Source organism: Chlorocebus sabaeus, chromosome 8, assembly GCF_047675955.1.
Source record: "Chlorocebus sabaeus isolate Y175 chromosome 8, mChlSab1.0.hap1, whole genome shotgun sequence".
Lineage (NCBI taxonomy): Eukaryota > Metazoa > Chordata > Mammalia > Primates > Cercopithecidae > Chlorocebus > Chlorocebus sabaeus.
The window spans coordinates 127,089,074-127,377,431 of NC_132911.1; the positions used below are offsets into that span (position 1 = coordinate 127,089,074).

The 288,358-nt window shown below is 42.8% G+C and overlaps 3 protein-coding genes and 3 pseudogenes across 5 annotated transcripts; 3 read left to right on the top strand and 3 right to left on the bottom strand.

Annotated features, from left to right (window-relative positions):
* Positions 1-12,860: 12,860 nt before the first annotated feature.
* ATAD2 (ATPase family AAA domain containing 2) lies at positions 12,861-95,170 on the bottom strand. Its single transcript, XM_038000172.2, has 28 exons — positions 94,904-95,170; positions 78,260-78,408; positions 70,613-70,662; positions 69,640-69,805; positions 68,868-68,970; positions 68,532-68,619; positions 67,527-67,703; positions 66,900-67,017; positions 58,502-58,609; positions 56,554-56,662; positions 56,185-56,300; positions 54,506-54,680; positions 53,333-53,421; positions 46,529-46,688; positions 45,416-45,506; positions 44,321-44,635; positions 43,848-43,980; positions 43,315-43,501; positions 42,089-42,274; positions 33,331-33,466; positions 31,340-31,536; positions 30,059-30,218; positions 27,919-28,041; positions 27,597-27,740; positions 21,483-21,875; positions 19,184-19,317; positions 16,232-16,360; positions 12,861-14,173 (listed from the first exon to the last, which is right to left on the bottom strand). The coding sequence occupies exons 1-28, from the start codon at positions 95,072-95,074 to the stop codon at positions 14,132-14,134; spliced, it is 4,149 nt and encodes a 1,382-aa protein (XP_037856100.2). The 5' UTR covers positions 95,075-95,170; the 3' UTR covers positions 12,861-14,131.
* A 4,579-nt stretch (positions 95,171-99,749) lies between these two features.
* LOC103237388 (inosine-5'-monophosphate dehydrogenase 1 pseudogene) lies at positions 99,750-101,286 on the top strand (annotated as a pseudogene).
* A 15,432-nt stretch (positions 101,287-116,718) lies between these two features.
* On the top strand, positions 116,719-136,847 carry NTAQ1 (N-terminal glutamine amidase 1). The gene is made up of 6 exons (XM_008001480.3): positions 116,719-116,917; positions 122,474-122,573; positions 124,532-124,582; positions 131,081-131,229; positions 131,834-131,958; positions 136,132-136,847. The coding sequence occupies exons 1-6, from the start codon at positions 116,835-116,837 to the stop codon at positions 136,239-136,241; spliced, it is 618 nt and encodes a 205-aa protein (XP_007999671.1). The 5' UTR covers positions 116,719-116,834; the 3' UTR covers positions 136,242-136,847.
* A 13,023-nt stretch (positions 136,848-149,870) lies between these two features.
* LOC119625000 (U4 spliceosomal RNA) lies at positions 149,871-149,952 on the bottom strand (annotated as a pseudogene).
* Positions 149,953-190,013: 40,061 nt separating this feature from the next.
* Positions 190,014-233,695, bottom strand: FBXO32 (F-box protein 32). 3 transcript variants are annotated; one of them, XM_008001481.3, is made up of 9 exons: positions 232,891-233,444; positions 226,650-226,762; positions 225,107-225,156; positions 223,802-223,894; positions 206,365-206,458; positions 205,327-205,511; positions 198,569-198,751; positions 196,737-196,880; positions 190,014-195,589 (listed from the first exon to the last, which is right to left on the bottom strand). In XM_008001481.3, the coding sequence occupies exons 1-9, from the start codon at positions 233,004-233,006 to the stop codon at positions 195,500-195,502; spliced, it is 1,068 nt and encodes a 355-aa protein (XP_007999672.2). In that variant the 5' UTR covers positions 233,007-233,444; the 3' UTR covers positions 190,014-195,499. The 3 variants fall into 3 exon arrangements, with proteins under 3 accessions (XP_007999672.2, XP_072874437.1, XP_072874438.1); XM_073018336.1 differs by lacking the exons at positions 190,014-195,589; positions 196,737-196,880; positions 198,569-198,751; positions 205,327-205,511; positions 206,365-206,458 and adding exons at positions 218,913-219,180; positions 220,272-220,365 and having other exon boundaries at positions 232,891-233,695; XM_073018337.1 differs by lacking the exons at positions 190,014-195,589; positions 196,737-196,880; positions 198,569-198,751; positions 205,327-205,511; positions 206,365-206,458 and adding exons at positions 218,913-219,180; positions 220,272-220,332 and having other exon boundaries at positions 232,891-233,692.
* Positions 233,696-274,754: 41,059 nt separating this feature from the next.
* Positions 274,755-274,833, top strand: LOC119624996 (small nucleolar RNA U3; annotated as a pseudogene).
* The last annotated feature ends 13,525 nt before the right edge of the window (positions 274,834-288,358 follow it).

The window sequence follows — 288,358 nt, forward strand, 5'->3', positions numbered from 1 at the left end:
ATCATTGTGTTTAGAAATGCAGCTGATTTTGTGTGTTGACTTTGTAACCTGCTACTTTGCTAAATTCACTTACTAGCTCTTAACAGTTTTTTCTTTGGCATGTGTATGTGTGTGTAATCTTTGTTTTTTTCTACTTATAAGGTTTATCTGCAAACAGATAGTTTTACTTCTTCCTTTCCAACATAAATGCTTTTTGTTTTTTTCCTAAAAGCTCTGACTAGAACCTCCAGTACTACATTGAATAGAAGTTGCAAAAGTGGGCTTCCTTGTCTTCTCCCTGATCTTTGAGGAAAAGCTTTCAGTCTTTCACCATTGGGTATGATATTTGCTGTGGGTTTTTCATATATAGCTTTATGTTGAGGTAGTTTCCTTCTATTCAAGTTTGTTGAGTGTTTTTATAATAAAAGTGTGCTGAATTTTGTCAAATGCTTTTTTTTCTGAATCAACTGAGATGATCATGTGTTTTTTCCCCTTCATTCTGCTAATTTAGCATATACATTGATCAATTTTTGTATGTTGAATCATCCTTGCATTCCAGGAATACATCTTACTTGGTCATGGTGTACAATCCTTTTTTTTTTTTTTAATTGATACGGAGTCTCACTCTGTTGCCCAGACTGGAGTGCAGTGGCATGATCTTGGCTTACTGCAACCACCACCTCCCGAGTTCAAACGAATCTCCTGCCTCAGCCTCCCAAGTAGCTGGGATTATAGGTGTAAGCCACCACGCCCAGCTAATTTTTTGTATTTTTAGTGGAGATGGGGTTTCACCATGTTGGCTAGGCTGGTCTCAAACTCCTGACCACAAGTGATCCACCCACCTTGGCCTCCCAAAGTGCTGGGATTATGGGAGTGAGCCACACGCCTGGCCTACAATCCTTTTAATATGCTGCTGAATTCAGTTTGCTAATATTTCGTGGAGGATTTTTACATCAGTGTTTGTAAAGGATACTAAAGAAAACTACAAATATTTGTCTGTAGTTTCCTTGTACTGTCTTTGGATTTGGTATCAAGACAATTCTGGCTACAGAATGAGTTAGAAAGTGTTCCTTCTTAAAAAATTTTTTTTAGAAAATTTGAGGATTGGTATAGTTCTTTACATGTTTGCTGGAATTCACTGGTGAAGCCATCACGTCCAGGGTTTTTCTTTGTCAGGTAATTTTTGATTACAAATTCAATCTCTTTGTTATTGATCTATTCAGATTTTTTATTTCTCTATGATTTAGTGTTGGTAGGTTTTGTGTTTCTATAAATGTGACCTTTTCATCTAAGGTATCCAACTTGTTGGCATATAATTGCTCACAGTACTATTATAATCCTTTATATTTCTGTAACATCAGTAATAATGTCCCCATTTTCATTTCTGATTTTATTTCATTTATTTATGTATTTATTTATTTATTTTTGAGATGGAGTTTCATTTTGTCTCCTGGGCTGGAGTGCAGCGGTCCAATCTCATCTCAATGTAACCTCCACCTCCCGGGTTCAAGCAATTCTCCTACCTCAGCCTCCTGAGTAGTTGGGATTACAGGTACCCACCACCACACCTGGCTAATTTTTGTATTTTTGGTAGAGACAGGGTTTCACAATGTTGGTCAGGCTGGGCTCAAACTCCTGACCTCAAGTGATCCACCTGTCTTGGCCTCCCAAAGTGGTATTACTACCATGAGCTACCATGCCTGGACTGATTTCTGACTTTAGTAATGTGTCTTCTCTCATCTTTTCCTAGTCCAGCTAAAACTTTGTTGACTGAATTGTTTCAAAGAACTGATGTTTAGTTTCATTAATTTTCTCTGTTGTTTTTCTCTTCCTTATGTTGTTTTTCTCTGCTCTAATCTTTAATATTTCTTTCTTTTTGTTAGCTTTTGGTTGTTTGCTCTTTTTCTTCTAGTTCTTTAAGTTGTAAAGCTAGTTTATTGATGTGAGATCTTTCTTGTTTTACAATAGAAATTGTTTATAGTCATAAAGTACCCCCTTAGCACTGCTTCACTGTGTCACATAAGCTTTGATATGTTGTTTGCATCTTCACTTGTCTCCATTTTCTAACTCCCCTTATGATGTTTTCTCTGATCCATTGGTTAAGAGTGTGTTGTTTAATTTCACAAGTTGTGAATTTTCCAGTTTTACTTCTATTAGTAATTTCTAATTTCATCCTAATGTGATTGGAGAAGATACTTCGTATCTTTTTACATGTATTCAGACTTAAATTGTGAAATATGGTGTATCCTGGAAGATGTCCCGTGTTGCACTTGAGAAGAATGTGTATGCTGTTGTTGGGTAGAACATTCTGTATATGACTCTTATATTAGTTGGTTTCTATTTATTTGCTTATCTTCTGTGTGGTTGTTGTATCCATTATTGAGAGTGGGGTATTGAAGTCTCCAAATGTCATTGTAGAATCATCTATTTTCTTTCTTCAATTCTGTCAATTTTTGCTTGATATATTCTGATGGACTGTCATTATGTGTGTGTAATGGTTATGTTTCTATCTTCCTGCTGTATTGAACCTTTATTAATGAAAGTCATTTTTTTTGTCTGTAAACTTTTCTTGTTCCTTAAAGAGTCTTTTGAATAATTTACACATTTAAGATCTTCCTGTTCACCTGCTTTCCATCAGCATAGATAACCAAAAGTTAGGTATAGTTTTCATTAAAGAGAAAAATTAAGTGAGAGACTAACAAACAAAAGGAGAGGACAGACAAAAGCAGGGTTGGAGAACAGATGGATGTAAGGAGAAACATTTATTGAATGCATTCTGTGAGTTTATTTCTCGTAAACTTTTTAAAACTAAAATCTAGTTTGTCTTATAGTCACCCTGCTTTTCTTTTGGTTACCATTTGCATGAAACATTTTTTGCTACCCTTTCACTTTCAACCTATTTGTGTCTGGACCTAAAGTGAGTCTCGTAGACAGCATATAGTTGAATCATGAGTTTTTATCCATTTTGTCAATCTCTATATTTTGACTGGAGAGTTTAACTCATTTACATTTAAAGTCATTATAAATTACTTTATACTGTCATTTTGCTTTATCCCTGTTGTATGCCTTATCATCTTTTACCTTTATTTTCCTGCATTACTGTTTTTCTTTGTGTTTAGTTGATTTTGCTGCGAAATGTTTACATTCCTTTCCTATTTCTTTTTGTGCCTATTCTATAGTGATTTTCTTTGTGTTTACCATGGTATTACCAAGTTTATAATGCTCAAATTGGAATTCATACCACCTTAATTTCAGTAATATACCAAAACCCACTTTTACAGCTCCGTCCCCAATCCTTTAAGTTGTTAATGTCACAAAACTACATCCATATAAATCGTTTCTCCAAAAATATAAACAAATAATTCTTTTAAATGAATTACTTTCCTTTTTTTTTTTTTTCAACCTGGGATGTGGAGGTTGCAGTGAACTAAGATTGCACCACTGCACTTTGAGACTGGGTGATTGGGTGATGCAGTGAGACTCTGTCTCAAAAAAAAAAAATAAAATTAAGTGGAGTTACAAACCAAAGTTATAGCAACACTACTGTTAGTACTAATAATTATTTTGTGCTAGTGCTGCTTAACAAACCACCCAAAACATAATGGCTTAAACAGCAAATATGTGTTTTCCTTTTTTTTTTTTTTTTTTTGAGATGGAGTCTTGCACTGTCACCCAGGCTGGAGTGCAGTGGCGTGATATTGGCTCACTGCAACCCCCACCTCCCGGGTTCAAGCAATTCTCCTTCCTCAGCCTCCCAAGTAGCTAGGATTACAGGCATGCACCACCATGCCCAGCAAATTTTGTATTTTTAGTAGAGATAGGGTTTCTCCATGTTGGTCAGGCTGGTCTCAAACTCCAGACCTCAGGTGATTCGCCTGCTTTGGCCTCCCAAAGTGCTGGGATTACAGGCATAAGCCATGGTGCTGAGCCCAGTACTAATTGTTTTTAAATATGTATTAGTCTCTCAAATAATGTAGAAAACAAAAAGTGCAGTTATAAGCCATTACTGTAATAATACTACTAGCTTTTATATTCACCTATGTATTTACCATTATTCCGATATTTATTTCTTCATACAAGTTCAAGTTACTGTCTAGTATTTTTTGACATTTCACTCTACAGGAGTCCCTTGACAGTTCTTGCAAGGCAAGTCTAGTGGTAACATACTCCTTCAACTTCTGTTTATCTTAAAATGTCTTAATTTCTCCCTCATTTTTGTAGGACAGCTTTTGCCAGATATAAGATCTATGGTTGATGGTTTTTTATTTGATTTTTGTTTTTTAGCATTTTAGCTAACTGCCTTTGATATTCCAATGTTTCTAATGAGAAATTTGTTGATAATCCCACGAGGTATCCTTCATATGTGATGAGTTGCCTCTCTCTTGCTGCTTTCAAGATTCTTTTGCCTTTCAAAAGTTTGATTATGTGTCTTGGTGTGGATCTCCTTCAGATAATCTTACTTGGAGACTGAATTTCTTGGATGTTTATATTCATGTCTTTCATCAAATTTGGGAAGTTTTCAGCCATTATTTCTCCAAATATCTCTGCTGTTTTCCTTCTTCCCCTTATGGAACTCCCACAGTGTGTATGTTAGTCTACTTTATTGTGTTCCACAGGTTCTTTAAGCTCCGTTCATTTTTTTCAATTTTTTTTTTTTCTGTTCCTCAGACTCCATACTTCCCAGTATCCTATCTTCAAATTTGCTGACTCTTCTTCTGCAGGTTTCTGTTCAACTGTGCCTTTAAATCTCTTTACTAAATTTGTCATTTTAGTTATTACACTTTTCAGCTCCAGAATTTCTTTCTGATTTCTTTGTAGAGTCTGTCTTTTTATTAATAATAGTAAAAGCAATAAAATAAATGTTTTCTTTCTCCACATTTTCCTTTAGTTCTTTGAGCTCTTTAAGACAGTTTTTATTTCTTCATGCTACATGTCTCTTAGTATAAGACAGTTTTTAAAAGAGTCTTCGCCTGGTTTATCTGCCATCAGGTCTTTTTCAGAAAGTTTTTGTTGATTATTCTTTTTTTTTACTTTAAATGGACCATACTTTCCTGTTTCTTTGTAAGCCTTGTGATTTTTTTGTTGTTGTTGGAAACTGAACATTTAATTATATTACTGTATTAACTCTGGAAATCAGATTCTTCCCTTTCCCCAGGGCTTGCTGTTTTTGTTATTGTTTTTGCTTTTTTTTTTTTTTTTTTTCTAATTTTTGTCTCTGTGCCAAGAATCAGTCTGAGCTGTAAACTTCAGATCTTTTCAGCTTTTCTGAGCCTCTCTTTGGGCATGCAGTCACTTTCTAATTTTCCCTGCATATGCAGTTGTTGAGGCTTTTCTCTTCACTTTTTTTTAGACAGGGTCTGTGTTACCCAGGTTGGAGTGCAGTGGCACAATCATGTCTTACTGCAGTCTCAAACTCCTGGGCTCAAGTGATCCCCCCTCCTTGGTCTCTCAAGGATTTGGGATTACAGGCATGAGCCACCACATTTGACAATTTATACAGTTGTTTTTGAATGGTCTAGTCTTAATGTCTGGCTCCCAAAAGGGAAAAAGGGTGCCAGCCTTTTAAATACCCCGAGAGCCACAAGAAAAAGACTTGCAACATTGGAGGGAAGTGAAACAAAGGCCGTCCACCTTCATCTGCACCTGTGTAATCAGGAGCAGCAATCAGAGCACAGATCCCTGATATTTGGAGGACAGGGTCCTTTCTCCCCACTCTGACTCCAACAAATTGTGTGTAAGCTGTGAAGTCAGAGCACTTGTTTTCCTGGTTCCCTCTGTGATGTAATGTTGCCTGGGGCTGACTCGACACTGTAACTGCAGATCACCGCTTTTCTCAAGGTGGCAAACTACATGCAACTTCCTTTGGGTTTCAACAGCCACTCCTCATCCATTACAGCCTAGGAAAGGTAACTAGGGCCAAGTTACTACTTGACATTCCCCTACACCAATAATCTTTCCTTATTTTATCTTCAGTATGGTGTTTCCTAATGCCTAAGTGGATCTCTAGCACAACACGTACAATAGACAGAAGGTGCAAGAATGTCCTTAAAACAGTTTACAATAATCAAAACCTGGAAAAACTCTAAATGCCCCACGGTAAAGTGGACTGATAAACTGTGGTTTCCTCACAAAATGGATTATATAGCAGTCGAATGATGTACAATATGCAATCCTATAAAAAATTTTAGCAATAACATTATGTGAAAAAAGGAAGCTCCAGAAGGTATCATACATGCAGTAGCATAATACCACTATGGTAAAAATCTGATACTTAAAACGTGATTTGTAGGAACACACATATGCAATTAAATACATACAATACAAAGCAAAGAATGATGAGTGATTGAGGATTATAATTACAGTGGGTGGTAACGGGTTAATGTGTCCAATAGGTGATTTGGTTAGTTCCTTTTGACAAACAGGTTTTACGGGCATTTATTATTTAAAAAAATAAACTTTCAAAAGGTGGGGCATGCATGAATCAATGACGAGTGTGTCATGATGCATGCCAATTAATTCTGTATACTTGAAGTTAAATTTAAAAGTGGAGGGGACTTATACAGGAAGCTATGCGAAATTAGAAGAAGGTCCTAACTTAGCCTGGGGAATTAAGATCTTTCTGGACCATCTCTTGATGCCTAAAGTAGTCAAGTGAAAGGAGAGTTGAGGGTGGGTGAGAAAAATTATTGCTGACAGAGGATATAGCCTGAACAAAAGCCCTGAGAAAAGGCATTTTCTTTTTTTTTTTTTTTTTTTGAGACGGAGTCTCACTCTGTCGCCCAGGCTGGAGTGCAGTGGCCGGATCTCAGCTCACTGCAAGCTCCGCCTCCCGGGTTCACGCCATTCTCCTGCCTCAGCCTCCCGAGTAGCTGGGACTACAGGCGCCCGCCACCTCGCCCGGCTAGTTTTTTGTATTTTTTAGTAGAGACGGGGTTTCACCGGATTAGCCAGGATGGTCTCGATCTCCTGACCTTGTGATCCGCCCGTCTCGGCCTCCCAAAGTGCTGGGATTACAGGCTTGAGCCACCGCACCCGGCCAAGGCATTTTCTTTTATTATTTTTTTAAAAATTATACTTTAAGTTCTGGGATACATGTGCAAGAAAAGGCATTGTTTATAAAATGGCAATTTTGTGTTGGTATAAGGTTGTATGTATTAGTTTTCTGTAAATGTTATAACAAGTTATCACAATCTTGGTGGTTTAAAAAATTCTTTCACAGTTCTGGAGGCAGAAATCTGAAATCAGTATCATTAGGCCAACGTCGAGGGATTGACAGGGCTGCGCAACTCTGGAGGATCTAGGAAAGAATGTTGTGTGCTTCTTCAGCTTCTGGTGGCTAGTTGCTGACATTACCTTGGCTTGTGGCTGCAGGACACCAATCTCCGACTCTGGTTTCACAGCCTTCTCCCTTCTGTGTAAAATCTCCCTCTGCTCTTTTATAAGGATACATGTGATTGATCTGGGGCTCACAGAGATAATCCAGGATAATCTCCCATTTCAAGATCTCAAAATCGAAAAGAAACCCTTCCTTCTTTTTTGCTTTGCCATATAATGTAACGCTCACAGTTTTCAGGGATTAGGACAAAGATATCTTTGGGAGTGGGGGAGGGGGTAATTTCTCAGCGTACTACAAAGGTTATGTGCAAAATATGGACTGTAAAAACACTCTTCTGAGCTGGGTGCAGTGGCTCACGCCTGTAATCCCAGGACTTTAAGAGGCCAAGGTGGGTGGATCACCTGAGGTCAGGAGTTCGAGACCAGCCTGGCCAACATGGTTAAACCCTATCTCTACTAACAATACAAAAATTAGCCAGGTGTGGTGGCACACACCTGTAATCCCAGCTACTCAAGAAGCTGAGGCAGGAAAATAGCTTGAACAGGGAGGTGAAGGTTGCAGTGAGCCGAGATTGTGCCACTGCACTTCAGCCTGGGCGACAGAGCAAGACTCCGTCTCAAAAAACTATTCTCTTCTGCCTCGACAGCATCCCTACATTACCTGAAAATCCAGATATTTCCAACTGTAATCAACTAATAGCTGAAACTGGCAACTTTTCTCTTTTAATGTCATTGCCGAGGACCACCTACATATATATAGAAAATACCGATAGAGTGCCAATGGTTTTAATTTTGATGAAGTCCAATTGATCATTTTTTGTTTTTTTATGGATCGTGATTTTAGTATATCTAAGAACTTTCTGCTTAAGATCATGATGTGTCACTTCAAATATGAAGCTATAGAAAAAAGAAAAATTGGCTGGGTGCAGTGGCTCATGCCTGTAATCCCAGCACTCTGGGGAGGCCGAGGTGGGTGGATCACCTGAGGTCAGGAGTTGGAGACCAGCCTGACCAACATGGAGAAATCCTGTCTCTACTAAAAATACAAAAAAATTAGCTGGGCGTGGTGACACATGTCTGTATTCCCAGCTTACATGTGGGAGGCTGAGGCAGGAGACTCACTTGAACCTGGGAGACGGAGGTTGCAGTGAGCTGAGATCGCACCATTGCACTCCAGACTGGGCAACAAGAGCAAAACTCTGTCTCAGAAAAAAAAAAAAAAAAAAAAGAAAAAAGAAAGATCATGATTTTCTCTTACCTTCTCTTCTAAAAGTTTTATAGTTTTAGCTTTTATAGACAGGTCTCTGATCCATTTTGAGTTAATGTTTTATGCAGTGTGAGGTAAGGATCTAATTTCACCTTTTTTTTTTTTTTTGCATGTGAATATCCAATTAATCCAGCACCACTTGCTAAAAAATAACTATTCTTTCCCAACTGCCTTGGCAACTCTCTTGAAAATAAGTGAATATATAAAGAACTCTCATAACTCAATAATAAGGAAACAATTAAAAAATGGTTAAAATATTCAAGAGGCCATTTCAATAAAGATGATATACAAATGGCTAATATATGAAAAATGTTCTCAACATCATTAATCATTAGAGCAATGCAGTTACCAACCACAAAGAGTACCACTTTGTACCCACCTGCATGGTTATTAAAAGCAGACAACAAGGCCAGGCCTGGTGGCTCATGGCTTGTAACCCCAGCACTTTGGGAGGCTGAGGCAGGAGGATCACTTGAGGCAAGGAGTTCGAGACCAGCCTGACCAACATGGTGAAACCCTGTCTCTAGTAAAAATACACAAATTAGCTGGGCATGGTGGTGAGTGCCTGTGGTACCAGCTACTCAAGAGGCTGAGGCAGGAGAAATGCTTGAACCCAGGAGGCGGAGGCTGCAATGAGCTAAGATTGCGCCACTGCACTCTAGCCTGGGTGTTAGAGCAAGACTCTGTCTCACAACAACAACAACAAAAAGGTAAACAACAAAAACAGGACAGATGATAACAAAGGTGGTAAGAATGTGGACAAGCTGGAACCCTCATACAGTGCCAATGGAAATGTAAAATGGAACAGCCTCTTTGGAGAGTAGTTTAAGATAATCATAAATTTACCATATAATTCTGCAATTCTAGTCCCAGGTACCTATCCAAGAGAAATGAAAACATGAGTCACACATGCATGTGAAGTTCACAGCAGTACTATTCGTATTAGCCAAAATGTGAGGCAATCCAAATGTCCATCAACTGTGGATGAATAGGCAAAAGGGCATATCCATACAATGAAATACTGTTCCACAATACAACATAACAAATTACTGATACATGCTACAACACTGATGAATTTCAAAAACATTATGTTAAGTGAAAGAATCCAGATGTAAAAGACTATAGTTTCATTTACATGAAATGTCCAGAAAATGCAAATCTATAGAGACAGAAAGTAGGTTAGGGAATGCCTGGGGTTGGGGGTAGGAGGACTGACGGCAAATGGGCACGAGGAAGAGACTGGAAATCTGTCTTTTGGGGAGACAGAAATGTTCTAAAACTGATTCATGCTGATAGTTGCACAACTCTGTAAATGTACTAACAATCATTAAATTGTACTGTTAAGATCAGTGAATTTTATGATATATAAATTATACCTCAATAAAGCTGTTAACAATAAAGAAAGAAATACATATAAGAATTGGAGACAGTATGTTTTATGCTTAAGGGTCTCTGAAGACCTTGCTCAGGATCTGCTGCGTATAGGAAATGAGTTGGAAAAAACACGTATTTATTTTATATGCTTTTACTGGTTAAGAATTACATTCCACTATCAGTAACAGAGATCCACTCAAGAATCCCTAAAATTATCATGAACACACACAGAGATACTTCTTAACTGTATATGTGTATATATATGTGTCTGTGTGTATAGGAAGCTCAGAAGGCAGAAAGTACTCTCATCCCTGCCCTTCCAGAGCTTTCCTAGAAACTGTGCAACTTCCCTATCTCATTGGCTAGAATTTAGTCACGTGGTCATATTGTGCTGCAATGCATGAAACATAATTTTCCAAATGGGACTTCGTTACAAATAATGGAAGAATGGGTATTAGGAGGCAAGCTGGCAATCTTTTCCTCAATGTCAGGGAGCAATCTCTTAATAACATTACTTTGAACAACAAAATACTCTTGGGTATAAGGTGGAGAGTAGTAGGGAGAAGACACGAGTCTAAAATAAGCTCAATTAACTCTACAATGCATACATTTTAGGGATCACTGATAGAACTGGCCTAAAAATAAATGGCAAAGTGTAACTCCTCACTCCTTAAGAGTGGGCTGTCCATTGTGTGACTTCTTTTCAGAGTACAGTTCACAAGAGAGAAGTATAGTTCAGAAAAGATTAATTTTTCCATGGAGAAACCTGAGAAATACTACTTCACTTGGTGATCAAAGTCAACCAATAGGCAAAAATCACATCACTAGTATGCAACCTTGATATGACCACTTTGCCTCTGTGATCTTCCTTCCCCAAACCCATAATCCTGGTCTGGTCATGAGAAAAACATTAGACTATTCCAAAACAGGTATCTTCCAAAATATTTGCCTGGTATCCTAAATATTGGTAATGTCATCAAAAACATCCACATCCATTGGGTTGTCTTTTTGTTGTTGAGTTTTAGGAGTTATTTATATTATTTATTGAAGCATAAAATTTTAAAATTTTGATGAAGTCCAATTTATCTAATTGCCAAACTCAAGGTCATGAAAATATCCTTGTGTTCTTCTAAGAATTTTACTTTTAGCTATTCAACTTAGGTCTTTAATCCATTTTTTTTTTTTTTAAATCAACTTTTAAGTTCCAGGGTAAATGTGCAAGATATGCAGGTTTGTTACACAGGTAAATGTGTCCCATGGTGGTTTGCTGCACAGATCAACCCATTACCTAGGTATTAGGCCCAGCACGCATTAGCTATTCTCAGGTAGGGATCTAACTTCATTCTTTTACATGTGGATATCCAGTTGTCCCAGCACCATCTGTTGAAGAAATGGTTCTTTCCTATTGAATAGATGTGGACACTCTTGTTGAAAATCAAATGACCATGGATATAATGGTTTATTTCTGGACTTTCTATTCCATTGACCTATATGTCTAACCTTACGCCTGTATTACGCTGCTTTGATGTATGTAGCTTTGTAGTAAGTTTCAAAGTCAGGAGGAAGTGAGTTCTCTCCTTTTTCAAGATTTGGGCTATTCAGGGTACCCTGTAATACCATATAATTTTTAGGATTTACTTTCCTATTTTTCAAAAAAAGGCCATTGGGATCTTGATAGAAACTGCATTGAATCTGTAGACTGCTTTGGGGATTACTGCCATCTTACCAGTATTGTCTTCCAAACCATGAATACAGACTGTCTTTCTGTTTATTTAGGTCTTATTTAATTTCTTTTGGCAACAGTTTGTAATTATCAGTATGTAAGTTCTTACATATCCTTGGTTAAATTTATTCCTAGGGGTTTACTGTTTTAGATATTGTAAATAAAATTGCTTTCATAATTTCCCTTTTGGACTGTTCATTGCTGGTATATAGAAATACAACTGATTTTAGTATGTTTTCTATCTTGTAACTCTGCTGATTTTTTTTTTTTTTTTTTAAAAGACAGAGTCTCACTCTGCCACCCAGGTTGAAGTACAGTAATGCAATCTTGGCTCACTGCAGCTTTGACCTCCTGGGCTCAAGCTCTGACCTGCTGCCTCAGCCTCCCAGGGAATAGCTGGGACTACAAGTATATGTCACCATGCCCAGTTAATGATTGCATTTTTTTTGTAGAGACAAGGTTTCACCATGTTGTCCAGGCTGGCCTTGAACTCCTGAGCTCAAGTGATCCATCCATGTTGGCCTCCCAAAGTTCTGGGATTACAGGCATGCGCCACCACACCCAACCTGCTGAATTCTTTTATTACCTCTAACAGATTTTTTGTGGATTCTTTAGGATTTCCTACATAATACAAAAATTAGCCGGGCGTGGTGGTATGTGCCTGTGGTCCCTAACTACTCAAGAGGCTGAGGTGGGAGAATTGTTTGAACCTGGAAGGAAAGAGGTTGCAATGAGCCGAGATCATGCCACTGCACTCCAGCCTAGGCGACAGAGTGAGACTCTATCTCAAAAAAGGATTTCCTACATATAAAATCATGTCATTTGTAAATAAAGAGAGTTTCACTTTTCCCTTTCTATTCTGAGTTCCTTTTGTTTTTCTTGCCTAAACTGCACGTTTGAGCAACAGATGAGAGACAACATTCAACACGGCAATTTCAGCATGGTTTTCAAACTCTAGATAGGAATGTAGCCATAACACTTCTAAAATCTGTAGAAGACATTTCAGGAAGCACTTTAGTCTTTGTACCTAAAATACATGCACCATATAAACATTCTAATGTCAACAGCACTTTAAATTTGCACAGCAATACATGAAAGAACAGACTTTACACTTCTTGTGCTCTGAATTATCTTTGGTATGTTTTAAAATACTTAAGAAATAGAAACAAATTTTAGAGACAGTTTTCACCTTTAGAATTTATTACATAAGCTATACACACAAAATGAAATCCTAGTTATAAAAGATGCATCTAGAAGAATAATTTATAATAAACCAACAAAAATGAGAATGTGTATCTCCAGAAATATAGACATATTTAAATGTCCTCAGTGACTGGCACTGCTTTATGCATTACATAAGACAGTATCTACTAATTAAGGTATCGAATTTACTGGGTTTTAGAAGGCTTTAAAAACAATATCCAGATAAATCAACAACAAAAATACAGCTCAACTTTGAACTGCATTAAAATCCAGAGTCTCTCATTTTAGATGACCATTCCTTATTCCTCTCAAAAGGTTTCCAACAGAAACTATTTTACAAACTAATTATTAGAATGTCTTCTCCCCACTCTCCCCAAAAGCAAGTATGCATGGAAGTGCATGCGTTTAACCTTAAGAAATGTATTTTTGGTATCATTAATATAAAATTATAATATTTATATTTATAAAATTGCATATAAAAAGTATCAATAGAATATAACCTAAACACAATTTTAGAAAGATATCAACAGCTTGCAAATATAAAAACTTTGTGCTATTAAAAGGTGTTTAACAAGATAGTTATTAATACATTTGTTGTGTATATAATTACAAAAGTAAACCAAGAAATATTTAAAATCTTTATTAACCCAAATTAGAATTATAAAAATGTTTGTCTCAAAAACAATAACTGTGATACTCAAGTACAGAATTGTGGTGCAGCCAGAAGTTGTTCAAGAGCCCTCCCGCAAATCATGACTTGCACTCTGGCTTTTAAGTGAAGACAAGGGAATCTCAAGGCAGATGGCAGAAGGGCATTAAAGAAAACAAAGATGACAAAAAAGATGGGAAGGACACAATGGTTAAGTAAGTTTCTTGTCTGATACAATAAACTATTTTTAGGAAGGATAAAATTAAAAGTGCTTAATACCAACAAAATTTAACGCTGCTAATTACTCTTAAGTGCCATAAAACATTAGTTAACAAAATAACTTTATTAAGAGTTGGCCAAACAACTATTATTACTATTACTACAGGATCTTGTTCTAGCCAAGTTCCAATATTTATCAGTTATCTTACACATGACATTTATCTTAATATGTACATAAATAGGAAAGTTTAAATACTTTTATTTTACTATTTTAATCTTTTCCTTAAAGATGCAGGGTTTCATACTACATCAATTAGGCGGACATGACAAAAATGACTTAAATAGGAACTGAATATAAAGAATACTCGATACCATGACATCATCATCTGGAACAACTGAAGTTTTCTACCTCTTGCTCCATTTTCTAGATAAAGGGGAGGAAGAGCAAATAGTAAGTTTCAATATGGAATAAGCTAAAGAAACATTTCATGACTGTTTTTTTTCAGTAAACAACTTTGAGAAGAATATTAATATTCATGTATATATTTGATAGTGAAAATGAACATTCAGTTCAATATTTAAGACTGCCACATAAACTGATTTTACCTATAGGATTTCATTATTTAAATAACTTTGAAATGAGTCTGGGGTGCATTCATCTTATGTTAAATTCAAATAGTATTAATCAAGGTACTGATGTAGTTAAAGAGTTTAGTATTTTACACTTTGTAGGTATCAATATTATATATATTATACTACATAGTATACTTTAGTAGGTATACTAAATACTATATATATACTAATGGGTATCATTTTTATATTCTGTAGTTACCAATAATATGCATAGGTAAGTAATATCTTTTTTTTTTTTAATTTAGCACTCTATCTGGTGAAATGATCTGTTATTAAAAATAATAAGGCCAGGCATGGTGGCTCCTGCCTGTTAATGCCAGCACTTTGAGAGGCTGAGGCGGGAGGACTGCTTGAAGCTAGGAATTTGGGACCATCCTAGGCAACATAGCAAAACCTCTATCTTTATAAGAAATTTAAAAATTAGCCCAGTGTGGTAGCGCTTGCCTATAATCTCAGCTACTTGGAAAGCTGAGGCAGGATTGCCTGAGCTCAGGAGTTCCAGGTTATAGTGAGCTATGTTCTTGCCACTGCACTCCAGCCTGGGTGACAGAGAAAGATCCTGTCTCAAAAATAAATAATGCTATAATTAACACTCTAATACCTACTATAAAGGAAGATTAAGTACACAAGTCTTTTTTTTTAAAGACAGAGTCTTACTCTGTTGTCCAGGCTGGAGTGCAGTGGCTTGATCTTGGCTCACTGCAACCTCTGCCACCCAAGTAGCTAGGACTATCTACTATCGGTGCACGCCACCACATCTGGCTAATTTTTGTTGTTTTAGTAGATGGGGTTTCACCATGTTGGCCAGGCTAGTCTTGAACTCTTGGGCTCAAGCAATCCACTCGCCTTGGCTTCCCAAAGTGCTGGGATTACAGGCATGAGCCACTGTGCCTGGCTGACAAGTCTTAAAAGAAGCTATTATTTTTCATTAATACACACACACAAAAAGGGTATTCATAATTTATGTTCCACTATTTATTAAAGACACAAACTATTGGCTGGGTGTAGTGGCTGATGTTTGTAATTCCAGTACTTTGGGAGGCTAAGGCGGGTGGATGGCTTGAGCTCAGGAGCTCAAGATCAGAGTGGGCAACACAGCAAAACCTCATCTCTACAAAAAACACAAAAATTAGCTGGGCATGATGGCAGGCGCCTGTGGTCCCAGCTACTTAGGAGGCTGAGGCAGGAGGATCGCTTGAACCCAGGAGGTGGAGGTTGCAGTGAGTTGAGATCACACCACTGCACTCCAGCCTGGGAGACAGAGACCCTGTCTCTAAATAAATAAACAAATACACAAACTAAGTCCTAGATTGGAAAAATACTAAACTCACTTGCATTTAGAAATAATTTATAATCCACATATTAAAAATGATCTTTATGGAATGGGACATCAATTTTAGAAATAGAAAGATGGTCTTTAAGTTCTTACAATCAGTTACTTTTTTTTTTTTTTTTTTTTGAGACGGAGTCTTGCTCTGTGCCCAGGCTGGAGTGCAGTGGCTGGATCTCAGCTCACTGCAAGCTCCGCCTCCCGCGTTCACGTCATTCTCCTGCCTCAGCCTCCAGAGTAGCTGGGACTACAGGCGCCCGCCACCGCGCCCGGCTAGTTTTTTGTATTTTTTAGTAGAGACGGGGTTTCACCGTGTTAGCCAGGATGGTCTCGATCTCCTGACCTCGTGATCCGCCCGTCTCGGCCTCCCAAAGTGCTGGGATTACAGGCTTGAGCCACCGCGCCCGGCCTACAATCAGTTTCTTATGCAGATTAAATAAAGCCTCAACAATCCTACATAAGTGATATATTAATGTGACCATAAGAGCATTTGTAAAAAGTTTCCACTCAAGAGTTTACCTGAATAAGTGATGTTTTATCATAGTCCTTGCGATGCTGATAAATACATTGGCTGATTACTGCATACAAATTTTCCAACTGAAATATGTTGTAGTTTCGACTTTTTTTAACAACAGTCTTCAAAAGATTCTAAAAGAAAATATAAGTGTCAATATGTGTGAGAGAGAAACTTCCTCAGACAAGATATTTAATTTAGAAGGTTTGGGGAATTATTAAAAGCCTGACAGAGGGCAGACCAAGTCATCTAACGACACAGGGCAGCCTCTGGCAGTGGCTCTGACATTTAAATGTACTTAAGTCTATCTATAATCCTGGCCTTGACCTTGAGTAACTCCTATTCTAAAAACTAGAGCTGAGGGGATTGCCAATTCTAAGTCTAGCCATAAGCATCTACAAATTAAAAACTAACCTCAATTTAGATTAACAGGAGAAAAGCAAAGCTTTTTTGCAGAAGATTTTATGATAGTATAAGTACATTTTAACTAATTTTATTATGTGAAACTAAAAAAGATACTACATAAATGGTGAACTACCTCACCACTTCAGGGTTCTTATATAAAAAGGATTTTCCATCTGCTAAGTGTTTTTTTCTCATGACTAAAATGGTGGACTTACTGGATTTCTGTAATTCTTCAAGTCTGGTCCTACCAGAATATGCTGCCATTACCTCATAATGAACAAAAACACACCATTATAGTTAAGTAACAACTAACTAAAATGGCTATAGGTAATGGTCATAAAAACAATGTATGGGACCAATAATTTAGATCAGCATGTTAAAAACTGCAATTTAATACATTAAATAGTTACCTCCAACTACATCTTTTATGCAAATTATTCTATACCAAGTATATCCTCTGATAAAAGGCCATTATTTATTGCATGCCTAATGGATATACTGTACTATTACATAGTCCATTTTGATGGGTTATATTATCAGAAAAAGTAAAAATTGAAATAGTCTCAGTAATGAATTGACTCTGAATGACATACATGTATACTGAGCAGAACAAAGCTGTAAAATTTATAACAATTAAGTAGAATAATAATTGCTACTCTTAACCCCAAACAACGTAACACGGTGAACTTACACACAAGTTCCTGTCTCAGCACTAGGAATACCATTTTACTGTCATGAAATTTATATGGACTTTCAGTTCCACACATTCTTTTTAATAGAGTTTTTCAGAAAGACTGCAGTTTTTTGAGAGAAACTACTCCAGGAATATTGCTGCTTCCTTCTCTAAGAAGTGTAGACATTGAGTTCTTATTAGCTCTGCTACATTCAAGAGAAAGGCTTTCCTAAGTTCATTAGTACTAACAGGTTCACTTTGTACTTAAACAGGGCAGATTTCCCTCTAAAATGCCAAAACTCTTACCTGTATTAAAAATAATGTATCTTTGATAAATGTATAATGTTCTCAGACTTGAAATGTGGCCAAAATAAAACAGGCAAATTGGAATTGAGATGCAGAATGTTTTTACTTTTGAAGGAAAAGGTCAAGAAATCAATCTTATTTCAAATATGTTAAGGCAACTGTTAACACATCCAAGTTGTTGGTTAAGGAGATAAGACTGTTGTTTAGGTGTGTCAGGGTGTGGAGATCCAGATGTAGGATCACCGTTACAGAGGTGATGGCTATTCCAAAAGTAAAGAGTAACAGAGCAAATGATCAGAAAAACTGTGAGACGCTTACAAAAGTAGTTGAAGGCAAGGATGATTTAAGGACACAATAGTTAAGGAAGAAGAGTTATCTATAGTGTCAACTGTTACAGATATGGCAAGAAGAGTTCAGTTTAACAAAGGCAAGTATTATTAGCTATTAGGAGGTCATTTTATTACAGTGCTTAGGTTGAAAATTGAATTTAGGGGAATAGGTAGGGGAAAAGAATGAGCAACAGGTAACATGGCAGCTATGAGAATCACTTAGCTATTTTATTTTCCCTTTGATTCCTACCACGGATCCTTGGATATAATTCTTAATTTTGGGCCAGGCACGGTGGCTCATGCCTATAATTCTAGCACTTTGGGAGGCTGAGGCGGGAGGATTACTTGAGCTCAGGAGTTCAAGACCAAACTGGGCAACATAGTGAGACTTTGTCTATTTTTTTTTTTTTAAGAAATAAAAATCTATTTTATATTAAAAAATAATAGTAATAATTCTTTTCTTTTTTAGATACAGTTTTGCTCTTGTCACCCAGGCTGGAGTGCAGTGGCACGATCTTGTCTCACTGCAACCTCCGCCTCCAGTTTCAAGTGATCCTCCTGCCTCAGCCTCCCCAGTAGCTGGGAATACAGGTGCCCACCACCACACCCAACTAATTTTTTATTTTATTTTATCTATTATTTATTTGTTCATTTTGAGACAGAGTCTCACTCTGTCACCCAGGCTGGAGTGCAGTGGTGTGATCTCGGCTCACTGCAAGCTCCACCTCCTGGGTTCACGCCATTCTCCTGCCTCAGCCTCCTGAGTAGCTGGGACTACAGGCGCCTGCCACCATGCCTGGCTAATTTTGTTTTTGTACTTTTAGTAGAGATGGGGTTTCACTGTGTTAGCCAGGATAGTCTCGATCTCCTGACCTTGTGATCTGCCTGCCTCAGCCTCCCAAAGTGCTGGGATTGCAGGCATGAGTCACTGCACCCAGCCTAATTTTTTATTTTTAGTAAAAACAGGGTTTCGCACTGTTGGCCAGGCTGGTCTCGAACTCCTGACCTCAGGTGATCTGCCCACCTGGGCCTCCCAAAATGCTGGGGTTACAGGCGTGAGCCACTGCACCTGACCTATTCTTAATTTGGAACAGGGGAAGGAGAACAGTAAAGGGAAGTTTGGAGGAAAAAACGTTTTACTTTTTCATGTAAATCCCATGTAGCCAGAATGCTACTAGTCACAAGCCAGTGTTTGGGGATTACTAATCTGCAGAGTAAAAGCATTATGATTTCAATTTACATACTTTTAATCGCTCATGATCCACAACAAGTGAGGGTGTCGGCTGAGAAAGAATTGCCAAAGCCTTTTCAACACTGATGAGCTGCTGCTGTTCTACCTGGGAACGTCTAGCTCGAGTCATTCGCAGAACACACATTTCTAGAATGAAAAATCAAATAATTATTATTTGGTCCATAGATATGATGCCTAAAATAATAATAATAAGCAGATTAAACAGGGCATGTTTACTAAGGACATAAACAGCAATTCTGGCTTATTAACTCATTCTGTTGTAAGATTGAGATACCGCCACTCATACACTCAAAAATTAAGGACAGTTTGAGACATATGTTTCATACTGAGTATTTCAAGGGGATTCTCAACAGGTTAGAATGTCTTCTACTTGAGCACAAGACACACACAACTGAAAAGCTAGAAGGGACCTCAATAATCTAGAACAGGGGTTGTAAAATACCATCCATGGTCAAAATCTGGCCTATCACTGTAAATTAAGTTTTATTAGAACACAGCCTGCCTGTAATTCCAGCACTTTGGGAGGCTGAGGCAGGTGAATCCCTTGAGTCCAGGAGTTCAAGACCAGCCTGGGCAACATGGAAAAACCCTGTCTCTTTAAAAAAATTTAAAAAATTAGCTGTGCATGGTGGTACATGCCTATAGCCCCAGCTGCTTGGGCGGCTGAGGTTGGAGGATTGTTTGAGCCCAAGAGGCAGAAGTTGCAGTGAGCAGAGATCATGCCACTGAAATCCAGCCTGGATGACAGAGGAAGACTCTGTCTCAAAACAAACAAACAAACAAACCTAGCCACATCAATTTTATCTACTGTCAATGTAGTTTTCCCAGCAGGGCTGAGTAGTTGTCACAGAGACCAAGATTGTATGGGCCCCTGTGTAGGCTAAAGTATTTAACTATCTGGTATTTGGTTCTTTAAATAAGAAGTCTGCTCATCTATGACTTAGAACAATACACTCAACGACAAATGAGAAAAATAAGGCCAGAAGAGGTGAAGAGACTTTTCTTTCTTTTTTTGAGAGGCAGTCTTTTTGTCACCCAGGTTGGAGTGCAGTGGCATGATCTCAGCTCACTGCAACCTCTGCCTCCTGGGTTCAAGCAATTCTCCTGCCTCAGCCTCCGGTGCAGCTGGAACTACAGGCGTGTACTATCACGCCCAGCTAATTTTTGTATTTTTAGTAGAGACGAGGTTTCACCACATTGGCCAGGCTGGTCTCGAACTCCTGACCTCGTGATCCACCCACCTCAGCCTCCCAAAGGGCTGGGATTACAGGCGTGAGCTACCGTGCCCGGCTGTGAAGAGACTTTTCTAAGGATATACATCTAATTGTTGTGAGAGCCAGGATAAGAACCCAGATTTCTTGATATCTAAGCAAGTACCTGTACCGCTAAATAGTATTCTTGTTAAAAAGAAAACGATACAAGAAAAATAAAACAAATCTGATTCAAACCAAAACATATTATACAGCCAGAAGATTAACATTTAAAATATTCACACTAGAAAGTATAGCCTAGACTACTATTGCTAATTACTCAAATACACTTAGAACTCATGTCAAAGAAGCCCTTGCAAAAGGCTTGCATTCAGTGTATCAGCCACTGAAAAAAAAAAAAAAAAAAAAAAGTCCATTTACTTAGTCAATGCTTATTTTTGACCAAAATAAATTTCTGGCCCCATTATCCACAATTTTGCTTTGTATGATTAAATAATGTTTGGCTTTTCTAAAATCCAAACAAACCTACTGTCAAGGGTTCCAGAAGATTCAAATGAGGACAATTCTAAATAGAAAATTTGCGGAGCAGGATCCGTGGAATAAATATAAAAAATCTTGAACTTAACCTACAATAAGGGACAGAAAAATGATCAGGGTGGGTAAGAGTTGTTCATGCCACTCAGCAAGAATCATAGCAGACTCTTATTTTGCTTAAAAATGAAAGGGTATCATATGCTTTAGTTTGTTACATTTAATCTTCAAAATATCTCATTACCAAGCAACTGTCTATCTGCCCCAGTTTTGCAGATGAGCAAACAGACTAACAAGTTAAGTATCTTGCCAAAGGTCACAAGCTACTAAGTAGTGAATTGGAGGCTCAAATCTAGGTCTGTTTGATGCCACAGCTTGTAACTATCCTTACTAGCTCAATAGTAAACATACTGCTATTGTTTTCTAATTAACTAACATCTGCGCTCTGAAAGGCAAGCAAAAAGCAATAAACTAAGATGCAATTCGTTGTTTAGAAACTTTGAAATATCTTTTAAAATAAGTAAATTATTTTAATTGAAAAAGACGTACCTTTTCCTTCATTTTCATCAGAAATATGTATTATCTGAGAGCTAGAAGCATCTCCATTGCAAGCAGTCTTCTCTCTCCTTAATTCTGTACATGCTGTAGTCTTCCTAGAGTCTTCAAGCTCATTCTCGATATTACAAGTATTTGAATTATTTCTCAATTCCAGTTTGCTTTCAGAGGCATTTTGCTGCTTTTCGTTTTCTTCCACTGAAGACTCTCCTGTGTTTCCGGTCTCATTATGATCTACACTTGTGTCTTGAGTTTCCTCTGTATCACTCTCAATTTTGTGATCCATGGCATTCTGGCTATCATCCTTTGCCTGTGAAACCTTCCTTCGCTTTTTTATGGTGCCTAAGTACCATTTTGACTTTTTGCGAATTTTCCTCTTCAACTGAGCTTCAATAAATTTAAAGAAAAATGATGAAAGAACATTCAACCATTTTCTAAAATTCGAAGAGTGAAAAACCCTGATATATGAAAGGATAGTGGGAAACCACAGTAGTTTTGTATGGTTAAAATACAGAAACAAGAATAGAGCATACTGTGAGAAGGTGGAGGAAGTGGGTAAGGCCCAGATCATAAAATGGTAAAAATTATTTTATCTTGAATACTTTTAATCTTTAATAATCTTAAGGAGGGTACTGACATGATCTGTCTGATGAATATTTTGCAAACATTACTTTGGCAGCAGTATGAGAAATGGACTGGAAGAAGGTCCAAACTTGAAATAGGCTACACTTATTGAGTGAGCATTTATCATATACTAGAAACTATCTTACTACATTGCCTAGACTGGAGTGCAATGGCTATACACAAGCACAGTCATGGCGCACTACAACCCCAAACTCCTGGGTTCAAGTGATCCTCCTACCTCAGCCACCTGAGTAGCTACAACTACAGGCGTATCCCACTGCATCAAGCATATACTAGGAATTCTTCTAAGTCCCTCATGTATGCTTACTCATTAAAATTTCACTTTAACCCGGCCAGGCGTGGCGGCTCACGCCTGTAATCCCAGCACTTTGGGAGGCTGAGGCGGGCGGCTCACAAGGTCAGGAGATCGAGACCATCCTGGCTAACACGGTGAAACCCCATCGCTACTAAAAATACAAAAAAATTTGCTGGGCATGGTAGTGGGCACCTGTAGTCCCGGCTACTCGCAGGAGAATGGTGTGAACCCGGGAGGCAGAGCTTGCAGCGAGTCAAGATCATGTCACTGCACTCCAGCCTGGGCAACAGAGCGAGACTCCATCTCAAAAACAAAAACAAAAATTTCACTTTAACCCAATGAAGTTTGCTACCATTATCATCGTCAGTTTACAGACGAAGAAACTAAGGTACAGAGAGGTTAAATATTCTGTCTAGACTAGATGCAATATAACCACACAGCAGAAGTCCTGGAAAGAAGTAGTAAAACTTTTAGGTAGTAGAAATGACAAAGGACAATTAAAGATTACCTTTCTCCCCAGTGGTTTTTTTCTTTTACTTCTTTCTTTCTTTTTTTGAGACAGTCTTGCTCTGTCACCCAGGCTGGAGTGCTGTGGCATAATCAATAGCTCACTGCAGCCTTGAACTCCTGGGCTTAAGCAATCATCCTGCCTCAGTCTCCCAAGAAGGTAGAGCTACAAATGTGTGCCACCATGCCTGGCTAGGGTTTTGTTTGGTTTTTTAGAGATGGGGTCTTGCTCTGTTGCCCAGGCTGGTCTTAAACTCCTGGCCTCAAGCAATCCTACCACCTTGGCCTCCCAAAGTGCTGGGATTGCAGACACGAGCCACAGTGCCTGGCCTCTGTCCAGTGATTTTCTTTTTTTTTTATTTTTTATTTTTTTATTTTTCCTTATTAAGATTTTATTCCTAAAAGTCTTCTAACACCATCATAACAAGGTGTTTTGTTTTTTTTTTTTTTTTAGTGATTTTCTTAATGGTGTCTGGGAGCTTGTCTGCTGCCTCTTGGTTGTCAGAAGCTGCTTCTCTTGTTATCTTGATTTCTCTTTTTATTTGTTTTTTGAGATGGAGTCTCACTCTGTCCCCCAGGCTGGAGTGCTGTGGCGCAATCTCGGCTCACTGCAAGCTCCAGCTCTTGGGTTTACGCTATTCTTCTGCCTCAGCCTCCCAAGTAGCTGTACTATAGGTGCTCACCACCATGCCTGGCTAATTTTTTGTATTTTTAGTAGTGATGGGGTTTCACCGTGTTAGCCAGGATGGTCTCAATCACCTGACCTCGTGATCCGCCCACCTTGGCCTCCCAAACTGCTGGGATTACAGGCGTGAGCCACCGCACCTGGCCCTATCTTGAAATTTTTTTTTTTTTTTTTTTTTTTGAGACGGAGTCTCACTCTGTCGCCCAGGCTGAAGCACAGTGGCCGGATCTCAGCTCACTGCAAACTCCGCCTCCTGGGTTCACGCCATTCTCCTGCCTCAGCCTCCTGAGTAGCTGGGACTACAGGCGCCCGCCACCTCGCCCGGCTAGTTTTTTGTATTTTTTTAGTAGAGACGGAGTTTCACCGGGTTAGCCAGGATGGTCTCGATCTCCTGACCTCATGATCTGCCCGTCTCGGCCTCCCAAAGTGCTGGGATTACAGGCTTGAGCCACCGCGCCCGGCCTATCTTGATATTTTTAAAGCCAAACCTTTCTAAAATTATCAAACTATCTTTTGCTGGCATTAAATTCCTTCTACTTTGTCATATAATGACTTCATTTTTTCTAGAATTGTATTAGAATCTACAGGTATGCCTTTCCTATAGCAATCTTGCATCCGGATAAAAGCTGCATTTTCAATATCAGACAAAAGGTATTTCACAAAAAGTACAAAGTTTTTGCATCTGCTAGTGTAGCTCCAACAACAGCTTCATAAATTTCCTTCTTTTCTTTCTTTATTTTTTGAGACAGTCTTGCTCTGTTGCCCAGGCTGGAAGGCAGTGGCATGATCTCAGCTCACTGCAACCTCTGCCCCACCAGGTTCAAGCAATTCTCTTGCCTTAGTCCCCCGAGGAGCTGAGATTACAGGAGGAGCTGGGATTACAACAGGTGCGCGCGACCATGCCCAGCTAGTTGTTGTATTTTTAGTAGAGACGGGGTTTCGCCATGTTGGTCAGGCTGGTCTTGAGCTCCTGACCTCAGGCGATCTGCCCACCTTGACCTCCCAAAGTGCTGGGATTACACGTGTGAGCCACTGTGCCCAGTATTCTTTTCTTTCTTTTGAGACAAGGGTCTCACTTCGTTAGCCAGGCTGCAGTGCAGTGATGCAATCTGGCTCACTGCAAACTCCACCTCCTGGGTTCAAGTGATTCTTGTGCCTCAGCCTCCCCAGTAGATGGGATTACAGGCACTCTCTACCACACCTGGCTAATTTTTTAAATTTGTAGTAGAGACGGGGTTTCACCATGTTGATCAGGCTTGTCTCAAATTCTTGACCTCAAGTGATCCACCCGCCTCAGCCTCCCAAAGTGCTGGGTTTACAGGCGTGAGCCACCACGCCTGGCTCTTTATTATTATTATTATTATTATTGTTTTCAATGGTCCTTACACTGGATTCATTTGTCTTGAAAGGGCAGGATACTACAGCTGCAGACCTCAATCTATGGCACGTATCAAGCAATTCGACTTTATCTTAGAAGGTTATGACTTTCTCTGCTTCTTGGGAGCACTTCCAGCATTACTAGTGGCACCTCCTATGTGTCCTATGGTGTTACTCAAGGTTTTTTGTACTATGCTAAACACAATAAAAAATAAAAAATACTTTAGAACTGCAAATCACTTTCTACTGCAATAAGCAATTTACTGGAGAGGTCAACTGCTCACCGCATCACACATCGTTTTAAGCAGATATTCACGAAACTTGAGCTCACCACAACAGCAACAGGAGGTGGCTCCGAAATTACGGTAGTATAGTTATGTACTACAGGTAATTTTATGCAGTTGTGATTTATTTATTTCTTATTTTTTTGAGACGGAGTCTCACTCTGTTGCTCAGGCAGGAGTGCAGTGGCGCGATCTCGGCTCACTGCAAGCTCCGCCTCCTGGGTTCACGCCATTCTCCTGCCTCAGCTTCCCAAGTAGCTGGGACTACAGGCGCCCGCCACCATGCCCGGCTAATTTTTTGGATTTTTAGTAGAGACGGGGTTTCACTGTGTTAGCCAGGATGGTCTTGATCTCCTGACCTCATGATCTGCCTGCCTTGGCCTCCCAAAGTGCTGGGATTACAGGTGTAAGCCACTGCCCCCGACCTAGTTGTCATTTAATACTGAATCTTTATATTTGTTTACATTTCTCTTGACTGCAAATGGTGCTATGTATGATCTGTGTTTGTGTGTTAAGTTTTGATAAATCTTAACTTTTTAAAATAGACTTGTGTATATTTTATAGTGGTGATAAAATAGACTACTGTCTATACGTATTGTATGCATCTGTGACATACCTAATTTTTTCACTATTTCTAGGCTATGCAATTCAATCTGCAAGTTTTTTCAAACTGTTGCAAAGTCCAAAAAAATTTCCAAGATATTTATTGAGAAAAATACACACATATGTGGATCTGTGCACCTCAAACTCATTATTCAAGGGTCAATTGTACTCAGAACATAAACATGAAATGAATATCCAAACAGAAGAAACTCACATAATCGGCACCCAGATTGAGAAACAGAATATATACTAACATTCCAAATCACCTTTATTCTAATTCTAGTCATAAAATCCTAAAAGGTAAACAATAACCTGATTTATAACAGCATGGATTAGTTTTGCCCATTTTTGACTTCATACATAAAAATTTTAAATATATATTTTAAAATTTATGTCACATGTGAATATATCTAGGATTCACTCAACATTGGGAGGTTCATCTATGCTGTTGTATGTAGTTGACGTTTAAGGATTCTCATTGTATAATAATTCATATCTTTCCATTCTACTGGTAATGGGCATTTGAGCTACTCCCAGTGTTGAACCATGACTTTTAATGGCAAAACTGCAACCACTTTTGTACCAACCTAATATTATGAATATTGCTTCTTTGAATATTCTTGTACATGTTTTTTGGTGGATACAAAATATGTAATCCTGTTGGGTAATCTATCAAACGATTGTTTTAAGGGAGCCAATTTCTGTGTCATTAATTTCCACACATATATATTCTTGCTTAAAGTTGATTTGACTGTCAGCATTCTGGTACTGAAGGCCTCTTGCTAATTTTCTTCTCTTATCTTTCCTTTCCTAGCTGCCTCCTCCCATTTCTTCAAAAGAAGGGTTTACTCTTTCTCTATCTCAAATTAATTACCTGATGATGGACAAACTTGCAATAGAAGGTTCTAACCCCAGCAAACACCGCTAACCCTAACCTTAACACGCACACAGAGATCTAAAAAGGTAGTGAGGAATGGCCAGGCGCAGTGGCTCACGCCTGTAATCCAAGCACTTTGGGAGGCTGAGGCAGGCAGATCATGAGATCAGGAGATCGAGACCATCCTGGCTAACACGGTGAAAACCCATCTTAAAAAAAAAAAAATTAGCCAGGCTTGGTGGCAGGCACCTATAGTCGCAGCTACTTGGGAGGCTGAGGCAGGAGAATGGCATGAACCTGGGACGCAGCGGTTGCAGTGAGCCGAGATTGTGCCACTGCACTCCAGCCTAAGTGACAGAGCGAGACTCTGTCTCAAAAATAAAAAAAAAAAAAGTAGTGAGGAATTACAGTGCCAAAATCTGGGAAAACAAATGAATAACAGAGGCTAAGAAGCTGAGCAGAGTCTGACAATGGGGCTTAAAGAACAAAAATTGGAATTAAAAGTCTGCCAAGGAAGGCAGGCCTCAGAAAACCCTACAGGCTTTGAATTGGTAATCTCTGGAGTTACCTTTTAAGAATAACAGGGGAGTAGGAAATAGACCAGAATTTACAGACATCAGTTTCAAATCCAGTCAGTCCACAATTAGACTTTTGGGTTGCAAGTGGTACATTATAAACTTGGATTTATTTCAAGAATGCAAAGTTGTCTTAATAGTAAGAAAATCAATGTAATTTACTGCTTTAACACAAATAAAGGAAAATAAAGGAGAAAGTGAATGGCATTAGTAAAGAATAAAGTTATAATTTCATAAACGAAAACTACTCGAGTACTTACCAGGAGTGCTGTAAGCCATGGGAGTACTTGGCGTCTTTAGCTTTTCATTCTGCTCTGGGTCTGATCTCTTGTCACCAGCAAGAGTGGAATTTTGCTTTGGCATCACATGGTAGTAAGACGGGGCATATTTGGAGGAGCTACAACCTTATAAATAGATATGTGGGATGTCAAAAGGATTTCCAGATTTCAAAATTACATGAAGGATTAACTAAAAGTACAAAATACATCTGAAGCATCCTTTTCAGATGCTTCTGAAATTCATATATTCTGAAATTCATTCATAATATTAGGTTGGTACAAATCAACCAAATCACTTTCCTACCTCTTTTCCTTCTAGATTCCTGAATTTCTTCACAGAGCTGCTCAAAGTCTTCATCAAGTTCTTCTTTAATTATGGCATAGGCAGTATCTCTTAAAGCACAGGCTCTATGCCTAATAAGACGATCTATGAAGTGAATAAAAATTATAATTTTTAATTTCCCCCTTTCAATAATATAACAAAAATAAACTCAGCATATTTGTCTAAGATAGTAGTAGCTCTTACAATTCCTTTTTGTCCTATTCTGTTTCTGGTGCTAATCTAATGTTCTGGACATCTGATTCAATATGGCAGACTAAACCCAAACAATTTTACTCTCTGTCCTGTTTAGATCCCTTTGAAATATCAGAAAAATAAATAAATAAATCAATAGCAAGAAATCAAATAACAAAAATGAAAAGAGAAGGCTATCAGTGTCATTAGTGAATAAGGAATGTGAAAGAATTTTGCAAGAGGTATATAGAGGTTGTTATTGTATTGACAAAGAAACTAGACAAAGACAATGAAAAAACAACCCTCCACAGGAAACACTGGGAAAATCCTAAGCTCAGAGTATGAATACTACAAACTGGAATATGATTTGAGGCAGAAGACGGAATAAGTGAATGCAGGATTGCTTGAGCCACATCAATACTCCTCAAAGGACAAGAGTCTGCAAAATTCACTCCCAGGTTATACAGTATATTACACGCAGAATGTTGAAGTGGGCTTTCTAAAATGGCATTTGGGCCTGAAGAAAGTCAGGGCAAGGTCTAAGTAGTGATTCCTGAACCCAGCAGCATCAGTGTCACAGGGAAACTCATTGGAAATGCAAATTCTCAGGGTCCACACCTACAGAATCAGAAACCCTAGAGATGGGGTCCAGTGATCTGTATTTTATGAAGTCCTTTAGGAGACTGTGATGTCCACTAACATTTGACACCACTAGCCTGAAGTAATTTTAGACTGCCACAATAGACAGGAAGGGAGCAGCAGCAGCAGCAGCATGACTGCAATGCAACAGTGAAAGCCCTCTGCCTCCAGGGTACCTCGTTCCTTCTTCCTACATACAATGGAGTGTTCTCATCTTGTTAGTCTGTTTCCCACTGGTTAACTCCAGAACTCTGAACTACAGGGATATGCCTAGGGAAGGTGAGCTACAGGACTGGGAGGGAAAGAATAGTAAGCTTTTCAATTGTTGAAAACATTTTCAGTAGTTTCCTATACTAATCAATCTATCGAACAAGAACCACCAATTTAAAAACAGAAAGCCAATGTACTGGAGGGGAAATTAATACAGAAAACAACTATTTTTAAAATATATTTTTTTATCCACTGGTGAGAGTTAAAGAACTCTGCATCCGTAAGAACAGGAAGCGATCAAAAAATTAAATAAGCACCCAAGAAGAACATTTCTTGGAAATGGACAAGCTGCAGAACAAACACATAATTAAAAATCCTTTATACATTTTCTTTTTAAAAATTTGTAAAAATTTATGGGGTGCAAGTGTAATTCTGTTACAGGCACAGACTACACATGAAGTCAGGGCTTTGGGGTATCCACCACCCAAATAACATACATTGCACCCATTAAATTTTATATTAATAGAGGGGATAGGTGAGAGCAGAAGGGGTATATGCATAGAAAAAGGCCTGAAAAGATATCCTCAAACAGTGTCTGCCTTTGGAGAAAGGAAATGGGGGACCGGATTTTTTTAAATATTACTATTAGTAAGTCCTATATTATATTGCTTTTGTAATAAAAAGTATAATGGTCTTAACTAATAGAATATTTTAAAAACCATTTCATTACAGAGTGCCTACTTTTCCACTTTGAGGAAAAGCACTGATATACAAAATATACAAGCCATTTTGTGTCTCATTAGAGGATCTATCATGTAATTGTTAATAAACAGGGATCTGGGAATGAAAGAAACCTGCATTCAAATTCTCACTCTGCCCCTTCCTGGAAGTGTGACCTTGAGCAATGTTTTTAACCTTTCTAAACTTCATTTTTACCATTTGTAACATGGGGATAAGGTTGTTGTAAGGATTAAATAGTATTTTGATTATGTTTATAATATAGCACCTGACATAAAAATCAACCCTAAGTGTTAGCTGCCCCCCAACTCCACCCCCTGAAAAAAAATTCACTAATGCTCACCTCCAGGATCTCTATCTGGATTGTATTCTAAGGCATTACTACAGATTAGATCAATATCTCTCAAATAGTCTTTCACAGTCAGATACTTGTGTAGATCAATTTTACTGATTACAGATGAAAGGTCCATTGGTTGCTTTATTACAGTGACATAATCAGGAACCTAAAATTCAAGCAAATGATCAAATCACAAAATTAACTCTAAACATAACATGTGAGTCAAGTTTCTCTGCTAGGCAATATAGGAGACAGAGAATAAATACGTAAGAGATTATGATAATATATTTAACATAAAACCTTTGACTTGTTTTTGTTTTGTATTTGTTTCTTATCTTTGGGCAGCTGTATTCTCCAGTAATTGTTTCTTATCCTTGGGCAGCTGTATTCTCCAGTAACAGCCTATATTCTTTCCTCATCCAATTGCCACCCATCCTTCACGGCAACTTAAGACCTGGCTCTCCAGGTCTCTTCCAACTGTGCAGGTCATAATAATATCATGCCTGTTATCCCCAGCACTTTGGGAGGCTGAGACAGGAAGATTGCTTGAGGCCAAGAGTTTGAGACTAGGCTGGGCAACATAGCAAGACCCTATCTCTACAAGGTTGCAGTGAAAGATGATTGTGTCACTGCACTCCAGCCTGGGCAACAGAGTGAGGCCCCAACCCTTACTACAAAAACAAAACAAAACAAAAAAACAAAAAAAAAACCAAAAACAAAAAAACACACAACAAAAAAAAGGGCCGGGAATGGTGGCTCATGCCTGTCATCCCAGCACTTTCAGAAGCCGAGGCAGGTGGATCACGTGAGGTCAGGAGTTTGAGACCAGCCTCGCCAACATGGAGAAACCCTGTCTCTACTAAAAATACAAAAATTAGCTGGGCGTGGTGGCACACGCCTGTAGTCCCAGCTACTTGGGAGGCTGAGGCAGGAGAATTGCTTGAACCTGGTAGGTGGAGGCTGCAATGAGCCGAGATCGCGCCATTGCACTCTGGCCTGGGCAACAGGAGCAAAACTGTGTCTCAAAAAAATAACAAACAAAATAAGACATTCTCAATTACTTCTGGAATGTTTAGGTTGGGGAGACAAAGTTAATTGTCTGCAGGAAAGGAAAATGTGTTACCCTGCTCTTAAAGTCTCCATGTGCTTAGGACACTAATCTGGTACATGTTTCCAAATAGATAAAACTAGTTGAGTGTAGGCAGAATCGCATAAACTCTTCAAATATCCTTTGATTGTGAAGCATTATAGCCTAGAATACACTTGATCCAAAGATTAAATTAATACCTCATCAGGGTCAACAGGCTTAGTAAACACTCGGAATCGTTTGTCAATAGCAAGCCTATGCGTAACATTTCTTAAGAAAATCCTCAGTTCTCTAAATGTATCTTCTTCTTGTTCTTCTAGTCGTTTCACTTCTTCTGCTGTCAGCGATCTTGGCTCAGGTGGTGGTGCTACTGGGAGTACCTCCAAAGCCTGCAAAACTTCACATGAATGGAAGAGTTTAGTTATTGCTCTTCCATAACACTGAGGGTTAACAAGTGATTTAGTGAAAACAGAGTCAGGATTTGAGGGATTATCTTCCTTACATATGCAAGGAATCCAAAGATTTGGAATATAAAAGTACTACCATAATCTCTAACCCTACATCCCCTCTAGAAATCATTAGCAACTTATAATTTGGAATGCTAATTCCTACAAGTCATTACCTCTGTTCCATTTTAAGATAATTTAAGAGGCGGCCAGGCACAGTGGCTCACACCTGTAATCCCATCACTTTGGGAGCCTGAGGTGGGAGGATCACGAGGTCAGGAGATCGAGACCATCCTGGCTAACACGGTGAAACCCCGTCTCTATTAAAAATACAAAAAATTAGCCGGGCATCGCGGCATGTGCCTGTAGTCCCAGCTACTCAGGAGGTTGAGGCCGGAGAATGGCATGAACCCGGGGGGCAGAGCTTGCAGCAAGCCAAGATCGTGCCACTGCACTCCAGCCTGGGTGACAGAGAGGGACTCCGTCTCAAAAACAAACAAACAAACAACCAGATAATTTAAGAGGTTATTAAACTTTGAAATTGCATTATTTCCAGGACAAAAATATTCTAACTATAAAAAAGCCTTCTTTACTAGTTTTGAACTAATGAAAATGTATAATATGTTTCAAATATAACAAAAGGTTATTTTGTTTAAATAGATATCCAATGAGTACTCAGGATAAAAAAAGGATTATTAGAGTCCTGCCACAATGAACTGACAAACTACTAAGGGAGTAAGAGGCATAATTATATAATCGTAATGCCATATTAGTAGTATTTTAAAAGTATGATGGGTCATAAAGGCAGAAGTAATTCATTTTGCCCATATAAGTTAGGAAAGGCTTCATAATAAAGAATAAATGAGGTATACTAAAAGGACAAGTATTTAGCCAGGCATGGTGGCATGAGCCTGTAGTCCTAGCTACTTGGGAGGCTGAGGTGGGAGGATGCTTGAGCCCAGGAAATTGAGGCTGCAATGAGCCTCGATCATGACACTTCACTCCAGTGGGTGACACAGACCCTGTCTCAAAAAATAAAAATAAAAGAATAAGTAGTTCTTTAGACAGAGATGAGGGATAGAGATAGAAGCTTTACTAACAAGAGAGCAAGAATTAATAGTGAAAAGGTACAATTATGTTACATATGGTTTAAAAGATAGTGTTTTATAAGAAAAAATGTGGCGGTGGAGGGCTAAGCAGAACACAAGTGCTCAAAATGAGCTTAGAAAGATAGATTGGGGGAGCCGGGTGTGGTGGCTCACGCCTGTAATCCCAGTACTTTGGGAGGCTGAGGCGGGTGGATCACGAGATCAGGAGATTGGGACCACGGTGAAACCCTGTCTCTACTAAAAATACAAAAATTAAGCCGGGCATGGTGGTGGGCGCCTGTAGTCCCAGGTACTCAGGAGGCTGAGGCAGGAGAATGGCGCGAACTCAGGAGGCGGAGCTTGCAGTGAGCCGAGATGGCGCCACTGCACTCCAGCCTGGGCAACAGAGCAAGACTCCATCTCAAAAAAAAAAAAAAAAAAAAAAAGAAAGATTGGGGCTATACTATGAAATACCTTGTGTACCTTAAGAACTTCAGTCTATTTTAATGGGAAGCATAGAGAGTTTTAAGCAGCAGATGCATCAACCTCATGACTGAGGTTTTGAGCTTGTGTTATCAGACATATGTCAATGCCATTAACTATTTCATTCCCATTTTCTCAAAATTATTAAATATTAACTTTGATATAGAAACTAACCTGCTTTCTTTTTTGATATAGGAGGCTTAGCAGCTTGTTTTAGAATTAAATCTTCAAAAAATTTTGTCCGTTCTTCTTTACCCGGTAACTGGACATTAAAAATCTCTCCATAATCACGGATAAATAATTCTTGCACCTTAAAAAAGAAAACAAATGCAATATATATCATATATACAGATGATCCCCAACTTAACAATGGTTCAATTTACAATTTTTAGACTTTTCAACAGCATGAAAGTGATATGTATTCAGTATGCCCCTCCACTTACAATTGGGTTATGTCCAAAAAACCCATCATATGTCAAGGAGCATCTGTACAGTATATACACAGATACATGCAGTGTATATACACACATGCATATGAAATGCATGTGTTGGCCGGGCGCGGTGGCTCAAGCCTGTAATCCCAGCACTATGGGAGGCCGAGAGGGGCGGATCACGAGGTCAGGAGATCGAGACCATCTTGGCTAACACGGTGAAACCCTGTCTCTACTAAAAAATACAAAAAACTAGCCGGGTGAGGTGGCGGGCGCCTGTAGTCCCAGTTACTCGGGAGGCTGAGGCAAGAGAATGGCGTAAACCTGGGAGGCGGAGCTTGCAGTGAGCTGAGATCCGGCCACTGCACTCCAGCCTGGGCGACAGAGCAAGACTCCATCTCAAAAAAAAAAAAAAAAAAAAAAAAAAAAAAGAAATGCATGTGTCAGTCATTTAATACAATAGCAGGTTATTATACACATATTTTTAATGACAAGCTAAATTGTATATTTTTTAAACAAGTCTTTAAAGAATGTTAGATTTATGTATAAACCATGTTTATAAGAGATTAAGGAACTAAAAATCATGAGAACTCAAGAATCCAAACTACAATTAATAAAGGAACTAGATATTTTACTTTTTTCATTTTCTTTTTTTTTAAAGAGACAAGGTCTCGTTCTGTCACTCAGGCTGATTGTAGTGGTACAATTGTAGCTCACTGCAACCTCAAACTGGGCTCAAGCAGTCCTCTTGTCACAGCTTCCTGAGTAGCTGACACTATAAGCACGCACCGCCACACTCAGCTAATTTTTAAACTTTTTGTAGAGATAGGGTCTCCTTGTGTTGCCCAGGCTGATCCCAAATTCCTAGGCGTAAGTGATCCTCCTGCCCTGGCCTCCCAAAGTGCTAGGATTACACGCATATGCCACCGTGCCTGGCCCTGATACTTAAAAGTTCTGCTGAGATCAATTAATTAATTTCCCAACCCCAAATGAGATGAGATATAAGAAAGAGCAGTTGTTCAAAAAGAAAAAGCAAGCAAACAAAGAAAAACCAAAATATAAAGGCCAGAAGTTAAGTGTGGGCTACAAGAGAGATATTGGAAACTCAGTGGACTGCTGGTAAGAATGTAAAATAGTATAGCTGCTGTGGAAAACAATTTGGTGGTTTCTCAAAGTTTAAACACAGAATTAGTATACGATGTGGCAATTCCCCTTCCAGGTATACCAAAGAAAACTGAAAACAAAAACTCAAACGAGTATTTGTACTCCAGTAATCATAGGAGCTTTATTCAGAAACGTCAGGAGGTGAAGATGACCCAAATGTCTGTCACCAGATGAAGGGATACAAAATGTGGTATATACATACAATGGAAAAGTATTCACCCTAAAAAGGAATAAAATTTGGACACAAGATACAACATGGATGAACCGTGAAAACATTACACTAAACAAGACACAAAAGACAAATACATATTCAAATTATGAGGTATCTAGAATAAATAATTCACAGAGACAAATTATAACAGAAGTTACCAAGGGCTGTGGGGAGACAGAAATGGGGAATTCCGTTAATAGGTACAGAGTTTCTGCTTGGGATAACAAGAAAGATCTGGATAGTGGTGATGGTTGCCCAACACTGTAAATGTACTTAATGCGACTATACTACGTGCTTAAAAAAATTGTTAAAATGATAAGTCCTTTTTTTTTTTTTGAGACAGGGTCTCACTCTGTCACCTAGGCTGGAGTGCAGTGGTGTAATCTCGACTCACTGCAGACTCCACCTCCCAGATTCAAGCGGTTCTCCCACTTCAGCCTCTCGAGTAGCTGCGACTATAGGCGCACACCACCACGCACATCTAATTTTTGTATTTTTTGGTCGAGATTGGGTTTCACCAGGTTGGCCAGGCTGGTCTTGAACTCCTGATCTCAAGTGATCGGCCCACCTCAGGCTCCCAGTTTTGTCATGTATATTTTACATGTGTAAGCTAAAAAGTAGACTAGAAGATACTAGAAGCTGGGAAAGGTGACGAAAAGAAGGAAATAGGGAAAGATTTGTTAAAGGATACAAAATTCCAGTCAGGAGGAGTAAGTTCTTTTTTTTTTTTTGGAGACAGAGTCTTGCTCTGTCACCCAGGCTGGAGTGCAGTGGTGCAATCTTGGCGGCTCACTGCACCCTCTGCCTCCTGGGTTCAAACAATTCTCCTGCCTCAGCCTCCTGAGTAGCTGGGATTACAGATGCTTGCCATCATGCCTGGCAATTTTTTTTTTTTTTTTGGTATTTTTAGTAGAGACAGGGTTTCACTATGTTGGTCAGGTTGGTCTCAAATTCTTGACCTCAGGTGATCCGCCTGCTGTGGTCTCCGAAAGTGCTGGGATTACAAGTGTGAGCACTGTAAGATGACTATAGTTAATAAGATTACATAGTTCTAGGATGGGTGTGGTGGCTCATGCCTGTAATCTCAAGACTTTGGGAGGCCGAGTCAGGCGGATCTGAGGTCGGGAGTTTGAGATCAGCCTGAGCAACATGGAGAAACCCCTTCTCTACTAAAAATACAAAAATAAACCAAGCATGGTGATGTGTGCCTGTAATTCCAGCTACTCAGGAGGCTGAGGCAGGAGAATCACTCGAACCTGGGAGGTGGAAGTTGTAGTGGGCTAAGATCGTGCCGCTGCACTCCAGCCTGGGTGACAGAGTGAGACTCTGTCTCAAAAAATAAAATAAAAATTATTCCAGTCAGGGGTTTATAAGCATAGTTTTGTAGACATCACATATTTAAAAATATCTATTTGTTCTCTCATGCAAATGCTAACTTGGTTGGACAGAAAATTATAGGTCAAAATTATTTTACTTCAGAACACTGAAAATATTGCTCCACTGTCTCCTTAGCGGTCATTGTTGCCAATGAGAAAATAGAAGCAATTTGACTTTCCTTCCTTTCTAGTATGCTTTTTCTTTTGGAACATTTTTGGATTTTTCTCTGTACCTTTGGCATTATTTTAGTGATGTTATTTCTCATACTTGGAACACATGGGGCTTTTAAATCTTAAGAAGACTCATAGTATTCTTTAACTGTACAAAATGTTCTACTGTGTGAATATTTTCTCCCTAAACTTCTTGTTTTTATCTCCCATAAATCCCATGAGACCTTAATCTATCTCCTCCATTTGTTTTAATTTTTTCCTCATACTTTTCAAGTCTTTGCACTTTTGTATCACATACTTAAGAATTACTGACTGGTCTTACGATCTTCCACTTTGCTAATTTGCCCTTCATCTGGGTCTGCTCCCTTCTCAGCCTATAAAAAAACTTTATTTCCTTTTTACAGGGGTTGTTTCATTTATAATGTCTCCAATCGGTTCTTTGTCACAGTTTGTGTTGGTGATACATGGATATTATTCATGAGGTTGTCCTTCCTCAAATGTTTATTTATAACTATGTGTTTGCCTTTTAAATCTGTTTGCCCACAGGTGCTATTTCTGTTTACTCTAGCTTCTCCCTCCAGTGACTATGAAAGCTAGTCTATACTGGAAGCAGAAATGTGCCTACAATTTGTCTTGTGGGCACAGGGGCTCCCCATTTCTCCTGATATCAGCAGCCATATATAAGGCTCTGTTATATTAGTCCTGGGGCACAACCACATTGCCCTAGCTGAGGACAAACAACTCTGCTGACTGCTGCTTGGTATAGGGACTAGAAGTGAAGAAAGTCAATTACCCCAGGGTTGTCCAAAGGCTGTTTTTGTTTTGTTTTGTTGTGAGACAGGGTCTTGCTCTGTTGCCCAGGCTGAAGTGCAGTGGCATGATCTTGGCTCACTGCAACTTCTGCCTCCCGGGTTCAAGCGATTCTCATACCTCAGCTTCCCAAGTAGCTGGGACTACAGGTGTGCGCCACTAAGCCTGGCTAATTTTCATATTTTTAGTAGAGATGGGGTTTCTCCATGTTAGCCAGGCTGGTCTCAAACTCCTGACCTCAAGTGATCTGCCCACCTCGGCCTCCCAAAGTGCTGGGATTAGAGGTGTGAGCCACCACGCCCAGCTCAAAGGTTCTTTCAACTCCTTCATAGAACCGATCCTCAGCTAGAAATCACTCTTGCCTTTCAAAGTAGCTCTTTCATGCATATGCTGTGAATTGTGGTCATCTTCATCAATCTAATCCTCACTACTTTGCGTTTCATGGATTCATGAAAACTCCGAATCCACTAACAGCATTCTTTCTCATCTTTCCATACTGGCCTGAGTGGGTCCACTTGTGCTCATGCATATAGACAGTCGTCTTCTGACTGCAGTTTTGAGATGGACAAATTTTAATGTGGCTAATAATGGACTACACAGTATTTCTCATACAGTATAGTCTAATGTTATATCAATGGTATCACTAAATCATTGAAAACTTGCTTATTTGCAGCCTATGGACTATTCATTTTCTAAAAATAGGCAATTCCTAGTCCCAGGCCCATTCTCCCCTACTTATAGAATGTGGTATTAAAATATTTTACCCAATTTGCAATTATAGACTTAGAAAACATTATCCTAACAAAAAAAGTAAGAGAAGCTATCTTTTAAGAAAATAATTTTGGTATAGAATTAAAATAATTTTGGTATAGAATTTCCACATTCTCAATAAAGTTTCCCCAGATTAAACTGATTACTTTTTTCAACCTCCCCACATCCATACAAAGTTCACCTAGTCTGTCTTACTTGTTTACCCAGAGCATAAAGCCATTATCTTTATTTCAAATCTCAAAATGATTAATAGTTTCAGTTGATAGAGTAAGAAGCCAGTAATACTATGGCTAACAATCTTTCTTTCCACTGTGTTAATCAGAACACTGCTAGAGTACTTCATTCATTCTGGCTCTGGCCTTCCAAAAGAACTAGAAAAAAGAAAGACATTCAGGAGAGTGACTAGAATTTTGAAGAAACTGCAACCTGGTGTGCTGTGTAACAAAGTCTACTACTATTACCACAATCTGTATTCTTGTTCTTTGGGCACACAGCTAGGTCAGATTTCCTAGCCGTGCTTGCAATGAAGTATGGCTATGTGACTGAGCTTTAGCCAGTGGAATATGAAAGGAAGTGATTTACACCACTTCTAAGTCAGGCACAAGCAAGAGCCTGTCCTTTCAGTTGACTGGACTGAAAGCCACCTGGAAGGCTACATGATGAAAATAAGAAAACAGGCCAGGCGAGGTGGCTCATGCCTGTAATCCCAGCACTTTGGGAGGACAAGGCAAGTGGATCACCTGAAGTCAGGAGTTCAAGACCAGCCTGGCCAACATGGTGAAACCCCATCTCTACTACAAATACAAAATTAGCTGGGCATGGTGGCGGACACCTGTAATCTCAGCTACTCGGGAGGCTGAGGCAGGAGAATTGCTTAAACCCAGGAGGCTGAGGCTGCAGTGAGCCAAGATAGTGCCCCTGCACTGTCAGCCAAGGCAACAGAGTGCGACTCCATCTCCAAAAATAAACAAACAAGTAAATAAAATTAAATATCTTTCAGCCTGAGTGTTTGAATGACTGCACAGCAGAAGACAAACCTGCCAATGTACATCAACCTGCCTAGTATTGTTAAAGTAAGAAATAAACTTCTACTTTATTAATAGCCCTAATGAATATACCATATCCTGTTTAATGTGAAAAAGGCCTGGGTTAGCAAGACATAAAAGAGTATTCAAATATACAAAGACTTGTCATGATGAAGATGTATTAGTCAAGTTCTATATGCAATCTGGGAAATGAATGGAGATTAAGAAGTGGAAGATTTGTGCTCGCTTCAGCAGCACATATACTAAAATTAGAACAATACAGAAGGTTAGCATGACCCCTTTATGGTTTAAAAAAAAAGAAAAAGAAATGAAAGCCTCCCTCAATAAGCTGGATTTTTAGGAGTCAGAGGTAACAAAAAGAACTGTGTAGAAAGTGTTTCAACATAGGTGAGATATCCACATAAAGGCGATAGAGTATGAAACTAGATAATTAAGTAAACTGGAAATCTTTAAGGACCTCCCCCACTCAAAGAGTTTATAATATATACTTAATATTCATTTCCTAGCTTATTTAACTTGCAGGTTTTGTAATCAATTATTATTATACAGAGTCACTGCGGACATAATCTGGTCCCTTGATAACCTTGGCCTCCTTTCCTCCTACATTGCCCTTCTTGCTATTTTTCCAAGCTGCCAGACACAGATCTGCCTCAGAGCCTCTGCATTTGCTTTTTCCTCCGCTAGGACCTTTTGTCCCTCAGCTATTCCAATAGTTCACAACCTTACCTTTTCCACATCTTTCCTCAAATATCATTTTTTTTTTTTTTTTTTTTTTTTTGAGATGGAGTTTTGCTTTGTCGCCCCGGCTGGAGTGCAATGGTGGGATCTCGGTTCACTGCAAACTCCACCTCCTGCGTTCAAGCAATTCTCCCACCTCAGCCTCCCGAGTAGCTGGGATTACGGACACACATCACCACGTCCCGCTAATATTTTGTAGAGACAGGGTTTCACCATGTTGGCCAGGCTGGGCTTGAATTCCTGATCTCAGGTGATCCGCCCACCTTGGCCTCCCAAAGTGCTAGGACTGCATGCGTGAACCACCACACCCGGCCAAATAATCAACTTCTTGCTGAGGCCTTATCTAGCCTATTTAACACTGCAACCTACCCATACTCTTTTGGTACTCCTTAGCTAAATCTTTCTCCACAACAATAGTTAGTATTATACTTTTTTTTTTTTTTTTTTGAGACGGAGTCTTGCTCTGTTGCCCAGGCTGGAGTGCAGTGGCCGGATCTCAGCTCACTGCAAGCTCCGCCTCCCAGGTTTACGCCATTCTCCTGCCTCAGCCTCCCAAGTAGCTGGGACTACAGGTGCCCGCCACCTTGCCCAGCTAGTTTTTTGTATTTTTTTTTTTAGTAGAGACAGGGTTTCACCGTGTTAGCCAAGATGGTCTCGATCTCCTGACCTCGTGATCCACCTGTCTCGGCCTCCCAAAGTGCTGGGATTACAGGCTTGAGCCACCGCGCCCAGCTATAAATTTTTTAAAACTTCTCTCCCCCACTCAACTAAAATGTTAGCCCTATATGTGTAAGGATATACATTTTTGTCTATCTTAGTCACTGTTATATCTCCAGTGCCTGCAACTATGCTTGGGAGAAAAGCACTTAATAAATATTTCTTTAATAAGTATTTGAGCTTATCTTCCTACTAGTGTACTAAAAAGTATAAACCAATTTTGTCAAAGGTGTGGAAAGAAACATTTAACTAATTCATTAAAATACACAGAAGCCTACAATATGCTTGTTATGTGCTCTATGGATACAAAGGTAACAAAAAATAGTCCCTAATTTCATGTACTTTACTTTCTGATGGGGAAAAAGAGTCAAGCAAATTAATATTTAATGGCAGGAGGCAATACAAGTAAAGTAGGAAAAGGGAAAAGAGTATGATGGGTAGAAGAGCTATTGCTATTATTGAGAAATTCTGATCAAAGAAGGCCTCCCTGAGATGATATCTGAGCAGAGATTTGAGAAAAATAAAAAATGATGCCAGGCAAATATGTAAGAGAAGAGTATTCCAGTCAGAAGCAAGGCCTTTCGTTCACTATTGGCAGTTGTCTAAATGGGCACAAACTTGAATGAGTAATTTAGTATTGTTAAAACTTGTAAATGTAAAATACTCAGCTACAGCTATTCCACTTCTAGGAATCAATGCTAGAAAAATCCACATACTAGTGTTCATACAAACTAAAATACAAGGATGCTCACTATAACAGTTCAGTAGAAAAAAATCTGGAAAACAACCAAAAAACCTATCAACAGGGCTTTGGATAAATAAATTATACTACATCAAAAGTGGAAAAGCCATGCAGCTCTTAAAGAGACTTTAGCACTAACAAATATGAGACACATTTATTGGTAAGTGAATAAAGCAAATTGCAGAATAGTATGTATCATATAATCCCATTTTTTAAAAACTTTTTTTTTTTTTTTTGAGACAGAGTCTCGCTCTGTCGCCCAGGCTGGAGTGCAGTGGCTCACTTGGCTCACCGCAAGCTCCGCCTCCCGGGTTCACGCCATTCTCCTGCCTCAGCCTCTGGAGTAGCTGGGACTACAGGCGCCCACCACCACGCCCAGCTAATTTTTTTGTATTTTTAGTAGAGACAGGGTTTCACCGTGTTAGCCAGGATGGTCTCGATCTCCTGACCTCATGATCCACCTGCCTCAGCATCCCAAAGTGCTGGGATTACAGGTGTGAGCCACCGCGCCCGATATATAATCCCATTTTTTAAGAGAAAAAATTTATGTATCCTTAATATATACATACACATATACATACACCATCTTACCCAATGAGCACATATACCAAATAGTTAACAATGGTATCTTTAACAAGAAAACTTATGCTTTTATTCACTTCTATAGCATTTGAATTTTTTCAGTAAGTTATGATTATTTTGGTACAAACAACTCTCTTTTTAAAAGTATAATGACTCTCCCCCACATAAATTACCTCTTCTGGCAAAGCAGAATGGGGTTTGTCAGAAGTTGCAAGTAGTAAAACTGGAGCAAATGAAGGAATATTCTGTAATAATGTGGTAAATGTGGCTTTAAGTGTTGGTCCAACTATTTCCCACCACAAGTGGATATGAGGAACATACACTATACTTGGTGCTGTTCTCTTAGCTTCGCGAATCACCTAGTAGAGCGAGAACAAAACAAATTCAGTTAGAGTCAACATGTTAATAATGCTAGTTCTATTAGTCTGAGTTATATTAGCTAGTTCTATTAAACAATGTTTAACCTCCCAGAAGTAACATATAAAGTCCTCAAGTTTTTAAAATGCTCCTCTAAAATCCCACAACCTTATTTTTAAATGTTGTTTAAAAGTTTCAGTTTTTTGAAAAGATAATTTCTTCAAGCAACTAGAAAATAGTTGGAGAAATCTAGATTTTTCTGTCGTAATCAAAAGTAAACAAAACTACAAATATAACATATTTTTATATTTTAAAAATGTTAATATAGCCAGGTGCAGTGGCTCATGCCTATAATCCATGCGCTTTGGGAGGCCGAGGAGGGTGGACTGCCTGAGCCCAGGAGTTCGAGACCATCCTGGGCAACATGGTGAAACCCCGTCTCTATTAAAATACATACAAATAAATAAATAAAATAAAATAAAAATAAATTTGCTGGATGTGGCGGCATGCGCCTGTAGTCCCAGCTACTCAGGAGGTTAAGGCGGGAGAATTGCTTGAATCCTGGAGGCGGAGGTTTCAGGGAGCTGAGATTGTGCCACTGCACTCCAGCCTGGTGACAGAGAAAAACTCCGTCTCAAAAAAACCAAAACCAAAACCAAACAAACAAAAGTTAATATACAAATACCAAAAACACAAAAAGCAGAATATCTGAGTACTTACTAAGGAGGAGTCACCATTTTAAGTACTCTACTCGTTTAATTCTCACAACAGCCATATGAGGTAAGTATTATTATCTCCATTTTCCAAATGGGGAAAATGAGAGAGATCTAACAACTTTACTAAGGTCACAAAGATATTAAGGGTGAATGTGGGATTTAAAGTCATTCTCTTTAATGATTAAGCAATCATGCATAATTCTGTTTTGTAAACCTGAAGTTACAAATCAGAAAGACAAAAAAAACACAATGCAAAAAAATGAGGCAATTTTAGCTTTTATCTCCAAAAGGCTGTTTTGTCTTATAGTTGAGCACCAACAAATTACCTGGGCACATGTTTCTTCAGGGGATGTAGCACTAACTCCAAAAAGAACAGGAATGTCTAATGTATATACAGTAAATTTTTCCAAAGCATGAATGACAGCTGGTGCCAAGTGAGAACCTTGCCCAAATCCTGGTTCTCCTACTATCAGTATTCTTGGTCGAAAAGACATAGGTTGGTAACAAGCATTTCTGAAAGAGAATCATTAATAAGCTATATTTTAGAAAAAACAGTTTAAAATTTCTCCCTAAATTGTCAATTATAAACTTTCATAAGTAAAATGTCTTGCCAATAAGGCCAACCAATCATAACATGGTTCACATAGTTTCTGGAAACAACCGATACCCAAAGCTTTTTAGGAATATTTTTATAGACTGTAATTTCTACTTATTGTGACAACTATAACAACAAAAAATTTCTGGTAGTTTAGTTTAAATAAAAAGCAGATTGGTTATCATTTTTTACTTTTTCAACCACATCTCATTTATTTTTAGAAAATCTACACATGCAAAACATTGATTTGCAAGAAAAATATACCTATTCAAATGAAGAAAATTAAAATTGTCTTTTGCCTTATGAGAAGATTTCTGAGAAAGTCCATTGTCATAAACTGATGGAACATCATCATCACTGTAAGCCAAGTCACTTTCTAGCAGAGGACAAGAAATATCTATAAAACCAAAAAATTGCACATTAGTAACTTTTGGATTGCAAAGCAAATCTTTAATGCTTCAGTTACCAAGTTAGCATACTTCAATTAAATTTTTTCAAAGAATCAAAAGTATTTCTGTAGATATGAATTAATAAGTAAATGTAAAAATGCACCCCAAACTTACAGCAAATTAAGTTAAGGGCAATCCATGGGTAAATTTCCTTCAAATATCCCAGGTAAAGCCTTACCAAATTTTTTTCAAGAGATTCTTTTACAAATAAATATTTCTGGTATGTATGAAACATTTCACTTTACTGATTATAAAAACTAACTTTAAATGGTCAATCAAGTTTTATACCTGAGTCTAATGTTTTATTTGTTCTGAATTCTGCATGTGGAAATACTCTCTGCAGGGCTTCTAAGATCTTGTCAACAGTGCTTTGCAGGAGTGGTTTCACAATGGTGGACAGTGCCTGCCCAGGTGATGTCACAGCTCTTTGGGACGCTGGTATCATCTTTTGCATAGCTACCTCGAAATCCTTAGCTGAGATATTAATTGAAGAGAGATCCAACTGTAGTTTCTCACTAGTGGTATAGATCTGTGGGTAGCGTCGTCGTAGAGCACATAAAGCAGCTTCAGCACATATTGATTTAATATCTGCCCCACAGTATCCTATCCAAAGCAACCAGGGGAAGAAAAGAACCAGCCGACCAAACAAAGAAACACAAAACTCTATTAGCATGACCATGGTTAAAAGAAAATTAAAAATCAGCCTCGCAATATAGTTAGCAAATATTTAAAAGTAGTAAAACCAAAATCTCTTTTACCCAGTAAACTTATCAGGTAGTAATAGCCAACAACAATCAATCAACTTTTACGAGTGCAATACACAAGCACTAAGTATAGCACAGAGGTCAAAAGCAAGAGTTTTAAAATCACACAGACTAGATTCAAATTCCAGTTTGTAATTTACTAGCTGTTTGACCTTACAAAATTCACATAATGCTCTCCAGCCATTTCTTTATCTGTAGAGATACTGCTACCTACATCATAGGAATGATGTGAAAATTACATGAAATAATATTTATAGAATGCTTAAAAGGATGACTAAAACATGGTCAGTAAAGAATAGCTATTATATTATTATGATATAATAATATAATTGTATAAAATACAATTTTATACAATTATATTATTATCTACTCTGCCCCTTATGGCCAATTTGTCAAATATCTCTATTTAATACCAAGACTTCGTGAGAAGAAAATGCCACAAATAAGAGATAGGAAACAAATATAACCTTGTATTTCTTTATTAGTTTGGTGCAAAAGAAATTGTGGTTTTTGCCATTACTTTTATAGGCAAAAACCACAATTACTTTTGCACAACCTAATACAACTTGTTTCATATTTGAAATAAATGTAGTATTTAATTGCTTAAAACAATGTTTACCAACACAGGTTTCTGCTAGCTCTTCTAAAAATGTGTCCAGTGGTTTGGGATTCCAATCCCTGGTGTGAATCTTTAGAATCTCTTTTCGAGCCTATGAATAAACACAATTTAATTTTTTACAACTATAATAATAAATGCTATTCAGATTACATTAATTTCAATTAAAAATACTTTTGATTACCTAAAATTTTAAAGTGATCAGTACTTAATATTGGTTGGGTGCAGTGGCTCACACCTGTAACTTTGGGAGGTCGAGGCAGGTAGATCACTTGAGGTCAGAAGTTCGAGACCAGTCTGGCCAACATGGTGAAAACTACTCTCTGCTATAAATACAAAGATTAGCTGGGTGTGGTAGCATGTGCCTGTAATCCCAGCTACTCGGGAGTCTGAGGCATGAGAACTGCTTGAATCCTGGGGGCGGAATTTGCAGTGAGTTGAGATTGTACCACTGCACCCCAGCCTGGGTGACAGCAAGACTTCATCTCAAAAAAACAAACAAACAAACAAACAAACAAAAAACTCAATATAAGCAAACTATGAAAGTGAAAATAAGAAAAAGGATGTACTTTTTAGAGTTTAATGGACTTGTCTCATTATTAAACATATTTGCATTTATAGCACTAAAGTTATACTGGTCATAAATATAAGTAAGAGAAAATAAGTAACTACTAAAGTAGCTATTCATTCTGGTGCATGTTAAGAGCTGTTTTTAAGAGTACAGACAGCTCTTCATATATTTTCCTCTTTGGTTCCCAGAAGATTAAGTAGACTTAAAAAAACTTGGTAGGATTATATGATATTCATGAAAAAGCCAAGGCTAACAAACTGGCTAAGGATTAATTACTCATTAAGCCACATGTTCTGAAGCAACACTTAGAACATCCAAAGGCTACGCTCAAATTGAAAGAATTTTAAGAGTAATTTTGGGAAGGCATTATTATATTTAAAGAAAAGAATAAAAATTTGTCCGCATTTGAGTTGTTCACTAACAACTATCACTAGACAAGACCAGAATACAAAACTCAAGAATCTCCAAATTTTTACTACGCCAAGACTTATTATTAATAAACAGCAATATATTTTGTCAAAATTTGAGTGACATTAAATTCTTACCTCTTTATCAGGTAGGCTAAAAAGGAATTCTCTGTCAAAGCGACCAGGCCTTCGTAAAGCAGGGTCTATAGAATCTAGTCTGTTGGTAGCACCAATGACCACAATTTCCCCTCTGCTGTCCAATCCATCCATAAGAGCTAGCAGGGTGGAAACAATAGAACTAAATTTTAAAAATAAGAGAGAAGAGATTAATACTATGAACACAGTCTGTATCATTCAGTAATATTTCTTCTTTTGGTAAGATTTAATGTATTACACGTGAATAAATGTTCTCAGGGCACCTCACTATTTCCAATGGATTAAAAAAATCTATAAAACAACATAGCAAATGGCACATAGAAATTTAAATCAAGGGAAAACAGATGGTCGTTAGACCCCCACAAATGAATCCTAGAAGATATTTCATAAAGCATAATTTCACAAAGGAACTTAAGAGTTCCCAAACAATATCAAAAAGAAAAAAAAGGCAAAGCATGGTGGCTCACGCCTGTAACCCCAGAACTTGGGGGCTGAGGTGGGAAGAGTGCTTGAGGCCAGGAGTTTGAGACCAGCCTGGGCAACATAGGGAAACCCCATCTCTATTAAAAAAATAAAAATAAAAAAAATAAAGCCAGCATGGTGACATGACCCAGGCCTATAGTCCTACTACTGGGGAAGCTGAGGTTGTACGTAGTGAGCCAAGATTGCACCACTGCACTCCAGCCTGGGCGACAGAGCAAGACCTTGTCTCAAAAAAATAAAAAAGAAAAGAAAAAGAAAAAAAGTGCTGGTAGCACCAGGTAGGACACACAGTATCTAAAAATAATAAAATTTCCATTGTATATACATGATCAAAGAATACCAAAATAAAATAGAATATACATAAAGCATAACAGAATTTTCATTACATTTTAAACTTTTTATTATAAAGATAGAATAGTAAAATGATCTCCAAATTTCCATCACGAAGCTTCAACAATTATCAGTATGCTTTTTGTCTTCACCTGACCACTTTTAAAAAGAAAAATAAAACCTCAGACACACAGTTCAATTCATAAATATTTCATGTAAGTACTTCATGTGTGTATTTCTAAGAGATAAGGACTTACAACAAACCCAACAATGTCATCATCCTAAGTGACTAATTCCTTAATATCTAATACCCAATTTTTCCTGATTGTCTCAAAATACCTGTTTACATTTGATTTAATCAAAATGTAACCACACACTACACTTATTTGTCACTCAATTCCTTGACAGTTCCTACTGTGCCTCTTACATTTTTTTCCTTCCACGCCATTTATTTGTTGAAGAAACTGGGTCATTTGGCTTGTAGAATTTCCTTCGCACATTCTGGACTGGGCTGACTGCTTCCTGATAGGGTCATTTAAGTTGTCCCTCTATCTTTCATATTTCCTGGAAAGTGGTAGCTAGATCTAGAAGCTTTTTTTTTTTTTTTTTGAGACGGAGTCTCGCTCTGTCGCCCAGGCTGGAGTGCGGTGGCTCGATCTCAGCTCAGTGCAAGCTCCGCCTCCTGGGTTCACGCCATTCTCCTGCCTCAGCTTCCTGAGTAGCTGGGACTACAGGCGCCTGCCACCACACCTGGATAATTTTTTTGTATTTTTTTTTTTTTTAGTAGAGACGAGGTTTCACCGTGTTAGCCAGGATGGTCTCAATCTTCTGACTTTGTGATCCGCCTGCGTAGGCCTCCCAAAGTGCTGGGATTACAGGTGTGAGCCACCGCGCCTGGCCTAGATCTAGAAGCTTAATGGATGCTGGCTAAACCATTTGGGATGACGTATTTCACAGGAAGATACCACGTAATTCCTATTATATCCCCACAGGAGGCACCTAATACCAGCTTCCCATTGAAGGTCAATCAGTGGGTTGAGTTTCGGTCAGTTGTTATCAGCTTGTTCCACCCATCATAAATATCCCCATCAACCTTCTTTTTTATCTTACTGCTTGAGTGGCCATTGATAATTATTGTTTAGATAAAGGTTTCCCAAATTAGCACTACTGACATTTTGGGCCAGATAATTATTTGTTGTGGAGAGCTGTCCCGTAAGTGAAGGATGTTTAACAGCATGTCTGGCCTTCATCTACCAGATGCTAAGTAGCTGCCCTCACCAGTTGTGACAACCAAAACTGTCTCTAGATATCTGTCCCTGAGGGGAGGGGGATGGCAGCATCCCTGGTTAAGTCTAGATCCACTGTTTCATAAGAGGCTACAAAATGGTGATTTTCTAATTCAATCATTTCTTTTGCATTTATTACCTGTGATTTTCCTATATAAAGAACTACACTACTTCATCAACCGCTGAATTGCCCTCAATCATGGCCTGAATAGGACAGGAAGAAATGTTTGATTCTTTCCTTCTTATCAATTTTCAGAGTAATAAATAATAACTCAGCAACTTTAGGTGACCAGTTGAATTAAAAAAACTTATTACAAATTGATGATTTTTAAGATCTTGGTGTGTTCCCTGCCAGCAGTGGCAAGGGTGGTGGTGATGGGGAGAAGGATCATTCTGCATTTTCTGGTTCTTGTGGCTACCTCCTCCCCTCACCTCCTTGCTCTGTCATGCCTTGCTCCAAAGAGACACCTGTCATTTCTCCCCACAAGTGGGTCTGGCCTGCGGAGGAGGGTGGGGTGGGGCATGCAGCTCCACCCTGCCTGGTTCCAGACTGAGCCTGGGAGCTGGGAGTCCACACAGGCCGAGGGCTATGACCTATACAGTGCATATGATTATACAATACCGCCTGTGGAGGAAGCTATCAGACATTCAGATAGCTCCTCCTTCTGGGTGTTATGGAAGAGTAGCTCTACATTTTGGCTGGGGTGCAAAACACTTAGGAGCTGGGTGTCTTAGATGAAGGTTATAGAAGAAACATTGTCAAAGAAAAGTTTGAAGTCAAAACTTCAAGGTGATCGAATTGCACAGCTTATTTGTGAATGCATTTTTTATCCAGCAATAGAACTCCAAGTTTTGAACAACAATGCTGAAAAGGGTTCAGGAAGTGTTGGTTGCACTGGAAAGAAAATTTATGCCAAGAACAGAAATTAAGAAATCATACCTTTTTCTTACAAATAAGATGTTTTCGTGTTTAAAAAAAAAAAAAAAAAACCACAAAACAACAACAAAAAACTGATGGTGGCTGGGCATGGTGCCTCATGCCTGTAATCCCAGCACTTTGGGAGCCCGAGGTGGAAGGATCATTTGAGCTCAGGAGTTTGAGACCAGCCTGGGCAACATAGTGAGACTTCATGTTTACTTTAAAAAACCCCAAAAAAACCAAGCTGGGTGTGGTAGTGCATGCCTGTAGTTCCAGCTACTGAGAAGTTGAGGTGGGAAGATTGCTTGAGCCCAGGAGATCAAAGCTGCAGTGAGTTGTGATCATGCTACTGCACTCCAGCCTGGGTAAGAGTAAGATCCTGTCTCAAAAAACAAAAACAAGGCCTTGTGCAGTGGGTCACACCTGTAATCCCAGCACTTTGGGAGGCCGAGGCAGGTAGATCTCTTGAGCCCAGGAGTTCAAGACCAGCTTGGCCAACATGGCAAAACCCCGTCTCTACTAAAAGTACAAAAATTAGCCAGGAGTGGTGGCACATGCCTGTAATCCCAGCTACTGGGGAGGCTGAGACACGAGAATCGCTTGAACCTGGGAGGTGGAGGTTGCAGTGAGCCAAGATCATATCACTGCACTCCAGCCTGGGTGACAGAGTGAGATTGTCACAAAAAGACAACAACAACAAACAACAAACCAAACCAAAACCAACAACAAAAAACTAACACACAAAAAACCGATGTTTTTTAGGTATTTGATATATTTCTATCTACTGCAGTCATTATTTTTGATGCTCAAATTGTTTAATCTTCGGTCAGTGAGAGATCCCTCAAAATTGGCTCCTATGTCATTCTGGTACGATTCCAGTGATTTTTTTTTTTTTACTGCTTTCAGGCATTACAAAGTATTCCAGGCTTGTCTTGATCATTTCTGCTTCAGTGTTACAATCCACCATCTCTCCTGAGTCCTAAATTTAGAGACCATACTCAGGGATGGACATTAGTTGCTCCTGGATTGTGATTGCTTCTAGGCCTTTTTAAAGTGTCCAGAGTTAGGATTTTTTTTTTCTTTAAAAAACAAACAAGTTTGTTTTTTTGTTTTTTTAAAAAACAAACAGAACGTCACAAGTTTCTATTGATATTTGCAATTCAAATTAAAGACTATAAGGGTTTTAGGTCGAGTGGGTGGCTCACACCTGTAATCCCAGTACTTTGGAAGGCTAAGGCGGGTGGATCACCTGAGATCAGGAGTTCGAGGCCCAGTTCGACACCAGCCTGGCCAACATGGTGAAACTTTGTCTACTAAAAATACGAAAAATTAGCCAAGTGTGCTGGTGCATGCCTGTAATCCCAGCTACTAGGGAGGCTGAGGCAGGATCACTTGAACTCGGGAGGCACAGGTTGCAGTGAGCCAGGACTGTGCTACTGCACTCCAGCCTGGGTGACAGACAGAGACTTAATCTCAAAAAAACAAACAAACAAAAAAAACAATTTAGGGTAATTTGACTTCTTTATTTCACATTTGTATCTTCTTTCCCTTAGGTTGAAATATTATTACCTAATGACACTCACATAATTACTTATTTGCGTTATTCTACAGTATTATTACTAAAATTAAGGTACAGAATACAGTTTAATCATCTTCAACATGCAATGTGCTAACTTCTAAAAAAGCTTAATTTAACATACATTTTTACTGTCAGAACTTTTAAGTTTTTGGTTAAAATAAGTTGAATACTACATTTCTCTTAAAAATGGAGCTATATTTGGCCAGGCACGGTGGCTCACGCCTATAATCCCCGCACTTTGGGAGGCAGAGGCAGGTGGCTCACCCAAGGTCAGGAGTTCAGGACCAGCCTGGCCAGTATGGCGAAACCCAGTCTCTGCTAAAAATACAAAGAACAGGCCGGGTGGGATATGTAATCCCAGCATTCTGGGAGGCCCAGGCAGGCTGATCATCTGAGGTCAGGAGTTTGAGACCTGGCCAACATGGTGAAACCCCATCTCTACTAAAATACAAAAATTTAGCCAGGCATGCTGGGGCACACCTGTAGCCCCAACTACTTGGGAGGCTGAGGCAGAAGAATCGCTGGAACCTGGGAGGTGGGGGTTGCACTGAGCTGAGATCATACTACTGCATTGCAGCCTGGGCAACAGATATATATATATATATATATATATATGTAGAGTCTAGATTTTTTTATATATATATAAAATATATATATAAATATATATGAGATATATATATAAGATATATATGAGATAGCATAGTTTTGCTACAATTACTCTGTAATTTTTTTGCCAAAATCTTCCAATACCTTTAGAACTATCTCAAAACACAGTAAGTACTCAACTTACTTGATTATGAAGTGATGGAAGTATTGTTAAATATGTTTCTTCCTGTTAGCACAATGAATACAGTGTGACTGATAATGAAATGTGTCACATATAAAAAGTTTATCTGATTACTAACAGGACATGCAGAGACAAAACTACTTTACCATGGTACTTAACATATATTTTAATTTAGTCACAGCAACAAACAAAATTGTTTATCAAGTTCAAAAGGCCATTAGAATATAGCAAATCTTGTTAGATGTTAGAAAAGCCAAAACCCACCTATCAATCATACACTATATCTTATTCATCTTCTACATTATCTACAATATAAAACAATACTACTAGCATATATAAAGACAAGCAAACATTTCCTTTTGGATATTCCAAATTAATTAAGCAATTACACGTCATTCATGAAACCATTTAAAAAGAAGTTCTAAAAAACTGAAATAAATTGGGACTAAAAGCAATTTAGATTCAGGTTGGGACAGCAGCACTAGTAAACGTGCTCCCTTGGATAAGCAACTAATCATCGGGGTTGAGGGTTCAATTTACCCCTCTTTAAAATGAGGAGATTGGTCTAGTATTAGAATCCTAAACTAGTAGTAATGCCCTAAGTTAGATTTTGTTTAGCGCAGGCAATGTCTTAAAAAGCATCCAAATTAGCTGGCAAAATTTAAGATACTTAATTTGAACATAAAATCTGAGGGAACAAAATCAATTTTTCAAGCCTGGGTAAGCTTCTGCACATCAGTAACAGGTCAGACATAAAAGCAACTGGATATGCTCCTGTGATAGGACATTCAGTCACATTCCCCACCATAGCCCTACTCTTACTACTGGCTAAACATCACTGACCTGCCGACATTTGTTTCTATCATGAGTTAAATCTTCTGTAACCAAGACTTTTCAACCATGCTTTACAACGCACTGACACTCGGAGCAGGTTTATTTTTTTTGAGAGGGAGTCTCACTCTGTCACCCAGGCTGGAGTGCAGTGGTGTAATCTCAGCTCACTACAACCTCCACCTCCTGTGTTCAAGTGATTCTCCTAATTCTCCTGCCTCAGCCTTCCAAGGAGCTGGGATTATAGGTGTGCACCACCATACCTGGCTAATTTTTTTTTTTTTTTTTTCCCAGTAGAGACAGGGTTTCACCATGTTGGCCAGGCTGGTCTCAAACTCTTGACCTCAAGTAATCTGCCTACCTTGGCCTCCCAAAGTGCCAGGATTACAGGTATGGGCCACTGCGCCTGTCCACATTTTTTATTTTTGTACTATATACTAGGGTTCTACTACCAAAGAAAGGAAGTATTAGCTTATAAAGTTTCTTTTACCATTTAACATTGTATCTCTCACACATCAATACCACTCAGGAAATAGGAAGAAATGTTGAAGTGCCATCAAGCAAGTTTTACCTATGAATCTGATCTTGCCTGCTTGACCGTACTGGAGCCAGACCATCGATTTCATCAAAAAAAATAATTGATGGGCGCATCTGATAGGCCTAGAAAGTAGATTGAGTGGTCATTTGTTAGCATAAACAACCTCAAACACGTAGACTTAATATAAACCATTTTAATCAATTTTCATTCAAACATGCTTACCAGAATTTATAAAGCTGAATATACACCATTTCAATCAGCTTTTCTTCAAACTTGCTTACCAGAATTTATAATTTTTCTTTTTTTAATAGATGGAGTCTCACATTGTCACCCAGGCTGGAGTGCAGTGGCGTGATCTTGCCTCACTGCAACCTTTGTTTCCTGGGTTCAAGTGATTCTCTCGCCTCAGCCTCAATTTATTTATAACTATTTATAATTTATAAATTTAAATGTAAGTTCCAATAACTGGGTTTTAAGAATTCAAACTAAATTATAATGACATATGGTTTAATTTTCAATTGCATTTTCGACTAGAAGTCTTCAAAAGACATACTCCACTGGTTATATACCTTAGATTTCATATAGCTATCATTCCTGGACACACAAAAATATCTACTGAAGACTACCTATGGAAACAAGACAAAGAATAGAAGACAGTGACATAGTCTTTCTCCATGTCAGGATGGGAAAACATTATTTAGCAAGATGCCACAGTTTTTATCCACTTCCATAAACATAAAATTAAAAAAGAACCTCAGGAGAGTTCCAAAAAGAGATTTAAAAGCATTTGCAGCAATACGTCTCAGTAGATCAGAATGTATTATCTCACAATGTGCTGTCAATACAATCTGGGATATGAAAATGAAAGCCACCCCAGGGCAGAACTAGTCTCCAATTCCCAAACTGAGCCATAATTCACTGCTACTATCTCGAAATATGAGATTACCACTCTCTTCCTAGGCATGAGACCTAAGACTCCAAAGAACTAAGATCCAATTATTTCTTTCCCTTCTTACTATAAAACTGTTCACTGTAGGTCAGTGTCATCTCGACATATAAAAGAAAATAATCTAGAAAGATTACATATTTAGTCTAATTCTTTTGGGTTTATTTAGAACACTGATTAAATGTAAGAGTTATCTAATCCTCACACACATCTGCCTAGATTACAGAACTATCCAGATATATAAAATTTTAATATCGTACCTGATCAAATAGCAATCGTAGCTGTCTTTCAGATTCTCCTACCCATTTACTTAGACAATCAGCACCCTTCCTCATGAAAAATGCTACTCTTTTATCCCCTTGACTGCACTCATTGGCAAGTGCTCTGGCAACCAGTGTCTTTCCAGTTCCAGGTGGCCCATAAAACAAACAACCTCTGTAAAACAATACATTAACATTTTAGTATTACATTTAAAAAGTAGACTTTTAAAACAAAAATTAGGAACCAATTTCATGATTAATTAGAAAATTAAAATGTGTAAGACAACTGAATTATTGTACAGTTTCATGCCATAAAGCACAACTTAAAACCTGGGAGTTAACACTGATACTGTAAAATTTATATTGAAACTGTAAATAAAACTCTATTTGAAACATTTTAACAATTCATCATGTTCATCATATTATCTCACCTTGCATCTGGAATCACATATCACAATCATGTAATTCAATTTGTATGGGAGAAAACTTAGGTTGCAAGGAAGAAATGTAAAAGAAAATTCAAGAAATTTCTTTTTAATTTACTAAATTACTTTAACTAGGCACGTCCAACATTTCCTGTAAGAAGTAAATGTTATTTAATATTAATAACTTTCCGCGTTATTTTTAGAGATGGGGTCTCACTGTTAGCTAGGCTGGAGTGCAGTGGCATAATCATAGCTCACTGCAACCTCAAACTCCTGAGCTAAAGCAATCTTCCTGTTTTAGTGTCCCAAGTCACTGGAATCACAGGTGTAAGCCACCACGCCTGGTACTTTCTAATTTTTTTTTTTTTTTTTTTTGGGAGACAGAGTCTTGCTGCATTGCCCAGGCTGGAGTGCAGTGGTGCCATCTCAGCTCACTGCAACCTCCGCATCCCGGGTTCAAGCAATTCTCCTGCCTCAGTCTCCCAAATAGCTGGGACAACAGGTGCCTGCCACCATGCCCAGATAATTTTTTGGGTATTTTTAGTAAAGACGAGGTTTCACCATGTTGGCCAGACTGGTCTTGAACTCCCGAACTCGTAATCCACCCACCTCGGCCTCCCAAAGTGCTGGGATTACAGGCGTAAGCCACTGTCCCTGGCCACTTTCTAATTTTTTAACTTACAAAATTTAATTTAAAACCTACCAATGTTTACCTGTGATTGACATATGGTACATTACTTATTTATTTATTTACTTATTTTTTAGAGATGGTGTCTCGCGCTGTCACCCAGGCTGGAGTGTGGTGGCGCAATCTCAGCTCACTGCAACTTCCGCCTCCCATGTTCAAGCAATTCTGCCTCAGCCTCCCAAGTAGCTGGGACTACAGGCGCATGGCGCCAGGCCTGGCTAATTTTTTGTATTTTAGTAGAGACGGAGTTTCACCACGTTGCCCAGGCTGGTCTCGAACTCCTGAGCTCAGGCAATCCATCTGCCTTGGCCTCCCAAAGTGCTAGGATAAAGGCATGAGTCACCATGCCCGGCCCGGTATATTACTTTTATGATGGGGGGAAGTTTATTAACTTTTAAAAGTTTATTTAAATTATTGCTTCTACAAAGGTGATTCAGAGAGAAAAGTTGTATAATGAAAAGGGAAAAGGGGACTATCGCTTAAAAATGGGTTAATAAGGTATAAGAACTACAAGAGGCAAGAGTAGCACAGATTTTCAGCTAAAATTAAAAATATAATTAAATTACCTTGGGGGTTGAATTTTAAATTTTTCAAAGACTTCTGGATAAAGTAATGGAAACACCACCATCTCTTTTAGAGCTGCTATATGATTAGACAGGCCACCAACACTATCAAATCGTACCTGGTAATGGAAGCAAACATTTACGCTCTTAGATTTGGAGTCCAGATTAAAATATCACCCCACACATTAACTATACCTAACCCATACGCAATGAATTAATAATATCTTAATTGTGACCTTAAGATTAACAAAAAACGTCTTTAAAGGTTAGAGTTTTGACTGAAAAGAAAAATCATCAGTTCCTTTTTTTAACTTTAAAACTAAAACAAAGCACATTATAGATCAAGCATATGTTTCAAAACAGAATACTCACTGAAGAATCTAGTTGCATTGGATCAACATCGGCAAGGCTTGCTCCAATTTTCATTCGATCTTTATACATGCCTTTTAATTCATCTTTTCGAAAATTTAGTGGGAGGCACCTATTTAAAACCACACAAACCCATCAACTCACCCTCCTTCCCAAATTCCATGTTTAAATATAAACATTTAAGTTAAAAAAAAAATCTAAATTTCAACTGGAGCAATCTTAAGATATGTATTTTAATTTCCTAATTTTCTATAATAGGTCCAGAACTTAAGTGTTCAGAAATATTTATAGCTGAAGCTTTATTATGAAATTAAAGATACATAATGAAATAAAAATACCAAGATGCCACAGGCACTGTAAAGTGATTCATGGTGGTGAAATCAGGTAGTACCAACCTACATTTTAATGGAGCTGTCTAACATAGACAGGGTATTTACCATTTGCCAGACACTGTTTTAGTTTTAGGTGCTTTACATGGATTAAGTCAATAAATCCTCACAACAGTCTTATGAGAAAGGTATTATTATTTTTCCCATTTTAAAACAGAACCAAGACATAGAAAGATTAGCTGATTTGTCCAAGATCACCCAACTAGTAAATGGCAGGGCCAGGAATCAAACACAAGTGGTCTGTCTCCAGACCTATAACAACTCTGCTATAATACCTCTCAGAAAAAATATTCACAGTCTACCAGCATTTGGATCCAACATCAATCCTCTCAAGCAAGTTCCCTAACTACTTCCTTTTTTGTTGTATTGTTTTGTCTTTTGCGTTTTTTCTGAGACAGAGTCTCACTCTGTCACCCAGGCTGCAGTGCAATGGCGTGATCTCGGCTCACTGCAATCTCTGCCTCCTGGGTTCAAGCAATTCTCCTGCCTCAGCCTCCTGAGGAGCTGGGATTACAGGTGCGCACCACCAACACCCAGCTAATTTTTGTATTTTTAGTAGAGATGGGGTTTCACCATGTTGGACAGGCTAGAAGTTCCCTAACTACTTTCAAAAATATTCAAAAATAGTTACGGCCAGGTGTGGTGGCTCACGCCTGTAATCCCAGCCAAGTCACTTAAGGTCAGGAGTTCGAGACCAGTCTCACTTCTACTCTAGTCTGAGTGACACAGTGAGAACCTGTCTCTATTTAAAAAAAAAAAAAAAATCCAAGCACCTAAGCACTGCATTTTCATTTACTCAACCACATCTGTAAAATGTAAATAATCCTTGCTCTATCTCCCTTAAACAATTATTGGGAAAATCAAATAAGTTGGTTAGTATATGTGAACTTATACTACAAGGAGTTATGAAATGAGTAAAGCCTTCCATTTTCCTTAAGAGTTCCTCAAAACTTATCATTATTCTAAGAAAAAAAAAATACATGAAATGAAAAAGAAAAGGTTATTTCCTTAAGTCACTGTTTGACCAGAACCACTGTGGGCCATATATAATGATTTGTCAAGCGGGCCAGGCATGGTGGCTCACAGCTTAATTTCAAAGCTTTGGGAGGCTGAGGCAGGTGGATAACTTGAGGCCAGTAGTTCGAGACCAGCCTGGCCAACATGGCGAAACCCCATCTCTACTAAAACTACAAAAATGAGCCAGGTGTGGTGATGCACACCTGTACTCCCAGCTACTCAGGAGGCTGAGGCAGGAGAGTCGTGTGAACCCGGGAGGTGGTGGTTGCAGTAAGCTAAGATCATGCCACTGTACTCCAGCCTGGGCAACAGAACCAGGCCCTGTCTCAAAAAAAAAATTTTGGCAAGAAATCAGTCATATGTTCTAACCTGTTATTCTGTTTCAATTGTAGGTAATTCTAAGAAGACAGTATTCTAGTTTATACATTAACCTGTTGTGCAACTTTTTAATCAGCCAGTCTATACTTATATCCAAATTATTGTTTTCTTATCAATTTTTAAAAAATGTATCTGCTAGTTAAAAAAGGCATTGATATGGCACTTACCTATTGATAGCCCTATTACGACTCCTTTTCCTTCGCCTCTCAAAGTGCTGTTCATCCTCAGAGGAAGAAGATGAAGTCGAGTCACTACTGTGGATTGCATGCCTTCGCCTAAAGTAAAAAAGAAAATTGAAATCGTGATAAGGGACGGCAGGAAAAAGAAAAGGCATAAGAAAAGCATCAGAAATATCTAATGCTCCAAAAAGGTTTATCATAAAATTATTATATCTGCTGACCCACTGACATAAACTTTGTTGGCGGAATCTTTCAAAGGGAATAAAAGACAAACAACTGAGAGGAAAGGAAAAAAGACTGAGGGCTGTGGCAGAGCTGAATATCAAATGTTCATGAAGACAGAAGGCAGGGTGACTTCTTAGTCTTGATACAAACCAGTTATTCTTGAAGTGAAAGGTGGGATAAAGAGGGTATTAGAATATTTTGGGCTGGGCATGTTGGCTCACACCTGTAATCTCAACACTTTTGGAGACCGAGTAGGAAGGATCACTTGACAGGAGTTCGAGAACAACGCAGCAGGACTTCATCTCAACTAAAAATCATTTGAGCAACTTGGCAAGATTTGGTCTCCACTAAAAATCAAAAAGCTTAGACAGGTATGGTTGTGTACATCTGTTGTCCCAGATACTCAGGAGGCTGAGGTGGGAGATTTGCTTGAGCCTGGGAGGACGAGGCTGTAGTGAGCCATGATTGCACCACTGCACTGCAGCCTGCTGGGTGCTGGGTGATAAAGTAAGCCCCTGCCTCTATTAAAAAAAAAAAAAAGTATTTGGGACTGTAATTTGAAACTATTTTCAATATTACACTATATATAATATTCACATTTGGGAGGAAATCACCTACTTTAAAATGTCAAATAACTTTTTTGAGACGAAGTCTTACTCTGTAGCCCAGGCTGGAGTGCAGTGGCATGATCTCAGTTCACTGCAACCTCTGCCTCCTGGGTCCCAGTTGAGCAATTCTCCTGCCTCAGCCTCCCAAGCAGCTGGGACCACAGGCACGCACCACCCTGCCCAGCTAACTTTTGTATTTTATTTATTTATTTATTTTTGGTAGAGATGGGGTTTCACCATGTTGGCCAGGCTAGTCTTGAACTCCTGACCTTCTGATCCGCCCACCTCAGCCTCCCAAAGTGTTGGGATTACAGGTGTGAGCCATCATGCCCGGCCTAAAATATCAAACAATTTTAAAAGAAGGACATGAGATTTTATCTAAACAAAAGGGTATCAAGAAAGACTTTTTAAATGCTAGGAAACAGTGAAGAATAAGATGGCCTTTTATCAACAGTATACCATCCACTGTAAATTCACAACTGTCACTTAACAGCTGTGTAAATGCGGATGAGTTACTCAACCCATAAGTTTTCTCACAAAAAAGAAAGACATACTATCAAATACTTAGGCTGGTTGGTAATACTAAATAAGAAGCCGGGTATTACAAATATACAAGAAAATTTTTAATCACTTCTACCTTTGAATGGTTGCAAAAGACTCACAGAAAAAAACAGAGTCTAGCTAGGAAGAACTTTAATTAACTTGCTCAGGGTCTAGAACTTTGCTGAGTCAGAGTGCAATGATGGTAAGTAGTTATTTCCAAAAATATAAAAGGTTCACAATCTATTATCTGCATAATGTAGTTCCAGAAACGTATATCCAAAAAACTCTGAAGTTATTCCATTATTCCCTTGCAGCAAATCATAACCTGACATAGTACAAGGCAATTTTTAGTTTATATTTTGTCCCACTTACTATGATTATTCATATGTTTTACTACAGAATTATTAATATATTTGACTACACAGTGCTGGCTTGGAGACCCTAGAGATGTTAATGTTGCCATACTACATATGTTGTGTGTTATCTGTAAATCCAGCCAAAAAGTCTGAATTCTGAAACACAAATGGTTTTCCAAGGGTTTTGGATAAGGGGTTGTGGAAACACAGAAATGAGAAAATAATCTTTCATCCATCCATCTACCCAAATACACCCAAGACCATCTTTGTGATCAGCCGGAAACTAAAATTATTATATCCAGTACAAGTCTACAATTTTATATGAAAAACTAACTTATTCATTATTACCATATTAGACTTTAATGTATTCACATAATTTTATGTGTAGTCACAGAATTCAGACTAACCTCCCAATTAATAAAAAAGACTAACATTAACTGACTGCTTTCTGTACCGTGTGCTTGATGTAGTATTAATCTTAATTAAAATTGTGGAAGTGGATTCTTAGTAGGCTCAATTTACAGTTAGGGCCAGTGTGGCTTCCAGGTTAAATAATTTACTCAAAATATCAGAATTAGTCATCGATGTTGTCAGAATTCAAACTTATATGTTTATTCAAAATATCTGCATTCTATACATTACTATACTGATGATTTCCAGTTTTTTATTTCACAACCAATAAAGTTAAAAGCAAACAATAACACAACCTGTGGACCAACGTGAAATTTCTGACATTTGATTTGCAAAATGGAGATTATTTTTAAACATCAAAGTACAGTTATAACAGCAAATACATACAGCACTTAATGTATGGCAGACACTACTTTAAATGCTTTACATGTATTAACTCATCTAATTCTCACAATACTGAGACAGGTTCAACTATCCTCACTTTACAGATTAAAAAAACTGAAACAGGCCGGGCGCAGTGGCTCACACCTGTAATCCCAGCACTTTGGGAGGCCGAGGCGGGTGGATCACTTGAGGTCGGGAGAGAGTTCAAGACCGGCCTGACCAACATGGAGAAACCCCGTCTCTACTAAAAATACAAACAATTAGCCAGGCATGGTGGCGCATGCCTGTAATCCCAGCTACTCAAGAGGCTGAGGCAGGAGAATCGCTTGAACCCGGGAGGCAGAGGTTGCGGTGAGCTGAAATCGTGCCATTCCACTTCAGCCTGGACAAAAAGAGCGAAACTCCGTCTCAAAAAAAAAAAAAAAAAACCAACCAACCAAACAAAAAACAACAACAACAAAAAACTGAAACAGAGTTAAGTAACTTGCCAAAGGCCACTAATAACTAGCAGAGCTGAGCTCCAAGCCTAGACAGTCCTAGCCATGGGTCCAGGTTCTTAGCAATTAATTACTCTATACTGTAGAAAGGTCATTACTTCAGTTTGAAAACACTGTAAACACTATTCCACAAGGTAGAGAAAGAGGGAATCCTCCCCAAATCATTCTATGAAGCCAGTATCACCCTAATACCAAAACTAGGAAAGGACATAACCAAAAAAGAAAACTACAGAGCAACATCCCTGTGAACATAGATGCTAAAATCCTTAACAAATTACTAGCTAATCGAATCCAACAACATATCGAAAAGATAATCTACTATGATCAAGGGGGTTTCATACCAGGGATGCAAGGATGATTTAACATACTCAAGTCAATAAATGTGATACACCACTTAAACAGAATTAAAAACAAAAATCACATGATCTCAATAGATGCAGAAAAAGCATTCAACAAAATCCAGCATCCCTTTATGATTAAAGCTCTCTGCAAAGTTGGCATACAAAGAACATACTTCGATGTAATAAAAGCCATATATGACAAATCCACAGGAAACATAATACCAAATGGGGAAAGGTTAAGAGCATTCCCTCTGAGAACTGGAACTAGACAAGGATGCCCACTCTCACCACTTCTATTCAACACAGTACTGGAAGTCCTAGCCACAGCAATCAGACAACACAAAAAAATAAAAGGGCATCCAAGTCAGTAAAAAGTTAGTCAAACTGTCTGTTTGCTGATTATATGATTGTACACCTAGAAAACCCTAAAGACTCCTGCAAAAAACTCCTAGAACTGATAAAAGAATCCAGCAGAGTTTCAGGATACAAAATTAATGTACACAAATCAGTAGTAGCTCTACTACATACCAACCGGCCAAGCTAAGAGTGAAACAAGAACTCAACCCTTTTTACAATAGCTGAAAATAAAACAAAATACTTAGGAATATACCTAACCAAAGAGGCAAAAGACCTCTACAAGGAAAACTACAAAACACTGCTGAAAGAAATCACAGATGACACAAACAAATGGAAGCACATCCCATGCTCATGGACGGGTAGAATCAATATTGTGAAAACGACCATACTGCCAAAAACAACAAATTCAACATAACTCCCATCAAAATACCAGCTATCATTCTTCACAGAACTAGAAAAAACAATCCTAAAATTCATATGGAAGCAAAAAAGAGTCCGCATAGCCAAAGCAAGTCTAAGCAAAAAGAACAAATCTGGAAGCTTTACATTACCTGATTTCAAACTACGCTATAAGGCCATAATCACCAAAACAGCACAGTACTAGTATAAAAATAGGCACATAGACAAATGGAACAGAATAGAGAACTCAGAAATAAAATCAAATACTTACAGTCAACTGATCTTCAACAAAGCAAACCGAAACATAAAGTGGGGAAAGGACACCCTATTCATCAGATGGTGCTGGGATAATTGGCAAGCCACATGTAGGAGAATGAAACTGGTTCCTCATCTCTCACCTTACACAAAAATCAACTCAAGATGGATCGAGGACTTAAATCTAAGACCTGAAACTATATAAAAATTCTAGAAGATAACATCAGGAAAACCCTTCTAGGTATTGGCTTAGGCAAGGGTTTCATGACCAAGAACCCAAAAGCAAAAACAATCAAAGCAAAGATAAACCGGTGGGACTTAATTAAACTAAAGAGCTTTTGAACAGCAAAAGGAAGAATCAGCAGAGTAAAATGGCAACACACAGTATGGGAGAAAATCTTCATAATCTATACATCTCGCAAAAGACTAATATCTAGAATCTACAACAAACTCAAATTAGCAAGAAAAAAACAATCCCATCAAAAAGTGGGCTATGGACATGAACAGAAAATTCTTAAAAGATACACAAATGGCCAACAAACGTATGAAAAAATGCTCAGCACCACTAATGATCAGGGAAATGCAAATCAAAACCACAATGCAATACCACCTTACCCCCACAAAAATGGCTATAATCAAAAAATCAAAAAATAATAGATGTTGGTGTGTATACAGTGACCACTTCTACACTGCTGGTGGGAAAGTAAACTAGTACAACCACTATGGAAAACAGTGTGGAGATTCCTTAAAGAATTAAAAGTAGAACTACCATTTGATCAAGCAATCCCACTACTGGGTATCTACCCAGAGGAAAAGAAGTCATTATTCAAAAAAGATACTTCCACATGCATGTTTATAGCAGCATGACTCGCAATTGCAAAAATGTGGAACCAACCCAAATCCCCATCAATCAACAAGTGGATAAAGAAGTTGTGGTATATATACACAATAGAATACTACTCAGCCACAAAAAGGAATGAATTAATGACATTCGCAGCTACTTGGATGGGATTGGAGACTATTACTCTAAGTGAAGTAACTCAGGAATGGAAAATCAAACATCATATATTCCATGTGTTCTCACTAGTAAGTGGGAGCTAAGCTATGAAGATGCAAAGGCATAAGAATGACACAATGAACTGTGGGGACTCAGGGGGAAAGAGTGGGAAGGGAGTGAGGGATAAAAGACAACAAATTGGATTCAATGTATACTGCTTGGCTGATGGGTACACCAAAATCTCACAAATCACTACTGAAGAACTTACTCATGTAACCAAATACGACCTGTTCCCCAAAAACCTACAGAAACAAAAAATTTTAAAAAAAGGAAAAGGGGCTGAGGCAAGTCAGTATAATCCATTTTCATAGGAAAATGTTTCCTAAATCTGAAAAACAAAAACCAAAAATAAAATAAATAAAAAATAAAAAAATGTTTTAAACACACATATCTGCCCACATGTGCTCATCCCCCAATCTCCATTTTACTACACCCACAGACACTGGACCAGCACTTTGAATCTAACCAAGAACTTCAACTTCTTGCCAGTTCTAATTCTTTGACAAAAGATGAAGAATATACTGAAATACTAGTGATGCAATTGTGCTATTATGTTACCTTATTCAAAGGTAACATTACCTTTAAAAATAATTAGCCAGGCATGATGGCACAGGCCCATAATCCCAGCTACTCGGGAGACTGCGGCAGGAGAATCACTTGAAAACAGGAGACAGCAGTTGCAGTGAGCCGAGATTGCGCCACTGCACTCCAGCCTGGAAACAGGCGAGACTCCGTCTCAAAAAAACAAAAAAGTCAGGAAAAAAAAAAAAAACTCCAAATAATTAGAGGAGAAAAAAAAATCTGTAACAAGGAGCTACTCAACGATGTGAGGCTTTTTCCACAGGGGAAGACTAGGCACTGTGAACCAAATATGGAAACTCATGAACATCAAAGGGATAAAAACAACAACAAAAAAACCCACATACATTGTAGGTGGTAACTGTAGAGTCAGTCAACCAACAAGTATGTTACTTCCAGAAACATACGTTCATTAAAGATGGGAGAAGAGGCCAGGCGCGGTAGCTAACGCCTGCAATCCCAGCACTTGGGAGGCCCAGGCGGGTGGATCACCCGAGGTCAGGAATTTGAGACCAGTCTGGCCAACATGGTGAAACCCTGTCTCTACTAAAAATACAAAAAAATTAGCCGGGTGTGGTGGCAGGCGCCTGTAGTCCCAGCTACTAGGGGGGCTGAGGCAGGAGAATTGCTTGAACCCAGGAGGCGGAGGTTGCAGTGAGCCAAGATCGCACCACTGCACTCCAGCCTAGGCGAGAGAGCGAGATTTCCTCTAAAAAAATAAAAGACAGAAGAAATAAAATCCCAAAGTGGCTGCCACTCTTAGTACTGCTGGATCAAACAGAGATCCACCCCTTGAGTTAGGTAACCATAACAGTGCCTCGGTCCTGTGCCTGGTGGTGGTGGGGATTCTAGGGAACACTGTACCTTCCTTTCCTTTTCTGAAGATCATTACATTTCACCACCAAAATAGAGGTCTTTACATTCTAAGGGGCCTGTGAGAATACTGACGTGCAGCCTCCTTTCAAGTGCAATTAATCTTCAGAAGCCCTGAGAGACTGAGTTTGTCTTCCTGATCCTCCAGCCTTTTGGACCCTGGTCATATGAAATAGGATGATGAAATAAGAAATCTAGATGTACACTTGTGATTCTTACAATGAATTACAATGAAATGAAAAGACCTAGGGACACAAAGAGCATTTCTTATTTTTCCTAAAAGAAATCAACCTTCAGCACTTATAAAGGTGCTGCCTTCCATGACCAAAACATGATCAGAAGGTCTGTTTCTAGGAGAAAACTTCCAAGAACTGTTCAAATAATTGAAATATCCTAAGGCTTCGGTCTTACTTCTGAGAAAATTATAATATTAAGGGAAAAAAGTACCATTTCCCATACAAATAAAATTTTTTTCCTGGTTTCTTAGTCTTCTCTCTCACTGATGAACTACCAACATGCTACTATTACCATGATTATTCCAATGTATTGATGAGGAAGTATCAAGAATTATCTCTTTGACCTGGTGTGGTGGCTCACACCTGTAATCCCAGTACTTTGGGAAGCTGAGGCAGGTGGATCACTTGAGGTCAAGAGTTTGAGACCAGCCTGGCCAACATGGTGAAACCGCGTCTCTGCTAAAAATACAAAAATTAGCTGGGCGTAGTGGCAGGTACCTGTAGTCCCAGCTACTCGGGAGGCTGAGGCAGGAAAATCGCTTGAACCCAGGAGGCAGAGGTTGCAGTAAGCCAAGATCGCACCACTGCACTCCAGCCTGGGGAACAGAGCAAGATTCCACCCTGCCCCACTTCCCCCAAAATAAGTAAGTAAAATAAAAATAGAAGATTTATCACTTTGGACTTAAATCTGACCAACAAGCAACAACCGTTGGGATGTAGAAGGAAAAGAAATCCACAAATATTGAACAGTCAAAGAAAATAAATGTTTCCTACAACAGAAGAGGAACAAATTATAAAATAGATCCAGAAAATGATAACCAGAGTCATGAAAGGTCTAGAGGCCATGTAGCTTAGAACATCTGACATGGTAGGAAAATGCATCTGTGATAGTATGCAAAGAAAAGACTAAACCTATATTCTAACTTAATGTGAAGATTAAATGAAACAATCTATGTAAAATGCTTAACACAGAGACAGGATTACAGTAAACCCTGAGTCTATGGTTGCTCTATTATTAAAGTGTGGAAAAATGGAATAAACTACCTTACTAACGTAGTTACTAACACTTCCTATTAGTGGAAGCAAAAGCAAAAACTAGTCAGTGGTACTGGGGATTAGACTACTAAAGGCATAGAAACTAAGCTCTCCCAAACACACAATTCTAAAATTTTATCCTAATACACCCAATCCTGAAAGTCTAGAGTCCAGCCCTAACATAACCACAATTATGTTGTCATAAATCAATCACTATTTCAGAACCAAACCTGTTCATTCGTTTACAGTAAGGACTTCTTGGTCCTGCAGAAGATAATCGGTATCTTGGTCTTGCAGGAGAAGCTGGGCCACTATAAAATATGTTGGGCTTTCTCTGGTGACGAGGTTCTAAAAAAAAGAAAATATTTTGCTGTTCATATTTTAAGTCATTTATGTTCAGAGGGTTGCAGCTGATAACATGTATAGCACAGACACCAACCAACCAAAAACACACACTGGCCATAAACAACCATTGTGACTGTAGAGATGTGTAACAGGTGATTATCAGCCTTGCATGTTCATGCTCACAAGTACTGTGGTATAATAGTAACATAAATCAAAAAGAAGTCCTATCTCTATACAAACTGACAAACTAAGTAGAAAGCTGTGCAATTTAAAATAAAGAGAGATATAAAATTCAAAAATAGCCCAATTATTTGCTTTTGTCAAGGCTAACATTTAACTTTTTTCAGAGAAATTATTTGTTACAAACTTAGGATAGGTAAAGACAACAGTAATGAGTATTCAACAAAATGAAAATATGAAAAATACCAAAAAGACAAGAACAACAGAGGAGAAGCAGCAAATATAAAGCTAATATAATCACATCTCCTGGAAAGAGTATGTATAGCACTTACTTTCCAGTGGTGCCTGGTAGTAAACAGTAGCTTTTCTCTGTCTAAGATAATATCGTTTCTGATTATCTTCTCCATCTTCTTCATCTTCATCATCTTCATCATCATCATCTTCATCATCTTCATCTTCATCTTCACCATCATCTTCATGTTCCTGGTCTTCACCCTCTTCAGATGATTCTACGATTAAGAGATACTTACTTCCAGAAGGACACTCAGCAAAATGTTAACAATTTTTAACATAGGTGAGTTGGGAAAGATCCACCCTTTTAAAGCTTATCTACTCCTAGATTGTTCATGGGAAGAACTTATAATTCTTTTCCAATATTAAAAAACTGTACAAAAACGAGAGGAAGGAAAAAAGGAAGCAGAGAAAGAAGTTTGAAGACTACTGTTAAGCAACTACCAAACTAAAATTTATAATCTTTCTATGAATTTCATTAATATAGGTGACTAAACTTAAGCGTCCAAGTTAACGTAACTTTTTGACAAGTTTTCAAATTTCCTCATTAAGCTTTTGCTTTCTAAACTTAAGTTTGACATTTCACCCAGCCCATCTGGCTGTCATGGAGTTACATGCTGCATAACTCAATCTACTTATGATTATGGTAAAACATGCTCACCAAACATTTAAAATGCATTTCAGAAAACTGATTTTCACTCAAGATAAGTTCTAATAGATATGGTAATGAGTTCTAAATGGAATAGCAAAACATAATTTTCATCACCTTTAAACTAAAAAAGAGATATACAGCATGTTGTCCATAGCAGATGTATTACACGTGCAAACCAATATTATTTGCTTTAGACTGCTGATTTCAGTTACTTTCCCAAACAAAACATACTATCCTTTTAAGCTCTCCCCTGTCCCCACTTTTAAGTTACCAATCCTCTGATCTCTCACAAACTACCATAAATGTCACACTTTCTAAATAAAAAGGCTATTTTCTACTAAATAAAAAGTTCTTAAATTCAATCCCAGAAGACAGAACAAGAGAAGAGACTAACCCACACTGCCTTCTTGATTATCAGTTGTTTCTTCATCAGTTCTTTGAATATCTTTCTGTTTTCCTCTTGTGTACATATTAAGATTGCTCTAAAATGTTTAAATAAAAGCCATTAACATTTGGAATCTATTTATTAAAAAAATTAAGTTGGATCCTCCAATCTTGTTCAAAATGAAGAAATTTACAGCCATAAACTCTTAAATTTCTAGCAGTAACTGTTGACTGATCAAATAAATGCTGGAAAAAGTGATGTTTAAGCAAAAATGGATTAGGTACTATAAAAAAAAATTTAACTGGATATTATTAAATCATTCCCTTAATGGAAGAATATATTTACTTCTTCTGTTTCATTAAACACTCCCAAGTCTTCAAGTTCTCTCATTCGCTGTCTACGCATCTTCTTCATGTCATCCATTTTTTGAAGTACAGCTTCAGCAGTGCTTTAAAAACAAGATACAAATATAAGTGAAAATTGTAAAAGAGTAGCAGAATTTAAAAACCTTTATTTTCTTCCACTGCAATCTTTTGGCACTAAGGTTTTAAATATTTTTATAAAGAGCATTGATTTACTTGTATAAAAATATTTTTAAATTTCTTTCCAAGAATAGAGACATATATAGAATTGTCAAAAAGACCTCAAATAATCATTCTCAGGCTGGACGCGGTGGCTCACGCCTGTAATCCCAACACTTTGGGAGGCCAAGGCAGGCGGATCAGGAGGTCAGGAGATCGAGACCATACTGGCTAACACAGTGAAACCCTGTCTCTACTAAAAATACAAAAAAAAAAAAAAAAAAAAAAATAGCAGGCGTGGTGGCGGGCGCCTGTAGTCCCAGCTACTCGGTAGGCTGAGGCAGGAGAATGGCTTGAACCCGGGAGGCAGAGCTTGCAGTGAGTCGAGATCATGCCACTGCACTCCAGCCTGGGCGACAGAGCTAGACTCCATCTCAAAAACAAACAAACAAACAAAAACCCACAAATAATCATTCTTCTCTGTGCTTTACGTAGTAGAATGCATTAAATGTTTGGGCTGGTTGAAATCCATGATTCTTCCCGAACAAAAAGTCTCTAACAGATAAATCATCTTGACCTAAGGAATTTTTACTTACTTAGTTATAAGTTTGTCAAACAGCATGGACTGGTTTACACCACTATAACGACTTCTAATCCTACAACTTCGACGTACTTCAACATCACCATTATCTTCATGTAAGTGTTCTGTACTTTGAACGATGTTTCTAGTCCTCAATGACCGAGTAACTGGAATCACTTTGTCTTCACAAATGCATACATAAAAATAAATAGAAACATTTGATAAGTAATAGTATTTATAAAACAATTCTAAAATGAACAATTGAAAAGCTATACTTTCATGTAACAAAATTACAGTATCTTAAACTTAGCTTTCTTAAAAACATTAGAAGACAAAAATAAAGTTAAAACATTTACCTACCATAAGATCGAGCCCATCTACTCCCAGGAGAAGAGGAAAGATATGTTAATACAAAGACTTGTACATGAATGTTCAAAGCAGCTTTGAGATAGCCCCAAACCAGAAACAACTCAAGTACTTCAAAAGGTGAAGAGATAAATTGTGGTATATCCATACAATGGAATTCCATATAATGAAATACTACTCAGCAACAAAAAAGCGACCACACGGATTCTCAAAGTAATTAGATGAGTGCAAGAAGCCAAACAAAGAATACTGTATGATTCCATTTATGTAAAACTCTAGATAATATAAACTAAGCTATAATAACGGAGAACAGATTCTAAAATGGTCACAGCTATGTTCCAGTGAAATTACTTGCTCAGGAATCTGGCAGGGGGTAGTGTCAGAGTGAGGAAAGAAGCTAGAAGAGCCAGGAGGAATTATAAAAGGGCCTGGGGAAGTTTTTGGGGGTAGTAACTACCTTCACTATCGTATTGTGGTGATGGCTTCATGGCATATACTTATGTTAAAACTTAACAAATTATACACTTTAAATATGTAAAATTTATTGTATGTACCTCAAGAAACCGGTAAACAGAATATTAATTACACATTTTAAGATCTGAAATGCCTTTAACAGTACTTACCTTCTCTGCGCTCTTCTTTTTTTTTATCAGCCTGCTGTCTGGCCAACTGCCTATATTTTAAAAAATGAGATTAATTCAAAACAATTGACATAACTTTATTTTTATTCATTTATTTAGATGGGATTTCACTCCGTCGTCCATCAGGAGTGCAGTGGCACAATCATGACTTACTACAGCCCCAAACTGCTGGGCTCAAGCAATCCTCCCACCTCAGCCTTTCCAGTAGTAGAACTACAGGCATGCCTCACTACACCCAGCTAACTTTTAACATTTTTTGTAGAGATAGGGAGGTCTCGCTTTTTTGTCCAGGTTGGTCTTGAACTCCTCGCCTCAAGCAATTCTCCCACCCTAGCCTCCCAAAGTGCTAGGATTATAGGCATGAGCCACCATACCTGGCTATAACTGACATAACTGTATTTCTTATATTCCATAATACTACAAACAAGACAAAAAGTTAAATCAGCCTGGAGAACAAATACTAAGACACCTAAAAACTTAAAATATACTGAAAAAAATAAGCCAGGCAAGGTAGTTCACACCTGTAATCCCAGCACTTTAGGAGGCCGAGGTGGGTGAATCACCTGAGGTCAGGAGCTCCAGACCAGCCTAACCAACATGGTGAAAACCCGTCTGTACTAAAAATACAAAAATTCGTTGGGCGTGGTGGCTGGTGCCTGTAATCCCAGCTACTCAGGAGGCTGAGGCAGGAGAATCGCTTGAACCCAGGAGGTGGAGGTTGCAGTGAGCCAAGATCGAGTCATTGCACTCTGGTCTGGGCGATGGAACCAGACTCTGTTTCAAAAAAAAAAAAGCTTGACAATCTGTATGCTTATATAAGTTATGGTTAAATACAGTTAAACAAAGCCTAAGATCTCTGATTTGAAGTTCAATGATATATGTAATAACTCTTAGCTAAACAGAATACTCAAAAGCGTGTTGAAATATGAAATGAAATCCTTAAGTATTTAAGTAGAGCTGAACTAAACATTGAACTAAACCGAGCAAAATCAAGACCTGTTTTATGACACAAGGGTATAGTGGTCCCATATCCTTGAGAAATTTATTACTATAAACACAACTTATGCCCCTTAGTGATATGTTAATTGTCTTTTAAAAACACCTGCTGGCTACAATCTTTATATGCATGATTTTCACTCACATGTAGAAATAGTCCCATTTGTAAATGATCTATTCCATCTACAAACTGGCAAACACAATCTATGAATTGGAAACATCTTCCAAGCTCTATAAAAAAGTATCCCCCTCATCTTTTTTTTTGAGACAGAGTCTCGCTCTGTCATCCAGGCTGGAGTGCAGTGGCGTGATCTCGGCTCACTGCAAGCTCCACCTCCCGGGTTCACGTCATTCTCCTGCCTCAGCGTCCCTGAGTAGCTGCGACTATAGGCGCCCGCCACCATGCCCGGCTAACTTTTTTTGTATTTTTAGTAGAGACGGGGTTTCACTGTGTTAGCGAGGATGGTCTCGATCTCTTGACCTCGTGATGCACCCGCCTCGGCCTCTCAAAGTGCTGGAATAACAGGCGTGAGCCACCGCACCCGGCTGCTTAGTAGAGTTTTAGAAAAAAGATGAGGGGGCCGGGCACGATGGCTCATGCCTGTAATCCCAGCACTTTGGGAGGCCAAGATGGGTGGATCACGGGGTCAGGAGATTGAGACCATCCTGGCCAACATGGTGAAACCCCGTCTCTACTAAAAATACAAAAAAATTAGCCGGGCATGGTGCTGGGCGCCTGTAGTCCCAGCTACTGGGAAGGCTGAGGCAGGAGAATGGCGTGAACCTGCGAGGCAGAGCTTGCAGTGAGCTGAGATTGCGCCACTGCACTCCAGCCTGGGCGACAGAGTGAGACCCTGCCACACACACAAAAAACATCTAAGCAAAACAGTATGTGCCATTAATTTGTTTTTAGTGAGTCAATTTTCCATACTTAGGCTGCATCTGTTAATCGACCTATGTATCAAGCCATTTGCAAGTGAGCTGGTTTATATGTGGAATTTCAAATACAACTTAAAGTAAAATAAAACCATCTTTCCCAGATGAGTTAACTTATATATTCTCCTTAACAAAATAAGTCTTCATTAATTCCTCATCTCTCTTGGAAGGCAGGTAAGAATTAAGAAGAAAATAAAAACTTCTGGCTGGGCACAATGGCTCATGCCTGTTATCCCAGCACTTTGGGAGGCTGAGGTGGGAGGATCACTTGAGATCGGGAGTTCAAGACCAGCCTGGCCAACATGGTGAAACCCCATTGCTACTAAAAAAAAACAACAAGGCAGCCAGGTACCTGTAGTCCCACCTACTCAAGAGGATGAGGCAGGAGAATCACTTGAACCTGGGAGGCAGTGGCTGCAGTGAGCCAAGATTGCACCACTACATTCCAGCCTGGGCGACAGAGCACGGGGTCCATTTCAAAAAACAAACAAACTTTTGAGTAGGTAAAGGCTTAGTTTCTTCAAAGGCTCACAGACTTTTCTCATAAAGGAGCTCCTCCCTTTATAGAGGGAGGTCTATACATTTTATAAACCAGGCCCCTTTCAGACACTAGAAATAGAATGACTAAAGCACTATTTTTCTGAACCACCCACCCCCACTGCCTTCTTTTTGCCTGCAGGAGGAAAGCAACCTTCCAAGGGTTGGTAAACTTCTCCTTCAATTGCTACGCAGTAAATATTTTAAGCTTGTGAGCCATACAGTCTCCTCTGTCACAGTTACCTAACATTACAGGGTGAAAGGAGCCACACACAAAATGAATGGGCATGGCAGTGTTCCAAGGAAACTATTTACAAAAATATGCAGCTGGACTTTGTCAACCTCTGCAAATCTGATGAAAGCTACGGTATACACAAGTTTAAACATTACTTCAGAGGTTTTGTGTACCCTCTGTGAAGACTATACATAATCACTGTACCCTAGTTAAGAGCCCCAGGATCAAGTAAGTATGTAGATCCTGCCCTCATGACACAGTTACTCATATCTTTCTGTCTTTCTCTAAGAATCTTGATCCTCTGGTCTTTGAGCCTCAAGTAGATTGAAAACAAAGAGTAAAAAAAAGAATGAAAAGGAAGGAAATAAAGAGATTTCTATAGTCGGGCATGCTGACAACAGTGAAAAAGAAACATGGAAAGTATATGAAAAAGGACTCAAAAATACTGTAGGCTCTTTTATATAAGCCTTATGCAAATAGATACTGATGTTACCATTACGCAAAATAATCATCACTATTTGTAATAATGACCTGAATGTAGGGAGAGGATTTTTGTACGGGAAATCTGTACCGTGGACGTGGTGGCATGTCCCAGCTACTCAGGAGGCTGGGGCAGGAGAATTGCTTGGACCCGGGAGGCGGAGGTTGCAGTGAGCCGAGATCATGCCATTGCACTCCAGCCTGGGCGACAAGAGCAAAACTCTGTCTAAAAAAATAAAAAAGCTGGGCATGGTGGCACATGACTGTAATCCCAGCTACTCAGGAGGCTGAGTTAGGAAAATTGCTTAAACCTGGGAGGCAGAGGTTGCAGTGAGCCAAGACTCCACTCCAGTCTGGTCAACAGAGCGAGACTCCATCTCAAAAAAAAAAATACACACACACACACACACCATGGAATTATACACTTTAGAATTGTGAATTGTATGGTGTATAAATTGTATCTCAATAAAGCTGTCATTAAGAAATTAATATGGCCAGGCACAGTGGCTAGTGCCTGTAATGCCAGCACTTTAGGAGGCTGAGGCAGGGCGGATTGCTTGAGCCCAAAAAAGTTCAAGACAAGCCTGGGTAACATGGTGAGACTCCATCTCTACAAAAAATTTAAAAACGAGGCAGGGTGTGGTGGCTCACGCCTGTAATCCCAGCACTTTGGGAGGCCAAGGCAGGCAGATCACTTGAGGTCAGGAGTTCTACACCAGCCTGGCCAACATGGTGAACTCCTATCTCTCCTAAAAATACAAAAATTAGCTGGGTGTGGTAGGGCATGCCTGTAATCTCAGCTACTCAGAGGCTGAGGCAGGAGAATCACTTGAAGCCAGGGGGCTGAGGTCGCAGTGAGCCAAGATTGTGCCACTGCACTCTAGCCTGGACAAAGAGTGAGACTCTGTCTCAAAAAAAAAAAGAGCCAGGTGTGGTGGTGCAAACTTGTAGTCCCAGCTACTTGGGAGGCTGAGGTGGGAGGACCACTGGATCACTTGAGCCTGGGGGGTTGAGGCTACGATGAGCCATGATCATGCCACTACACTCCAGCCTGGGTGACAGAGCAAGGTAACAGTCTCATAAAGAAAAAAAAATTAATAAAAAGGATAGAAATTCTGTATTTTAGAAGTAATCTAATTAAAAATACCAAGTCATTCTTCTTTAAATCCAGATGGAAAGCATTTATTTTATTATACGCCCTTAAAACCTTTCTAACATAAAGCCAAGTACAATGTTTTATAAATTTGAATAATGTACAGATCCTTTCAAAGGTAAAAACAGGACTTCCAACATTAATTTTTTTGTATGACTATGTAAACCAAACTAAATAGAAGTTCATCTATAAGTTTTAGACAAATAAAACTATAAAACCATTAAACAATTAATGTAATAAGGGGTTTTGCTAAAACGAAATAACCATTTGGTGTATGAATGTGGTATTGACTGCTATCAGTTTCTCTCGAGTTTGGCATGTTGTGTATCATATTTACTATATACTGCTGGTACCATGATGAGGCAACTCATCCACTTCTCTTTATTGGAAGTGTGCCAAACATTTATTTAAATAGTATGTCATGCTATCACATCACATTGCCTTTCATACAGAAGCAGATGCATCATTTATGTATTCAGGTCTAATTCTGTTCTTATCTCATTAATCTAAGATAACTAAAGTAGTACTACTTGGTGCCAATTCAACTGTAAACACAAATGTATGGCCTCAGATTTTATGGCAATTCTCTATAAGGTAACAATTTAGGGGGCCTAAAATGTTTATTTTTTTCTTCAGATCGTGAAAAACAATTTTAAGTTCTCAGAGACAGTTAATGGACCACTACCTTACCCCAGAAGAATAAACCTTAAGACTTCAAATTTCAGAAATATCGGGCTAGTTTATATTGTACTTCATCGTTGTACATTTCCCCCCATTTTAACATCTCTGAAATTGGACTGTGTCTTATTGATGGCAACTGTGTTTTTTTTTTAGTGTTCCATAAACACTGTCATACGTTTTAACTGCTGATTTCATAAAATACAGTATAAAACACTCCCTAAACAATGGATGAAATAAGATGCAAATTAAAAAATATATATTAAAAGAATGATGAAATAGCTGAGAAAAAAATTAAAAACTCAAAAGGGCATAACCTTGCTTATCTAGAAAATATGGCATACAAAATAAAAGAATCAACATTCCAGGCCGGCATGGTGGCTCATGCCTGTAATCCCAGCACTTTGGGAGGCTGAGGTAGGTGGATCACCTGAGGTCAGGAGTTCGAGACCAGCCTGGCAAACATGGCGAAACCCCATCTCTACTAAAAATAAAAAAATTAGCTGGGCATGGTGGTGTGTGCCTGTAATCCCAGTTACTAGGTGGGCTGAGGCAGGAGGATCGCTTGAACCTGGGAGGCGGAGGTTGCAGTAAGCTGAGATCCTGCCACTGCATTCCAGCATGGGCAACAGAGCGAGACTCTGTCTCAAAAAAAAAAAAAAAAAAATCAAAATTCCATTTCAGAGCAGGAGGATTGGCCGGGCGCGGTGGCTCAAGCCTGTAATCCCAGCACTTTGGGAGGCCGAGACGGGCGGATCACGAGGTCAGGAGGTCGAGACCATCCTGGCTAACACGGTGAAACCCCGTCTCTACTAAAAAATACAAAAAACTAGCTGGGCGAGGTGGCGGGTGCCTGTAGTCCCAGCTACACAGGAGGCTGAGGCTGGAGAATGGCGTAAACCCGGGAGGGGGAGCTTGCAGTGAGCTGAGATCCGGCCACTGCACTCCAGCCTGGGCGACAGAGCGAGACTCCATCTCAAAAAAAAAAAAAAAAAAAAAAAAAAAAAAAAAAAAGAGCAGGAGGATTTCAGTCTTCTAAGTCATTACAAATTGTTTATTTATAAGAAGTAATCTAAGAACGATTCTTTCTTTGTTTCTGGAAACAGGGTCTCACTCTCAGTGGTGTGATTACAGCTCACTGCAGCCTTGAACTGCCCAGCTCAAGTGATCCTCCTGCCTCAGCCTCCACAGTAGCTGGGACTACAGGTGTGTGCCACCATGCCCAGATAATTGTTTTATTTTTTGTAGAGATAGGGTCTCGTTATGCTGCTCAGGCTGGTATCAAACTCCCCGACTGAAGTGATCCTTCTGCCTTGGCCTCCCAAAGTGCTAGGATTACAAGCGTGAGCCATGGTGCCCAGCCAAAACAATTATTTCATCAAACAAATTTTACTCTAATTAGGGCTTTTTGCCCTGAACCAAAGATATTCCAGTTCCATGAATTTACCAAACTACCTGATCCACTAAAACTGATTTCTTGAGTTTAAAATGGGTTTCATGCCATCTCATTAGACTAAAAACAAAACCAAAAAACCGTATGTACAGACTGCTTTAGAAACAACACCAACATATAGAAATTCATAAATGACCCAGAATTGATAAAAAAAAAAAAAACACTTTATAGCAAGCAATCAGAAACAGAACTACGATTATGAATGAAGGCTTTGTATAGACTATTAAGTGGAGCCATAAATCACGAGCTAAGTTATAGTCACAAAAGGTCTCTTTAGATACTCAAATACCTGAGAACTGATCCTACATCAGCCAACCTTGTTAGCTGTACTCATACGTATCACAGGTATCATCTTCGAATAATAAAAGCATGAATATGCACATATTAAATTTTTTTTTTTTTTTTGAGATGGAGTCTCGCTTTGTTCCCCAGGCTAAAGTACAGTGGCACGATCTCAGCTCACTGCAACCTCTGCCTCCTGGGTTCAAGCAATTCTTCTGCCTCAGCCTCCCGAGTAGCTGGGACCTCAGGTGCGTGCCACCATGCCCAGGTAATTTTTTTTTTTTTTTTAAGTAGAGATGGTGTTTCACCATATTGGCCCGGCTGGTCTCAAACTCCTGACCTCGTGATTCGTCTGCCTCAGTCTCCCAAAGTGCTGGGATTACAGGTGTGAATCACTGTGCCTGGCCACGGTTTTTTTTTTTTTTTGAGACTGAGTTTCGCTCTTGTTTCTCAGGCTGAAATGCAGTGGCATGATCTCGGCTCACTGCAACCTCCGCCTCCCGAGTTCAAGTGATTCTCCCGCCTCAGCCTCTCGAGTAGCTGGGATTACAGGCATGCGCCACCAGCTAATTTTGTATTTTTAGGAGTGATGGGGTTTCTCCATGTTGGTCAGGCTGGTCTTGAACTCCTGACCTCAGGTGATTTACCTGCCTCGGCCTCCCAAAGTGCTGGGATTACAGGCGTGAGCCACCGCACCCAGTCACATATTAATTTTTTATTTAGTAATACTCACTTGTGACCATTTATTTTCAAATAAACTACATGTTATGGCCCTGGAACCTTGATGACCAGTCAAAAATACAGTTCAAAAATTAAATGCAAATCCTAAATTACTGCTTTAAAACTATTTTGAATTAGTGTTCAACCATTTTGTATTACCTTGTAAAATGCCTGCCATTAGCAAGTTGCTCCGTTATTTCCACATTCTTCTCAAAACTAGAATCTGAAGAATTCTGTGCATCTTTTCTCAAAGCTCTTAAAGCACGTGTCCGGTGGTAGGTTCCAACTTCCTTAACTGATGACCCATCCTTTAAGAAAAATTAAGAAAGCCATCTAAGTTTTTCTTTACAAAACTCCCAATTTAAATTCCTCCAAAGGGTATTCTCTGATTACAAGTTAGTAACAACTGCTTTTTGTGCAGAATCATTTTGCATCTCCCCAAGAAACTACAAGTTAGTATCTAGAATAACTATTTCATGATAAACAAGTATCAGCAATGTCTATGAAGCAGCTAATAAAATTTACTGGTTTATAGTTCATAACAAGTAGTTCATAACCACTTTATAAAAAGTAGTCTTGACAGTAAAGTTTTCCACCACTGACAAAAAGTTGTAATAGTTTATTATAGTAGGTACTCATTTATTTTAAGGCTATAGAAGTTAGAAAGACCTAAGAAAGATACAGACTCACCAAAATACTGCCACCTAACCACCAGCAGCAACCTCAAAATAACTGGTCCATCAGAATTATAATTTTGGCTTGAACAATGAAAAAGAGTTATTACTATATATTTTGCCCAGTTTAACCCAGATAATGCAACAGCTGAATTAAAAAACTGTTTAGGGGCTGGGCACGGTGGCTCATGCCTGTAATCCCAGCATTTTGGGAGACCTAGGCAGGTGGACTGCTTTGAGCTCACAAGTAACAGAGTAACAGAACAACATGGGCAACGTAGCAAAACCCCATCTCTACTAAAATTGCAAAAAAATTAGCCAGGCATGGTGGTGCACACCTGTGGTCCCAGTTACTTGGTAGACTGAAGTGGGAGGATGATTTGAGCCTGGGAGGTGGAGGCTGCAGTGACCCGTGATCGAGCCATTGCACTCCAGCCTGGGCAACAACCCTGCCTCAAAACAAAACAAAACAAAACAAAACAAAACAAAACTGTTTAAGTATGTTAATCTGTTGTAAAAACCATACAGCTCTATGTAACTTCATTTTAGTACAATAAATAGACTAGAAGCTAATGGGCTGCTTTATGAGCTAGAGGCTCTGTCATAAAGTATTGCAAAGCTCATACACCACTCTGAAATCATACAGAGTATTTTCACATTGTAAGTCAAAGGTATCTAAAATACAAACAACAAACAAAAAAAGATAGGGCCAGGCGTGGTTGCTCATGCCTGTAATCCCAGCACTTTGGGAGGTCGAGGTGGGCGGATCACTTGAGGTCAGGATAAGAGACTAGCCTGGCCATGGCCAACATTGTGAAACCAAGTCTCTACTAAAATACAAAAATGAGCTGGGCATGGTGGCGTGTGCACGTAGTCCCAGCTACTTGGGAGGCTAAGGCAGGAGAATCGCTTGAACCCAGGAGACGGAGGTTGCAGTAAGTAGAGATCGTGCCACTGCACTCCAGCCTGGGCGACAGAGCAAGACTCTGTCACAAACAAACAAACAAATCAAAGACAGAAGTCAAAGTCAAAGGTCCTAACAACTCTATAATTCTATGCCCTACTACTCTGAAAACTGATCAGTTTAGAAAAACAGGCAGTGCTTTAGGAAAAAAACACCAAACATTTGAGTCCCTGGATCACATCCCAGACTGGCTTTACTCTATTGTTGAATGTTGTTTTATCTGGGCATTTATTTTTGATTTGAGCAAAATATTTGGTTGGTTCACAATAAAAAGGATATTTATACCACAGTAATCTGTGTAAAAATTAGATAGGTACTTCAAAAATAGTAAATGATGTGTATGATTTGTCACCATCTTTATCAGTGTACCTATATTTGAGGATGTTTGAAAAAATAATACTTACACCTTGGGTGGTGTATTGTTTTTAAGACAAATATTTACATCTTAGATCAGTGTAGTGTAATGTATGACTTTTTTTTTCCATTTTCCAAGGAAAACTTCCAAGGAATATTTCCAATTTCCAAGGAATATTTAAAGGGAATCTACTTCCAAATTATCAACTTTCATGTCCTTTTTTTAAAAACTGATCATCCTGGCTAACCCGGTGAAACCCCGTCTCTACTAAAAATATACAAAAAAAAAAACTAGCCGGGCGAGGTGGCGGGCGCCTGTAGTCCCAGCTACTTGGGAGGCTGAGGCAGGAGAATGGCGTAAACCCGGGAGGCGGAGCTTGCAGTGAGCTGAGATCCGGCCATTGCACTCCAGCCTGGGCGACAGAGCGAGACTCCGTCTCAAAAAAAAAAAAAACAACTGATCAGCCTGAAAAGGCACAAGGCATCCCATTCATTTGCCTTTCTCCATTTTAAAAAAGAAAGTTCTAAAACCACAATGAGATACCAGCTCACACCAGTTAGAATGGTGATCATTAAGTCAGGAAACAACAGATACTGGAGAGGATGTGGAGAAATAGGCACACTTTTACACTGTTGGTGGGAATATAAATTAGTTCAACCATTGTGGAAGACAGTGTGGCGATTTCTCAAGGATCTAAAACCAAAAATACCATTTGACCCAGCAATCCCATTACTGGGTATATACCCAAAGGATTATAAATCATTCTACTATAAAAACACATGCACTCGCATGTTTACTGCAGCACTATTCACAATAACAAAGACTTGGAACCAACCCAAGTGCACATCAATGATAGACTGGATAAAGACAATGTGGTACATATATACCATGGAAATGCTATGCCGCCATAAAAAGGATGAGTTCATGTCCTTTACAGGATATGGATGAAGCTGGAAGTCATTATTCTCATCAAACTAACACAGGAACAGAAAACCAAACACTGCATGTTCTCACTTGTAAGTGGGAGTTGAACAATGAGAACACATGGACACAGGGAGGGCAACACCACACACTGGGGCCTTTTGGGGACTGGGGGGCATGAGGAGGGACAGCATTAGGAGAAATACCTAATGTAAATGATGGGTTGATGGGTGCAGCAAACCACCATGGCACATATATACCTATATAACAAAACTGCACGTTCTGCACATGTATCCCAGAACTTAAATTTAACTTATAATTTTAAAAATAAATAAAATTAAATCTAAATAAATAAATAAAATAAAAAAAGAAAGTTCTATCTCTCACCCATTCTGAATGTCACTATTGTAGACACTTCAAGGTATTAACAACTTTCACAAAGCCAAAGAAAAACACTGGTGTAGGTGTTAAGAAATTGAATGAGTAGGCTGGGCATGGTGGCTCATTCCTGTAATCCCAGCACTTTGGGAGGTTGAGGCGGGCGGATCACGAGGTCAAAAGATAGAGACCATTTTGGCTAACATGGTGAAACCCCATCTGTACAAAAAATACAAAAATTAGCTGGGTGTGGCAGCGCGCGCCTGTAGTCCCAGCTACTTGGGAGGCTGAGGCAGGAGAATTGCTCGAACCTGGGAGGCAGAGGTTGCAGTGAGCTGAGATCACGCCACTGCACTGCAGCCTCGTGATGGAGCGAGACTCCATCTCAAAAAAAAAGAAAAAAAAAAAAAAGAAAAAAAGAAAAAAAAAATTGAATGACTAAAGAAACGCAACAAATACCTTCCCTTATTAGGTGGTTTTCAATTCTCTGCTTTCAATGAAATTGAAAGGAGACCTAATAAAGCTAAAAGAACATTAAAAATCATTTTTGGCAAGTGATTTTTGATGCATAAGAAAAACAAAACTGAGTGGCACTGCTAAGCATAACTCCTTTCATTACTGTCTACTTACTTGTATGAACAATACTTACATTTATAAAAACAATGGAACTGATACACAAAAACACAGTATTGATTTTTTGCTTGTTTGTTTTGCTTTAGGAGCTTTTAATGCTTAGACTGAAAAAGATCACGGGGTAGGTTTTTCAGTCATTGATCCATCTCTGACAAGGCAAGAATTTTCCCTTCACCCTGGTCACAGGTAGAAGTCCAGACTCTCTCCTAGCAATGTCTTCAGAATGGAGGGGCTACCTTTGCAGTGCAGTGCCTCCCCAACCCAGAGGCAAGAAAGCAAGAAGAGTATGTAATGAGCACCCATGTGCCAGGCCCATGCCAGGCATTTTCAAGAGAGCACCGTCTTTAGCAATAACTACGATACATCCACAGATACATGAACTAATTGGGTGGGTAAGGGAACTTCAACCATGTGAGAGCTAATAAAATCTTACTTTTCTTGCTCACAAAATTGGAATGATACAGAGATTAGTGAAATAATATTAAAAATCTTACTTTCTATGTTTTATCATTTCAAATCTAAGTAGATAATATGTTCTTGTTGTTTTGATTGACAGAACATTAATTCTAACAACTCCACCCACAAACGTTTTATTTCTTGGCACTCAGAAGCCCTCTAAGGCTCAGAAATTTTTCTTAAACTGATTTCATGTCCTATTCAAGTGTCGTCTACAACCTGCATAACCAGTACTTTGTACAATTTGTTTATACTTTAATTGCATATAAAAGTTTTTAAAGAAATACGTAGTATTTTTATTTAGGTACCTCCAAACTTGAATTCACCTGTGTAAAACATTTTTAAAGGATATAATTCTCTTTTGAGTGCCATTACAGCTACACAGAGGTTTTCACTGGTTCTATTTTTTTACTGTTATTGATAAGCATGCTAATATTGACTGTCTTACATATAGTTAGCATTTCAAATAAACGGCTTGTATGGAAAAAAATTTCACATCAACATAAAATGCAGCGGGTTAAGTGGACTGAAAATGCAAATTAAAAGAGAGAAAAAAAGAATCAAGGTAAACTGTCTGCTAAGAGTTTGCTCATGTTCTTATTTTTAAATGTTCCACAACATATCAACTAACTGGTTTTTAGAATGCAGTGGATACACGTAAAGTCTGACATAATAGTTTTATTCTTTTTAATGTCAACATCAAAAGATGACAGAAATTACATCCTTTAAAAGAAATAAAAGAGGGGGAAGTTGAGATGATAACTTAAAACTGTATGAAAGAATAAAGAACTAAAAACCAATTTAGGAACTCTTAGGAGAAAACAGCATTGGATTTGGCAATGATTTCTTAGATGACACCAAAAGCACAGACAACAAAATACAAGTATGTTAAGTTAGATCTCATCAAAATGAGCACCCTTTATGCACAAAGAACACTATCAATGGAGTGAAAAGGCAACCTACAGAATAGGAAAAAAATTTGCAAATCATATACTGATAAGGTATATAGGGTTTTATGTATATACATACACACACACATATATATATATCTCCAGAATATTTAAAGAACTCCTTTGCAAAACAAGCAAACAATTAAAAAATAAGCAAAAGATGTGACTAGAGATTTCTCCAAAGATAAACAAATAGCCAATAAACACATGAAAAGATGCTCAACATCACTAGTCGTTAGAGAAACGCAAATCAAAACCACAATGAGATAACACTTCATACACATTAGGATGGCTATTCACACACACACCAAAAAAGGAGAAAGTAACAATTGCTGGTGAGGATGCAGAGAAACTGCAATCCTTGTGTGTTGCTGGTGATAATGTAAAATAGTAAGGCAATTCCTCAAAAAGTTAAACACAGAATTTCTATATGATTCAGCAATTCCACTTTTGGGTATACAGCCAAAGAAGCAAATGCAGGGATTTGCACAAATATTTGTACACTCATGTTCACAGCAGCATTATTCACAATTCCCAAAAGGGGAAGCAACCCAAGTGTCCATTGACAGATGAACAGACCAACGAAACGTGGTCCATACAATGGAATATCATTCCTTTTTTTAAAAAAAGGAAATTTTAACACACGCTACAATATGGATGAACTCTGAAGATACACCAAGTGAAATAAGCAAGTCATAAAAGACAAGGCTGGGTGCGGTGGCTCACACCTGTAATCCCAACTTTGGGAGGCCAAGGCGGGCAGATCACGAGGTCAGGAGATCGAGACCATCCTTGCTGACACAGTGAAACCCCGTCTCTACTAAAAACACAAAAAATTAACCAGGCGTGGTGGCGGGCGCCTGTGGTACCAGCTACATGGGAGGCTGAGGCAGGAGAATGGCGTGAACCCAAGAGGCGGAGGTTGCAGTGAGCAGAGATTGCACCACTGCACTCCAGCCTGGGTGACAGAGCGAGACTCCGTCTCAAAAAAAGAAAAAAAAAAAAAGACAAATATGATTAGTCTAGGAATATGAGATTCACAGAATAGTCACATTCAGAGACAGAAAGGAGAATACTCGTTGTCAGGGACTAGAAGGAGACAGGAACTGGGAGTACAGAGTTTCAGTACTCTGAATAGGTACAGAGTTTCAGTACTCTGAATAGGTACAGAGTTTCAGTTCTGGAAGATGAAAAAGTTCTGGAGCTGGATGGTGCTGACGGTCGCAGAACAATGTGAATGTACTTAATGAAGTATATGCTTAAAAATGGTTAAAACGGTCAATTTTATGTTATGTATATTTTGGTACATTAAAAAAGAAAATAAATGCTACCACATTCCTGAGGATAAAAAAAGATTTTGTTTCCTTACAAAGAAAAGGGGTGGGTGGGGATAATACTAGGAAAAAACATTTCCTAAGAAACTTGGAAGACAATCTTGTAAGTGATATGAGAGAATCTTTGATTTGCATAGTGAATGCCTTGTCATTCTCTCCAAATAAGCACTAGACAGCAAGAAAGACTCAACAATGTGGGGAAAAAAAAATGTTTTGGGGGAGTCCCCTATATAGAGTATGCACTAAAAAAATTTTAAATGTATCTTTCAAAAACAGTTCTAACATAAGCAATATAAAAATAAAAGCAATACATGCCCATTAAAACTGGAAAAATGAAAATGTCACCCTTAATTTCAGCCATCCACAACCTCTTTTAATCTCTTGGTGCAAAAACCATATTTTTTCCTATGCAAACATATTTACATGATTTAAAAACTGAGATAATACTATATATGTTTTATAAGTTTTTTCTGGTAATATCAACATTTTTTCATGTCATTAAATATTACTCTAAAAATTTAATGAATAGTATTTCAGCCATTACATGAATCTATTTAACAAATTGCTGAATGTATTATATTTAGGTTGCCTGCAATTTTTTCTGATGTTATAAACATCTCTAGATGAATTATCTTGCATATATCTTATTTCCTAAGGAAGACTAGCATAGGTACTAAATCGAAGTCATCTAATCTCCAAGAGGTAAGCTCAACACTGTTAACAGTAATTAACACTGGATGACAGAGATGGGGACTTTCACTATTTTTCACGTTTTCAAACGCACTACCAGAAAAAAATTCCTAAAAAGTAAAAAACAGAAGACAAACTTAATCTGAAATTTTAACCTAGAGATGTAGTATTCTCATCTATTCTTTGGCTAAAATCTACTTAAATATTGAGAGCACTGATAGTTCTTTAAAAGTGAAGTTTTAAGAGAGGAAATGTTAGTATTTTGTTAAATTTTAAGTCTCTCATGACCTTGCAGAATCAGTAAGTTAGCACAGAGAAAAAGCAGCAATAGAATGACAAAAAAAAAGTTTTCATAAAGTAGACACAGTTGCAAAATAAAAATATTCCACGTTATTTTTCACAGAAGACCAAGCTTATTCAAGCTTTAAATTCATTTTTTTAAAAGTATGTTTGGGGGTGGAGGGGGTCAGTTGTCTGAGTCAATTCAAATATCAACAAATGAGGTTTTTTTTTTTTTTTTTTTTTTTTTTTTTTGAGACGGAGTCTGGCTCTGTCACCCAGGCTGGAGTGCAGTGGCCAGATCTCTGCTCACCGCAAGCTCCGCCTCCCGGGTTTACGCCATTCTTCTGCCTCAGCCTCCCAAGTAGCTGGGACTACAGGCGCCGCCACCTCGCCCGGCTAGTTTTTTGTACTTTTTAGTAGAGACGGGGTTTCACCGTGTTAGCCAGGATGGTCTCGATCTCCTGACCTCGTGATCCGCCCATCTCGGCCTCCCAAAGTGCTGGGATTACAGGCTTGAGCCACCGCGCCCGGCCAACAAATAAGGTTTAAATAGGATGTACTCAACACAAATTTAGGGCTCCTTGAAAACTTAAACAGCAGTATATTCTAATACCCAATGATACACATGTTATAATACTATAGTTGTGATATCCTTCCTTAGCTTTGTCTTTAAACATGAGTTTAAATCACCTCACCATCTACTCTGTAAACTCCAATTTAGTTTCTGCCTCTACAGCTCTTTCAGTACATTCACAACTATCTCCCAATAGCTAAATCCAATGGGCTTTTCTCGACCTCACTGACTTCTACAGAACTGATCACTTCTTTATTTATTTTCAGAGATACAGTCTTGCTCCGTCACCCAGGTTGGAGTACAGTGGCACAATCATGGCTTACTGCAGCCTCAACTTCCTGAGCTCAAGAGATCCTCCTGCCTCCGCCTCCCCAGTAGCAGCTGAGGCTACAGGCGTGTGCCACCACGCCTGGCTAATGATTATGTATTTTATTATTTTGAGACGAGTCTTGCTCTGTCGCCCAGGCTGGGGTGCAGTGAGTGCAGCGGCACGATCTCAGCTCACTGCAATCTTTGCCTCCTGGGTTCAAGTGATTCTCTCCCTCAGCCTCCTGAGTAGCTGGGACTACAGGCAGGCGCCACCACACCCAGCTAGTTTTTGTAGAGACAGGGTTTTGCCACATTACCCAGGGTGATCTTGAACTCCTGGGTTCAAGTTACCCACCTGCCTTGGCCTCCTAAACTGCTGGGATTACAGGTGTGAGCCACCGTGCTCAGCCAATTTTTATTTTTTTTATTTTAGAGATGGGGGAGGGGGTCTCACTATGTTGCTCAGGCTGGTCTCGAACTTCTGGCTTCAGGTGATCCTCCCACCTTGGCCTCCCAAAGTGCTGGGATTAGAAATGTGAGCCACTGTGCCTGGCCTCTACTTTCTTAAAATGCTTCGATCCCTTGGTTTACATAATACTCTTGGTTCCGTGATTCAACTTCTCACCTTTAAAATATAGGCACTGCTTCAGACCTCCTTAATTCTTTTTGTGCTTTGCTGTTTCCTTTTTCTTTTTTGTTGAGACAGAGTCTCGTCCTGTCACCCAGGCTGAAGTGCAGTGGAACAATCTCGGCTCACTGCAAGCCCCGCCTCCCGGGTTCATGCCATTCTCCTGCCTCAGCCTCCCAAACAGCTGGGATTACAGGTGCCCACCACCACAATAGCTGGGATTACACTGCGCCTGGCCTGTGCTTTGCTGTTTTCTGTTCATCCTCAAAGATAACCAGTCCCAACCTCTTAGCAATTCTGGCATAAAACTCCCAATGGTCGGCTGGGCGCGGTGGCTCATGCCTGTAATCCCAGCACTTTGGGAGGCCGAGGCAGGCAGATCATGAGGTCAGGAGATCGAGACCATCCTGGCTAACACGGTGAAAACTCAGTCTCTACTAAAAATACAAAAAATTAGCCGGGCGTGGTGGCAAGCGTCTGTAGTCCCAGCTACTCGGGAGGCTGAGGCGGGAGAATGGCATGAACCTGGCAGACGGAGCTTGCAGTGAGCCGAGATTGTATTACTGTAGTCCAGCCTAGGCAACAGAGCTAGACTCTATCACCAAAAAAAAAAAAAAAAACTCCCAATGGTCTACTGCTCACTTCTTTAGCTGGAAACAACACTGTCTTCCCTCCCTGTGTTCAACTCTCAGAGGTCCTGCGCTGTATTTCTTGACATTTTTTTCCATTCCTACTAATATCACCTTAATTTAAACTCTAGTTTCTCTGTTTTGGTGTATGTGGTAACAATGCATTAATTAAGAACCCAAACTCTAGAGATAGAGTGCCTAGGATTTGATTCTTGGCACATCACTTAGAGATGTGTAATCTTGTGCAAGTTACATAAGGTGTCTTAGTATCCATATACTAAGGATATCAATATACTAAGTATCCTTAGTATCTAGTCTCCATATACTAAGGATCTAGTAATCTAGAATACTAAGTATATGGATACTAGATACTAAGAATCTTGTAATGAGGATAACAATAGTTTATAAACAGGAGAAATATATGTGTCTATCAAGTACTATGCCTGGCACATAGCAACTGCTATGTAAGTGGTAGCTATTGTCATTATAATCTTTTTTTTTTTTTTTAAGACAGTCTCGCTCTCTTGCCCAGGCTGGAGTGCAATGGTGCAACCTCGGCTCACTGTAACCTCCGCCTCCAGGGTTCAAGCAATTCTCCTGCCTCATCCTCCCACGTAGCTTGGATTACAGGTATGCAACGCCATGCCCGGCTAATTTTTGTATTTTTAGTAGAGACAGGATTTCACCATGTTGGCCAGGCTGGTCTCGAACTCCTGATCTCAGGTGATCTGCCCACCTTGGCCTCCCAAACAAAGTGCTAGGATTACAGGCATGACCCACCCGCCCAGCCTACCATTACAATCTTTTAACTGTCTTCCTTAACTCTAGATTTGTTAACTATAATTCATCCTAAACACTGTCTCATCAGATCCCTCTTCTGGCTCTTCACTGTCTCCCAAACAAAGCTGTAACTTCTAAATCTAAAATCAAGGGCCCTGTCTTGCTTATGACTGAATACAGAACTGACATGTCACCCAACTCCAGGGAGCACCACTCACTGCCACACCCAAAAGCTCCCTATCTGTGCTTTGTGATACTTCATTAAGCTGTATACTTTTCATTTTTCTGTATTGTGTTATGCTTTAAGTTTTAAAAATCTCCTGTATGTTACACATATTCATGTTGAGTTTTGAGTATCTTTCCAGACTTTCAAATAAACATACAATGTTTAAAATAGTACCTTCTACATACTGAAGAATGTTTTATTTTACCTAACACATGGAAAAATAAAAATGTAGGTAAACAATCCAAAAGTAGGCCAGGCGCAGGGGCTCATGCCTGTAATCCCAGCACTCTGGGAGGCCGAGGCAGGTGGACCACCTGAGGTCAGGAGTTTGATACCAGCCTGGCCAACATGGCGAAACCCTGTCTCTACTAAAAATACAAAAATTAGCTGGGTGTGGCAGCAGGTGCCTGTAATTGGGAGGTGCTTACAGCTACTCTGGAGGCTGAGGCAGGAGAATTGCCTGAATCCACGAGGCAGAGGTTGCAGTGAGCCGAGATTGCGCCATTGCATTCCAGCCTGGGTGACAAAAGCAAAACACAGTCTCAAAAGAAAAAAAAAAAAAAAAACAAAAGTAATGTACGATCATCATCGATTAACAAAAAATACCCTACTATATATCCTTAAGTGACTCTTCAACATGAGAAACAACCCTAAATTTACAGAAACCAAAAAACCTTAGACCTTAGAAAACAAAGAAAGTACAGAAATAGACAATGGCTAATCTGATTCTGGAAGAAAAAGAAACTACAGAAAAGATATCCAAAGTCATAAAGTTGGTAGGATGAAAATAAAAGTTTTAAAAAAACAACAAAAAACAAACTTAGAACACCACCACCACAATATTCAGGGAACCTATACAAGTCAGGAAAAAACAAAAACACAAATCCATAAGCCCAGCTGAATGAGATTATACTCAAAATGTAAAAACAAAATGTAGTTAATAAATAGGTGACTATAGGTAACTTCAGAACTTGAAAATAATGTCAGCCTGATCAGAGGTAATGAAAGGAGAAGTTCTGAAAAGAAAGGTCAGCCTGAGATTAGGAAAAATTCAAGTTAATGAATTAATATGAATAAATGTAACCACCCATAAAAGTAACCTAGTCTAAGAAATGCTCTGTCAATAAATATATAGCTGAGGAAACTAAGAAATATCCAAATATAATCAGGGTGATCAGGGAATGAAGTCTCTGAAATGCATGGTTGATGTAAAACAGCAAGGTGAAACCCAACCAAATGTATTGAATGTAAAGTCCCCAAATCAGAAAATATTCCAATTACAGAGACATGTTTCATTTTTGGTACTGATGGGCTTGTCAGTATGAATATATTAACCCTAAAGACCACTGATTTATTTTAATCCAATCCCATGCTAAGTAACACTGAAATTATAATTTGGTGTACACAGACACCTTGATGTATAAAAGGAAGGAGTACTTTGTCTCAAAAAGGTATAATGCCTGCTGGGAACTGTGGTGGGGGTTGGGGGGAATCCTTTCTACCCTACAACATCCAGCTGAGTGCATTCTAATTGGTCAACCACCATATACCACAAATATGGGATTTATGGCAAATAGTCTCTGTATATTGCTGTTAGATCTCCTCTGCTAGACTTCCGTCTCTTTAGAGTAACAACAATCAACAACAAATATTTAATATACACTTACTTCCTGCTAGGTTCTGTTCTAGGTGCTGGGATAACACTGCCAAACAAAAAGTCAAAATCCAGGTCCCCGTGCAGTTACATTCTGATTCGGGAAGAGAGAAAAATACTTAAAAATACAAAAGTATAGATTATGTTGGAAGGTGGTAAGTGTTAGGAGAATATAAAGCAGAATAAAGAGGCATGTCAGGTGAGTGGTTTGTAATTTTAAATATGGTGCTTACGGTAAGCATCATTGCAAAGGTGAAATTTTAGCAAAGACTTGAGGTAGACAGACTCCTAAATTTGAATCATAGTCACACAGCTTACTATAAGGTGAATTTGGGCAAGTTATTTAAGTCTCTGTGCATTGGTTTTCTCATATAAAAAAATAATCTTATCTACCATGTAAGGTTATAAGGACTGAGTTATTTATTTGTACAATTTCTGGACCACATTAAAGTACAACTCCTGAGGTTTTGTTTTTTGGTTTAAAATAACGTGTATATATATAAAAAAAAAAGTTAAAAGAATTAGTCATGCAGATATCCAAGGGAAGAGTACTTCTAGGAGAGGTATACCAAATGGAAAGGCCCTGGTATTAAAGGAGTAGCTATGCCTGTGTGGCTGGAAAAGAGTGGGTTTCTGTAAAGGGGTAGAAAAAGATGTCATTATAAAGGAGGCAGGGATGCTTAGGGCTGCTCCCAAACTTACAGACTTTCACTTAAATAGGGAGTCTCAAGAGGGTTTTGAGTGATCAACTGTTTTGACTTTTAATTTAAAAGATTCACTGCATTTGCTGGGCACGGTGGCTCACGCCTGTAATCCTAGCGCTTTGGGAGGCCAAGGTGGGCGGATCATTAGGTCAGGAGATTGAGACCACCATGGCCAACATGGTGAAACCCCGTCTCTACTAAAAATACAAAAAATTAGCCGGGTGTGTTGGCAGGCCCCTGTAGTTCCAGCTACTTGGGAGGCCGAAGCAGGAGAATGGCGTGAACCCGGGAGGTGGAGCTTACAGTGAGCCGAGATTGTGCCACTGCACTCCAGCCTGGGAGACAGTGAGACTCTGTCTCAAAAAAAAAATAAAAAATAAAAAAGATTCACTGCATTACGAACTGACTATTGGTGGGGCATGGTGGTTCATGTCTTTAATCCCAGCAATTTGGGAAGCTGAAACTGAAGGACTGCTTGAGTCCAGGAGTTTGAGCAACATAGTGAGACTCCATCGCTACAAAAAAACTTAAAAATGAGCTGGGTGTGGTGTCGTGCACCTGTAGTTCCAGCTACTTAGGAGGCTGAGGTGGGAGGATCACTTGATCCTGGGAGGTTGAGGCTGCAGTGAGCCGTGATGGTGCCACTGCACTCTAACCTGGGTGACACAGCAAGACTCTGTCTCAAAAATAAATAAATAAATACATAAAGAGAACTTATTGTTGAGGGAAGGCGGGGGCATAATATATACATCAAACAGTAGAAAACAGGAAGAAGGCCAATCAAGAATTACAATAATCCAGGAAAGATAGCCAGGTGTGGTGGCTCACACCTGCAATCCCAGCACTTCAGGAGGTTGAGGTGGGCTGATCACCTAAGACCGGGAGTTTGAGACCAGACTGGCCAACACGGTGAAACACCATCTCTACTAAAAAGACAAAAATTAGCTGGGCGTGGTGGTGTGTACCTGTAATCCCAGCTACCTGGGAGGCTGAGGCAGGAGAATCACTTGAACCCGGGAGGCGGAAATTGCAGCAAGCTGAGATCACGCCACTGCACTCCAGCCTGGGTGACAGAGCAAGATTCTGTCTCAAAATAATAATAATAAATAAGTAAATAATCCAGGAAAGAGATTATGGCTTGAACCAGCATGGCAACACTGGAGGACATATAAAGTGGTCAGACTTGGAATATATTTTGAAGTAGAGCCAACAGAATTTGCTAATGCACTGGATGTGAGGAGTCAACAATGACCTAAGGTTTTTTTTCCCAAGCAACTGAAAAAAACGGAGTGGCCATTAACTAAAACTGACGATGGTCTTAATAACTGACAACGACTGAGTCCTAATTATATGCTAACTGTTCAATTAATCTCCTTACATGCATGATCACATTTAATCCTCACTACCAATGTGGTGGGTATCACCCCAATTAACAAGTGTAGAAACCTGCTGATTATTGGTAAACCTGAGAAGCAGAAACTGAAATTCATAATTAACAGTTTTCTTTTTCTTTTTTTTTTTTTTGAGACGGAGTCTCGCTCTGTCCCCCAGGCTGGAGTGCAGTGGTGCGATCTCGGCTCACTGCAAACTCCTCCTCCTGGGTTCACCCCATTCTCCTGCCTCAGCCTCCCGAGTAGCTGGTACTACAGGGGACCGCCACCACGCCCGGCTAATTTCTGTACTTTTAGTAGAGACGGGGTTTCACTGTGTTAGCCAGGATGGTCTCAATCTCCTGACCTCGTGATCTGCCCGCCTCGGCGTCCCAAAGTGCTGGGATTACAGGCATGAGCCACTGTGCCTGGCCAACAGTTTTCTTAAGAGGCTGCATATCTGGCCAGGCAGGGTGGCTCACATCTGTAATCCCAGCATTTTGGGAGGCTGAGGCGAGTGGATTACCTGAGGTCAGGAGTTCGAGACCAGCCTGGTCAACAGAAACCCTGTCTCTACTAAAAATATAAAAATTAGCCCGGCGTGGAGGCATAAGTCTGTAATCCCAGCTACCTGGGAGGCTGAGGCAGGAGAACTGCTTGAACCCGGGAGGTGGAGGTTGCAGTGAGCTGAGATCGCACTAGTGAACTCCAGCCTGGATGAGAGCGCGAGACTCTATCTCCAAGAGGAAAAAAAAAAAAAGTCTATGTATTTAACCAGTATTCAATACATCAGTATGTATCATTATGTTCATATGATCTAGTGTTATCCCGGACATAAATAATCAATCAGTATTGAAATAGCTTTTCTGAACACAGGTTAATAAGTCCAGTAACCAACTTCAGTGCAGAAGTGTTTGGCCTCTCCAGGTCTCTGCCAATTCCTGGCACATGATTGAGAAACAAATCCTGAGTCAGGAAATTACTTGTCTTTTCAATTCAGAATCACAATTTCAGAGATTGACGGGACTATAGTTTTTAACCCACTCCCCTCAGCAGAGTAGCAACCAGAATGGGATGCCCAGAAAAGATACCGGCAACTAATTTTATATAGTTATCTAAATACAAGATCTTAATAGGAGACTTAATCCAAGACCCTGAAATCGTCTGCTGAACTGAAGAGGATTACATTGTCACTTCCACCAGACACTTCCCCTGAGCCTCTCATTCTCACTCCCAAGTTCCCAACCCTCTCTCAGGTCCTATTTTTCCTACTCCATGCCTACCCTCACTCACTTCAACACCTTGAATCCAACTATATTACTTGCTGCTTTAACTAAATTTACTAGCGAGCTTCCTCGACTTCAACCTTCTGTGAATGCTGAAATCCTTCCACTTAGGCCTCTTTCAGCAGCTGGGGTGAGGAGGTGGATTGGAGGAGAGTAACTCTGCTCAGCTTTAACTCTGCCCTGCAAAAACCTTCACTGTACTTCAGACCTAGAAGCAGCACTTCTTTCAAGAGAACCCTCCTCCCTTCCAAACTTCCCCTATAGACACTGTTTGTAACTGCAGCATGACGGAAGAGAAAGGGAACGATTTGGGAGGCAGGCAATCTGAGTTCCAATTTTAGATCTACCCCTTACTGTTTACCTTTTTGAGTCCGTTTCTTCATCTGTCAAAGAAAGATCACAACTATGCATTCTCAAAGGGTTATGATGAGGCTTGGAAGGGGGGGTACAGGAAATGTTGGTCCTCATCCCTCCACATTATGCAACCTGGTATTATTCACTGCGCTCTTATTACGGAACCCCTCTGGATCGTTAATGGAGGTCAGAGAGCCTGAATTACAACCTGTCCGTCCCTGTGCTCCCTCCCACCCCCCAACGTTTATGGCGCAGACAGAAAGCAGTCAGAGGATGCGTGTTGCCTCCAGGTTGACGCGAACCTAGGGCAGGAGCCTGGGCGATCGATCGGCCAGGGAGGGGGATCTTGGGGGCGGCCGAACAGCTGCCGCTTGGCCCCAGACTGCACTCCGCTGTGGCAGGCTTCGATTTCCTCTTGCGTAAAAGTAGGTGGTGACCAAATGCTTAGTCCTCTCCCGGCCAGCCTCAGCTCTGCGACCCGACCCGCACCTCCGATCCCCAGAGCTTCCATTTTACTCGTCCTCGACCACACTTCTCCCCCGACAACTGTCCCCTCGACCGGCGCCGCCCACCCCCAGGCCCCTGTGGGTGCCGGGCTGCGGACAGTCCCCACGGGAACCGCCCAGGGTGCCTGCCTCAGGCCGGTACTCACGCCCGCTTTGGCTGTGGTCGCCACGGGCTGCTTCTGCGCCGCGCCAGCCGAGCGAAGCCGCCTCCGGCCGATCTGCTCCAGACTGAGGAACTCATTGGACAGGTCCAAGGAGTCCGTGGCCGAGGCGGCAGAGTGGTTGTGCAGTTCCAAGCTGCTGCGGAGAACCACCATCTTCTCTCCCTAATGGCCTCGGTGTGCGCGACTGCAGAGGGCTCCAGCTCCAGGCGGCCGCAGCTCTGGCTCTTCCGCGCTCCGAATTCTGGCGCCACAAGCTCCGCGCCAGCGGCCGCAGCGCGCGCGCCCAGGATCCCTCCGCCGCCTGTCCCGCCCACGCCGCCGCCATAGAACAGCAGGCTCGAAACTCTCCTCCCATTTGTAGAGCGAAGGAGGCCGGGCCAACGTGGACAGGAACACAGGCCGACAGTATAGAGGATGTGAGCAGACAGTCGGCGGACAACGCTGACTTCTTTTTCTTCACATAGTTCCGGCTCGCTGAGCCCGGCGGAAGGAGACGGCGGGAGGGGTGCGCAGCCCGTTTGGAATTTTGGCGCGTGGACGGCGGCGGGGGAAGGGAGGCCTCCGCGCGCTCTGATTGGCTGGCGGGGCCCGGCGTCTCCTCCCCACCCCTGTTGACACCTGCTTGCTGCTTCCCGCCATCCAGGATTCAAATGCAAAATGCCCACTCCTTGAATGGAGGGAAATAAAGCACTTGGCCTTTCACAGGTTTTGACTTTGAGACTTAAGAGTTTTTTTGTTTTTTTGTTTTTTAAATTGAGGGCTTAACGAAAACAAGTTAACTACCAAAAAGAAAGAAAACACAAGGAGCTAAAAGCAAGTCAGCAGAGTGCCATCGTTTAGTTAAGGACGCGGGTTCTGCACTCATCTTTGCCATTGAACATCCCACGTAGATCTCGAACAAATTATTCACTTCTCCAGGTTCCAATTTCCTCACAGGCTGAGGCAGGAGAATTGCTTGAAGCCGGGAGGCACAGGTTGCAGCCAGCCGAGATCGTGCCACTGCACTCCAGCCTGGGCAACAGAGCAAGACTCTGTCTCAAAAAAAACAAACAAACAAACAAAAAAAAAACGAAAAAAAACAACAAGAAACTGTCTCAAAAAAGAGAGCAAGACTCCCAATTAAATGTGAAGTTCTGATATACAACAAATACTTTTTAGATGTATTTCGGAATGTATATATACTCGGAAAGTAACTCCGATTATAATACCTAAGGCCCTAAAATACTATTGTTATACCTTGGAGCCATGCTTGCACATAATAAGTGCTCAATAAGCGTTTGCTATTGTCACAGAATACAGAAGGTGGCTCCTCTAAGACGGCAGTTACTTGACTACTTTGAAATAGATAACACGCTGAATGATCAGAATGTCCGAGGAATCCTAGTGAAATACATGAAAGCTGTTTATTGATTTGGATAACTGCAGTTCATTAATTTAATATTTGTTAAATACATATTGAGACTCTATTATGTGCCAGGCATTATTCTAAGCAGTGGGGATGCAGCAGTGAATAAAAAGAACAAAAATGACCTAATGGAACTTAAACTAGTGGAAGGAGAAAGACAATAAACTAAATGTAAGGTTTTTTGGTTTTTTTTTTTTTGAGATGGAGTCTCACTCTGTCGCTCAGGCGGGAGTGCAGTGGCCGGATCTCAGCTCACTGCAAGCTCCGCCTTCCGGGTTCACGCCATTCTCCTGCCTCAGCCTCCCGAGTAGCCGGGACTACAGGCGCCCGCCACCTCGCCCGGCTAGTTTTTTTGTACTTTTTAGTAGAGACGGGGTTTCACCGTGTTAGCCAGGATGGTCTCGATGTCCTGACCTCGTGATCCGCCCATCTCGGCCTCCCAAAGTGCTGGGATTACAGGCTTGAGCCACCGCGCCCGGCCTAAACGTAAAAGTTTTAAAGTGGCAAGCATTACAGAGAAATATAAAGTAGGGAAAGGGGAGGGAAGAGTGCAATTTAAAATAGGGTGATTAGGGAAGGTCTAGCTGAGAAGTCTGACAAAGGCCTAAAGGTTAGATGGTTCTGGGAGAAGAAGAGAAGCGGGAAGCAGGAAGGGGAGAGCGGCAAGGCCAATGAGAACAGAGCCACTGGGAGCAGAGCCTACGGGACTCTGGGTCTTAGTTTGAAACTTTTGAGGGCTTTTATTATAGCCACCAAATTCCCATTCAAAACCCTGAGATGAAAAGACATCTCAGGGTTTTGAACAGAGGTTTGACTTATTCCAACTTTAAAAATAATCTGTGTGGCTGCTTAATGAAGAATGTAATGTCTGGGGACATATAAAAAGTATTCGTTGTTTTTCTGAACTTCGCATTTAACTGGGAGTCCTGCTTTTTTTTTGAGACAGGTTCTTGTTCTTTTTCTTTTTTCCAGGCAGAGTCTTGCTCTGTTGCCCAGGCTGGAGTGCAGTGGCATGATCTCAGTTCACTGCAACCTCTGCCTCCCGGGTTCAAGTGATTCTCCTGCCTCAGCCTCCAAAGTAGCTGGTATTACAGGTGTGCACCACCATGCCCAGCTAATTTTTGTAGTTTTAGTAGAGACGGGATCTTGCCGTGTTGGCCAGGCTGGTCTTGAACTACTGACCTCAGGTGATCCACCTGTCTTGGCCTCCCAAAGTGCTAGGATTACAGGCGCAAGCCTCCGTCCCCAGGAAGACAGATTATTGTTCTGTCACTCAAGCTGGAGTGCAGTGTCGCAGCCACGGTTCACTGTAGCCTTGACCTCCAGGGCTCAAGCAATCCTCCCACCTCAGCCTCCCTAGTAACTGGGACCACAGGTGTGTGCCATCACACCTGGCTAATTTGTTTTTAGAGACAGGGTCTCACCCTGTTGCCTAGGCTGGTCTCAAACTCCTGGTCTCAAGCAATCCTCCCACCATGGCCTCCGAAAGCCTGGGATTACAGGTGTGAGCCACTATGCCCAAACAAAATTTTTCTGATTTTTCTTGCATGAATATGTTTCACTTTTACAATAGAAAAAACTTTAAAATAATTGTTTAACCAACATAAGTGAAAAAGGAAGGAACAATATTTAAAGTAGCACAGTTTAAAAAATTAAAAAGTAGCAGAGTTTACTATTACTTGGTTTTAAAATACTATATACGGCTGGGCATGGTGGCTCACGCCTGTAATCCCAGCACCTTGGGAGGCCGAGGCGGGCAGATCACAAGGTCAAGAGATTGAGACCATCTTGGTCGACATGGTGAAACCCCATCTCTACTAAAAATACAAAAAATTAGCTGGGCGTGGTGGCACACACCTGTAGCCCGAGTTACTCGGGAGGCTGAGGCAGGAGGATTGCTTGAACCTGGGAGGCGGAGGTTGCAGTGAGCCGAGATGGTGCCACTGCACTCCAGCCTGGCGACAGAGCGAGACTCTGTCAAAAAACAACAACAACAACAACAACAAAAAAAACCCCACAAGACTATATACTGTATATACCATCTCATTTGATTTGTTTATTCAGAAAATTGTAATTGAGCCCCCATCTTATTCTAAGCATAGTTAGAGGTGCAAGGAGTAAAGCAGTGAAAAACACAAACAGAAACCCTAGGTTCACGGAGCTTACATTCTAAGAGGTACTCAGTGGATAAACAAGTAAATAAACAAGGTAACTTCATTATAGCCAAGTGGTACAAAGAAAATGAAACAGGGTCACGTGACAGAGAGTGGTTGAAGGAAGAGGAGAGAAACATACAGTGGACTTGAAAGGTCAATCTGAGGCCAGGCAGGGTGGCTCATGCCTGTAATCCCAGCACTTTGGGAGGCCGAGGCGGGTATCACCTGAGATTGGGATTTCTAGACCAGCCTGGCCAACCTGGAGAAATCCCGTCTCTATCAAAAATACAAAATTAGCCAGGCGTGGTGGCGGGCGCCTGTAATCTCAGCGGCTCAGGAGGCTGAGGCATAAGAATCTCTTGAACCCGGGAGGCGGAGGTTGTGGTGAGCTGAGATTATGTCACTGCACTCCAGCTTGGGCAACAAGAACGAAACTCCATCTCAAAAAGAAGGAAGGAAGGAGGGAGGGAAGGAGGGAAGGAGGGAAGGAGGGAGGGAGGAAAGGAAGGAAGGAAGGAAGGAAGGAAGGAAGGAAGGAAGGAAGGAAGGAAGGAAGCGTGGGTGGGTCTGAGGTCAGGCATGTGTCACACCTGTAATCCCAGCACTTTGGGAGGGCGAGGCAGGCAGATTGCTTGAGGTCACGAGTTCAAGACTAGCCTGGCCAACATGGCAAAACCTTGTCTCTACTACAAATACAAAAATTAGCCAGGCTTGGTGGCACACGCTTGTAATCCCAGTTACTAGGGAGGCTGAGGCAGGAGAACTGCTTGAACCAGCGAGGCAGAGGTTGCAGTGAGCCAAGATCATGGCACTGCACTCCAGCCTTTGCGACAGAGCGGGACTCCGCCTCAAAAATACGTAAATAAAAAAGAAAGGTCAGTCTGAGGAGGCGACATTTTAGATGACACATAAAACATGAGAAGGAATCAGCCCTTCAAAAAATTGGCAGAGTTTTCCAGGAATGAGAAGAACAAGTGCAAAGGCCCTGAGGTAGGAAGTCCAAAATAATTGAAAATGCTTCCAGAACTTCAAAGATAGAATTCCCCAGGGAGCTTATTAAACACACTACACAAAGCCAGGTGTGGTGGTGTGGGCCTGTAGTACCAGTTACTTGGGAGGCTGAAGTGGGAGGATCGCTTGAGCCCGGCAGTTCCAAACCAGTCAGGGGAACATAGTGAGACCCAGTCTCAAAAAATAAAAATAGTCCACCCCTGGCCCGCGCCAGCAGGCTGGCGGCCTTATGTTGGGTCACGGGGTCTCCGGCAGCATGGCGGACTACCTGATGAGCGGCGGCACCGGCTATGTCCCCAAGGACGGGCTCACCGCACAGCAGCTCTTCACCAGGGCCCATGGCCTCACCTAGGAGTTCCTGATTCTCCCAGGATTCAGACTTGATAGCTGATGAGGCAGACCTGACCTCAACCCTCACCCGGAAGATCACACTGAAGACACCGCTGACCTCTTCCCCCATGGACACTGTGACAGAGGCCAACATGGCCATCGCAATGGCTCTGATGGGAGGTACTGGTTTCATTCACCACAACTGCACCCCAGAGTTCCAGGCCAACGAGGTGCGGAAGGTCAAGTTTGAACAGGGCTTCATCACGGACCCCGTGGTGCTGAGCCCCTCGCACACTGTGGGTGATGTGCTGGAGGCCAAGATACGGCATGGCTTCTCCGGCATCCCCATCACGGAGACAGGCACCATGGGCAGCAAGCTGGTGGGCATTGTCACCTCCCGAGACATTGACTTTCTTGCTGAGAAGGACCACACCACCCTCCTCAGTGAGGTGATGATGCCAAGGATCAAACTGGTGGTGGCTCCAGCAGGAGTGACACTGAAAGAGGCAAATGAGATCCTGCAGCATGGCAAGAAAGGGAAGCTGCCTATCGCCAATGATCACGATGAGCTGGTGGCCATCATTGCCTGCACTGACCTGAAGAAGAACCGAGACTACCCTGTGGCCTCCCAGGATTCCCATTGGTAGCTGCTGTGCGGGGCAGCTGTGGGCACCTATGAGGATGACAAATACCGCCTGGACCTGCTCACCCAGGCGGGCATCAACGTCATAGTCTTGGACTCGTCCCAAGGGAACTCGGTGTATCAGATTGCCATGGTGCATTACATCAAACAGAAGTACCCCCATCTCCAGGTGATTGGGGGGAACGTGGTGACAGCAGCCCAGGCCAAGAACCTGACTGACGCTGGTGTGGACAGTCTGCGTGTGGGCATGGGCCACGGCTCCCTCTGCATCACCCAGGAAGTGATGGTCTGAGGTTGGCTCCAGGGCACTATTGTGTACAAGGTGGCTGAGCCCAGCGCTTTGGTGTGCTCATCATAGCCGATGGTGGCATCCTGACCATGGGGCACGTCAAGGCGCTAGTCCTTGGTGCCTCCACAGTGATGATGGGCTAACTGCTGGCTGCCACCTTGGAGGCCCCCTGTGAGTACTTCTTCTCAGACGGGGTGTGGCTCAAGAAATACTGAGGCACAGGCTCCCTGGATGCCATGGAGAAGAGCAGCAGCAGCCAGAAACGATACTTCAGCAAGGGGGATAAGGTGAAGATCACACAGGGTGTCTTGGGCTCCACCAGGACAAAGGGTCCATTCAGAAGTTCGTGCCCTACCTCATAGCGGGTATCCAGCATGGCTGCCATGATATCGGGGCCCGCAACCTGTCTGTCCTTCAGTCCATGATGTACTCAGGAGAGCTCAAGTTTGAGAAGCGGACCATGTCGGCCCAGATCGAGGGTGGCGTCCACGGCCTGCACTCTTAGGAGAAGCGGCTGTACTGAGGACAGCGGTGGAGGGCAACCCCCAGTGTCCACCTTTGGGCACAGCCTCCCTCCATCACTGAGTGGTCCACAGATTTGCACTATGGGTTCCCCAGCTCCTTTCCAGGGAGAGAGTGGGGGAAGTTCTGAGGGGTCTGTGGCCCCTCACTGGGCATCCCCTGCAGAGTCAGGACTGCTCCCTGGGCCAGGCTGCCCTGGGAGCCCCCCAGAGCCCAGCCAGCCGGGCTCTCAGGCCCTGCGCCTGCTTCAGGTCTTGCTCCAGCCTGCTCCAGCCTGGTCTCCACCCCAGGGGCAGGCAGCCCCTACTGGCTTCTGTAGGGGACCTCCCTGCCCCCAGTCCCCCAGAAAATGGTGCTCTCCTGGCCCTGCCTCTGGCCCACTGCTCCCTCAGCCATGTGGCACTTCTGAGCTCCTGACCTAGGCCAAGGGGAGGTCTCTGTCCCCTTCCTCGACCCTGGGCTACCCTTGGGTCCTGCTCCTCAGGTCACTTCCCTGTCTCTGGCCCTGGGTAGAAGGCTGCCCTGGTCATAGCCGCCTGCCCCTCATTGCTGACTCACCACCGTCCCCAGGTGTACCATTCCTGCCCTCTCCTCAGCTGCAGTTGAAGGCTTTAACTTTGTACGCTTTGGGATCACAGTTGCGTCATTGTGTATTAAATAATCAGAATAAATCAAGCAGGTCTCAATGCCAATAATAATAATAATAATAATAATAATAAAAATCAACATATTACACACTGTTTCAGGTGCCTTCTCTAAAGAGCCTGATTCCATGGGTCTGAGATAAGGCCTGGAAACTTGCTTTGAGGAAGTCTCCGGTGATTCTTATCCACAGAGTGATTTGTGTCATGCTGTTCTGGAATAAGGTGAGGAAAGAGTTGATTGCTAGAGAAGTAGCAATACAAGGGTATGCATAGGCCAGATGGCGTGCTTCAAGAGCACAGTAGAGAGGGGTGTTGTTGTTTTGAGAAAGGATCTCACTCTGTCACCCAGGCTGGAGTGCAGTGGCAGGATTTTGGCTCACTGCAACCTCCACCTCCCAGGCTCTAGAGATTCTCCCACCTCAGCCTCCAAGTAGCTGGGAGTAGCTGGGACTACAGGGGCACACCTCTGCTCCCAGCTAATTTTTTGTATTTTTCGTGGAGACGAGGTTGTGCCATGTTGCCCAGGCTGGTCTTGAACTCCTGAGCTCAGGTGATCTGCCCACTTAGGCCTCCCAAAGTGGTGGGATTACAGGCGTGAGCCACTGCGCCCAGCCAGGAGGGTTTTCTTTTTTTTTAAGCATTTGATTTACTTTAGAGACAGGGTCTCCCTGCGTTGCCCAGGCTGCAGTGCAGTGGCTATTCACAGGCGCAATCACAGCTTGCTACAACCTTGAACTCCTGGATTCAACCGATCCTCCCACCTCAGCCTCCTAAGTAGCTGGGACTACAGGCAAGCACCACCATGCCAGGATGGGAGTGTGGTTTTGATCCATTTGCAAAGAGCAACTGTGAAAGGACAGCAAAGGCAAGAAGTCACATGATTCATTCTTTGGTGAGAGTGACTGGAAGCAGCAAGAACAGATGTAGAACGAAAAACTAGGAGGTTACTGCACTGTCCTGGTGAGAGAAGATGGTGGCCTGGACTAGTAGCAGTGAGCAGAAGTGAAATGGACACAGATGGGGGGATCTATTTCAGATCACAGCCTACAGAAGACCCTGTCTGCCTTCAGCAGAAGGACTTTGTCTAGGTGTGCTGTTGACATAAAGTGACCTTGTGAGGCCATCCACAGGAAGCCACACCAGCAGGAGGCTATTTTATCTGGTCAGAGCTGAGCAGACTAAAAAGGCAACATGCTTTACAGTGATTATTTTAGACACCTGCTACAATCAGAGGTAACTCTCTTTCCTGGGCTAGACCAATTAGGAGTTATTAACTTTTCTACTTATATTGTATTTATTTTTCAAGATGTAGTATATTCATACGGTTATGTTTTAAGTTACAAAGGAGCATATGGATTTTAAAAGTCTCCTTCATACACCCATTTGCTAGTCATCTTGTCACCCTTCCCATCAACAACCAAAGTTATTCATTTCTTGGGTATCCTTCCAGAGATCATCTATACCAGGCATGTTCATTTCCTGAGGCTGCTGCAACAAATTACCAAAAACTTCGTGGCTTAAAACAACAGAAATTTGTTCTCTGATGGTTCAGGAGGCAAGAAATCCAAAATCAAGGTGTTGGCCATGTTGCTTCCTTCTGGGGGCTCTGAGTGAGAATCTATTCCATTCCTGTCTCCCAGCTGCTGGTGTCTGTTGACAACCTTTGGAGTTTCTTGGCTTGTAGGAGTGTAAGTCCACACTCTGCTTTCACCATCATATGTCCTTCTTTCGTGTCTTTTTGTGCTTGTACTCAAATCTCTCCCCACTTTCTTTTTTTTTTTTTTGAGATGGAGTCTCACTCTGTCACCCAGGCTGGGGTGCAGTGGCGCGATCTCAGCTCACTGCAACCTCTGCTTCCTGGGTTCAAGCGATTCTCCTGCCTCAGCCTCCAGAGTAGCTGGGATTACAGGCACCTGCCACCACGCCCGGCTAATTTTTGTATTTTTAGTAGAGATGGGGTTTCACCATCTTGGCCAGGCTGGTCTCGAAATCCTGACCTCATGATCCACCTGCCTTGGCCTCCCAAAGTGTTGGAATTACAGGTGTGAGCCACCGCACTCAGCCCCCTCTTTCTCTTGTAAGGACATCAGTCATTAAACTATTTAGATCACACCCTAAATCCAGGATGATCTCATTTTGAGATCTTAGTTATATCTGCAAAGATCCTGTTTCCAAATCAGATCACATTGACAGATAAGAGGGGGGTTAGGACTCGAATATATCTTTTTGGAGCCACTATTTAACCTACTACTCTAGGGACTGGCAAACTTTTTCTGTAAATAGCCAGAGAGTAAATATTCTAGGTTTTGTGGATGGTATGATATTTGTAGCAATTACTCAATCCCATAGTAGTGAAAAAGTGGCCACATACAATATAGACACAAATGGGCATGATTGTGTTTCAATAACACTTTATTTACAAAAACAGGTCTCAGGCTATATTTGGCCCAAAGAGGTCATAGTTTTCTTTTTCTTTCTTTCTTGCTTTCTTTTTTTTTTTTTTTTTTTTTTTGAGACACAGTTTCTCTCTTGTTGCCCAGGCTGGAGTGCAATGGTGCAACCTCAGCTCACTGCAACCTTCGCCTCCCAGGCTTCTGCCTCAGCCTCCCGAGTAGCTGGGATTACAGGCAAGCATCATCACGCCTGGCTTATTTTTTTTTTTCTTTGTATTTTTATAGAGATGGGGTTTCACCATATTGGCCAAACTAGTCTCCAACTGCTGAGCTCAGATGATCTGCCCGCCTCGGCCTCCCAAAGTGTGGGATTACAGACATGAACAACCACATCCGGCTAGTTTTCTAACCTCTGATTTATACTATATAAGTAAGTATGATAGCATGTGTTTGCATGGGTATTCATTTCCACCTTGTTTACACAAATGTAGCATACTGTACCCTCTGTTCTGTACTGTGCTGCTTTATCTAAGTCTTAGTGATCTTTCCCTGTGAGTACATAAAGAACTTCCTCCCTTTGTTCAGCAACATCATAGTCCACTTTGTGGACACACCGTATTTTATTTAAGCAGACCTTTCTTGCCGAACATTGGTTTCTGTTCTCTTGCTATTGCATAACTGCTATGAATAAACAGGTTCAAATATCACTTCTACATTGTATCCGTAGAATAAATTTCTAGAAGTGCAATGGCTAGGTCAAAAACTATGTACAACAACTAGAAGCAATAATATGAATAAATCTTGCAAACAGAATATTAAGCAAAAGGAGCCTGATTTTTAAAATGTATAATTCCTTTTATATTAAGCAGAAACACAGATAAAACTAACTTTTGCTGTTAGAAGTCAGAATATTGATTATTCTTGGGGTTGTCAAACATGAAGGCAGGCGGGGCTCAGTGGCTCATGCCTGTAATCCCAGCACTTTGGAAGGCCGAGGCGGGTGGAGCACTTGACGCCAAGAGTTCGAGACCAGCCTGGTCAACATAGTGAAACTGTCTCTGCTAAAAATACAAAAATTAGTTGGGTGTGGTGGCACACGCCTATAATCCCAGCTACCTGGGAGCCCGAAGCAAGAGAATTGCTTGAAACTGGGAGGCAGAGGTTGCAGTGACCTGAGAAGATCGCACCACTGCACTCCAGCCTGGGGGACAGGGCGAGACTCTGTCTCAAAGAAAAGAAAAGAAAAAAAAAAAAGTTAAAAAAACAAACAAACCAAAAAAACAACTAAGCAAACAAATCAAAATTCCAGAACACTAACAGATGATCAGCCAAAAGCTTTTCTCTATCCCTTTATTCTCTCTTTATAATATTAAACATTAAGGAATTACCACACTGGGGCCAGGTGTGGTGGCTTTAGCCCTCCCAACATTTTGGGAGGCCAAGGTAGGAGGATCCTTTGAGGTCAGAGGTTCAAGACCAGCCTGGGCAACATGGCAAAGTCCCATCTCTACACAAAATACAAAAATGAGCTGGGTGTGGTGGTGCACGCCAGTACTCTCAGCTGCTTGGGAGACTGAGTCAGGAGGATCACTTGAGCCTGGGAGGTGGAGGCTGCAGTGAGCCAAGATCTTGCCACTGCACTTTAACCTGGGTGATAGAGTGAGACCCTGTCTCAAAAATAAAAAATAAAAAATAAAATTACCACACTGGCTTCAGCTTTTGGTTGGATTAGAGAGTTGAACTGTGCCCTCATGAAGGATATAAACCTCCCCTTGTGAATGTGATCTAATTTGGAAATAGGATCTTTGCAGATGTAATTAAAATCTCAACATGAGATTATTCTGGTTTATGGTCAACCCTAAATCCAGTGACTAGTGTTCTTATAAGGGAAAGGATAGAGAGATTGGTGCATACAGACACAGAGAAGGCAGTGATGTGAAGACAGGCAGAGATTGCAGTGATGCGTTTGTAAGCCAAGAAATGCCAAGGTTTGCCAGCAACCACCAGAAGCCAGGAGAGAAGCATGGAACAGATTCTTCCTCCAAATCTCCAGAAAGAATCAACCTGGCTGACGCTTTGAGTTCAGACTTCTGGACTCTTGAACTGTGAGAGAATACATTCCTGGTTTTTAAAGGTTACCAAGTTTGTGGTAATGCGTTACATATAGCAGCCCTGGGAAATGTATATAGTACAGTTGGTCTGGGATTGGTCTTCTGTTGGTGACCAATTTTATCTTTCCTAATCTTAACTATTCTAGTTAGGAGTGACTTGATTTAGGGGGGAAAAGAAAAGGCAGTAGAGGCCGGGCGCGGTGGCTCAAGCCTGTAATCCCAGCACTTTGGGAGGCCGAGACGGGCGGATCACGAGGTCAGGAGATGGAGACCATCCTGGCTAACATGGTGAAACCCCGTCTCTACTAAAAAATACAAAAAACTAGCCGGGCGAGGTGGTGGGCGCCTGTAGTCCCAGCTACGCGGGAGGCTGAGGCAGGAGGATGGCGTAAACCCGGGAGGGGGAGCTTGCAGTGAGCTGAGATCCGGCCACTGCACTCCAGCCTGGGCAACAGCGTGAGACTCCCTCTCAAAAAAAAAAAAAAAAAAAAAAGAAAAGGCAGTAGAGGCTAGGTGTGGTGGCTCACACCTGCAATCCCAGCACTTTGGGAGGCTGAGGCAGGTGGATCATCTGAGGTCAGGAGTTCAAGACCAGCTGGGCTAACATGGTAAAACCCCATCTCTACTGAAAATACAAGAATTAGCCGGGTGTGGTGGTGGGCGCCTGTAGTCCCAGCACTTTGGGAGGCCGAGGCAGGTGAATCACTTGAGATCAAGAGTTCGACCTGGCCAACATGGCAAAACCCTGTCTCTACTAAAAATACAAAAAATAGCTGGGTGTGGTGGCACACGACTATAATCTCAAGCTACTCAGGGGGCTGAGGCAGGAGAATTGCTTGAACCCAGGAGGCAGAGGTTGCAGTGAGCCGAGATTGCGCCACTGCACTCCAGCCTGGGTAACGGAGTGAGACTCCATCTCAAAAACAAAAACAAAAACAAAAACGGAGGTTCTTGTTGCCAACCCCTGACTGCTTCAAAAAGACTCAAGTGTTCTTACTTCACGTGCCACAGAAAAGAGGCTCAGGTAAGAGCTAATCATGATTCCACTACCTCATTTGGGATGAGGTCATAAGTGGGTCCCTCTCTGTTCTTTGGTAGCAAAATTAGAAAGTATATATTAGTTTGGATGGGGATTTCTTTCAGGAATATTGCAAATGTGAGCTTACTTAAATTGTATACCGAATCTTATTGATTTCCCACAAGAGAGGAAAAAACATCAATTGAATGGAGGTGGGGAGACATTATTGACATTTGCCATATATTAGCTATTCTGTTCCATGTTTAGCTATATCCCAGATTCGCCTTCTATCCGGAAGATTTTTCTCTTTGGGTGGGTTTGGTTGAGGCAGGGCCCAGTCTCCTTCTGTGGAAATCCTTCAGGGAAATACACTTCATTTCTCTGGAAACCTGGCAATGAGGACTCAGGCATGTGACCTTGGACCAGCCAATGGGCTGCTCCCATCTGAGGCATTTATTGCCTCTGGGAGGAATGACCCAAAGATGCGGGGATAGAGATTATTCCTGGTGGCAGAGCAAAGGATACAGAGGCATGGCATTATTAGAAAAGAGTGGTTTCTCTTTTCTTTTTGAGATGGAGTTTGACAAGATCTTGTCGCCCAGGCTGGAGTACAATGGCATATTCTCAGCTCACTGAAACCTCTGCCTCCAGGGTTCCAGCGATTCTCCTGCCTCAGCCTCCCAAGTAGCTGGGATTACAGGTGCCTGCCACCACGCCTGGCTACTTTTTGTATTTTTAGTAGAGACAGGGTTTCACCATGTTGGCCAGGCTGGTCTCAAACTCCTGACCTCAGGTGATCCACCCACCTCGGCCTCCCAAAGTGCTGGGATTACAGGCGTGAGCCACCACGCCCGGCCTCCTTCTTTTTTAAAAAAAGACAAGGTGTTTCTCTGTTGCCCACACTGGAGCCCACTGGTGCAATCATAACTCACTGTAACCTCAAACTCCTGGGCTCAAGAGATCCTCCTGCCTCAGCTTCCTGGGTGGTTAGGACTATAGGCATATGCCAAATGGTGGCATCTTAACCAACTGTTTCTTAAATGTTTGGAGCATTATCTCAGTGTAACCTGGGCTGTGCTTTCTCTCCTCTAAGTCACACCCAAATTCTCGCCTCCTCAACCTTCCAGTAAACCGTTTTTTCTGCTTAAGTTAGCCAGAAATGCTTTCTGTTGTTTGCAACCAAGAACAGTGACTGGTGGCTGGGCATGGTGGCTCACACCTGTAATCCCAACATTTGGGAGACTGAAGCAGGTGAATCACCTAAAGTTAGGAGTTCAAGACCAGCTTGACCAGTGTGGTGAAACCCCATCTCTAATAAAGATACAAAAAAAAAAAAAAAAAAAAAATTAGCTCGGCATGGTGGTGGGCACCTGTAATTCCAGCTACTCGGGAGCCTGAGGCAGGAGAATTGCTTGAACCTGGGAGGCAGAGGTTGCAGTGGGCTGAGATCGCCTCACTTCAGTCCAGCCTGGGCATCAGAGTGAGACTCCGTCTGAAAAAAAAAAAAGGAACACTGGTGTGAGACCTCAAGCTGCAAGAGGAATTTTACCAGTATTTTTAGAAAAGACACCCACAAAACCAATGGTGGAAGGCCACGTGAGGCAGATACCCTTTTCAGATTTGGGGGTTGGAGGATCAGGAGAGAAAGAGGAAGGGAACAGGAAGTGAGAAGGGAAGATATATTCTTTGTTTTTTGTTGTTTTTTTTTTTTTTCCGAGACGCAGTTTTGTTCTTGTCGCCCAGGCTAGAGTGCAATGGCGCAATCTCGGCTCATTACAACTTCTGCCTCCTGGGTTCAAGCAATTCTCCTGCCTCAGGCTCCCAAGTAGCTGGGATTACAGGCGTCCACCACCACATGTGGCTAATTTTTTGTATTTTTAGTAGAGATGGGGTTTCACCATGTTGGTCAGTCTGGTCTTAAACTCCTGACCTCAGGTGACCCACCAGCTTCGGCCTCCCAAAGTGCTGGGATTACAGACGTGAGCCACCGCGCCTGGCCTGGAAAATATATTCTTTTTTTTTTTTTTTTTTTTTTTGAGACAGAGTCCCTCTCTATCACCCAGGCTGTAGTGCCATGGTACCATCTCAGCTCACTGCAACCTCCACCTCCCAAGTTCAAGCGATTCTCATGGCTCAGCCTCCCCAGTAGCTGGGACTACAGGCGTGTGCCACCACGCCTGGCTAATTTTTGTATTTTTAGTAGAGATGGGGTTTCCCTGTGTTGGCCAGGCTCGTCTCTAACTCCTGATCTCAGGTGATCCACTCGCCTCTGCCTCCCAAAGTGCTGGGGTTACAGGTGTGAGCCACGGCGCCCTGCTGATACATTCTTACAACATGGTGTTCAAGCCTTACCTCTCTATTGACCTCTCCTGAACGTATATAGTTCAATTTCTGTTTTCCCATGTAAGGTATGGTACACAGCAGTGAGTCTAATACCACAGTATGGACCTGCTTTCCACCCCAATCTAATTCAGATGGGTCTTATATTGTGTTTCAACCCAGCCAACTTCCCACCCCCAGCGATAAGGACTCTACCCTCTGAGTTCACATAGTACCTTGCTGCCATAGCACAAACTGCTTTGTATTGAAATGATCGCTTTAACTTGGGAAAATAGTATAATGCAAATCAGATAAATGCAAATTAAAATAAGTGGGAATGTCAGGGTTTTGGTTGTTTTGTTTTGCCAAATTGTTTTTCTTTTGAGACAGGGTCTCGCTCTGTCACACAGGCTGGAGTGCGGTGGCTGACTCATACCTCGTTGCAGCCTTGATCGCCTGGGCTCAGGTGATCCTTCTGCCTCAGTCTCCCAAAGTGCTGGGATTACAAGCTTGAGCTACTACACCCATTCTAGTTTTTGTTTTTTAATAATAATCCTTGGCTGGGCATGGGGGCTCACGTCTGTAATCCCAGTACTTTGGGAGGCTGAGGCAGGTGGATCACCTGGGGTTGGTTTAGTTTTGTACTAAAAATACAAAAATTAGCCGGGTGTCATAGCACACACCTGTAGTCCCAGCTACTCGGGAGGCTGAGGCAGGAGAACTGCTTGAACCTGGGAGGTGGAGGTTGCAGTGAGCCGAGACTGCACCACTAGACTCCAGCCTAGTGACAGAGTAAGACTCTGTCTCAAAAAAAAAAAAAAAAAAAAAAAAAAAAAAAGCATTAAAAGCACATCCTTCCAAAAAAAAGGTTAAAAAAAACCCTTAAAGCTCAGTGTACTGTGTGCTATAGATTCCCTGGATCTCCTTTTACATGTCTGTGGCCTTTCTTATAATTTCCTTTGCTATTTATCTCTCTTCTAAATACCTGCCCTTTAATATCTTAATTTCACTAGATACAGGCTTCTTTGAGTAGCATCTCATATTTCTTCCTTAACCAGATCATTGGAGTTTGTAGGTCAGAATCTGGTTCTCAGTACCTCCTAGTCTTCTGAAACCATATCCCTTTTTATAGTTTCTATTGTAGGATCATATTTTTTATCTATTTATTTATATTTTTAGCAGAATTTTGCTCTTGTTGCCCAGGCTGGACTGCAATGGCGCCCTCTCAGCTCACTGCAACCTCCACCTCCCAGGTTCAAGCGATTCTCCTGCCTCAGCCTCCCGAGTAGCTGGGATTATGGGCATGCACCACCACGCCTGGCTAATTTCGTGTTTTTAGTAGAGACAGGGGTTTCTCCATGTTGGTCAGGCTGGTCTTGAGCTCCTGACCTCAGGTGATCCACCCGCCTTGGCCTCCCAAAGTGCTGGGATTATAGGTGTGAGCCACCGCGCCTGGCCTATATGTTTTTTATGATCTATTTTTTTCAATCTAAAAAGTAATTCCTGCTTATAAGAGAAAGTTTAGAAACGGGAAAGAAAAAGCACAATATGGCAGTTTAGAAACTGCTGGCTATCTCTCAGTGTGCATTCTCCCCTTCTTCCTTGAGACACTCAAATAATACCTGCACTGCTCAGTCTCCCAGTGCAGATGTTTCCTGATCTCCTTTACACCTGGATGTGATCACGTGAGCATCTTTTGGTCAGTGGAATGTGAGCAGCGTGATGTGTACAACTTGCAGATTTTGTCCTTGAACCTCCCACTACTCCTTTTCCCTGGTCTTACCAGTCAGAATGCAATCAGCAGGTAAGGTGGCAAGCCATCTTCAGCCACGCGGACTAGGGCATCACTCTAGTTATGGCCCCCAATAAGACATCAGGAGCCTGGGTAACAGATATTGCAGAGACACTATATCAGCTCTGGAATGTATGTGCTCAGGCTGTGGCATGAGAGATGCATTTGTATCTCATTTAAGTCACTAATATTTTTGGGTTTCTTTGTTATAGCAATGTCACCTGTATTTTAATTAATAAAAATATCAATTCAACAAGGATTTATGCCAGCTACAATGCTTATACCCTGCTCAGAGTTATGTGAGGATAATAATCATCACTGCAAATTTACGTCGTTTCTTTTTAAATTACTTATTTATTTTTTAAGAGATGAGGGTCTCACTTTGTTGCCCAGGCTGGACTGCAGTGGTGCAATCATAGTTCACTGCAGCCTCAAACTCCTGGGCTCAAGCAATTCTTTTGCTTCAGCCTCCTGGGTACCTAGGACTACAGGTACCACCATGCCTGGCTAATTAAAAAAATTTTTTTTTGGTAGAGACAGGGTCTTGCTGTGTTGCCTACATTGGTCTCAAACTGACCTCAAGCGATCCTCCCGCCTTGGTCTCCCAAAGTTCTAGGATTACAGGGGTGAGCCACTACACCCGGCCTATGTAGTTGTTTATTACACAGGGTACTGAGAACTGCAGAACTCTCAGCACAACTCAGTTCCAAATCCCTGCACTAACAGACTTGACCAAACTCTAGCATGGCTTCTAGCAGTATAAGGCTATGTGAGCCTTCTCCCCCAGACCCTCCATTAAAATGCCTGCCTAAGAAAGCTCAAAGCTGCCAGGAAAATGTACTATTTGTTGTTGCCAGTACCTGATGATAGGCCCCTGACCTCCTTTTCTTAGAGCATTTACTAAAAGGGCTTATAATTGTAAATATGTATTACTTACAACTCAGAAGTCCTTCTCAAGGACTTAAGAGAGCCATTCCTTTGAAATGTAATCATCAGGAAGGATAGGGCCTCGGACTCCCAGTCTCTGTGGGAGGATACAATCCTAACTTAGATAACTGCCAGCTAGCAGACACGGCTGGCCTAATGGTATTTACACTGACCAACCCTTTGTAATTTTCACTTCCCTGGCTCTACTGAGTGCTCCCCCCCTCCCCCGCAGCTCCTCCCTGCTGCCTCATTCTCCTTTTGAAATGCCCAAATCACCTCTGCACAATTGGAATGGAGCTCAGCTCTTTCCCCTACCGTCAATAGTTGCTGAATAAAATCTGTTTTTATCGCTTTGACTGATGTTCAATGGCTGTGTTTATTTTTGACAGTACCTATGTTGTGCCAGACACTATGCTAAGTGTTTTACAGAGATTATTTAATTTTCACTGCAGCACCCATTAGATAAGCACTCTACTATTATTATCCTCATTTTGCAAAAAAACTGACACTCAGAAATCCTAGTGTTACTTATCCAAGGTCACTCAGGGTAGTAAGTAGCCCAGATAAGATTCGAGTGTGTTTCTGACTCCAGCACTATTTATATTATTTTACCTCTCAGGACCCGTGCCCTGGAAGAGCTCATGGCAGAGGTAGAGACAGATTGAGTTGCTGAGCATGCTACTGCTGTTCAAGACATATGAATAAAAAGTTGTGATAAAACAGGAAAAAAAAAACAGCTGCAGGAAGTTGGAAGCCAACGATAAACTCATCCTGGGAAAAGCTGCAAATAAGGCATGCGAAAGAGTGCATCAGACAGAGTTACGTACATCTTGTGCAAAGGCTTGGTGTATCAAAGGAAGAATAAGACACTCAGAGACAAGAGTATGGCGGTGGGGGCCGAGGCGGGTGGATCACTTGAGGTCAGGAATTTGAGATCAGCCTGGCCAACATGGTGAAACCCCGCCTCTACAAAAAAATACAAAAAATTAGCTGAGGTGGTGGGGGCGGAGGTTGCAGTGAATCGAGATTGCACCACTGCACTCCAGCCTGGAAAACAGAGTGAGACTCTATCTCAAAAAAAAAAAAAAAATATATATATATATATATATATATATATGTATAGATATATATATATATAGGGTATGTGGGAAATAATGAAATCAGATTTTTTTAACCAAAAATAGTTGCTAACATTTATATTATATGCCACCAACTATTCTAAGTGCTCAACTAATCCTCATAATGACCCTATGAGATAGTAGCATTATCATTAACTTCATTTTACAGATGAGGAAACTGAGACACAGAAGAGTGAAGTAACTTTGTCCAAGGTCACCCAACCGGCAAGCTGTAGTGTGATAACCCTACCTTGTTTTAACCTGAGTGACTCTCTCCTAGCAGAGAGAGCTGGGCAGACTCCATTTTAGTTTCTTCACTTGCAGTCCCCTTTATCCCCCTTAAGGGAATAACTAGTGCAAGCTGACTCCAAGCACTTCCAGGAATGCACCTGCTGATAAGATAGTGGGTCAGGCTGTACCAGCAGCTCCTGGGAATGTGCTCTGTGGAAGGTACTTAAAAGCCCCTGCATTTATCTCTTAGTGATAGTTTAAGCCCCTGCACCTGGAACTGTTTACTTTTTTGTAACTGCTTCTATAACCAATTAATTTTTTTTTTAACTTTTTGCCAATTCTGCTTCTATAAAATTGTTTCAGTTAACCCCCACTCCCCTACTGAGACCATAGTATAAAAGAGAATCTAGCCCTTTCTTCGGGGCCGAGAGAATTTTGAGCGTTAGCTGTCTCTGAGTTGCCGGCTAATAAAGGACTCCATAATTTGTCTCAAAATGTGGCGTTTCTCTTTAACTCGCTTGGTTACAACAGTAGAACCTACCCAGTCTGGCTTCAGTCCTGTAGTAAGTAGTCTGTGCCCAGTCAGGATAAGAAACTACACAGTAGGTCAAGCAAGGGAAGTTAAATGTAAAGAACTATTAATTATGTTAGCTGCACATGGCGGCGTGTGCCTGCAGTCTCAGCTACTCAGGAGGCTGAGACGGGAGGACCACTTGAGCCCAGGAGTTTGAGGCTGCAGTGATCTATGATTGTGCCACTGCACTCCAGCCTGGGTGACAGAGGGAGACCCTGTCCCCCCCTAAAAAAAAATTATTAACTATGATAAAGGCATAACTACAACATATAAGGAAAATCTATTCAGTACCTTACTGTATAGAGGGTAGTTAGATAGAATCCTGGTTTTTGTGTCAAGAGGCTGAATAAAGGTTATTGCCAGGCTAAAACTGCAAGGTTAGGGAGGGACCATGTTCTGAGTCTGGGGCTGGGGCAGACACCACAAGGATGTTCTCAACACCACACCCATCCCACTCACTTTAAATGGAGCATTTAGACCATTTACATTCAATGTTAGTATTGAGTTGTGAGGTACCATTCCATTCATCATGCTTTGTTGCCTGTGTGCCTTTTTTTTGTTTTTGCTTTTTAAATTGTATTTTTGTTTTATAGGTCCTGTGTGATTTATGCTTTAAAGAGGTTCTGTTTTGATGTGTTTCCAGGATTTGTCTCAAGATTTAGAGCTCCTTTTAGCAGTTCTTGTAGTGGTGGCTTGGTAGCAGCGAATTCTCTCACCATTTGTCTGAAAAAGACTGTATCTTTCCTTCCTATATGATGCTTAGTTTCACTGGATACAAAGTTCTTGGCTGGTAATTGTTTTGTTTGAGGAGGTTAAAGATACGGCCCCAATTCCTTCTAGCTTATAGGGCTTCCCACTCTAAAGGAGAAATGTTTACCAGAGTTGCTATATAGCATAGAGGCTATGTGGAAGTTTGTATTAGGAGCTGAGAGGCAATAAAATTGGTAATTGACACAGGAAGTGGGCTCAAAGTCTTTAGGATTTATCGGCTTTGGGACTCAAGAGATTGGAAAATCAGACTGTGGATGGCTAAAATCAATGTACACATCTCAGTTTTTATAATGGGAAGTACCCTGATTAGCTAGTTATCCTCATTGCAAATATAAACAATTCAGAAGACTGTAAAGTGTAAAGTCCTTGAAACTGAAAGTCCCTGATATTAATACTATTCATTCACCGGAGATAAATTCTATTTTTTTTTTCTTTTTTTGAGACGGAGTCTTGCTCTGTCGACCAGGCTGGAGTGCAGTGGCACTATCTTGGCTTACTGCAACCTCCGCCTCCCGGGTTCAAGCGATTCTCCTGCCTCAGCCTCCCGAGTGTCTGGGACTACAGGCGCGCGCCTCCACGCCCAGCTAATTTTTGTATTTTTAGTAGAGACGGAGTTTCACCATTTTGGCCAGGCTGGTCTCGAACTCCTGACCTCGTGATCCACCCGCCTCAGCCTTACCAAGTGCTGGGATTACAGGCCTGAGCCACCGCGCCCGGCCCTAAATACTATTTTAACAATATGGTGTCTTTTCTTCCAGACTGCCAGTAAATGAACAAACACATGATTAACACAAAAAGGATACCATATGGACTCTTTAAACTTTTTTTTTCAAATTTACTATATCAGGGAATTAATATATCTTTTCGAGCCAATAGATACAGGTCTTCCAATTTAAAAGATTAAGTTACAATAGAGTGAGATTTGGGGTGCTATCCCTTTCGGAAAGCATCCTCGATGCGGTCATATTGGAATTAACCTCCACTCCCCTCCTCTTCTCTGGGCTCCCGCGGACTCCAGGCTGAGTGCTGAAGTGTGGATTTTCACACCCAAACCTCTGTTATTTCAGTGTCTCACCTGGCTTCTCCACAGCGCAGAAGCTCAGCCCCAGGTTGGAAGAGCCTCCCCGGGAGATTCACAGCGAAGCGCTATTCAGGGCCCAACTCCAAGCCCAAACCTAGCTCCACCCTAAGCCGCCGCCAAAGACCCCTCTTCTCCCAAACCTCACCGGGGCCCCGCCCCTGACTCCGCCCATGAGAGCCCAAGCCTCCAGTCCTGCCCCACCCCGGGCTCCACCCACCAGCCGGGCTCCGCCTACCAGGAAGCACGCAGTCCTCCTCGTCCCGGGCTCCGCCCACCGGGAGCTCTCGCCGCTCACCCCACCCCGGACCCGCCCACTTCGCTTGGGCTCCACCTTCCCAGGAACTGGCGCCGCTTGCCCGAGCTCTGCCCATTTCGTCCCGGGCTTCCCGCGCCGAGAACTCGTGCTGCTAGCCCCGCCCACCGCGCTCCTGGCCCCACCACCCGGAAACTGTCCCGGCCGCCCCGGGCTCCTCCCACCCCGCCCTGAGAGCCCGCGCGGGCCGCTACACGCCCGCCCTTTCCTACGTCTGGTCCAGTTGGTCTTCCTCCGGCGTCGGCCCTGGCCGAGCTAGCTGGCTATGGAGGGTAATGGCCCCACTGCCGTCCACTACCAGCCGGCCAGTCCCCCGCGGGACGCCTGTGTCTACAGCAGCTGCTACTGGTGAGGGGGCGCGGGCGCAGCCTCTGGGTCTCCCAGGCTCCCGGGCCGCGAGTTGCAACCAGGCCCCGCCTCTTCCCGGCCCCTGCTCGGGGGCGCTCCCGGCCTCTACCGGCGGGTTCTACAGTTCTGCGGGAGTAGGGAGCGGGAATGGCAGCTCTTGTCTCTTGAATAGAGCGTGGGCTGTTGGATGGGGTTGGGAATTCGTCCGGAATCCTAGGGTCGATAGTGCATTACCTGTGCCTGGCGCTTGTCGGTTGGATTTGCTCAGCAGATCTCTGCTTCGGGGCTAGGAAGGGTGGAGCTCTGAAAACCTTTGGAAGTTACTGTGCTGAAGCATGTGGGGTTTCAGACTGAGGCGAAGGTCATTTTAATTTTGGAAGAGAATGGAAGCACAGAGAGTTTGGGATAACTTCCCAAGGTCACCCAGCTAATAGCAGCCAGGAATCCAGTTCGGGCTCTCTGGCACCAGAAACCATGATCTTAACCATGTTGTCATTATAATAATGGTTACATTCACACAGCACTTGCTATATGCCACGCGTTGTTCTGGGTGATTTAGGTAAACTAAATCACTGAGTATCATAATAACCCTAAGAGGTAGGTATTGTTATCCCCAGTTTAAAGATGAGAGCACTGAAGCACAGAGGGCTGCAAGTAATTTGCGCAGGGCCACATCGCTTGTGAATGAAGGAGTGGGGATTTACAGGCAGAGTCTGGCCCCGGAGTCCATGCTCTGCACCCCTGTCCTAGGCCACCTCTGCAGCTGAAGCACCGCCCCTGCCTTGGTCCTTTTTCATTCCCATGCCTACTCTTTCCTGAGTAATGGTTTCTTCTCCAGCTTCTAGTCCTTGCACCGGAAACCTCAGTGCTATCTAAAACTATCCCTCCGCCTTCTGCTTGTCACTAAACCAATGCCACTGAACATTTGTTCGGCCCTGATTGCATGTCAGGCTCAGTGGCAGGTGCTTCCATCGATGTCCATGAGGTAGCTTCTTTTACTATCGTTATCCTCATTTTACTAATAAAAAGAGTGAGCCACAGAGAGGCTGTTGTATGCCCCCAAATCACACATCTAGCAAGTTGTGGTGCTGCAACTGGAACATCTTCGTGATTTTGAAGTTCATGCATCTTACTGCACTCTTTTTCTGTCCTGCCTCTTCTAAATCCCGTTAGTTCTCCTCCATTTTTTTTGAGACAGATTCTCACTCTGTAGTCAGGCTGGAGTGCAGTGGTGCAATCTCAGCTCACTGCAACCTGCACCTCCAGCATTCAAGTGGTTCTGCCTCAGCCTCCTGAGTAGCTGGGACTACAGGCACGCACCACCACACCCAGCAAATTTTTGTATTTTTAGTAGAGACGGGGTTTCACCACGTTGGCCAAGATGATCTCGGTCTCTTGACCTCGTGGTCTGCCTGCCTCGGCCTCCCAAAGTGCTGGGATTACAGGCGTGAGTCACCGTGCCCAGCCTATTTATTCATTTTTTTTTGACACAGAATCTCACTCTGTCTCTCAGGCTGGAGTGCAGAGGTGCGATCATGGCCCACTGCAACCTCGACCTGCTGTCAATCAATCCTCCCACTTCAGTCTCCCGAGTGACTGGGGCTACAGGTGTGCACCACCATGCCCAGCTAATTTTTATGTTTTTTGTAGAGTGGGGTTGTGCCATGTTGCCCAGGCTGATCTTGAACTCTTGGACTCAAGCAATCTTCCTGCCTTGGCCTCCCAAACTGTTGGGATTACAGATGTGAGCTACTGCACCTGGCCTGACTTTAATAATAGCCATTCTGACTGCAGTGAGATGGTATTTCATTGTGGTTTTGATTTGCATTTCTCTAATGACTAGTGCTGTTGAGCATTTCTGCATATGCTTGTTGGCTGTGTGCATGTCTCTTTTTCCTTTTTTTTTTTTTTTTTTTTGAGATGGAGTCTCACTCTGTTGCCCAGGCTGGGGTGCGGTGGCTCGATCTTGGCTCACTGCAACCTCTGCCTCCCGGGTTTAAGTGATTCTCCCAGCTGAGCCTCCAGAGTAGCTGGGATTACAGGCGTGCACCACCATGCCCAGCTAAGTTTTGTGTTTTTAATAGACACGGTGTTTCACCGTGTTGGCCAGGCTGGTCTTGAACTCCTGACCTCAAGTGATCCGTGCGCCTTGGCCTCCCAAAGTACTGAGATTATAGACATGAGCCACTGTGCCTGTCTGTCTGCTTTTGAGAAGTTTCTGTTCATGTCCTTGGCCTATTTTTTAATGGGATTTTTTTTTTGCTTGTTTATTTAAGTTCCTTATAGATTGTGGATATTAGACTTTATCAGAGCATAGTTTGCAAATATTTTCTTGCATTCTGTAGGTAGTCTGTTTTTTGTTTTTGTTTTTGTTCTTTTTGAGACAGGGTCTCACTCTGTCACCCAGGCTGGAGCGCAGTGGCACAATTAGAGCTCACTGCAGACTTGACCTCCCAGGCTCAAGTAATCCTCTCACGTCAGCCTCCCAAGTAACTGAAACTAGAGATGTGTGCCACCATGCCTGGTTAATTTTTTTTTCATTTTTATAGAGACAGGGTCTCGCTGTGTTGCCCAGGCTCATCTTGAACTCTTGGGCTCAAGTGGTCTTCCTGCCTGGGCTTCCCAAGGTGCTGGGATTACAAGCGCAAGCCTCATAGCACCTGGCTATAGGTTGTCTGTTTACTCCATTGATAGGTTTTTTTTTTCCTGTGCAGAGCTCTTTAGTTTAATTTGGTCTCACTTGTCAATTTTGTTTTTGTTGCAATTGCTTTTGGAGTCTTCATCATAAAATCTTTGTAAGAGCCTATGTCTGGAGTTGTATTTCCTAGGTTTTCTTCTATGGTTTTATAGTTGTAGGTATTACATTTGAGTCTTTAGTCCATCTTGAGTTGAGTTTTGTATATGGTGAAAGGAAGGGGTCAAGTTTCGATCTTCTGCATATGGTTAGCCAGCTATCCCAGCATCACTTATTAAATAGGAAATCCTTTCCCCATTGCTTGTTATTGGACTTTGTTGAAGATCAGGTGGCTGTAAATGTCAATGTGCAGCTTTATTTCTGGGTTCTCTAACCGGTTCCATTGGTCTATGTGTCTGTTTTTGTACCAGTACCATGCTGTTTTGGTTACTATAGCCTTCTAGTGTTCACAGAATGTGGCTCAGTCTGTCAAAGCCTAGTTTCTTTTTTTTTTTTAATTGGGGGTGTGGGGTGGGGTGGCGGGTGGAGTCTTGCTCTGTCGCCCAGGCTGGAGTGCAGTGCAGTGACACAATCTCGGCTCACTGCAACCTCCATCTCCTGGGTTCAAACGATTCTCCTGCCTCAGCCTCCCAAGTAGCTGGGACTACAGATGCATGCCACCACTTCTGGCTAAATTTTGTATTTGTAGTAGAGATGGGGTTTCACATGTTGGCCATCACATGTTGGCCGTGGCTGGTCTTGAACTCTCGACCTCAGGTGATCCACCTGCCTCGGCCTCCCAAAATGCTGGGATTACAGGTGTGAGCCCTCACTCCTGGCTCAAAGCCTAATTTCATCCATGCCATGCTACCTAAAAATGAAGCAAGGCATAAACAGCCCTGAGGATGGTCACCATCTTATGGAAGTAGACACTCTTTCAGTTCATCAGTCTTTGCCTTACCTGTCTCAATGCTCCATAAAACTAGGCTTAAAATATGGCAGTTGGACATATTTTTCTCCCATGGTTTTCTTTTTCTCTAAAATAACTAGGAAACCACAAGGGAAAAGTGATGGTTGTGGTTAAAAAAAAATAAAAAGAAAAGAAAAGTTGGGGAGAGGGAGATTGCTACTGATACTGACTACTTCATATGATATGTACTATAGATTAATAAAAATTTACTGACTGGGCCGGGTATGGTGGCTCACCCCTGTAATCCCAGCACTTTGGGAGGCTGAGGCATGTGGATCACCTGAGGTCAGGAGTTTGAGACCAGTCTGGCCAACATAGTGAAACGCTGTCTCTATTAAAAATACAAAAATTAGCCAGGCGTGGTGGCGGACGCCTGTAATCCCAGCTGCTTGGGAGGCTGAGGCAGGAGAATCACTTGAACCCAGGAGGTGGAGGTTACAGTGAGCCGAGATTGTGTCACTGCACTCCAGCCTGGGTGACAGAGCGAGACAACCTTTAAAAAAAAAAAAAAAAGAAAAATTACTGACTGTTTCAGCATCACATATGGCATATATATAGTAGATAAAATTTCCTTATTCTAAATGTTCTAAGGCCAGGTTTGAAGAAGACAATTATCTGTCTAGCTTATAGAAGTTTTTGGGGAGTTTACCGCAAATATCTTTAAGAGCCTATAATGTACAAAATACTGTGCTAAGTGCTTGGAGGATATGATGATAAATTAGAGCTTATAGACCATGAGCAGAGACATACAAATCCATAAATGGCAAGCATCATAGAAGGCCATAAAAGATGCATGCAGAAAAGAAGAGGGAGTCATTAATTTGGAGGGATATGAGAAGAGGTATAGGTTGTAGTTTCTCTTTGTTCATTCCCCTGTAAGGGTGGGCTTAGAGTTAATACAAAGGGGCCAGGCAAGATGGTTCACACCTGTAATCCAGGCACTTTGGGAGGCCGAGGCAGGCAGATCACCTGAGGTCAGGAGTTTAAGACCTCTGGTCACCTGAGGTCGGGAGTTCAAGACCAGCCTGGCCAACATGATGAACCCCTGTCTTTATTAGAAATACAAAAATTAGCTAGGCATGGTGGCACAAGCCTGTAATCCCAGCTACTTGGGAGGTTGAGGCATGAGAATTGCTTGAGCCCGGGAGGCAGAGGTTGCAGTGAGCTGAGATCGCACCACTGCACTCCAGCCTGGGTGACACAGTGAGACTTCATCTAAAAAAAAACGCATAAAAATAAAAACACAAAATTAGCCAGGCATAGGAGCATGCACCTATAATCCCAGTTACTCAGGAGGCTGAGGCAATCTTGGCTCACTGCAACTTCTGCCTCCTCCCAGGTTCAAGCAATTCTTCTGCCTCAGCCTCCCAAGTAGCTGGGATTATAGGCACCCACCACCACACCTGGCTAATTTTAGTATTTTTAGTAGAGACGGGGTTTCACCATATTGGTCAGGCTGGTCTGTTGGCCAGGCTGGTCTCGAACTCCTGACCTCATGATCCGCCCGCCTTGGCCTCCCAAAGTGCTGGGATTACTGGCCCGAGCCACCCTGCCCGGCCTCCGTCAAAGGTTCTTACCTTGTAAGTGACTGAGTTAGAATTGCAGCTGTATCTCAAGTTGCTGGGCCCAAAACTCATAGAATATTGACATTTTATCAGTTATAAAATGCCTCCATGTACAAGCACTGCTGGGGAAGGTAATCACCTCTATGTGGAGAGGGGTTTACACACAGTATAGGTTGAATACCAGCTTGTTGGGATGTTTTAGAGGAGATTCAAACGTTAGCTAGTTGTTGGATGGCATGGTGTTTAAGGTCTTTTCCAACTTTTTGATGCCATCATCAGTATTTTGTTCAACTTTAAAAGACACATAGATGTTCTCTAATCTTGATTAAACAATTATTTTATTTCAGTGAAGAAAATATTTGGAAGCTCTGTGAATACATCAAAAACCATGACCAGTATCCTTTACAAGAATGTTATGCTGTCTTCATATCTAATGAGAGGAAGATGGTAAGTTGGTGAGTGAGTGCAGGAAGAAAACGAGATTTAGCATGACGTTAGAAGCTAAATTAAATTTAAAAAAAGCAAAATATATCATGGGTGTAGTACTCTTCTGAAGTGTGCTTTATAAAATACAGCAACATTTAAAAGTTTTCTTTTGAATGAGATTTTTTTCCTTACAAGGCATGTTTGGGTTAGATGAGTTGAGTCCCTTCTGTTGCCCAGGCTGGAGTGCAGTGGTACAATTCTTGGCTTACTGCAACCTCCACCTCCCGGGTTCATCTCCTTCCTCAGCTTCCCGAGTAGCTGGGACTACAGGCATGTGCCACCACGCCCGGCTAATTTTTGTATTTTTTAGTAGAGCTGGGGTTTTGCTATGTTGGCCAGGCTGGTCTTGAACTCCTGGCCTCAAGTGATCCTCCTGTCTTGTTCCCACAAAGTGCTGGGAGTACAGGCGTGAGCCACCATGCCCAGCTTAGCCCCTTATTTTAGGTAAGGAAATTTGTGATGGTCTACACAGGTTAAGTCCCTTTTCTTTAGGCATTAATGTAGACCTGGTTTTTTTGTTGTTGTTGTTGTTGTTTGTCTTTTATTTTCTTTTTTGATACGGATTCTCGCTCTATCGCCCAGGCTACAGCACAATGGCACGATCTCGGCTCACTGCAACCTCTGTCTACCAGGTTCAAGGGATTCTTGTGCCTCAGGCTCCCGAGTAGCTAGGACTGCAGGTGCCCACCACCATGCCTGGCTAATTTTGTATTTTCAGTAGAGACAGGCTTTCTCCACGTTGGCCAGTCTGGTCTCCGACTCCTGACCTCAGGTGACCTGCCTACCTTGGCCTCCCAAAGTGCTGGGATTACAGGCGTGAGCCACTGTGCCTGGCCATTTTTTTTTTCTTTTTTTAAATTCAAGATGGAAGATGTAGACTTTTAAAAAATTGCTTAGATATGCATACTCTCAGTTTTAAAGTAAGGATTTGTCTCTGGAGTTTAAATAGAACTACAGTCTACTTATATGAGGAATTAGAAAAAGGAAGCCCTTCGTATTTTGTAAAACACGTTTGCAGGCATCATCTCATTTGATCCCAATGGAAGCCCTGTGAAGGCAGGCAAGGTTTGGACAACTTTCTTCATTTTATAGATGAGAAAATTAAGACTTAGGGTGGCCCTATGAATAATTAAATGGGAAAGCAAGACTTGATACTTGCAAGGGCTTCTGATTCCTAGTTCAGATCCCTTTTCACTCTCCAAAGACCATCATACAATAACTTGTGCTCTTGAGAGCTTTCATTCTTGGGGATACTTAGAAGGATTTAGATTTCTTCCTTTTCACTCATTCCTTCACCTTGATTTTTGCATACTTAAAAATATTTTATTTCTCATGTATGTATTGCTTTAAAGAATTTAGTAGTAGCCAGGTACAGTGACATGTGCCTGTAGTCCCAGCTACTTGTGAGGCGGCTGAGGTGGGCAGATCACTCGAAGCCAAGAGTTCAAGGCTGCAGTGTACTATGATGGCACCTGTGAGTAGCCATTGCACCCCAGCCAGGGCAGCAGTGCAAGATCCTGTCTTGGCCGGGCGTGGTGGCTCATGCCTGTAATCCCAGCACTTTGGGAGGCCGAGGCAGGCAGATCACTTGAGATCAGGAGTTCGAGACCAGCCTGGCCAACGTGGTGAAATCCTGTGTCTATCAAAAAAATATATAAAAAATTAGCCGGCTGTGGTGATACACACCTGTAATCCCAGTTATTTGGGAAACTAAGGCAGGATAATCGCTTGAACCCAGGAGGCAAAGGTTGCAGTGAGCCCAGATTGTGCCACTGTACTCCAGCCTGGGCGACAGAGCAAGACTCTGTCTCCAAAAAAAAAAAAAAAAAAAAAAACCCTATCTCAAAAAAAAAAAGGGAAAATAATTTAGTAGTGGTTTACCTGAAGGTATGGCTTATGAAATGTATTGTGTTTTGTAGATACCTATCTGGAAACAACAGGCAAGACCTGGAGATGGACCTGTGATCTGGGTAAGACAGTTAGTACAGAGAGTATTGATGCATTGTGACTTGTAACCCCTTAGTGTTCTATATGTTTTGGTAAAGCATAAGTGACCTAAGCAGTAGATAAAGGCTGTGATAATTATTAATAAATTGACCTTTTGAGAATAGATGTTATTTGGTCTAAGGTAGAAACACTATAGGCATATATTCTTTAACTTTTTGTTTTGAAATTGTTATAGGAATGATTTTAAATGGTGGATATATTTGTGATCTCCTAGACTCTTACCATTTAGCACAGGAAGGAACTTTGGCTACACATTAGAATTATCTGGAGACTGTTAAAAATGTAGTTTTTGGCTGGGCGCGGTGGCTCATGCCTGTAATCTCAGCAGTTTGGGAGGCCAAGGCAGACGGATCACTTGAGGCCAGGAGTTCAAGACCAGCCTGGCCAACATGGCGAAACCCCATCTCTAAGAAAAATACAAATATTAGGCTGGGCGCAGTGGTTCCCCCACCGTAATCCCAGCACTTTGAGAGGCTGAGGCAGGTGGATCACTTGAGGCCAGGAGTTTGAGACCAGTCTGGCCAACATGGCAAAGCTCCGTCTCTACTAAAAAAAATACAAAGATTAGCTGAGCGTGGTGGCACGCACCTGTAGTCCCAGCTACTTGGCAGGTTGAGGCAGGAGAATTGCTTGAACCCGGGAGGTGGAGGCTGCAGTGAGCTGAGATTGCGCCACTGCACTCCAGCTTGGGTGACTGAGAGAGACCCTGTCTCAATAAATAAATAAATAATGTAGTTTTCTGATTTAGTAAATCTAGAGAGGAGTTCAGGAGTTCGTGTTCTTGATGAACTCCCAGGTGAACATGACTGGCATTTGAAAAATACAGATCTACTCCCACCCCTTTATTTTTCAGGGAAGAAATAAACACAGAAGAGCAAAGTGAGTAGTTCAGAGTCGCATGGTCAGTGGCAGAACTGGTTCTCAGACCTGGGTCCTTTTTAGTACACATCTACATGTCACCTTAACCCGTTCCCCTAAAGAATGGAGGCCAGGGTTGGGCATGGTGGCTCATGCCTATAATCCTAGAACTTTGGGAGGCCGAGGTGGGTGGATCACCTGAGGTCAGGAGTTCAAGACCAGCCTGGTTAACATGGTAAAACCCCGTCTCTACTAAAAATACAAAAATTAGCTGGGTGTGATGGCTTGTGCCTGTAATCCCAGCTACTCAGGAGGCTGAGGCAGGAGAATCGCTTGAACCTGGGAGTCAGAGGTTGCAGTGAGCCGACGTCGTGCCATTGCTCTCCAGCCTGGGCAAAAAGAATGAAACTCCATCTCTAAAAAAAGAAAAAAAATGGAGTTTTTATGCTAATAAACACGAAAACAAAGTGAAAGTAAAACGACACTGATGAAATGTAACGAACTCCTAGTTTCTGGGTATTTATTTAAAATTATGTCTCATTTGATTGGCTTCACTCATTTATTTAACATGTATATACTGAGTGTGTTTTATATGCCAGGCTAAAAACAGATGAAAACCCCTGGCCTCACAGAGCTGATGTTCTCAGTTCCATTGCCAGCAGGTGATCTTGCGTGAAAGCTGCTCTTGCATGAAAGCCCAAGCCCCTCAGCTCTGGGGTTAGGAGCATGGGCTCTGGAGTCAGACATACTGGGTTTAAGTCCTAGGCCTCTCATTGGTCAACTGTGGGATCCAGGTAGGTTATTTACCCTCTCTCTTCAGTGTCTCCCCCTGGTCAGTGGGGTCATGAGGCTTAAATGAGATAATGCACAGGAAGCATCTTCCTGGTGTCTGCTACTGGTACTCAGGAAGTGTTGGCAGTTACTGTTAGCAGTGGTACCAAACCCCTGTTACAGACGGTCTGTGTGCACGAGAAGTCATCCCTGTTGCTGAACAGCTTAGCTGATTTTCAGTGGTGGTCTCACTCCCCATCCTAGGGAAACTTGGAGGGGAAGGACCTGTAGCCATGTCCGCCTTACACATCTCATAGCAGCTCAAGGTAGGGAATCCTGTTGCAAGAAGTCTCCCCACACCCTCTGGCAGGTTTTTCTTTGTTTCGCTGTTGTCCTGTTGTAGGGCGTGGGTAGGCCTCGCTGAGTGAGTAGAGACACCAGTGATGTAAGAAGTCTCCCCACACCCTCCGGCAGGTTTTTCTTTGCCTTGCTGTTGTCCTGTTGTAGGGCATGGGTAGGCCTCACTGAGTGAGTAGAGACACCAGTGAGTAGTAGTGAGTACAGTTGAAGAACACTAAATCATGAACCCCTTTCTAGATTTACTAAATCAGAAAACTACATTGTTAACACAGTCTCTGGATAATTCTAATGTGTACCCAGACTAAATATTGCCAAAGTCCCTTCCTATGCTAAACGGATAAAAGTCTATGACATCACAAATATATCTACCACCTTAGCCATTTAAAATCATTCCTATAATAATTTCAGGTCAGGCGTGGTGGCTCACACCTGTAATCCCAGCACTTTGGGAGGCAGAGGCAGGCAGATCAACTGAGGTCAGAAGTTCGAGACCAGCCTGATCAACATGGTGAAACCCCATCTCTATTAAAAATACAAAAATCATCCAGGTGTGGTGGCGGGTGCTTGTAGTCCCAGCTACTTGGGTGCCCGAAGCAGGAGAATTGCTTGAACCTGGGAGGCAGAGGTTACAGTGGGCTGAGATTGCACCACTGCACTCCATCCTGGGTGATACAGTGAGACTTCGTCTCCAAAAAAATCATTCCTATAATACTGTCTTTTTAAAAATTTTATTTATGTATTTATTTTTTTGAGGTGGAGTCTCTGTCACCCAGACTGGAATGCAGTGGTGTGATCTCGGCTCACTGCAACCTTTGCCCCCCAAGATTTAAGCAATTCCCCTGCCTCAGCCTCCCGAGTCAGTGGAATTACAGGCATGTGCCACCATACCTGGCTAATTTTTTTATTTTTAGTAGAGATGGAGTTTTGCCATGTTGGCCAGGCTGGTCTCGAACTCCTGACCTGAAGTGATCTGCCCACCTTGGCCTCCCAAAGTGCTGGGATTACAGGCATGAGCCACTGCGCCCGTCCTCCTATAACAATTTCAAAACAAAAAGTTAAAAGAAAATTATGCCTATAGTGCTTCTATCTTAGACCAGATGACATGGAGCAGATGGTGGCATCTGTAGGTGACATCCCTGCTTCTAGCACAGTCAGTCTTTTGCTGGCAGCTGGGCAGACACTGAACCAACTCAGAGAGTGAGGCTGCTGCTCAAGCCTACATTCCTTGGCTCCTCATCTGTGCCGTGAAGGCAATTTTGGGCCAATGCTTTTCCTTTGCAGTCCCTCAGCTGCCTAGTGTATAGGAATGTGGACCTGAGCTTACCAGAAAGTTGTAAATAGTCACTGTTTATGCCTTTTCACAAGTTGTACCTTCTTTCTGGAAAGCTGTCCCCATCAGGCAAGATTCCGCAATGGGGTCCTTTCCTCTGTGAAACTCTCCTTGGCCATTGGGCTCCTGTCCTCTTCCTTTCTTGGTTGGCTTTAATTTTGTATTTTTATTTATTTATTTGTTTTTGAGACAGAGTCTTGCTCTGTTGCCCAGGGTGGAGTGCAGTGGCATGATCTCAGCTCAGTGCAACCTCCGTCTCCTGGGTTCAAGCGATTCTTGTGCCTCAGCCTCCCGAGTAGCTGGGGCTACAGGTGCACACCACCATGCCCGGCTCATTTTTGTGTTTTTAGTAGAGACGGGGTTTCACCATGTTGGCCAGGCTGGTCTCGAACTCCTGACCTCATGTGATCCACCTGCCTTGGCCTCCCAAAGTGCTGGGATTATAGGCGTGAGCCACCATGCTCAGCCTTTGGTTGTCTTTTAAAAGGGTTGACCATTTACATACTAAGGCTTCTAGGAGCACTGTGAAGTAGACCAAGCTTGTCTAACCTGCAGCCTGGAGGCTGCGTGTGGCCCAAGACAGCTTTAAATGCAGCCCAACACAAATGTGTAAGCTTTCTTAAAACAGTATGAAATTTTTTTGTGATTTTTTTTTTTTTTTTTTTAGCTTATCAGCTATCATTAGCGTATTTTATGTGTGGCCCAAGACAGTTCTTCCAGTGTGGCCCAGGGAAGCCAAAAGATTGGACACCCTTGAGTTAGTCACTCCGGTTATCTCCATTTTATAAAAGAGGAGACTGAGGCTGCCGAGGGGAGGGGCTGAGATTGGAACCAGGCGCTTACCTGCTCCTGCCTGCGTTGCTCTCCGCCTCTGATGTTCTCTATTCTCTACAATGTCCTGCAGCAGTTTACCTGGTTCCCACTCACTTCTCTGGGAACTTCTTGAGGGTGAGAACTTATCTTTTTCATCTTTGCATCTGCAGTTCAGCAGTATAGTCTTTCACATAGAATAGAGAGTGTGCGGTTCAAAAAAACTGATATGGGACTGGGCACAGTGGCTCACACCCATAATCCCAGCACTTTGGGAGGCAGAGACAGGCAGATCACTTGAGGCCAGGAGTTCGACACCAGCCTGGTCAACATGGTGAAACCCCATCTCTACTAAAAACACAAAAATTAGGTGGGCTTGGTGACGTGCCTATAATCCCAGCTACTTGGGAGGCTGAAGTGGAAAAATCGCTCGAACCCCGGAGGCGGAGGTTGCAGTGAGCCGGGATCGTGCCACTGTACTCCAGCCTGGGTGACAGAGAGAGACTCTGTCTCAAAACAGCAACAACAAAACACACCTGTAATATGAATTAGAAGGTGTTAAGAGAGAAACAGAATTTGAGTGAGGCAGCAATTCTGGCAGGGGGTGGGAGAAGATAAAACTTTGATTCATGGGAAGAAAACCTTTAGCTGGAGCTTGTGTGGTGGGAAGAGGTAGAGAAGGTTGCTGCAGATGGAGGGGAATGACATGAGCAGGCCCAGTGGGAGGCAATGATGGACTGTTTGGGGGCGTGGAGGGTGGGATACATCTGGGGAAGTCCAGAGAATAGGCATTCATTTTTTAATCTCTTTCTGTTTTGCTAAGATAGACTTAGAGCCAAAGGCAGCACTCAGGCTTTTAAAGGCACAACATCCCTAGTCTTAAGTATTGTTCCTACCTCATAGGATTTATACAAGGCTCAAGTAGAATGATATTTGAGAAAGAAAGTGCCTTTTAAACTCTGAAATACTGTGGAAATATAAGATGGTATTACTAATGTTGCTAGGTTGCGTTGATTTCACAGTGCTGTTCTCTATGAGAGCATTTTTCTTTGGAAGAACTCAGAGCACCACATTGCTCATGTCCCTTGATCACCTCCCTGAAATCCCTTTCAGCTCATCGCCGGTGTTGGGCAGTACCTTGAGTCTGAGAGTGAGGGTGAGAATTAACATCCACGCCGTGACAGAGCTGTGTGGGAAAAGCTGTCTTTTTCTTTCTCCTTTAGTGGCTACAGATGAGGGCTTGGCTAACTTCTTTTTTTAAAAAATAGTTGTTCCTTTCTTTTAATTGCAAAAGTGGTTCCAAACTAGAAATTAAAGTCCTCCTCCTCTCCAGGCTGACCCCCAGAAGCCTGCTTTGTTATTAGTTTGGAGGACATCCTTGCAGACGTTTTCCTCTGCATTCGCATGTATGCAAATGTACTTCTGAATGCGCGCGTGTGTCTTTATATACAGGTAGTTTTAACAAATAGCAGGTGGGACCGGCACAGTGGCTCACACCTGTAATTCCAGCACTTTGGGAGGCTGAGGCGGGGGGATCACTTGAGGCCAGAAGTTGGAGACCAGCCTGGCCAACGTGGTGAAACACCATCTCTACTAAAAATACAAAAATTAGATGGGCATGGTGGCGGGCATCTGTAGTCCCAGCTACTCAGGTGGCTGAGGCAGGAGAATCGCTTGAACCCAGGAGGTGGAGGTTGCAGTGAGCTGAGATCATGCCACTGCACTCCAGCCTGGGTGATAGAGCAAGACTGTCTCAGTAAAAAAAATAGGTGGATCTGGGTGCAGTGGCTCATGCCTGTAATCCCAGCACTTTTGGAGGCTGAGGCAGGTGGATCACCTGAGGTCAGGGTTTCAAGACCAGCCTGGCCAGCATGATGAAACCCCGTCTCTACTAAAAATACAAAAAATTAGCTGAGTATGGTGGTGCTCACTTATAATCCCAGCTACTCAGGAGGCTGAGGCTGGAGAATTGCTTGAACCTGGCAGGTGGAGGTTGCAGTGAGCTGAGATCATGCCATTGTACTCCAGCCTGGGTGACAGAGTAAGACTCCATCTCAAGCAAAAAAGTTTCCTAGAAGTAAAATTGCAGGTTCGGAGGATGTTCAGAGGATGTGCATTTAATGACTATGAACATTTCCATTATTTATTTAACCATTTCCCTATCTGTGGACATTTAATGTTTTCAGGGTATTGTGTTTGCTTTATTTTATTTTGCTATTATAAGGAGGGCTGTAGCAGTCTATATCCTTTTTAGTGATAATGTATGTGCCTGAATACTGGGATTTCATCATTATGAAGTAACTTGGTTAACTTTAGCAACTTTTACTTCTAGGATTACCATGTTGTTTTGCTTCATGTTTCAAGTGGAGGACAGAGCTTCATTTATGATCTCGATACTGTCTTGCCATTTCCCTGCCCCTTTGACACTTATGTAGAAGATGCCTTTAAGTCTGATGATGACATTCACCCACAGTTTAGGAGGTGAGGACGTTCAGGATGGATTTACTTATTTTCTGAAGTAAGACTTTGACGATTCCACAGAGGTTCTTTTTTTTGACAGTTGGTTTGTAAAGGTCTCGTCTGGCGTCACCATTGAGTTGATGTTTAAGAATGATGTATTTGCAACACAGGAGATTCAAAATGTTTTAAAACTTTGAAAGTTATCTATCATATAAAAGGTTGGCATTCTTTTAAAATTTTGTGTGTTGAGATCCCACACATTTAATTTCAAGCAGGTTGGGGATTTTTCTTATACTCTTTTTGTTTGGGGGTTTGTGGGGATACCTGGTGTCACCATTGAGAGGGCTGTGAAGGCAGCATCAGAAAATCATGCCCGTTGCCCTTGATACACAAATTGAGTAAATCAAGGCAACCAGACATGTTTTTGTGCCTTTGTCTTTCTGTTTTGGGTTTTAGTTGATCATTTCCTATGCTTCTCTAATAGGTAGTAAAGTTGCCTGTGTTACTAACCATACAGAAATGCATGAGTAGTTTTGTGCATGTCATAGGAAATGACTCCATATAAAAATTTAGAATTTCAAACGTGACACCTCCCTAATGTGAGTGTATATTGATTTGTCTGCAGGAAATTTAGAGTGATCCGTGCAGATTCATATTTGAAGAACTTTGCTTCTGACCGATCTCACATGAAAGACTCCAGTGGGAATTGGAGAGAGCCTCCGCCGCCGTATCCCTGCATTGAGACTGGAGGTGAGCCAGGATGCCTTCTCAAAGGGGATTCTGATTGATCATGTATACATCAGCATTTTTCCTTAAAAGAGGACAAAAGTCAGGTCATTCTTTGAATAAAACTCCATGAATCAATCCCAGCACTTTGGGAGGCCGAGGCAGGTGGATACGAGGTCAGGAGATGGAGACCATCCTAGCTAACACGGTGAAACCCTGTCTTTACTGAAAATACAAAAAATTAGCTGGGCGTGGTGGCGGGCGCCTGTAGTCCCAGCTACTTGGGAGGCTGAGGCAGGAGAATGGCGCGAACCCGGGAGGCAGAGCTTGCAGTAAGCTGAGATTGGGCCACTGCATTCCAGCCTGGGCGACAGAGTGAGACTCCGTCTCAACAAAAAAAAAAAAAAAAGAAAAGAAAAAAAACTCCATAAATAAGGAGGTCATAGGAAATACTACTTCTGTGTGGGTGTTAGATTCAGAAATCAAGGCACAGGGAATAGGACTGGAAGCCATAAGAACTTGTGTTGGAGACAAAGGGTGTTAAGGATCAGAAGCATGGCACCTGCAAACTGCTGGATTATTGGATGTAGCGACTGTGGGGACACTGAACATCAGGAGACTCGCATGCTTGTGTCATTTAACAGCGGGACTAGTAGCGCCTTGCCATGGTAGGGTTTTGTGCTATGGTGAAAGAAATCCCCATTGCATCCTTGTGATGTGTGAAATGTCACTTTGGCTATATAATAAAATCTGCATTAGAGGGAAGTGAGCGGTAGCAGGTTTTATTGTACCACTTGTCTCATTTATGTGCTTTTAGTTATCAGTCCAGTTGATAATTTCCTGACATTTAAGAAGATAAAGGTTCCTTCACCCTATTACTATTGTTTGGCATTCATATGAGTTTGAAGCGTTATTTATGTTTGTAAGTAATTCTCAACATTCCCACTTGGGGTGAGATCATCCCAACACCTAGAAAATACAGTCTGTGTGAAAGTGCTCTGTGAGCTCTGCAGCATGACAGAAAAATAGGGCAGTAGTGTTAGTACTTCAACAAGGGTCTGAGCGCGGTGGCTCATGCCTGTAATCGCAGCACTTTGGGAGGCTGAGGTGGGTGGATCGCCTGAGGTCAGGAGTTCGAGACCAGCCTGACCAATGTGGTGGAACCCCATCTCCACTAAAAATACCAAAATTAGCCGGGCGTGGTGGTTTGTGCCTGTAGTCCCAGCTCCTTGGGAGACTGAGACAGGAGAATCACTTGAACCAGGAGGCGGAGGTTGCAGTGAACCAAGATTGTACTGCTGCACTCCAGCCTGAGTGACGAGAGTGAGATTCCATCTAAAAAAAAAGAAAAGAAAAAGAAAAAAGTACTTTAACAAGGAAGAAAGTAAAATACATTTGGCATATTTGAGGGGACTAAGAGAGGGTTCAAACTCTGATTTTTGAGGCTCCCTATGAAAAGCACTCATAATTTAAAAAATTTATATTGGAATTGCTTATTGGTGTACAGAGCTGCTTCCTGGCCTCAGTGTGAGAACTGGGGAAGCTCCCTGGTAAGGAGAGGGCTTGAGGGGTCTACCTTAGCATCTCCAGCAACCTGCTCTACAGGGCCTGGTCTGGGCACAGTGTACCTTTAGCAGCTACCTGTTTCCCCTCGAGATGTGAGCACCTAAGACAGAGCCTAGTGCATAGCAGACATTTAGTGAACCCCTTGTCAGCCCTGGTCAGACTGGGGCGATTCCTTTGGTTTTGATGACTACTACTCATTGGATGCTATTTTGTGCTGGGCTTTTGCCAGCCCAATTACTATATGGGCTGCCGAGGTGAGCACTGCCAGCCCAGTTTCCTTCCTTCCTTCCTTCCTTCCTTCCTTCCTTCCTTCCTTCCTTCCTCCCTTCCTTCCTCCCTCCCTCCCTCCCTCCCTCCCTCCCTCCCTCCCTCCCTCCCTCCCTTCCTTCCTTCCTTCCTTCCTTCCTTCCTTCCTTCCCTCCTTCCTTCCCTCCCTCCTTCCCTCCCTCCTTCCCTCCCTCCTTCCCTCCCTCCTTCCCTCCCTCCTTCCCTCCCTCCTTCCCTCCCTTGACTCTGTCACCCAGGCTGGAGTGCAGTGGCACAATCCCAGCTCACTGCAACCTCCACCTCCTGAGTTCAAGCAATTTTCATGCCTCAGCCTCCGGATTAGCTGGGATTACAGGCATGCACCATCACACCTGGCTAGTTTTATTTATTTATTTATTTATTTATTTATTTATTTATTTAAGACAGAGTCTCACTCTGTCGCCCAGGCGACAGAGTGCAGTGGTGTGATCTCTGCTCACTGCAAGCTCCACCTCCCGGGTTCATGCCATTCTCCTGCCTCAGGCTCCTGAGTAGCTGGGACTACAGGCGCCCACCACCACGCCCAGCTAATTTTTTTTTTGTTGCATTTTTAGTAGAGACGTGGTTTCACCATGTTAGCCAGGATTGTCTCCATCTCCTGACCTTGTGATCCGCCCGCCTCGGCCTCCCAAACTGTTGGGATTACAGGCATGAGCCACCCCGCCCAGCCTCATCTGGCTAGTTTTTATGTTTTTAGTAGACATGAGGTTTTGCCATGTGGGCCAGGCTGGTCTTGAACTCCTGGCCTCAGGTGATCCTTCCGCCTTGGCCTCCCAAAGTGCTGGGATTATAGGGGTGAGCCACTGTGTCCAGCCCATATTAACTAACTAAAAATTAGCCAGGCGTGGTGGTGCACACCTGTAATTCCAGCTACTCAGGAGGCTGAGGCAGGATAATCGCTTGAATCTGGGAGGTGGAGGTTGCAATGAGCCAAGATGGCACCACTGCACTCTAGCCTGGGTGACAGAGGGAGACTGTCTCAAAAAAAAAAAGAAAACTGACATTAAATTAATGCATGTTTTAGATACATACATTATTAGGTATGTTGGATTTAGTTATGGAATTGACTCTTTTTTTTTTTTTTAAATCAAGATAGGGTCTCAGTATATTGCTCCTACCTTGGCCTCCCAAAATACTGACATTACAGGCATGAGCGCCACCATGCTGGCTAGGATTAACTCCTTTTTTTTTTTTTTTTCCCGGACAGAGTCTTGCTCTGTTGCCCAGGCTGGAGTGCAGTGGCACAATCTTGGCTCACTACAACCTCTCCCTCCTGGGTTCAAGCGATTCTCCTGCCTCAGCCTCCCAAGTAGCTCGGATTATAGGCACCCACTACCACACCCGGCTAAATTTTGTACTTTAGTAGAGATGGGATTTCACCATGTTGGCCAGGCTGGTCTTGAACTTGTGACCTCAAGTGGTCCACCTTTCTCAGCTTCTCATAGTGCTGAGATTATAAGTGTGAGCCACCAAGCCTGGCTGCTTTTAATCTTTTTGAGTAAAGGCTCACAGTAGGCTTTCTTTCTTTTTTTTTTTGAGACAAAGCCTTGCTTTGTTGCCCAGGCTGGAGTGAAGTGGCATGATCTTGGCTCATTACACCCTCTAACTCCCAGGTTCAAGCAATTCTCCTGTCTCAGCCTCCCAAGTAGCTGGGATTAGAGAGGCGTGCCACTATACCCAGCTAATTTTTGTATTTTTAGTAGAGATGGGGTTTCACCATGTTGACCAGGCTGTTCTCTAACTTCTGACCTCAAATGATCTGCCCACCTCGGCCTCCCAAAGTGCTGGGATTACAGGTGTGAGCCACCATGCTCGGCTCAGAGCAGCCTGTCATCGAGGGCTAATTAACCTCCCCCTACTCTGACATGACCCTTTTAAGGACGCCACTGAATGCCGCATCTTAAGAGTTCTCTCCACTCTGGCTGGTGGTGACATGAATTATTTCTAGCCCTATGGAAGTTCTGGGGATTATTAGACCCACTCCTTCCTGGTGCTGCTTTCCCTGGCCTCATGAAGTTTCGTTCCATAGAAGAGAAGATCAGTACTTAGCCAATGACCCAGGGGGTCCCCTCTGCTGATCTCTGGAGCTCTGACTCTCTGTGTAGTCCCCTCTTCACTGACATTCTGTGTCCCTCAGTTTGGGTGTGTTTGTTTTGTCATGATTGGATTGAAGTTATACATTCAAGGCAAGAAAACCACAGAGGTGACATTGAGCCCTTATCCATTTGACTAATTTTACCCTACTTTTGGTCTTCTGCATTGTTTTATTGCTGTTAAACCAAAATTGTGTTTTCAGTGGACATTTTTTTTTCATATTTTTTTTAGATTCCAAAATGAACCTGAACGATTTCATCAGTATGGATCCCGAGGTAGGATGGGGCGCTGTCTACACACTATCCGAATTTACACATCGGTTTGGCAGTAAAAACTGCTAAACTTGGCCTCAAGATGTGGAACTGTGGAGAAATTCTAGGACATGAACAAGCTATCCCTTCATCGAGGACAGCAAACATTATGGTACAGTTGGCTTGGAATTATGTCTTTCTCTTTTAATTTGATTGAGTGGAAATCTGAGTGAATACAAATATAAATGAACAACATAAAAACTTTTGTTTTGACATGTCAAATTGAAACTTGATATAGTGTGTACTTGCTAAGATATTCCTGTGGCTCATTTGTTAAAACACGAGGACTTAAGCCAGTAATCGTTTTTGTTCAGATAGAGGTGTGGAGGTAGAGCCAGCCCCTCATGTCTGTTCTGGATGTTTTGTGTCTTTCCAGCTACATTGTAAGCTCCTTGAGGGCAGGGCCATGGCCCATTGCTCTGTGAATCTCAAATGCCCATAAAAGGTGCCCATAAAACGTTTTCTTGAACATTTCAATGTGCTGTTGTTTGGAAAGGGGTAATATTGTGAGCTGAATCAGCAATAAGTATTAGTCTTTTTGGACTATGGTATTGTTAAAAAGATTGCAGCCCTCTCAGATTTGAGTGTTACTTGGTTTATTTATTTATGGCTTTAAATAAAATTGATTTAACATTTGTTTTGTTTTGAAGATTTTTGTGTCACCCTTGATGATATGAAATACCTAAATATGCCTCAATTGTAGATGAGAACCAGGGCTTTAAAATATATTTATTACATTTGCCTTCTGGAAGACATCTTGATCATGTGGCTTTAATCGTATCATTCCAAATGAAAGATATTTGGCATTACACTGGCATATAGTATCAGCTCTCATGTTTTCATGATTCTGCTTTAAAAATGAACAACTTCTTATAGCAAGGATGTCTGACCTTTTGTTCTTAGATGAGCTTTCTACTTATTAAGAAACTGTCAGCTGGGCGTGGTGGCTCATGTGTGTAATCTCAGTACTTTGGGAGACCGAGGCAAGCGGATCATGAGGTCAGGAGTTTGAGACCAGCTTGGCCAACATGGTGAAACCTTGGCTGTACTAAAAATACAAAAATTATCTGGGTGTGGTGGTGGGCACCTATAATCCCAGCTACTTGGGAGACTGAGGCAGAATTGCTTGAACCTGGGAGGTGGAAGTTGCAATGAGCTGAGATCATGTTACTGCACTCCAGCCTGGGTGACAGAGCAAGACTCCGTCTCAGGAAAAAAAAAAAAAAAAAAAAGAGAAAATGAGATTTAATGCGAATCCTCTGCCTTATGCTATGGAGGGTACAACTGTAACCATTTATTTATTTATTTAGAGACAGAGTCTTGCTCTGTCACCCAGGCTGGAGTGCAGTGGCACAATCTCAGCTCACTGTAACCTCCGCCTCCCAGTTTCAAGTGATTCTCATGCCTCAGCCTCCTGAGCAGCTGGGATTACAGGTGTGCACCACCACGCCCGGCTAATTTTTGTATTTTAGTAGAGGCTTGGTTTCACCATGTTGGCCAGGCTGGTCTTGAACTCCTGACCTCAGGTGATCTGCCCGCCTTCTCCTCCCGAAGTACTGGGATTACAGGCATGAGCCACCACGCCTGGCCCCCTTCCCTAGAAATTTCTGCATAAACTGCCCTTTAATCTGCATATTATTTTTATTTACTTATTTATTCTGAGACAAAGTCTCACTCTATGGCCCAGGCTGGAGTGCAGTGGCATGATCTCGGCTCACTGCAACCTCTGTCTCCCAGGTTCAAGTGATTCTCATGCCTCAGCCTCCCGAGTAGCTGGAATTACAGGCGTGTACCACCATGCCCACCTAATTTTTGTATTTTTAACAGAGACGGGATTTTGCCATGATAGCTAGGCTGGTATCAAACTCCTGACCTCAGGTGATCTTCCTGCCTCGGCCTCCCAAGGTGCTGGAATTACAGGCATGAGCCACCACACCTGGCCAAATTTGCATGTTATTAAAAGTAGGTATAAATGTGACTGCCAAACTGCTCTGAGCTGCTCCTCTCTGCCTACAGGGTAAGCCTGCTCTGCAGGAGCGGTCACAGAGTTGTAACACTACAGCTTCAATAAAGCTGTTTTCTTTTCTTTTTTTTTTTCTGAGATGGAGTCTCGCTGTGTCACCCAGGCTAGAGTGCAGTGGCCGGATCTCAGCTCACTGCAAGCTCCGCCTCCTGGGTTCACGCCATTCTTCTGCCTCAGCCTCCCAAGTAGCTGGGACTACAGATGCCCGCCACAATGTCTGGCTAATTTTTTGTATTTTTAGTAGAGACGGGGTTTCACCGTGTTAGCCAGGATGGTCTTGATCTCATGACCTCGTGATCCGCCCGTCTCATTCTCCCAAAGTGCTGGAATTACAGGCGTGAGCCACCGCGCCTGGCCTAAGCTGTTTTCTTTCACCTTCAGCGTGCCCTTGAATTCTTTCCTGGGCAAAGCCAAGAAGTCTCATGGGCTCAGCCCTACTTTGGGACTTGCCTGCTCTGTTTCAGATTGATCTGTGCTTGCAACCAAGCCCCCTTTTTTGTTTTTGAGACTCTTGCTCTGTCACCAAGGCTGGAGAGCACTGGTGTGATCTCTGCTTACTGCAGCTTCTACCTCTGAGGCTCAAGCAATCCTCCCACCTCAGCCTTCTGAGTAGCTGGGACTATAGGCGTGCCACAGTGCCCGGCTAATTTTTATATTTTTAGTAGAGATGGGGTTTTGCCATGTTGCTCAGGCTGGTGTTGAACTCCGGGACTCAAGCAATCCACCCACCTTGGCCTCCGAAAGTGTTGAGATTACAGGTGTGAGCCACCGCGTCCAGCCTGCACTTCCTGGTTCTCTGAGCCAGTGGATTCCTTTTTCTCTTCAGCTTGTGCAAGTTGTATTTCTGTTATTTTTAACTGAAAGATAGGTTTTCTTACAAGATTTTTCTTCAGAGTTGTTTATTAGGCTTAGGAACTGTTATTTGTGTCTGTCTGTGCTTAATTTTTCTGTTTAAACTTTTTTTCTTTTTGTTTTTGAACACAAACTAAGACAAGTTTTCTTTGAGGTCATGTTTCTTTCTCTTAGTATTCAATATGTGTGAGAGGATTTTCTGTTTGGAAAGAGGAAATTTCAAGAAAAGCAGGGGACTAAACTAGAATTTTGTTTGTTTGCTTGTTTTTGTTGAGATGCAGTCCTGCTCTGTTGCCCAGGCTAGAGTGCAGTGGCACAGTCTTGACTCGCTGCAACTTCCACCTCCCAGATTTAAGTGACTCTCCTGCCTATGCTTCCTGAGTTTCTGGGATTACAGGCATGTGCCACCACACCTGGCTAATTTTTGTATTTTTAGTAGAGAGGGGATTTTACCATGTTGGCCAGGCTGGTCTCGAACTTGTGACCTCAAGTGATCCACCCACTTCGGCCTCCCAGAATGCTGAGATTACAAGTGTGGACCATAGCACCCGGCTGACTGAAGCAAAAAAAAAATTTTTTTGAGACGGAGTCTCACTCTATTGCCCAGGCTGGAGTGCAGTGGCGTGATCTTGGCTCACTGCAAGCTCCGCCTCCCAGTTTCACGTCATTCTCCTGCCTCAGCCTCCTGAGTAGCTGGGACTACAGGCACCCGCCACCACGCCCAGCTAATTTTTTTTTTTTTTTTTTTTTGTCTTTTTAGTGGAGACGGGGTTTCACTGTGTTAGCCAGGATGGTCTCTACCTCCTGACCTCGTGATCCGCCTGCCTCGGCCTTCCAAAGTGCTGGGATTACAGGCGTGAGCCACCGTGCCCTGCCTAAAGCAGAATTTGTCAGTTGACTATGAAAGCAACAGAAACAGGGTATCTCTGAGAACTTGACACACCAAGGAGTTGGGAAGCAAATATGAAAATATAAAATGGTTCCCAGCTCAGTAGAACTGGCTCTCCCTGATTGAAGATATTATTGGAGCTTTTAAGAAAAGTATGTCTTTCAGAAGAGGAATTGGTTAGCAATGGTAGTAAATGCAAACCTTTTTGTGTGTTTTCCTTGGTTTAGTTTTTAATTAATTAAAAAATAGATGGTACCATGTACATTGTACCAATTCAAAGTGTATAGAAGAGTATTTGGTGAAAAGTAAACTTCCCTCCTGCTTTGTCCTCCAATTTCCTGATGTTCTCACCCAGAAACAACCTCTTTTTCAGTTTATTTTATATCCTTCTTTCCAGGAATTTTCTATGCCTGTGTACACATAGAGGTATGTATTATACATTAAATTCTGTTTCCCCCCCCCGACAAATGGTAGCATCCTAAACATATTGTACTGTATTTTACTTTTTTCCCCTTCACTAAACAAATAAAAATACATTTTACTTTTTAAAGTTAATATATTTGAATGTTTTCTAATCAGTACATATTGATTGGAAAATCAACAAGAATGAGAAAATTCTTTTTAAAGGCTACATTGTATTCTGCGATACATATGGTCCATAATTTAACAGTCCTTTATAAGTTGTTTTTTGCTTCTTGGTATGACAAAAAAAAAAATGCTACAATAAATGTTTTTGTTTCATAAGAATTTCCAAGATGAATTTTTAAAGTTTTTTAAAATTTTTTATTTTTTGAGACAGAGTCTCACTCTGTTGCCCAGGTTGGAGTGCAGTGTTATGATCTCAGCTCACTGTAACCTCGGCCTCCCGGGTTGAAGCAATTCTCCTGCCTCAGTCTCCCCAGTGGCTGGGATTATAGGCGTGCGCCAACACACTTGGCTAATTTTTATATTTTTAATAGAGACAGGTTTCACCATGTTGGCCAGGCTGGTCTCGAACTCCTAGCCTCAGGTGATCCGCCTGCCTCAGCCTCCCAGAGTGCTGGGATTACGGGAGTGAGCCACTGTGCCCGGCCCCAAGATGAATTTTGAAACCATAGACTGCTAGTTGTCCCACCAAATCCATGGTTTTGTTGTGTTTTGTTATCTTTTTCTTTTTCTTTCCTTTTTTTTTTTTTTTTTTTTTGAGACAGTCTCACTCTGTCACCCAGACTGGAGTGCAATGGCACGATCTCAGCTCACTGCAACCTCCACCTCCCAGGTTCAAGCGATTCTCGGGCCTCAGCCTCTTGAGTAGCTGAGATTACAGGTGTGCACTACCACACCTGGCTAATTTTGTGTGTGTGTTTTTATTATAGTAGAGACAGAGGTTCACCCTGTTTGCCAGGCTGGTCTCAAACTCCTGGCCTCAAGTGATCCCGCCACCACCTCAGCCTCCCAAAGTGCTGGGATTACAGTCATGAGCCACTGCATCTGGCCCTTCTCTTCTTTTTCTAGAGCAGGGGTTGGCAAATGTTTTCTGTAAATGGCCAAACAGTAAATGTTAGACTTTGCAGGCCTTAAGGCCTCTGCCCCAACTACTCAACTCTGCCTTTGTAGCCGAAAAGAGCAGCCACAGGCAATATGTAAATGAATAGGTGTGGCTGAGCTCCAATAAAACTTTGCAAAACCTGGGTCTTCTCTCTTGGCTTTGGAGTCCCCCTCCCTCTGTCTCTGTACAGGGGAACTTTTTCCTTCTTTCTTCTCTCTCCTTTCTTGCCTATTAAACGCTCTGCTCCTTAAAACAACTCCAACTGTGTCTGTGTCATTTTATCCAATTTGCGAAAGACAAGAGCCCTGGTGCTCCTCCACTCATCGGAGCCTGTCAGTGCCATCTTCAAAGCAGAGACCAAGTCCTCACCAGACAACATAATCTGCTCAGCCCGAATCTTGGATTTACAGCTTCCACAACAGACTCTGCTCCAACTATGAACTTAGGAGGTTAAGGAAAAACGTGGTTTTCTATTTCCAGCTAGAAGCTGGACATCCTAAGTGATTGGAAGAGTATGTTTGGTTTTCTCTGTCTGATTCCAAGCTGAAAGTAGGAACAACAACAACATGGGGAAGCCTGCAATTTTTGACCACGTCCTGATCTCTCCGTACTGATCACCGCTGAGCTGAGGGTCAGGGTTCTGTTATCATCTGTGCCCTGTTCATTGTCTGCTTGAATATTCTGCCAGTCTGTCTGTAGAGGGGAAAAACAGTAACCTTCATTATCAGAAACCTCATTCTAAGTTTACTTTTCTGTCTAGGTGTCCTTGTACAAATTGCTTAGCTTTTTAAATATATAAATATGTTTTCTCACTGAGTAGCAACAGAAGCAGTATTTTTGCTAGGCTTGAGTTGCTTACTATTAAAAAAGTTAGACTTACATTTTTATAATAAAACCTAATCTTAGGCTCAGATGCGCATACCACTAAAGAGCAGTGCTTGTCTTTTGCTTAACAGTCATATTACAAGATTAATTTTTATTTATAATTAATATATAAACATGTTCTTTTTAAAAAATACACAATGTGATGGATAAATCTAATGTCCTTTTTGATAATCACCCTGGTTTTAAGAATATAACTGTCTAGAGAAAATAACTAATAGAGCTCATTGTGTACTATCTGGAAGTCATTGTATGCCAGGCAATTTTCTGATACGATGGGGTCGGTACTATTTTTATCCCTATTTTACAGATAAGGAAACTGATGCAGGGAGAGGTTTTCATATAGCTCACCAAGTTACTAGCTAGTAAGTAGTAGAGCCAGGATGCAATTTCAGGAAAAAAAGCACCTCAGAAGCTTCATGCTGCTTTCTGATTACCCCCTTACTCTCTCAGGGTAACCACCATCCTGCATACATTCATTGTACCTCTTTCTGTATTTTATATAATTTCATATAAAAATATGTTTGTATATGGAAAAAAAAAACAACTTTGCAAAACCAAGAGCTGGTAGGGTTGGCCCTTGGGCCATAGCTTTCTATCCCTTGTGACTGGTGTGTGGCTACTCTGCCATGGACTACATTTCCCAGTCTCCTTTGCAGTCAGGTGTGGCCATGTGACCAGCTGGATACAAGAGGAAGTGTGTGTACCACTTACATGACCTGTGAAACTCCTGCCCACTCCTTCACACCTTTGCCCGCTTTCTTACCAGATGAAATGGTGTGACTGGAGTGACCTCAGAAGCTACTTATCAAAGGCAGTTGGTAGCCACCTTCAACCTGGATTCCTGGTGACTCTGTGGAGCCGAGTTGCATGCCTGCCTAAATACTGTATTGTGGAACTCTTTCATAGGAGACAAACTTGTGTATTTTTTTAAGTCACAGAATTCTTGGTGAGTTTTGATTTGGCTGTTTAGTCCTCCCTAAATAATTCAGTGCACATTCAAGCATGTAACAGGATATTTTTAGCTGGGTCAGAAATAAGAATTTGTGGTGTTCCAGGCCGGGTACGGTGGCTCACACCTGTAATCCCAGCACTTTGGAAGGCCAAGGATGGGCAGATCACTTGAGGTCAGGAGTTCGAGACCAGCCTGGCCAACATGGTGAAACCCTGTCTCTCCCCAAAATACAAAAAGTAGCCAGGTATGGTGGCGCATGCCTGTAATCCCACTTACTCGGGAGGCTGAGGCTCGAGAGTCGCTTGAACCTGGGAGGTGGAGGTTGCAGTGAGCCAAGATTGCACCACTGCACTCCAGCCTGGGCGACAAGAGTGAGACTCCATCTCAAAAAAAAAAAGAAGAAAAGAATTGTGGTGTGAGCCTCTGTGTCCTTGTGCAGACTGCCCCCTTTGTGTCCCACAGTTTGTGTGGAATTATCGCCCCTCCCAGAATGTTCACAAACCCTGAACACAGATGTCTGTCTGGTCCTGTTGTTTTGCATGAGGTTCAAGAGCCTTGTGGGAAAGAAGCCAAATGGTCTGTGTTCTCATTTAGGGTTCAGACGTGTATAGGCTTGTCCCGTGGGCTAGAAGTCCTCAAAGATGTCTTTGCTAGAGGAGAGAAAAATATGAACAGGTCCCTGAGAGAAAATCAATGCAAGTGAAGATGACATCTGACTGAGAGGACCAGACTAGATGATTATACATTAGAGGGTTCCTTGATGGCAGGTGCAATGAGAGATGTGCCACGGTGCACCCTTACCCCTTTTCTCTTACTCTCTGGAAAGCCCTGTCTCTTGGAAAGGAAAGAAAGAACTGTGTCACTAGGGGCCCCATGTGGCTCTGTGGGAACCTTGGAAGTAGCTGCTGATTTCCCGTAGAACAGTGGACAGCAATGTTCTGACTGAGTCTGGTATTTTGGTGGTTGACAGCAGTACAGGCCATGACCAGTGGCTGGCTCAGCAGTGAAGCAGAAGCATGAGGAAGCCTGCAGGCTGTGGTTTGGATTCTCTGTGAGTCCCCTTTTCATCAGGACTTTGAAAGAGAAAATGACTTACACAGGACTCTCAGACTGGTAGGGGCTTGTGTACCTTCAGCATATAGCAATTAACACCTTGATGATTTGCAGAAATTCTTCATGGAGGATGCTTATTTAAAAGAGCTGGAGGGCTGGGTGTGGTGGCTCCTGCCTATAATCCCAGCACTTTGGGAGGCTGAGGCAGGCAGATCACTTGAGGCCAGGAGTTGAAGACCTCTACTATTGCTGTATCACTGCCCTGGTGATTCAGCAGTGAATCCTGCGCTCATGGACATTACATTCTTGTGGAGAAGACAGACAGTGAACTTCTACATTGAGTGGAAGATTGGTTGCTATTTACTGAGTTGGGGAAGATTGTGGGTGGAGTAATTTTGGGGAGGAAGATCAGGAGTTTTATTGGGGGTATGTTAAATTTGAGGTGCCAGTTGGGTGTCTGATAGGAGCTGTCAAATAGGAGTTGGTAGCCAGGTGTGGTAGGCGGAGGTTGTAGTGAGCCTGAGATCACGCCACTGCACTCCAGCCTGGGCAACAGAGCGAGACTGTCTCTCTTTCTCTCTCTCTCTCTATATATGTATGTACACACACACACACATATAATTAATTTATTAAATATATATACCCCTTTATCCAACTCATAATTTATTAAATACATATTTATTAATTTTATATATATATATATATATATATATATATATATATATATATATGAGTTGGATAAAGGGGTCCCAGAGTCAGTGGAGAGGTGTAGGATGGGAATATCAAATTGGGAGACATCCGTTAATAGATGATATTTAAAGGTACAGGACTCTATAATATCATTGAAAGGATGTGTGTGGATAGAGGAAAGGTCCAGGGACCTAGCCTTTTATTTAGGGCTTAGGAGATGGGGAAGCAGATGGAATGGTCATGGAGGAAGGAGAAAACAAGGATGCCCAAAGGAGAAAGTGGTATTAGAAGGGGAGAGGGATCAGCTCTGTCAGATGTTGCTGATGAGTAAGTTGAGGACTGAGATGACCATTGGTTTTGGCAGTGTGGAGGTCTTTGGGCAATTTCAGTGGAGTGATGGGGATGACAGCCTAATTTCCGTGGGTTCAGGAGGGAATGGGAGGAAGGAAGTAGAGTGGTTTGGGAAGGGGGCAGAGAAAGGGGGTGGTACTGCAGGGGGATGTGGGTCAGCAGGGGAGACTGCTGTTTGCCTGGCCCTCAGCCAGTTCTTCCAGTATGAAGAATGAATTATCCATTTCTGCCCCTCCAAGGAGACCTCCCATGACATCCAAACCTCTGTTCTCCAGGGCCTCTGTCTCAAGCAGGGCAAACACTCCTCAGTTCTCACTCCGTAGGACACTCCCTTTGACTCAATCCATCCCTTGGTTCATGCAGCCCTTCTTCAGCATTGACAGAGATGAAAGAAAGCTGGATAACTTTCAGGGATATTTCATCCAGGTCATGGGGAAGCCTCAGGCACCACCCCAATAACTCTTTGCTTTTTTCCTTGACCTCTTCCCACTTTGTAATGTTTTCTCCACAAAGCAGCCAAAGTGATCTTTTTTTCTTTTTTTCTTTCTGCTTCATTTCTCCTTCATACAGAGTGATCTGTTAAAAACCAGACCATCTCATTCCCCTGTTTTCAAACAACAACAAATCACTACCACTTTGCAATGGCCTCAGCATGTCCTTAAGCTAAATCCACTGTTCTACCCTGGCTCTCGGGCCCTGTGTGGTCTGGATTGCAGCTGTCTCTGTGATTTCAGCTCTGCCACTGCTGGCCCATTCCCTGTGCTGCTTCCGCCGTTAGGTTTCTCTTGGTGAGCAGATCAAGCTCATTCCTTCCTCAGGGACCTCACATTCTGTTTACTCTGATCTGACCCTTTTTTTCCCCCTTATCTTCTGTTGGCTGACACTCCCTGACATTGAGGTCTGAGCTCCGAGTCTGGTAATTCTTCCCTGATGACGCATCTAAAGTTGACTGCCCCAGTCAACATGACAGTACCTTTTTTTCTTCATAGCAATTATCACTAACTGAAATGATCTTGCACACTTACTTGTTTAAAAGTCTGTTTTCCTTTTTTTTAAAAAAATTAAAATGGAGTCTTGCTCTGTCACCCAGGCTGGAATGCAGTGGCGTGATCTCGACTAACTGCAGCCTCCGCCTCCTGGGTTCAAGAGATTCTCCTGCCTCAGCCTCTCAAGTAGCTGGGATTATAGGCATGTGCCACCACACCTGGCTAATTTTTGTGTTTTTATTAGAGATGGAGTTTCATCATGTTGACCAGTCTGGTCTCGAACTCTTGACTTCAAGTGGTCTGCCCACCTCAGCCTCCCAAAGTGCTGGGATTACAGGCATGAGCCACCACACCTGGTCTAAAAGTCTGTTTTCTATCTCCCTCCATTGCACTGTGAGTCCTCCCTGCCTTATTCTCCACTGTAAGATAGTGTCTAGTACAGTATCTGACACCTTATAGTAAGCACTCAACAAATATTCCTCAAGTATTCAATAAAGGAACAACTCCTGTCACCAAAGGGGTCTGAAACATCAAGTCCGCCACTCCCCTGGATCTCAGGATAATGCTGGAAAACTGCTGCTAAAGTCTTGTTCTTTGAATTCTTCCCTTTGACTAGATTCTGTTGCTTTTTTAGATTATCTTGTCCTTTTTCAAACAGGTTTCGTCTGCAGTCCCTTCAGCCTTAACTCCAAGCCCTAGTCTTCCACCTTGTGGTCTGAAAAGCACATTATGAATGACTTCTGCAGAGAGCAAAGAACACCATGGATTTCTTTAATTAGTTCTCTCACATGCTTAGCAGGCACCTCATTCCAACCCCTTGTCACAAACGCAGATATGGAAAGCACCATGTGTTGTGTTTGATGTTGAGAGCAGGAGCTCACAGTACACTTTCCCCTTTACTCCAAGCTGACCGTGCAGCCTAGCACCAGAGAATGAACTATGTCTTTTACCCTGGCAGTCCAGGGAGAATGTGGCTTTGGCCCTGAGCTTTACAGCAGGTATCTGTTCAGGCCAGGCTTTTAACAATGTCCATTTATTGGTGTGGTGCAGTGACTCATGCCTGTAATCCCAGCACTTTGGGAGGCCAAGGCAGGTGGATCACTCGAACAGGAGTTCAAGACCAGCCTGGCCAACATGGTGAAACCCTGTCTCTACTAAAAATACAAAAATTAGCCAGGTGTGACGGCAGATGCCTGTAATCCCAGCTACTTGGGAGGCTGAGGCAGGAGGATCTCTTGAACCTGGGAGGTGGAGGTTGCAGTGAGCTGAGATTGAGCCATTGCACTCCAGCCTGGGTGACAGAGCAAGACTCGGTGTCCACACACACACACAAAAATAAATAAAATTTAAAAAGGCTGCTTGCAGTGGCTCATGCTTGTAATCCCAACACTTTGGGAGGCCAAGGCAGGCAGATCACCTGAGGTTAGGAGTTCGAGACCAGCCCGACCGACGTGGAGAAACCCTGTCTCTACTAAAAATATAAAAAATTAGCCAGGCATGGTGGCAAGTGCCTGCTACTCGGGAGGCTGAGGCAGGAGAATTGCTTGAACCCTGGAGGCAGAGGTTGCGGTGAGCCGAGATCACGCCATTACACTCCAACCTGGGCAACCAGAGCGAAACTCCCTCTCAAAAAAAAAAAAAAAAAAAAAAGCATCCATTTATTATTTAGGGAGCAGTTGTAGCAGAATTTCTCTTAGAGTCAATAGGCAATCTCTCCTGAGGTTTCCATGGGGACTTGGAGTTTTAGAGCAATTTCTGGGAAGAACATTGGAAGGAAATTGTGGGGCAAGATGTTAATACAGTCACACTGTTATGGCACACGCTGTTTCTGCAGCCATAGGTGACGGTTGAATCAGTTCCCACTCAAGGCCCACAGGATGCAGGGCTATGTTTGACCTCCTTGGGGCCAGATGCTGAGGGGATATTGTCCCTGCACCTGGAATACAGGAAAAATAAGTTTAAGTCCTTGGCCCCCGTTACAGTTTTACATTTGTGACATACTGTGTGACCTTGGGTAAGTCACTTAACCTCTCTGGGCCTTCGTTGCCTCACCTAAGAATTATTTTGAGGCTTAAATGAGATTGTGTGTGTGTTGGCGGGGAAGATAGTATTTCATACATTGAAAGGTGAAGTGTTTTGTTGTTTTGTTTTGTTTTTGAACGGAGTTTTGCTCTTGTCGCCAGGCTGGAGTGCATTGGCGCGATCTCAGCTCACTGCAACCTCTGCCTCTCGGGTTCATGTTATTTTCCCGCCTCAGCCTCCGGAGTAGCTGGGACTACAGGCACCTGCCATCACGCCTGGCTAATTTTGTATTTTTAGTAGAGACAGGGTTTCACCATGTTGGCCAGGCTGGTCACGAACCCTTGACCTCAGGTGATCCACCTGCTTTGGCCTCCCAAAGTGCTGGGATTACAGGTATGAGTCATCGTGCCTGGCCCCAGATTAGCGGATCTAAGCTCTTCTTGTGTATGAACTCACTTAATCCTCAGTCCTCAATCCTCAAAACAACAATATAAGGTAGATACCATTCTTCTCCTCATGTTACACTGTGCAGGCACAGTGAAGTAAAGTGACTTATGGAAAGCCACATAGCTAGTGAGTGGTGGAGACAGGATTTGGATCTAGGCATTCCTGCTCCAGGGCCTGGCTGCCATCCATTTTACCCAGTTCCCAGTTCACCCAGTTCATGCCCACGTTCTGTAATCAGATAATGGGTCACTAGCAAGGTGCTGTCTGTTGTAGGGCAGGAGTGGGTCACTGAGCTTCCCCACGGTCGTGATGAAGTGTCCTTCACAACCGTCCACCTGAAGTAACTTACCCTGTAGTTACCTCAAAGAACCTTTATCAGTAAATGTTGAACTCATTAGAAAGGCAAATGCCCAGAACCTCCCTGGGTGGTTCTGGTTTAGTAAGCATACCAGTCAGGTCTCAGCGGCAGAGAGCAGAAATCACTTGCTACGTGAATCCAAAAGGCATTTGATTCAAAGTGATGGAGACGGGAAACAAACATCTAGAGAAACAGTCATAGGTGTAGCAGTCGGAGATGCACTCACGTCTACCTCTGGTGCCCAGACCTGTGAACTCTGGCAGTACTGTCACTGGTTCAGAGCATCTACTGCATCCTAAGGGACAGAACCCCAGCATCACCAGGTGGTGTCTGCCAGCAGATGCTGTAGCTCAGTCTCCAACGGGCCATTCATTCTACCATCCAGAAGATCACCTACCCCTGGGGACCACGGTAAGGTCAGAGCATCTGGGGGGCACCAGCATATGGACCCATTTCTTTTGCTGTGAGTGGATTTGTGATCAGAAGCAATGTGGGTGTCTGGCCTTGTGGCAGTGGATGAGGCATTCAATGGGCTGGTAAGTTGCTGGCAGAAGCATGGTAATCAGGAAAAGGAAATTCATCTGTGGAAGAAGTGTTTACTCAAGGGAGGGGGAAAAGTCACCTGTCTTCCATTTTGTTTTCAATGAGCAATTATTGCACCTCGGATAAACCTCATTGGCTATGATACTGCCACTGCGCAAAGCTCTGTCTTCCCTTTTGGAAGGGATCCCTCATGATTAAGGTGCCATAGCTCAGCCTTAGTCTCCACTTATGGCTTCAGCGAGAAGGCAGCCGAGTCAGCTCTGGTGAGTGAAAGACAGTGGCTGAGTCCATGCACACCTCCGTCCCTGCCGCCGTGGCTGCTTGGTTCGTGGGCCCACAGTATAAACACAGGGGCGCTGTCAGTGACTTGCACAGAGGAGTCAGTCCACACCGTGGTTCTTTAGTGCTGTTTCTGGTGAGGATTTGTAGTGAGCAACCGTTTGTGTTACCAATATCCTCAAACCCCATGTCCAGAAATCAGCTTTTTTTTTTTTTTTTTGAGATGGAGTCTCCTACTGTCGCCTGGGCTAGAGTGCAGTGGCGCGATCTTGGCTCACTACAACCGTTGCCTCCTGGGTTCAAGCGATTCTCTGCTTCAGCCTCCTGAGTAGCTGAGACTACAGGCGTGTGCCACCACGCCTGGCTAATTTTTGTAATTTTAGTAGAAACGGGGTTTCACCATGTTTCCCAGGCTGGTCTCAAACCCTGAGCTCAGGCAATCCACCCTCCTCGGCCTCCCAAAGTGCTGAGATTACAGGTGTGAGCCATCACCGAAATCAGCATTTTAATAGCCAGACTCACTCCCACTTCCCCACCCAGAAGTCTACTGCAGGTGTTCTGGGACCATGTGTCATGAACTATGGATTTAGGTATATTGCTAATTTTAAGTGTAACTAGGCTGTTTTTAGTAAGTGGGTAAACTTTAGTACCTTTCCAAAGTGGTGGCTGCTGTGGCTAATTACAGAAAGTGGCAAGAGAGGCGAGGAACTGTATCTCAGCCCATTCATGTTTGGTTCTAAAATGTGCTGATACTCTTGAGTTAGGCATCTGGTCAGGTGGGGGAATATTGACTTTCTCCAATCTCTGGATTTTAAGAATATCTTTTCCGGTCTGATCCTTATGGCAGGGCTCAAGTTAGTGGCCCTCCCCAAAGAGGGTGATATTTAGTTGCTTGCATCTCCAATGCCAAACCCCAGTGGCCATGACATTGCGTTGCAGAGGTTCCTATAATCTGACAGTTGTTGTATTTCTGGATAAATCCTTTGTTAATAATCATCCTGCTTGTTCCTTATGCTGTTGAATATTGAGAGAACTTATATATTGTGGGGATTTTTGTTGTTGTTTTGAGACAGTCTTGCTCTGTCGCTCAGGCTGGTATGCAGTGGCACGATCTTGGCTTACTGCATGCAACCTGTGCCTCTGCAGGGATTTTTGTTTCAAAACTTGGAACCCAAGATGCACGTCTTAAGGCAGCAGGCATTTTAAAGTAAACAAAGTCACAAAAAGTGTGGCTGAACTTGATTCCATAATTACCTCATTGCAGGAAGTAATCATTCCTGTCAGTTCTGAGCAATATTAATCCTTACAGGAATTACACCAGAATGAAGTATATGGGCCCTTCCCCAAGTACTGAAGGCACCCTCAGGAGTTGTTTTACATGATTGCCTCAGGGGAAACAAGAGATGGTTAATGCTTTATATGTTTTTAACAAGAAATGTCACTTAAATAAGATCCTTTTGCTTTCCTGTCTTCTGTCACTTAAATGATTTTGCCACCTGTTAAACTTCTAGGCATCTTGCAAACTTTCAAAAACAAACGAATCAATTGTTTTCAACTTCTGTGGAGGGCAATCCAGATATTTATCTATAGAAATGACCTGTGACCATCCCTTTTGACTTAGGAAATCCTCATCTAGGAATTTATCTTACAGATATATACTGCACACATATAAAATGGTGGGTACACAAGGATACTCATTGTAGCTGTGGGCATAGCAACAGGAAGTTGGAAACCAGGCTTATTAACAGGGGGCTGATGAAATGTTTATGTTTTTTAAGCTGAGTGGTGGCTTAACATTTAAAAAAAATCTGTATGTCTATAAATATCTCTCTCTATATAGATATATATTTTTTTGAGACAGAGTCTCCCTCTGTCACCTAGGCTGGAGTACAGTGGTGTGATCTCGGCCCACTGCAACCTCTGCCTCCCTGGTTCAAGCAATTCTCCTGCCTCAGCCTACCGAGTAGCTGGGATTACAGGTGTGCACCACCACGCCCAGCTAATTTTTGTGTTTTCAGTAGAGACGGGGTTTCCCCAGGTTGGCCAGGCTGGTCTGAAACTCCTGACTTCAAGTGATCCGCCCACCTAGGCCTCCCAAAGTGCTAGGATTACAGGCATGAGCCACTGCACACAGCCAAAATTAAAAAAAAAATCTTAAACATGATATTAATATTATTTTGTATGTATTAGTTGGTGCAAAAGTAATTGCTGTTTTTGCCTTTCAAATTAAACCTATATTAAATATGTAGTGAACCTATATTATATATGTAATACAATTAAAGAGCAAGTAGAAATCTGTACTGAAAGATAAAAACATATGTGCATTTGCTTATATGTGTACAGAATATCTATAGGAATATCCAGTATCCAGTACCAAACTGGTAATATTGGTTGCTTCTGAGAAGAGAACTGGGGTAGCTAGGGTCACGGGAGGGAGGGAAACTTCACTGTGTACCCTTTTGTGTTTTTAAGGGTTATGAGCCCTGTGAATACATTACTTACTAAGAGTAGAATTGACCGAGCGCAGTGGCTCACGCCTGTAATCCCAGCACTTTGGGAGGCCGAGGTGGGTGGATCATCTGAGGTGAGGAGTTCGAGACCAGCCTGACCAATATGGTGAAACTGCATCTCTACTAAAAACACAAAATTTAGCCAGGCCTGGTGGCATGTGCCTGTAGTCACAGCTACTTGGGAGGCTGAGACAGGAGAATCGCTTGAACCCGGGAGGCGGAGGTTACAGTGAGCCAAGATCATGCCACTGAACTCCAACCTGGGCTACAGAGGAAGACTATGTCTCAAAAAAAAAAAAAAAAAAAAAAAAGAATTAAAATGAAAAAAACAAGTAAATCATACTTTCCCTAACATATTTATTAACGACTTTTTGTGTGTGTGTGTGTGTGTGTGTGTGTGTAGAGATGAGATCTTGCTATGTTGCCCAGGCTGGTCTGGAACTCCTGGACTCAAGCAATCCTCCCACCTTGGCCTCCCAAAGTGCTGGGACTATGGGCGTGAGCCACTGTGTCTGGCTAACTTTTTTTTGAAACAAACACAACTTGAAACAAGTATAGCCTCAGATGTTCCATCTGATCAACGTTTCACTGACCAAGAGCAAGAAAAGCCAAAAGAAATTATTTTTCGGTGATACCAAGCCTGTCTGTTCACCAGTCCTAACCCTTTGATTGGGCTACTGCGAGTGAAAGTGAGACCTTGAGACTGTGAGTCTAGGTGAAACCATTAAACAGCTATGTCGCTGTCTGTGTGCTGGTCAGGGGTGTGTTTCTGTGGTATCTTTGGCATTAAGCTGCAATCTAGGTACAGAAATGCTCAGAAAGCCCATGAGCTCATGCGAAGAGAGAAAACCTTTTTAGCAGATGTGTGACACAGGAAAAACAGTTGGTCCTTTCCTTTTTTTTTTTTTTTTTTTGAGACAGAGTCTCACTTTGTCCCCCAGGCTTCAGTGCAATGGCGCGATCTTGGCTCACTGCAAGCTCTGCCTCCTGTGTTCACACCATTCTCCTGCCTCAGCCTCCCAAGGAGCTGGGACGACAGGTGCCCGCCACCACGCCTGGCTAATTTTTTGTGTTTTTAATAGAGACGGGGTTTCACTGTGTTAGCCAGGATGGCCTCAATCTCCTGACCTTGTGATCCACCCGCCTCAGCCTCCCAAAGTGTTGGAATTACAGGCGTGAGCCACCACGCCCGGCCACAGTTGGTATTTTCACACTCAACACTCAACATAATACTTCGCCTCTGACATCAGATGTGTGTGGGGTTTTCCTACGTCTCAGTCATTTCTCCAGTGACACTAGCTGGCTGTTATAGAATTCAATGCAATTCTGACACTGTCTACCTGGAGTCAGAGTCAGATCCCAGGTTAAGGGGCTCAGTCCCACAAGACTGTCCCCTACTTGATATGTCAGTTGCAAGTAGTAGGTGGTCACCTATATTATGCTATAAATCGGAGTTCCTACGACCCCCTCTTCAGGTTCGATTAACTTGCTAGGACAGCTCATAGAACTCAGGGAAACATTTAACATTTACTCTTTTATTATATTAATAAAGGCTATGTTAGAAGATAGAGGCTGAGCATGGTGGCTCATGCCTGCAATCCCAGCACTTTGGGAGGCTGAGTTTGGAAGATCACTTGAGCCCAGGAGTTTGAGACCAGCCTGGGCAGCACAGCAAAACCCCATCTCTATAGAAAATACAAAAATCTGCCAGGCGCGATGGCTCATGCCTGTAATCCCAGCACTTTTGGGATGCTGAAGCAGGCAGATCACAAGGTCAAGAGATCGAGACCATCCTGGCCAACATGGTGAAATCCTGTCTCTATTAAAAATACAAAAAAAAATAACTGGGTGTGGTGGTGTGTGCCTGTAGTCCCAGCTACTCGGGAGGCTGAGGCAGGAGAATTGCTTGGACTAGGGAGGCAGAGGTTGCAGTGAGCCGAGATCGTGCCGCTGCATTCCAGCCTGGCAACAGAGCAAGACTCCATCTCAAATAAATAAATAAATAAAATAAATGCAAAAATTAGCCAGATGTGGTGGTGTGCGCCTGTAGTCCCAGCTACTCAGGATGCTGAGGTGGGAGGATCTGTTTGAGCCTGGGAGGTCGAGGCTGCAGTGAGCCGTGATTACACCACTGCACTCCAGCCTGGGTGACAGAGTGAGATCCTGTCTCAAAAAAAAAAAAAAAAAAAAAGATGTGATGAACAGCCAGATGAAGAGATCAGGTGTGGAAGGATCCTAAGTGCAGGAGCTTCTGTCCCCATGGAGTTGGGGTACACCAGCCTCCCAGCACATGGATGTGTTCTGCTACCCAGAAGCTCTCTGAACCCCGTAGTTCAAGACTTCGACTTCCTCAGGTAGCCATGATGAATGATTAATTCAGTCTCTAGCCCTTCCCCATCTCTAAAGAATGGAGGATGGGGCAGAAAGTTCCAAGCTTCTAATCATGGCTCAGTCTTTCCAGTGAGCAGCCCCTGTCCAGGAGCTCACCAAGAGTCCCCTCATTAGAAAAAAAGACGCTCCTCAGAAAAATTCCAAGGGATTCAGGAACTCTAAGTCAGATGTTCCTATCACTCAGGAAAGTACAAAGGTTTAAGAGCTCTGTCTCAGGTACCTGGGGCAGAGACCCAATAATTTCAACACAAGTTTCTCCTAGGATCCCTATTGTTCAGGAAATCACAAGGGTTTTCAAAGGTCCATGCCAGGAACCTGGGTAGAGACCAACATACATCATTCTTTTTTTTTTTTTTTTTTTTTTTTTTTTGAGATGGAGTTTCTCTCTTATTGCCCAGGCTGGAGTGCAATAGCATAATCTCAGCTCACCTCTACCTCCGCCCCCCGGTTCAAGCGATTCTCCTGCCTCGGCATCCCAAGTAGCTGGGATTATAGGCATGCACCACCACGCCTGGGTAATTTTGTATTTTTAATAGAGACAGGGTTTCTCCATGTTGATCAGGCTGGTCTCGAACTCCCGACCTCAGGTGATCTGCCCACCTCGGCCTCCCAAACTGCAGGCGTGAGCCACAGCGCCCAGCCCAATATACATCATTCTTATTTCACAGCAGATAACTCTTGATTTCTTTAAAAAAAATCTTAAAATAGCACCTCGAGAGAACCCCTAATGACATGTAATATGTATTGAGTACTCATTTTGTGCCAGGCACTGCTCAAAACTACTTGTTGGGCATGAAATTATTAGTCCTTACAATAACCTTATAAAGTAGGAATTAGTATTATCCTTATTTTTAGATGAAGAAATGGGCATGGCAACTTGCCCAAAGTAGCACAGTTAATATGTAAAGGAATGTGATTTGAACCTGGGCCTGACTCCAGAATCACTACACCATAAAGTGGAGATCCAGTCACACTGGAATAAATCCAAAGGCAAAATGAGGGCATTGCTTCTTGTGCTGGTCTTGAGTCTGAGGAGGGGCATATTGCAGAGGTGAGAGCCAAGGGGGCAAGAAGGGGTAGGCTGTCTGTGGCACATGGGATGTCTACTACTAGATAGCCTCTGAACCACAAGATGTGATGTAGGGCTGAATCAATCTTGTAGGAAAAAAGTGGTCAGGGTAAGCTCTTCAACATGAGATGTGAGAAGATCAGCGTTTTGCACAGCGTCCTTTGGCTGTGGTGGGCAGGTTTGAGCTGGCAGAAGGGACAGTGGAGACCAGCTGGGGGAGACCTCTGCATGCAACGGCAGGGAGTCGGAAGTGACATGAGGGAAGGATGGACCTGGGAGGTTTGGTTTTGATGACGTAGTGGAGTTTGTATTGGCTGAAGGTTACAAAGGAAGCAAGGAGAGAATAACATGCACCAGCATCCAGGGATGGGTTGAGGAGGTGCACCATCTGACTTTTACATTCAGGCACATTTCACACTTCTGTCAGGTACTCTGCTCAGGACTTTTGAAATCTTTCTCTCATTCATTCCTCCAAACAGTGTTTGCAGGTGGTGTATGGATGCTGTCAATCCCCCCTTTCCATAGGCACCGTCCTTACTATTCCTTGCCTAAGTGACCTAACACACTTGGTCCTGGCTTGGGCAGGTGGGAAGCATGGAGTTAATACATCCTGGAACAGCCTTCAGCCCTGATGGGTGGGAGTGGATGGATAAGTGACTTAGCTTTCTTGATCCTTAGAAGGTACAACTCTGGGCTAGATGCTGCACTATCTCCCAGGGTCCCCAGCAGCCTTGGTCCCCAGCTGCCCACAACAGCCTATCTTCTTGACACCTGCTCAGTGACCTGGCTGGCTTCCTTGTTCCTTGACTCATGTCCCCACTCCTTACTGGTGTTTCCTAGGATCAACTCTCAAATAAACAACTACCCAAGTTCCTGTCTCAAGGCATGCATCGGGGAAACCCAACCCAAGGCAGTTTCCAGATGATAATATCTACTCCCCGAGAGGTGATTTCACTTGCTCAAGCTCGCATATCCAGTATGTAACACATCTAGGACTTTAACCCACCTCTCCTTAGCCCCAGCCTGGTGTTGTCTTCTGCTCTCGCATGCTTAGTATCTGCTATAATGACACCCTAGGTCCTTTTACATGCTGGGCTTTCCTGCAAGAGTCTGGCCTATTAGACCATAAACTCATAAAAAGCGGAACTATGACCTTGATAACTTTGTATACTCAAGAACAACAGGAACTGCGTCTTTCAGCAAGTAGATGCTTAATAAGGATTTATTGAAAGGAAGAGAGATAGAGCAAGAAGAAGTATGTGAGGGGAAGAGAAGACAGTTGGGAGCATGAAGTTGGGGCAGGGGAGAGAGACTCTTGTGCTCCTCCTTGACATGGGGCATAAGAGTGACTTGCTTTGGAGGAGGCTATGGCTACAGTGTCACAGGCAGAAGCCCAGGAGGCCCACGGGTGAGCAGAAAATTAGAGAACTTAAAAAATCATTTTTCTTGGAAATAATGTGTGAGGGGGGAAATCTAGTGAAAAAATATGTTTCAGTGCATGTATCCCTAAATGGGAGGTTTTCTTTTTAATTTTTTTTTTTTTTTTTTTTTTTTTTAAGACAGTCTCACTGTGTCACCCAGGCTGGAGTGCAGTGACGTGATCTCAGCTCACTGCAACCCCCTCCTCCCAGGTTCAAGTGATTCTCATGCCTCAGCCTCCTGAGTAGCTGGGACTACAGGCATGTGCCACCATGTCGGGCTTTTTTTTTTTTTTTTTTGTATTTTTAGTATAGAAGGGGTTTCATCATGCTGGCCAGGCTGGTCTTGAACTCCTGACCTCATGTGATCTGCCTGCCTCAGCTTCCCAAAGTGTTGGAATTACAGGTGTGAGCCACTGTGCTGGGCCTGTATTTTATTTTTAATATGAGATTAGTTATTATAACTTTGTAGAAAGAACACTGGATGGATTTTCTCAGCAGAGTTAAGTATACAACTCAGATACTCTAGGGCAGTAGTTTTTGAACTACACAAGGCACTAGGACTTCTAAGGCACTCTTAGGAGCCTCCTCAAAAAGGAGAAGATGATAATAATTGATTACTACTTATTGAATTCCAATTAGACTATGTGCCAAGCCCTATGCTAAGTCTTGGTCTGTGTTATCTCATTTAATCCTCTTTGATATGAGTCTTGTTATCATTCCCACTTCACGGATTAAGAAGCTGACACTAAAAGAAGTCCCCTAGCCAATAAGTGGCCAAAGTGGGATTCATTTGACTGACTCCAGAGCTCATGCATTCACGGGCATGGCTACAGATAACCTTCTCTTCACTCCTTCCCCAAGCATGCCCCCCATTCACCAGAATTGAAACTCGAGATTTTGACACCACAGAGAGCAAACTGGGGAACAGGAACTATACTGTTGGTTAGGACTTGGGAGAAGATATATTAAAAAGTGTGACACTTTGATCACGTTCTGTAAAAGTCTTGGGATTTTACTTTCCCATGGTGAAGGGCATTTTGAAATACATTTTGATGAATGCACTCTGCTCTCTTGGTACACCAGGGGGAGCATTTAGTACAGGAATGGAAATAAGGTGGCTCCAGGAAATGCATATTCCTGCTCTTTGTAGGGAACCACATTTTTTCTTTCTCTCTTTCTCACTCACTGAAAAACACATTTTTCTTTCTGAAGAATTTGAAAGCAAGTTGCAGATATCATGAGACTTCACCTGTAAATACTTCAGAAGGATTTCCTAAGAAAGACATTCTTCTGCCTTATGACGATATTATCATGTCCAAGAAACTTAACATTGATGCAACAATGATGTCTAATATGTAGTCTGTATTCAAACTTCTCCAAATATCCCCAAGATGTTCTTTATTGCTTTTTTTGGTTTCAATCCAGAATAAATTTTATATTCTCTTAATATTAGATCACAGTTATTCTTCTGGAATATTTTGCTGCAAAATGCTTATAATTTTTACTGTTTATTGAATAACCCATAAAGTTGATTTGCCATGCTTTATTAAGTTTCTCTTTGATTGCTATTGTTTATTCCTGTTATAAGTATACCATGATGTTAACTGGGACTTCCCCTTTCTCAGTTTTGACTCAGGCACCAATTAAATAGATATCAGAATCCAAAGTGAGTGTGAGATTGACGTGGTATACGGAATTCATCAAGTGTCACAGGTTAGGTTCCTTGTAAAAGGCTCTTGATGGACATTTGTATGGAGGCGGTTTATTGGGGGAGTATTTGGGGCTCAACAGCTAAGGTGGAAGAAAGGAAGGAGGATGAGACACAGGGAGGTGTTGAACTGTGATGCAATCCCTACTCAGCCAATCCCCAGGGACCTCTAGAGCTGGGATGGTGATATTTGGCTGTGTCCCCACCCAAATCTCCTGTTGAATCGTAGCTCCCATAATTCCCATGTGTTGTGGGAGGGACCTGGTGGGAGGTGATTGAATCATGGGGGCAGGTCTTTCCTGTGCTGTTCTTATGATAGTGAATACATCTCATGAGATCTGATGGCTTTATAAAGGGGAGTTGCCCTGCACATGCTGTCTTGCCTGCCGCCATGTTAAGACGTGACTTTGCTTTTCCTTCACCTTTCACCATGATTGTGAGGCCTCCCCAGCCATGTGGCACTGTGAATCCATTAAACCTCTTTCCTTTATAAATTACCCTGTCTCAGGTGTGTCTTTATTAGCAGTGTGAGAACAGACTAATACAGATGGTCTTGCAGAGTTGTTGCCTTCTGGGGCAAGAAGGCTGGGTCTTTATACCCCTAAAGGGACCAGTCAATGGATGCAGGTTGCCCCTGGGACAAAGATGTGATCATAGTAACTCCCTTCAGCAATTTTCAGAGAGACTTGGAATAGAAATGAGGGCCTCAGTCAGGAAGGGGAGATCTGGGCAGGGACCACAGCATCCATAATAGCAGGGAAATGCTCATGAATATGTTGCCTAACCTCGGATCACCTCAGACTGAATACACAAGAGGTCAGAGTGGCAGTGACATGAGGAGGAGGGAGGGCAGAGATGCCACTGGAGAGAGAATTGCCAGGCTGTACCTCCACTCTCCCTCCCCAGGGGGAAGGGCCAGGAGTGCTACCACCTTCACCTCAAGGGTACGATGGGTGCTCCCATAGGACCACATATTAACTTATATATTTCCTATGGTTGGGAAATATGTAACTGGCTAGAGTGGCTTGTGGCAGCAGGACACAGAGGACTGGGTTTGGTACTGTGTTCCCAGGGTTTGTTGGGGCAAAAGATGAGAGAGTGTTTCCTGGGGCTTAAGTATGGGTCCTTGGCCAGGTCCCGTGGCTCACGCCTATAATCTCAGCACTTTGGGAGGCGGATCACTTGAGGTCAGGAGTTTGAGACCAGCCTGGCAAACATAGTGGAACCCCGTCTCTACTAAAAATATAAAAATTAGCTGGGTGTGGTGTCATGCGCCTGTAATCCTAGCTACTTGGAAGACTGAGGCATGAGAATCACTTGAACCTGGGAGGTGGAGGTTGCAGTGAGCCCAGATCACACCACTGCACTTCTGCCTGGGCAACAGAGCCAGACTGCATCTCAGGCAAAAAAAAAAAAAGTGTGGGCCCCATGGGAGAGATGATACTGGGCCAGAGCCCTTTTATTTTGAATGAATTTAAGACTCAGAAGAAATTGCAAAAATAAAAGGGAGTTCCATGTTCCCTTCATCTGGCTTTCCCTAATGATAACGTAGAACCACTGTACATTTTCAAAACTAGGAAATTGACATTGACATTGACACAATACTGTGAACTAAACTATAGACCTTACTTGATTTTCATGAGTTTTGACCTGCTCTTGTGTGTACGTGTGTATACACAGTACTATGAAATCTTGCCACACATATAGATATGTGTAATTACCACCACAACAAGGACACCATCACCAGCTTCCGTCACTGCAGAGAAACTCCCTCATACTATAGCTTTGTAGTCAGACGCTCCTGCCAACCCTAACCCCTGGCAACCACTTGTCTGTTCTCTATCACCAGAATTTTGTCATTTTAAGAGTGTTCTGTAAATGGAATTATACAGTATGTACTCTTTTGAGATTGGCTTTTTTCACTCAGCATAACATCTTTTGTTTATTTTTGAGGCAGTCTTACTCTGTCACTCAGGCTGGAGTGCAGTGGTGCGATCTCGGCTCACTGCAAACTTCGCCTCCTGGGTTCAAGCAATTCTTGTGCCTCAGCCTCCTGAGTAGCTGGGATTACAGGCGCCCATCACCATGCCAGGCTAATTTTTGTGTTTTCAGTAGAGATGGGGTTTCATCATGTTGCCCAGGCTGGTCTCAGAACTCCAGGGCTCAAGCGATCCACCCACCTCGGCCTCCCAAAGTGTTGGAATTACAGGCATGAGCCACTGCACCCAGCCAGCATGACATCTTTGAATTCCAACCATGTTGTTGCACGTATCAATAGTTCATTCTTTCCCTATAACTTAGAGTCGTATTCTGTTGTATACCCATTCGCAGTTTGTCATTCTGCATGAAAGTCATTTTAAATCCTGTCCAAGAGGACCCTCTGGGAGGGTGAGAGGAAGCCAAAGAGTGAAGTCTGAGTGGAGGGGATTGCCAGAGAACCCGGGGCTGAGAGCAATGGCAGCTGGAATGGAATGCTTCTGCCTTGTTCTGAGAATTACAGCTGGAGAGGTTCCCAGAGATGGGAATCACCAAAGATCCCAAGAAAAGTGCCCCAAGTGAGAGGCAGCTTTATATAGCTGCAAAGCCCAGTGAGCAGGAAGTCAGCTTACAACTGTGCCACTCAGAAGCCAATTAAAGTAGCTCCAGACATAACCTCTTTGCCTTCTGTCCATTTGGGCATGGGATCCAAACCAGTAGCCAGTGAGTGGAGGAGGATTATGGCACATGGTGCAAGACGGAAGAAAATGACTAGTTTCCCCTCACCTCCCTGGGAACTGCCAGCTCTCACAAAGAAGGGGAAGAAATCTTTTGAGTGAAAATGGAATTGTTGATTAATAGAATGAACTGACTCATTGAATTACTCTAGTAAGACTGTGGTTGTGACTTGATGTAACCATCAGACTATCATTACCTGAAAGTGACACAGCAGGCAGGAGCCTGCAATTGTTTTCATCTGGAGTGAGGACACGATTCTTTCCTCCTGCTGCCCCTCCTCCCTATTCCCCCCTGGCAAACTGTATGCATGGATGTGCGAATATCTCTTTGAGATCTTGTTTTCAGTTCTTTTGGATATATATCAAGCAATGGGATTGCTGGTCGTATAATTGCTGGTAATTCTATTTTTAATTTTTTGAGGAACCTCCATTCTGTATTTCATGGGTGACATCATTTTACATTAAAGGGATGATGGAAGAAAAACAGTTAAGTGGCATTTTGATTATATTACCATATCAGTTACATAAATAACTTGGAAATAAACATCTTCTATATATAAGTTCTTTTTTTAATAGTATAATTTTCCTTAGAGCAAATTCCTGAGAATGTGATTAATAGGTCAAAGGGCCGGGAAATGTTTGTGGTTCTTGAAACATATTCCAAATTGTTTTTCTTCCTCTTTCTTTCTTTTTCTCTCCCCTCTCCTTCCCTCCCCTTCCCTTCCCTTGACAGAGTCTCACTCTGTTGCCCAGGCTGGAATGCAGTTGCGTAATCCCGGCTCACTGCAAGCTCCGCCTCCTGGGTTCAAGTGATTCTCAGTCTCCCCAGTAGCTGGAACTACAGGCATGCACCACCATTCCTGGCTAATTTTTGTATTTTTAGTGAGATAGGGTTTCGCCGTGTTGGTGAAGCTGGTCTTAAACTCCTGGCCTCAAGTGATCGAACTGCCTTGGACTCCTAAAGTGCTGGGATTTACAAGAGTGAGCCAATGCGCCTGGCCGCCAAATTGCTTTTCTAAATGTTTGTGCCAACTTACATTCCCACCAGATATTGTATGAAAATTTTATCACGTATTCAACGGCATGAGATAGTGTCATAAGATTGTTAATGTAATGGGGTTTAAGTGCCATTTTGATGTTTGAAATAATTTTTAAAGTGTTTTCATAATATGATAATTTTTGTATTAAGTGTTTTATCAATGTCTTTAAGCTTGGCTTTAATATCTTGAGTATAGAATGTGGTCGAGAGTCTGATTTCATAAATTAATTACTGGCCATTCATATCCAGGTTCCAGAGGGTTCCTTGGAGTGGTTAGAACCAGACCACATCCTGTAGAATTGTGGGCAAGGAAGAAAGGGAGAGGCAAGAGCCAGAGGAGCAGTGAATATAAGAGACAGGTTCAAGGTGTCTATTTTTATTTTATTTTATTTATTTACTTATTTAGAGATGGAGTTTTACTCTTGTTGCCTAGGCTGGAGTGCAATGGCATGGTCTCGCACTGCAACCTCTGCCTCCCATGTTCAAGCAATTCTCCTGCCTCCGTCTCCCGAGTAGCTAGGATCACAGGCTCTGGCCACCACTCCCTGCTAATTTTGTATTTTTAGTAGAGACAGGGTTTGCCATGTTGATGAGGCTGGTCTCGAACTCCTGACCTCAGGTGATCCACCTGCCTGGGCCTCCCAACGTGCTGGAGGTTCAAGGTCTCTAAATGAGAGGTAAACAAACTGAAGCAGGTGGCCAGAGGAAGGGGATGCCCACCATGTCAGGAGATGAGTTGGGAAAGGGCCTCAGGAGATAGGGATTCTTACATGGCCCCCAAAGAGGGTAGTGGGGTAGGGAATATGCTTCCTCCTACCCCAAACACCAATACATTCAAAACTTTATTTATGTGTTTATCTATTTATAGTAAAAATATAACATAAAACTTACCATCTTAACCATCTTTAAGTGTACAGTAAAGTATATTTGCATCATCATGCCACAGATCTCCAGAAGTTTTCATCTTGCAAATGGAAGCTCTGTATTCATCAAACAACTCCCCATTTTCCTCTCCCCATATCCCCCCCAGTAACCACCATTCTACTTTCTGTTTCTGTGAGTTTAACTACTTTAGATACCTCATATACGTGAAATCATAAAGCATTTATCTGCATTATTTTACTTAGCTTTAATGTCCTCCAGTTTCGTTCATATTATAGTGTATGATAGGATTTTCTTATTTTGAAGGACTGAATAATATTCCATTGTATGTATATATCACATTTGCTTTATCAGTTTTCCATCACTGAACGTTTAGGTTGCATCCACCTCTTGGCTATGGTGAATAATGCTGCAAGTGACATAGATGTGCAAATATTTCCGTGAGATCTTTTTTCAGTTCTTTTGGATATGTATCAAGGAATGGGATTGCTGGTCATATAGTTGCTGGTAATTCTATTTTTAATTTTTTGAGGAACCTGCATTCTGTTTTCCATGGGCTGTACCATTTTACATTCCACAAACAGTGCACAAGTGTTTTAATTTCTTTATATCTTTACCAGCAAGCAGTTGTTATACAATCTCCCTTCTTTCTTTTCACAGTGGCCATCCTAATGGGAGTGAGGTGATATCTCATTGTGGGTTTCAGTTGTATTTTTCTGATGATTAGTAATGCGAACATCTTTTCATGTGCTTGTTGGCCATTTGTATATCACTTTTGGAGACACATCTGTTCAAGTACTTTGCCCATTTTTAAATTTGGTTATTTGATTTTTGTTGTTGAGTTGAAGGAATTCTTTATATATTCTAGATATTAGTCCCTTCTCAGATGTATTATATGAGTGTATTTTCTTCCATTCCATAAGTTGCCTCACAATATTGACTGTGTCTTTTGGTGCACAAAAGTTTTTCAGTTTGATATAATTCCATTTATCTATTCAACCCCCTATACTTACTAGAACTCTTTTTTCTGTGGAAGAGAAAGAGGCAGGGAGAGTAACTTGCCCAGGTCACAGTTAAGTGGCTGAGCTGAGCTTTCATGTGTACTCATTAGCCAAAGTGTCTTCCTTCTTGCCCTCTTCCCTCTTTCCTTTCATCACCTATTTTCTTATCCAAGGATGTCCTGGATATGAGTTTACCTTCATTTGAATGGACACAAATGCCTGTTGTTAACTGTTAACTGCTGGGATGAGGGGATGGGAAGGTGTTCAGTGGAAGGTCTCTCAATCCGCTTGAGAGTTAGTTTTTTTTTTGCAAAAATGGAGAAAATGAAACTTGTCTCGTTTGGTGGTTGCATGTATTATTAAATCACATACAACCAATCACAAAATCAACGTGTAAGAAAGTGTCTGGGAAAATCTTCCCAGGCATACAGCCCTGAGGGACTTTTGTAGAAAATTATTCAGAAAGTAAGGCATCCATTACTCACCTAGGGTATTAATTAATTTGTATTCTTGAAATTTTTTTTTTTTTTTTTTTTTTTTTTTGAGATGGAGTCTTGCTCTGTTGCCCAGGCTGGAGTGCAGTGGTGTGATCTCCGCTCACTGCAACCTTCATGCCCTGGGCTCAAGCAGTTCTCCTGCCTCAGTCTCCCAAGTAACTGGGACTACAGGCGCATGCCACCACGCCCGGCTAATTTTTGTATTTTTAGTAGAGATGATCTCACCATGTTGGTAGGCTGGTCTCGAACTCCTGACCTCAACTGATCTGCTGGCCTTGGCCTCCCAAAGTGCTGGGATTATAGGCATGAGCCATCATGCCCGGCCTGTATTCTTGAATTTCTACATTGTTGACCTGCCTTGAAGTCTTAGACAATGAGCAAGAAACAGAAATTGTGTAGCACATATATTCAACATTGCCACATAATTTTAGGTTTCTATTTGGTCTCTTTCAAGCAGTAAGTAATTTACTTTGATCTTCCCTGCTAGGTTATAACAAAAGTTGACATTATAACTTTGCCACTTACTAGAAATATCATCTTGTTTATGTTACTTAACTTTATGACCTCTAATAGTGGATGTTAAAGGAAAGAGCACATATAAAAACTTCTGGTACATTACAGGTCATCAGGAAGTAAAAGTTTGTGTTTTTTTTTTTTTAAATCACGTTATTATTATTACTGTTATTAGTAATATCATTGGTATGCAAGACACTGAGTTATACATATTTGACTTGTGAACTTATTTGTTATTTTAAAAATGGAAATAATTTTTGTCTTAAAAAAGTTACAAAAATAATACAGACAATTCCCATATATTTCGTCACCCAACTTCCCCTACTGTTTAACATCTTATGTAAGCAGAGTATGATGATCAAAACTGGGAAATTAACATGCTACAATACTATTAAGTAAACTATAGATTTGACTTGAATTTGCAGGTTTTCCCATTAATGTATTTTTCTGATCCGGGATCCAAACCTTGATCTCCAATTGAACTTAGTTATGAGAAGGAGACAAACTTCGTCTTTTATAAGTTAGTTTTTCTTTGTCTTTCATGATTTTGACACTTCTGAAGAAAGCTGGTCAGTAACTTTGTAGAATGCCCTCCAATTTGGCTTTGTCTGTATTTTCTCTGATTAAATTGAGATAATACAGTTTTTGCAAGAATACCTCAGAAGTAATGTTATATCCTTTCTCATATACCGTATCAAGAAGTACACAATGCCGGTATACATTATTACTGGTGAAATTAACATTGATCTCTGGGTTAAAGTGGTGTCTTCCAGGTTTTTCTGCTAAATTACCATTTTTCCCTTGGTGACTAACAAATATCTTGGGGAAATACTTTAAAATTATGCAAATATTGCCGGATGTGGTGGCGTACACCTGTAATCCTAGCACCTTGGGAGGCCAAGGTGGGCGGATCACTTGAGGTCAGGAGTTCGAGACCAGTGTGGCCAACATGGTGAAACCCCGTCTCTACCAAAAAGTGGTGGTGCATGCCTATAATCCCAGCTACTTGGGAGGCTGAGGCAGGAGAATAGCTTGAACCCAGGAGGCGGAGGTTGCAGTGAGCCAAGATCGTGCCATTGTACCCTAGCCTGGGGGACAAGAGTGAAACTCTGTCTCAAAACAAACAGAAAAACAAAACTATTCAAATATCCTGTTTCTTGTACCTTCACCCACTAGTTTTAGCATCTATGGATGATTCTTGCCTGTGACAATTATTACTGCATCATTTGCCTATTAGTGATTTTCTGTTTCCTTTCTTTCTTCTCTATTAATAGGAAGTCTTCTGTAAGAGTTATTACTTCTCCCTCATTTTTTTATATCAATATGGGCTGATGAATATTTATTTTATTTTATGGGTTATAATCAAACACTGTCATTATTTATTTTGTTGCTCCAGTGATTCCAGCTCTGGGCATTAGGAGCTTAACCAGGTTGGCTCCTGTATCCTTTCAAATGCCTTATTATTTTTAGTATTTTCTTGCCTTTTGATGCTTACTTTTTAATCTAGGCTCATCTTGTACTTTCTGTGCCCCAACCATGGAATTGATCTTTTCTCCAAAGAATTCTAATTCCTTTTATTGGAAAATGGACTTAGGAACCAAGATCTTGGCACTGAGTATTCTCATTGCTACTGGGGTTTTATTGCTTCTACGTCCTCTTAGTGGACAGAGTTTGGAAATATATGTAGGTATGCTAGCAAACATGCATGTGTTTATATTTATAAATTATAAAATTGTATAATTTTAAATGTTTATGTTATAAAATTATAAATATGTTATAAATCTATGCTTATCTCAACATATATCTGTATAACTATTAAGGACCTCAATGAATACATTCAAAAGTAAATGCATGAATATCTCTAAGGCATCCTTCTACTTATCTCCCAATAATAAAGACAGTAGGTCCATTACAATGTTGCAGAGTCATTAGTACTTGTTTACTTTCAAGTTTTATGTTGTAATTCAGATAGCTGAGGTTGTCAGGGAAGAGACCTAGCCTTATATAATTCTGGAACCAGAAAAAGAAATCATGGAACTATCCAATTCTTATTTCCTAAACTGGTATTCCATGGAGTACTATTTTAGGAGGTATTAATAGCATTATCCTGATCAAAGGGTTTTGTGGTTCAGTAAGTTTGGGAAACAGCATTGTAGATCCTCCACACTTGTGTGACACTGTCCATGGATTATTTTATTTATATGTTTGTTTACTTTTAGGGATGGGGTCTTGCCATGTTGCCCAGGCTGGTCTCAAACTCCTGGGCCCAAGCACTCCTCCCACTTCAGTCTCCTGAGTTGCCAGATTACAAGTGTGAGACACCATGCCCAGCATGCCTATGGATTATTAAAGGAGTTTTTAAAAATTTGTTTTCCAGGCTGGGTGCAGTGGCTCACACTGGTAATCCCAGCACTTTGGGAGGCTGAGGCAGGTGGATCATTTGAGTCCAGGAGTTCGAGACCAGCCTAGGCAACATGGTGAAGACCTGTCTCTAAAAAAATACAAAAAACATTAGCTGTGTGCACTCCTGTAGTCTCAGCTACTTGGAAGGCTGAGGTGGGAAGATCGCTTGAGTCCTGGAGGGAGAGGTTGTATTGAGCTGAGATCACAACACTGCACTCCAGCCTGGGCAACAGAGTGAGACCCTGTCTCAAAAATTTTTTTTTTTGTTTTTCAGAGTAATTCTGTGTTCAAAACAAAATACTCGTCTAATAATTTTATGGAGGCAGAAGATAGAAAAAAAAAGACATGTCAAATATGTATGCATTTTCTGTTGCACAAATTTATTTGAGGTTAAATGTTGGTATGTGCAATAACCTGAAATGTTTCAAGTACTATAATTGTGATCAGATTTTTTGTTAGGATAGGCTACCATAAGCTTGTCTTCAAGTGGTTTTTAAAACCTAAATTGCATTAGCTTTACAAGGGGCAAATACATTCTTTAGAAAAAAGGTGTTCTCTATTCCTGCCATTGAAATGCTGCTTCACAAAACTTATGGCAAAACTAACAAAAAAGGCAAAAAATTCTATTTCAAAGCAGTCATTTTGTGGACAAAGGTGGAAACCTATAATCTTTCCTCGACCACAGCATTTCATATTTAAACTTTCTATTTTTAACCTGACGGTGGGATTCATGGCTAATGCTTATGAGATCTGTGTCTAGACAGTTGAGAAAAACAGGAAATGAGTTACATTGTCCTAGTAACCTTTTGTTTTCTAGCTCCAAGCTGTGCTTGCTTTAAAAAAATATTCCTTCTCTCCTGAGAATTTCAGGGAATTTAAGGAACTATAATAATCCAAGGCCTCTTCAGGGAGCAGAGATAGCTGTTTTGGTGGAAAAGGAAATGAGAACACGAGTTTACTATGCTTGGACCATAAAAATGAATGCAACCATTCTAAAAACATGTTTGCTGTCCTCTTCTGATTGCAAACGTGTTCCACGCTATCTCTGACTGTGTGCTCCTAACAGGCAGGAACTCATTCTCCCTCTGTGCCGGACACATTGATGCTTTAGGACGTAAAATACCCCCAGAAGAGCAAGTTAAGAAGAGACAGCTGACATTTATGGAACACTTTTCTGTGTGTCAGGCGCTGAGCTAAGCACATTACATGCATCATCTTATTGAATCCTCAGTGCACCCATTCCTAAGGTGTGGTTACTACTGTTTCCCTCTTTTTTTTTTTTTTTTCTTGAGACAGGGTCTCCCTCTGTCACCCAGGCTGGAGTGCAATGGCGTGATCTTGTCTCACTGCAACCTGTTCCTCCCAGGTTCAAACGATTCTCGTGTCTCAGTCTCCTGAGTAGCTGGGATTATAGGCATGCACCACCACGCCTAGCTATTTTTTTTTTCTGTGTTTTTAGTAGAGGTAGGGTTTCTTTTTTTTTTTTTTTTTTTTTTTTTTTTTTGAGATGGAGTCTCGCTCTGTCGCCCAGGCTGGAGTGCAGTGGCCGGATCTCAGCTCACTGCAAGCTCCGCCTCCCGGGTTCACGCCATTCTCCTGCCTCAGCCTCCCGAGTAGCTGGGACTACAGGCGCCCGCCAACTCACCCGGCTAGTTTTTTGTATTTTTAGTAGAGACGGGGTTTCGCCGTATTAGCCAGGATGGTCTCGATCTCCTGACCTCGTGATCCACCCGTCTCGGCCTCCCAAAGTGCTGGGATTACAGGCTTGAGCCACCGCGCCCGGCCGAGGTAGGGTTTCATCATGTTGGCCAGGCTGTTCTTAAACTCATGAGCTCAAGTGATCTGCCCACCTTGGCCTCCCAAAATACTGTGACTATAGGTGTGGGCCACTGTGCCCAGCCTATTGCCCCCATTTTACAAATGAAGAAATGAAAGCACGGAGAAGGTAAGGAATTTGCAACAGTAGCATAACTGGCATATGAACCCAAATCAGTATGATTTTATAACCTATGTTCTTACTTGGTATGCTATACCCTCGTAGGGCTGTTGTGAAGACGACAGGAGATGATGTATGTAACAAACTTACCATAGTCCCTGGTCCATGATAAGCATCACAATTAATTCCAGGTATTACTTACATGTATAAGCAAAATAATGCTGTTTTTTCATATAAGTAGGTGATTCTACTCATCCTCTTGATGTATTAATAAGACACACAGCACTTAATGCTCTTAAGTATCTATTGATTTGAAAAGAATTGAATAGCAGTAGTGATGACTGGTGCTAAATGTATTTATATTATGCAACATTGCAGTGAGGCCGAAGATACAATAATGATGAGAGTTTGTAAACAAGTAAAGGAAACTGGTCTACACTGAGATAAAGTTTGCAATGTTGACTGTATGAACCATTGCTTCTTAGAGTCTATAAAATGACCATATAACATATGTAACAAATATTGCACCAAGTGCTTGCTTTTTCAGACTCAAAGCCTGTAGGGACACAATGTTAGATAAGACTTAATCCTTTTGTTCGTGGAATTTACAGTCTAGTAGAGAATTAAAAATAAAAAGAAATCTTTGCAAATTGTGATAAGTGCCACCAAGAAAATAATCAAAGAGTTAGTGGAGTTGGGACATGGGGAAGAGGGTCTGGATCCTACTTTGTATGGGGTAGTAAAGGAAGGCTTCCTGTAGTAGGTGACATTTAAGACCAGATGATGGGAAAGAGCCTAGGAAGAGGGAACAATGCACACAAAAGCTCTGAGGCGGGAAAGAGCTTGACGAGTTCGAGGAGCTGGAGAATTGTTATCCATATAATGGGTGGGTTCGGTTGCTTGGTGGGTGAACATCTTTACAGATGAGGACATGAAAGTACAGACAAGTTAAGGAATTTGCAAGAGTAGCAGCTGACATTTGAACCTAAATCAGTATGATTCCATATAACGTATATTCTTAGTTGGCATGATATACCCTTGTAGGGCTATTGTGAACCCAGTGACCACAATCAAGGATAATGTCACAATGGGGTTTTAGTACTTGCAACAAGTAAGAAGAATACTGGGGATAGTTCCCAAAGCAGTGTCTCCTGGAATGAAGGTGAAAGCAGGGCTTTTACTGTGCCGTTGGCTGAGTCACTGCATGTAAAGGTGGGGTAAAGATAGTGCGGGGTAGGGGGGTAAAGGTAGTGCGGGGTAGGGGGGTAAAGGTAGTGCAGGTGCGGTCGCAGATCCTGTTTCTTCACACATGGAAAGTATTGAAAATGGCGAAGAGAAAATGATTGACAGGCTCAGGGAAAATGCTAGCTTCAGTCCCGAGTGGCTACAATGCCTCTTTAATAAATTCCAGTCTTCTTTATGGAATTGGATAACCCCTTTATTAAGCCCTCTCTTGCTTATATGTCTTGTATTGATATTTGGACCCTGTATACACAATACTGTAACTCGAATTGCTTCTTCTCGCCTAGAAGCAATCAAATTCCAAATGGTGCTATAAACTGAACCACACATGGACACGCCATTCTTCCGAGGATCCTTAGATCGGCCCCAGGAGGAGCCCTAGCTGCTGTTCCCCATTCGATGCCCTTTTTCAGCAGGAAGTAGCCAGAAGGAGTCATCGCCCAAAACCCCCTAACAGCAGTTAGTGTGGCATCCCCACAGGGGGGAACGTCATAGGAGTTACTAAGAAATTATTTTAGGCAGAGAGGAAAAGAGGTCCTTGGGAAGTTTTCGTTTTTTAAAGCATCCCCAGAAAAGTTTCTTGTAAAGCCACGGCTCTTAGAGCCAGGTCAGCAACCTTTGACATGCGAATGCCAGCCATTAGAAACTGGGTCCACCCAAACATGACGATTCCTGCTGGCCTTCTTGCCCTTTCCCCACATGTTCCTGGCAAAATGGGCGCCCCCACTATCCCCATGTGTGCAGGACATCATGGTGCCCTGCATTTGCATATCAAAAGGCTAGGGTGGGAGGGTCAGATGTTTTGAGGGCTACGTAAATGACACAGTCAAACCCATCCCCTGATCCCTATGCAAATGAGACACTACCTCCTCCAGCCTCTGTATATATACCTAGCTGGTATCTGTGGTAGGTGGGGTTCCCTCTCCTGGCTTTAGAGCCTCCCTCCCTCTGTCTCTGTACAGGGGAGCTTCTTCCTTCTCCCTTCCTTCTTGCCTTTCTTGCCTATTAAACACTGTTCCTTAAAAGAAAAAGAAAAAGAAAATGGAGAATAGGCTCCTCCCTGGGCAGGCTTTTTAGTGTGGTGATGCTGAGAGTTCACCAAAGTTCATCTCTAACTGAGGCATCTCTACTTCCAGCTGGTTTTGGTTTTGCTATAGCTGGGCTTCTTCCTAGAACAATGGAAACTCAAGGTACAACAGTTACAAGTGGTTACCCTATCATAGCGTGCACCCAAAGACCAGGGACCCTGGGTTACAGGATGAGTGTGGCTGGAGCCTAACAGAATGAGAGGAGACCAGAACCAGATCATGCAGGGTCTTCGTGGTTCTTGATAAGAAATTGGGTTTTATTCCAAGTTTAATAGAAACTCTCCAAAGGGTCCTGAATAGGTGAGTGCCGTGATCTGATTTGCTTCCATGTGGAGAAAGGACTAGATGGAATAAGAAGGTTGTCGGACCTCGTTGTGCAAAAAATGATGGTGGCTTGGATGAAGCAGCAGCTGTGGAGAGAAAGAAGCTGACAGATTGACAGATTTGGGAATTGACAAGACTTGATCCATGAGGATTGGATGTGGAGGATAAGGGAAAGGGGAGAAATTAAGGTGACTCATAGATTTTAATTTGGGGAAATACCATCTCATGGGTATTAAAGTAAACAACTATGTACACTTATTACTATCTTAGTCAGTTTTTGTTAGGTTTTGCTCCAGTAACACGTAACCCTCAATTCTCTGTGATTTATACAGCAAAATCTTATTTTCCATTTGTGTTATATATAGGTCCCCTGTGAGTCCACTGTGGCTTTTCAGTTGGGATCCAGGCTGAAGAAATAGCCCCTATCTGGGCCACACCAATCTATGGCACGTGAGAAGGGCTGTGGTGGAACCATGCAATAGCTCTTAAAACATCTACTCAACGTGACACATGTCATTTCTGCTTGCATTACATTGGCAGAAGTAAGTTACACATCAGAGATGTCAATGGGGCAGGGAAGAATTATTCTTTTACACAAAGGGATAATCATTTGGAACCATAGCATAAAATACCCCAAATTTCAAATACTGTTATGGAACTCATCCCCAGGACATGGCTTGTTAGGTTAGAAACTAAGGAAGGGGTGCTACATGTCAGGGATTTTTATATGCCTTACCTAAGGGAAGAAAGGTGATATGCAGAATTTGGAAATGAATATTTTGTGGATTTTCTCAAATAGAAGAAAATAGCTTATTTATTTATTTATTTATGACAGAGCCTTACTCTGTCACCCAGGCTAGAGTGCAGTGGTGTGATCTCGGCTCACTGCAACCTCCGCCTCCTGGGTTCAGGCGATTCTCCTGCCTTAGCCTCCCAAGTAGCTGGGACTACAGGCATGCACTACCATGCCCAGCTAATTTTTGTATTTTTAGTAGAGATGGGATTTCACCATGTTGGCCAGGATGGTCTTGATCTCTTGATCTCACGATCTGCCCACCTCGGCCTCCCAAAGTGCTGGGGTTACAGGCGTGAGCCATCATTTTTTTTTAACAATTTTTTTTAACATATCGTCCATTTATAAGATATCAAGACCTAAAATTACAAAAGGGGCTGGGTGCAGTGGCTCACACCTGTAATCCCAGCACTTTGGGAGACTGAGGTGGGTGGATCACCTGAGGTCAGGAGTTTGAGACCAGCCTGACCAACACGGTGAAACCCCATCTCTACTAAAAATGCAAAAATTAGCTGGGCATGGTGGTGGGTGCCTGTAATCCCAGCTACTCAGGAGGCTGAAGCAGGAGAATTGCTTGAACCTGGAAGGCAGAGGTTGCAGTGAGGTGACATCACGCCATTGCACTGTAGCCTGGGTGACAGAGCGAGGCTCCATCTCAAAAATAAAATAAATAAATAAATAAATAAAATAAAATAAAATTGCAAAAGGGTATACAGTGACTCCTTCCTACTTCTATGCCCATCAACCAGTAACCCTCCTGTATGCAACACAAGGTGTGTGGGACCTTGGAAGCTGGTGGAAGAGGGCATCTTGGGGAAGAAGGAGTGGTAGAGGTGGTCAAATATTTCCAGGAGGGAAAATTAATGTTCATACTTAGAGAAGGTATGATCATGAAAGGCTGCCATAAATTCAAGAATAAGTTCATACCAAAGGAACCTCATTGCTTTTTAAATTTATCGTGTTACTGTGTAAGACTACTTAGAAAGGAGAGTGCCCATCGCTTCTCGGCCTTTTGACTAAGATCAAGTGTAGAAAGGAGAATGCCCTGAATGAAGTGTGTCTTGATTTCATTATAGCAGCTGGCACAGGCCCTCATGATTAGATGTGGGCACAATGGAGAAACGTGGCCGCTAAACTCACAGCCGGATGGTTTGAAGGCTGGTGGAGCCATGGCACACTGATGGGCCGAGTCACAGGTTCAGAAATTTGTGGGTGGAGTTTGTCCCTTTGTCTCATCCACTTCAATATATTCTGTTGCCAACTTGAATAAAGATACAGAAAATATAAGATAAAAGGTAGATGACAGAAGTGTGACCTCTAAAAATCTTTGTAGACCTGAAGAAGAGATGGAAATCAGGATGTCACGTAATAGTAATGAAAATGAGAAGTCCTATAGGTAGGTTGAAAAAGAAAGGTTCAACGTGATGGAGAGCCAGAAGTCCCAGGCCTTTTAGTTGACAGAAAACATAATGTGGGTCAACAGTAGGTCATTGTCGCTTCCCACAATTAATTCCATCTTAATATATACATTAAAATATGATATACTAACATACATGGGGTATACAGAGTGGGGAGGGATGAGTTGCACTGTTTGGGTCACTTCTGGGTCCTGTGTCTTGAAGTTCTGGAATGCTTTCAGAGGCAGGGAACAGGATGGTGAAGAGCTTAGAAATAATTGCAGAAGTCTCAGAGTTCCACCCTGACTGAGTGTGGTTTTTGTGAAAAGACAGGGCAGGTGGCACAAGGGCTGTCTTCCATATTTGAAGGGCTGAAGTGCGGATGTGAATTAGACTTAACATTTGTGGCTTCTGGGGTCAGAAGTGGACCAATGAGCAAATGACAGGGAGGTTTGTGCACGGCCCAGAGAAGAGCTTCCTTCCAGAGCTGTTTAGTGTTGTAGTAGCCACCTTCTTGCTACTGGAAATCAGTGTTGCTGGAATCAAAGTGGAATCTGGATGACCAACTATTAGAGATGGTGGGGACCAAAGAACTTTCCCTCAGTGAGGAAGGAAAAGTCCACCATACCCTGGTCCCAAGTGTACATATCATGTACATTCTGTTCAGGTGGTCTCACGCTGTCCTCTAACACAACTCTTGCACCCTGCGTCGTAACTGCACATACAATAGCGTCACCTGGATATGACCTGAGGCTTCCCTTCCCCGTAGAGATCTCACTATGCTTGACCTGAATCCCCAGTTGCGTGACAGCCTTGAGCCCTCCCATGGTTCCTGTGATTCTGGGGCTTCCTGTCTTGGTCTCTGTGTCCCTCCTCCTCCCTGGTAATCTGGATATGAAACGCATGAGAAAGGCCTGTGGTTGTTTGGAGGAGAATTACAACCTCAGAGGGTTTGTGTGGGACCAAGGGACAGCTGAGGCTGGAAATGCAGAATAGAGTCCTATCTTGAATGCTTCCGTTGTCAGAGTCCTGGCAAGAAACAGAAGTAATACTTCATCTAGATCATTTGGAGTATAACATCTCCCTTAACATATAAATGGAGTGTTTACAAAACCATGGGCAGGGTTAGGAGAAGCAACCAAGGACGATGCAGTGGCCAAGGTAATGAATAATAGGGAGCTGTGGGCCGGGCCTGGTGGCTCATGCTTGTAATCACAGCATGTTGGGAGGTTGAGGCAGGAGAGGATTGTGTGAATCCAGGAGTTTGGGACCAGCCTCTGCAACATAGTGAGACCTCGACCTCATCTTTATAAAAAATAAACAAAATTAGCCATGCTTGATGGCGTGTGCCTGTAGTCCCAGCTACTTAGGAGGCTGAAGTGAGAGGATCATTTGAGTCCAGGAGGTCGAGGCTGCAATGAGCTGTGATTGCACCACTGCAGTCCAGCCTGGGCAACAAAGGGAGACTGTCTCAAATAAGATAAAACAAAAATAATGATGGAGAGCTGTGGCAGGCAGTGCAGCGGGCTCCCAGAGTCCCCAGGTTCAAATCACCTGTTCTTGTGAATATGCTAATTTACAAGATAAAAGAGACTTTGCAGATGTGGTTAAGTTAGGGATCTTCATGGAAGGAGGTTATCCTGGATTATCCAGGTGGCTCAATGCAATCACAGGTCCTTGTAACTGGGAGGCTGTAAGGTTGGAGATGGAAAAGGGATGTGACCATAGAAGCTGAGGCCAGAATGATGTGGGGACACAAACCAAGGAATGAAAACAGCTTCTAGAAACTGAAAAAGACAAAAAATGAATTCTTCCCTAGAACCTCCAGAAGCAATGGAGCCTTGCCAACCCATTTTAGACTTTTTTTTTTTTTTTTTTTTTGGAGACAGAGTCTCTCTCTGTCCCCCAGGCTGGAGTGCAGTGGTGAGATATGGGCTCACTGCAACCTCCACCTCCCGGTGGGCACCACCAAGCCTGTCTAATTTTTGTATTTTTAGTAGAGATGGGGTTTCACCATGTTGGCCAGGCTCGTCTCAAACTCATGACCTCAGGTGATCCGCCCGCCTCGGCCTCCCAAAGGGATTATAGGTGTGAGCCACCGCGCCCAGCCCCATTTTAAACTTCTGACCTATAGAACTATAAAACAACATATTTGTCTTGTTTTAAGGCCACAGAAGTGAGGTAATTTTTATAGCAGCAATAGGAAGTGGATGCAGAGGCTTCACACCCTTATGCATAAAGCAGCAGCAAGGGGAGATGGGTGTGACCAGATCCCAGGGAGTCTGCACGGACAGTCAGTCGACACCCAGCTCTCTTGCGGGCTGGCAAGGAGGCGTCAGTTGGAATAAATACTCCACCCTCACCCTGCCTCATGCTCCAATCTTCCTGTCTTCCTTCTATAGGCCAGGCCTAGCCAGAAGCTACAGCCAAGGAACCCACAGATGCCGTTCAGCAGGTCCACCTCCCAGGCCACAAAGAAGACAAAGAAGGGTGGAAAATGAATTAGAAGTGGAGAAAGGAGGGGGTGATGCTTAGAGAAGCCTTTAATTGAGCTAGGCTTTGGAGGGAGAGAAAGTCAGGGAAGGGCATTCTAGACAATGAGACCAACACATGCAACAGAGGCATGAAGTAGGCGACCCGTTCAGGGAGCTGCACCGCTTTGGTGTGGCTGGAACAGAGGATACATGTGGCTCTCGATGAGGCTTTGGGAGTACTGGCCTGTTGCCATGGCAGTGAGCTGGGGTGTTAGACCAGAGTTAATGGGAAGATTCAAAATGATTCTAACATTTATTACAAAAATGAAAAAAGTAACTCTTGGCAAACTTCCAAATTACGCAGTTATTTTTTGTTTGTTGTTTTGGATGCCCTCTGTGTGTCCATCCAAATCCCTCCTCCCATCCAAAATGAAGTAGATAGATATAAGTGAGGAGACTACCCCTCATATTGTCTTATGCCCAATTTCTGCCTCCAAAGAAAGAAGAAGTAAAAACTGAACGGCAGAAATGAAATCCACAGGCAGACAGCGCAGCGCCACACCCTGGGCCTGGTAGTTAAAGATCGACCCCTGACCTAATCGGTTATGTTATCTGTAGATTACAGACATTGTATGGAACAACACTGTGAAAATTCCTGTCCTGTTCTGTTCCGTTCTAATTACTGGTGTGGCAGCCCCCAGTCACGTACCCCCTGCTGGCTCAATCAATCACGACCCTCTCACGCGGACCCCCTTAGAGTTGTAAGCCCTTAAGAGGGAAATAAATTACTCACTCGGGGAGCTCGGTTTTTGAGACGTGAGTCTTGCCGGTGCTCCTGGAGGAATGAAGCCCTTCCTTCTTTAACTTGGCGTCTGAGGGGTTTTGTCTGCGACTTTTCCTGCTACAGACATTGTTAATGGTCTGGTGCCATCTTCATTGACAAATTACCTGTTTTGTGATGTAACATTTCAAATCTACCAAATATAGAGAAAATAGTAAAAGGAATTATTTGCCCATTACCCAGATTCAACAGTGATCTATTGAGTAATTATAAACAGGGGAGTGATACGATTAGGAATGTGCTCTAGAAAGACCTATGGGAAAGCTAAGGGGGTGGATTGGAGGGCTTCAGCCTAGAGGAGAGGAGATAGGTTAAGCACTTCTTGCAAAATTCCAGGCAAGCGATGCTGAGGGCTTGTGTCAGAGGGCGGGCGGTGGAGGAGAGGAGGCGGCTGATCCGGGAAAGGTGTTTAGAATTGACGGGCTCTGGAGTCAGAGCTTGCAGTGAGCTGAGATCTGGCCACTGCACTCCAGCCTGGGCAACAGAGCAAGACTCTGTCTCAAAAAAAAAAAAAAAAAAAAAAAAAAAAAAAAAAAAAAAAAAAAAAAAAAAAAAAAAGAATTGACGGGCTCTGTGTGTCTCAGTCACGAGTCTGTTTCACTGGATCTAAGACGCTATGCAGGATTTGGGCATCTGGAATCCTGCTCCACAGTATGGATTAATGAACATGTCTTATGCTTATGAAGTGGGACTCACTATTCTTGATTAAAGAACATGTTTTGGGGGATTTGTATGATTGGGAACCTCAGAGGAGCCTCTCAGTTTCACAAAATGCTACCCAGATGCAATGATGTCATTTATGAGGCCACGGTCCTCTTCAGGTAGGGGGCAGCTATATTCTATTTATTGAATAAAAATAGATGTTTTGAATGACTTTCAGAGAGAGCTTGGATTCCACAGGCAGATGGAGCTATTATCCTTGTTTTTTTTCCTCCCCAGTGACAGGCTGCAAGCCTGTAATTACAGTGACTAGCAGCCCTTGTTTGGGAGCTGGGATGGTTCCACAAACACCACTTCAGTCCCCACCTCCTTTACTGGCTGCTGAGGCCGCTGAACTAGGGGACATCCCTTAATGAGAAGCAACAAAGATGGCTCAAACCCAGCTACCTTCTTGGTATCCTCTCAATCGTTGGACAGCTCTCATACCCTTGTATGCTGCTGGAAGCAATGAAAAGCTGCCTCACCACCCCTCCAGCTCCCAGGCCTCTGTCCTGTCCAAGTCTCTCTTCCCCAGCCCCAAGCAATATTTGCAAGTCTGTTGCTCCAGCAGCCATGCATAGGAGAATGATTGACCGGCTTGCATGTTGCTGGCACTTCTGATACAAAACATTATTTCATAACGTCTATCTCAGATCCATCTGCAGTTCTCCTTTTCTCCCTGACAGTGCAGGGCGAAGCTGTGGCTACAATGGCCACTGGTACCCTTGTAGCTGTCTCTGTTTCTGGAGCTTATATGGGTGTTGGGGATAAGAGTGTGGTGGGGTGGTAGTTAGGAGTAGGCAGAGTTGCCTCTTGGCCGTTCAAGAAGAGGTTTCTCTCCTCTCCCTGTGGGTTGTTGCTGCCGGGTCTCCCCGGGGTAGGCATTCCAAGCTCGCTATCCCGTGGGGCATGGGAGCAAGTCCTTTGGGACTATTTCCCCACACACTTTCCCAGCTGGAGCTTCTGGTACAGGAGACAGAAAGAAATTATTAAGGCATGCCGGGTACGGTGGCTCACACCTGTAATCCCAGCACTCTGGAAGGCCGAGAAAGGCAGGTCACTTGAGATCCGGAGTTCAGTCTGGCCAACATGGTGAAACCTTGACTCTACTGAAAATACAAAAATCAGACGGGCGTGGTGGTGCACGCCTGTAATCCCAGCTACTCAGGAGGCTGAGGCAGGAGAATCGCTTGAACCCAGAAAGCGGAGATTGCAGTGAGCCGAGATCATCCCACTACTGAACTCCAGCCTGGGTGACAGAGTGAGACTCCGTCTCAAAAAAAAAAAAAAAAAAAAAAAGAAAAAGATTTATTTAGGCAGACATTGAGGGTAAAAGAGTCCTCTGCAGGGCTTCCCTTTTAACAAAAATCAGCCTAAGAAATTCTTTTTTCTAATAAAGAGCAGACTGAAAAAATCAAGCTGCAAACAGATAAGCAAGCTGGAAGCTTGAACAGGTGAATGTTCAATAGAAAGGGCTACCTGGGAGCCAGGTATGTTCAACATGGAGGCTCCATCTTCCCTTTTATTTGTTACCACATGTACAATACAGAAAGAAGCAACCTGGTGCCAGCCAGATAGAGAACATCTGCATAATAAAAGATTAAGGTGGAGTGTCCAGAAATTCACACTCTATGGAAATGGCACACCTGATCTGACCGATCTTTTGTCCCTATGTAAATCAGACACCACCCCAAGCTCATCTGAAAAAAACCCCTGCATTTCACCACGGCACTGAAACCCATTGGGTACCCCTCTCTCTGCAGCAGAGAGAGCTATTCTCTTGCTTTTGCCTATTAAACTTCTGCTCTTAAACTCACTCTTTGTGTGTCTGTGTCCTAGTTTTCTGTGGCCATGAGGCAACGAATCTCAGGTATCACCCCAGATGAACGATGCTGTTCCACTTCGGGGCTTTGTGAATGATTTCCCTGGAGTCCCCACTATGACTTACAGGATAAGACAGGCTCTTTCCATGAATACTATTCTCCTTTCCAGGGTGTCCTTTCTCCTCACCCCTTCTTTTATATTGATGCTGGGAATGAGTAGGATCAATTCTGGCCTCTTGATAAACCTCGTAGGGAGGTGGCTGGCTCCAACTATTGAAACTGGAAACTAGAATATCAGGAGGATGCTCAATGCCATTTGTCCTCTGAACTGGGTTTTAAAAGAAATTCATTTATTTATTTTAGATACAGGGTCTTCCTCTGTCACCCAGGCTGGAGTGCAGTGGTGTGATCATAGTTTACTACAGCCTCAAACTCTTGGGCTTAAGTGGTCCTTCTGCATGCTGAGTAGCTAGGACCACAGGTGCCCATCACCATCCCAGACTAATTTTTTTTTTTTTACATTTTGTAGAGATGGGGGTCTCACTATGTTGGCCAGGCTTGTCTGGAACTCTTGGCCTCAAGTGATCCTCCTGCCTCAGGCTCCCAAGGTGCTGGGATTATAGGCATGAACCACCATGGCCGGCCAGCATTAACTTTGAACCAAAGTTCTGGGAAAATAAAGTAAACTCCATTCAATATCTATTACAGTAATTAGTTAATTACAGAGTATGATGCCCTATTACAGTTTTTTGGGGGCAGGTCATTAACATTTCTAGGTCTTGGTTGTCCCATCTGTGAAATGGGGGTGGTGGGTGTGCCTGTAGGAAGGTGGCAGAAGCTGGACCACGTCACCTCTTCAGATCTGTCAGGTATCACTTTGAGTCTATAGAGTTCATGGTTTTAGGTTTGCTTGGTTTCAAGGTTTTTCTCTTCTCATCTTTGTTGCAAAAACTACATTCATATCAAAGCACTTCATAGTTGTGAAGTGCCAGACATAGAAAGAGGGACAAATCCTAGCTGGGGAAGGAGAGAGCACTGTGTTTATCCACGTGAGAGAAATGGAAGCCGAACAGTGCTCTGTGTCTAGTGTATTCCCAGTTATTAGAGGCAAGGCTATTAGCACAAGTCAAGTTATTTCAGTTATTTGCAGCAAGTCTTCCTCCAAGAGAAAGCTCATTTGGTTGGCAAGGCTAATGAAGGTTTATCCTAGAGACCTTGGGTATCTGGTGCAGGAAACATATTTCACAGACTCTTCCTAAAGTTTTACACTAGGTGCTGTGTGGGAGAAATGGTGGTGTCATAAAAGAACACTGGGTAGGCCAGGCGCGGTGGCTCATGCCTATAATCGCAGCACTTTGGGAGGCTGAGGTGGGCGGATCACCTGAGGTCAGGAGTTCGAGATCAGCCTGGCCAACATATAGTGAAACCCCATCTCTACTAAAAAAATAGAGAAATTAGCTGGGCATGGTGGCTCATGTCTGTAATCCTAGCTACTCTGGAAGCTGAGGCAGGAGAATCACTTGAACCTGGGAGGCAGAGGTTGCAGGGACCCGAGATCATGTCACTGCATTCCAGCCTGGGCGAAAGAGTGATACTCCATCTCTGAAAAAACAACAATAACAAAAAACCCCAACACAGGGTATAAGGCTAGGCAGATTTGAGAATATGAGACAGAGACAAAAAATGGAAAGTGGACTTAGTGAATATGAATAATAAATGTTTATGTAAAGCTTACTATGTGCCAAGCACTGCTCTAACCACATAACGTATCAAATCATTCAAAATACACTAACTCAATGACTCCTCATGGCAAATCTATGATGCAGATGCTGTCATCGTGCCTATTTTACAGATGGAGGGACTGAGGCGTTTTTGTATTTTTTGTAGAGGCAAGTTTCGCTTTGTTGGCCAGACTGGTGAAGGTTTAACACACCGTCCAACACAGCTGGGAAGCGGTGGGCTGGCTTCAGATCCTGGGCCCCTCACCACTGTGCTGTGCTCTGCCTCTCTGAAGGAAGGAGGGGCTCTTCGGGACACTTTTGACATTAAGAAAGGATTAAATCGTACAATGTAATGAAAACGTTTGAATAGGTGTTTTAAAAGTACAGAAAAGAGGGAGTCACACAGGCACTTTTATGTGGGTCAGGAGTGACTGTTTTGTTGCGCTCTTTGGCATCTGCCAAGCATGATTTCTCAGGATGTGGTGGTTGGCCGACTGCCCTTGCGGCCACTGGATTCCGTTCTCTCTCTGGTTTTTCTCCCTTTCCCCCTGCCTTCTGAAACCTTCCTCTAGACTTTCCTTGCCCTTTTTCTCTTTCTAGGAGCTTGTATTAGTCTTCAGAGAAATGGAACCAGTAGGAGGTGCATGTCTTTCTCTCTATTTATAAATGTGTGTATGTATGTGTATATATATATATATGATCTCTCTGTCTCTAAATCTCTTTCTCTCTAGTATCTCTATCTGTCTATCATCTATCTATATCTATCTATCGTCTATCATCTCCATATATGCTTATATAGGTAGTTTGTTTTTGTTTTTGTTTTTGTTTTTGACAGAGTTTTGCTCCATCGCCCAGGCTGATGTGCAGCAGCATGATCTCGGCTCACTACAACCTCCACCTCCCAGGTTCAAGTGATTCTTGTGCCTCAACCTCCTGAGTAGCTGGGGTTTCGGGTGCGTGCCACAACCCCAGGCTAATTTTTGTATTTTTTGTAGAGGCAGGTTTCACTATGTTGGCCAGTCTGGTCTCGACTTCCTGGCCTCAAGTGATCTGCCCGCCTTGGCCTCCCAAAGTGATTACAGGTGTAAGCCACTGCGCCTGGCTGATATATTTTATTCTTTTAACTACTTTATTAGGTAAAGTGAAATGTTTTATTCCTTAAAATTGGCCTATATTTGGCTAGGCACAATGGCTCATGCCTGTAATCCTAGCACTTTGGGAGGCCAAGGTAGGAGAATTGCTTGAGGCTAGTAGTTTGAGACCAGCCTGGGCAACATAGCAAGACCCCATCTCTACAAAAAATAAGAATAGCCCGGTGTGTGGTGTGTGCCTGTAGTCCCAGATACACAGGAGGCTGAGGCAGGAAGATCACTTGAGGCCAGGAGTTCAAAGTTGCAGTGAGCTATGATTACACTACTGCACTGCAGCCTGGACAACAGAGTGAGATCCTGTCTCAAAAAAAAATTTTTTTTTAAATCTCTCTCTGTACCTTTATCTCTATTTATCTCTATCATCTATGTATGTATGTGATATGGTTTGGCTGTGTCCCCACCCAAATCTCAACTTGCGTTGTATCTCCCAGAATTCCCATGTGTTGTGGAAGGGACTTAGGGAAAGGTAATTGAACAATGGGGGCTGGTCTTTCCTGTGCTATCTTTGTGTAGTAAGTCTCAAGAGATCTGATGGCTTTATCGGGGGTTTCTGCTTTTGCTTCTTCCTCATTTTTCTGTTGTTGCTGGGATGTAAGAAGTGCCTTTCACCTCCTGCCGTGATTCTGAGGCCTCCCCAGCCATGTGGAACTGTAAGTCCAATTAAAACTGTTTTTCTCCCAGTCTTGGGTATCTCTTTATCAGCAGCATGGTCTTCTCAGTCTTGAGAATGTCTTTATCAGCAGCATGAAAACAGACTAATACAGTATGTATGTAGATTTATTTTAAGAAATTGGCTTGCTGGGTGCCGTGGCTCACGCCTGTAATCCCAGCACTTTGGGAGGCCGAGGCGGGTGGATCACGAGGTCAGGAGATGGAGACCATCCTGGCTAACACCGTGAAACCTCATCTCTACTAAAAAATACAAAAAATTAGCAGGGCATGGTTGCAGGCACCTGTAGTCCCAGCTACTTGGGAGGCTGAGGCAGGAGAATTACTTGAATCTGGGAGGCGGAGGTTGCAGTGAACCGAGATTGTGCCACTGCACTCCAGTCTGGGCGACAGAGTGAGACTCCACCTCAAAAAAAAAAAAAAAAAAAAAAAAGAAAAAGAAAAAGAAAAAAAAAAAAGAAAAAAAGAAAAGAAATTGGCTTATGCAATTGTGAGAGTAGTAGTCCAAAATCTCCAGGGTAGGCTGGCAGCCTGGAGAGCCAAGGAAGAGTTGATGTTGCCATCTTGAGTTCAAAGGCAGTCTAAAGGCAGAATTCCTTCTTCAGGAGATGTCACTCTGTTCTCTCAAGGCCTTCAGCTGATTGGATGAGGTGTACCCACATTATGGAAGGCCTTACCCATGGTCTGCTGATATAAATGTTAATCACACCTAAAAAATACCTTCACAGCAACAACTAGACCAATGCTTGACCAAACAATGGGGTACCATGGCCTAGCCAAGTTGGCACATAAAATTAACCATCACAGAATCATTTGAAGGTTCATTTGATTCATTTGGTTCAGAACCAAATGAACCTCAGCTCATTTGAGCTTCTGTCAGTTTTCTAGATCACTGGGAAAGCTCTGGTACTGAGATCCCAGGGACACAGCTTTAATTCTCTCTAAAAGGGAACCCTGTCCAAACCTTAGAGTACTTTTTTTTTCCCCTCCCAAAAAATCTATCAATGCACAGAATGGACTTTGGTTGGGAAGTGTTAAGTATTGGTCTCTGGCCTCTGATCCCTAGTCCCATTTCTGGCTTCCAATGAAGGAGCTCATGTTTCATCCCACGTTGTTCTCCTTCTCAAAAATGTGAACTCAGTTCTTCTTCCTATCTGAACTCCTCTAGTGCATCGTAACTGACTCTGGGCATTTACAACTTTGGCTCCTGTATTGTAATTGATACACATTTTCCAGCCCCTCCCACTCCTCCACCAGCGGGGTAAGTTCCCTGAGGGCAAGGGCTAAGCTCACCCTTCTGCCTGGCTGCTCCAGTGCCCACGACACTGCTGCTTCGTAAACATTGCTCAGTGGAGACAATTTGCAGCGCCGATTCTCTGTGATGTTTCTTGGGCAGAAACGTGATTGGTGTCATCCTCAATTTAAGCCTATGTGAAACAGGAAGGAGAAAACTTCACACCTACCACGGACAGAGGCCGACACCCCCTGTCTAGCTTTTGCACTTCCACATATCTGGTGGTCAAAATAAGTCTTGCTGCTGAATTAGGCAGTGAAGATGGTTGTGCCTTTTATTTTCAGACAGATCCTTGCCCAGCTTGGGTTGAGGGCTATGCAGCAGTAGGGACAGTGGGAGTTTGTCTGGGGTGGGGGCAGAACTGGCAGGGAAAAGCTGTTGTAGGGGTGGGCTGCTAGACATACTAGAGAAGCTGCCAGCTTGACTGGATTCGTTTCCTATTACTACTGCAACAAATCACACTTTCAATGGCTTAAAACAACACAAATTTGTTATTTTTATAGTTCAGCAGGTCAGATCTGATATAGGTTTTGGTAGACTGACGTCAAGATGTTGGTAGGGCTCTGTTCCCTTCTGGGAGCTCTAGGGGAGAATCCCTTTCCTTGCCTTTTCCGGATTATAGGTGCTGCTCTCATTCCTTGGCTGGTAGCCTCCCCCTCCACCTTCAAAGTCAGCAAGGGCCGGTGGAGTCCTTGTGTTGCATCAGTCTGACCTCTGCTGCATTCCTTTTGTACTTTTAAAGACCCTGCCATAAATGTTACATTGGGATTGGGGGCTCTGGCTCATGCCTGTAATCCCAGCACTTTGGGAGGCCGAGGTGGGCGGATCACCTGAGGTCAGGAGTTCGACACCAGCCTGGCCAACATGACAAAACCCCGTTCTCTACTAAAAATACAAAAATTAGCCGGGTGTGGTGGCGGGCATCTGTAATCCCAGCTACTCGGGAGGCTGAGGCAGGGGAATTGCTTGAACCTGGGAGGTGGAGATTGTAGTGAGCTGAGATCGCACCACTGCACTCCAGCCTGGGCGACAAGAGTAAAACTCCATCTCCAAAAAAAAAAAAAAAAAAAAAAAAAGCCAGGCGTGATGGCTCATGCCTGTAATCCCAACACTTTAGAAGGCCTAGGAGGGATCATGAGGTCAGGAGATCAAGACCATCTTGGCCAACATGGTGAAACCCCGTCTCCACTAAAAATACAAAAATTAGCTGGGCGTGGTGGCATGTGCTTGTAGTCCAGAGTGAGACTCGATCACAAAAAAAAAAAAAGAAGAAAAGAAGTTACATTGGGCCCACCCAAGTAGTCCAGGATAACCCCGACATCTAAAGGTGCTTAATTTAATCACATTTGCATTTTTCTCTTTACCACATAGCAACATATTCATAGGTTCCAGGAATTAGGATGTGGACATCCTTAGGGAGCTATTATTTTGCCTACCGTGGTGGCCTTATGATTTCCATTTAAAATAAGTAATTAGTGTAAGATATGATTTTAAATGGAAAGGTATGATAATTTTACTTAACAATGTTAGAGTTTCTAAGAGAGTTTGAGATAAAATATATTCATGCTTAATTTGTTAAATTTGTAACTTACTTGAGAATGTTTTGCTTATTAAGGCTGTAAGCTTATCTGAGCAGGTATTTGCAGTGTTTTGTTTGTTTCTTTGTTTATTTGGGACAAAGTCTCACTCTGTCCCCAGGTTGGAGTGCAGTGGTGCGATCTCCGCTCACTGCAACCTCCGCCTCCCAGGTTCAAGTGATTCTCCTGCCTCAGCTTCCTGAGTAGCTGGGACTACAGGCTTGTACCACCACACCCAACTAATTTTTGTATTTTTAGTAGAGATGGGGTTTCATCATGTTGGCCAGGTTGGAGCTCGATCTCTTGACCTCGTGATCCACCTGCCTTGGCCTCCCAAAGTGCTGGGATTGTAAGCATGAGCCACTGCGCCCAGCCTGCAGTGCTTTTTAAAAAAGCAAATGCATTCAATTTATAATTGAAGTGCTTAAAAATCAAAAGTAACAGATTTATAATTGCAGCTTTAAAATGTTTAAAGGATTTTTTTTATTAAGTTTGTAAAAGAGAATTACTTTTTAGAGGGAATGTGATCTATTAAATTTGAGTTTATTAAGAGGAATAAAAAGTCCTACTATTTTGTATTAAAATTTACTAGGCTTGTAAATATCAAGATTTGTTAGTGGAATTTAAAGGAAACTTTAATGAAAACTGGGTCTCTGTATTTGTTACTTTATCAACAAACAGTAATTTTAAACCAAAAAGCTGTAAGTAATTCTATCTATGCACATAAACTCATGCCAATTTTTGTTCTAGTTAAGGGTAAGTATATGGTCCTAAGACTTTCAAAAGCATTTTTTGAGTGTATATATCAGTGGTCCCCAACCTTTTTGGTACCAGAGACTGGTTTCTGTGGACCAGGGGGTGCGGGGGGGATGGTTCTGGAATGAAACTGTTCTACATCAGATCATCAGGCGTTAGATTTTCATATGGAGCACACAACCTAGATGCCTTGCATGTGCAGTTCACACCAGGGTTCATGTTCTTATGAGACTCTAATGCCACCGCTGATTGACAGGAGGTGGAGTTCAGGTGGTGACACTCACTTGCCTGCTGCTCACCTCCTGCTGCATGGCCCAGTTCCTAACAGGCCATGGACCAGTGCTGGTCCACGGTCTGGGGGTTGGGGACCCCTGGTATATATGGTCCTATGAATTCATTCAGTCCTGGCACAGTGCTAGGTACCATGCAATTGCCACAAGTAAGACTACAATGTAACAAAGTCCCTAGGCAAAGAAGTGTGGTGGGAAATGAGATTTACTCGGCTTGGGGAGACTTTAGTGAGAAAGTGGCCTAAAGGTGCTAATCAGACAGATGGTAGAACATACTAAGGAGGCACACTACCTGAGCAAAGAAGACTTGTCATATTTAGGGAATGGTGAGATTTTGTGATCCTGGTGGAGGTTTAAAAAAATGATCTCTAATTACTCTCATGTACCTTTTGTCATTTTCTGATTGACAGTTAGTGGTCAGAGCGGAGGGTGTCCCAGAGTAAAAGTATCAAGTAAGCCAATCTCCCGCAAGTCAGTCACCTGAATACCCTCCTGGAAACACAGTGCAATTCTGAACCCGATTCTTAGACTCTTGTTGCTCAGGAAATAATAATCATTAACACTGGCTGCGCTCATATTTTGTGCCTGTCTTCAAGCACTTCATATGTGTTAGTTCACTTAACCCTCTGAGCCGAAGAGATAGGTATTCTTAGTGTCGAGGAAATTGAGACACAGAGGGGTGAAATGAGGTGACAAAGGCCACTCTGCAGGTAAGTGGCAGGACCATGATTTGAACCTTGTACAAGCTGTTTCTCTTTCCGGAATGCTCTTGCCCTCATTCCTCTGGGGCTGGCTCCTTCAACATCACTTCTTCAGAGAGGCCCCCACTGCTTCGGTTCTCACTGTCTTAACTGGGTCCCACTTGTCATTCTATATCTCAACCCTTTGTTTATTCCCTTCGTATTGGTTATTACAAATAATTTTTTTTACTTGCTTTCTCCTCCACTCCCTCCCCCTGCCTTTTTTTTTTTTTTTTTTGAGACAGAGTCTTCCTCTGCCACCCAGGCTGGAATGCATGGCGCTATCTCGGCTCATTGCAACCTCCACCTCCCAAGTTCAAGAGATTCTCCTGCCTCAGCCTCCTGATTAGCTGAGCCTACAGGCATGTGCCACCATGCCCAGGTAATTTTTGTATTTTTAGTAGAGACGGGGCTTCACCATGTTGACCAGGCTTGTCTTGAGCTTCTGACCTCAAGTGAGCCACCGGCCTCGGCCTCCCAAAATGTTGGGATTACAGGTGTGAGCCACTGCACCCGGGCCCCCTTTCTTACTAAAATCTAAATTTCATTAAGGTAAGGACGATCCCATCCTTGTCACCAAAAAAAACAAAACAAAACAAAATCACACACGAAAGGCAAAGACAATTTCTGTCTTGTTCACCACCCTATTCCCAGTGCCTTGCACAGGTCTAGCATATAGCAGCTGTTCCATAAATGCCTGTTGATGAATACACTGATGTTGACTTCAAAATTCATTATTCCCTAATCATTCTGCTGTGCAAATAGTATATGAAAACCTTCAGTTTAAGCATAATGCTGTATTATGGACTCAGGTTGGTATTCAGCAACAAGCTTGTTTTTCTATGGATTCCTAGAAATTTTACAAAAATGGTAACAAGTTTCTGGGAGAAGGAATATAAGTCTCAATAGGCAAAAGATAAACATATTTAGTATGATAAAAAGCCAACTTGAATTGGGACATACTAAAAATGCACCAGTGTGTGTTGTTGGAAAAACATTTATTGCAATTCAGTGTCAAAAGTTTTTTACAAAAATATGCCACCGTCTGGTACAAACAACTATAAAAAAATCAGTTCATCATGCAAGGAAAGTGTGCAAATAATTTATACAGATGGACTCAGCTCACACAATATTAAATAAACATCTCTGCATGTAATTGGTCTAACTTTATGCTTTAGTTACAATGTTCAACCCCCTCTAATATTTTTCATTTAAAAAAGTACCTTAAAGCATCTAAGCTTAGGACACAGGCTGTAATATACACCCACTTTAGCCATGGTGATTGGCACTTGGTAAAATAAAGATGGCACCAAGGGTTCCCAAGTATAGAATACAGCTTGGAGCCTTCTGCTTAACAGACTTGTGCTTTGTTAATTAAACAAACACATCTATACTCAAAGACAGAAAAAGTCGTGTTTAAACTCCAGAAATAATGTAGCAGATGGAGTTTCAAGAAGTTCGGAGTTTTGGAGCAGCCATCGTTTTTGGCCAAATGGAGCAGAGCCTGTTTTGAGAGATTCTCCAGAAAGCGTTGTTTGCTGAGTGAATTCAAGGACACTTTGAAAAATGCTCAGCAGACAAAGTCATGAATATCATGGCCCCTTGCTCCTGGCTGCCTCATGGAATAATCCCCCTTTGCTTAGTAAAAGATGAAGTTTAGCGGAGAATGAACATCCACTGGGATAGAAATGCACTGAATCTCATAGCTGGTCCTGAAGGAGGAAATGGAGAAGATGGATTAAATGTACCTCTGAGTCTAGCGGAGAGGAAACACCTGCTTCGGAATCTCAGTTTCTAGAAAGTAAGCCACTGCCCAGCCCTTCTGTCTTTTTTTTATAAGGGCCGTTTTTGTAATAAAAATGTAAGTACCCAAGGAAAAAATAAAGTTGTCAAAATATGCTGCTTTCTTTATAGCAAGCAGGTTCTACTCACTGGAATGCCACATTCACAACAGAATCAGAGGTCTGTAAAAACATTAAGTGGCTCCTTAACTTCTCCAGTAAGAATCAGGGACTTGAAATGGAAACGTTAACAGCCAGATGCCCAGTGCTGGGCAGTCTCCCATGCCTTCCACAGTGAAGGGCTTGAGAAAAATCACATCCAACGTCATGTGTCTCCAGCCACACCAAAAGGTGCTTGGGGTGGAGGGCTGGGGGCACACAAGGTCAGGCCTCAGGAGGCCTCAAGTTGGCATTCAGCTCTGCCACTGAGTACCAGGTGGGCTGTCGCACATCCCCTGAACATTCTGGATCTCTTCCTCATCGTGAAAGGCAGAAGCTCTAAGTCTGAAGTCTGGGGTAGGAGTTTCCATTCTTTGGAAAACCAAAGATGGTTACTCTCCTAAATGAAACTGAGAAGAAAGTATCTACAGAAAACACTGAATTTAAACAAATTATGACCTTGTTTGTTGAAGCCATCAAGGACCCAAGATATATCAAATGACAACATCTCTATATTGGCCTAGAGGATCAGAGTGTTTCGAGGTCTGTTTAAGCACTAATAGGATTTTAGGCCAGCATCCAGTCAGAAGAGAGTTCACAGACTCAGAGTTGGAAACAGATTAAAAAAAAAAAAAAGATGTCAACATTGAAAATGATGATAGAGTTTAGTTAAAAAAAATTCACACATAAAATTGCAGTTAAAAAATCCACACATAAAATAGTGTTTGCATAGCAAGACATTATTGCCTTTCAGCCTGGCAGAAAAACATAAACTCAGGTGTATATTTTATAATAAACATTGTATTGAATGCTAAGAATGATATACTGTTGAACATCTCTTGAATGGTTTGCCTCCTTGTAAATCATACCACTTGTTTAGACAATTGAAATTCCAAGGTCTTTCTCTTCTCCCGTATAAAAACAACAGAAACAAGGAGCCTCTGTTAGTAGCAAGTTCTTCATGGGAAAGGGTATGTGAATCCACAAAGATGAGAACTGTGACAACAGCATAATACACACCCACTACCTTACTGCCCAAGTGCTAGTAGAACCTGCTCTAGTGTTCAGTTTTGCAGTGCAAACCCAGTCCCCCTGAAATACATCTTCCAAGCCACTTCAATGTAAACCTGATCATCATTAAACAAAAATCATCTCACAACTGATACATTGGGGATGCTTTCACCTAACAGCTTTTGTTCATTTCTGCCATTTGCCCTCCCATTCAACTGATTTGTCTGCTCAAAGTAACAGCATTGAGTGATAATGCAATCTAGTTTAAAATGCCATTGGATTGTTTTTTTTTCCGGATCTTGCTCTAGTGTGAGCACTCCTGAGCTTCACATATTCTCCTTGTCCCAAATGCAAGGGCTTACTCTCAAGAGGCTCTAGGCTCACTGCCCATAAAACTTTGAGTTGGACCAAATCTTAACATCCCTGTGGATTTGCTCATACTGCCCTGGGCAGAACTCCTTCCTTCTTTGGAAGTCTGAATTACTTCATATTTGACATCTATTTTGAAATTCTGTTTTACAGGGTTTAGGATGGGGGTAGGTAGGCACAGGAAAGAGAGTAGAGCATTCTCTCTTTTCTAGCAATTTCCATTGTCATGCCCCTTCTGGCTTTTAGACCAGCAGTTCTGAGACAGGGATTATTTGCTTTTGTTTGATAGGTCAGATTGTCTGGGACGGTTTGCCAATAGAAATTCTATAGACTATTATTGTTCAAAGAGCAAGAATTGTCTTAACTCTCTTCACTTATATGTGAGGCTCTGGCCATACTTAACAGATACCACGTGGCACTAGCACAGATACGCTGTGCCTGCTGTGCTCTTCCCATCAACCCCGCACAAGCCACAGCATCAAAGACACGCCATTTCTATTCCTTTCCCCCTCCCTCTCTACCTGCCATTTCCTTCTTTATTCTCCTCTTCCAATGAAAGAGAACCATAAAGGTTGATTTACTCTTCATTTTCCTTAAAACATTTCCTTAACTCTGTCATACACCAACTCCAGTAACACCAAAGGACATGGGGAGAGCCCACCAGCACCATCTTGGTAAACATTTAAGAAGACCGTAACCCTTCTCTTGGGGCAGGGGTCATCTTGCCAGATGCACATGGTTGCCTGGGGTCTATCGTACAATCACGTGCACTGCTGACAGTCTAAATGAGACCAGTTCCCAGTTTTGTGCTGACAGTCCACAGCAGGCAATGTTTCTGGGACTGCAAACCTGAAGGCGACGAGGAGTTTCTACTTTCTTGATCAGCATGAAGGGGCAGAGATCGCAAGTTGGTGGCAACATGTGGAAGGCCACGAACCCCTAAATCTAAAAATGTCACCGCCAGTCAAAGGTTCCAGAGCTCTCTCAGTGGTGGCACACCCAACTCCACCCCACATCTTTGAGGAGGCTGAGAAATTGGAGAGAACCTGACAATTATGGAAGAAGTAGCTTTTTATTCAACAGTCTAGGTTCCGCATTCCCAATGTGAAATTGATTCAGGGGGAGAGGGACTGCAAAAAAAAAAAAAAAAAAAAGAGAAAAAACACACCTTAGATAGTATAATGGTTCGGGACTTTCCAAAGCTCAATCTTACCCAACAAAATCCTACTCTTTTATATTTAATTTTCCTTATTAGCGAAAATCTAAATTCAATGTAATTTTTTTCTCCTTGGGGGGATGATAATGAAAAAAAAATTGGAGAAATCCTGGTGTAGCAGAAACATTGCAAAGTGAGGAGCACTGAATAGTAGGTTCCTTCTCTTCAGAAAGCTGATACGTGGGTTGTGTGCTATTGAGGGCAGGGGTGAAGAGGTGTTGTATCATAGCTTGTCTCTTGCCTCATTTCTCTCCATGCTTAGCCATCTTTCCCCCTTTCCAGGTCATCCCAAAGGTCAGTTCTTAAAGATACACTGTTCCTCAACTTGCATGTGGATCATGTTCCTATTTCTGCTTCACTTATTTGCCAAGGGCATGCAGGGTGACAACTTTATTTGGGGGAAAAAAAAAAGAAAAGCATATACAACTGCAAATATATGTACATCGTTGTAGGAAAGCAACAACATTCTATGGAAAGTAAAAAACTGGGAGTAGATCCCCCATCTACTCCCAGGAATATTTTACAATGAACTCATTAGGTCCTGAGATTTCCTTTCTTCCACAGTTACCTGCTGATATTTGCCTTGCAAAATCCCCTTGGGATCTTCCTGTTTTAACTATCCAGCCTGGAAGCAGTTTCAGATGAACTTGTGGTACCTCTCCTCCCTATTTGGCTGGAACTCCAGCCTTGATTTTTAATCACCTTTGCAAAAAGCCTTAGCTCAGATGGACTCATTTTGATGTTGGACCTAAAGAAAAGAGGCTCCTCAGCTCATCCCCCTGGCAAGGGGAACAGCAACTGGTAAGATGTTTAACTGGCTGATTGTAAAACCTGTCTTCCGAGCCTCAGCACTTGGGCCCCACTCTGTCCACAGACACAGGCTTATCCATGAAGATATCCAAGGAAGAAAGTTAAGCAGGAATAAGAAAGTCTTCACAGCTATCAATTGGGTGACTAATTCTATCATCTTTTCTGCAGCAGGACTTCCTCTGGGATGGCTTTTGTTTTGTTTTGTTTTGGAGACAGGCTGGAGTGCAGTGGCACGATCATAGCTCACTGCAAACCTCAAACTCCTGGGCTCAAGCAATCCTCCCCTGGGACTGTTTTAAGTTGGCCTTCTCTTCCCCTAAATGAGCTACAACATGACAGGAAAAAAGGAACGTGTGCTTTTGGGTTGTTCTGGTAAACAGATAACTCCAAGGAGGGCCCTGTTTGCCTGAAAAGGAAGTGTGAAACCAGAGGAGGGTTGCCTCCAATATCCCTTTCCATTTTAAATCACTTTTTATAGTGATGAAAACACTTACAAGAAAAACAGACACTGCCTACTGGATCACATGCGTCGTCAGAGAGGGCACTCTACACTTTGAGAGGTAGACCATTGTGTGGTATCTCTGTAGGGTAAGGCTCTGTGCCCATGCAGGTTTAGGATGGGTGGCGCTTCCTTCGCCTTCTCAAAACAAACACCAGATCAAACCCCAAAGCCCAGGCATTTCTCTTATGTAGTTTTCCTTCTTCTTTTTTCTTTTCTAAACAAAATTTCACATTGTAAACAAAGCGTCCTATTTTGTATTTGAGTTTTGCCTTTTTCTTCCTAGGGAACTATAAGGGAGTTTCTGTGACCATTAAGAGGATTCCATTTTCACCGCTGAAACAGAATTATTGCCCTTATAGTCTTGCTGGCAAATTGTTAGAAAAAAAGTTTATTTACAGTATTTTGCTTTTCCATACCAATTCTAGTGAGAAGTTCACATTCTCAAATTCCCAGTCAGCAACTGCATTTCTCCCCTCCAAGTCCTCTCCGTGACTTATCTCTGAAGTTCCAGGCCAATGTTTAAAATGTACACTATTTACAAATGAAGTGTCCAAATGCCATATTCCCAGCTCTCCAGTCAGCAGGGGGACCCTTCTGAAGTGTTGTCATGTGCTGGGATTCAGAACTTGAACAAGTTGATAAAGTCCTGGGGTGAAAGTGAAATGGAGCAGCTCTCTGGGTTATTGGCAGTGCACGGATGGTCAGTGCCCTGGAAAGGAACACACAGTTAGCTTCAAGTTCTCAGAGGCCTCTCATTGGCTTTTGGCACCAAAAGGCATTTTCCAACTTCAAAGCAACGATTCTCTGTCAATAATGCCGCCCCAGGCCTAAATGTTGCATGTTCTCACTTGTATGTGGGAGCTATAAAAGTAGATTTCATGAAGACAGAGAGTAGACTGGTGGTTACCAGAGCAGAGAAAGGGAAAAGGAAGGGGATGCAGAGAAGTGGATCAATGGGTACAAATACATGGTATGATAGAAGCAGTAAGACCTGCTGTTAGATCAGTAAGTGAACGTAGTTTATAATAACCTATTGATTATTTCAGGCTGGGCACGATGGCTCATGCCTGTAATCCCAGCACTTTGGGAGGCCTAGGCAGGTGGATCACTTGAGGTCAAAAGTTCAAGACCAGCCTGGCCAACATGGCGAAACCCCACCTCTACTAAAAATTACAAAAATTAGCCTGGGTGTGGTGGCATGTGCCTGTAGTCCCAGATACTCAGGGATGCTGATGCAAGAGAATCGCTTGAACCTGGGAGGTGGAGGTTGCAATGAGCCGAGATCCCACCACTGCACTCCAATCTGGGTGACAGAGTGAGTGAGACTCCGTCTCAAAAAAAAAAAAAAAATCTATTGAACATTTCAAAATAGCCAGAAGAGAAGAATTGGAATGGTTCTAGCATAAATAAGTGACAAACACTTAAGGTTATGAATGTGTCAAGTACATTGATTTAATTTTTACAAATTACATGAATTACATTATCACATGGACCCTGAAACTATGTATTACGCATCAATGAAAAAATTTTACAAGTCTGGAAAAACTAAAAGCGATGTGTTTCCGTGTGTAAGTGTGTGTACCGATATACACAGAGAGAGGAGGATTTAAGGGTGGGTGGGTGGAATGCAGAAAAATGTAAACATAAGAAAAGTGAAGAAAATGGAGGTCTATGAAAGTCTGTCAGACAAAGGGAACCCCCACCCTCCCAGGCACTGAATCAGTTTACCCTCACTTTCAGCTGGGGGCTATGATGGGGAAGAGGCGGAAAGGCACTGGCCTCACCATGCTGGCTGGCACTCTTGGCTCTTAGGGACTGGGCTGGGGGTCTGTGGCAGCCACCTCTGAGACACATACCTTCCAGGAAAGGATGTGACAGTGTTTGCAGAGCTGAAGGGTATCTCCATACTGCTCTTTCCTTGGGTAACATCGGACAAGTTTGAAATACATCTTCTTCCAATCCAGCTGCCCTTTGTCTGACAGAATTAATCGTTTGCGGATCTAAAAAATCAAATGAATAAAAGAAATTGCAAGAAAGTTTGTCAATAAGATGGCTTGTGGTTTTCTGGTTCTGAGAAGGTTGACTCTCACCCTTTCCCCCTCTTTTCAGCTCTACAATAATGAGGGGAGAACTGTCACTATATAAACAAGTACCTTCTTAGCTCTCCTCAGTTAAACAGTAGCTTTTCACCAAGCTTAAAACAAAACAAAACAAAAACACAGGTGGCTGGTGACACGTTGCTAGTGACCTTTACTAAACTGCGGCTGGATGGTCCTTTAAAGTTTAGGGGATCTCAATAAACAACTTCAATCTTTTCTTTGCTATAGACTTGAGTGATCATTTCCAGGGAGATACAATAACTGCTTGGCACCAGGGCTCTAGTTTATATCTAAATATTAGTGGCTTCATGAACAGAACTTGTTGAACTCACACATCCATATAAAGAAACTGGAAAAAGACCAACAAACTTGAGGCAGCATGATGAAGGGAAACAGGCTTGGAGTTGGTGTCTGAAGGTCCAAATTCAAGGTCAGGGCCAGTTTCCTCACCCAAAGAGCTACTTCATTAATTTGGATATGTCACTTAGCCATTTGTGGCTTTAGTCCCTTCATCTGTTTAAAGTAGGCACAACAATACCTATCCTTCCCTGGGCCATTAGAATAAAATGAAATAATATCTATGAAAGTACTTTAAGGCTGGGCACGGTGGCTCACGCCTGTAATCCCAGCACTTTGGGAGGCCGAGGCAAGTGGATCACCTGAGGTCAGGAGTTCGAGACCAGCCTGGCCAACATGATGAAACCCTGTCTCTACTAAAAATACAGAAATTAGCCGGGCATGGTGGCGCACACCTGTAATCCCAGCTACTTGGGAGGCTGAGGCAGGAGAATCATTTGAACCAGGGAGACAGAGGTTGCAGTGAGCCGAGACTGCACCATTTTACTCCAGCCTGGGTGACAGTGAGATTCCATCTCAAAAAAAAAAAAAAAAAAAAAAAAAAAAAAAAAAAAAAAAAAAAAGAAACAACAAAAAAAGTACTTTAAAGCACTGAGAAAATGTAAGTTATGGGGTTATAGAAAAAAAGGATGGGTGCCAATTTATGATTTTTTTGAGTGAGTTGTAAAATGAGAATAGGTTAAGAATGTAAGTTTAATTTTTTTCATAAAAACTACCTGAAAAACACACACACACACACCATCTCTATTTAAAAACTCAAGACTGGGTGGGCATGGGGGCTCATGCCTGTAATCCCAGTGCTTTGGGGAGGCCGAGGCAGGAGGACCGCTTGAGGCCAGGAGTTTGAGGCCAGCCTGGGCAACATAGAGAGACCCTATTTCTACAAAAACAATAATAAAAAAAATTATCCGGGTGTTGTGGCATGAGCCTGTAGTCCCAGCTACTTGGGAGGCTGAGGTGGGAGGGTCGCTTGAGCCCAGGTGGCTGAGGTTGCAGTGAGCTATGATTACATCACTGCACTCCAGCCTGGGCCATAGAGCAAGACCCTGTCTCAAAAAACAAAAAACAAAATCACAAAACTCCTTCAACTGTCATTTTTCAGTCAAACCAGGGAAGGTTCAGTCAAACCTGGAGTAGGGCGAACCCAGACCTCAGGCTTGAGCAGGGAACCAAGGAAGCTTGGGGTGGGGGCCAGAGGAAGGTGGGAGGAAAGCCCGCTGGGCCTTGCCGACCTGCCGCTCGGAGAAGTGGTACTGGCAGAGTTTCTTCCACAGCAGCCGGTCTTCGCTGAGCACGTGCAGGTCGGGGGCCGCCTGGCCCAGGCTGACCAGGTCCCGCCCATCGCTCAGCCTCTGCATGATGTTCAGTTGTAGGCACAAAGGCAGGTCAGTGAAGGTGAGGCCTTTGAAGGCAGGCTGCAGAGAGAAGGGTGACAATAGGTGGGGTGCCAGAGAGCAGCGATTCACCAGGCCTTGTAGGCATGCAGCTGTCCCCCGTCCTCCACCCTCAAGGCAGTTTATTGATAAGAGGTTGAAAGCAGAGTAAATCTCCCCATCCTAAATGCAGACACGAGGCCATGGCCATGAGCCACAAAGAACTGTGTGGAATGAGCTGAGCTGAGTGGTGCCAGAGGGATCTCCCTACCTTTCCAAAGCTTGAAACTTTCACTCTTAAAGACTCTCCAAATGGTGCATGTGCTTTACTCAGTTTACATAATTACAAGATTTGCTGCTTTCCTGAAGGCCTCACTGCCCTGGGTGGAGCGGCCCAGCCTGCCACCCCAAGACCCATCTCTCTGGCCGCCCTCCAGACCTCAGGTCCCTCCAAGTAGGTTTACTCACTGGCACCTAAACACACCTGACTCAGCCTGACCTCAATGCCCTCGCCTTCCCAGTCCTCTCTGCTCGGCCATGTGGTCGTCCTGCTCAGATCCAGTTCAAACCTACTTCCTCTGAAAGGCCTTTTGTGTTTTTGTGACTCCCTTACCCACTGCACCTTCCTAGAATTCCTAGGATCTCTTTGAGACACTTTTTGCAATATCCTTCTTTTTGTCATGCAACATGAGCTTTTTTTCTAAAAGAAACTTTGAAAGGAACATTCTTGCTGGAACTTAAGCTCTATGAAGACAGGAATTTTAATCTTTTTTCACTATTGTGTCCTGGGTGTCTACAGGAGTGCCCAGCACATAGAAAGCACTCAACAAATACCTGTGGAATGAATGAAGCCCAAATAATTAAATAGGTAGATGATAACACAAAGACTCTGTGCTGGGGTGTGTGTGTGTGTGTGTGTGCATGCACACACGCACATTGGGAATGGCAGGTCCAGAAGCCCTTGGCCCAAGCTCCACCATCCCTTGAGACATCTCTATTCTAACCGAGGCCTTCGTGGAACATTGTGAAAACTGTTGGTCTGTGGATAATACCTTGGCAATTAGTTGTGAGCTTCTCCAAGAGCTTCTGGTACATCCCTGAACTTACTAATATATTTAAACCTTTATTGTTTTAAATTTTGATGAGCTTATGATACCCTGCCCAGATCTACATCCTTGAAGGCAGGGTCTAATTTTATGTCCCTTGTAGACCAGCCCAGCACAAGCCACCTCTCCTGAGTGTCTACTATGGCCTGGTGCTGAAGTTGTTGCAATAAGCTCTTTAGGCTGGTGACAGACCCAGAGGCAGAAACAAATAATCATAAAATAATATAAAATAAGACAGTAAATGCTGTCATGGAGGGAAGCACAAAGCTCTGTGGGAAGAATCTGCACCTGGGAATCCGCACATGTATTTGCTGATGTGTCTTGAACAGCAACAGGATGCTGCCATCCAGATAGGTCAATAGACCACCTGGGACTGCGGCTCCTTGTCCTGCCCCTGCTGGTTCTGGGTGAGCTCTTGATTTTGGACTACTCACATTTTTAGATCAATGTTCTTCGACCTCTGAGAGGTCACAGGGGAAAAACAATTCAGGATGAAGAAACCCTCCCTTAGCTCGGGGGAAAATATCCTGAGAATGGGTATCAATTTCCCTGCCCAAATTTTTACAGGAGCCAAACTCTGTAGGAAGCACATCGAGGCCCAAACACATGGAGGATTCCAGGAGACACTAGGTCTGGGCAGTTCTCTCCTGTGTCCCGGCAAGGCTGGGTAGGCACGAGGTGGGGAGGGAGCGGTGGCAAGGGGCCTTGGGAAGGCTGAGCTACGGAGAAGAATGGGAGGTGCAGGGGAGGAACACCAACAGACAGGCAGCACATCTGGATCCCAGCTCCCCTGGGAAGTCTCCCCATGTCCAAAATGAATGGCTTAGAAGACTCTGAGGATCCCTCCCAGCTCCAACAGTCTCAGATGTAGAAAGACTTCAGCCTCCTGTTTCATTCAAAGCATCTATGACTTGACAATTTATACCGCTCCGTTCTACCCCAGGCTGCTGGGCAGAACTCTCAATTGTTTGCAAACTTCAGGTCTTTGCCAGCCGCAGAAGGCCCTAGACCTATTTATCATTTTTCATCTGCTGCTGATCATATGAGCTCATAAAACTGCCATGAGATTTTCTTTTCGTTTCCAACACTTCAAAGCCTCTACTTTTTTGGTTAAAACTCCCAGGCCAATTATTACATTAACTCCTACTAAAGGCAAGTCCACTTGGCAGAGTTCACTCTGTCAAATTTTCAAACCTGAACTTTTCCAAAATCCTTGCCCAGACCCCATGCTGAGCCCTTCCTCCTGATAAGTGGTTAACTGCTTACGTGCCTCCTCCTTTCGAATATAAACGTATAAAAGAAAAATTAGTCACTCTCGCTCCTCTAGTCAAGCATTTGGCTAACATCCATTCGGGTCTATGGCACTCCTCACATGCTTCAAAACAGTGCCCTGCCCACCGCATACTGTCACTGTATTTGATTTTTTCCCCCTAAGACCCAGTTCTCTTAATTTCTTTCCTTCATTCTTTATTATATTATTTTGCCAATAAAAATTGGCTCCATAGAATTAGATATGAAAATTTCGCAGGAAAATAAGATTTTATGCTGGGAGGAGAATGATAGAATTTTGGCAAAATAGAAAGCATTTACTCTGAAAGTCAACTTCATATTTGCATGTAATAATGTACTTCTCTCTGGGTCAAACTGTTAAAAAAAGTAAGTTTTAAAATACAGTCCAGACTGAAGTAATTAAGTCTTTTCTCTTTCTCTCAATTCTTCCTTCCCCTGGAGAGTTGAGCTTCTGTGTGGAGGCTGGGCGCAGTGGCTCGCGCCTGTAATCCTAGTACTTTGGGAAGCTGAAGCGGGAGGATTGCTTGAGCCTAAAAGTTCGAGACCAGCCTGGGCAAGATGGTGAAACGCCCTCCCTACTAAAAATACAAAAATTAGCTGGGTGTGGTGCCTGTAGTCCCAGCTACTTGGGAGGCTGAGGTGGGAGAATCACATGAACCTGGGAGGCCAAGGCTGCAGTGAGCTAGGACCATGCCACTGCATTCTAGCCTGGGCAATGGGAATAAGACCCTGTCTCAAACAAACAAACAAACAAACAAAAACCCACCAAAACAAACAAAAACAAAAAAAGAAAAGCCCTTTAAGGCTCTGTGGGTTCCAGTACAGCTCTCAATATAAGGAAGCTCAGAGCCAAGGAGGGTTGGGACAGAGGACAGCGGGAGGAAGGTACAGTGGTTGAAATCACAGCCCCTGTGGACAGGCCTGGGTTCAGTTCTTGTGCTACATCCTACTGAGCATGAGGCCTCAGCCAAATTATTCTTAACTGCTTGTTCTAATTGTTCTCATTTATAACATGAGAAAAAGCTTATCCTCCAATGTTGTTGGGTGGGGCGGATGAGATAATGCATAGAAGCACTCAGTGTAGTGCCCAGTAAATGCTAGCCACTGTGATGACTCCTACTTACAATTCTTCACTAGGTGAGTTAATCAATACATGTAAAGGACTTAGAAGAGGGCCTCACAAAGCCAGCCCTTAATAATAACAGCTGATATGTTTACAATATTTACTGTACATTAGGCACTGTGCCATTTACTTTCTATATATTAACTTATTAAATCTCACACCATGGCTATGAGTTGACACTACTGCAACTATTTTCCAAATGAGGAAAGTGAGGCATGGAGAGACTGAATAACTTGCCTCAAATCCTGCAGTTGGGGCCGGGCGTGGTGGTTCATGCTTATAATCCCAGCACTTTGGGAGGCTGAGGTGGGCGGATCACTTGAGGTCAGGAGTTCGAGACCAGCCTGGCCAACATGGTGAAACCCTGTCTCTACCAAAAAATATAAAAATTAGCCGGGCGTGGTGGTGCATACCTGTAATCCTAGCTACTGGGGAGTCTAAGGTGGGAGAATCGCCTGAACCCAGGAGGTGGAGGCTGTAGTGAGCTGAGATCATACCACTGTACTCCAGCCTGGGTGACAGAGACCCTGTCTCAAAAAAAGAAATCCTGCAGCTGGTAAATGATCATCATCATTCATAATACAGGGCCATGTTTTCCAACTGTGTTCTTTTGAACACTGAACGAGTACTCAGGGAGGCAATGGGAGGAGACTCCCTTTCAACCACTCATTCATTCAACTCAGATTTACTGACTGTCTCCTGCTCTGTGCCAGGAACAGGGAATAGATGGGTAATGTCCTTTCTTTGTGGAGTTTATAAGCCAGTGGACAGAGACAGAAAAGTACACACACATTATAGACAATTTCAGATCATAACTGCTCAGAGGAAGGTGATATGATGGTGACGTCCATAGATTGGATGGTCAAAGAAGGTAGCAAGCTTCAAAGCCCTGAGGCAGGGCCAAGCTTGGAGAGTGCAGAGAATGACTGGGCTTGGCTGGACCTCCTCGTGCAGAAGAGATAGTGAGTGAACTTCAGTGTTTGATCTCTTCTTTGTGGGATCTCATTGGATCAAAGAGAGTTTTTTAAACAGCTGGATCATTGGATAAATAGTTGGAAGAAAGCTGGATTGAAAAAGTTTGGAAACTCAAGCAAGCTTTGACATTTTCGGAATATGGAATCCAGGGTTCTGGCCTCAGCTCTGGCCCTAACTGCTATATATCGCTTGGAAAGTCACTGGGCATCTCTGGTCGCCACTCCACCTCCACTCCAAGAGGGGTAACAACAGCTACAACAGCTAGCGCCGAAGAGCGTTGGTGGATCAGCTAAGAAGGGTTCTGAGCATGTAAGCCTATGGCAGTGCAGAGTATGCGGGCAGATGTGGCCAGGGGGGGTCCTTGGAGGTGGACAGAGGGAACAGAGGCAAGCTCCAGGCCAGTGTGACCATCTAGAGTTTTTCTTTTTTTTTTTCCTTGAGATGCAGTCTCAGTGTGTCACCCAGGCTGGTAAGTAGTGGCGTGATCTCGGCTTACTGCAACCTTCATCTCCCGGGTTCAAGTGATTCTCCTGACTCAGCCTCCCGAGTAGCTGGGACTACAGGTGTACACCACCATGCCTGGCTAATTTTCGTATGTTTAGTAGAGATGGGCTTTCACCATGTTGACCGGGGTGGTCTCGATCTCCTGACCTCAAGTGATCTGCCTGCCTCAGTCTCCCAAAGTGCTAGGATTACAGACATGAGCCACCGCACCTGGCCAACTGTGACCATCTAAATGGGTGTTCTGAAGTTGCTGAAGGGAAGTACCCTTGGGACACATGGGACCCGCTTGTTTATGTCACTGGCTTGGCAGTTCTCTCCTGGTCTTAGAAAAATCCTAGTCAGTCAGTCAGTCCAGGCCATAGAGAACGCCAGAGACCAGGTAGAACGTGTATGTGGGTTTTCTGTGAGAGAGAAGCTGGGAACTGGGGTCTCACGTTCACATGGTCAGACTATGTGCCTACACTTGAGATGTAGGAATGGGGTAAATTATTAGAATCAATCAGGTAAATGTTCATAATAAATATGTACATTCTCTTAAATACGCGAGATGATTTCTGAAAGATGACTTGCATCTGTGCTCTTCTCTGTGTGTGTGTCTGTAGGAACAGCGTGTAGGTGTTGTAACCTACGTGACTCTAAGGAAGTCACGTAACTCTGAGCCTTCGAATGATTCTGTTTCACAGCTTAAAAAGCGAAGGGACAGAGAGGTAATTACCAGTAAAGTCATGAACATGCATTCTAAAAACTTCATCTAGTAAAAGAGTTATTTAAAAGCAGTCAAAGGATTTCTTCCTGCTACCTTCTCCTGATATGAGGCAACCTCAAACTTTATCAGTGTGGGTCCCGGAAACCACTTAAGCCAGTTACAGTCTGTGATGAGATAAGTAAGCAAAGTGCTACATGAGCCGCCTGAGTGTGTCTGTCCATTAGTGAGTCCTACGAGATTGCACCAGCATCTTCCTTCTTTTTTTTTTTTTTTTGTGCCTTGGTCCTCCTGCTCACTATTAGGAGGACAAGAGCTGAGGGCCAAGCTAGGTTGTGAAAGCCAAAAGGAACAACTGCTATAGATCGCCAAACCTCACTGGTAATATAGGGCTTTTCCTTTGTGCTTTGAGAATTGCTCATCATTTTCCCACATGTAAGCTCGCAGACTTTAATCAAAGGCTTCCTTTGTCATAACTACCAATAATCGGAACTAGGATTTTAAAAGGCTGGTACCAGTTCTCCAAGCCTTCCCAGCTCTGTTATATTCAAGACAGCAACCTAAAGCGGCAAACAACTCATCCTTTATGAGGAAATGAGCAAAGAGACATCTCTGAACCCCGCTAAAGATTTCAGCAGCGGGGCTGCTTCTCCCCAAAAGCCCAGTTTCCAGCTTTCCCACAGTAGTTCACCAGGCTGCCATCTTTCATGTCCTTTGATCCCGTTTTGCCAAGTTTTTCTTCCCACCTCCCCTTTATCAGGTGGTCCCCCAGCCCGCCCTCAGCACCAGGACAAAGCAGCCATCAGAAAAGACCAGACTCTTCTGTCCCGGGAGTGAATTTAAAGTCTTGGCGAGGCTGTTCAGTGTCTCCGTGGAGGAACCCACTGCTGGGAAGAGGCTGGGCCTGCCCGCTTACCCTGGTGATCTGAATGTTGTTCAGCTGCTGCTGCCAGTGGAGAATCGTCTCCATCCGATACACCCACATGTTAATGTTGCCGACCAGCACGGACTTGCCGACTCTTTGGACCAGTGTACATAAGGACGTGTAGAGGGTCTGGAGTAGTTCCCTTATTAGTCTAATGTTTTGTTGGTCTTCAAGGACTTGAGTAGGGAAGAAAAAAATAATCAAAGTTATGATACTGGAACACCCTGTATTTTATACATGAGCTTTTCTCTGTCTCTATTCCAGTCATGTTACCCAGGCACTGCCTCTGGGGATATGGTTTTCTTCCTCACGAGTGTTTACTGTACGGTTGGCCAAGCTTCTGCACTTGAGGTCAAAAGGTAGAGTTTCCATTATCTAGGTCCCTCTTTGTTCTCTTCTCTCTCATTTTCTATAAAGGCTCTTTCTCTTCATTGTTCTCCCAGCAGCCATGGGTCACCTGATCAGAGAGCCACTCCTTTTGCCCAGAAGTGACCCCCCTTTAGGACAGTGAGTGGAAGGAGCATGGTTTCAGGGGTTTGGAGCCTGGGCTCTAATCCTGTCTGGCTGACTCTGTGTGATTATAGACAAATCACTTCTCCTCATGGGCCTCAGTTTCTCCATGTGTATAATGAGTCAGGTGAACCAGAGACCTAAGGTTCCTTCTAGCTCGAATAGTCTATGAATCTATTCTAACTTTGTACACATGTCGATTTTCTAGGAATTTGGGACCCGGAGGCTCGGGAGCCAGTGTTGGGACCTGTGTCTACACTGAGAAGCCTACGAGGCTTTCAGTGGGGCAAGTAGATGGTCCCAAAGAAAGAACAGGAGGGTGATGGTCTCACCCTTTGCCATGAGGATGCACTGCACCCCCTTCTGAACTGGAATTTAGTGCCTCTGAAATGTAGCTGGAGTTGTTCATTTCATCCATTCACACATCTTTAAATCTAATGACATGTTCACTCTATTGGAAAATCCATCTGCCCACCTCCATGCCTATTAAAAGGGGCGAGAGAGTGACAGAAGGCTCACCTTTCAGTACCACTTTTTCCAAAATATTCATGAAGTTCTTTTGGGCGATGCCACTCAGGGATGTGAGCTGTGACTTTGCTATCAGCTCCAACAGCTGAGGATAAAAATAGAAGTTGCCAGGCTTAGAATACAGAGATATTTTTCTCCTCTAATCTTCACTTTTGAGTCCCATGACACGTGGATACAGACTGACAGGGAGAGATAAATGGCAGGCAGGGCTACAATGCAATAAAAAGCAGATGCTCAGAGTGAAAGATAAATGGGGTAATTCAAAACCCAGGATTGGGCTGAGTATTTAATTGCTTTTCTTCTTTTAAATATAAAGAATTTTGGCTTCAGCCAGGGCTAATTCATTCTACTTGTCCTACTTCAGCAAGTGAAGCTGACGTATCCTGAAGGGAACAAAATCTCCCATGACCTGTGAATGGCTGAGTTCTGCAGAATCACCTCCCCGGGGGAATTCTTCTGCCCCCGCTTGAACTTCTTCCTTATTGGCACTGACTGCTCACAAGGCACCTAAAGCCCATGTTCAGCAGCCACGTGCACTTTCCATGGAAGTGGAGAGTCTTATGCTGATACCTCCTGCTTCTGCAGTGTTCGATAAACATGTCTATTAATTAGACTCTTTCATCGCACTTAAATTTCTGTAGAAAGATGCCAATCACAGGAAGAGAGAGAAATGCAGGGAGGGATGTATTTTATATGATGTCACTGTGGCTAAAAACTTGGATCCTTGTAGCTCTTGGCCTTAGATTCAAGTCTTGATTTGACCATGTATTAGTTCCATGATGATGGACTATATTTCTTGGTGCCCCACCCAGTTTGTTCACCTATACTAGTAATACTTAAGAGTCTTTAATACAAGGTTGAGTATTTAATACCTTTAATACAAGGTAGAGTCAGTAATACAAGGTTGTTGTGAGTGATAATAGGAGAAAGCACATAAAGCCCTCAGCAAGTGCCTGGCACTAATTCGGTGCTAAACAGAGTGTTTTTGTTTTTGTTTTTTTTGAGATGGAATCTTGCTTTGTTGCCCAGGCTGGAGTGAAATGGTGCAATCTCAGCTTATTGCAACCTCCGCCTCCTGGGTTCAAGTGATTCTCCTGCCTCAGCCTCCCAAGTGGCTGGGATTACAGATGCCTGCCACCATGCCTGGCTAATTTTCTTTTTTTTTTTTTTTTTTGTATTTTTAGTGGAGACAGGGTTTTGCTATGTTGGACAGGCTGCTCTCAAACTCCTGACCTCAGGTGATCCAACCGCCTTGGCCTCCCCAAATGCTGGGATTACAGGCATGAGCCACCAAGCCCAGCCAGTTTGTTTGTTGAAAAAGTATGTCGCATTCCTACCACCCCATAATCGCCAGACAAAAATAAATGAAGATAATAACTGAGGTTAGTGCATACTTAGTCCAATCTTTTTTTCCTTCTATAGCAAAATTCTTTACCGATGTGGCAAGATTAAAAAACAAATACAGACAGGTTGCAGTGGCTCATGCCTGTAATCCCAGCACTTTGAGAGGCCAAAGCGGGAGAATCACTTGAGGTCAGGAGTTCAGGACCAGCCTGGCTAACATGGTGAAACCCCATCTCTACTAAAAATACAAAAAATTAGCTGGGCATGCTGGCACATGCCTGTACTCCCAGCTACTCAGGAGGCTGAGGCAGGAGAATTGCTTGAAGCCAGGAGGCAGAGGTTGCAGTGAGCCGAGACTGTGCCATTGCACTCCCACCTGGGCAATAGAGTAAGACTCCATCTTAAAAAATAAAAAAATAAAAATAAAAAACAAAGATCCTATTGTTGAAAAATGAAACTTTAGACCGGAAGGAATCTTAAGAGACCATCTAGTTCAATCCACTTAACAGATGAGCAAAGTGAGGCTCAAGAGACCCACCTTATGAGCCACTCCACAACCAGTGAGGACTCAGCAGAGTCCTTCTCAACACAGCAAAATAAAAGAACACACTTCATGTATTCAAAGGGTTAACAAACAAAAGAGGAGGATACAAAGTGAAAGTAATTAACTTCATGAGAACCCACCAGGCCCCCAGAGAAAACTATTAGGCTGGTGCAAAAGTAATTGGGGTAATAAGTAGCCTGAGACTCAGTAGACTAGACATAGAGAACCGAGACCCCTCCTTTACATTGAAGCTAGAATCTTTGCTGTTAGGAAACTCTCTAAAAGAATTTCATCTCCTGGCTAGGTTTCAGCCCAACTTCATTTCAGGTCAATAAACACTGAGCATGACACTCTGGTGGGCGCTGGAATCAAGGCCAAGGGAAGAAGCAAAATGAAATTTTAAAGATTGGGTGGCAGAGGAGAATGGAAACTTTTGGATCGATAGCCTAGGCAATTCAGAGCACCTCTGCTTCCATGGCATTTGTGTAAAATTTTTGTCCCTCTGGAGTCCTTTAGGAGCCTGTTAAACCACACACAGACTTTTAATTTCCTGAATGTAATTTTACTTTACATATAAAAAAACCCACCCCCATCCAAACTCCTTTTTCTCCCTGCTTCTGTATCTTTTCCACATGCAGGGAGAGATGAGGCCAGCTGACTAGAGGAGGAGGTGGTTTGTTACAATCAGTACTGGTGATCTAGTCTGAAGTCAGGAGCTCACCGAGTGTCTGCTAAAAGAGGCGGGAAATCAAAACACCAGTAGAGACCATGGCCATGGGCGGTGACCACACTGAATTCTGTGGTTTAGCTTTGCCACCAACCAGCATGTGACAGTCAAGAGAGGAGTGAAAATGGCACAAAGGGACTGACTAAACCTTTCATGTATCTCCCTGACCAACAGCAAGATTTAGAAGCCCAAGATGATGGTCTAATAATACCCTGATCCTCACATGACCAGCATGAAGCAGATGAAAGAAAACAAAAGCCTTGGGTCAGCTCTTGAAGGGCAATCGGCTGTGCACTGTGACTCATCACTGGGCAGGAGGTGGGGCAAGGGGTTGGGAGGAAGGCAGCCAGAGCACTGCCTGAAATCCATCCAAAACCCAGATTCCATGTGACTACCATCTCATGAGGGTGTCAGTTTTAATCTTGTCAAAATAGGCACCAATCACAAGGACAAGTAAACTCTCAACACCATGACTGTGCATTGGAGGAGAAACGAACTGCCTTTTGGTCTGATTATCTTCTCTGACTAAGGAGAAGGAGGAACATAGCAGCAAAAACTTGTCAATTGACAGCATAATGACATGTTAACCATTCTGGGCTTCATCCTATCTCGAGGGAAAGTGCCCCCCCCCCCCCCCCGACCTTTTTTTAACTGTCAGACAGTTGTGGAGTCAGGAGAAAGAACCCTGGAATAGGAGAAGACCTGGATTCTCTAGCTGGGTGACCTTTGTAACTGTCATTCATTTAGCAAGTATTTTCTGAGTGTCTACCCTGTGCCAGCATCGTGGTAGGTGACAGGGACATGACGATGAAGACACATGATCCGTAGACTCATGGAGTTTGCTCTCCAGCCTACAGTGTAAGTCATTTAATCCCTCTGAACTCCTGATTCTTCATTTCTAAAATGGAAATAAAAAGACTACTTACTTCACAGGATTGCTATGAGAATTAAGTGAGATAAATATGTACAAATCCACAGTAAATACCAAACATAAGGCATTTTTATTACAAGGTATTCTTTCTTTCCTTTCTAAACTACAGTCTTTTTGTGAAGTTTAAAGTTGACATCAGGGGTTGGCAAACTTTTTCCATAAAGTGCTAAACAGTAGGTGTTTTAAGGTTTGTGGGCCACGTAGTCTCTGAAGCAACTACTCCACCCTGAAGCTATAGCACAGAAATGGCTATAGACAATGTGTCAATGAGTGGGCATGGGTGTGTTCCAATAAAGCTTTATTTACAAATCGGGTGGAGGGCCAGATTTGGCACCTGGGCTGTATCATAGAGTTTCTGGTATATATCATAGAGTTTAAGAGTGCAGGCTCCAGAGGCAAACTGTCTGCCTCAGTTTTCCCACCTGCAAAATACGCACAGTAATAGTACCTACTTCCAAGTTGCAGTGAAGATTAAATGTGTTCACATAGCATTCATAACTGTGCCTGGTACGAAGAATATACTTGATAAATTATTATCGTTAGCTTTTACCATAATACAGAGCATTACCAAGTAAAATTATTGCCAGTCAGGAAATACTGAGTTAACACGGCAAATACAACCCATTTAAAGACCTTCGGAATTTCTTCAATTGTACCTGTTGTCAAACAAATGCATATTTGTATTTCAATTGTACCTGTTGTCAAACAAATGCATAAATGCTTTCACGCTGTAATATTCCTTTCTATCATTTTACTATGTTGGTGATACATTTAATAGCACCCTATCTGTTGATAAAAGTTAATGCTGATACATTTTATGACTTGCATGGTTTTTCTACCATGGAGTCTTATTTTGCTAACAATAGCAATAACAATGGGGTGCTTACTATGTGTCAGCAACTGTGCTAAGCAATATACATGTGTAATCTTGTTTATCTTTAACAACAACCCAATGAGGTAGGTTCTCCATTCAACCAATGAGGATACTGAGGCTCAGAGAAGCACTCACCTAAAGCCATACCAGCAGTAGCAAATGGTGGAGCCAGGACTTGAGCCCAGATATGTCTAACAGAGAACACATTTTCTTTTTTTTGTATTGAGACAGTCTCACTCTGTCACCTAGGCTGGAGTGCAGTGGCACAGTCATGGCTCACTGCAGCCTTGACCTCCGAGGCTCAAGTTATCTTCCCACCTCAGCCTCCCAAGTAGCTGGGACCACAGGGGCACACCACTATGCCTGGCCAAGTTTTTATTTCTATTTGTAGAGACAGGGTCTTCCTATGTTACCCAGGCTGGCCTTGAACTTGTGGGATCAAGTGATCCTCCTGTTTCAGCCTCGCAAAGTGCTGGGATTGCAGGCATGAGCCACTGTGCCTGGCAGAACATACATTCTGACAGTTTCAGAACTTCAGTTTGTCAAGGCCAATCAATTTGCATGGAGGGCCAAATTTTACTCCAAAAATGGGAGCAATACCATTTATTGTTGTGTTCTGGGGAAACAGAGTCTAGAAATTTTATATAATATTATGCTGTGACTGGTAATCAACTTTTAATATTAAGGGCACTATAATGCCCAGAAAGTGCTAACAGCACATTTAGGATGAGGCAACTGCTTTAGGTAAACCGCAGGGTCTACTTCCCACATCAGCATCACTCTATAGGCCCAGAGCTACTAGGTAGTGATGTATGGAACTACTGGTGAAGAGAGCAGAATTTACCGACTTTTAAATTATTTTTTTATTTTTGAGACAGAGTCTCGCTCTGTTGCCCAGGCTGGAGTGTAATGGTGCGATCTCAGCTCACTGCAACCTCCACCTCCCGGGTTCAAATGATTCTCCTGCCTCAGCCTTCTGAGTAGCTGGGATTACAGGTGCTCGCCACCACACCTGGATACTTTTTGTATTTTTAGTAGAGATTGAGTTTCGCCATGTTGGCCAGGCTGGTCCTGAACTCCTGACCTCAGGTGATCCACCTACCTTGGCCTCCCAAAGTGTTGGGATGACACGCATGAGCCATCATCGCACACAGCCCAAATTTATCGATTTTATTTGTGTTCAGAGAGCTGTGTGCCTAGGAAAGTAGGTTTGTATCTAGCAATCTGTACCAAGATGACTTAGCCAATTGGATTCTTTGCCCCTAGCCACAAGAGAAAAAGAGAACAGAGGAAAATGTCTTGTTTGGAAGTGGCTGCTTGTTTTTGACTGGGCAAATTTTAGCCCAGGTGCCAGTAATTTGTGGCTATGTTTAAAGAGAGGCAGGGGGAGGGAAGGGGAAGGAGGAGGAGGCTTCTCGGCTCCTCTGGAATTCCATGGTGTCATTATCGTGTGGGCACTCTGGGCATCCGGCATGATCTGCAGTGATGAGCTGTGCAGTACCAGGAACGGCTCTGAGCTACTGGAGGGAGGGATGGTGGTCACCGCATGCTGAAACCACATCCTGCCCTTCAGCTTTGGCTCATGCTAGTTCTGGAGGCAACGAACAGGAGACAAATCTAGTTGCAAGCAATATCGTCTAGCAAATCTCAGAGCGGATATGAACCAGAGTTTGAAGTGGTGTGTGCAAGATGAATGGGCAGAAGAGAGATTTCCCTCTTATCTCACTACACTCGTGTCAAGAGCAGGCTTCTTACATCTTCTTCCCTACAGTTTATTTTAGCATAGTATTCAGAGTTTTAAAAATCCATCAGTTCACATTACTTCTTTGCTTAAAATCCTCAAATGGCTTCTCCTTGCACTTAGAAAAAAACTCAAGCTCCTTACCATGACTGGCAAGGTTCTCCCTGATTTGGTTTCTACTCCTTTTCCAGCCTAGTTTTGCACAATTTCATTCTGCTCTGGCTATACAGGTTATTCGTCTCTTGAATAGGTCAAGCTTATTCTCACCTCTGGGCCTTTGCCTCTGCCACATCTTTACATGCTCGGCTCCATCCCATCCCTCAGGTCTCGGTTCAAATGTGGCCTGCCCCGGGCTCAGAGGACCCTTTCCTGGCCATCTTATGTGAAAGCCTCCCTGTTGCCATCTTCACCTTACTATGGTTTTGTTGTTCTTCATTTTTCCATTTATGCATATCTGAACTGGTCTTGCTCACTTACTTGCTGATGGGCTAATTAGGATGGAACCCTCAAGACAGCAAGTGTTGTCCTGTTTCCCACTCTACCCCCAGCCTGGCACTCAACAAATAGCGTTTTTTTTTAAACATACATTTGTCTTTTTGAATCAAAGAGTGTTGTAGCTGGAAGGGACTCAGGAAACAGTTTATCCAAATTTCCTCCTGCTACAGGTAAGGCGACTCACGATGGCCAAATGACACATTAAGGTCAATGGCGGACCATCTGGCTGGTCAGGCTGATATCTGTATGGGGACTGGTTCCAGACTGATGCCCCAGGAGTGGCATGGGCCTAGGAGTAAATTACTTATAATGCAAACATATCTCAAACACTTTCCAGAAGGGCAAGCAGCCTGAGATCTGGAGGGACAGTAAACACTTGGGCTTTCAGAAGCATCAACAAAAATAGCAGCTTCTTCTACCTATTAGTGTAAAAGGACAAAACCACAAGGCTCTTGCCTAAGTATACTCTATCATCCTCATACAGAATTGTTAAGAATAAGAACACAATTTATCCCCAAATTCCTTATCTTGTATACAAGTGGGGTGCTACAGTATGAAGTATATGTCTGATTGGAAAATCTGCCAGAGTTATCAAAGGCAGAAACGAGGCCCAGCCTCAAGCAGCCTTGCCATGCCTCACATGCTCAATACCCAAGTTGGGTGCCCATCTATAGGAAGGTGGCGTCTTTTATAATAAACCTTCAGTTAGACTAGGCAGTGCCTCTCCCTGCTGTGAGTGCTGGGTACTTCCAAGACCCTTATTTACTCAGCGAATAACACAGATAAAAAACCTGGAAAGTTTTGTTCTGACTTTGAGCTTGAACACTGACAGGTTGAAAGAGAAAAAAATTTCAGCGACATTAATAATCTGCAGGCATGTCAAGATTGGATAAATATTATTTGCAAGTGAAACAGCTCTCTTCTAACAGAGGGAGTTAAAATAATGAGAGCCAAGTTTACATGCATTAATTGTATTCTCAGCAGAGAGAGACTTGCCTCTTCATTTCATCTTTCACCCATCCCGGTTACTTTTCTTTTTTTTTTTTTTTTTTTTTGAGACGGAGTCTCACTCTGCTGCCCAGGCTGGAGTGCAGTGGTGTGAATTGGCTCACTGCAACCTCCCCCTTTCAGGTTCAAATAATTCTCCTGCCTCAGCCTTCTGAGTAGCTGGGACTACAGGTACCTGCCACCATGCCCGGCTGATTTTTGTATTTTTAATAGAGATGGCGTTTCACCATGTTGGCTAGGCTGGTCTCAAACTCCTCACCTCAAGTGATCACCCGCCTCAGTCTCCCAATGTGTCGGGATTACAGGTGTGAGCCACCACACCTGGCCCTGGTTACTTTTGAATTGACAATGGCCGTTGATTCCCCATTGCATCCATCTGAACAGTGACGTTTGGCTTGGTGATCTTCCTTAAACTGAGCTCCCATCTATTCCAGCAATGCTCACCTCTGCCCTACAGTTTTACCGGCTGAATGTCACATTGCTATTGGCCCCGACCCAAAATCATTCCCCTTCACGTTCGTTCCTTCCCATTTCTAGGTTCTGCTTACATCGCTTGTCTCTGCAAAGCCTTCCACTTGCCTTTCCATCTGGCCAAATACTGGCCATCCCTCAAGGAAGGAGAATTTCAGGTTCCACCTCTTTCAAGAAGCCGTCTCCAAGGCTCCCAGACTGTGCTAATTCAATTTGCCATTTGAATAGTTATACTTTGTCCCACCCAGAGTAGCCCAGAAGCACCTGATAAGCAGGGGCCAGGTCTGACATGATTCTCAAGTGGCTATGGCAACACTAGGTGTTTGGGCCCAATGTAGAAATACCTGTTCAGGGATTCAAAAGCATTCATTTGAAGCAATTTGCTGCATATGGAGACCTAGCAGAAGGATGCTGTCAATTCCCACTTCTTGCCATCGGAGACCTCTTCCTTTACCGGATTCATGAGGCCTTCAGATTCTGGGTCCCAGATACTTAGAGCACAGTATAAATGCTCTCAGGAGCATCCCTCCTTGGATGAGAAAAGGTCTGTGGGACTGGCACTGAAAACCTAGCTCACCTGCACAATTTGGCACATCCCAAGGTATGATAAGCCCCCAACAGGGCCAAGATGCTTAGCTAGCATTTTAATAGAAAACATTGGCCGGGTACGGTGGCTCACGCCTGTAATCCCAGCACTTTTGGAGGCTGAGACAGGTGGATCGCAAGGTCAAGAGATAGAGACCATCCTGGCCAACATGGTGAAACCCTGTCTCTACTAAAAATACAAAAATTAGCCGGGTGTGGTGGCAGGCATCTGTAATCCCAGCTACTCAGGAGGCTGAGGCGGGGGAATCGCTTGAACCCGGGAGGCAGAGGTGGCAGTGAGCCGAGATCGTGCCACTGCACTCCAGCCTGGTGACAGAGCAAGACTCTGTCTCAAAACAAAACAAAACAAAAACAAAGAAAAAACAAACAAACAAACAAAAAACAAAGAAAAAAGAAAAAGAAAACACTGCTGGGATGCTAGTGCTATAGGTTTAGATCCTGAGTCATCAAGAAAAAAAATTATACAAAATGGGCACACTTTCAATCCAGCAGTCTCTGAAGTAGTACTGGAAAGAAAACCAGGTAGAAAACTAATACAACAGAAGTCTCAGTATTTTATATGATCTTTAATCTCTGATTTTGTGTATTTTCTAATGCCCACAATAAGGTCCCTAAAGTTGATGATGACAGTGACAGCAACAACTACTACACTCCTTGAACGTTACCACATCCCAGGCGTGGCTCTACAGCACTTACCAGGTTGACATTCAGTTTCATTCTCACAGCAACACTGCAGGGTAGACATCATTACTGGCATCTTTTAGAGGTGTATGAGTTCTGAGTGAGTTTATGAATATGCATAAATTGAGAGTGCATGCTTAAATTATTTTATACTATTAGGAGTCTATGCTCTAGTCTCTTAATCTTCCCCCATTTCCACGGGAGCCCTCATTTCTGTGGGTACCCTCCTACTTCTGCAAATACCCTACTACACCTAGGGTGATGCAGGCATCTCCCACTTCTTCAGGTAGCCTCCTTTTTCCGCACAGCCCCCTCTAATGCTGTGGCCATGTCCCCGTGTCTGTGAGCCTCCTCCACTTCTGTGGGCACCTAGACACCGCAGGATCTGCCTGCCTGAATGCTAATAAAAATGACTAACAAGGCCAGAAATTCCAGGAGATACAGATTTCCTCCCGTGAAATCGCTAGCAGTTTAACCAGCAGTCACTGAGGGACCCACCCTGTGCCCTCAACCTCCGCCTTTCGGGTTCAAATGATTCTCCTGCCTCAGCCTTCTGAGTAACTGGGACTAAGTGAATGCCCCCAGTAACAAGATGTGGTAGAGGCAGATAGGCTTGGAAGTTTCAGAAGGGTGGGATCACAATCATTTCTGTGCATCATTTCTTTTCTTTTTTCTTGTTTTGAGACAGTCTCCCTCTGTTACCCAGGCTGGAGTGCGGTGGCAAGACCTTGGCTCCCGGGTTCAAGTGATTCTCATGCCTCAACCTTCAGAATAGATGGAATTACAGCAGTGTGCCATCAGCCCAGCTAATTTTTGTATTTTTAGTAGAGATGGAGTTTCACCATGTTGGCCAGGCTGGTCTCAAACTCCTGACCTCAGGTGATCTGCCTGCCGTGGCCTCCCAGAGTGCTGGGATTACAGGTGTGAGCCACCACGCCCGGCTCTGTGCATCATTTTCAAACGGGCCCGTGATTCTGCTCTTTTGCCTTTATTGCTGCTGCAGTGGTTGGCCTTTCCTTCATCCCAGATAGCACCAGTTTAAAGCCCAGGTGGCCGAGGCCACCCTCCATCAGAGGAAGGCCTCTGCAAATACGGCCTCCAGTGAATCCAAGGTCACTGTGGCAGAGGAACCTGTGTGAAGGGGCCAGGATGCTGATGCACATCAAGGCCCACCAGGGGCTTGGCAACAGCATGCCCTTAATTTAAGGCATTGGGTTTAAATTTGAGTCATTGTGCCATATTCCAGCCTTTTGTTTGCCAAACCGCCAGTCAACTTAAACTAAAACATGTTTTTGGAAAATGCTTTCAGGGGTGGTAGGAATGCAGTAACTTGCTGGAAACATTCAAATGCACTTAGGGTGGGAACGCAGAAAAAAATAGGAATGTGCGTCGGTTTAGGTTGTGATGCTCTGCCGCAGAGGGACAAAGAAACTGGGGTTGCAAGCTTCTATTTGTCCTTCTGGATCCACTAGCATGTATGGGTCAGTTTACTCCAGTGAGAAAATTGGTACTCAAGTTCTCCCTGAACTTCCTGGGCTGTTAATGGCCGCTACAGTTACTGTACAGTTGGGCTCATTCTCATCCCATAGAGAGAGCTAGGAGTAATCAGATCAAAGGTCATTCTGGCATTAAGACCCTCTCCTGGGATAGCGTGTGTGCATGTGTGCAAATATTTTAGTGGTGATAAAAGGCAGGCTCCATTTTGCATTTTGCCTTCTAAGCAATGCAGTTGAAAGGAGAGAGCACTGGAGCAGGAGTTGGAGAACCAGGCTTAGGTCCTGCCTCTATTCCACGCCCCTTCCTGGGCAGGCAACCTTGTGCAAATCACCCAGTTCCCTGGCCTCTGCTTCCTCACCTCTAAAATGGGTTAACAACATCTGCCTACTGTACAGCCTGACTGTGCTTATCAAAGACGTAGAAATACAAAGATGGAATTTGTAAACCACAAAGTAACAGATTTATAATTTGCTGGTTGATGGCATCTGGGGATGCCAGAGCCTGTTAGAAGTCATGACTTTCTGAAACACTGCTTGGCCAAGGTGCTGTTGCTTGTTTTTTTCCAGTGGCTTCCTCCTGCGTACTAGATAATGTAGCCTCACACTCAAAGCCTCTTCTCAAGTCTGTTCAATCTCCTTTTCTAGCCATATTTAAATGAACAATCATCACTAGTGTTTATAAACTTCTTACTATACATGACTAACACTCATAAACTGCTTATCTCATTTAGTCCTCATCATATCTAGGATCAGCGTGCTATTGTCATCATTTCCATTTTACAGATGGGTGAGAGAGACCTGCACAAGATCATAACAACCAGCTCCTGGCAATACCCTTCGATGATCTTATATTCTTTCTTTTTTTGAGACAAGAGTTTCTAAAACAACAGCCTCTGTCACCCAGGCTAGAGTGCAGTGGCGCGATCTTGGCTCACTGTAACCTCTGCCTCCCGGGTTCAAGTGATTCTCCTGCCTCAGCCTCCCAAGTAGCTGGGATTAACAGGTGTGCGCCACCACACCTGGCTAATTTTTGTATTTTTAGTAGAGACAGGGTTTCACCATGTTGGCCAGGCTGGTCTTGAACTCCTGACCTCAAGTGATCCTCCTGCCTCAGCCTCCCAAAGTGCTGGGATTACAGGTATGAGCCACTGCACCCAGCCCATGATCTATATTCTAAAGCACACTGTGCTACTTCTGTCCATACTTGAATGTTCTGCTTACTGATCTTTCAACAGACCTTATACCTGCCTGCCTGCCTCAAACCAGTTCCCCTGAGTTCTACCCTTACTCAAGACCAGTTTAAATGCCACTTTCTCCTTGAAGTCTTTCTTGAATATCCTGCCCACAGTGATGCTACCCTTCTGAAACTGCATAGCCTATCTGCCTCTACCACATCCTGGTTCTTTTCAAATTCATTCTCATGGTGTCAGGGTAGGTAACTTCTTCTAATGCACACTTCTCAGGCTATCAGTTACACTGTATGGCAGGGGGCAATACTTTTTTTTTCTTTCTGTAGAAATCCAGATAGTAAATATTTTAGGCTTGCAGGCTATAAGCTCTCTGTTGCTCAACTCTGAACCCAACTCTGCCATTTTGCACAAAAACAGCCACAGACAGTATCTAATGAATGAGCATAGCTGTTCCAATAAAACTTTATTTATGGATACTGAAATTTGAGCTGCACATAATTTCCATGTGTTATGAAATATTATACTTTTAATTTTTTAAAACATTGAAAAACGTACAAATCATTCTTAGCTCATGGGCCATATAAAAACAGGCGGTAGGCCATTGACCTGAGGGCTAGAAGTTGGCTGACCCCTGCTGCAGACCTTCAAGGTAGAGTCAGATCTATTTCATCTATTTCCCTCACTGGCTAGTGGCAGGGCCTGGAGAAAATAATACAGGTTTTAGAGGAGTATAAATTTGAATTCAAGTTTAAGCTCTATATTACATTGTACTCAGCAATAACAGATACCAAATAACAGTTGCTTTCATGCCCTTTTAAAGCCCTATTTTTTATTGGTACTGCTCAGTTTTTATCTTAATTCCATCTTATCCCAATAATGCAGTTTCTCAAGGGACTCACTAGGGACCAAGGGAACAGGGGCAGTTGTTTGGATAAGTGTTGGTGTTTTCTGTCATTGAGCCTCACTGGGGAGAATATAAAGATTTTAAAAATGTACAACCATTCTAAGGACCTCAGAAGTCCCACTGCAAATAGGCAAATCTCTGTCCCCAACTGTATCTGGCCTATGAATTGAGTCTTCAGGTTTAATCACCCTGGAAAGATGGTTGCATATGCTAAAATCCTACTTAACTTTCTGAAAAGTAAGTTACATTGCATTTTGAAATGTATATAACACTTTCATACCCATTGCCTTTATTTTTACATTTTATTTTTTCATTCTCATAAAAATGCTTCAGGATAGGTACGGTTATCCCAGTTTTATAGTTCAGAAGTAAAGTGATTGATGTGCAGAAGGTACCACAAAAAAAGAAGCTTCGAACTTTGAGCTAGAATATAGGAGGGGCTGTCCTCTTTCCATCACTAAATTCCTGAAGGACCAGAGCACATGCCCCAGAAGTCATATCTAGAGTTTAATGTCTCCATGTACTTTGTTTAAAAATTCTCATTAATATGCAAAATGTAATATCTGGGCTCCAAAGCAATTTTTGAGCTGGTCTGTAAACTTGAAAACTCATTGGGATCACCAGGCAGATGTTTTAAAAGTAGCAATGCCTGGGTACCACCTTCAACTAATTACATTGGAAGCTCCAGAGGTGGGCTTCTGTAGTCTAACAAACTTTGAAGGTGATTTAAATGTGCAGCCAGGGCTAAGAACCACTGGGATCACAGCAGGCTCACTGCAGAGCCATTACATGGGTGATGGTCTCTGAAGCTTTCTCCTGGTTGACTTGACGCTCAAGACTCACTCAATCCTCTGACCTCTCTGTGACCTGGTTAGTCAGCACTCACCTACTCATGTTTACAAACTTCCAGTCCGACTGGCTCAGCCTCTGGAATCCTCTCCAGCTCCCTGAGGGAATTTCCAAAATGTGTTGGTCTTGAGCTATAGGGTAAACTATGTTTTAAATGTCCTTCCACGAGTAGGTAAGCTGCTGCTTCTAGAGATGTGAAATCTTTAAAACACATAGCTAGAACTGACTTTATGTCACTGGGGCTGTGTAGGGGAGGGAGCAAGGCCAATACATGTAGCTTGTAGCCAGTGAAATTGATGTAGAAATGTTATATAAACATCTTTCCAAGTTATAGTAAAAAATTTTCCAACTCTAAACATTCCATGAAATTTTCATGCTGAGTGATAACACTTTGAGATAGCAGTGCTAGCCATCTCTTTTATTACCTCCGCATGGCTCTTTTTTGGAAGATGACAACCAGCATGAACATAACAGATTTTCAGAAAATGTATTTGGCTCTCAAGGCTTTGAACTTTTTTTTTTTTCCAAATGGCCCTTAAAATCAGTTTAGCTCCTTAGTGAAACCAGTAATCATTGTAGCATTTAAACACCATTAGGTCAAAGTAGTATGATGGGGATAATATACTGGCAAGCTACTTTGCAGAGTTGGTTTAAGGATAAGAATGTATGAGAAGTATACTGAGTTCCTAAGAAGGAAAACCTCAAAACACGGTGGCTATCATTAAAAAGTTTTAAGTTCTTTATAAGAATAACATATTATTCCTCAAATTACAGAGGTCTCTAATAGTGATGGGGAAAAATTGTTCTTTGCAAAATAGACATATTTTTCCACTATTTCTGAGCCTAACAACTTTGAAAGCATTCAGCAGTTTCTCTAAGATTATTTAAAGCAAAATGCTTATGATGTATTTTACAATTAGATACTCTTGGATACGTGTTCTCTGTGCTGCGTCTTACGCAAGTGCCAGATTCACCAATTATTTTTTTAAAAGTAGAAAACATTTTAATCAACTCAACTGAAAAGGCATCTTAGGGGGAAATCAATAATTTTGGTAAGTGGGTAATAGTAAACATTAGCGGCTGACTTTGCACAGTAGATAGATTCTACTGTGCAAAGTGCTTCTGTTTATATCACTAAGTTTCCCCAGTTACCTTGGAAAGTTGAGGTAAGTCATTGTTACAGAGGAGGAAACCACGTCTTAGGGAGGCTGAGACAGTTTGAAATCAGTGGAGCTGGGACCTGCCCTCAGGCTATTTTACTTCAGATCCACTGCTCACAGAGAACTCACGGTAGCAGTTAAAAGTGTAGACTCTAAGACTGCCCAGATTTCAGATCTTGATTTCATCCCTTTGTGATCATGGACAAGTCATTTTATCTTACTGTACTAGCATTTGTTTAAAGAGAGATAATCAAAGCACCCATATTTTACAGGGTTACTGAAACGATAAAAGGTGAAAATGAACATATTGGATGAAATAGATTTTCACTATCATGATGCTTGTTCCTTTGCTTTATTTCTTGTAAAAGGAAAAGCAGGTAGAAAGAAAGGCCATCTAAAAACTGACCATTTTGAAGATCAGTTTGTAATAAGACATCAGATCTAAGCGTCTTCCTCTAATACCCAGAAGATGGAAACTATTCGTATTCTTAGCAGTGGAAGCTTCCAGATCATCCTGGGCCCATTTCCAACCAGCCTAGACTAGTCTGTGGGCCCTAGGAGGACTAGGTGACCTCCGTGAACTTGCAGAGTCACACTGAATAGCATGAACATTTCACCCAAGAAGGTCTCTTATTTTTATCCCTTTTGGATTGGAAGAAGAGCTTAGATGAAGAGCGAATATATCTGCTCTATTGGTCACAGGCTCAGCTCACAGCTCCTAACCTGCTTCTTGCAGGCCTGGGTTTTTATCAGGTCACTTTGGACAGCCAAGCCTGCATCTGCCCAGATGACAGGTGAAGGATCCAGGTCTCAAGGGGCCTTGAATGTCATCACCCTGGCTGAGCCTCTGCAATCATCTGACTCAGTGGCACAGCACCGAGAAGCACAACAATCCAGGAAAAAGAAAATAAAAACCAAACCAACCACACCCACGGGGGAAAATTCCCTCCTACTTCTGAGCCTAAAACCCAAACAGCTGCTACCTCCCAGGTTGACTGCTGACAAAAATACACAAGGGAGCTTTGGAGGGTAGGCAGAGATAACAAAATAATAAACCAATTAAAAATAATAACATGACAGTCATGGTTAAGCTGATCTGCTTTACCATATTCATCATTAATATTTTGCTCATTAACTTTTTCTTTTTTGAGATGGAGTCTCACACTGTCGCCCAGGATGGAGTGCAGTGGCGCCATCTCAGCTCACTGCAACCTCTGTCTCCCAGGTTCAAGTGATTCTCCAGCCTCAGCCTCCTGAGTAGCTGGGATTACAGGCACCTGCCACCACACCCGGATAATTTTTTTTTGTATTTTTAGTAGAGACAGGGTTTCACTATGTTGGCCAGGCTGGTCTCGAACTCCTGACCTCGTGATTTGCCTGCCTCAGCCTCTCAAAGTGCTGGGATTACAGGCATGAGTCACTGCAATCAGTCTTTTTTTTTTCAAAATGGGTTTAAAATGGAAAGTGGCAGATCCAAACAGTCAGAATTGTATTTTTTTCTTTTTTTAAGATGGAGTCTCACTCCTGTTGCCCGGGCTAGAATGCAATGGCGTGATCTCAGCTCACTGCAATGTCTACCTCCCGGGTTCAAACAATTCTCCTGCCTCAGCCTCCCGAGTAGCTGGGATTACAGGTATGTGCCACCACGCCTGGCTAATTTTCTTGAATTTTTAGTAGAGATGAGGTTTCACCACGTTGTCCAGGCTGGTCTCAAACTCCTGACCTCAGGTGATCCACCCACTTCGGCCTCCCAAAGTGCCGGGATTACAGGTATGAGCCACTGCGCTTGGCCAAAACAGGCAGTTTTAAGCTTTCGGTGGACATGGGATTGAATACTGTTATCACACGGGGGTGGAAGGGAACCACAGGCACAAAACACGGAGGTGCTTTAACTCATCCAGTTTTGTGGCCTCTTCTGAGAATGCCTTGGGGTCCCCCCGAGTCAGCTGAAGTAGGACAAGTGGGAGACAGTGAGAACAGTCAGAGGTGCTGGGTTTTGAAACAGGCCAAAGTGCTCTAGGGTTTGCTTCCTGCTGAATTCTCTCTTGCTAATGCTGTTGCCAAGGCTGGTGCTGCCTGTGACATGTTCCCATGTATCCACAGGGCGGGCTTGGAAGGGGCTTGGCGTGAAATTTCACTTGAAGAGGCTGGCTCTTTAACCCACTCACTGGGGTAATATGGCGGCCCCTGCCCGTCCTGGCCAATCTCAGGGACATCCTAGTGCGACCCACTTAAGAACTGGAAGTATGTTGGGGAAGAAGGAGATTGAGGGGTCTGTTTTCTGCTTGCCTCAAAATTCTTAAGGTCCCAAAAAGTTATTTTTTGGGGAAACCACTTCAAGACAACCCAAAGAGATGATTCAACTTGGGAAAGGGCCTGGATGAGCCTTTAGGCATTTGAGACTTACCCGGACCACGTAGTTAAATCTTCTGGAATCCAAAATGGCAGTTGAGAAGTCCAGTCTGTTGAAAGCTTCCCCCAGAGTGCAATATCCATGGCGCTGAACGCGAAAACAAAGGCACAGAAGTTACTCCTGCCATGCAGAGGTCATCCGCGTCAGAATGAGCCAGTTACAACCACCCAACTGGATTTTGCCAAATGAGCTTGATGCCTGTCTTAGGTGACCTGGGGCACTGGCTTCTTTCCTGTACCCACAAGCCCTTGAGAGGCACCAAGGTGGGTAACACAGCCAGCAGCTGCCTCAGTCAGCCCCTCACATGTTAAACACGCCCTTTTCTTGACTTGTACCATTTGGGACCTCGCTTATGATTTTTCCACATATTAGTCTAGAAAAATCATAAGTAATTGCGTATTAAGGGAAGACTGGGAGCAAGGTATGGGATACGGGAGGTCATGATGGTTGGTGACTGTAACGTACTCCTAGGAGGAGAATTAGACCTACCTGCGCCAACTGTGTCACCAGCTTGCCTTATACCAATAGTGCTTTTCTCACCGTGATCATCAAAAGTGTTTTTAAGGTTTTGGGAGAAAGCAAAAGAAGTTTTGATCTTTTAACCTATGAACACAGAGGGAATTGGGAGTATAAAGTCCTGGCTCATAGTCCTGGTATCTGGGTATCTGGGTGGTCTTGGGACTATCAGTGACCCCCTCTGGACCTCAAATCACAGAGGGAACTAGATGTTCACTGAGGTCCCTGACAGTCACAGAAATTCTTTCATATGCTTGTATCCTAGTTATTTTAGCAAATGCCTGTGCAGAGAGAAAATATACATAAAAGGGCTTTATAAAGTGCCATACAAATGTAGTTATTATAATGTCTTGTCCCCTCCCACATCACATTGAGCAGGCACTGAAAACTTCTACTATATTTAGTGATTATTCCTTCCAGGACTGAAATTTAACTGAGTTGAAGTCCAAAGAGATCTTAGAACAAAAGGGAGACATTGCCCTGAGGCAAAACCCAGGACGATATAATAATATGGTTGAGATGGGCATGTCAGTCTTTATAAAGCTCTTTTACATACATAATTTCACTGAATGACTAGAGGGTCCACCTAGTGAGTTTTGCCTCTTTCTCTCTCTGTTGTTCCAAACTCTGATGGTTGGCTAGATAATAGACTAATAGCTGCCGTCTCCCACATCCAAGAAGACACTCATGATTTGAAGTAATTTCCCTCCCTACCATATCCCTCTCTACGCTATCAGGAAGGGATAAGGTTTAGCATAACTTAGTAAATGAATAGATGCTCACCTCTTTAGTACTTCCTTTGTGAACATAGATCCATTTTTCTTGGTGGAAATCTATAGAGACAAAAAGAATACACAGCTTTAACATCTGCAACATGCTCAAGATTTAAAACATTTCATTTCATGTATTCCAAAGTTTTAAAAGTTTTGACAAAAAAGATAAGGACTCTACTGACAACCTAGGGAGTTTCAAGTGCTTAATTTCTACAGTGTAGAAATACTGGGGCTATAAGTTGCTTTGTCTGAAGCACTCTAAATCTTTGATAGCCAGATTTCGTATACCAAAGCTCCAAATTATTGTTATTTTTTTCTAAAACATTATGCCATAAGAAATTACAGTCCAGATGCAATGGCTCACGGTTGAAATCCCAGCACTGTGGGAGGTTGAGGCAGGCAGATCACTAGAGGTCAGGAGTTCGAGACCAACCTGGCCAACATGGTGAAATCCCATTTCTTCTAAAGATATAAAAATTAGCCAGGCGTGGTGGCAGGCGCCTGTAATCCCAGTTACTTGGGAGGTTGAGGCAGGAGAATCACTTGAAACTGGGAGGTGGAGGTTGCAGTGAGCCAAGATTGTGCCACTGCACTCTAGCCTGGGCGACAGAGCGAGACTCCGTCCCCACCAAAAAATGAAATTAGGTTTTGACAGACTGAGTCACATGCTCTGAACAGAGGGGCATGGATAGCTTGAGCCCTGGAGTTTGAGACCAGCCTGGGCAACATGGCAATATGGCAAGACCCCGTCTCTACTAAAAACACAAAAATTAGCAAGGTGTGATGGCAGGTGCTTGTAATCCCAGCTACTCAGGAGGCTAAGGCATGAGAATCACTTAAACCCGGGAGGTGGAGGTTGCAGTGAGCTGAGATCATGCCACTGACTCCAGCCTGAGTGACAGAGAGACTGTCTCAAAAAACAAAAACAAACAAACAAAAAAAACACCAAAAAATAAAAAATAAAAAAATAAAAAACCACACAAACCTAATACTCAAGTACAAGTTTATTTTCAATGCCAAACCTGAAACTTACATAAGCCCATGAAAAGTAGAAATCAAACAGATAACATGAGGAAAACATGCATTACAGATAAAGTAACCTGTAATTCCTGCTATTAATAAAACTTTATATTCTCTGCTGATATTTACATATAGTATCTAGAAATGTTCATAGGATTTATAGAAGGAAAGAGGGAGAAAAATCTGTTCTCAAAGCCTCAAAACAGTTCAAAATAAAAATACATACTGGAACTGATTCAGCCGACCACATCACTGTAAAATAACCAAATACAAATGACTGGCAGGAAAAAAGGCCCTCAACTCGCAACTGACTTATAAACAAGACTATAAAGAATATGTTAATCTCGCTTGTAAAATGCACAGCCAGGTTTCTGAGTGCTAAGATCTCAGTAACCTCTGTCAGGGACACACAGTAAAACACTGAGGCACACGTGTGACATGGGAGGTGTTATTTTTTTTTTTTTTCCCCTCCAAGAACCAATCATAACTATCTTCAAACAGAATTTTTCTGAAGTTCAAAACAAATGGCTTACACTGAGTTTTGGTTTTGCTATTCAGCATGTCCTTCTTTCTCTTCTTGGCTGCAACATCATAGTTCAGGCTGTTGAAAAGATTCTCCTTATTGTATACCTCCTTGTTGCAGTAACTATGAATAACAGAAGACAAAGAGGATGAGATGTAACAGCTATACATGAACCTGAGCTGTTTCCATAAATAACTCACTGAGTTATAAGACAAACAAACATACAGGCTTCTCAAACAAAATAAAACAATAAAATGATCACTCAAAAAAAAAAAAAAAAGTCTATACAGGCACAGACTTCTCCTTTAGGATGAAGCAAGTTCACATCTGTGTGGAAGGCAGGGATGGGAGCTTCTACTTCTTTTGAATTCCCTAACAGTGCCTTGCATTGTAATTTGACACACAGCACTCTACTCTTCAACTAAGAGCAATGCAGAGTACTACAATATTACTTTAAACAAAAACGATGAATGGAGGGGAGGGGTGATTACTGGTATCGCTGTACTACACAATGCCTTCATTTTGCGAAAGCATTTACCCCAAGCTGCTGATGCTTCTTTAAAACAAACAAACAAACAAACAAACAAAAAAACACAGCTTCGTTGAGATAAACTTCACATACCATACAATTCATCCATTTAAAGTATACTTAAGCTGTTTTAAGTAGCATTCTTCTAACACGTCTTTAAAACACAATCACATTTACAAAAATCTGACTTATAACTCCATTTCTAGGAGATGCTCTGTGTATAGTGCTAGTTGCTTAGGTTTTACGTAGTGCCTTGACTAACACACACTAGGCATCATGCTACGAGGCGAAGACTTTGGGTCTTGACGATACAAGGTAAACTTATAATTGATAAATTTATAAGGGCTGAACAGACATTGGATGCACCTGCCTAATTCACAGGTCACTGAAGGATGGGCAGGCTCACCTCGGGCCTGGCGATTATTTCCCTCAGTGGGCTGGACAATCATTTGAGGGGTAGTAAACTATTCTACTATACAATGTAACTTCAAAGTAAATCTGAATAATTTCCACAGAAGGAACGCAGGAGAAATGTTGAAGTATGATAAGATAGGTTCCCTAACTCCCTCAACCCCCACGAAGTATATAAAACAGGATTTATAATGCCAACTGGTAAAACATAAATTAGGTTTTTTTTTTTTTTTTGCTATACCATCGATATTTTATATTCCTTTAATGTTCTGAGTTTTTCTGCTGAATTTAAAATGCAATTTGATTTATATCTTTTTTGGATATACATCTGTTGGGTACAATTATGTACATCTGCACTTCTCTATTTCCTTGGCATTGTGTAAATGGTAGAAGAGAAAAAAAGATTTGAAGCAACTTCCCGTATCTTTTTGTTATTAATACAATACTGTCTCAAGTAGCACTTCGGCTAGTACAAGTATCTTGCTAATATGCTCACATGTGACATCTCCAACAATATACTCAGTGTTGCTTTTCTGGACCCTTAAGGGCTAACATGATAAATAATCATTTGTTAATCTTCCTTCATAAGGCCAGGCTTAATACCATTTACTGAGTTTCCTACTAAACTCGATAGCCTTCTCCTTTTCATTCAGGGAAACAGGATATTTTTAGGTTTCAGATAGAGTCCTGCAGAAATGTCCTCTCAGAGGCACTTTCGAAAACAAGCCAAGGATGAGTGTTTTGGGCCAGGCTTTGTATAACACAGGAGCCTGTTTCTGTCTATTTGCATGACTATAGGGGTATAGAATCACCGACCAGTTGATTTTCTGCTCCAAGGTCAGAAGGAAAAGAGGGACAGACCAAAGAACAGAACTGAATTCCTGAGGCTAACTTAAGACATTTCAATCAACGTTGAGAAAAACAGCAAAAGATGGAAGGTCATTTGAGTGGTCCATGATGTACCACAGCTGAGATCAGCTTTAGAAAGCAAAGCTAGAACATTTTGTGTGCAAAAATACCACATGAAGGCTTCCTTAGAAAGAACACACACGCCCCCCACAAACAACAAAAACCTACAGTATAAATTCCACATAGAGAGAATCATAAAATGAGGTTGTCTTATTCTCAACATTTAAGGTTCAGCAGCAGATTTTCCGAGCCTGGACCATAGACTGTGCTCATTACTTAGCAAGGTCAAATATTTATATTTCATCTTTTTCTTTTCCAATTGAAAACATTCTTTAAAGGAACTGGAGCACTCACTTTCCTCAGAAACTACAATAACCTGCTTTAAGCCTGAGTGACTCATTTCAAAAGCTAGTTTAGAAAGAATTTTACATAATTGATGATGTTCTCTCACTGTCGAATGTAGAAAAGTTTTAACCAAAGAGAAACCCTATATTTTCACTTGGTATTAGGTTTTAGATTCCGGAGGTAGGGCCTGGAAAGAAGGCCTATGGGGTTTATTTGTGTTGCCTACTTATATGTTTTCTTTTAAGCAATAATATATTCAGTTAGAGGCTATTTTGAGAGTTCAATTGTGTCCTTTTCAAGAAAATGCAAAGCCAATGGAAAATTACAACCGAAATTTTTAACAAGAAAAACCACCACCATTTAGGAATTGGAGCACTGGATTTTTTTTTTTTAATAAGCAAAACCATCTCAACGAGGCTGCTTTGTTCACTAAATTCAATAATAGCCAGCAAGTTGCTATTTTGTAGTCACTATTTACTAATCTTGATTTTTATAGGCACAGGCCTAGAATAAGAAAAAGACGCACTCCCCAGCCCCACATTACCACATACCAAGATACTTTAAGGCAACTTTTTAAAAATGTAGAAAAAATTCAAAATAAGACCATAAATAAGACTGTTTTGGCAGCAGATAAAGAAGGGAATGAAAAAAAAAAAATAAAGCCCTATTTCTCATTTCATTTGCAATAAAAACCATTTAAGAAAGCCGTGACGTGCCCCCAGACGCTTAATTGTAGTTGCATAGCCTTGATGAAAGCCAGTGAGATTTCTATGCCTATTTACTGACACATCTCAAGATCGCCAAACTCACAAGGCTAGTACCCAGAATGCTGTGGTGAAACAAACAGCCTAGTGTATAACACTCATAGAATAGTGTCTTGCACACAGTAAGCACTCATAAAATCTTAACTATTATTTTTATCCAGGCACCAAGGTAAACTTCCTGCTTCCGGATCCAGCCTTAGCTATACAGTAAAGCAACATTTGAGTCAGTTTTCAAAGACAGAAGTGTAGGCTTAGAAAAGAGTGGCAGAGGCTCAGACAGCTTAGGTTACTCATCCTGGGGGTGGGCGGTGAGGGGGTGGTTGCTGAGGAGGGCTGTGCAGGCGCCTGAACCACCACTTCCTTGAAGCGTTCTTGGATCATCCCAATTCACGCCAAGCTCTTTCCTTGCATTTTAAATCTGCCCCACCATATTTAACACTTGCCATTCCCCTTCTATTTTATATAATTTCAACATTTTTGAGAAGGGGTCCTGCTTTAAGCTTATCTTAAATCCTCCCATGATCTCACTCCTGGACACAAGGCTGAGACTGGATTTGTAACATTTTACACTGGAGAAGGTTGGAGTCCTGGACCACAGAGAAGATGGCCAGCTGAGTCCAGAATAGGTGTGCTGTGTGGACAAGCCTTGGTCAACACAAAATAATAACCCCAGGCTGAAAACCAACAAATGCATCCTTTATCCTGGGCTCTTGTTTGGGCCGCTTGCAGAATGGTCTGTGGAATTAGAGAAGTTAGTCGACCATGTCTCTGTAGTTCTGTTTCATGATCCTTGCCCGCTTAAGGGCCTGCCTTTTGTTTTCTCAAAACAGGAGAGGCATTCAGCTTCACCTGTGTAGGCAGACACGCAGCCCAAACCTGACATCACGGGGAAACGTCACCAACACCAAAAACTGAGGATATTTGAGATGACAAACCCAGACCACAGAAGGCCAACTGCTTTTAAGAAGTTGGCAGGCTTCTCATGCTAAGTAGGGAAGGGATTGTTTACAGTTGCTGGAAAAAAAAAAAAAAATACCCTGCAAACAAACAGCCAGCTGCTTTGCTAGGAGGCTACCCAATGATTCCTAAACGCTGACTCAAAGGAGACCACAGGTGGTCAGTATATCAATGACTATTTGCAGTAATGATGATGGATGTGACAGCTCCAGCTCAGGTGTGAAATGGGAAGAAAGAAAAGAGGTTTATGAAGGGGACAGGGACACGGGAGGGGGGGCTGTGCAGGAAGCCACCTGATCCCAGCCCAGTCTAAACTTTTGTGGTAAGTTAAGACCATCTTCAGGTCTTCCATACTGTGAAGACAGAGATACCACTATTTATTTCTAAAGGAGAGTGGCACCAGTTTCTCTCCTGATGCTGGTACAGGGTATTTTAAAGCAAATTTTAATTTTTTATTTATTTTTAGAGACAGGGTCTTGGTCTGTGGCCCAGACTGGAGCGCAGTGGCACAGTCATGACTTGCTGCCACCTTGAACTTCTGGGAGATTCTCCTACCTCAGCCTCCCGAGTAGGGTGAGTATTAATACAACCCTACATTTTAAATCTTCTCCTGCTGAACGCAATCATCTGCTATCCACTGAGAAGCATCCTGAAATTACATTTGGGTGAGCGGCTCTAATACGACTCTTCAGACCCTTTCTGCACTTTTCTAGAAAGAACCTGAACTTGTAGACAGAAATAAAGTACCAAAATATTAGATCATTGTCCTTAGGAACAAGGAGGAAGGAAGTTTCCCATTTTGTTGAGGGAGAATAATTTAGGCATAATTGGTAACTCCAGTAGATAAAAGACACAGTCTGTCAATAGCAGTTGGGCTTACTTTACTGTAAATAAATTACCTGATTTTATGTAAATAAGATTTCCTTATGGTGGTCCCTAAATTCCCCTGGGACTGCCTCCAAGTAACTCCAACATAAATGGTTATATGCTGGCAGTTAATATGCTTAAGTCTCTCCGGACAGACCACCAGGACTAAATAATGTCTTTCTTTACATTGTGAGACAATGGGAATTTGATGCATTACAAATCGCAAACAAATGGGAGGCACGGGAGGTCAAGCTGACAAAATAACCACATTTTCTTGATAGTCTTCTCAAAATTTATTGCCAATGCTTTATCCAAGCAACCACTGGTAAATCTCAGTAAGCGGGAACCTGGCCCAGAAACAGAATTCTCCATTGAAGCCAATTTAAGGGTGCAGGGGCCCATGGTTTTAACCAAAGGCGGCAGGAAAAGGCTCCCAAGGGTGACTCTGGCTGCACCAGTCCCTTCTGGAACCACTTTCATCGCCCCCCGTTCATGAGGCTAAATGCTAAGAGTCTCTGAAAGTCAACTGTTGAGGTCAGGGGCTGAGAAATTCCAGGCTACCTGACTTACTAGCCGGGCGCTAGCGTCGTTCGCCAAGCTGAGCGGGGAGCGCAGCGGACCTCAGGTTTCCCATCAGACCACAGGGCTCAGGTGAGACCTCGAATCCAGAGGTTCACCGGGGCCAGGCAGGCTTTTCGCAGCTGACAGGCACCCCTGGAAACGGAGCGCACTCTCTACATAAAGCCGATCGACCGAGAGGGCCACCGAGGAAACAGGTGCAAGAGCCCTGTCCTCACAGAAGCAGAGCTGTTGTGGGTTTCATCCCCTGCCCACTTCCCTCCTCTGCACCTCTGCAGCCCCGAGCCTCCACCGCTCCCAAGTCCGCCCAGTAAGCGGCTGCTCCAGGGACCATCTGGCTGTCCCTTCCTAGTTACTCATCCTCCCGGCCACTTGTGGTTGCCCGTGCCTGGGCAGGGCCTGGAAGCGCTCCAGGCGGGACCTGCGTCGGATCCCGTCACCCGTCGCGTCCACAGTGCTTGGGCGCTGGAAGCCGGGCCACCCCGCGGTGAAGCGGCTCAGCCCACCAGCCCGCGCCCCCACAAGGGCAAAGTGCGCGACTTCTGTGTCCTTAAAGCACGGACCACTAAAGCTGTGTCATTAAGTTTGAGCGTGCGTTTGCGGACACGATCCGCGAATGTCATCAGACTCTCAGAGAGACCAGGTGTTCTGTAAGGAGTAGGGTCCACTTGGAGACACTGACCTTGAACATTAAGAGAAACCGAATTTCCCGTCTCCGATGGTCCGGAGACCTCTACAGAAATCAGGCACTGCAGTCCCACCCTCCGGGCCAGGGTCTCCCTCCTCAGCCCGCTCCAGCCCTGCCTACCCCTCATTCGCCGTCCCTGCGCCCCCTAGACCAGCCTGGGTCAGTTTCGCGGGGGCTGGAAGTTGGTGGCGGGTCCCCTCACCTGCTGAGGTCACTCACGAAGCTGCCGCTCTTCTCATCCAGGAAGCGCTTCCAGCCGTCGGCCGTCTTCACCCAGCTCTGCCCGGGGGACCGCCAGTCCTGCCCGAGGAATGGCATGGCACCGCGAGCGGACGGGACGGATGGGGAGAAGGGGCCGGCCTGGTGGCCTCGGGGACGCGCCACCCGGGGCGGATGCTCGGGGTGCAGGGGCCCGCGACGGGGACGACGGCCGGGAACAGGCGTGGGGGCGGCGAGAACGGCGCGGGGCACCCTGCGGGACGGCGGGCTCGGGGAGGGTCTCAGGCGCTGCAGGCTCCGGGAGTGCTGCGCGGCAGTCGCTGCCGCAGTATTTATGCCCGCTGCCGGCCGCTGCTCTTTGTTGCCGGAAGAGCCGCCTGCTTTTAGCCCGGCCCCCCGGCCCGGAGGCCACGTGGCTTTGTTTATGGGCTCGGCTTGTTTTCCGAGGCGCCTGCGGCTCACGCTCCTCTCCGGGTTGCACAACCGCGCCGGTGGAAACTTGAAGCGGTGCTGCCAGGCCGGGTCCCCAGCCGCCCCTGGCACCTCCGCGCGCCCTCCCCTCCCCCAGGACACCGTTGTCCCAGAGCGAGGCCCGGCGCTCGGAAAGCTGTCCCCGGGTCTCCTGCAGCTCCCGGGCTGACGAGGTGCAGGGAAGCGGCGGGAGCGGCGTCTGGGTCCCTGCGTGGTGGGCGTGGGGAGCAGGGCCAGTCCCCTTCCTGCCCTGTAGCTGTCAGGATGGACCTCCGCAGCCAGATCAGCCTCCGAGACCATCCGCAGAGCTGTGGCCGGCACCGCGTAGCCGGGTGGAGAGTAGGGGGCGCAGCCTACTGACCTCGCTCACAGCTCCAACCCCGCCCTAGCGCGCGGGGGTTGGAGCGGGGAGGGGGGACAGCCTCCCAGCCCTCCGGACCTCTTAGCTGTCACTGACCAGTCCTCCATCAGGCCTGCCTTTGGGGTAGCAAAGGAGGGGAAGGAGAGGAAGCCCCGGGAGGTATCTGGTTCCCGCAGTGTGGGAGTGGAGAAAAAGAGCAGCGCCCCCACCTTACCCGAACACTCTAAGACAGGGGTTAAATGATGTATCCAGGGTCAATGCTATAGTACAATCTGAAACTACCCTGTTTGCTTTTACTTTATGTTGTTGTAACAATCTACCCCTGTCAGCAGTGGGAACTCCATGAGAGCTGATCTGTCTTGTTCTGGAGGCATTTCAGCCCCTGCACCCTGCCAGGCCCGGTGCAGGCCTTCAACAACTGTGTGAATAAGTGAATGGATATGGGAGGCTGCTGGCGTGAGGGTGGCTTCTTGCCCTTCATCACCTCTAGTTATGATGCTTTACAGCCTGGTCTATTTGGCAATTAGTTTGCACAGGACAGCAGCAGCAGAGTAAAAATCCCACGCTCAAGCATTAGCTTCAAACTTGATTCTTCCATACTCCTTTCTCTGCTGCCGTCAATATCATCTCGTCCAATGACTCGGTGTAATCTTTAAGGCTCAGGCAAAGAAACTGTGTGTGCCCTATGAGGCTACATGTTGGACTGGGAAGATGTTTTTAATAAAGTTTGTTTTCAAGTAGCCAGAGCTTTCTTATTTAGATTTCCCACCGTAAATAATTTATTAGTGTAATAATAGTAAAAAAAAGCTTGTAAAAACATTACAGAAGTCCCAAACAAATGTTAAACACTGTGATGGTGCTAACAAATGAGGCAATGTTGTGTCTGGTCTTTGTTGGAGAGAATTGGTATCTGCATAATTAAGGGATGTGATTATGATTATTTTTGAGACAGGGTCTCATTCTGTCACCCAGGCTAGGGTGAGTGATCATGGCTCACTGTAGCCTCAGCCTCCCCAGCTCAAGCGATCCTCCCACCTCAGCCCCAGTAGCTGGGACTACAGGCACTCACCACTGCACCAGGCTAATTTTTTATATTTTTTGTAGAGATGGGGTTTTGCCATCTTGCCCAGGCTAGTCTTGAACTCCTGGGCTCAACTGATCCTCCTTCCTTGGCCTCCCAAAGTGTTAGGATTACAGGTGTTGGCCACCATGCCCAGCTGGGATGTGATTATTAAAGATGTGTGTTAGTTATGTGTTAGTAAGCTAGCTACATACCTATAGAAACCACAAAGGGCCAGAAGGTAGAAGATTTGAATTCTAATTCTGCTGGAGCAGCATACTTACTACCTGTCCTCCCTCGGATGAATGACTTAAACTCTTAAGGCCCCATTTACTCAACTGTCATGAAAAAATGGAGCCAATAATGCCTACCTTTCAGGATGGTTTAAAAGCTGTGGTAGATTGAATTATTAGTAACCATTCTTCCCTCCTTTCCAGTAGCATCATGCGCCCACACTTTTTGGTGATGTGTATTTTTCTAATTCTTGACAATGGGCTTGGCCATGTGACTGGCTTTAGCCAATGGGATGCTGATGGGTGTGATGTGAGCAGAGGATCTGATGTATGTACTTGCCTGGTTGGTCTTGATACCTGCTCCATGAAAAGAGCATACCCTGAGTAGCCACTGCTCCTGGAGTGGCTTGCGTGATGTTCATGTGTCCCCAGGATGTGACACATGGAGCAGACACGCCAGTTGACCCCACAGATGTGTTAGCAAGAAATAAATGTGTCTTGTTGAATGCTACTGAGATTTTTGTGATTTATTGTTACACAGCATTATTGTGTCGATGGCTGACTACTATAAAGGGTTGAGTGGCTCAAAGTTGGTGAAAGTTTCTTTAACTTCTAAAATTCAAGCACAAATAGGAGATTACAATTATTTTTGTCCTTGTCTTTTTGTCTAATAACTAATCTTAGGAAGCCTCAGTGTTTGTCTCTAGTCCTTCAGCTTTCTGTTGCTCAAAAAACAAAACAAAACAAAACAAAAAAACCCAGAAGTGTTGCTATCATATCTTAATGCAGGCTTCTTCTGAAGTATGATTGACTGTTTTAGATTTTTCCCACCATAAAAAATGTAAATTGACACTTCTTTTTTTTTTTTTCTTTTCTTTTTTTTTTTTTTTTGAACCAGGGTCTTTCTCTATCACCCAGGCTGGAGTGTACTGGTGCAATTCATGGCTCACTGCAGCCTTGAACTCTTAAGCTAAAGTGATTCTCCTGCCTCAACCTCCTGAGCAGCTAGGACAAGAGGTGTGCAACACCATGCCTGGTTGATTAAGAAATTTTTTTTTTGAGAGATGTGGTCTTGCTATGTTGCTCAGGCTCATCTCAAACTTCTGGCCTCAAGTGATCCTCCTGCCTTGGCCTCCCAAAGCATTAGGAGTACAGGCAGCTGACACTTACTTAAACACATGGTTTCTACTGGGAAGTTTTGTGATGCTGGACCCCTCAAGATAAAGAACTTGCTAGGCTATGTCTAGAACAGTTACCTTCATATCAGATGCTGGCTTGACTTTGTGAAGGCTCTGTGATTGTAAACCCTATCATAGCTGAGCATTTGAGAATCACCAAAGGCAAAATATCAGTGTTATAGCTTCAGGTTGAAGACATAGAGACAGGTGGATACTCAGAGAATTTCACAAGGCACAGCACAGACTGGTTAGGACCCCATGCAGCATAATGGTTTGGCAGTGTACACAACGTGTGTACCATGGCTGTGTGTTTCATTGCTTAGACACTTAGCTACTGCCTCTCCTGCATAGTTTTGTATAACACATTACCCAAATTACATGCTGGGTATTTCATTTTTTGTGTTTTCTTCTCCCCTCTAGGAGTGTGAGCTCCTTGATGGCAGGACTGTGTCTTAGGAGTTTAGTGCCACAGTGTCTAACAAGGTTCTTGGTACATGGTACATTTACATCAATAAATCAACAAATGGGCCTGACGTAGTGGCTCACACCTGTAACTCCAGCACTTTGGGAGGCCAAGGAGGGCGCATCACCTCGATCAGGAGTTCGAGACCAGCCTGGCCAACGTGGTGAAACCCCATCTCTACTAAAAATATAAAAATTAGCCAGGCGTGTTGGTGTGTGCCTATAATCCCAGCTACTCAGGAGGCTGAGGCAGGAGAATCACTTGAACCCAGGAGGTGGATGTTGCAGTTAGCCAGGATTGTACCATTGCACAGCCTGGGTGACAAAAGTGAGACTCCTTCTCAAACAAAAACAAAAACAAAAACAAAAACAAATGTTGTTGAGCTGACCTGGAAGGCACTAACACTAACTCCCATGTCTTTACCTACTGACATTTTATTACTTCTAGGGACATAGCAGGGTGGGGCAAAGGGAGGGTTGGCAGTCCCCGGTCCTGCCTCGTATAGCTGCATTCTCCAATAGTGATGCTTTAAGGGTTAGTGAGGCAGATGGGGAATGTAGTCAAAAGGTGGCATCTTAGAAAAAAAAAATTAATGTCCTATTCCACTGATGATAGATGCCTGCCATGCTGAGGACAGTGTGCCAGTCACTTTGCAAACACAAACCTGTTTCATACTCCTCATAAACCTGTGAGCTAGAAATTGCTAGTCCAATTTTCTTTTCTTTTTTTTTTTTTTTTTGAGACGGAGTCTTGCTCTGTCGCCCAGGCTGGAGTGCAGTGGCCGGATCTCAGCTCACTGCAAGCTCCACCTCCCGGGTTTACGCCATTCTCCTGCCTCAGCCTCCCGAGTAGCTGGGACTACAGGCGCCTGCCACCGCACCTGGCTAGTTTTTTTTAATTTTTTTAATTTATTTTTATTTTTTAGTAGAGACGGGGTTTCACCATGTTAGCCAGGATGGTCTCGATCTCCTGGCTAGTCCAATTTTATAGATGAGGAAACTTCAGCTCAGAAAAGTTAAATAGCCTGCGTGAGATCACCTAGCAAATGTGGTGGGACTCCAGCGGGTACCCAGGCTTACCTCTAACCCTGACTAGAGCCAAACTCACTAGGTCCAAATCATAGTCCCCACTTAAAAAGCTGTGTGATCTTGGGCAAGTTACTTAACATCTCTGTACCATACTTCCTTCCTTTGTAAAATGGGAATAATGATAATACCTACTTCAAAAGGTGTTTTGAGGATTTATTGGGGTAATATGTATGAAGAACTTCTAACAGTGCCAACGCTAATGGCTCTTTATTGTCATTATCTTTATGCAAAGTTTGCACCTCCATCTTTTACTCAATTAAGTCATGTCCACCTTCCCCATCAAACTGTAAGGTTTTAAGGGCATGGAGCATAGCTCACTCAGCAAATTTCCAGATGTGGGACAAATGTGTCTAATGGAGTACAAGTACAATGAAATAATTCCTTGCGTCTTATTAGTTACTATTTATTACACTTGAACTATGGAAATGGGCCTTATTCAGTAGAAAATGTGGAAGACTATATTTTCTTTTTCTTTTCTTCTTTTTTTTTTTTTAGATAGAGTCTTGCTCTGTCACCCAGGCTGGAGTGCAGCGGCGCGATCTTGGCTCACTGCAACCTCTGCCTCCCAGGTTCAAGCAATTCTCCGCCTCAGCCTCCTGAGCAGCTGGGATTACAGGTGCACGCCACCACGTCCGTCTAATTTTTTTTTTTTGAGACGAAGTCTCGTTCTTGTCGCCTAGGCTGGAGTTCGATGGCGTGATCTCGGCTCACTGCAACATCTGCCTCCTGGGTTCAAGAGATTCTCCTGCCGCAGCCTCTTGAGTAACTGGGATTACAGTCACCTGCCACCATGCCCTGCTAATTTTTGTAATTTTTTAGTGGAGACAGGGTTTCACCATGTTGGCCAGGCTGGTCTCGAACTTCTGACCTCCGGTGATCCGCCCGCCTTGGCCTCCCAAAGTGCTGAGATTACAACTGTGAGCCACCGTGCCTGGCCTTTTTTTGTATTTTTAGTAGAGACTGGATTTCACCATCTTGGCCAGGCTGGTCTTGAACTCCTGACCTCAGGTGATCCACCCGCCTCGGCCTCCCAAAGTGCTGGGATTATAGGAGTGAGCCACCATGCCTGGCTGGAAGACTATATTTTCAAAGGTAGACACAACACAAATTTACCTGTCCACTTCCTCATAAGACTGTTTACAGAAATTGTAGAAAGGACTGTGAAAAAAATCATAAAGTATTTTGTTGCTTCTAAACCAAAATGACTGGTTTATAGCTTTGGCTGAGGGGCTGACTACTTCTCACTGAAGTGCAATGATACTTTGTTTTTTCATAGTGTCTCTTTCTGAAAGGGTTTTTTTTTTTTTTTTTTTTTTTGGTGAAAAGTACTTATCAGTAGTAGTTGTAAGTTAAAAATAACTTTAGCTTGTTGGGTAGGGCAGGAGCAGAAAGCAACTAAATCTGTTCAAGGGAATTTTATAAAGGAGGAACTAGGGGAATTCAATGTATTAAATGCAAGCTGTTAGTGTGGTCACAAGGAATGTATGTTTAATGGCACAACAATTTGCATATGACCTTACGCCCCATCTGTCTAGGGTGGGGCATCTCTGAAACAGTGTGAAATACGTCTGTTAGGTGTGTGAGCAGGAATTGCCAGCTGGCTGTTATTTTTGGGTTTCTGGCTGCCACAAGTCCTGCCAACTAAATTAAAGGCGGTCAGACACATGTCACTGAAAGTATGCTCATTACTTTAATGGGAATCATTTGGCATTCCTCAAATGTGGGCCTGGTTCTGTTTCTGAGACAGAGTCAAGGGGATTTTGTAATCCTCCCCCCTTTGTAGGCCAATTGCTCAGTTTTAATGAAAATTCTTTTTTTTTTTCTCTTAATAAGTAGCAAAAAGGATTTGAAGACAAGCCTGCTAAATTTTGTGGAATATAAGGAAGTGAATGAAACCACAACATTTACATCAATAGGTCACATTTCTAGTGTATCTTTAAAAAAAGATTTTTAAAGTGAGGATGTTAAATTTGTGACCGTCGATTTTGTATGTTAAATTTGTTATGGATGCAGAACTTTCAACACAATATTAGTGCCCGATTGGTTAAAACCAGCCTATCAATAATCCTTCAAATGGTATCTTGGATGAGTGAGTGTCAAATTTTAGTTCTGAGATTTCTCATGTGCAAAAATAGCTTGGACTGAAATTTGTCTAGATATATGTCTGGTGGTTTACTTGTATCAACAATGTTCATATAACTTTGCAAGGTAGACCTTTTTATTCCCATTTTACAGATGAAGAGACTGAGGCTCAGATGTGTTAACTTACTCATAGGTCTGCTTAAAAATCATAACAGGAGCTGGGTGTGGTGGCTCATGCCTGTAATCTCAGCGACTTGGAGGCTGAGGCAGGAAGACTGCTTGACCAACCAGGAGTTTGGGACTAACCTGGGTCACACAAGCGAGACTCTGTCTCAAAAACAAAAACAAAATTAAAAAACCCAGAACAGATGTTAGAGGTGACCTAGTCCAGTCCTCCTTTACCCATGAGAAAGCTAAGGCTCACAGAAGAGAGACTCACTGAAGTACACAGAGTTAGCTGGTAGTAGCAGAATTGGACACCATGAGACCAAACCAACAGGGACAGAATATTCCATTACACTTACTGTTCTGACCAATGTCCCTGAGAAATGTAATTTTGAAGTAAAATTCAAATCATGTGATTTACACATCCCAGTAACTGAATTTTTTCAGGACTTCTCATCTAGTGAGTTTTGTCCAAAGAATACAAGAAAAACGATAACAGGTACTTAAGCGCCGAGAGCGATTACTCTTCAAAGTCAACCAGAATCCTAGAGAAACAACAGATTTGAAAATCAGGCACCCTGGAAGCCCTTCCCTGACCACTAGAATAAATGCAGATCTGTTGCTGGTTATTCTTGGACACATTTTTGTCACCACTGCATGTTTTGACTGGTCGACTCTAGTGATTGGAGAAGCGTTTTCTGAGTCATTTAAGTGTGTTTCCTTGTGTGAGTCAGCTCTTGATCTGTTGGATTCTGGAGAAGTCATGTAACCTGTTTGGTGTTCTGTTTTCACATTTATACACACACACATTATAAAGATGGTTGTGGTTGTATGGTTCTTTTTTTTTTTTTTGAGACAGGGTCTTGCTCTGTCACCCATGCTAGAGTGCAGTGGTGTGATCTTGGCTCACTGCGACCTCTGCCTCCCAGGCTCAAGTGATCTTCTCACCTCAGTTTCCCAAGTAGCTGTGACTACAGGTGTGCACCACCATGTCCTGCTAATTTTTTTTTTTTTTTTTTTCATAGAGACAGGATTTTGCCATGTTGCCCAGGCTGGTCTCAAACTCTTCAGCTCAAGTGATCTGCCCACCTGTGCCTCCCAAAGTGCTGGGATTACAGGTGTGAGCCACCATGCACAGTCATGTTGTATGGATCTTTGACATTATTGATTCCTGTGCCTCCCAAAGTGCTGGGATTACAGGTGTGAGCCACCATGCACAGCCATGTTGTATGGATCTTTGACATTATTGATTGAAGGATGATCATTAACAGCGATGACAATTTTTCATTAGGAAATAGAAAAACACAATTCCTCCTGTCCTTTTTCTGGGGTGGTTTGTCTGTTTTTGCCTGTTGTGTCTGTCATTTTTTCACAGAAAGCAAAAGTCTGCAGTTGTAGTCTGCAAACTTTTCACCTCTCCAGTTTTTTCCAAGTGATACTCCCAGTTCTAGAGCAACCTATAACTGTTTATATGAGGTGCCCAACACCCACTCATCTCAAGTGCTTCAGTCTTCGGTTTATTTCATGCACTGTGCCTTGAAAATGATTTTTTTTTTTTTTTTTTTTTTTTTTGAGACAGAGTCTCGCTCTGTTGCCCATGCTGCAGTGCAGTGATGCGTTCTTGGCTCACTGCAAACTCCACCTCCTGGGTCCAAGTGATTCTCCTGCCTCAGCCTCCTGAGTAGCTGGGATTACAGGCATGCATCACCATGCCCAGCAAATTTTTGTTATTTTTAGTAGAGACGGGGTTTCACCATGTTGGCCAGGCTGGTTTTGAACTCCTGACCCCAAGTGATCCGCCTGCCTTGGCCTTCCAAAGTGCTGGGATTACAGGCATGAGCCACTGTGCCTGGCCTCAAAATGACATTTTTTTTTTTTTGAGACCGAGTCTTGCCCTGTTGCCCAGGCTGGAGTGCAGTGGCATGATCTCAGCTTACTGCAACCTCCGCCTCCCAGGTTCAAGTGATTCTCCTGCCTCAGCCTCCCAAGTAGCTGGGATTACAGTGTGCCACCACACCTGGCTAATTTTTTGTATCTGTTTTTTCTTTTTTTTTTTTTGAGACGGAGTCTCGCTTTGTCGCCCAGGCTGGAGTGCAGTGGCGTGATCTCGGCTCACTGCAAGCTCCGCCTCCGGGGTTCACGCCATTCTCCTGCCTCAGCCTCCCGAATAGCTGGGACTACGGGAGTCTGCCACCACGCCCGGCTAAGTTTTTGTATTTTTAGTAGAGACAGGGTTTCACTGTGTTAGCCAGGATGGTCTCGATCTCCTGACCTCATGATCCGCCCCCCTCAGCCTCCTAAAGTGCTGAGATTGCAGGTATAAGCTACCACGCCCAGCCAATTTTTTGTATCTTTCATAGAGACAGGGTTTCACCATGTTGGCCAGGCTGGTCTCGAACTCCTGACCTTGTGATCTGCCCGCCTAGGCCTCCCAAAGTGCTGGGACTACAGGCATGAGTCACGGTACCCAGCAAAAATGAAATTTTTAAAAGAGAATTTATTATTATTTTATTATTATACTTTTAAGTTCTGGGATACATGTGCAGAACATGCAGATTTGTTACATAGGTATATACATACCATGGTAGTTTGCTGCACCCATCGTCTTGTCGTCTACATTAGGTATTTCTCCTAATGCTGTCCTTAAAAGGGACTTCAAATGAAATTGAATAGTAGTTTTTAAAAGTCCATGTGTAATTTATGTGAAATCTGACTTTAATGAGGTCCTTTCTGTTTTTTTGTATGTAAACAGACCTACTAATCCTGCATAGAAGTTATTTTATGAAAAAAAAAAATACCTGATTCCTGGCACATAGGAGATCTCAGTGTGTGTCAACCGTGGCCCATCAACTGCAAGCCGTCTTAACTGCTTCTCTCAGGAGATTCAATAAGAATAAAGAGCAAATGGATCCTTGATTTCTTTTAAATAGTGCATTCATTTCAGGAAGAAGAAAGTGATTTAAAAAGAAGTACAGAATGTTCATCTTCTCTTTCATTCCAACTACAGCCTGAGAAATTCAGTCCCTTAAGGGACATAATATTTTCAACCACGGTTGATAGTAATTTAAGAAATAATTTAGTCTTTTAAGCATCTGCTTTGCTAAAAATGGTATGCCATAAAACCTTTGCTAAATGTCTTGAAACTGTGTATAGTTTGAAGAGATGGTGCATGTCTTAGATTTTTTTCCCCTGCTCTATCAACTGAGTAATAGGAATCTTTATCTTTAGTTCTGTTTTAGAGCATTTTTGGGGTGGTAAAATTTACTACAAATTATTACTCATTCATTGTCTCAACAGGGATGCATCATGCCCTTGCCATGATCCTAGTGCTGTTCTAAAGCAGCTTTGAGAACACAAAGATGAACACTTACCTTAGTGAGTGTACAGGCTGTAAGGAGAGAGAGAGAGAGAGAGATTAATATGTGTATCTAAAGCCGAGCCTATGTGCAGTGAGGGGGGTGGAGAAGAGAGGGAGGTAGGGAGGGATGGGGGGGGCGGGGAGAGAGAGAGAGCGAGATAGAGAGAGAGAGAGAGAGATAGATAGATAGATAGATACAGGGTACTATTAGAATACTCAGGAGGGTAAAGCACCTAATCAGCCTGGAATAGTCAGAGGAAGCTTCATGGAGTTGGTCTTGAGCTAGGTCTTAAAAGACGGTTAGGAACTAATCAAGCAAATGGAAGTAAGGATGGGAGTGGGTGGGCATTCCAGGGAGAGGAGACAGTAGGAACAATGGCAGAGAGGAGAGGAGCAGCATAGGACACGGTGAAGAATAGCATGTGGAGCAGGGCATGAGGATAGCTGGTGATGGGGAAATAGGCAAGGGTGAGATTGCAGAGGCCTCCATGTGCCTCACTGGAAAGCCTGGGCTTTGTCTGAAATGATGGGAGCCATGGAAGAGCTGTAAGCAGGAGACCACCAATGGGCAGATAGCGCTGTGGGAGATTCTCTTGCGGAGTAGAGAGATGGATAGAAGAAGTACATGACAGAGGGCAAGAGACCAGTTAGGAGGATGTGGCTATTTCCAAGCAGCAGTTGATGAGCAGCAGAACTGGGAGTGCCACAGAGAGCCGGGACAGACTTACGCCATACCTAAGATGCAAACACTGTAGGACACCCTGACTGCCTCCTTGCAAGGGATGAGGAAAGCGAAGTGCCAAGCAGGGCCTTTCAAGATTCTGGTTTAGGTAGAAGAAATAAATGGTTGAGTGGAAACCTGAGGACTGCAGTCTCATTGTTCTGAGAGAGACTTCACTTTCTCTGGCTTTCAGGCCAAGAACAGAACAAATTCTGTGCTTCCTGTGCCCCTGGGGAGATGGCCTGTGTTGCTGGAAGGATTTCTTCCTAATTGCCCAGGCCTGCCCAGAGGAAGAGGCAGGAACTGTATTTGGAACAACATTCAGAAGGGATCTGTTCTTGTTACCTTCACCTATCTGATCCATCTTGAATAAGATCGTCTTTCTGTGCCAGTGGTTACAGCACTCCTGTACATGTTCCATTTTCTTTTTTTTTTTTTTTTTTTGAGACGGAGTCTTGCTCTGTAGCCCGGGCTGGACTGCAGTGGCCGGATCTCAGCTCACTGCAAGCTCCGCCTCCCGGGTTTACGCCATTCTCCTGCCTCAGCCTCCGGAGTAGCTGGGACTACAGGCGCCCGCCACCTCGCCCGGCTAGTTTTTTGTATTTTTAGTAGAGACGGGGTTTCACCGTGTTAGCCAGGATGGTCTCGATCTCCTGACCTCGTGATCCGCCCGTCTCGGCCTCCCAAAGTGCTGGGATTACAGGCTTGAGCCACCGCGCCCGGCTACATGTTCCATTTTCAAACGCCTTAAAAATGTTATGAAGATATATATATATCTCATGCTAGTTCTCTCTATAAAGTGGTTATAATAAACTTTATTTTAACCAAACAAACAAATAATGAAATGACCTGAAATCAATAAGTTGATGAACTCATGGTAAAAATTATCTTTTTTTTTTTGCCATCTGGTTAGGACCCATTTTCTGCTAGCCCCCTGATTTTTAGAGGGTGCTTCACTGCGTGCAGTGTTGGTGGGAGGTCACACTCACTTCCAAAAACAGGACCTAAAAAGATCTGATCTTTTCACTCTCTGCTGTGGTCCAGCCAGGGTCAGGATGTGACTAAAAGGTTTGGCGAATGACACATTCTTCTGGGGGAGTGAGGGAAGGAGGTTGGTGGTTCTCTGTTGGGAGGGCATTCCTGCCAGCATCGGTGAGGGGTGCTGACCACAAATGGTTCCTGTGGTGGGAGCTTTGCTATGGTTCTTGCTAACTGGTCCTCCGGAGCTTTCTCAGTTCCTGCGTTTCTCAAGTCTGTGTCTTCAGCCTCTTGCTGATACTATGCACCCAAATAGTCTTTTAATAAAATCTTTGCCTGAGCCAGGGTTGATTTCTGTTGCTTGCAAACTGGTCCTGACAGTGTAGACCTTCCATGCAGGAGAGGTATCCAGAGACAGGGTCACACACACTCACCCTCTCCTTCACCCGTTACTCCCCAGAGCCCCTCCAATCTTACGTGCTTATGTGTGTACTGGGGCCAAAGGTTGAATTAGACCAGAAAGAATGATTTGTATTAGGACTTACCAAAAGAAATCATCTGCTGAGAAAACTGGACTCAAGCCCAGAGAAAGGATTTTGTGTTGCACAAAACTGGCAGATTTAGAAATATTGAGACAGAAAAGAATGTTGAATTATCCCTCTGTGACAGTCAAAGATGAGGCATTGAAAAGCTTAGAGCTGTAGATTTTGCTTATAAAACCATGGCAAGAGTATCACCACCGCAGCAAGGACGAGCCCAGAGAAAGTGCATTTGGTGAGATTTTATAAATGTACCCAAGGCACGTGTTTTGTTGCAAATGATTTCTAAAATTCATGCTTCAGACATGAAATTTAGTTTGAAGGCAGGAGGAAGGGACTAACATTTATTGAGTGCCTATCGTGTGAATGACTTTCATCTGCGTTGGTTTGTGTATTTATTTTATTTTTGAGACGGGGTCTCGCTCCGCCATCCAGGTTGGAGCACAGTGGTGCAATCATAGCTCACTCCTGCCTCGAATTCCTCAGCTCAAAGGATCTGCCTGCTTCAGCCTCCTGAGTAGCCGGGACTACAGGCATGTGCCACCACACCCGGCTAACTTTTTATATTTTTTATAGGGACAGAGTCTTGTTATGTTCCCCAGGTTGGTCTTGAACTCCTGGACTCAAATGATCCAACCCCCTTGGCCTCCCAAAATGCTGGGATTACAGGTGTGAGCCATCATGCCTGGCCTTACATTGGTTTATTTAATTTACCTCAAAACCTTACAAAGGAGGTATAACATTTCTGTTGTATTCACAAGGAAACTGAGTAGGTGACTTGCTCAGAATCACACAGTTCACCAGTGGTACAACTGGATTTTGAATCCAGGACTTTTGACTCCAAAGCTTGTGTTCTTCCTATCCTACCATATCTGCCTCTCTCAAAGATTTCATGAGGTCAATAGGAGAGAAAAGTACAAAGAGAGAGACTTTAGAATTTAGAAGAACATTCTTCTTCCATGTAAATGAGAATCGGGACTAAAGACATAGCTGACTGGTTTTTCAGAGCTGCCATTGTGTAGTCTGAGGAGTTTTGATTGTCTTGATAACTCATACAATATCACCTCTAAATAACCAAGAAACTCACGTTACAGCAAAAGAAGTACAGGCCGGCGCTCTTATTGGTGAAATGAACTGATCTTATATGTAACTCATCACTCAGAAGCTTTGTAGAACTGCAGAATGACCTTCTAAAGACCAGCTAAGAATAACATTGTTAAAATGTAGAGATACTGCCCTACAGAAGGAGGTCGATATGGTGTTGTTTCCCCTATGTCCAGAATACGTGGTCTTGGAACCAAGGGTGGAAGGAATGGGTGTAGCCCAATTTCGTTTGAGACTATTACACATAGTAACTTAGATGTAGCCTTTTGGGTTTTCATCCCTGAAACCCTGGGTTGGTGCATTTGCAGATTTTGATTTCCACTGAGGAACACAGATATGCTTCTATTAAATCTGAAGCTAAAACTGTTCCCTAGGCATTTTAAGATCCTCATGCTACTGAATCAACAGACAGACAAGAAGGTTACTGTAGTGACTGGAGTGATTGATCTTAATCGAGGGAAATTAGGCCACTGCTATCTAATGATGGCAAGAAAAACCATGTCTAGGAGCCTAAAAGACTCAGTGGGTCACTTCTTAGCACTCCTATGTGCAATCATAATGGTTGATGGCAAACTGTGACAACTCAGTAATACAGGATCACTAGGGCTTGGATCCTGGGAAATAAAGGGTTGAGTCATTCTATCAGGTAAAAACTCCACCCATCTGAGATGCTGAGGGTAAGGAGAGGTGGGAAGGAGGAAGCTATGGCTGTTGATTTTCGTTACATGACCAGTTACTGAGGCGTGGAATGTAACTGTTATGCTCGTCTTATCTAATGGATTATAATTTTCTTTTCCCTCTCACCTTTCTGCTCCGTTGTGTGAAAGGCACACTACAATTTAGGTTCCAGGTGAGAGTATGACTGTATTGACATCTCTTACCATGACGTGACAGTGTATAAGACTCCATCTCAAAAATGTTGAGGATGAGAGTTTCTTCACCCGAGTGAGGGGCAAGATAGATGCTGAGTGGATACAAAAGGGGTGGACCATGCAGGTTATTCTCTGCATCTCTCCCCTTCACTTCTCTCCAATCCATTCTCTATTCTTCTTTAGGCCTAAGGAGGCTGAGCCCTCCAAACCACCTCACCTGGGTTCTCTTGCCGTCTGGTTTCCAGTTGCTGTTGGTTGCTGAAGGTACTTAGCAGAAGATGAGAAAAACTTAGGCTTCAGCACCTAAGCCTTAGTTCTTCTGTGACCTCAGTTCCTGCCAGGCCACCCCTCTGCCCTGATTTCAGCTGTCACTGGATTCTGTGAAAGCACTTTCCTCCCCTTGTCCCTTAAGACCCAGAGGTAGCAACGGCTTCCCACAGATGCTAGTCTCGTAGTTTCCATTACCCTATCATCTGCACCTCTGTAACTGGTCCCTTTATTAAAAATCTCTTAAGTCAAAGCATTTGAACAGAGTTTTGTAACCTACTGGGCCCCCGGGTGATGCAAATTGGGAGCGGATTTCATTTTATTGAAGCAGTCTTCATTTTCCCAGAAGATATGTATGGTGTTTTTTGAAAACGCGAATCTCTGTGATATTTAAGTCAATTGGCTCTACAAACATCTGATTTATATGCAGACTTCCAAGACGTCATGCCAGAAGTCATATAAAATAAGGGGAGGAGGCTACTTTAAAAGTTCATTTTATCTAAGAAACTTAGGCAAATGTACTTTCCTCCTCGCAGACTTATCACAAAAATGTCTATGTCATGAATGAGAAAATTGACTTCTACAGACATGTGGTAGAACTTGGCTATTACTTCACCTTTTTCTATTGGCTATCATCAAATGAAAATCCTTTGGGATTTGCAGAAACCAAACATTCATTTGTTCCTTCTCCATGCCTTTTTCTGCTAGTTTCTGAGTGCCACGCCAAGGCCCTGCCACTGGTGAAATAAAGATAAGTGAGCTGCGGCCTTTGCCCACTGGGAATAAGTGGGGCATAGTGTGAGAGGCCATGGGCACATTCATTCAAGTCTGTGCTTTAAAGTGTTTTCTTTTTGCTTTTTTTGTTTTTGTATTTGTTTTGTTATGTTTTTTGAGACGGAGTCTCACTCTGTCATCCAGGCTGGAGTGCAATGGCGCTATCTTGGCTCACTGCAACCTCCATCTCTCGGGTTCAAGTGATTCTCCTGCCTCAGCCTCCAGAGTAGCTGGGATTACAGGTGCCTGCCACCAAGTCCAGCTAATTTTTTGTATTTTTAGTAGAGATGGGATTTCACCAGGTTGGCCAGGCTGGTTTCAAACTCCTGACCTCAAGTGATTCACCTGCCTCAGCCTCCCAAAGTGCTGGGATTACAGGCATGAGCCACCGTGCCCAACCTTTTTTTTTTTTTTTTTTTTTTTTTTGAGACAGGATCTCACTCTGTCACCCAGGCTGGTGTACAATGGTTTGATCTAGGCTCACTGCAACTTTTGCCTCTTGGGTTCAAGTGATTCTCCAGCCTCGGCCTCCTGAGTAGCTGGGACTACAGGTGTGTGCCACCACACCACGCTAATTTTTGTATTTTCAGTAGAGACGGGGTTTCACCGTATTGCCTAGGCTGGTCTCCAACTCCTGAGCTCAAAGTGATCTACCCACCTCAATCTCCCAAAGTGCTGGGATTACAGGTGTGAGCCACGATGCCCGGCCTAGAGTGTTTCCATGTGTAAAAATAATACTGACTTTCATTCATTCAACAGTTACTGCATTCTTGCTATGTGCCAATGCATACAGTGGAGGTACAAGACTGAGGGGAAAAATCCCCCAAAAGAAAAGGAAATGAAACAAAAAACCTCCAAAACAAGAAGAAAAGAAAAAAGCAAGAAAACAACACAAAACTTACCCCAAACAAATATAAATCCCACTTACCAGATTGTCTCTGCAGTCATGGCATTTGTGGTCTAGGGATCTCCTTCACAGAGTTGTGAGAATTAAATGAGATGAGAATTAAACGAAGCAGTAGGCACATAGTAGATGATTAATAAATGCTAGAGATTATGATTCTCTATTGGGGAGCAGACCCATTACAATAAAATGTAATGCATGGTATATGTGTGCAAATAAGGGAGTGCAAAGAAGGAAAGAACTTATTCTGTTATGGGGAAATCATGGAGGGTCCCATAGAAGAGGTGACATTTAAAAGAAGAGCCTGGGGCTGGCGTGGTGGCTCATGCCTGTAATCCCAGCACTTTGAGAGGCCGAGATGGGTGGATTACTTGAGCTCAGGAGTTCAAGACCAGCCTGGGCAACATCTGAAACTCCGTCTCTACAAAAAATACAAAAATTAGCTGGGCGTGGTGGTATGTGACTGTAATCTCAGCTGGCTGGGAGGCTGAGGTGGGAGGATTGCTAGGGCCTGGGAGGTGGAGGTTGCAGTGAGCCGAGCTTGTGCCACTGTACTCCAGCCTGGGTGAGAGAGTGAGACTCTGTCTCGAGAAAAAAAAAATTGAAAAAAATAAAAATTAAAGAGGAGCACAGTTTCACTGGACAAATGACAAGGAGGATGACACTCCAGGGAGAGGGCAAAGCCATGTAAGAGTGAGAGTATCTGTGGTGTTTTGGAAAAGGTGGTGAACTCAGTTTGGCTGGGGCAGAGGCTGCATGGAAGGAGATACGGAGAATGAGTGGAAGACAAGTAAGGACCTGCTGCGAAGATCTTCCTCTGCCATATGAAGTCTTCAGCTAGAATAGAAGCAGAGAGCCCTATGTGAGTGAGGTGAGCATCTCCCGTGGTGTTCAACCCTAGAACACTGGAGGCATGTTGAAACCAGTGTGTGCCCATCCCTGTGGGAGGAGCACTCCACTTTCTTGTGCTTTAAACAGTTGAAATGACTGAAGCTGCATTTGAAGTCCCTAAGCAAGGGGACTTCAAGGGGAAGGAAGGAAGCAAGGGGAAGGAAGAAGGGCCAAAAAGAGAAGGACAAAATATAAAATCACATTTATTAAGCACATGGAGTATACCACACTCTGTGTTGGGTGCTACTGATTCACAGATGAATAAAATGACATCTGTGGTCTGAGAGATCAGACCAGTCTAGTGCAGGAGATATGTCTACAGGCAGTGTCTGCTGTGTGTCACGCAACGTGCTAGATTCCATAGATGTCATCCCATAATGACCTTGAGACATAAGTATAGTTATCCTCATTCTCAGTTGTAAGACTAAGGTTCCCAGAAGGTGAGTAATTTGCTTTAGGTCACCTAGCTGGGATATCAAATCGGGGTCCTTCTAGGAAATACATGGCACTCGCAGATGGCGGGGATTGAGGCTAGTTTGATGAAAAGACAGTTTGCAGTGGAATGGGCAGGGCAAGGGAAATGAACAAAGGATGGGGGGCACCCTGGGGATAGCCGTGGGGAGGGACACCGCCATCCCTAGGCTTAAAGGGGAGACAGAAGGAGCAATTACAGGGCCCTGGAGAGAAGGACTATGATATAGGGGAGGGCCTCCAGATAGGAGCTGTGGCCTTTGGTAGAAGGATGCAGCCAAAAGGGATATCAGTATTCTGAACTCGCTCTCCTGCCTGTTGATGTCTTGCCAGTGCCTTCACTGGCAAAGCCCGACCAGAAGCTAGAGGTCAAAGGAGCCCACTGATGCAGCCCATATGGGTCAGCCTCCCAGGGTACAGACTGAGGCAGAGAAGGGCAAAGTGTTGGGTCTGGAAAGGAAAATGGAAAATACCCAGTGCGACCAGTCAGGGATAAAGAAGGGATTCCCGGTTCAGGTCCCTTGCCTTGTCTGCTCCGCATGCAGCAGCTTTAACATGCAGTGAGTCTTACAGATGTCACAATCTTACTGATGTGGGAAGCACAGAGGCTCCACTCTTAGCAAAGCGCCCCAGAGGGTTTCAGGCTGGAAGATGTTTTGGGGGAACTGCTTCTTTAGGTCACCCCTTTTTCTTGTAGGAGACACATTTGGGTTTATGGTGATGGGATTCTGCTTGTACAGACTGAGGAAGTCCTGTTGAAATCACTGCAGTGTTATGTGCTTGCAAAAAGTGCTTCTGTAAGCTGTGTCACCTGGATCTGACATCTAGGTTCTAGGAACAATTTGTCACTGGATCATCAGTGCCATCTTGCTATAGGGTTCCTGGGTTATATATCTTCTTATATGGTTATATATATACTGGTTCAGCATCCCTAATCTGAAAATCTGAAATCCCAAATGTAATCAGAATTTCCTTTGAATGTCATGTCAGCACTCAAAAAATGTTGGATTTTGGAGCATTTCAGATTCTGGATTTTTGGATTAGGGATATTCAGATATTTATCCCTAAATAAATGGTGAGTAACCATATATGTGTATAGTTTCATACATCCTCCTTTTTTCTGCTAACTGCCCCTCCTTTCCTTTGGGGGAAAATTTTCCCTTTTCTGTGTGGTTTGGTGGGGCTGTTCATCACAGTGCTTTCTCCTCCCACAATACCAGTAGGCGTTGCCAGGTAACAAAGCTGAGCCAATTACAGTTCCTACTCCCGGGACAGTGATTGGGCCATAGATGGGCATGTGACCCAAGCAGGGCCAATCAGAGTATTCTCTGGAATTGATCTAGGGAGGTCCCCAGAGAGGGAGGGTCTCTGTCTCTCTCTCTGGGTTGCTATCCTGGAGAGGCATCACACATGGGCATAAAATTATAGTGATGGAATGGTGACCAGTAGGTTGGCTTGTGTGTCTTTTTCTAGAAGGTCTAGGAGGGTGAGCACAGGCTTGGTCAATCATCCTCCTGGATATAGTGGGGCATTCAAGGCATGTGACCCAAATCAGGCCAATCAGAGCCAATTGCAGGACTTCTGCCAGTGAGACTGGGAAGGCCCTTTTCCACAGGCATTGCTGAGAGGGTGGGGTGTAATCCTGTAGCTATTGGCTACTGTCTTGCTTCTGTGAGAGGAGAACCAGCCAGAGAATGGAGTTAACAGAGGACAGCATAACCGAAGATGTAGACTTGGGTGACCAATGCATCACGGTTTGCCTGAGACTGTCTTGATTTTAAAACTAAAAGTTTTAAAATTGTAGGAACCCCTTCAGTTCTAGGCAGACCAGGACAGTTGGTAACCCCAAGGAGAGAGTGAACATGTGTCCCGATGACACCGTTTGAGCCCTCGGCTTCAACCCCACCTGTGGACTTCTTATGTTTTCTGTTCTTTGCAACCAAATGGGTCTTGACTAACTCAGAAATGGGCAGTTCAAGGGACAGGAACATCTGTGTGGATTTGACTGAGTCAACTAAAGCCTTCCAGTCAGTTCTCCTTGATTTTCTGATCTTTACGATGAGCAGGCGATTGACTTTAATGTTCTCTTCCAGCCCCAGAAAGTCTATGAATCTGTATCAGGCCAGTCTTGCAATCTTCCCCTCTCCCTTTTTGCAGTTAAAAGAAGAAAAAAACAAAACAAAACAAAAAAAACAAAACAAAAAACCAGAAAAGAAAAAGAAAGAAAGCCTGCTCTGCAGAGCATTCCAAGATCCAAGCAATGTGCTTGAGCTGATGTTATCATCCCTTAGAGCAGTTTTACCTAGATGAAAGCAAGGACTATTAAAATATCTGATTATAGCTTTTATGTGAGAAGAGGGCTGGAACACTAGGCATGAAATGGTATTCACTGTGCTTGTGATACTAAACAGCTGGAGAGTCTTCAAGAATGAGGCAGTTACTCCACTTACAGGGATGGCTCTCAGCATTGAGCTTCTGCAGGGGAACCTGAAGCAGGGTGTTGTCTAAGTCCCAGGTCCCCCGAGTAGAAAGGGACCTCATCTGGGAGTCAGGATTCCTGGGCCTTAAAATAATAACAATAACATACTCAGTGGTTTAGTGTTGATGATGCATTTTAACATATATTACCTACTGTGAGGCATTCCTGCTGCCTATAGCAATCTTGCTCAGGTACTTCATTATTTCTGCTTATTCTCTAGGTCTCAGCTTTAATGTCCTCAAGGAGAGTCTTGCTGGCACCCCTAGAACAGGCTTGGTTTCTGTAGTGATCATGGTGAATCAGGATAGATGTTGGTGGCCATGTACACCATCTCATCCTCCCTTTTTTTGCTAACCGTACCTCCTTTTCTTTGGGGTAAAATTTTCCCTTTTCCATGTGGTTCCTGTAGGGCTGCTCATTACAGTACTCTGTCCTCCCACAACACCAACAGGGGTTGCCAAGTAACAAAGCTGAGTCAGTTACAGTTCCTACCCCTGGAACAGTGATTGGGCCATAGATGGGCATGTGACCCAAGTAGGGCCAATCAGAGTCTTCTGTGGAATTGATCTGGGGAGACCCCCAGAGAGGGAGGGTCTCTGTCTGATGGGGCTGCTGTGCATGGAAGGTTGCCAGAGGCTTTCTTAGTAGTGCTGAGGTCAACTATCAGTGTTAGGAGAGAAAGTAGGTGGGGCATAAAGGGAAACAGTGATGAAGAACTGAATAATTGTGAAAGCCCTCTTTAGAGATCTAATCCACATATCTTAAAATCTACCCTTTAAACGTGTAAAATTCAATGGTTTTTAGTATATTCACAGGTTTGGGCAACCATCACCACTATCTAATTCCAGAAGGAAATTAGAAGCCAATTAAATTGACCTATGGACTTTCAATCAGAAGCTGATGATGCAGAGAATAGGGCCAATGGAAAGGGCATTCTGGTGAGGCCAGCAGCAGTAGCAATAATGTGTGATACCCAGAGACCATGATGGCAGCAGTGATACACTTGGTAGTGTCCTCTGTTCAGTGGGGATGCCAGCAGTGTCCTCACCAGGCTTTTCTCAGGTGTGATTTTGGGCATGGTCTGGGCTGCCATCTTGCTTTCCTTATTCCAACTCATGTTCCAAACCTGGGTCTTCCTGGTGATTTTGTGAGCTCCCCAGTAACCCAGATGAGCCTCTCATACTATTCCCAGAAGGAAATTCCAGAAGAAAACTCTATAACCTTTAGAAGTCCCTATTCCCTCTCTCTCTCTAGCCACTGGAAACCATTAATCCCTCTTCTGTTTCTGTGGATTTCCCTATTGTGGACACTTCATAGAAATGGAGTCAGGAAATATGTGGCCTTTTATGCCTGTCTTCTTTCACTTAGCATGATGTTTTCAAGGTTCATCCATATTGTATCATGTATCAGTACTTCATTTCTTTTTATGACTGAACGATATTCTGTTGTAAAGACAGAGGAGTATGATTCTCATTTTACAGACAGGGAAGCTAAGTCAGGGAGATTAAATAACTCATCCAAGTCATATAACTAGTACATCTATTAGAATTCCTAATTATAAATAACAGAAGCCAACTCTGGCTGATTTAAGAAAAGGAATTTATTGACAGGCTACTGGGGAACTCACATAATCACCAGGAAGACCCAGGCTTGGAACATGAGTTGGAACAAGGAAAGCAAGATGGCAGCCCAGACTATGCCCAAAATCGTACCAGAGAAGAGTCTAGTGAGGATCATGCTGGCATCCCTGCTGAACAGAGGACACTACCAAGTATATCCCTGCTGCCATCGTGGTCCCTGGATATCAGACATTGTTGCTACTGCTGCTGGCCTCGCCCGAATGCCTTTTCCATTGGCCCTTCTTCTGTGCATCATCAGCTTCTGATTGAAAGTCCATAGGTCTTTTTAATTGTCTGTGACTTAGCTGCAAGGGAAGCCAGGAAAGTGAATATTTGGTCTTTTTGGCTTCTATAGTAGAAGTTGGCTTGCCTTACCCTATGACATACTGTGGGAGAGTTCTGTAGAGCAGGAAAGTTCTGTGTTGGGTAGAAAAAAACAATCTTCACTCTAGTAATAGGTGAAAAACCAAGTTTGAACACTTTATAGTTGTTTGACAGTTTCTGACAAAATGCCCAGTTCTCTGAACCTTTTGATTAATTGAAAGACCATATTATTTCCCATGTGCTCCCCACTATCCAAATGTCAGGTGTCAAAGCTATGATAGGTCATCATGTACTCAATGGGTCTATTAATTTCTTATCTATCCTTCACCTTTTGTTTTAAAAGTAAATCCTGCCAGAACACAGTGCCCTTTTAAATATAAGCAGAATTAATTGCCTTAAAAAGCAAGAACCAAACTGAAACAAAAATACTTAGAACAAACACGAGGACTCTGATCTTGCCATGCATATGAGAGTGGGGAGTTTCCCTGCTGCCTTAGCCCTTGAGAGTTGTGGCCTGATGGCAAAAATTCTTCTACCCTCTGTCCTAAAGGAAAATATATTAAGAAACATGTGGATTGTTTCTTGGCTAGTGCCTCCAGGACTTTTCATGAGTAAACTCCTGTATCTTCATCACCATCGCAAGAGAAGCCTGCCCAGACCATACATCTAGTGCTCGTGGAAACAGAGATGTTGCGCCAGATGAGAGGCCTCATCCTGGATTACACAGGCGTTGATAAGATCAATGTAAAAATGCATCCACTCTCCTCTGCCCTCGGGCACATGGATAATTAAATCACATACTTATTTACAACCACGGAAGGGATGCCAACCTACCTGTACTTAAGCCAAGAAACCTCACATTTGTCAGACCATAAGGGAAGGACATTCCAGAGAACAAGGTTGTCTCTTTATTTTCTTGGGTATTTACACTGGAGAGACCTCAGAAACAATCCAGTTCCAAGCCTCTCACTTTGCAGAGGAGGACATTGGGGCCTGGAGAGGAAAAGCTCAGGGTTCCTTAGCTCAGTAGTGACAGGGCTAAGGCAAAAACTTCGGTTTTCCACAAATGGAGGTGATATAAATAATAAAATATTTATCCGTAAATCTCAAGCTTATGATATTAAATAAGAAAATATGTGTGGAAGCATTATTATATGGATATTAGGTAAAGTTAACAGAACTTTATCTCTCTGTGCCTCAGTTTCATCACCTGTGAAGTGGGGGTAATATTCGTCCCCCCTCATTAGCTCTGTGAGGAAGAACTAAGTTAAAGTGTGTAAATTGATTGGGATGGAACTTGGACCATTGTGTGTACTTCATGGCTGTTTTTTTTTTTTCTTTTTGAGGTGGGGTCTCGATCTGTTGCCCAGGGTGGAGTGCAGTGGCGTGATCTCGGCTCACTTCAACCTCCACCTCCCGGGTTCAAGTGATTCTCCTGCCTCAGCCTCCTGAGTAGCTGGGATTACAGGCATGTGCCACCATGCCTGGTCAATTTTTAGTATTTTTAGTAGAGGAGGGGTTTCACCATGTTCACCAGAATGGTCTCAAACTCCTGACCTCAGGTGATTCACCTGCCTCGACATCCTAAAGTGCTGGGATTACAAGCGTGAGCCACCGCGCCCGGCCAATGGCTGTTGTCTATCATGTTGGCTTGTTGAATCTCACATCCAAAGGAATCTTCAATTTGGCCCTGCTACTTAATTGATTAAAAAATTTAATTAAGTGATTAACTTACTCCCCTCCCAATTTTCTTGTTGGAAATAGGTCCAAAAGATATGATCTCACTGTGCTATTTTTAGGGAGCCCTAGCAACCGTAGGGGAGGCTGTTGTGGGAGACAGGAGACTGTCATCTTTCTAAACATGCAGCCTCTAGGCAATGCCCTGCGGGTATGAACTTGTTTCAAATCCTGGTGCTAGTGGTTGCTGGCTGAGTTCAGATGGACTCCTTTCTCTATTTGGGCATCTGTCTCCTCGACTATATAAAGACAAGTGAATAGGCTTTTTTCAACCAGCACTAAAGGTCTCTGCAGAAGTTGTAGGTATTGGACATGGATTTATTGATTTCCTAGAACAACTGAGTATAAGTTAAACCTGTGGACTCAGAAGTCAGTGTCCTGAGTTCAAGGGCAGACTTATGTGATGCAAGTTATTCAACCACTGTAAGACTCAGTTTTCTTATTTGCAAAATGGAGACAATAACACTACTTTCTTCAAGGGTTGTGAGGATTTAATTATATCATGTGTGTGGGCTGGGCATGGTGGCTAATGTCTGTAATCCCAGCACTTTAGAAGGCCAAGGCAGATGGCTTGAATTGAGCCTAGGAGTTCGAGACCAGCGTGGGCAACATGACAAAAGCCCATATATATAAAACATACAAAAATTAGCTGGTGTAGTGGTGTGTGCCTGTAGTCCCAGCCACTTGGAAGGCTGAGGTGGGTTGAGCACTTGAGCAAGGAGGTTGAGTGAGAAGTTGCCGTGAGCCGTGATTGTGCCTGTGTACTCTGGCCTGGGTGACAGAGGGAGACTCTGTCTCAAAAAAAAATAAAAATAAAAATAAATAAATAAATAAAAAATAAGCTACTTAACAGTGTGTCTGGCATCCCATAAGCTCCTAGCAATTATTGGCATTATCAAAACAGCCACTGGAAGATTTTGGTTTCTAGAGCAAACCTTCTAATACCAGCTTCTTCCATGTTCTTAGTCTTCTCCTCTTAAGTCAAGTACAAAGCTTTGAGTAATTGAGAGTTTGAGTGTGTGGAATGCTGGTTAACCAAGAGTTGGCTCTCCTGCATTTTGTCATTTGTGGATGTTTATGGACAGAATTTGCAAGGGGCCTAGTGGGCATCAGATGGCACTTGTCTTGAGCACATTCATTCTGAAGGAAGGACATAGATGTATTAATAGTTTCCCACATAATGACCACCACTTTCAAACCATTAAGGCAATCCAGCTTCTGGAAAATCCAGGTCAGACAATAACCTACCAGAAGTAGAAGGAACTTCTTCCAAAAAAAAAAAAAAAAAAAAAAAAAAGAAAGAAAGAAAAGAAAATCTATCCCATAGGTTTTATCTGAGATCATCAGGGAATATATTTTCTTGGAGATGAATAAAAAAGAAGCAACTGCTCCATCCACACAAGAGTAATAAATAGTAATAAAATCTCCTGTGAACAGCCACTTCTTAGTAACCTGAACCTAGAAGATGTGGGTTCAAAGTCATGAGTAGAAAGATATTAGATGCATCACGGAAAAACACAGAGAACATGGAGAACTTGGTTATGGATTTATGACATGTTTATGAGGCTGAATATTTGCTTTTTAAGGGCCTCCCAACCATCCTTTGCAAAGAAAAGGTGTCTCTAGAGAATGTTTCAACTCAGCCTCCTGGAGGGTGATGGGGGAAGGGGATAGGGGAGGCAGAGGGGCTGTTGATCTTATGATGGAAGAGCAAGTGAGCAAGTGAACTTGCGTGAGCCTCAGCCCCTTTGCATAGGAAGTTAACTCAAGAGCCTTGGTGTTAGGTCAGCATCTGGGCAAGTGTGCCTTCTGGAGGAGCGGTCTTAGAGGGAGTTTTACCTGAAGCCACCTCTTGAGTTCCAGGCCATGGAGTCCTTGGCACGTTGGTAATGGAACCACTTCTTCCATAACTCTCAGCTCTCCCCCTACAGCCTCTGATCCTCTCTGCACTTCCCTGCCCTTGAATCTTACTGTCTGGTGACCTCTGCTCTGGGCTGGCCATCCAGTCCCCTAACTGTATCTCTCCCAGGCTTTCTTTCAGTCTCCTTTTACCATCTGCCCATACATGGAGCCCATGACTTTGTCCCAGGTCAGTCAATTATCATTATCTCAGTTCTCATAATAACGTGCAATTGAGTACTCACTATGTGCTCATTGCTAGGTACTTCACAGAAATTATCTAAGATCCTTACAAAAACCCAGAGAGGCGGGTATTTGTAGCACCAATTTTTAACATAAGATTGAAGTTCAGCTTGCTTACTTGATGCTTACTCTCTTCATGGCGCTATAACAAAATACCTTAGACTGGGTACTTTATAAAGAACAGAAATTTAATTCTCACAGTTCTGGAGTTTGGTACGTCCAAGATCAAGGTGCCATCAGATTTGATGTCTGGCAAGGGTTCACTCTCTGCTTCCAAGATGGCACCATGGGGTTGCATCCTTAAGTGGTGGAAGGGATGGAAGGAACTTGCTCCCTCAAGTCCTTTATAAAGGCTCTCATCATTCATAAAGGTGGAGCCCTCCTGGCCTAATCACTCTGAAAGGCCTCACCTCTTGAGACTGTTGCATTGGGAATTAAGTTTCAATAGAAATTTTGAAATAGACACAAGCATTCAAACCGTAGCACCTGATTTGTCCAAACTTGCACAGCTAGTTAGTGGCGGAGCCAGAATTACATCCAAAACCCGCTCTCCAAGATCTGGGGTCTTTGCACAACCTCAGTAGTCTTCAACTCTGTGTCATCAAGGGATTTTTCTCAGAATAAAGTCATATAGAAGGTAAATAAATGTGGAGCTTTTATTTACAACAACCTTATCATATGTTACAATGAGGCATTCATTTTGAGTTATCTGCTAGATAAAATTCATTGATTTATTAATTAATTTAAATTAATTTATTAATAAATCAATTCAAACTAATTTAAATGTATTAACTAATTCATTTAAATTAATTTAAATGTATTAACTAATTCATTTAAATTAATTTAAATCATTTAAAATTTATTAATTAATTCATTTAAATTCATTTAAAATTTATTAATTAATTCCATAGAATTGAGTTATGTTTGAGCACATACCTTCTTGTTGTAAGTGAGACCCTGGGCAACTAACTTACCCTCTCTGGGTTTGTAAGACGGGGATAATAAGGCCTCCTTGGTAGGTCGTAGTTAGGTTTAGAGAAGGTAATGGCGTCAAGTGCCTGGTACCTGGGAGGCACTGCATAAATGGTGGTTATTACTATGATTTCACACTTCATTTTAGTCAAAATATTAAGATCATGAGGATTAATTTCTCATTTAATTAGTGAGCTAAAAGGATGTTGGTGTCCTTAAAGCCACCAGAAACCAGATGAAGCTTCAGGGCTCTCTAGCCCTGCATGATAGAGAAGGTCCCATCCACCTGGGAGAATGTGAGGGGTACCAGGACATGTTTAAGTCTGTGGAGGGATGTGCACACCTGCTCTTATGAGCCAGGGACCCTACCCACAGGGGATTCTGGAATGGGATACTTACATTAGGAACATGGCTTCTCAGTGCTTCGGACAATTCTTCAGTTCCACAGCCCCTTCTGGCAGCTCCAGGGGGCTCTGATTTTGACATTACCCTGCATAGCAGATCGCTAGGTAATGTTTATTACTCCTAAATGTCTTAATGGCTGAATTCCCGGAAGGTAGTATTCCTGCTTCAGGCTGCATTTCAAGATGTGACTTTCACTTGGAACAACTTGGAACAGAGCCAAGAACTGGACTTTAGGGAGGGACTTGGGCCATGAAATGCTGTGCTAGGGAAGAGGCTTGGGAAGAGAGGAAATACCTCCATTCCTTTGCAGCTGCCACTCAAAGAAAGCAAGCTGTTTCTTCTTTCTCTCTGGGGTCCTCTTCTTCCTGCTGCCACCAGTTTCCATATGGATGTCCTACGAGAGCCATGGAGAGCTGCAGTTAGTTACCCATTAGTATTCGTTAGTGTTCCCAGCAGATGCATAAGGAGGAGAGAAGGCAAGTTTGTCAGGTGGGGCCTCTGGTTACATGAGGCATTTCCCTTGTGGAATAATGGACTTGGAGAAATTGTGTATGCCTTTGGGCTGAGCTAGGCCAAGTGACCTCAAGGACATTTGAATATTAATTAGGGCATATAAAAGCCGGAAGGGACTCACAGTCCTAATCACTGATTTAGAATAATAGCATTTTATATCTGGAATTTAGGAGACACTCCAGGGTTCTGGGAAGTTGTGCCATGTCCCAACATATATTTCTTGAGTGTATTAGTGAGTGCACGTGGGTGCAAGTGAAAGAAACTCAAATTAGTTTAAGGAAAAACCCAAGAGAGGAAGAGAGGTATTGGCCTATGTGCTTGAAAAGCCCAGGGGTGGATCTTGGGCTGTGGCCACGGCTGGACACCCCGAGCCTCAGTCTCTTTCTTTCCATTTTAGATCCTTGCTCGCTTCTGCACTGGGTTCAATACCAGGGGGCTTTTCAAATGGAGACAAAGATGGCCACTGCTATGCCTCTGTTTTCACTATCCTCAGAACTGGTGATCCTAGAAAAAAAGAATATCAAAATTCCAGCCCAACTACGAGGAACGACATGACTGACGTGGCTTGGGCCACAGGCCCATTTCTTGAAACAATTGCTTCATCCAGAATTCTGATTGGCACCATCTCTGAAATCATAGCTTGGTTGGAGAATCTGGGATGTCCTTGCTTTCTCGACAGGGACAGAATTTTTGCCACAGTTGCCTGTGGTAGGTAGAATAATCCCCTGCCACTCCACCCAAAAATGCTCACATCCCAATCCCCAGAACCTAGGCATCTGTTACGTTTCATGGAAAGGGTGGGGAGGGAGAATTGAGGTTGCAGGTTGAATTAAGGATGCTAATAAACTGTTCTTAATGAGATTAACCTGGATTATGCAGGTGTGCCTAGTGTAATCACAGGGCCCTTAAATGGGAAAGAGGGAGGCAGAAAAGAGGCAGAACCAGAGAGAGGGCCTCGGGAAAAAGACTCGCCCAGCCATTGCTGGCTTTGAAGATGGAAGGTGACCAGGACTGAAGCGCGGACAACTAGAAGCTGGAAGGGGCATGACAATGGGTTCCCCCCTACAGCCTCCAGAAGGAACCAGCCCTACCGACACCTTGATTTTAGCCCAGGGAGACCCACTTTAGACTTCAGGCCTCTGGAACTGTAAGATAATAGATCTGTGTTGTTTCAAGCTGCTAAGTTTGTGGTGATTTGCTACGCAGCAACAGGAAACTAATATACTGCCCCAAATAAAGACTCTGCTCAGCTTTCTTGCATCCAGGTGTGGCCACGACTAAGTTCTGGGCATAGGAGGAACAGTTGTGTGGCAGCTTCTGGCAATGTTAGACCACCTCCCTCTCTTCAGCTCTCTTTCCCACTGCCGCCTCGACATGGATGCTAATTGGACCACAAGGATGAGGCCATACCCTGAAGAGAATGGAGGCATGAGCTGGAAGGAGCAGAGCCATAAGACCAGCCTTGGGATTCTCATCTCCACACCTTCACTTGGGCAAGAAATAAACCTCTATCTTGTTCAGGCCACATTTTTTTTTTTTTTTTTTTTTTTTTTTTTAAGATGGAGTTTCACTCTCACCCAGGCTAGAGTGCAGTGGCACAATCTTGGCTCACTGCAACCTCCGCCTCCCCAGTTCAAGCCATTTTCCTGTCTCAGCCTCCCGAGTAGCTGGGCTTACAGCCGTACGCCACCAAACCTGGCTAATTTTTGTATTTTTAGTAGAGATGGGGTTTCACCATGTTGGCCAGGCTGGTCTTGAACTCCTGACCTCAGGTGATCCACCCACCTCGGCCTCCCAAAGTCCTGGGATTATAGGTATGAGCCACTGCGTCGGCCATGCCACTGTTATTTCAGGTGTTTTCAAAACTCACAGCTGGAGCCAACCCTAACTCCTGTAGAAAGAAACAGCCTTAACTCTGACATTTAAGGAGGCCCAACAGACCCAGTGTCTCCACACACAAGCTGGGAGCATCCCAAGGGTCTCCGAGCGGTGGTTCAGGAGCTGTCGACTCTGTCATTGGCTCCCCCCAGTGTCTTTCCCATTGGATGCTGCAGTCTTGGGCGTCCCTGCCCTTGTCTCTGTCTTGCCTCTTGCCGTTGCTGCTGGTGTCTATTCTTAGGCAACCCTCGCCATCCCCGAGTCAGCCTGGCTCTCTGGACTCCGTGCGACTTTGGTGAGTACCCGTGAGTCAGCTCTGGTCCTATGGAACGTACTCCCACCCTAGCGCGCCTGCCACCACACCCTACTCAGAGAAAGGTAAATAAAAATACAAGATGTAATTAGCATGGAAGACCTTGTCTTAGGTCTCTGTGTGTGACTTCATAGGAAATGAATCAGTTATAATAGCTAACATATACTGAATGCTTCCTATGGGACAGAAAATTAAATGAGCTATTTTTTAACTTTATTTTATTATCAGAGCAACGGTAGGAGGTAAGTACTAGTGTTATCTCCCTTTATAGGTAAGGAAACTGAAGCTGTGCTAGTGGAGAAATTAAATACTTTATCTGAGATCACTCATCTGTTAAGTGGCAGAGGCAGTGTATAAACCAGGCAATCTGATTCTGGAGCCCATGCTGTGATAGATCAGTGTGCTACCTCCCAAGCCCAGTGACTTTCATCTTCTGAGTAGCACCTCATGTAATAAAATGTTTAGACAATCATGATAATGGCTTGGATCACCAGGCAGGGCTGCCATGTATGGTTGGGTGAACTGTGCACTGCACAACTCAGGAGGTGCCATTCACATTGTCATATTTCAATTGCAACTCCTTGAGTTGTGCAGAGGACAATCCACACAACTACATATGGCTACTCTGAGGCCTTAGGGCCTGCACAAGCTGATATCAGGAGGTCACAGGGAAATGCCAGGAACTCAGCTGAGGAGCTATTAAAAACTTCTTGGGTGTTGGTGTTGAAAATTAGGAATCAGGGAAGTAAGCCAAGGTAATGGGAGACAGGAACACAGAGGACTCTTGCTGGGGCAACTTGACAAAATGCTGGGTGGTTTCTTCCACACTCAGACCTACACTAGATGACTTTTACAAAGGGGGAGGGGAGGGGCTAGTTTTGTTTTTGCATCATAAAAATAATACATGCTTATTAAAGGCCATTTAGGAAATGTAGAAACATTTAAAGAGTTTAATATTTTAAATAATAAAATATTAGCGGTGGTTTGTCCTATAACCCAAAGAAAACCACTGTTAATATTTTATTGTATTGGCTGCATCTTCTCTAGGGTTTTTTTCTCTTTCTATATATATTTCCATAGATATCTATACATAGAGTGAGAGCTCTCTCAAGGGGGAGAGATCAATATATTATTTGTACATGGTTGATCCTGCTAGAAATAGGAATACTATTTGTACAATTTTCACCTGGCCCTCTAGAAACAGTTCAGTTGGGACTGTGCTCAGTTTTGCTTGTCCTGGAACTTCTTAAAGGCTCTACTTGGCTGCTGGCACAGGCTATGGAGGGGGTTTAGGGAACTAGGAGGCCATAGGATGGAGAGCCTCTAGTAGGTTTGAAGGGGAGAAGCAGGAACAATCCTTGGGATGGAGAATGCAGCCCAGTCCAACACAGGGTCCTGGTGGTGAGGGGCTCACTGAATCCTACAGGCCAGTGGAAAGTCTTGAGCCTGCTTGTACACCAGGGAGGTTGGTGGCCTCCCTGGTGATGAAGTCTTCCTCCTAAAAGAGACCTTTGGGGGTTGTAGTTCAGCCTCCTCCCTCCTCTTCATTACCTTCCTAGCCCACCTTAACAGCACAAACACATTTTCTAGCTGAGGAAACTATGCCCTAGGGAGGTAAGTTGACCCACTTGAGGTCATACGGTGAGTCAGTGTCATACTGGGCCCAGAACTCGGGGCTCCTGACTTCTTTCCAAGCCTGGAAATGTGTGCTGTTGAAGACCAGTCTTCCTCCTGAAAGAGTCCTTTGGGGTCTCTTGCTCTCCAATGAAGAACATGCTGGAATAAAGAACCACATTCCACATCGCTCTGGAATAAAGAACCACATGCTCTGGAATAAAGAATATTCCATGGTCAAAGCAATGTGGGAAGGCTGCAAATTGCAAATCCTCTCTTGGAGGTTCATCAGCAACTTAGCTTTCTAAAGTGTCAGAGAAGGCCTGAAGCAAAGAAACCTGTTTAACTTGGTTCAATCCGTTGTTGCTTGAACTTATGTGGGAAGTTTCCATTGCTCATCTAGTTATGCCTTGAGGAACATATGTTGGGAAAGAGAGGCTGTGTTACGCCACACTGCCTGTCCACTGAGGCCAGAAAGGATACCTGAGGACACAGGAAATGTCACACTGGGTGAGAGTACCATCCTTCCAGCCCGGGAATTTGCTCTCTGATAGGGCCATCAAGAAAAGTGTTGTAATAGCATGTGGCTGTCCTTTGCTAATGCCAAGCCTAGAGGCCAGAGATGGTTTTTGTTTTTTGTTTTTGTTTGAGAGGCAGTCTCACTCTGTCACTCAGGCTGGAGTGCAGTGGTGTGATCTTGGATCACTGCAACCTCTGCCTCCTGGGTTCAAGCGATTCTCCTGCCTCAGCCTCCCGAGAGCTGGGATTAGAGGCGTGTGCCACCATACCTGGCTAATTTTTGTATTTTTAGTGGAGACGGGGTTTTGCCATGTTGGCCAGGGTGGTCTCAAACTCCTGACCTCAGGTGATCTGACCGCCTCGGCCTCCCAAAGTGCAGAGATTGCAGGTGTGAGCCACCGTGCCTGGCCTGAGACAGGGTTTTCTTAATGGCCTAATAGCTTTAGATGATACTGTGTTTCCAAGTGGATTTAAACTTTTGAAAATTCCAAGTAGCTTACATTAAGTAAGTGCCATGTGAGCACTTTCTTGCCTGTTGTGTTCATCTCTGTATCCTCAATGCCTTGAACAGTGACTGGTACACAGTAGATACTCAATAAAGACTTGCTGAATAAGTGGAATGAAATTTCGAGACGGGTGGATCACGAGGTCAGGAGATCGAGACCATCCTGGCGAACACGGTGAAACCCCGTCTCTACTAAAAATACAAAAAACTAGCCGGGCGAGGTGGCGGGCGCCTGTAGTCCCAGCTACTCCGGAGGCTGAGGCAGGAGAATGGCGTAAACCCGGGAGGCGAGCTTGCAGTGAGCTGAGATCCAGCCACTGCACTCCAGCCTGGGCGACACAGCCAGACTCCGTCTCAAAAAAAAAAAAAAAAAAAAAAAAAAAAAAGAAATTTCCAGTTACTTTTGGAGGCTATATAGAGTTCCAAAATAACTTTCCTCTGCATGACATAAAATCTTTAACTTTCCTCTTCTAGGCTGTGAGATTTGCAACTTACTATTTCGATTTAACAAATGCTTATGCAATACTTAATGTATAGAAACCCTATGCTGGGCATATTCTCGTATAAAAAGATCCCTTAATTAATACTGTCAGTGACCCTGTAAAGTACAATGGCAAAAACGACAATTACTTTTGCATCAGCCTAACATAATCTCAGTTTTCCAGGTGAGGAGGCTGAGGTTTGGAGGTGTTAGGTGACTTAACCAAGGTGGTGTTCTTAAGTGTTGAAGTGAGATTTATGAACCCATAGCCACAGCCAGGAGTAGCTTATTTATGGAGCTTCCCTGGAATGATAAAAGTAGACTTAAGATAAATCAACAAGAGGCAGGTCCCAGATGAAGTCTCCTCCAGGTTATAAAGAAAGGCACTTCCTCTTCTGAAAAGTTGTCTTCAGCAAGGACTGGTTATTATGACTGTCCTGGGCACCAGATAGGGACTCTAGGCCACCTGTTAAATGTCTCTGTGGAAAATTATTCTGCTTAAAGCACAATAACTCTGAGAATTGAGAAACATGAATAGTTCCCAGCTGATGGAACAGCTGAGGCACTAAGCCTCCCCAAGCCTTGGTTACAGCAACACAATGCCATAACACAAGAGCATGACTTCAAATTTCCCCATCCACTCAGTAGGTTGATAGTTCTTTTTCCACCCAACACGTTAAATGCCCAGGTATTGCTCTTATTAGTGCTAGCGTAACTTTTTCATTTTTAAGAATTAAAAAAAGACAGCCATTCTAACACCTGGTTACCTCCTGAAAACAGTGTCTATTCTTCTGAGCCAGCACAAAGTGCTGTTAATTACACTTTGTTTAAGAGAGAGTATCCGGCTGGATGGGAAGATTATGTTTCAATATATTTGTAGGATGTTTGAGCTGGGAGGAGCCCTGAGATCAACCTGCCTCTCATTTTAAGAATAGAAAACTGAGGCTCTGAGGCCATCCAAGGTCATGCTCTTGATTCTTGGGGCAGTTTTATAAAAACCCTGCTATCTGAAATATAACCTTGGCTTCATCACTCACTGTGTTACTTTAAGCAAGTACTTGCCTCTCTGTTCTTTAATCATCTGTCAAATGCAGGCGGTAAGAGTTACCTACCTCATGGAGTTGGAGTAAGGAGTACATGAGATTTTGCCTGTAAAGTGCATTTCAAAGTGCCAGACACACAAAATTGCTCAGTAGATTAGAATTTTAAACTCCTTACCGATATGGTCATTCTCCCTTCCCCCTGAACCCCTCTACAACTGCATAATCTCCCTAGTTGGGGGAATGAGCTCTGGGACGGGGGGCCCCTCTCTGTTTGTCTGCCCCTTGCAACTTGGAGATTGAGGAAGAGCACGTTAGTGGTGTTTGTAGCAGGAGTTTCCTTGCATGCTAGTTTCCATGTCTGCAGGACATATAGTGTTCTGTGAGACCCTGAATGTGTTCCCTGAAAGTTTATGTGTTGAAAACTTAATGGCCAGGCATAAGAATGATACAATGAACTCTGGGGACTTGGGAGGAAGAGTGGGAGGGGAGCGAGGGATAAAAGACTACAAATATGGCGCAGTGTATACTGCTTGGGTGATGGGTGCACCAAAATCTCACAAACCACCGCTAAAGAACTTACTCATGTAACCACACACCATGTGTACCCTAATAACCTATGGAAAAATTTTAAAAAATTATGTACTCCCCCCAAAAAATGAAAGACAACCCAAGTGTCATTATAACAGTAGTAAGAGGTAATTAGGCCGTGGGACTTTGCCTTCATAAATGGATTAATGCCATTATAATCGGACTGGGTTAGTTATCTCTGGAATGGACCCCTGATAAAAAGGATTTTTTATCAGGCCCATTTTTCTCTTTGTCTCGTGCACTTGCTTGCCATGTAGTGCCTTCTGCCATAGCGTGATCCTTGCCTGATGCTGGCACCATTTCTGGGTCTTCCCAGCCTCCAGCACTGTGAGCCATATAAACTTCTATTCTTTAGAAGTTACCCGGTCTGTGGCATTTTGTTATAGCAGCAGAAAATGAACTAAGACTCGGGGCTTTTTCTGACTCTGAGAAAAGTATTCTGCTAAATCCACTCACATTAAGGTGACAGTGATCATGTTTTATTCCTCTCGGGAGTGAAACATTACTCCTGAGAGTAATGCCTGGGAGATGATATTTAATGCAAAGTAATTCATTTCCAAGGGCGGCGGGGAGGAGTGTCAGGTAACAATGCCGGGGGGATGGGAGAGGGAATTTGGATCTTGGGGCTGCATCTTCCTGGTGCCCCAACAGTAAGCCTACAGAAGATGATTATCTGCTTGGCCCAGGCCCAGGGCTCCCCTTGCCGGCCGCTGGGGATGTGATGTGCTCTCACAGGGAGGACTTCCTGCTGGGGAATCCAGGCCTGAAGGAGCTGCTGCTTGGTGGTGGGAAGGAGGAATCAAAGCCCCTGGGATGTGGGCTGCACTATACAGGTTTGGACGGGCAGGTCGAATACTGTGAAGCTTTATTGTTTCTGAGACTCCACCTGGGCTCAGGGTTCAAAATCAAAAGCTTCCCCACAGGTAAGATTAGCTAAGTGAAAACTCATTGCACTTTCTCTATAGTAGAATGGCTTAAAAACCAAAGCAGAGGGCATGGTGGCTCATGGCTGTAATCCCAGCACTTTGGGAGGCCAGGACGAGCGGATCATCTAAGGTCAGAAGTTCGAGACCAGCCTGGCCAACATGGCGAAACCCCTTCTTTACTAAAAATAAAAAAATTACCCGGGTGTGGTGGTGGGCACCTGTAATCGCAACTACTTGGGAGGCTGAGGCAGGAGAATTGCTTGAATCTGGGAGGCGGAGGTTACGAGGAGCCGAGATCACACCAGTGCACTCCAGCCTGGGTGACAGAGAGAGACTCCGTCTCAAAAACAGACAAAACAAAACAAAACAAAAGACCAATGCAGAGAAAATATCATCATAAGCACAATTAGCAAGATAGTCCATTTAAATAGCACAAATTGGTTTTAATTTTATGTAAATGTGCTAACAATTCAACATTGAAATAATTTATTTTTTGTATACGACACAATTATCTGTGCAAGACAGAAACACGGGAGTGCCCTTTTGTATTTCTCCTCTTTGCCCCCTATTTTGAATCCAGCATTGAGCCGTGCTGTGCTTCTAAATAACTCTCGAATCTCTCCACTTCTCTTCCCATCAGTCCCACCGCCTCCATCATTGCTGCACTGGATATTGCAGCGGCCTCCTCCATGTCCTCTCTGGGCCCCCCAGTATCAATCCAGTATTTATTGAGTATCCCAAGACTTTGCACACAATATGATCCATTGTCATGCAGGCAGAAGCCATTAGTATTTTGATTTTTATTTATGTTAAAATTAAGAAAGCAAGCTTCCTGACATTTGGTGACTGGCTTGACTGCGGCTCCTTGCCCAATTCTTCTGTCAGCCAGTCTAAAGTCAATGTTTGGTTCAAGAGGTATCTGGGGACTCCAGAACATGATGGCGTTCTCAGGGAGCCTGCGTGGTTTTGTTCGCTCTCGTCGTGTTGCAATGAACTGCCATTTGTATCTTCTCCAGGAGAATGCTGTTCGTGGATTACATTAAGTAGTTCCAATTAAACGAACTTCCAAACAATAGACAAGCAACCTAAAAGGATTCCTGAATCCATTTTGAAGATTAAAGATACAATTATACACTGCATAATAATGCTTTAGTCAATGATGGACCGCATATATGACAGTGACAGTGACAGTGTTCCATAAAACTATAATGGGCCGGGCGTGGTGGCTCACATCTGTAATCCCAGCACTTTGGGAGGCTGAGGTGGGCAGATCACCTGAGGTCAGGAGTTCGAGACTAGCCTGGCCAAAATGGTGAAACCCTGTCTCTACCAAAAATATAAAAGTTAGCAGGGTGTGGTGGCATGTGCCTGTAGTCCCAGCTACTCGGGAGACTGAGGTACGAGAATTGCTTGAACCCGGGAAGCAGGGGTTGCAGTGAGCTGAGATTGTGCCATTGAACTCCGGTCTGGGCAACATAGTGGGACTCTGTCTCAGAAAAAAAAAAAAAGCCAAAAAAACAAAAAAAACCCAAAAAACAACAACTATAATGGAGCTCAAAAATTCCTGTCACCTAGTGAAGTCATTGCTGTTGTAAGGTAGTAGTGCAACATACTACCTTTCCTGTGTTTAGATACACAAATACCATTGTGTTGCAATCGCTTATAGTGTTCAGTACAGCAGCCTGCTGTACAGGTTTGCAGCCTAGGAGTAATAGGCTCTACCATACGACCTGGGTGTGCAGTAGGCTAGAATATCTAGGTGTACACGAGTATACTCTATGATGCTAAACAACAAAATGGCCAAACCACACATTTCTCAGAACGTTAAGCATGACTGTAATACTACAGGCAAGGAAAGGGCAACAATAAGCTAATAAAAAATACGGGATGAAATATGGACAAATATCTACTATTGTTTATTAGTAACAACTCTTACCCTAAGTATATATTGTCCTTGGTGATATTAACTAATGATAACATGCAGTCATAATTTTCAAGACTTAAAATCATTTCACTAGGGAAATGTTCAAACACACATAAAATAGAAAATATAATCACCAGGCTGGGCATGGTGGCTCACGCCTGTAATCCTAACACTTTAAGAGACCAAAGTGGGAGGATTGCTTGGGGCCAAGCATACAAGACCAGCCTAGGAAACATAGCAAGACTCTTTCTCTACAAAAATAAATAAATAATAAATAAATACAATGAGCTGGGTGTGATGGCCTGTGCCTGTAGTCCCAGCTGCTCAGGAGACTGAGGTAGGAGGATCACTTGAGCCCAGGAGATCAACGCAGTGAGTTATACAGTCCAGCCTGGGTGAAACCACTGCACTCCAGCCTGGGTGAAAGAACAAGATCCTGTCTCAAAAACATTTGTTAATTAAAAAAACGAGATATAATTATGACCCCCATGTGCCTATCACTCAACTTCAACAATTATCAACACATTGTCAAGACAAGATCAAAAAGTATTTTTTGTTAGCTCACTTTTAAAAATGTTCTGTATTTGTATGCTTTATAATGTACATAAACGATATGGGGTGTGTGTGTGTGTGTGTGTGTTTATATATACACACATTTACATAAACCAAAGGTGTGTACTCAAAACTTTATCACTTGTAAGGGTATGTAGTCAAATGGTTAGAGAAGTCTGCTCCATGCTGCCATCAGGAGACCTTTCCAATATGCAAATTTGATCACGTTGTTCTGTCTTGCATATCCCTCAGTGGCTTCCCATTGCTTTTAAGAAAGTTTGCAGGGACTCACCTAAGTCTCTTGCCTCACTCCGCACCTTGCTTTCTTTGCTCTGGCCCCAATGGCAGTTTGCAGGGCAAACTCGTGCACAGTGCACATATTGGCCCACGTTTCCTCCTGCCCAGGGTCTTTGCACATTCTTCCTCCTCTGCTTTCCTTCTCAATGACAGTTTCACTTCCTTAGGGAATCCTTTGATTCCCTCTAGTCCAGATCTGGTTTCCTGAATGTGAGCCATTCTTACGGAACTGAATTCTTTTCCTTCATTGCACTTGTCTCAGTGTGTCACAATAGATTGATTTTAGTGATGGCTAACGTCTCTTCCTTCCTCTAGACTGTAATCTCCAAGAAGACGCTACACATGACCTTTTCTACCTATCCCCAGTGTCTAATGATGTGGCCAGCACATAGTAGGCATTCAACAAACTGTGGATTAAATGAAGGCTTGTCATCATTCAAGGTTAAAAAAGTGTAAAGGTCAGATGTAATCCCTGTGAACCAGTTGGTGGATGAATCATCATTGCATAAGTTCAACACTGGAAGAGATAAAGAACAATACAAGACAACAATTCAAGTTCACGGGCGGTGTGTGGTTAATTGCCAAACAGGCACCGTGGATGTCAAATGCATTAGGTTCAAAGAGAGAACACTGTGGGGTGGGCTGGGCTGATTTCAGACAGTATTGCCCTTTGAAATATAAAAGCCACATGTGAACAAACACATATTGATGTCCTGGAATCTGAACTTCTTGCTTGTAATACTGAAAGCATAATTTAATTTTGATTTACAAGAGGCTCTAATTTGACCCTGAAGTCATCATGATAATGTTATCTTCCCAGCTCATTCCCACGTGAATGAAATCTGCTGTTTTATCAGGCTCTGCATCCACCAAGCCTTGAAGATGGGACTGTGGTTTATCAGCAATAACATCTTTCCTTAGGTCTTGCAAAAGTCCCTCCAAGTCTGACTCTTGACTGAGCTTTCATATGTTTTCTTTTTTTGTGGTTTTGTAATAAAGGGATTTGTTTTTATATGATCTGGTAGAGAACCAACTCTTGGTATTAATTTAGAAGGTTGTAGGCTGATTTGTGAAGCTCAGCCTGACATTCATATGATCTGAGCTTCTTTTTTCCCAAGAGAAGCTCTGTTTGCATTGGTTTTAGTTTCAACATATACTTGTTTATTTTTTTTTTATTGGTTTTTAATTTGTCTCCCTTGTCTAGAATGTAAGCTTCATAAAAGCAAGGACCTTAACTGCCATGTCCCCATTGTAACCTCAGCACCTAGGATAGGGCAAGACAGAAACGCAGGAGTGCCCCTTTGTCTTTCTCCTCTTTGCTCCCTATTTTGAATCCAGCATTGAGTCGTGCTGTGCTTCGAAATAACTCTCGAATCTCTCCACTTCTCTTCCCATTAGTCCCACCACCTCCATCATTGCTACACTGGATATTGCAGCCGCCTCCTCCATGTCCTCTCTGGGCCCCTCCATATCAATCCAGTATTTATTGTAGTATCTCCAAGAATTTGCACACAATATGATCCATTGGCATGCAGGTATTCAATACGTATTTGTTGAATGAATGACTGACTCTAAGGCGAAGGTCTGAAGGAGAGTGGAGTTTGTGGTTGCTTTTGAAAGCACATAGGCCAGAAGGCTCTGACTTGCTATTTCAAAATCTCTCATGCTTATAACTTGAGGGCAGGGGACATTTTTCTCCCCATCTTTTTATTTCCTGAAATTGTTTGGCACCAGATGCTTGTTCACAGTAAATGCTGAGAGGACATCAACTAAAGAAATCAAAGAGAATTCTGGATCATCATTTCACCACAACAATAGAGAAGGAAGAGCAGGTGGGAGAGGACTGGTTTTAAAATGGGCAGACCTAGAGTGAAGTCCCAGTTCTCACTCACAGAACAATGTTGGCAAATTGCTGGACTTCTCAACCTCAGTGTATTCATCTGTATAATTGGCCTATCAACAGCAGAAGGCCTTGTCCCAGGGCCACTGCAAGGCACTCTTTCTGGGAAGCACTCTGTAAACAGTGAAATGTCTAGAAATGAGAGTCATGGACTTTGGCCGAAGCAATCAGGAAAGGCTGGGGATTCCCATTGGGTGGTTGGTGATGTTCTTGGCCTTCAGATGGACATTGGACTCAGAGGCTGAACCTGCTGGGTCCAGATTTGCAGGTCTTTTCCTCCATAAGCTCCTCTTGTCACCACCTTCCTTTGTCCCCTCCCTCCCCCACCTCCAGTCTCCCTTTATGCTGGCTCATCAGGCCTGTCTGAATTGCCAGATGAAATGCAACTCGATAGCCTGAGTTATCTAGAATTACATTCCAAAAACATCTCTGCGTTTCCTCAGGGGAGGAAGGAAAACAGGGACCAGGGCACAAGAGGGCATAGAGTACCCTCTAGCCACACTCTACCTTTTCCTTTGTACAATTTGGCCTATGGTTTCCTAAAGAATTTCCCCCAACCATTGCCAGCCCTGTAGATGGAATCAGGAGTCTCCTATTGGGTATGATCTGAGGGGAGTTGGATGACCCTGTCCTAATCTCTCCTATTGGCCTGAAATTCTCAGAGTACCGGAACTTTTGGTTTTGCAGCCAATATGTTTCCACTGAAGGTTATAATTAGCCATTATCACCTGAGTTTCAATTCAGGTTATCTCAAACTCCCTGGGCCTGACACACAAAAGTGATAACTTTCGATAGAAAAGACTGGGCGTGGTGGCCCATGCCTGAAGTCCCAGCACTGTGGGAGGCTAGGAGTTCGAGGCCAGCCTGGCCAACATGGCAAAACCCCATCTCTACCAAAAATACAAAAAACTAGCCAGGTATGGTGGCATTTGCCTGTAATCCCAGAATCCCAGCTACTCAGGAGACTGAGGCATGAGAATCGCTTGAACCCCAGAGGCAGAGGTTGCAGTGAGCCGAGATCACGCTAGTACACTGCAGCCTGGGGGACAAAGTGAGAATCTATCTAAAAAAACAGAAAAAAATAAAAAAAGAAAAAAAAGAAAAGAAAAGACAGAATCAAGAAAGTACTGATCATGAAGACTATACTTTCAGGGATCATTTCTATAGTTCGTTACTAGAAAAGTTTTTCTGAACATGTAGAGCACTGACAGAAACTGGACCCCTTCCTTACACCTTATATAAAAATTAACTCAAGATGGATTAAAGACTTAAATGTAAAACCCAAACCATAAAATCTCTAGAAGAAAACCTAGGCAATACCATTCAGTACGTAGGCATAGGCAAAGACTTCGTGACTAAAACAGCAAAAACAATGGCAACAAAAGCGAAAATTGACAAATGGGATCTAATCAAACTGAAGAGCTTCTGCATAGCAAAAAAAAAAAAAAAAAAAAACTATCATCAGAGTGAACAGGCAACCTACAGAATGGGAGAAGACTTTTGTAAGCTACCTATCTGACACAGGTCTAATATCCAGAATCTACAAGGAACTTAAACAAATTTACAAGAGAAAAAAAAACCCCATCAAAAAGTGGGCAAAGAATATGAACAAACACTTCTCAAAAGAAGACATTTATGCAGCCAACTAACATATGAAAACAAGCTCATCATCACTGCTAGTCATTAGAGAAATGCAAATCAAAACCACAATGAGACACCATCTCAATGCCAGTTAGAATGGCGATTATTAAAACGTCAGGAAACAACAGATGCTGGTGAGGCTATGGAGAAATAGGAACACTTTTACACTGCTGGTGGGAGTGTAAATTAGTTCAACCATTGTGGAAGACAGTGTGGCGATTCCTCAAGGACCTAGAACCAGAAATACCCTTTGACCCAGCCATCCCATTACTGGGTATATGCCCAAAGGATTATAAATCGTTCTACTATAAAGACACATGCACACATATGTTTATTGCAGCACTATTTGCAATAGCAAAGACTTGAAAATGTGGCACATATACACCATGGAATACTATGCAGCCATAAAAAAGAATGAGTTCATGTCCTTTGCAGGGACATGAATGAAGCTGGAAGCCATCATTCTCAGCAAACTAACACAGGAACAGAAAACCAAACACTGCATGTTCTCATAAGTGGGAGTTGAACAATGAGAACACATGGACACAGGGAGGAGAAACATGACACACCAGGGCCTGTCGGGGGCATGAGGGGAAAGGGGAGGGAGAGCATTACGACAAATAACCTAATGCATTTGGGGCTTAAAACCTAGATGACCAGTTGATAGGTGCAGCAAACCACCATGACACATGTATACTTATGTAACAAACCTGCATGTTCTGCACGTGTATCCCAGAGCTTAAAGTAAAATTTAAAAACAAAAGGACATCATGGAAGGAGACCCAGGGTAGCTGAGGGTATAATGGACCTCAAGAACTGAGCCAAGGGGGAGGATGGAAACATAGAGCTAGGGGAGTGGGAGAGAGGAGAGGAGGTACTTATAAACTGACTGCATCCCAGATCTGCCCAGAGTGACTCTGGTCTGCCTTTTCAATTTTAAGCCTCAATGAACTGGTTCATTATTAATTAATTGTTATTAATTAGCATTAGTGGAAGTATAATAACTTTTATTTAAGGTACTCTTTATTTTTTCAAAACAAAATAGTCCTGTTGATTTGTCAGCTTCTCATAATAATATCATTATAATTTTATCTACTTTCATTATTATAAGACAATCCAGAGGAGACTGAGCTCCTAGATAAATAGCCTCTGGCCGCTTCGTCATGGTCCCTCCCCATTCCTGCAGTCCTGCCCCTGCCCTGTTCTCTGCTTGGGCTTTTCCTCTCCCTGGACTGCTTTCACTCTCCAACTGTACCTGTTGGAATCCTTCAGAGCTGAGCCCACACTTTATTAGCCTGGGAAAATATCTCATGATTTCTTTGCCATGTCCTGAGGTCCTGCGTAGCACTTACTCATTTGCTTTCTCATGCACCCTCATGTCTGTCCCCTGGCACAGAGTTAAGGGTAAACTTGCCTTATTTTTTTTTTTTCTTTTTTGAGATGGAGTCTGTCTTTATTGCCCAGGCTGGAGTGCAGTGACACAATCTCTCACTGCAACTTCTGTCTCCCAGATTCAAGTGATTCTGCTGCCTCAACCTCCTGAGTAGCTGGAATTATAGGCGTGCGCCACCATACCCTGCTAATTTTTGTATTTTTAGTAGAGATGGGGTTTCACCATGTTGGCCAGGCTGGTCTTGAACTCCTGACCACAGGTGATCTGCCTGCCTTTGCCTCCCAAAGTGCTGGGATTACAGGTATGAGCTGCCACGCTTGCTTTTTTGCTCCACTCCCCATACTCTCCTCCTAGATGAGTGAGATGCAAAAGAAACTCTCTTCCTCATCATTGCAGACCCCAATTGGTGCTTAATAATATCTGTTTAATTAAGTTGTATGCAGTGGGTGCATAATGGATTTCTGTAGCCACTTCAGGTGCCTCAGAAAGAAAATACCCACCTCCCTGACTGATGCCTGAAACCCCCCTTATAGTCTGTCTAAGGTTTTCATTCATTTCAAAGGCAATGCTTGCTAGAAGTACTATAAGGTTCCAGTCTCCTGGGAATGTCTGAATTCTAGGTCAAACATCCTAATCCCAAAAATCCAAAATGTTCTATGTTGAAATAGATGCTATTTACCTAAAAATACACATTGTGTTCCATATTCCATACACTATGTGAAAATTTACATCCCTGTAATTGGTCATATGATGTAGTAGCTACTCAAGCTTGGGTTCTTGGATCAGTTTGTCTGTGTTCTGATTTGAACTGATTTGCTGCCTGATTAAATGGATGAATATTCATGAAATGTGTGGAGCCATGCTGGGCATGTGGTTAGTGCTCAGCAAGGATGGTTGTTATTGTCAGGTTATTATCGCTCTTATCCATCTAATCTGAATATGACTCTATCCCTTTAGGCAGCCTCTTCTCTTGCTGTATACCCACCACAGGACCAAATTCAGCACTTTACTGTATTCCTTCTTAAATAAAATTGAATGCCAAATGTTTTTGTGAGAAATGCACACTTTACTGAAGATTTCTTAAGGAAATCTGGAGTACCAGATTTAACATTGTGTACCACACAAGAAAACTTACCCAAAAAATCCCTTTTAAGGCATCTCTGTTCTTTCCCCAAAGTTCCTCTGCCAACGTTAGCAACCTCATCACTCCTCCCTCCCCAAATATTCTCCCACCCCTTTTGGTAACTTCTCCAGAAATCCAGACATATCTTCTCTGCGATTCACTCTCCTTGGAAGATAGGGAGAAGAGAGTACAAATAATCTTTCCCCTCTCACATTGAGAATGTTAATTAACAGAAAGTGCTATTTATTATATATGTCAAAAATTAAATGTGAATGCCAGATACTCAGAATTCCTGGATGACCCCAGTCTGCAAAACTCATTCAGGTTATCTGCTGGGGCCAGGGGTGTGCTGGAGATGATTCATGTGAGCTCACGAGAGCCAATCATGTGCATCTCTTCCCAGCTCTGCTTTCAGTGATGTCATGTTAGTAACTTGAAATCTGCCATGATGGGAGTATTTACATTCCTGTAATTGGCAAAAGCTGCAAACCAGGGCTTTCCCCTCCCTAGAGAGTAGGTTGTTAGACATTTATCAGCACACTGTTGCTGTGGCCACTAACACTGTATCTTTCACTGTCCTGCAAGACCCCAAAAATACAATTGCACAGCTTTCTGTCCCCCAAATTCTTGGCATTCTGTGGCAAGCATTGAGAGTAGGTGGCTAGGCTAGGAGAATTGTTCTCAGTTCTTTAAGCTCTATGCCAGCCCAGCAGTCTTTCTCTTTCTCTTCCTTAGCCTTACCACTGTTTGTTTTCCTTGGAATCTGAGCTCTTTCCTAGTTGATGAGCCTAGATCATACCTCAGGCTGTGTCAGGGTCACTTTCTCTCTTTTTTTTTTTTTTTGCCCAAGGTCCTGGCATGCTATGTGGCAGGGGCCTTATCAGTTATGATACCGACTGAGTAAGATTCAATCACAGGAATTTGTTGCTCGATGGTGCTGGGTAAGTTATGTGACTACAAGGATCAGTATTGCTATAAAGTCAGGGTTTCTGCCACCAGCTAGGCTTTCATTGCAGTTCGGTAGTCAGTGATTCTCCACCATGGCTGCACAGTTAAGTCACCTGAGGAGTTAAAAAACTCCTGGTGCTCAAGCTACATCCCAACCAATTCAATCAGATGAGGCCCAGGTATCATCTTGCCTCTTAAGGTCTAGATAAGATTGACTTGGATTCCTGTTCCTCAGTTTGTGGAAGGTCCAGTATTCTCCCAGTGGATGATTCACTTTGCATTTTGTGGTCACCTCTGACCTTGAAATCCTGCCTTTGCTGCATTGGTTTGGTTTAGGAATCATCTTATCAGCCCGTGGATGCTCTTCTGTTTCCTAAATCCATCCAGATGTTACTCCCTCAGGAAAGCCTTCCTTAATTCTCCAGACTAGACCAGGTCTTCCTGTTAGATGTATTTTTAAGTCACCTTGTACTTTTCTTTCAGAGCAGTTCAACCCATTTGTGATTATGTATTTAGTTTTGTGAGTATTTGGTTAATTAGGTTGTACGCTCCATGCGGACGTGGATTGTATCTATTTTTTCTCACCACTTAGACTAAGTGCTTTAAAAATTCATGCTTGGCACACATTAGGTGCTCGGTCGATAATTGCTGAACACCGAGGAGGTACCTGTGGGAAGGGATGAGGGTGGGCTTTAGAACGAAGCTGCAACCAGGAATGAAACAACTGACCCTGACATCTTATACACATGTTTCTGGTTCTTTTTTCGCTTTCTGTAGACCAGCCTTCTATGCTTCCCATTCTACTTCGTAGGTGAAAGAAACCACCACACAGCTCTTTAGTTTACATCACTTTCATTTAAGAGACCAATTCAGGCCAAACCAGACCCTTGTTGCACCAGTTCCTAGGTAAGAGAATATGATGGGCTCAGATTGGCTCAGGTATCCAACTTTGGTCCAATCAGTACTGTGGAGAGAACAGGATACGAGGCAAAAATATAGATGCCAAGAGCCCTTGTAAGGGGTACAACTAAGGAGTCATAGTAAATGGGTAAATTCTCCAAAAGATTTTCACTGTAGCCTATACAGAACCACTGTCAAAAATGGAAATTGTCCTATGAGTGGTGATAAAGAACGGGGAGAATAAAAAGAGACAGGTGGGCCCAGGGAGCTGAGTGAAAGCAAGGAGCCCCCGCTAGTCAACAGGGGGATAGGTTGGTAGCCTGGCTCCCTGGATCCGATTTTTAGGCTCTAATCCCTAGGGCCTGGAGAGGCCAAATATTCCCAAGACCGATTTCCTGGCTGCTTCTGAGCTTCTCATGCCAGCGGAGGGGAGAAAATCAAATGGACTGGTGCCATTCTGCAGAGAGGAGCTGGCTGCCTCTGGAATGGGCTGGCGTTATTCAGACCTCACCCGACTAACATGAAACTGTCAACAGTGGGGGAGGGTAGAAAAAGAGAGAGAGAGAGAGAGAGAGAGAGAGAGAGAGAGAGAGAGAACACCATAAGAGACCTGAAGCTCTCAAGGGCAGAGTTAGCTGTAGAGTAACCATCCCGGGCAGTGAACTCCCTTCCACAGTGTGAGAGCTCTGAAGCTCCGAGAGGGCAGGGATCTGGTCCTGTTCATGATTTTGTAAATAACAACTTATCAAGTGCCTACTGAGGTCAGACGGTGTAACAGTGAATAAGACCTAGCCTCTGCCATCATGGAACAGAGTCTAGTGGGGGAGACAGAACACAATCCTGCCATTACAGGACAATGTGGTTGGTGGATGCTCTAAGAGAGGCATTGGTGCCAAGGAGGCACATGAATGGGGTACCACCCCATAGATGCCAGAGAAGACTTCCTGGAGGAGGTGATACTTAAGTTGGTACAAAATGAATAGGATTTAGCCAAGTGGATGAAGGTCATTGTAGGGAGAACTGTGGGGAATAGGATTTCAGGCAGAGGGAATGGTATTTACAAAAGCCTACAGATGAAAAGGGTGTGGTGTGTTGTCCAGAAATTACAAGTTGTTCAAAAGTCTGGAGCATTGACTCTCGGGACTTGGTGGTTGTGTTGTGCATGTTGTGCTATTCTAGCACTGGTTTGTGGATGGGGACCTGTTTCCGACGAGTGGAAGGCATCCCTGAATATCATGGGCTTTGACATCTGTGAGAACAGGTCACAATGTCTCTGTTAGCCTCTTCAGGCTTGGTTGTCTCCTTTGTAAAGCAGCTGGGACAAGGAATGTGAAAGCAATTTGCAGGTAGAAGAGGGTGTCATAATTCTCTTGGGTTCTGCTGTAGTTCTGTATTTGAGGCTGTACCATCGACACTCTTTGGATTATTGAATTGTTGATTTGACCAGAGTTGCTCTCTAGGGCTGCACTCCAACGTCCTGCCTTGTGTGTAGATGGCCTGCCCCACCAGTGCCCCGACGGTGATAATTCCATGGCCTCCTGTCCATCCCCACACCCTGCCAAAAAATACTTCTGACACTTCTGAAAGCCTAGGCACACTGGAGCAGGCTTTCTCTGGGTCTAGGAGGAATGTTCCCATTGTGACATCTGTGGCCCCATGGATGGCCAGGGTGGATTGCTGGGCAGGTGTCCCCTCTCTGTCATACTGTTCTGTTCATGCCACCTCTTAAGCTACAGGACAAGTGTAGAGGGAGCCAAGGTGGAAGAAGACAACCTTCTCAACTAGATGAGGTGTAGTCTTCAGTGGAGGCTGCCTGAGTAGTTGGGTTCCTTGCAAGAATCTCATAACCTGCCTGGGACCCAGTTTCTTTATTCATAACACGTGGAGATTAGACAGATCTCTTTGACTTGTTTGCCCATGTGCTGCCTCAGAGTCCTGGTGCAGCGGCATGGGTGTTAGGAGGGGGTACATGGGTAGAATGAGCTGAAGGGGAGGTTATGGGCCGGCCAGGGTGGAAAATTCAAGTCATAAGGACCCAGCTAATTAAGGGAACTGGGCAAGGTGGCTGGCCCTTCTAGTGGGGCCTGAGCTCTCCAGCTTCCACAGTCACCTCCACAGTCCTCCCACGGCTCCTTTGTTCCATTGGCTCCTATGATCAAGGGCATACAATGAACTCTCCAGCCTTAATTCCCTCCCTGATACCCTTGACATTCCTTCTCCCAACTTACCCATGATCTGACTTAGGGACCTCTTCCACCGTCTCTGAGTCATCATGGTTGCCTACATCTGTTGAGTAATTTACATTTGTGGTGTCTGGTCCTATACTCATATTTTCCATACTTTATCTCAGGAAACCCTTATGAAATACCATCGGAAGCAGGTTCTGCCTGGAACGTGCTTCTCCTCATCTTCATGTGGCTGGCTTGTTCCCATCGTTCATGCATCAGCTCAATTATTTCTTCTAACATTTCACCGCCACCCCCCGCTGTCCCCCATCACTTTCTATCTCTAAATAACATCTGTTAAGGAAATGATCCTACTTATTTTTTGTTTGTCACTCTCTCCAGAATGTAAACTCCTCAAGAGCAGGGACATTTTCTGTTTTTCTCACCACTGCCCTACCCCTCCTCTAGCACCCAGAAGAGTGTCTGGCATATGCTAGGTGTTCATAAACATGTGTGGAATAAAGTAACGCTGTTATCACTATGTCAGATATGAGAAAACTGAAGCAGGGAGAGGCTAAGTAACTTGCAGTTAATATAATGGCAGAGCTGGGGTTCAAACCCAAGTTGCATGTCTCCAAAATAAACACCTTGAACACTGATACTATGCTGGCCTTGTAGAGGTGCAAACTTTGCTTGCCTGATTTCTCTTACTAGGCTGAAGTAGTCTGGATTATTTTTCTGCTCTGGCAATGCCACCTAACTGGTGCTGGGCCTTGCTTTTCTTGACATGGAACATAATTTCTGGGAACTGTGCCTCTTACTTCTCCCTGCCTCCCCTCTGTGTAAATAGTCCCTGGTGAGCCTGAGTGCTTTTTTCTCATGGGCCTGGAAACTACAGAAACCAACACCCTATTTCTCTCTCCACAAGCCTGACTTTCAAGAGGGCTGCAAATTTATCATGACTTTGGGTCTTCTATATCATGGCACTGAAGATGAATACCAGGATTGAGATTTGATTCCTTGAAAAAGATTCTGGAGAGAAGAAGTAAAATTCCAGAGCCCATTTTCTTGGTCATTTTTAAAGAGAAGTATAAGCACAAAAAGGCTTGTTCTGCTAAGAAACTCTCTACGGATGAAAATACAACAGAATCACATATAGAATTGGATAAGGAAAGCAAGAGCAAAACACAAAATTCCATCCCAGTTTGGGGAAGAATCAGAGGGAAAGGGATGTGTCTAGTTCTATCCTTTCTCAGATTTTGTAGCTTTGGCATTTAACTAATGAACGGATTGAAAGAGGGGAGATGGGAATGAGGAAAAAATATAGGCTTTCAAAAGACACTGAAAAGAGGTGCATGAAGCCCCGACTTCACCCTCACAGTACTTGTGTCTCAGAAAATCCTAAGCTAATCCCAGCATGGCAGGATCCTATGCTGTAACTTCAAAAGACAAATGCAGGTCAATCAGAATGTCTTGATCTCCCCCAAACCCCAAGTTTTTTTCTTTAACTTATACATCCATAAGTCCTTTGTCCCCTGCAAAAGTCAGTCTTGATATATGCTTTAAGTGAGTCATTACTGAAATATACTTCTATATTTAAAATTTTCTCCCACATTGAAACATGAAATCCCTTAAATAAGAGAAGATAAAATCCCAAGGAAGTCTGATTCAGAAATAGAGGCTCCCACGCTTTTTTCTGTCCTTATGTCTTTCCTGCTAGGAGAAATTTCTTTAAAAAATAATCTCAGGAGGCTATACTGCCTGAAACCAAAACAAGCAGCTCAGTCGTCTTCACTGGAATTCTGCCGAGGAGACAGCTAAGGTCTAGCACGTCATTCCCTTGTTGATGCTGCTGGAGTTAGCTGGAGCAAAAGCAGCAAAGCATTCAGTACAAGAGAATGTAAAAGGGCTCTTCTTTGTCCTGGGAGTGTGTATAATACACTCGATGAGATCAGATACATGCAGGAGGCATCACAGAGATAGATGGTTCGCCAAGTAACTTTTTTCTTTTGAGACAGAGTTTGGCCCTGTTGCCAGTGGCATGATCTCGGCTCACTGCAACCTCCGCCTCCCCGGTTCAAGCGATTCTCCTGCCTGAGCCTCCTGAGTAGCTGAGATTACAGGTGCAGGCCACCATACCTGGCTAATTTTTGTGTTTTTAGTAGAGATGGGGTTTTGCCATGATGGCCAGACTGGTCTCTTAACTCCTGGCCTCAAGTGATCCACCCGCCTTGGCCTCCCAAAGTGCTGGGATTACAGGTGTGAGCCACCGCACCTGGTCCCCCCAAATTTCTTTCAACCTTTTTCAATCTCATGGAAATAATCTCCTCAGATGAGATGAAAGAAGTGTGGGAACTTGTCTATTCTTTACATCTGGGAATGTGCCTGGGAGTGCATGAAGCCACAGGATAAACTTGTGCGCCTTCCCAAAGTGTATGACTTAAAACTTGGGAAACTTGTTTTTTGTTAAGATAAATATATAGGTGTAATACAGAACAGAAAGCAAAATCAGGTGGATTTTTAAGGTGAAACACAACTTTAAGGAAATGATGTGCTTGTGGAGGGGCATTTGGGACTCTGCCCCACCGGATGTCACATGGATGCTCCTCTGCCATTTAAGGCCATTGGTATGTTTGAGAAGCATTGAGACAATCAACAACATTGGTGTCTTTGGAAAAAAGTGACAAACAGAAGAAGGGGAAGAATTAGTGTGGGCCAGAGAGGAGAAAGCTGGTTGTGCCTAACCAAGGTTTCGTCCAAAGGCAAGGATTTCTCTGGAATGAGGGAGGTGCTTTAGGCTATCATGGCCCAAGACCATCAAATACTTAAATCATATTTTTAATAAAGATTGCCTTTGTTCTGACTTCCTGTTCTCTTGGCAACCTCCTCTTGTGATTTGATCATCCACGTAGTTTTCCAGCAGTGACAGCATTTGGTCTTCTTGGCGGTTGTATTGCTCACTGTAAATCAGTGGTTCTTAATTGGGGGCCATGTTGGCAACATCCTTGTCATCCGGCAATGTCTGGAGACTTTTTGGTTGTCAAACTGGAGGAGGGATGTGACACTGGCATCTGGTGGGTAGAGGCCAGGGATGCTGCTAAACATCTTACAATGCACAGGGTGCCCCTTCCCCACCCCAACAACGAATTCTCCAGCCCAAAATGTCAGTAGCGCTGAGGTTGAGAAACCCTGCTGTAAATGACAAATGGATATCCCGGTTTGTCCATCAGTCTCTTTCGAGTTTAGTTTGCATTTACTGCCGAGAGACCAAACCACTCTTGGAGAATGATGCAATCAAGTCTTGGCCTGTCAGGCTGACGAGCAGCATCTGGACTCTGCCAAAGTCCCTGATTACAGCTCATGACAGCTAGTGTGCCTCCCTCGAATTGAAATTCTTTCAACTTTCTATTGTCGTAGTTTAAAATGTTTTAACTTTCTCTCACTTTAAAAAAAATTCAACAAGTAAAACATAAATGCACATTGTAGAATTTTAGATAACAAAGGATAGGCAATCACTCTTGTATATTTGCTTTCGCACAAACACATATAAAGAAAAACATAAATAAGACCATACTCTGTATTTTTATCATACTTGCGTTCTTCAATGATCAGATGTCCATGACAAGACAAGGAGATCTGCCTCATTTTTAAAAACTGCTGCCCATGATATTCACTAGTATAGATACATTATAGTTGATTTAATAATTTATTGATGGGCATTTAGGTTATTCATAATTTTCTGCTATTGTGAACATCTATGCGAGCGTCTTAGTCCATATATCCTTATGCATATGTATAAATGTGTCTGTAAGACGAAGTTGTGGGTTAAAGAATTAGCATTCAAATTTTTTTTTTTTTTTTTTTTTTTTTTGAGACAGAGTCTCGCTTTGTCGCCCAGGCTGGAGTGCAGTGGCGCGATCTCGGCTCACTGCAAGCTCCGCCTTCTGGGTTCACTCCATTCTCCTGCCTCAGCCTCCTGAGTAGCTGGGACTACAGGCGCCCGCCACCATGCCCGGCTAATTTTTTGTATTTTTAGTAGAGATGGGGTTTCACCGTGTTAGCCAGGATGGTCTCGATCTCCTGACCTCGTGATCCACCCTCCTCGGCCTCCCAAAGTGCTGGGATTACAGGCATGAGCCACCGTGCCTGGCCAGCATTCAAATTTTTAATAGAACCTTCCAATTGCCCTATCAAGCAATTTTGTCAGTTTTTCCTCCAACCGGCAGGGAATGAGTGTCCATTTTCTCAGATCCTCAACAACACCAGATTTTCCCAGTCTAAAAATTTTGCCTATCTGGTGAGTAAAAAATGGAAGCACCAGATCGATGTTTTACTGGTTACTAGGGAGGTTTCCAAGACTTTTTATATCCATAAGGCCATTTGTATTCCTCTTGTTTTCAAAAGCCCTCATTTCATGAGAAAGAATAGGACAGCTAAGGCCTAGCACATCATTCTCTTGTTGATGCTGCTGGAGTTAGCTGGAGCAAAAGCAGTGAGGCACTCAGTGAGGATCTAGGTTCCAAGAGACTCAAATGACTTGTCAGCCCAGACTTCCAGGTATCTAAGCTCTAGGAGACTAAAAATGTCCTCTAATCCTCTGGCCCCTAAGGTAAACCCAGCTCCACTGAAGCAGAGGCAGGCAAAGGATTTCTCTTTGTGTTTGAACTTCTGGGCTCTGATTTGACCTACCCTGGCTGGCACAAGGTGATGAGCGGGGAGAGAATTTCGGGTCCTGCACCTTTAGACAGGTGGAAGTAATTTCAAATTCTGTGCCTTTCAGAACACAGACACCATCACCCTCCACCCCAGTGGAAGAGATCACACCTGTAATTTGTGCTTCTTTCTGCATAGCCTTGAGTAAATTGTCCTTTACTTGAATTTTGCCGCTTACTGCATTTGTATTGTAATATAGTTAGTCATTTCCATTTTTGTCCCTAATCTTAATCTGAAGCTCTTAGAGTTACTCATTTCTGCACCTCAAGGCTTAGCACTGTGTCTTCTCTTGTAGCTATTCAATAAATGTTGGTGAAAGGGGTGTTTTTCTTCACCTACAGTGGAAAGATCTTTGACTAGAAGGTCTCAGAGACACTTCTTGATGGTCATCACCTTCACCATGACAAGACTCAGGACAGCAATCTTTTGAAAGCAGACTGGCCAAATTCCTCGTAGGCCAAGTCATTAGATAGAAATTTCACTGGGTTCCCATTTTCCAACCCTGGAAAAGTGACAAGAGGACTATTTTTTTGGTTTTGATTTGTTTTGCTTTGCCCCAGAACACAATCTAATCCAAAATATTTTCTTTGTCAGACTGTTGCCAACAAACAAAATTCCACCACTAGGCATTCCTGCTCTTGGCTTGATAAAAATAATTTCCCTTCATTAAAATAATATGGTTTACTTGACCATTTACCCAGCTCCTAGTAATAATTCCATCCTGCTGCTTCTTGGTAGACTTTTTAAAATTAAAAAACATTTTAAGGGAAGGGCATTTGGCACTTTAAAAAGTTCCTTTAAAAAAGCTAAAAATAATGATCAAGGATCACAGACAGTGAGACAGATACTTAAGATGAAAAAATAAAAAGCGCTGTGGCTGGGAGACATGAAGGCATGAGGTTTTAGAGCCATTAATTTTGTGAGTCACAAAACAGAAAGATGGTGAGAGTAGAAACTTAAGAGTGGTATTTGTTGGGGGACAGTAACAGCCATCATTCCTTTGAAGACCCAGCTGAAGGTATGAGATGGAACACCATGTACAGCAATGGGAGTGTGCAGGTGTCTCTGAGGCAGACGTCCTGGGTTCAACGCCAGTTCTATCATTATTAGCTGTGTGATCTTGGGCAGGTTATTCAGCCTCCCTGTAATTCAGTATCTGTGGGTTCTCATGAATATTAAAGGAAATAGCTTAGTGCAGTGCTTGGCACATAATGAACCATTATTATTATAAATCCTCTTCATCTTCTTATCAAGGCAGTTAACACCAACAGTCTCTTTGATATACAACTCAGAACCAGCTGGAGCAGAACTGAGGATTAGCTGAACTTGGCTGGATAACTGCTTAGTGACAGTGTATTTAAATTACGCATATGAGATTTGTTCTAACATTTATTGTATTGTTGCAAGAAGAAACTGAGGTTAATAAAAAGGTTACATTGTTTATTGAGTAAAGAGCAACTCTATATTCGGTTGTAATTTTTACTCTTGCATTTTAATCTTATATTTTCTTTTTGTAATATTGACTCATTGTAGAAAACCATAGAAAAGTTACTGAAGAGAAAACCATTCTATGATTTTTTTTTCCTCCTCCAGGAAGAGATAGCCCCTGTGAAAACTTTGTCTCTTTCTAGGCTGTGTTCAAATGTAGACATTTCCCTATATACATGGTTTTGCATGTCTCTTGTCTTTTCTGCATACATTATGTCATCACATTTCCTCATAGTTCTTTTGCAAACACTATTTTTAACTGCTGTCTAATATTCCATTGTATTGACGAGACATGTTTTACTCAGTCATTTTTGTACTGTGAGACATTTAAGTTGCTTCCAATTTTTTTGACATGACTATTTTTATACA

Excerpts from the sequence above, each read along its gene's own strand:
- ATAD2 (XM_038000172.2), bottom strand. The coding sequence starts at position 95,074 with ATGGTGGTTCTCCGCAGCAGCTTGGAACTGCACAACCACTCTGCCGCC. Across the intron at positions 67,704-68,531 it reads TAATCAAGAAGGCAGTGTGG|AATCATCTGAAGAGGGTGAA; the intron begins GTTAGTCTCTTC and ends TCTTAATCGTAG. Across the intron at positions 56,663-58,501 it reads CGTAATAGGGCTATCAATAG|GTGCCTCCCACTAAATTTTC; the intron begins GTAAGTGCCATA and ends GGTTTTAAATAG.
- NTAQ1 (XM_008001480.3), top strand. The coding sequence starts at position 116,835 with ATGGAGGGTAATGGCCCCACTGCCGTCCACTACCAGCCGGCCAGTCCC. Across the intron at positions 122,574-124,531 it reads TATCTAATGAGAGGAAGATG|ATACCTATCTGGAAACAACA; the intron begins GTAAGTTGGTGA and ends TGTGTTTTGTAG. Across the intron at positions 131,230-131,833 it reads ATTCACCCACAGTTTAGGAG|GAAATTTAGAGTGATCCGTG; the intron begins GTGAGGACGTTC and ends ATTTGTCTGCAG.
- FBXO32 (XM_073018336.1), bottom strand. The coding sequence starts at position 233,678 with ATGGTCTCGGAGGCTGATCTGGCTGCGGAGGTCCATCCTGACAGCTAC. Across the intron at positions 226,763-232,890 it reads TTCGTGAGTGACCTCAGCAG|TTACTGCAACAAGGAGGTAT; the intron begins GTGAGGGGACCC and ends TGTTATTCATAG. Across the intron at positions 225,157-226,649 it reads TAGCAAAACCAAAACTCAGT|ATTTCCACCAAGAAAAATGG; the intron begins GTAAGCCATTTG and ends TTGTCTCTATAG.